The following is a 244492-nucleotide window of genomic DNA, read 5'->3' on the forward strand; positions in this document are numbered from 1 at the left end:
CAATAATTTGAAAGCCTTAAACTTTTACAGTATTGAAGGTCTTGAGTCATTACAGGGCATCGTTCTCATTTTATTCCCTATAAATTACTATTTCCCTCATAGCCATGTCAGAATAATCCCTATTACATGAACCAAGAACCTATTATGGAACTATAGTGAGACCTTTGACTGTTACAATCCCATCCAGACTATCCTCACTGTTCATAAGAAGGTTAATAACCCTTCTCGTACGGCATTTAAGAGACACAGAACTCAGAATGAAGTAATAATTCCATCTAGGCGTCAATGATTGGGACATTTTAAAAGTGGAATTGAAACTGAGTCAGTGAGTTTGTCACATAATCTCTGTGCCTGTCAGACGTGTGCCTGCTTCTTCTGACTCACACATGCTCTTCATCCAGCTAGTGGTCTTGCTCTTCATCCAGCTAGTGGTCTTACTCGTCATCTTGTACTGCGTTTGTTTTGAATGTCTGTTTTTTTTAACTTTTTTTCTGTGTTTAAATTCCTACCGGGTTTGGAGCTCAGTCTGGTGCTCACATGTTGCCTGCTATGTTTGAGCATTTTGAGCACACTAGGGATGGGCAAAATAAGTGATTAGTTGATTGATTGATTGGTTGTTGAGAACTATTTTAATTGTTTTCGGTTCATTGCTGATGAATGCATCTAGAAGAAATTGAGGCGAAAATGGTGCAATATTTAGCTGCAACTAGCTACTAAATAAGTTTCAACGAGCTTGATCAACATAACTTAAGTCCGGCCTTACAGCCATACAGACCTACAATATGGTCCTACAAAGATCATGCAGATGCACCCATATCCCCCGTGGGTGAGACATAATTATGTCAAAACCAAATGGTAAGCTGAGCTGCATTCGGTTTTGCTGGACGGACAGATTAGCATTAGCTAACAGTGCTAGCTTCTATTAATAGGCACATGTTTGATTGCTCAGTAAAGTTGTCGACAGTGGCGGGTATAGTGGTACCTTTATTTAAGTTCAATTCATTCAGTGACCAAACTTGTAACTCAATTTACTTGTATATCAATTACATTTTCTCAATTGAAATTAATTGAAATTTCATTAATCAATTCCATATTCCAAAAACGGACACTTTTTGTTTTTTTAATAGATGAAAACTATCACTGTACTATATGAAAACAATAAAAGAAAACAGAATTCAACTGGGTTTATAAAGTGTAATTAATATTCGTGTGTGGGATGAGTGCCATGGAAGGGGTGTGGCCTAGTGAGTGACGTCAGGGGCTGGAGTCGGGTTGGCCAGTTAGACTGCTGTGTGAGCATTTGGGCGTGACTTGTGGCCTACAGCAGCTTGTTATGAGTGTTCTTATTTTGAATGTGTGTGCTTGCCTATTTGTCCCATTCAATAAATGGCTGAAACTGCATCAGCAAGTTAAGCTAGTTGCAAGACTCAGGTTACAACCCATTCATCATGGTAACAGTATATTGGGTGGGGTATACAGTTGCTTGCACGAGGCAAGGCTGGCCACTAAAAATGGGATAAAATTTAGTGAAACAAGCAATATGGTGTGTAAAGTTTGCAATGAATTCTTGATCCTTTGGGTATTTCCATGAAAGCATGTCACAGACTTCTTATTGAAACCACAACACCTGCGAACTGTTCTAAATTGTGAATAATGCATAATACGTCTCCTTGAATTGCGGTATGGCGAAATATAGCATTTCTAGGCCTATTTGGTTAATATGCAAGGCTCTTGTACAGACCCAGTGACACGTACGTTCCTAGAAATGATGGCAATATAGTGCAGTTTTTTTTTTTTTTTTTTTTTTGCAATTGTTTTCCAAATTTTCACGAGGAATTTGGCTTTATTCATCATGATCGGAGCAATGAAAACCATTACTTTTGAGCTGCAAATCACCAGGTCTACCCAAATACGATTCATGATCATTCATCCATTCAATCAGTAAAGTCAGTCTTTCTGCTATTTCTCCTGGAATCACGATGCAGGTCTCAGTATGTAATCAGCTCTTTCCTCCTTCACATCAACGACACCAAGTATTTTTATACAGAGCGCTGATTTGATAGTTTATCTGTCATCATTGAAATACGTGAATCCCAACTATTTTGGCATATTCGCTGGGATGTGTCAGCTGCCGACCCCACATCCTCATCGGAGCTGACTGTTTTGTAACAGATGGACATCTTAATCTTCCTCATCCCCCTCACCACAGCAACACTTCTGTCCTAATAATATGTCATCTCAGCTGTTGACTAGCAGTAGAAAACCAACACAAGCATTCATTTGACAATGAAAAACATTGTATTGTAGGGGATATGTACGCAATCAAGCACTGAGTGCCTGCCATCAACGCCATAAGATGTGATTGCTCTTTTGACCCTATTTCCTCCTCTCCCCAAATATAGTGCAATCAGTGAACACCACATGGCATTGGCTCATCTCCTTCCTCATCACCATGACAAGAGCGTTTCCCTGAATGAAAACAAAGCTAAATGTTCCTGACAGTCTTCTGGGGTCCCTTCAACGGGTAGCTGTTTGTTCCTGCTGAAACACACAAATTACAAACAAGGTGCTTGAGGCTGCGCTCATTAAACCGCACTACTTTTTGATCATTTCTGCGCATCCGCTAATCCAGAATATCCCATTTATTTACCTTTGAAGTTTTAACACTCCTGATGCCCTTAAATATTTTTTTTCCAACTTGAAAATTCATGACTTTTCCTGAAGTGACACCCACATGTAGAAAAAGGGAGGGCGTGAAGGGCTGGCATCTATATAAGAGGAAAAATAAAATCGCTTATGTGCTTTGGCTCCAGATTTGATTGTAATCCCGTTAAATGAAGATTGCGTAGTGGTGCCAATTCATGTTTATGAAAGGAACTCCCCCTATCTTTATTTGTTTAGGATTTATTTATTTTATTTTAGTTTTATTTTTGTACTGCAAGACTTGACACATCACAATTAGGGCTCTCCAGGTGTACAGTGAAAGGCGGTGGCGGGCAGTGCATTTGGAGACCTGGGCCTTCAGTGGTGACTTTAGTGATCTAATCCACCCCTTAATACCACCATCACATCAAAATTTTACAAAATAATATACAAAAACGTAAGTGCTGAATAAATCCTTTGTCGGGTTGAAACAAGCCAGCCAACAGCGGTGTTGGCCAACCTATCCTCACAATGTCCATTTTTTCTTGACAAGTACGCCTTAAAAATGAATTTTTGATGGCTTAATAATGTCCATCACACACTGTGCATGTCCCAGGATTATTGAGCTCAACCAATCAGAGGACAGAAAAATGGCGATTTCACTCTAAGTCTTCGTGAAGGCTGTTTGTGACCGTTTACTTGGCCAAATATAACCAGCAGCAGTGCTTTTTCTGATAGGAAAATCTTTAAAAGTCACGTTTTGCTTTAAGCAATGGATGAAACTGCCCAATAAATTTCAGAATCCAGAATACTTTATTTACTGAGGGGTAATTGCATCCTGATAGCTGCCTGTGCTTGCTCTCCACAAATGGAGTGCTAGTCATCGTTGTGTTGACCTTCAACAAAGTTAAAACATGCTCCATTCTGTTGCCTCACTTAGGGAACTGGGACAACAACATTAAACAATTAGCACCGACCAAGCGCAGGAGTGTGTGAGTGTGCATGTGTGTGCGTGTGTGTTGGGCTGCATGCACACCTTGTTTCAAGGTCAATCTAATCTTAACTGCTCGATGTGTAAATAATCTGATGACGTGTCTGTCTGTGTCAAGTGGTGCTTTTGATTCTAAGGTGCATGTTTGAATTGAATATCAAGGAGGAAGCACATTTTTTTGCCTTGAAGTTGTAAAGATGTTTCTCCATACAGATGGAGATTCTCTCATCACTTATATGGCAACAGATGGTAAATACATTTCACACTTGAGAGCTGAAGGTAAGTCATCATTGTCAGTGTGATTATGACAACGAGCGGAGAATGATTTGCTCTTCAAAATGGAACAAAATGTAATAGTAGAGGATAATGACGTTATTTGGGTTTGATTCATGTATGTATGAGCTCATACACGTTGGGTTGTTTCATGTAAACTGAACAAAAAGCATGCTGCTGTTTGGTCTTGAGGAGATGCTGAACTCCATTTTGGACTGATTTCTGTGTGCATGCCTATTTTTGTGTGTCCGTTCACACATGAGGCACTTCTTAATCACAGCTGAGTCGCTTAAACCTCAATCTCAAATCTTGGCTGTCTTGCCAAATGGCGCAGGTTTATATTGCAAATGTCCCCATTGTGTGACGATAAAGGTTAGCTTATCTTATACCATACAGATGCAAAGCTAACATGCACACAATTTCAGGCAAGTTTGGCACAAACACAAAATTAAGACAAAAACACCATCTTGTCATTTTGCTCGTCATGCATGTGAGCACTGATGTCAAAAAATGTAGCTTGTGGATACCTGTTATAAATGCCTTTTTTTGAAATTAATTAAATCAGCACTGCCAAAGTAATTTAGAAGATCCGTGAATGATGGGAGGGCTTATTATTCACAGCCCCTGATTCATACTCGGCTTCACTTTTAGACCTGTACCTCCTCATTAGCCAAGAGAATCTGTTTTCAATTGGGGTAGAACATAGATCGTGCCAAGGCGAAAGAACTGATATTCTAGTCTGCGTCGCAATATCTGTCTAGCTTTGATATCTGATATAATTACTCCTCGGATGATAAAATATGATCTTCAGTACATCTCCAGAGACGTGCAAGGGATTAAAAGAATTGTATGAAAGCATCGGTGCAGTTTGTTTGCCTATGTTTTACATTTAAATGTCCTAAATTTGTAATATGATGAGACCCACATAATATTTCTTTCTTTCTATGTCATTTCACATGCTACTTGAACAGAAGAATTCCCAAGCCCGTGGAAAGCAAGTGGTTTAAATTGCTGTGACTTCGCAGACATGGAGCCTATGTGAGTGTTTTGTGAACCCAGAGGTGAAAAGAAGATTGCAATTCCTCAGTGTTTCAATCAGAGAACAACAAGACCCACCTCAGGCGCTTTCATTTTATCTTGCTTCTCTTTTAAGTCAAAATACCATTGTATACTTTAAACCTGTACATAGAGACAGAACTAAACAAAAATGCCGATGAAAAAATATGACAATTGGTAGATGTTAGATATATTGTAGAAGTTATCATTTATTTGCTTAGCTTGCATTAGTATTATGGACAATGTTTAGAAAGAAAGATGTCTCGGCTTCAAGAAGATGACTCAGCAGGAATCATCTGAGAGAAGGACGTGGCCGGGACGTGGCAGGTGCCATGTTTTCACCTTGAAACCCTACCCTTAGTGTGTTGTGTCTTGTAGCTTAGTACGTTATGTCTTGTAAACTTAGAAACCTCCCTATTTTCAAATAAATGCAGGAGCGACGGGAGAGATTGTTCAGAGCGTGTTGAGAGGCTGTAATCTGAACAATCTCCCATGCGCCCTCCTCATGAGAAAAAGAAACCAGCGTCTTCATTCCTTTTGTGTCTATTTTTTATAATGTTGGGCAAGATAAATCCAACAGTAGAAGTCGAGCGTGACGGTCATAAATATTACTGCAACTGTGTAGTGCATTTACCAAATTAAGAATATGATTCTTGAATGTATAAAAATACTGTATATTTTATGAATACGGCAACCAACATACAACTCCACTGTATGACGGAGGGCGGTTTTACACTATTGCTGACGAGAACCACAATAATAAACATACTATAGTGTAAAATTAATACCGCCTACCTAATTCCACAGTGTCTTTATCTTTAGTAACTACAACCTTTCTAACACAAAACATTGCAATATTTTTTCCACCACCACTGTATATAGAAATGTTCTAATGTAATGTAATGAAATCATTATTTCTCCATGAACGAGTCATTGTTTTTTAAAAGGAGTCAACATCATCTTGAATGGGATTGCAAATGGTTCTCCCAACAATACCATACATCATTCACAATGTTTAATGTCCCAAACTTAAGTCACATACAAGTTACTGGTACATTATGTGACGTGTGATCGGCATGTACACATTTTACGAGTGCTATGGGTTCTAGTTTCTGAATAGAGTACTCTTTCCAAATCCTTACTCCATAGAAACTTGCTGTGGTGGTCACATGTTGGCCGGCTGAGAGATTTCTACAAAATATTTAAAAAATGAATGTCTTTTCTAACTTATTAGATTTTTGTATTACTTAAGGACATGATTGAGAAAGAGACATGAGTCAAACGGTACCGGTAGCCTATAATTTGTTGACTGTTGAACATGGGATGCCTAAGCTGGTTTAATTATTATAATTTTTTTAATAGGAACAAAAACTGAAGATTCAACTAACTTTTTAACAACAGCTTGCAGTGAGATATGCATGAAAAGCTTCCCTACAATTCCTCCAGTTAATAAAGACCAGTAAAACTAAGCACCGCTCATGCAGGAATCGTTTTATGAGCGCCCCACGTCCGAGACGCACAAAAATGATCAGGGACTCCAAAAGCATGGTGAATCTGCGTCCACTGACGCACGACATTGTGAAAGACTCAAATGAAGCGGTCTCACATCGCAGTTTGCAGGTCAAAATTCGCATTTGGTGCATCACAAAACACATTGAAAAGCAAAACTGCAAATCAGGTTTACCGCGTAGACACTTGCAAAAAGGGAAGACGGAAGTGGCCTATGTGACACAATGCGCTTACGTTACCGATGCGTGGACGAGGAAGTGAAGCGTTCAATTGAGGAGCAGGAAGACGGCGGTTGATGAAGGGAGATAAAGGAAATATTTTTCTCTCTCAATGTTTCTTCATTTTAGTTTGAATATATTGAACACTTCCAAAACTCGTAGTAGTACAAAGAGTAGTTGTCTTATTCCTAGTCAGCTAGCCTAAGCTCATAAATGCACAACCATGAACCGAATGTATTAATATGTCATAAAATGCTTAAATGCTAGCTGTTTAAATGAAGATGCACAAAGGCTCTTAATGCGTTTAAAAAAAAAAAGCCTTATATTTTATGCACAATGTGAATTCAAGAAATAAAAACTGTTGGTTATATATAGAAGGAAAATTGCTCTTTAACCAAGCATATATTTTATCCAAATAATCAATTGTTTGATAGAATTTTCAGTACAATAGTCTAGTACTAAAATATTTGTTAGCTGCAGTCCTACATTCAACTCCCCCATTATATTGTCATATTTTAATTGTTTCATCAAATCTTTGCTTTGGGTCCCTGTGTGATTAAGCTGCAACAAAATTGCTCCTCAAAATGAAAAAGTTGCTCCTCAAATGAAGAAATGATTAGCAAAACTGCTCCTCAAAGAAAAGCAATTATTTTGAGCCGTGTGTGTGTTTTTGTATATATATATGTGTGTGTGTGTGTGTGTGTGTGTGTGTGTGTGTGTGTTGCTGAAGTGCTTCAGCAAAACATTAGCTACTAAAAGTATGCGCCCTGTCTTGGTGCTAGCCAATCAGAAGAACAATAGGGCGGGTTATCGTTTCATAAATACAAATGACACGAGACTTGATACATTTTCATTGTTTCATTGCAGTGAGCCACTGGCGGGATGGCTTTGGCTCCGTAGATGCAAACTATTTTTCTTAAATTCAGCACTTTATTTGAACACTACAGCTTTCTCTTTTTATTTCCTTGCTGTTATTCCTATTTCCCTTGCTGTTATTGTGAAATGCAGCCCTACTTTTATTTCGTAAGTGAGAGAACATTACACAGCTGTGCTCATATGTTTGATTATGAGGGCAGCATTTGTAAGATCATTGTTCCAAGGCTAGGACTCATTGTTTCCATGACGTGCGTCCCGGGACTCACATAGTCTCAAGTGTAATATGATCTATGCTCGTGCAATATATCCAAAATTTACTGTGGGAGATGTTGTGACAATGACAAGAGACATTCATGAGTATAATGTAGAGAGGAGGTTTTAGCTATTTTCCAAATTATTCTTCACTTTGTTGATTTATGCAGCCCAGTAGAGAATTTCTGCAACATGGGAATGTACTAAGTTATGTATAGTTGAAGGAGGCAGATTTAACTTGTAAATTATGCAACCTGTCCGAGTCATTGAGTTGATAGTTGCTTCTGAAGTACATAGCATGCCATGACTCGGAGCGTGAGAGAGAAACCTTCCCCCCGTGTGTGTTCATCCCAGTGATGGGAAATTACTAAAAATGTACGTCTATTGATTAATTAGGCCACCAAGTGCCACTAAGTGAAAACATTTTTCTTGTGTACTACATGTAATATAGCCTCCAGTGAAAGGGCTGATATGTTGTTCTTTTATTGAAAAAAACAAAACACCACCAGAAATTATATAATATTGCACCGTTGCATCATCACCACATATTCTTTCAACAGATGTGCCAATGATCATTGCAACTGTTGTGTTTACATCTATTGTGATATATAATAGGCTGTGATTAAACATCATTACAATACTTCCATTTATGTATTCTTTGGACATTTCAATAACGGGCAATTTCTGAGGGATTGTATTCTTATTACTGAATGGAATAAAACATTTTTTGATAATGCAGCAGTGAGGCCATCCTGTCATTTTATGACATTTAATGTATCATAACTACTTCGATGGCCTTTAACAAGACAATAATGCAAAATTGTATATTAACAAAAAAGATAATACTTTCAATATTGTAGCTGTACTCACTACAGCCAACAATAACATTTTCTTGTTAAAGCCACAGCTTAAAATAAAATTCAAAGATCCGTGACGACAAACATTTCACTTGCTTTTCCATCATTTACAATATAAGCCTCCTAGTAGGTTTGTCTCACGGGTCAGTGTGACCTGCTTTGTGTTAATCATCGCAATAACGACATTAAAAACAAAACACATATATATTGTAAAATAAAAACAAAAGAAAAAGAATCACAGCATAAGTTTTTTTTTTTTGTATGTTAAGAAGAATATTGTTTTACGGGTCAATCTGACTTGTAATAACGGGAGGATAAAATATTCCAGTTAACGGCTGCGATTGGCATGCAGACCAGCCAATGATCTCATGAACAGTGATTGAAATGCCAGGTAGTCACAACATAATTTTAGCACGATATCAATGTAATAAAATATCAGCCAATTTTAGGTCCCCAAAATAGGATGTGTCCAAGGAAGAAAAGATGCCTGGTGATTAAGCATCCAATAAGTTTTGATGTCTTCCCCTATGTTCCTGGCAGCCTGTCGTGAAGGTAATTTCAGGGTGGTACACGCATACAGATTTAACATTATAAACGATTATTTAAATGTCAGAGAGCCTGCACATTGTGAGGAAAAAGTGGCGTGTGTGCTTACTGTTCATCACACAACACACACGATTGGTATCTCCCCCAAACCAGATGTCTGTCAAAGTACATGCGAGAGGCAGCATGATGCCACAGGGCATCCAAACTGCTGGACAATCCAACGAAGAAGAAAGAGTTGTTGTCGGAGAAGAACTGGAAGAAGATAGGCGGTTAGCTCAGCTTGTAACGTCATCGTAGTTACAAACTCTTTCCCTTGTTATATTTATTGCGGTGACGGCTCGGAAGAGACCGAGTGGTTAGCACATCCGCCTCTCAATTCAGAGGTTGTGGGTCCGAATCCAGGCTCTGGCCTTCTGTGTGGCGTTTGCTTGTTCTTATTCCACCAGCCGCCACTGGTTATCATGTTTACAGAGGTGGCTAGTAACGGCTACATTTACTCCATTACATTTACTCAAGTAACATTTTCCATAAACTGAACTTGTCAGAGTACTTTAAATGCACCATGCTTTTTACTTTTACTTGCGTATTTATGTGAAGAAGGATCGATAATTTTACTTCGTTACAATGATCGACATGCCGTTCGCTACTTTTATTTAGTCATTCTTGCGTGTGCGAGTCTATTTTTAGATTCCATCTTTGACTTCCGCATAGGGCCAACGTTGCGCCAATCAAACGGGATCACTAATGTCATTTGACTCCAATTCACCAATCAGACGACACAATGCAGTCACATGACCGCGCACCTTCGCGAGCCAATCAAAAGGACTCATTTTGGGGGAAGAAAACAGCCGCGCGACTGTTTATTTTACAGACTCCAAAAAAAACAAAAACAGCAACAGCTTTGTCATGCAGCTCTTAAACTGTGACTGCCCAAACTTGGATATTTCAGTTCACTTCTAGCTTGAGAAAACACCTTGCGGTAAGTTGCCGATGTTTCTATTGTTGTTTTGACAGTGGATATGGCAAAATTAGCACTGTCCCTATGGTGTCGCACACGCACACATCATCAAGGAGTCTGTTCAGCAAACAGAGTGTTCATGAAGTAATTTAAGCGAACAAAGCACCTAATGTTTCTGTAGGGCCCAATGTATGTGTTGTTGGTTTTTGGGCAGTTAAAAATTGAAATGGTGGCAGGCGCATATATTATTATTTTATTTGATGTTCATGCTCTGATTTAAAAAAAAAAAAAAAAAAAAAAAAATACTCTGAAGTTACTCACAAGTTACTCTTTACTTGAGTATTTTTTTTGCATTGAGTACTTAGTACTCATCCAAATATTTACTTAATTTTTCCTTTTACTTGTCATATTACTCCAAAGTAACAGTACTCTTACTTGAGTACAATATTTGGCTACTCTACCCACCTATCTATTTTTTTCTTTCATAATAAATGTTTTTTTTGTTTTGCTTATTACCGCATTCTAAAGCATTTATTTTTGACTCCAACTGACAGATGTCATATAGTCCCACCAAGCTGTGGTTCTCTCTTCCCTCTTGAAGCCTCTCAATTGGTCCACGCAGCGGAGGAGGAGAGGGGGGGGGGGGGGGGGGAAGAGAGAGGAGGTGGGCAATACAGCACCGAGGGGAACGCCGAGCCACGAACTCACACCGATGGAGCTCCGTGCTCGCACAGGACAACTTTGGACGAGAAAGAGACCACAATTCGTTTTATGGACTATTGGTGTCAAAGTAAGTGGCAACGAAGCCCGCTGAGGTAGGAAGCTGATAAGTACCAAGACTGACTTCTCCCAGCAGACGAAGGCAGAATCCTAGCGAATAGCAAGGCTAAAGGACACGTATGGTGTGTTTAAAAATACGAAGATGCTGCTCGTCGTGTGAAAACAACGCGTCAGAGGCTCCGGGATTCCCTTTGTCCGCACGTGCGGAGGAGGCTCAACCGAGGTAGGATAAGCGAGAGTCTCTTGACCCTTTCCGCTGATCAAACCGCGTGCACTTTTGCTCAGTGACTCGTTCAACCTTTCAGAATGCAACCGACTGCGAAAATTGGAACAGAAATCCATTTGAAGAGAGACTTGCGCGGTATTTGTGTGTTGTGTGTGTGCCGACAATTGACCTGCAGCGCTGCCGCCGCTACATACTCACTATATAATCGTTTACTGCCAAACGGTGCTCTGTCACTATAAGCCTTTTATATTCGTTGATGCCGACTATGATTTACAGTACATAGTATGCTATGCTTAAACATTTTATTACAATTTATATTTGTACAAAAAGGAAATTCTTGTTCAGTCATGTTTCAGGGGCACAATGGCTTGTCATAAGGCCACCGAGCACTAATGTACTACTGCTTTTTTTTTTATTTGTATTTTTTTTTTGACTAATGAACTTGATTTAGCTTGGGAACACACTTGGGCCTTTTCACCCCGAATAAAGTAAAACAGGTATGGCGTATCTTAGAAAACTAAATGTACCCCTATTAATGACACTATTGGATGTAATATAGAATATAAATTCAGAATGATTTTGAATGTGATTTGGCATGAAGACAAGGTGTCAAACTCCAGACTTGGGGACCAGATCGGGCCTGCCACATCGTGTTCATGAACAATAAGGATTAACATAACATTGATCGTGTGTGTTTATTACCCGTAGTACGTTGAATGTGCCTTACTTAACTCTCGCGTTACATGTATGTTGCACATTTTTTTCATGAAACCCTGATTGTGGGTTGTGTGCAATAGAGTGACACCCGGTCAGTTCTGTTGTGTAGTAAGGTAAGCATTCTCTGGTTTGCTTCTTCTGCAAGCCAAAAGAACTCCTGTTTACCTTGTGTAGCTTATCAGCACCACAATGAATACAACTTGATTTGACACTGTTGTCAGTAAGTTAGTCTAGTTCAAGTTTACAGTAACTTGTTGTCAGTAGGTTACTCTAGTTCAAGTTTATAGTAACTTGCTGGCACCAGTAAATATTTCTGACTTTACTCTCAGTGTGAATTATAAAATCAACACTTATGCGCTCATAAAAAACCCAGTCTGTTTCCTACTTCAGTCTTTGTCCATCCATTTTATTCTCTGTGTACATTTGTTCTTCACCTCCCACCATTCCTTCCCTCACAGTCCATCGTCGCTCTGTTTGAATCAACTGAAGCTGAGAACAGCGAAACCAGTAAATATTGTCACCCAGCATAAAAGTAATTACCTGTTTTAGGCTGGCAAGATGGACTAGAGGAATGTGACGTCAGTGCCTACATGATGCTCACACATTCTTCTCTTCTCTCAGAAGTTTATGTGTTTAGATCAGCTAGACTGTCGACTATGTGCCCTGATTAAATGTCCTGAGCAATCATTGGCTTACTTTCTCAAGTTAAATTCTCACTCAGCATGCAATCAGCCAGTTTGCTACATTGTATCATGTCCTGCTGGCATGAACAAACAGAAAGGTAAACGCATAAGATGCAGCACATATTTTTACAAACTAGGAATGGCAATTTGACAAAATTACTTTGATCTGCTATGGGGGAAATTAATGATTAGTTAATTGTTTTTTTTCTATTAGTTTTTTTTGGATGGAATAGGCAAATCTTCCCAGAATATTTGAATTTCTGCACTGTTAGACATTCCTGTAAATTCTAGTTATTTGCCACATACCTTACATTAAGATACTTTAGAGTGATTTTACAGTAATTCACTACAGTTTCCACTGCATCATGGGATTTTGTTTTACGTCACATGGAGAGTTACTGTATTTTAGATGCAGGACAAATGTGAATTCGTGTGCTCCTAGAATGCATTGCTAGAATGAACTGTTGCCTTAATAAAGACCTTAATCCTTCATGTTCATGAACGATCAGGATTAACGTATAACATGTATAATGTGTTTGTTACCTGTACTTTGTTGCATGCGTGTCTTATTTTACTCTTGCGTTACATGGATGTTGCACTCCCCCCCCCCCCCAATTAAACCCTGACTGTGGCTTGTGTAATAGAGTGACATCCCGGTCAATTCTGCTGTATGGTACGAGAAGTGTTAGGAATGCAACGCTATTGTATCTAGTGATGGGATGATGATACCTCAAGGAGTGTATTGACACACTACACAAACTGTGTCGGCACTGTATTGACACTGTGTTGGTCACTCAATAGTGACCCCTGCAGTAGTTCTAAGATCATTGCAGGTAAACAAAATGAAAATAAGATGGAAAAGCTTACATGCTGCAAAACCAACATCAGCCTGTGAAATAATTGAATCGCTTGTCCTTTACTTAAAATATGATCTCATCATTGTATAATTTCATTTGCTCAATTTGTTTACTGAGTTGTTTGAGAATTGTAAAATTTGCTTAAAACCTTGTTTGTGTAAATGCTAAAATGAGTTGGTATGTAAAATATAGCAAATTTGTTTGTAATAAAATTCAGTTACAATTTTTAACTTATGTATGGAATTTTGTTAAGTGTTCAATCATATGAAATAAAATACTAAAAATTGATTCTTATATGGCGGCACGGTGGCCGACTGGTTAGAGCGTCAGCCTCACAGTTCTGAGGTCCCGGGTTCAATCCCCGGCCCCGCCTGTGTGGAGTTTGCATGTTCTCCCCGTGCCTGCGTGGGTTTTCTCTGGGGACTCCGGTTTCCTCACACATCCCAAAAACATGCATTAATTGGAGACTCAAAATTGCCTGTAGGTGTGAATGTGTGTACCCCACAGTTCAGGGTGTACCCTGCCTCCTGCCTGATGACAGCTGGGATAGGCTCCAGCACGCCTGCAACCCTAGTGAGGAGAATTCTTTTATTCATTTCTTATTGAGGAACAAAATATTTTGAAGTTTCTTTGCTCCAATGCGATTTCTCCTCTTAGACACCAGTTCCCCTGCCTTAGAAAAAACTCTTTCACAGGGTACAGATGAAGATGGTGAACATAAACACTTCACCTACAATAAAATCAAAAGTTTATTTATCTGAAAACAATCCAAACCTCTTACCAGAAAAGAGTACAAAGATATTGCTAGGAAAATTGATGTTCGTAATTTGGACACCCTTTATTTAAGCCATGCAAACTTTTTTGACCCAGCTCCCTAAAAGAATCGGAATCGAGAATCGTTTTGAACCAGAATCGAAATGAGGAATCGGGACCGGAATCACTCAAATTCAAACGATGCCCAACCCTAATCAGAATGCATTAGTTAATAGAAACAGCTGCTTTATACTACCTTCTATCTATTACTGCACATCCTGCTTTAAGGGCATCTTTTATTGGTGATCACAAATATTCTAAATGCAATTATAAATGACTGTACTACAGCATTTACTGCATTTGCGTTGGTTAACGATCAAGTATGGTGCGGTCCGACTTACTTGTCGCCGCATTAAGAATGGAAATCCATCATACACTGAGGAGTCGCTGTAGTAATGAAACCCACAAAAAGTTAATTAACTGATAAGACCTTGACAACTGAAAATGAAAATTTTACTGTATCAAATATGTTTTAAGTAGCTACTCCGAGATAGTCAACTTTCAAGTCTTTTTAATTATTTATATTGGTTTTTATTGCAAATAGTTAGGTTTTTGTTCAACAATGACTGAAGGAGGTGACCACTTGGATGCCACCGAATAAGTTTATGTGTTACCACAGATACAACATGTCTACATTCATGCTGTATTCATCCAGCCTGCACTGCATGATCATCACTGGGCCTTTTAAGTGGCCTTTCACTTCTCTGATTGATTCAACGATTGCTTGGTCATGCTTTAAGCTCTGCAGGCTAAGTGGAATTGACATTTAATGCAGAGACAGATGTGTGCACATGCATTCATTTTTGACAAAATTGTGGCGATAACACCAGACTGAGTGGTCACCAGGGAATTTAATTGTATCACTGATAGTCAGGGCACATTTTATGGTAAATGGATGACTTCTGTTTTTTTGTTTTATAGCTGGAATTAATTTGATCTGTGTGTCACATTTCATTATATAGAGTATATTGAAATATGATATATTTTGTCATATTTAATTGTAGCACGCATGCAGAATCTGATCTATTGTAAAATAATCTAGATGTTCCTTCTAAATTGCATGCATTTTATTTGTGTGCGTGTGTGTGCGTGCATGCGTGTGTGTATGAGTGTCACATTATTTTCTTTTCATTTTTAGTTAACGTTCACAGTTTTTGATTTTGATGATTTTAAAGTCTATGCTGAGAGATTCCTTCTGAATTTACACAATCCTATTAGGATATAGTTTTATTTTAAGTGTTTTTTGTTTTTTAGATTAATATTAATAACAAAGTTGTTGGAGAGTAGTTTTGTTCAGCTGTCTTTTTCAATTTGCATAAACTGCGCCCCTATTTCCCTATAAAAGGAAATTTCTTTGGCATGTCAAAACAAGATTGGCGAGGTTTTAAGTTGCGCGATATGGCCCCAAAACTTTCATAACTTTCTTAATCTTTAACTATAGGACTCGCTGTCTAAATCCCCAATTGCTTAGATAATAACTAATGACTAGCGAACCACAATCGAATCGTTACTCCTTTTACTATTCCAAAATAAATATATCATTGTCCAACAAAAGAAAATTCCAATTTGATTACTTGAAAATGATCTACAGTCTCCTGGTTACGCCTTGGCAGCTTTTATTTGGGGGGGGGGGAGGTTGGAGATTTTGTCACAACACCAGAAATAGGGAACACTGACCGCCAAAAAGACGTTGCCAAAATGCTTCTTTGTTTAAAATGGCTTACTTTAACCAGGGTGAAAGTGATGAGAAGTATCATTTTCACAGTTATTTAAGATTAAGCCTGTCACGATAATTACTATATCGACTTATCATTCGAGAAATAAAATGCACACAATGTTTTTTTCCGGAGTTGATAAATTCTCGTTGATGTGATGACGCGAGCCAACTGTGAGTTGGAGAGTTCCACTGCGAATTGGCGGCTAGGCTAGTATGTATGGTGGTCTGGTGGACTGGCGTTGGCTCCATCCAATACTCCTCAGCCTTGCTCCATGTGCCCTGCATAGATCCACACAACAGAGACATTTGAGGGAAAGTTATCCTTTTGTCAAAAATTTCAAAAATCTGTGGTGCGCATTATACATAGGTATAGGGGAAAATGAAAAAGACTTTCCCATTTTATAAATGTATGCCGCCATCTATAGGTTATCAAAAAGCGGCACGTTCATTTCAATATGCCACCGCCACCTAGAGGTTATGAGAAACGTGCACACTTTCATTCTAATATGCTAGCGCCACCTAGAGGCTATGAAAAAGGTGTAGCCTACACTTTCACTCTAATATGACAGGGCTACGTATGACTGCCTAATATGTACAGTTGTGCTCATAACTTTACGTACCCTGGCAGAATTTGTGAAATAGAGTGACATGAATTTGTGTGTTTTTTTTAAATACGACTGATGACTGAACAACAACTATCATTCATTCATTTCTTTATCGTTGTTTTGTTTGATGATAATGCTTTTCTGAAATGCTTGACAGTTTAATTTGAATTCCATTAAAATAAAACTAAATGTGTTTCGCCTGGGCCTTCATGTTTTCTTTAAAGAATTGTACCCATCTTACAAATTCTGCCTGGGTAATCAAACATATGAGCAAAATAAAAGTAGGGCTGTGAATTGCAAAATAAGAGCAAGTAAATAAAAATAAAGTATTTTGTGTTCAAATAAAGTGCTTAACTTCAGAATAATTATTTGAAAAAAATGAACAAAATACAGTTAATACTTTATGTTTTAATCGTATGGGTAGAAGCAAAATCATGCATTGTAAAAATGCATTATACATGGGTAGAAGGGTTTTCCAGAATTTTGACGTCAACTTTGTGCATATTATACATGGGTGCACATTATACACGAGAAATTACGGTAACTATTTATTACATACATTGGTGTTTTAAAGAAATGTATTGTTTTTTATTCATTCAAATTTGGCAGGCTTTTTAAAAACATTTTCTGTGGTGTGTCAAATTAACAAGACATTTATTGGCCTCCTCCGTGAGTTAATGACTCTCTGTACCTCTGTGCCAAATGTTTAATATTTGTTTAAATGCAAATTTTTTTAACCAAGCCTGAGTCTGTTTTATATATATATATATATTGTTTTTTATTGGTCTAAGATATTTTATTTATTGTTCTACATTTAAATGCCAATGTTCAATATTCTTTACAATTAAAAAGTTAATTGTAATTGAATGATTATGCTCTAATACCATTATATCAGTGGCATAAAAAAACAACTATAATATGATTTGTAGGAATAGGTTTTGGGAAAATATATCGGCCTAAAAAATCTGGTATCGTGACAGGCCTATTAGGACATTTGGTCAACTCATTAGTCATGATCCAGTTTCAGTAATTAATTCCCATTTTTTATTTATGACTGTAGTTTCAATCCACTGAACACAAATGATGACATAAGAAGTCACGCAAGGCCTCAATGGTATCCTCTCTCCAGGTGAAATCAGCCATTGCAGCCATGATCGAGGAAAGCGATGTGGTGTTCTATGTTTTAGTGACCTATGGTAGGGATGTGGTAGGGAACCTCATCAATGGAGATTGCAGAACACGTAGTGATATTGGCAGCCTACCCCAATGTCATCCCATGATTGATGACATGGTCAGCAATTTTCACACTAATTTCATCAGAAAGCCATGGACTGAGTTGTCTTGCTACACCTCTTGCTCCACATCACATTCTCACTCCTCTTTCACCAGCCCTTCTGCCATGGTCTCTTCCTCTCAAAAGTTGTCTCTCGGCTCCTTTTTCCATGATTGGGTCTGAGCCTCACTTGGCTGCTATGACGAATCATCGTTATGCAAAGTAAGTCCAACTGGCTGAGAGGGAAATTTTTTCTTTTGTTTAGCAAAGTGAATCCAATGCAATTGCAGTGTTGGCGTGGGAACTGTGTTAAATGTCTTGTAAAAGATCTGGGAAAAGTGTTAAAACAACGGAAATGTGTTCACATTTTTGGAGTAGAAGAACACTGCTGTGGTCTGAATGTGATGATAAAGATCAAGTGGACCCGAGTTTCAATCATTGAGCCAAAGCAACCGAGAAAAACTGTAAACAGGAACATTCCCATTCCCACACAACCTGATGTAATACAGTATCTGGGAAATCAATATTCAATTAGATTACTGTTGTATGCTGTTCCTGCCAACGACTACAAACATGTTAAATGAAATGACTGTTCCAGACATAATTTACTGTTCACCTTTAGTCATCCTAGTTCCAACACTGTGAACATACAGTTCTATAATCACATGGATTACAAGATTGTTCACACATTAGGGCCACTATTTGGGACTCAGTTGAATGTAACACTCCATCCTAAAGCCATATTTCAGCATGTAAGATCATATCATGTAGTCTGATGGATTTTACACACAAGTATACTCACATATGATGGGTTGTGAATTTGTGACATAAGCAAACAATGGTGCAGTGTCAGTCAATGCTTTGTCAATGCATTTATTGAAGATACACCATCTACCTTCTACCCTCACCGACAGTCATAAGCTTTGGGTAGTGACTGATGGGACAAGGTCGTTGATACAAGCGACTGACACGAGATACCCTTAGACAAGCGCGGCTCAAAGTAGAGCTGATACACTGAGCATACGCTGGGCATACCGGACCTGGATAAGCAAAATGAAAATGGATGGATGGACGTTCAATTAAATCCGCCCTCGCAATTTCAATCAAAATTGAACATTACTGAATCATTTATAAATTCAGCGGGATTAATTTTTTATTTTTCAGCTTCATTAACTTCATGTATTGTTTTTATTGAATTGTGTACCTATTGATTTGGCTGTGAAGATACATTAAATAGTCGAGCAAATTTTGCTCGACTATTTAATGTATCTTCTCATTTGCATAATAGGTGGAACTGATTCACAGTTATTATTCCTTATCAACTGGACAAGTTGATATTTAGAAAGTATGTAGTTGCAATGTATTAATCAAATATATGCACATTTAAAGTCACAGACGAGTCGACAACCTCAACAATCCTCATCACAACCTCTACAATCTGCCAGGTGTCCCAGTGAGCCAGTCAGTCAAAAGGATGCGTAGGCTGAGCTTGTTATCTTCACTCCATTAAACTGATTCACAACTTAGTCTCTAATGATGCATGTGACCTTGACATGCACCACAGACTGGAGCTGACATGTGACAGGATGCCTGATAGATTTTGCCATGTTGCCTTCCTCACAGGTCTCTCTGTCCAAATCACATCCCGCAAATGGAGGGTATGTTTAAATCACATCCAGCAAATGGAGGGCAGCCATGATAGTAATGTGACCTTATGGTTTATGACTACCTGATGGCGCATATATATATATATATATATATATATATATATATATATACATATATATATATATATATATATATCCATCCATCCATCCATCCATCCATTTTCTGAGCCGCTGAGCCTGTTTAGACTGCACAGACTGGAGTGTCTTTGAAAATTCAGCTGGCAGCCTGGATGAATATACGGACACTGTCACATCCTATATCAGTTTCTGTGGAGAGGTTTGTGTACCAACAAAATCATTTCGGACATTCAACAACAACAAGCCGTGGTTCACTGCTAAACTTAAGCAGCTTCGCCAAGCTAAGGAAGATGCATATCAGAGCGGGGACAGGGCCCTGTATAATCGAGCTAGAAACCAGCTTACTAAAGAAATTAACATTGCAAAGAGGATCTATGCAGCAAAGTTGGAAAAACAGTTTAGCGCGAACGACTCTAAATCAGTCTGGCGTGCATTCCAATCGCTGACTAATTACAAGCGACGATCCCCCCAAGCTGAGAACAATAGCACACTAGCCAACGACTTGAATACCTTCTATTGCAGATTTGAAAAGGACAGTTTCATTCCACACACCCACCCGGCCGCACCCGCGACCACAACCACACCTCTGACTTCTGCGTTAACCATCCATGAACAGGATGTGAGACGCATCTTCAAACAACAGAAGATTAACAAAGCAACAGGACCGGACCATGTGTCCCCATCCTGCCTCAAAGTCTGCGCGGACCAGCTCGCTCCAGTCTTCACTCAGATCTTTAACAGATCTTTGGAAATGTGCGAAGTTCCATCCTGCTTCAAACGCTCCACCATCATTCCAGTCCCCAAGAAACCTGCAATCTCTAGTCTGAATGACTACAGGCCTGTCGCTTTGACATCTGTGGTCATGAAGTCCTTTGAACGTCTCGTGCTGGACCACCTCAAGAGTGTCACAGGTCCCCTGCTGGACCCCCTGCAGTTTGCCTACCAAGCGAACAGGTCTGCGGATGATGCAGTCAACATGGGACTGCACTTCATCCTAGAACACCTCGACAGTGCAGGGACCTACGCGAGGATCCTGTTCGTGGACTTCAGCTCAGCGTTCAACACCATCATCCCTGAACTCCTTTCAACCAAGCTTCTCCAGCTCAGCGTCTCACCTGCCATCTGCCAGTGGATTTACAGCTTTCTGACGGGCAGGACACAGCAGGTCAGGCTGGGGGAGGCCACCTCATCCACACGCAGCATCAGCACTGGGGCGCCCCAAGGTTGTGTCCTCTCTCCGCTGCTCTTCTCTCTCTACACGAACGACTGCACCTCAGCGAACCCGACTGTCAAGCTCCTGAAGTTTGCAGATGACACCACTGTCATCGGCCTCATCAAGGACGGTGACGAGTCTGCATATCGACAGGAAGCGGAGCGGCTGGAGCTGTGGTGCGGGCGACACAACCTGGAGCTGAACACGCTCAAGACGGTAGAGATGATCGTGGACTTCAGGAGGCATCCTTCGCCACAGCTGCCCCTCACGTTGTCCAGCTGCCTTGTGTCAACCGTCGAGACCTTCAAGTTCCTGGGAATTACAATCTCTCAGGACCTGAAGTGGGCGAACAACATCAACTCCGTCCTCAAAAAGGCCCAGCAGAGGATGTACTTCCTGCGGCTTCTGAGAAAGCACGGCCTGCCACCGGAGCTGCTGAGACAGTTCTACACAGCGGTCATCGAATCGGTCCTGTGTTCTTCCATCACAGTCTGGTTTGGTGCTGCTACAAAAAAGGACAAACTCCGACTGCAACGGACAATCAAAACTGCTGAAAGGATTGTCGGTACCCCCCTACCCACCATTGAGGACTTGCACGCTGCCAGAACTAAGACAAGGGCGTGCAAAATCCTCTCGGACCGTTTGCACCCCGGTCACCAGCTCTTCCAGCTCCTTCCCTCAGGTAGGCGCTACCGATCAACGCAAACTAGAACTAGTAGACATTCCAACAGCTTCTTCCCTCTTGCGATCAACTTCTTAAACACCTAACCTATAATTCCATTACAACAAGCTGGCAATTTTTTGACTTGAGTTCGTTGTCACATTTCTGTGGGGCCAATTATGTATTACTTGTGCACTCACTGTAGTTGTCTCGCCATGCTGCACTATTTGCATATACTGGCCACTCATGCCAGAGTAGCATCTGCTCCATTTGCACACTGATTGAGGAGTATCTGTAACATTTGCACAACCGACATTGTCCCAGATGATCGCACTACTCGTCACTTTAAACCGCATACACTCCTTGAAGTCTCAGCGCCCTTTGCACAATGGTCATTGCACCGGACTATTGCAATATTAGTCGTTCGAACTGCTCTAAGTGCTAGAGGACTCTGCATCTTTTTGCACAATTGTTTTTTGTCAATGTCTTTATGTCCCCAAAGTGTTCTGTAAATTGACTGTTTGTTGTACTAGAGCGGCTCCAACTACCGGAGACAAATTCCTTGTGTGTTTTGGACGTACTTGGCAAATAAAGATGATTCTGATTCTGATTCTGATTCTCCTCACTAGGGTCGCGGGGGTGCTGGAGCCTATCCCAGCTGTCATCGGGCAGGAGGCGGGGTACACCCTGAACTGGTTGCCAGCCAATCGCAGGGATATATATATATATATATATATATATATATATATATATATATATATATATATATATATATATTAGTTAGCTAGCTAATTTAGCTATTATTGTCATGTGGTGGCGGCATGGTGGACAACTGGTTAGCACATCTGCCTCTCACAGTTCTGAGGACCCGGGTTCAAATCCTGCCTTGTCTGTGTGGAGTTTGCATGTTCTCCCAGTGTCCGAGTGGGTTTTCTCCCACATTCCAAAAACATGCATGGTAGGTTAATTGAAGAATCTAAGTTGCCGTAGGTGTGAATGTGAGTGCGAATGGTTGTTTGTTTATATGTGCCCTGTGATTGGCTGGCGACCAGTTCAGGGTGTACCCCGCTTCTCGCCCAGAGTCAGCTGGGATACGCTGCAGCACGCCCACGACTCTAGTGATTTTATATTGCGGTATTTTACAGGGAGCCAGTGGAGTTGTTGCGTGGCTGCAGTAATGTGGTGAGTGGAGGGGCTTCTTGTGATAATACGGAGGGCGGAGTTCTGGAGAAGCTGTTGTTTTTGTATTGACTTGTGGGGGAGACCAAATAGGAGAGAGTAGCAATAATCCTAACGGGAAGTTATTTCTCGAACACACCAGAACAACAGAAGTTATCTCATGGCACTTTATACATGGCGCAGGTCTAAAATCATGCTCCTCACACACAAACAAATAAATAAATGCAGGAAATGAAACAGCTAAAATGACTCGACCCATATAATCAATCAACCAATCAATCAATCAAAACCTTAACCAGAAAATGAAAACCATTGAGACCGAGGTCTCTGTTACAAGGGTGATGACACCCCACTGCTGACATTCAACGACCACCTGTACGGCAAATTGAAAAAATGACTTTCTCCTAAGAACTGTCATTACATTCATCCATCCATTTTCCACACCGCTTTTCCTCACTAGGGATGCGGGTGTGCTGGAGCCTATCCCAGCTGACTCTGGGTGAGAGGTGGGGTACATCCTGAACTGGTCATCAGCCAATCACAGGGCACATATCAACCATCCACACCTACAGGCAATTTAGAGTCTTCAATTAACCTACCATGCATGTTTTTTGGGAAGTGGGAGGAAACCGGAGTACCCGGAGAAAACCCACGCAGGCAAGGGGAGAACATTCAAACTCCACAGAGGCGAGGCCCGATCTGAACCGGGGTCATCAGAACTGTGAGGCAGATGTGCTAACCAGTCATCCACAGTGCCGTGTCATTATATCCATCATTGACAAACATCTTTCATTTAAAAATCTAAATCAAATGTGTAGCTGCGCTCTTCATATTGGAATTGCAGCTTGTGTATAAGAACTCCAGCAATGGAACCTGTGCTCTTGTATACCCCCCTTTAGTGAGGCATATTACTGTCTGCCTCACCTCATGCATTTTATTCTGCATTTTTATGCAATAAGTAAAGCTAAATATGTAACACAAGAATATTAAATATATTAGACTGACTATGGAAAATTAGAGAGTAATTTAAAAGTGTCTAAAAATCTTAAAATTAAGATGTGAAGAGAGTCAGAAGAAGCCACCTAAACCCTGTTAGTGAGGGATTGCCTAATCTGTGTTGACGCTGGGCTGCTCGCTGCCACACTTTGGGTTTTACCAATCTATTTAAACATACACAATATGCAAATCCAGCAGTTTGGACTGAAATCAGAGACATTATGCATCCATCCATTTTCTGAGCCACTTATCCTCACCAGGGTCGTGGGAGCGCTGGAGCCTATCCCAGCTATCATCGGACAGGAGGCGGGTTACACCCTGAACTGGTTGCCAACCAATCGCGCTCACATTCACACCTACGGGCAATTTAGAGTCTTCAATCAACCTACCATGCATGTTTTTGAGATGTGGGAAGAAACCGGAGTGCCCAGAGAAAACCCACGCAGGCATGGGTTGAACATGCAAACTCCACACAGGCGGGGCCGGGGATTGAAACCCAGTCCTCAGAACTGTGAGGTAGACGCTATAACGAGTCGGCCACTGTGCTGCCTCATAGACATTTTTGGACTAAAAATATATAATCAACAGACCAGACAACTAAAATTGAAAATGATTATAATTATGTGTATGTTTTATTCCTTATGATGAGCATGTCCCTGGGTTGAACGCTGTTTGGTTGCAATCTATGTCACATTCTGGCAAATTTAGATGGCCGCTTTGAATGAAACTACAGTTGCATTTTAGACATGGATATATTGCGGTTTGACACAAAACACTGTCCCAGCAGGTAATACAAGTATCCCATTGTAAACTGCATGACATACAATCAACACTAAGTCAATTAGCATCTTGATTTTGTTTTCCATTTTCATGACACTTTGTTATGATCCAACTGTGGTCCACCAATAACCCATTTTACGCAGCTTGGTAAAAAGGTGTACAATGTTCCGTATGAAATGGGGAGGACAGATAAATAAATAAACATTGGATGCATTGTGTGGGAATATAACCATTGTGTAGGGTAACTAGATAGCCAGAACAAAGTCTCAGTAGATCAGTCCAAACTATGGCCTGTGGGCCATTTGTGGCCATTCTGTTTTGTGGGACCCTGTGACGTTTGCTTGCGTTGTACAATTATCTTCTACACTGTGTGGCAAGGCAGGAGAAGAGAAGAAGTTCGTTCTCATCCCCCTCTCCCTTGTCTCCCAGCACACATCATTTCAAAATGCACCACAATGCACTGGAGCACTGCATTAGGTGCGTTAGCAGTTACTATTCGGCACACACTAAATGTTTTACTTTCCGGCCAGTGCAACATATTTAAATAAATAAATAAATTAAATAGATACACAAATAAATCAATAACGTAAACAATTTTTTTTTGCTTTATCACCTAACCGTTGACCGTATAAATTTAAAATTAGATTCATTATTTTGACGATAAATGTTTCGTACATATGCATGCTTTCATTTTGTCAATGAATTATTCAATGTCCCAAGACATAAAGGATGCATATAAAATCAATTGGAATGCCAAATCAATAAAATACTTAGGAGTAAGTGTCATAAAAGAAATAGATAAGCTATTTGATGCCAATTATACAAAAATAAATCAAGAAACTAGGGGGGACTTGGAGAGATGGTCAAATACTGTAGTATTCTGGATTTAAGTTTAAGGATAGAGATTATCAAGATAAGTGCTCTACCAAGAGTCTTATTCCAGCCTCTGCTAATGATGAATCCACAAAATCAGTTCATGGAGTGGGTCAAGTGGATACCAAGGTTTATATGGGGAGGAAAAAAACAGCAGAACCAGATATAAAACTCTGCAGCTCCCTAGGGACAGAGGAGGACTGGGTTTTACCCTTGATATATTGGTGCAAGGATGAGTATATTGCAAAACGGAAAAATGGTAGTTGTGGTTCACTCTCCTGCCTTCCATACATGCAGCGTGCTCAAATCTACTCAGTGATGGTGTGAATGTTGTCCGTCTATGTCCATGTGTCTAGGTTGTCTGTTTATGTCCCTGTGACTGACTGTTGACCAGTCCAAGGTGCAGTTTGCCATTCACCTGAAGTCACCTGAGACTCCCAGTGACACTGAACAAGATAAATTGTATAGAAAATGGATGGATGTATGTTGTGTCCTCATTCCTAACTTCCCAACCTCCCCAATATGTTCTCTTTAGTATTTTTTGAATGTCTTGCCATCATTTCACATCTCATTTTACCACTGCTAAAAAAAGATTATATCCATTCTTCATTCATTGAAGGGGGAAAAAAGCAGATACAGAGGGGTACATACAGGCCTTTTAATGACTGCCTGCTCATTAATGAGTGGCTCAATAGCTGTGGAGTCAATCATGTCTGCTGTTTTTGAAACATTTGCATGGGGGAATCAGTATGTGTTGATCATTCAGGCTGCTTCAGATCTCATTAGCTTGCTGATTCATTATGTTGTTGAGAAAAGAGATCACGGGGAGGAAAAAAAGTTAAATAATTTGCCTGTGATTGGACAGTGATCGGAAATATGATATTCAAGATGATATTGTTTGAGTGATCCAAAAAAAGAAGGCATTTAATCATTCTTTTTGGAGCCATTTGCAAAAAACAACAACAACAACAACAACAACAACAGAACAACAAAGTGGACTAGTCCAATGTATACCCCGCCTCTTGCACAAAGTCAGCTGGGATAGGCTCCAGCTCACCTGCGACCCTAATGAGGAGAAGCGCTATAGAAAACATTGTGGAAAACATGTATCCTTGCCTACTGGTTCTATGCACTGAGGTTAACTAGCCCTCTCATCCTGTAAAAGCAATATTGACATTCCAGATTTTAAGCATAATTTTTATCATCCCAATTTTAACTGTGTGTTTGTATTTTGGCTTGCAGGTGTGGATGTGCCCTTGGTGGACAGTGGAATAGTCTACTCAAGGAAAGATGAGAAAGAGTCGGAGTGTCCTCACAGTGTCTCCTAACAATGTAAGCCATTGGGTTATTATAGTCCAATATCATAAATCCTTAGTGAGCATGCATATTTGAAATATTTTATTCAGTAATGCAGTAATTCAACTCAAGGTGAGGCGCGCTGTGCGAAGGGATGCACAGGTGTAAAAGAAGAATCCGGGTTCTAAACGTTCACAGAAGAGAATAGTAAGGAGACAAAGATCCCAGTAATGATGTGCAGCATGTTGTAAAGGCCAACAACGCATCAATAAGGTGAAAGAACAAAATAATAAGGCAGGCAGACTGATAGCTGAGGTCTGCTTCTCTCTGACAGATGTAATGGCAGGAAGTGACTAGATAAGAACAGTGGGTGTGTGGAAGAAGAGCCAACAGAGAGGAGGTGGACTATAAGGAGCAACCACACAGTTAAAAAGGAAGGACAGAAAGAGCAAAGCAGGATCTCTCGTCCATTTCATAGTTTTCAGACCAAACACTGCCTCGCCGCACGTTTCACTATGCTACTTTCTCAAAACAGTTTCTGCTTGATCTGAACCTTTTAATTCGAACCTCCCATGTCCATGAATCTGTTCTTCTTGTGTAATGGTAACTGTAGTGGATGAGAAATGTGAGGACAAAGATTAGATCTTCCTGCTCCTACTCCATCCTGTTGGTGGCATGACCTGTTTCCCAGAGTTCATCCGCTCTATCTCCTAAAGGGCGTAGACTCAAATACAGTGGCGCCTCTAAATTATGTTCTGGGATGCTGTTTTTTTTCTCAGATGCTGGTTGACTTCCGATTTTTTCAGATTTCATCAATGACTGCCATGTAAAATTATGGAATTAGAAAAAAAAACCTGTCATTGTCAGACTGTTTTATCCCATTTGTACAGGCCTTTTATTGATTAACACTTTGGTATTCAAGTGTAACTAGAAGAAGCTAACCACTGTTAACTCATTCACTGCCATGGATATCTAGAGTCGTCAACTGAAATCCAACTGTTCACCGCCATTTACGTCTACTGATGTGAAATATGTTTTTCAAACAGTAGGTGTGGAGGAGGGTCTCACACAGCTTGTCTTTGAATATTAAATTTGCAAACAATTGTAATGACAAACAGATCCCTGTAAATGGTGGCATTGCAGTGCTTTGGATTTGCGATATGCACAGCTTTTCAATAGAAGATAAAGATTAAGGGGTGAATTTAAGCTTGTCCCACTGATTATGAGGAAGAGCAATGTCAACACGTTGGAAGTTGGACAAGATCAGAAACTCACACTCAAACAGTATGTATATGTATGGTATAAATCAATTATCTGTTGTGGTGGTTAGAAGAAAGTGTGTGTCGTGATAGTGAGAAAATAATGATGCTGGTCATGGAGTGAATGATGAATGCCATGTCACAAAGCCACTGACCTTCAACTCATGCCACGCGGTGCCCTGTAAAAAACATTCTGTAGTTTTTACGGAAAAGATTCACCAGCAGGGTTGGCAGAATGTTTCCGTAAAAAATCAAAAAAATATCTGGCAGCTGAGTTGCCAGAATTTTCCCATAAGAAATACAGTAAAAATGTAAACATTGTTACAGAATACTGTGTATATTTTACAGTATAAAAATGTTAACTTTTAATGTTAACAGTTTCAATTGGTTAATTGAGGTATTTTATTCATTTTGTGTTGTATACAAAATGTATTTTATGGGCAAATGGAAAAAAAGAAAAGAAAAGAAAACTGGCATTCATTCCAAGCGGCACGGTGACCGACTGGTTAGAGCGTCTGCCTCACTGTTTAGAGGTCCGGGGTTCAATCCCCGGCCCCGCCTGTGTGGAGTTTGCATGTTCTCCCCGTGCCTGCGTGGGCTTTCTCCGGGCACTGCGGTTTCCTCCCACATCCCAAAAACGTGCATGGTAGGTTAATTGACAACTCTAAATTGCCCGTAGGTGTGAATGTGAGCGCGAATGGTTGTTTGTTTGTATGTGCCCTGCGATTGGCTGGCAACCAGTTCAGGGTGTACCCCGCCTCCTGCCCGATGATAGCTGGGATAGGCTCCAGGGTGCCCGCGACCCGGGTGAGGAGAAGCGGCTCAGAAAATGGATGGATGGATGGATGCCATTCATTCCATGTAATTTTAGCGGAAAATGCTACATCGGGTTGACAAATTCGTCCGAATTTATTTCTGCCAAATATCATAATCGGCAACAGAATAAAATCCATGTCGGTCTGGCCCTAGTTTATACTCCAGTTATTTGTAAATTCTACAGAGCAATATCCATCCATCCATTCATTTTCTGAACCACTCCTCATCACAAGGGTCGTGGGCAGTGGCGTCGTGACAATGGTTTCAACTCAGAAATGATGTGTAACTTTCGACATTTAGTTTTCGTAATAAATTCAGAATTGTATGGCCTCATGGCTGTTGGACTTCAGAGCTTCTATTGTATACTGTATGATCGTCTTTTCTCCAACAAAACTCTAATGTATAAATTGCTCGAAATGAATCATCATGTTCATGGATTAGCATATGTTTCCTTTTAAGGTTGATTCCCTTTAAAATGAACAAAATTAATTTTAGGACAACGTGAGTAGCTTTGTGCCTTGCTGTGAGTAGCACCTGTACACTTTATACTGCACTCTGCAGTGGTTGTGGGTGTCTAATAATGTTTCTCAAATAGTTGGTAGCAGAGAATGTGGGTGTGCATTACTCAGTCACTCACTTTATCTCCTGATGTAAGTTTGAACATTGTGTGCTTTCCATTCTGCATGAGAAACACTTTCTCCTACTTGTTCATTTGTTTTGTGTAACCTTCTGGCCTCTAACAGTACATTGAGAATGGAATGCATATTTGTGTCCCTTTCTGATGCCTTACGAGCTCACAACGTGTGTATGTGTGTGTGTGTGTGTGTGTGTGTGTGAGTCTGCACGTATATCTTTGTGAATACTTGTTTCTATGTGTGTCAATTAACACCATATTATCCTTGTTCATCAATTTACACATACGTTTTATTAATTCATTTTACAATTTCAACATTCAAGTTTTTCACTACTTTACTGTAATTAGGACAAAATGGTTTGATAATCTAAGATTATGAGTTGTACTTATTACATTGAGTCTTGAATAAAGGTGATATTTATGTTTACCCTTTGTTACCACTCCCTGGACTATAAGGCCACTAAACTATTTGTGTACGTAAACCAAATAAATAAAGCTGAAATGAATTAAATTGTCTTCGGCCAATTTCACTGAATGCACTTTTATGTTCCAGCGTCAGACAAGCCAATTTGATCAAATGTCACATGTTCTGCTCTCCAGAGAAAGTGGGCAATTTATTTTCTTGTCACAGGCAGGGGGATCTGGCTTTTTCACGGCCGTAAAGAATTGATGACGAGAATAGAAAGAAAGGCTTTGAGAATATTTTGCCACACAGTTTTATTCAGATCCTGTTGCCTTTGCCATTTTTAGAGGACTGTTCTAGGACTCCTCTTCCTCCTATCTATCTATCTATCTATCTAATCTATCTAATCTATCTATCTATCTATCTATCTATCTATCTATCTATCTATCTATCTATCTATCTATCTATCTATCTATCTATCTATCTATCTATCTATCTATCTATCTATCTATCTATCTATCTATCTATCTATCTATCTATCTATCTATCTATCTAACTAACAAACAAACAAACAAACAAGAACTGTCTATCAAGAAGCACCCGAACCCTTTGGTAGCGTATAAGATGTGCAGCATTTCTCAACGAGTATCTGGTTTGAGTGTGCCTCACAGCAAAAACAACAGCATGCTCAAGTAATTTTCCAACGCTGAATGATACCAGTAACTAATCTAACAATGACACAGAGGGCACACCCTGGAGCTACAGTACATGAGATGTTCGTATACACTGTATATAATAAAGTAAGCGTGTGCAGTTGCAGACACATGTGTGTTTGTATTTATGTTGTGAGGAATAGCGCAATGCTTATGAATTTGAGCATAAGTTATCCAAAGCCGCAGCTGAACATCTTATTTCATATAATTTCCGCCACTCTACTAGCCTCCCTCTCAGAAAGTCCTTCCCCTAACAGCTCATCCCGCTGTTCAATCTCTCTTTCCCCTTCGATCTGCCTGACCAAGAGCCCATTCTCAGTCTTTTCCTCTTTCCGCCCTCTCCATACCCCCACCTGATGGAAAGCAGGTGCTGTTTCTCAGCTCATCTCATCATTTCCTCCCTGTTGCTATGTTGCCTTGGTATCAACATGGCAAATGATTCGAGTGATTAGGACTTCGGTGGGGATGGGTGAGCCAATACGTGCCCTGAGATATGACAAGGGCACATGTTTTCAAAGAATCTATGAGGAAATATATACAAATAATAAATATATACATACTATTAGGAATTCAACCAAAATGTTGCATCATCATCCGTAATGTTATCAGACAAAAGTAATATTGGATAACTTATCGCAGTAATCTCATCTTTGATGAGCTCTCACAGCACTCGAGGGTGCCACTGCATCCTGATGGATAATCACTGCACTAGAGAAATCATCAATCAGTTACATAACCTATTTATGTAGCTAACATATCAAACAGACCAATGTAGTGTCACAATGTTATAAATTTGTTGTTCTATCACATGTTGAGATTTTTGGAGTGTGATGATATTATTTAACCAGTGGCCATCAAACAAGAATGAAATGTCTTGTCTTGAAATGTCTTTGGACAGTTCCCTTTCTGTCAGGTCATTTCAACCTGAGAGAACAGATGAATGACATGACGGTAGCTGGTCATTGAAGGTATTTGAATGCCATCTTTTTCAAGGTGTGTCTTAAAATGGTGTAGCCATCATTTCCGAAGTGAGGGGTAAAGCAATGTTTATGAGCAAATGATCATCCTCTGCTGCTCTCCATAGTGACCAAAGAACTAAATAGCAAAACTGTTAAACCCTCGTTCAGGTGAAACACAATGCCAGTAAAGAATAAGTAGCCAGATAATTAAATGTCCAATAGCAACACTGAACACTATTCTTATTATTCTTGTTAGTTAGTTATTGGACAGAAAATGGAAAACAAGTGAAAAGGTTTTGAACCACCCATCCATCCATCCATCCATTTTCAACACCGCTTATCCTGGTTAGGGTTGCGAGGCACCAGAGCCTATCCCAGCTGACTTTGGGCGAAAGGCGGACTACACCCTGAACTGGTCGCCAGTCAGTCGCAGGGCACATATAGACACGGACAACCATTCACATTCACACCATCACTGAGTGGGAACTGAACCCACACTGCCGCACCAAAGTCAGGCGAGCGTACCACTGCAGGTTTTGAACCATTTTTAAAATATTATTTTTTGAAAGTCAAAATCCTCTGATTTCAGCCTCTCAAATGTGAATAGTTTCTGGTATTGTTAGTTAGTCCTCCATGAAGTCAAACTCTTTGTTATTGTGTTTTACACAAAGCAAGACATTCATGGACATCAGCTTGGACTCAGGAAAACTGATCAACATTTCAGCCCATTTTCTGACCCGTTGTAAACCAAACACAAGCTCGGTCATTCGCAAAACTTAAAGGTTGCCATGTCCAAATTTGAAATCTGAAAACCCTCTGAAGCCCACCAAAACCTCAAGGGTCAAGACTTTGCAAATACAGTATATAGTTTTCATAACCAGAATAGGTGAACTTGGCGATATAGAAATCCAAATTAGTAAGAAGTCCAATTAACTTTAATTAGAAATTAGATTTCTGCACCTGACCCATCCTGCTTTGGGCCAACAAATACACACACTTCGAATAGTCATGTATCGCACCGGGGCGAACGTTCTCCAAGGATAGCATTGAGTATGCTATACTTGACAATCGCCAATTGGTGAAGTGTTAGCTTTTTTTATTGTTACCCTGCAACTTGATTTCTCTGCTTCTTGCATGGAATATGAATTAACTGAAAATGTACCAATGAAAATCAAGCATTCATTTGTTTGGTCTAACATAATTAATTAATTAATTAAAAACTAATGATTTAAAAAAAAAAAAAAAAAAAAAACAATGCATAATCTCCCAGAAAAAAACAACAACTCTATACCCTTAGCTTAATATTTTGTTGCACAACTCCAATCAACTCCAATCAAACAATTTCTATACTGTAACTCTGAGACTTGTGCACCTGTCGACAGGTATTTTGGCCCACTCCTCCGAGCGCCTTCTGCTGTCTGAGGTTTGAAGGGTGCCTTCTCCAGACTGCTTGTTTCAGCACAGGCCTTCATTTATAAAACACATTTCTAGAAATAATATTAAACGACATTGTAAAGAGGTAATTAGACTATGGAGAATGAAGGCAGATTTGGCAGATTAATCTGAATGAACGTAAACTCGTGCACACAACATTGTGGAACCAGCACACTTGTGTTTACTGAAATGCTAAGTGCCAGAAAGATGCTGTGCATTTATCTATAATATATAAGTGCACGTGTGATTTTACTTGATAGCCAATAAATTTGATTCATGTAGTATTTGGCCATCGATGTGACAGTCATGACACTCATTTTATTTATGTGTGGTATGTCCAAAGCTGTCTGGGGCTCAAGCCTGATTAACCTTGAGTACTAAGGGAGCCTCTGTTGTTTTTACACTCATGGTGATAGCCTCGTAAATTTTGTTGCACAGTCCCAGTATGCAGTTACTGTTTTGGGTACTGCGATTGGCTGGCAACCAGTTCAGGGTGTACCCCGCCTCTCGCCCGATGATAGCTGGGATAGGCTCCAGCACGCCCGCGACCCTAGTGAGGAGAAGCGGCTCAGAAAATGGATGGATGGATGGATGTTTTGGGTACTACAGGTATACCATGTTAATATACTATGTCCAGCTTTCTTCATTCAAGTCAAAGAGCAAAAGAGACTAAACAGCACTTGTAAATTGAAGAAAAACAACTGTCAAGAAATAAAACCAATAAAAGATTGAGATATGTCATGACAGTCCAGAACGCGCATACTGTACGCCACGCCACATCACAGCACACACAAAGTCATGAAAATAATACAGAAGTACTGTGGGGGGAAACAAATTCAAACCCCCAACAACAAAAAGAAAAACAGAACTATTAGTTCTCAAGTACATCTGTACTGCAGTGCCCCTTAGTGGGAAGATTTAAAAAAAAAAAAAAAAAAAAACTACTGTAACTTGAGTATTTTAAGATATCCACAGAGAGAAAGTCCCACATGGCTCACATGACTTATTTTTTAATCCTAATAAGTGTTATATCAGCATTATGTAACCTTCCCAATCCAAAAATGACCTCATTGCTTGATCTCTCTTTTCAGGATGGCAAAGAGGTGTCAGATTGTTGCCTCAGCGAGTCTTTTACATCCCCAACATGCACACTGGGTGTCGACCTGCGCAGAGGCCGGAGGCGTTTATCTGGCAACTTGCAGCTGCCACCATTGTCGTGGCGTCAGGGGGAGAGGGCTCGGACACCTGACGATGACGTCATGTCCCGACCTACATCTTTACCTTTTGGAGCCCCTCCCAGGATAGACATCACGCCGGTTGACCCCGATTGGTAAGTACTTTTGTAGAATTGAAATAAGCAATGTTGCGTGATGGAACAAAAATTACCATGTTACCTTACTTAACTGTGTGTGTGTGTGTGTGTATACAGTATATATATGGTGTATACAGTGGGTACGGAAAGTTTTCAGACCCACTTAAATCTTTCAATCTTTGTTATATTGCAGACATTTGTTATAATCATTTAAGTTAAAATTTTCCTCATTAATTATGCACACAGCAGCCCATATTGACAGAAAAAAATGGAATTGTTGAAACTTTTGCTGATTTATTAAAAAAGAAAAACTGAAATATCACACAACCATAAGTATTCAGACCCTTTGCTGTGACACTCATATATTTAACTCGGGTGCTGTCCATTTCATTGGAGTCCAGCTGTCTTTGATTATACTGATTGGACTTGATTAGGAAAGCCACACCCCTGTCGAAATAAGACCTTACAGCTCACAGTGCATGTCGAGCAAATGAGAATCATGAGGTCCAAGGAACTGCCTGAAGAAAACAAGGCACTGCTCATCACCTGTCCAATACAGTCCCAACAGTGAAGCATTGTAGTGGCAGCATCATGCTGTGGGGGTGTTCTCCAGCTGCAGGTACAGGACAACTGGTCGCAATCGAAGGAAAGATGAATACGGCCAAGTACAGAGATATCCTGGACGAAAACCTTCTCCAGAGTGCTCAGAACCTCAGACTGGGCCAAAGGCTCACCTTCTAACAAGACAATGACACTAAGCACGCAGCTAAAATAACGAAGGAGTGACTTCAAGACAACTCAGTGACTGTTTTAAATGGCCCAGCCAGAGCCCTGACTTAAACCCAATTGAGCATCCCTGGAGAGACGAAAATGGCTGTGCACCAATGTTCACCATCCAACCTGACAGAACTGGAGAGGATCTGCAAGGAGGAATGGCAGAGGATCCCCAAATCCAGGTGGGAAAAACTTGTCACATCATTCCCAAAAAGACTCACGGCTGTATTAGCTCAAAAGGGTGCTTTTACTAAATACTGAGCAAAGGTTCTAAATACTTATGGGTGTGTGATATTTCAGTTTTTCTATTTTAATAAATCTGCAAAAATTTCAACAATTGCGGTTTTTTTTCTGTCAATATGGGGTGCTATGTGTACATTAATGAGGAAAATATACGATTTTAGCAAATGCCTGCAATATAACAGAGTGAAAAATTGAAGGGTGTCTCAATACTTTCCGTACCCACTCTGTGTATGTATGTGTGTGTGTGTGTGTGTGTGTGTGTGTATATATATATATATATATATATATATATATATATATATATATATATATATTATATAGTATTTGGCAAAGAGAGGTAACACAACACTGAATCTTGAGATTCATGCATGTACAGTGTGTATTTCATAACTCGAAGGGGATGATATTAGCCAGGAAGCTTCTATAAAAAAATTTGAAATGTAATTGTAGGAATCACCTGTATGCCACACCCATCATCCACCAATCAGATCAACAAGTAGGGGAGTCAATGTTACACTATACTCGACTATAGCAGCCAGTGTTTCTCGGTCAGTTAGAAGATGAGTGAATGCATCGTTTCTTTCAAGAAAAGTCTTCTTGTAATGAAAGCAATGTTGTCCTGTTTTGACAAAAATGCTACTATGGGGAACTTCATCTTAGGAGGACATTTTTGTTTACTGTCTCCAACTCTTCATAGGACAATGACCCTTTTTAATGACCAAAATCCAATTACCGTAACTACACCTCTCCTCACTCAAATGATGTTTATTCCTGAGCTTTTGTGGAGTTGCAGTGTCATTTTCTTCCAGAAGAGAGCAGTGAAAACATGGGACATACTGTATTTTGGTTCACATCATCATCATCATCATTATCAAAAACATATACTCAATGTGTATCCCTCTTGATGGGTTATGACTTCTGTAACCTGTGAGGAAGGATACGCTTTCTAACCAATTTATGAGGGTTAATTTTAGATTGATGAAAATGTAATAATATCAAGTCTATGAACAGCAGTACGGTATGTGGAAAGACAGTTTTTTTTTTTTGCATTTCTCATTCTACATGGATATTCATTGACTCAGGCATTTTGAGGATCTGATGACACTCTCATATCTGTCGTCATTTCTTCTGTTAGATCAAGCTCAATCCAGTTTGTAGTGTTCACAGCAGGCAAGGTGTGCGTCACTCTGGCAGACATTTTGTGTTTACCCTAGTGAGCATCCTCTATTTTCAGAGCCACTGATGTACACCATGTCTCCTTCAGTTCCCTCTGCTGTTAAATGTCTGGGTCAGCAGCTTCTTCCTGAACATTGTGAACATCCCAAGTGAAGCCTTGTAAGAGTGCGTGTGTATCCATATAATCTGTACAATTTTAGTACTTGACTCTCATGTGGAAGTCCTCCTTTCCCACTATTATTAATTCTAAGTGCTCTGTCAATATTTTGGTAATCAATTATTTCTCCTGCTGATAAACTTAATTGTTCCAAAGCTGAGTGCGTTATATGTGCTATACAGACTGATTGCCGAAATTATGCAAGTGTAAGGATTGTTTATTTTATTTTATTTTTGCTCCTGGATAATGAACATTAATTCCCATTAAGTAAATAAATTGTGCTGGGGATAAATGAAACATGGAGTCTTTTTGTCCTCCTCCTAAGAGCCCAAAACCGACGGCCTGAGGGTAAAAGCTCAAAATCATTTTAGAGTGGATGATTAGGACAATTCATAATGTCAATAGCAATCTTCAGGACTTGCCTGTTATAGATAGACACGAGCCCGGCCAGCTGACTTTCTGAGACTTTTCCAACAGTTTATACAAGACTACAGAAGCAATTCTTTTCAGACAAGTTCAGGTTTCTTAACCATGCAACAATACAAAAGGATAAAACCGATTCAATAAAATGTATGTAAAAGAGAGTCATTATCTCAGTAGAAACATGGAAAGATCACATTTTCCTCAGAAAGTACAATCTTTGCTGAACCTTTTTGTAGGTAACATCAACATGAGGTTCAAAACGCAATTCATTTTCTAGGACCATACATAGATATTTAATATTTGTACTTCTCCACCATCGCACCTTTAATCACTGGATATTTGAATTCAACAGCCGTCAATGGCAGTGAATGAGTTAATAACAGTTGTTGGTAGAAAAGAGGTAGACTTCCTAAAACCCATGATCATGTCTTAGGTTTCTGACATGTTCAACTCGAGAGATGACTTGTCGCACCAAGCTACAAATTTGTCGACAGCAGGCCCATGGTCCTGTGGAAGACTAATAACTGAATTGTCAGCAAACTTTAAAATGTGTCTGTTACTGAAGCTGCTGCAGCCTAAAACACCTAAACTATGGCAAAGGTTTTATTCCTAAAACGTTTTGGAATAAACCTTAAACCTTATTTTTGATGAACATTTGGGCCTACTACACTACTGTGTTTTAATCAGAATCAGAATCAGAATCATCTTTATTTGCCAAGTATGTCCAAAACACACAAGGAATTTGTCTCCGGTAGTTGGAGCCGCTCTAGTACAACAGACAGTCAATTTACAGAACACTTTGGGGACATAAAGACATTGACAAAAAACAATTGTGCAAAAAGATGCAGAGTCCTCTAGCACTTAGAGCAGTTCGAACGACTAATATTGCAATAGTCCGGTGCAATGACCATTGTGCAAAGGGCGCTGAGACTTCAAGCAAGTGTATCCGGTTTAAAGTGAATGTTGATCATTATGTCGGTACTTGGAGAGCCAAGTAATTTTTGAGGGGGCACTTGATGTAAAAAGTTTAGTTTCCTTATTGTGTCTCTCTGTGTGTGTGTGTGTGTATGTGTATATATATATATATATATATATATATATATATATATATATGTATGTATATATATATATACACACACACACATACATACAATATATATAAAATGTGTGTATGTGTGTGTAAATTAATAAAATCCATGGGAATCATAGTATTATGTAGCATTCTGGACACAAACTCGTTAAATCAGAATCGTTAAATCCATCTTTCCATCCATCTGGCCATCTTTGCGTTGGTCTGTCCATGTATCCATCCATCTATTACACCCTAGAATGGTCACCAGATGAATTTGTAAGTCTTTAATCAATCATAAATGCAGTGCCAGATTAGAAATTTGTGTAAACTCCGTAAGGATAAAGTGACCTTCTAATAACAAAGCTCTTTGAAGCGTTCAGCTATATTTGTTCCCCCTTTAACTGTTTTCATTCTCACTCTTCCTTTCATTATTTTCCCCTGACTGTACTCTGTTGTCCGAGTTTTTTTTTCCCCACTCTCCGTCTTTTCTCTCTTACTCCACAAACCTTTGTGTATCAATTTATGTCCTCTAATCTGGGCCACAATGCACTGTTGTTTGCCCTCACAAGCGAGGGCTGTAATATGAAAAAGGGAGTTAAGAAGAGAGGATGTTATGTAACTGGACACACTACATTAAGGTCTCTCATCTGAAGACATTAGTCCGACACACAGACACCCCCCCGCCTCATCACCTACACCTCACTTACAGTTAGACATGCAAGATCCACTTCCCCCTGATGAAATGTTTTCCTCTTGCCTTCTCCTCTTCACCACTCCACTGGGTTAACTTGGCTTATTTTTCCTCACAACTGCGGCATCAAGTTTGTTTTGCTACGTCTTCCTGAATCAAGTCTGCACATATGCCATAAGAATATAGAATAGTCCATTGCATGAGAAGAGCAGTCAAAACAATTATGATGGACTAGTAAGCATTATACTGTTTTAAAGTGGGTGAATTAAAATTAAAACGATGATTGCTGAAAAAAACCCCCAAAAAAACATTATGAATCGAATAAAATATAGGTTGACCCTTGGATATTCCCCATTAAAGCGAGCTTGTCTTAATACAATTTCTCCAATCCGTGATGTACGTATACACACCAGCAGCTGTCCAAACAACATGAATAAACATATTAAACATGGTCTAAATATTTTACATTGGAGGTGTGTCAATCATTAAATGAGGAAAATAATTTCAGATGGTGGCCAATTTTTGGAACATGTATTCATTTTTATTCCGTATTACCAGAGGTGGGCGGCACGGTGGACGACTGGTTAGAGCGTCAGCCTCACAGTTCTGAGGACCGGGGTTCAATGCCCGGCCCCGCCTGTGTGGAGTTTGCATGTTCTCCCCGTGCCTGCGTGGGTTTTCTCTGGGCACTCCGGTTTCTTCCCACATCCCAAAAACATGCATGGTAGGTTAAATGATGACTCTAAATTGTCCGTAGTTCTGAATGTGAGTGCGAATGGTTGTTTGTTTGTATGTGCCCTGCGATTGGCTGGCAACCAGTTCAGGGTGTACCCCGCCTTCTGCCTGATCATAGCTTGGATAGGCTCCAGCACGCCCGCGACCCTAGTGAGGAGAAGCGGCTCAGAAAATGGATGGATTGATGGATGGGAGACCAGAGGTGATGCGTTTGCAATTATTTGTGCGCACTTAGGACAAACACAAATCAAATTTGTGTCAGTTGAAATGTACATGAAATTGAACAAAAATGTTGAGCAATAAATCGGATGTAGGCATGAAATTAGAATCATTCACTTCCTGTTTTGTGTTGCGCTACGGAAGTTACAAAAATTAATGGCTACAGGGTAGTTTCAATGTGGAGGTTCCACTGTACTGTTCCCTTTGTTAACTGTTCAGCAGGTCTTCTGGCTGCCATTCTGGCTGCTGTCTTGACACGTAGGCTTCTGTAAAAGGATATGAACCACATATGAGCGCTGTAGTTTACTTTTTGAAATACTGGCTTTATAAGACAACAACACAGTCCGCTGCACGGACAAGGTTCTCAAATTTTAATAATGGGTCTGCCGTATATTTAAAATTCTCATTGTTTTTACGTTAGAATTTATTTTGCCCCTCACCTGTTGTCACTTCCTTGGTGTTTTTACGTTTTTCAATCAGAAATACGTCAGTGTTCCTCCTTTTAGTGGAAATGGTTAGATTGCTGAGAGAGAAAGAGAGAGAGAGAAAGAATGTGATGCTGCACTGTTGATGAGTACAGTGTTTTAATGTGTGCCTTATTTCGGAAGACTTATATACATGCAAGTGTTTATTTAAATCAGCTGACCTTTTGAGCAGCGTGTGTGTTTCAGTTCCCGGATACCCATTAAGCTGTTTGCCTTTATCGCTTGTGCAAATGTTTTTTTTCTTGGCCTACACTTTCTGCTTCCCTGCCTCGCTAAAGGTCACAACATCATCCGAATTACCACAAATCCCCTCTATAGGAAAAAAATAATAAATAAGTCAGGCAACCTGTTACCGAGCATGCCAGCTTGTCGTCACTCCAGCAACCAGCCAATCCTCTCATGCAGAGGCGTGGCTTGCACTCCCCGCATGCCTGCTCTCAGCTCCTCAGCTGTGCAGATCCTGAATGAAAAAGCAAGTGAAGCATTTCCCTGCATCTTGTGCTCCGCTCGTCGCTCTGCTTGTGAAAGTGACGAGCAATCTGACTCGGGGCTCTACATAGTTTGAGTCACTGTGTGCCACACCGGGAGTGCCTTTGGAGATGTCGGGGCTCTTTTCCCACTGAGGAGGTCAGTCAAGCAGAAGTTGATGGAGAGAGCAGAGCAAGAGAGAAGGAGGCAATTTTAAGCCCCTCTGAATCTTTCATAAGGTAGCTCTCCAGCATCAAACTGCGTGGATGGACTGCGAGAAAGAGTCGGTCCTGGGATGTGCTCTAAGCAGGAGCAGAGAGTGACATAGAAACACAGCCAGAAGCAATTTATCAGTCATTCAGACCAGGAAGGTGAGAACCACTCATTTCTGTGTCCTCCGAGGAGTTAGATGTGATCCTGCTTTGTGTAAACTCCCCTTGAGAGCCTCAGATGAAAGGACGACCAGCAGAAACGCACAGTGCAGCAGAGAAAGGGAGCGGGCATGACTGCTGGCTAGCTAATCCCTAACCACCTTAATAACAGCACGGAGGCAAAGCAACCCCAAACAACACAAAAGGTATGTGTGTGTTGGGCTTTTCTGGGTTGCACGTATGCGACTTGGTCTTGTTCTTTTCTCCGCAACGTCACTGTCTCTAATCAAGAGGAAGACTAAACCTGCTTTCTATGAGCAGCTGATGTGACTGACTTTGGACAGATATTGGCTGAATTTGAAAGAGTCTGTCACCCAGCCTACAAAGATGTCCTCAAACGAGCTGAGTGTTGAGATGGACTCCTGCATTCGGACATTCAAGGAGCATATGCATCTAGAACTGGAGCCCCCCAAGGTCCCCGGTGTGGTGGGAGGGAAACGGGGCGCTACATCCCCTAAACCTTCCCCACGGAGCTCCCCGCGGCTCTTCCGCAAGTTGATGGTCAACAAGAGCATCAGACAGAGGCGACGCTTCACTGTAGCACACACCTGGTAAGGCTGATGGGCACTAGGAGGGGTGATGCATGGGACAGGAGAAACAAGGTGGGGCAAACTGAATGGGGTATTGGGAGGAATGGACAAAACAAGGGATGGGACATGATTACAGGAAAGGATGATAGAAGGAAAGACATCTACTGAGGACAAAATGATGGGCAAATTGGGTTATAATTGAGAGAGATAGCCTGGAGCGAGTGGATTGAGAAGCATAGATAAAGGAGGCAAACAACAAACAAGAGGGATGAACCGTGGAGTCACAGCAGGAGAAAGAGAAGTGGAGCAAATATAATTCTGTAGACTGAACAAGTAAAGAAAAATGGAGTAAAGAATTCCTCATCGGTCATAAAACAGCTAACTTAGATTTAGATTAGAATTTCCTGTCATCACAAGGGAGGCCAAACTAAAATATGACAACTGTCTGGTGATTTTGCCACTGGGCTAAGAAATTATGTAATCTAATGAAAATCACATAAATCACTTTACAAAAGGACCAAAATATTTTACCCAATAAATTTAGGGTAACAACTTGCAGCCACTTTAATTGGGTAAATGTAAACCACATATTTTTTTGTGACGAATACCTTAATGCAATAGATATAAAATACTTACAATATCCGGATAAAGTTTACCACACATTTGTGATTACATTCCAACCAATTGTCTGCGTGTGTGTGTGTGTGTGTGTGGGTGGGTGTACGTGACCCCCACATTATAGCTTGTATACTTTGTGTTCCTCAACATCCATGTTCTCTCGTAGTATGTTTGTTTCGCCGATGCAAGTCTGCCTATTTTGGCAGTCTTAAGTCTTTCAAAGCAAGTGGAGTGTCAAAAGACTCACAGAAAGCCAACCAGTGGGATGCCTACACAGACAACTTCCATACTTTCGCTTTGTTTTAACGAGCATGGCCACGAAAGCAGTGTTTTCCATACAATCCATAGACACAATTTTATGAAGTGACACACATATAGGAGCTAAGCCGAAAGGCGAAGCTCTCGATTTACCGGTCGATCTACGTTCCTACCCTCACCAATGGTCACGAGCTGTGGTTCGTGACCGAAAGAGCATGATTCAGGATGAAAGCGGCCGGAAATGAGTTTCCTCTGCAGGGTGTCCGGGCTCTCCCTTAGAGATCGGGTGAGAAGCTCGGTCATCCGGGAGGATTTCAGAGTAGAGCCGCTGCTCCTCCGCATCGAGAGGAGGCAGATGAGGCGGCTGGGGCATCTGATTCTGATGCCTCCCGGACGCCTCCCTCGTGAGGTGTTTCGGGCACATCCCACCGGGAGGAGACCCCGGGGACGACCCAGGACACGTTGGAGAGACTACGTCTCTCGGCTGGCCTGGGAACGCCTCGGGATCCCCTCGGAAGAGCTGGAGGAAGTGGCTGGGGAGAGGGAAGTCTGGGCGTCCCTGCTAAAGCTACTGCCCCCGAGAACCGACCTCGGATAAGCGGTAGAAAATGGATGTGTAGATGGGTTAGCTTATGGAATCTGAAGCCTCTTAAGGTTACTGTAAATAAATCGCAAACCAACACAACACAATTTAACCTATATACTGTATGTTGTGTCGTACATATGATTTGTCTAAACATTCACCTTTTAATACTGCAAGTTAAATCCTCGCATCTTGACTTTATGAATGAAATGCTTTGCTATTTTCTCTTTCTCTCATTTTCACCCCACCCCCATGCTCGCCCCCATTTATTTTTATTTTTTTCCTGCAGTAAGCTGCCACCACTGTGAATGTGAAGGGAGTGTTTGCTGTGTTACGCAATGTATGGATTAGTGGTGGGAACTGCTAAAGTCTACTTTCGAGCCTCAAAGTGACTCTTGTCCTTCATTAAAAAAAAAAAAAAAGTACACAGCTCCTTGTGTGTTCTTAACGTTGTCAAACAGCTTTAATGTGATTTATAAAGGTGAAGACCATCTACCAGAGCAGTAATCAGCAAATGATGAAGTGTGCTTGTCATTGAAAGGGGAGGGAGGTAGTGTGTGTTTGTGTGTAGATAGGAAATGAGTCTAGATATGTATCTGTTCCTGCATGTTGTGTCTGCAGGCTGTACTATTTGTATGATGGAAAGGCGATAACTATGTTTCTCTGTGGAAATAGTTTGCCATAATTGGGTAGTTTACACCTAATATACAGTATGTATCCAAATGCATCTGTTCAAATATGCATATTGCTCTACCACTATGTTAGGTCTTTAATATCCTCCTATTTTGGTGTGACTCTACTCTTCCTTTGCCAGCTCCCAGGGACTCATATCGCTTTATCTCTTCTTGTATATTATTTCTGAGCAAAGAGGGATCTGTGGGGGTTCGGTGGGTACAATGGGGAGGGACACACGTGTGAAAAACATGAAGATGTTTTGAAAACGTCCACGGTATATGAGCTTAAGTGTGGGATGTCTCAACAGCCACAACATCCATTAAATGGTCCAGTTCAGCCAATTAACAACCATGCTTATGATAAAGTGCCCTTAAACGCACCTTTCTGTTACTGAGAAGAGTGGCAGAAAACAACAACTGAATAACAAATGTACAATCCCAAAGGGGATGATGTTTGCTCACACACACATTTTCACCTTATAGGAAACCCAGTATTATTATCTGTACAGAAAACCCACATTTTAATAGTTATCTTTTGCCTTAAAATGTATTTTTTTCCGACAACTCGTCAATTCAATGTTCTGTTCTGTTGGCTTAGCCCTGAGGACATGCACAGGATGTGAGCAAATGTAGTGCGCAAGGACAGAATTTCACAAAGAGCTTACAAAGACGGAGACATTTTTTTTTTTTTTTTTTTTTTTACGTTTATGGACAGATTTTAAAACAATACAATACTGGGTAAAAGTTCAAAGTCACAATTATATTTGTAGTGTTATTTCAGTGTGTTTTTCAAAAATACAGTACACATACATGTTTACAGCATTAAGCACAAGAAAGAAAATATATGTACACAAAACTGGTCACTGTGTTGTCACAAAGTCAGCCAAGCCCATCATTTTCAATTAACAAACAAATTACATAGAATTATTTCGAGGAATTAACATATAATCAAAATCAAAGTAACAGCTGCAATCACCAGCTACTTGGTGGGTGGAAGCATCAACGAATCCTGTCTGTTTTTAATAGTGGCAAATCAGTTTATCATTATGTGATTATTGCAAGACTGTGAATTCAGTGTAAAATAACAGTAATAATGGATTCGAAAATATGTTGTTGGTGCACAATCGCATTTCTCTGTGTTGTTATAACATATATACCATTCACTTAGATGGAAAAAAAATGCTCATTGGAAAATTTAAATGGATGGTTAATATGATAAAATCTATTGAATAACTTTTGTTTAACAGTTGTGAAAGACAAAACTGCTACTAAGATCTACCATGCATTCTACGACAAAATAAGTGTTTGTGTTGCTAACAACTTAAAAGATCATCCCTAAGAGGCAAGAACAATATTGTACTGAGACTCACTTAGAAATACATTAACTGGACAACGGCGACATAAAATTACCTAGTGGGCCTTTTGTTTGGCATATTTTACAATACATGAATCTTTTTTTAAATGTTTATTTTTCAGAGTACAACATATTCTTTTCTCAAGAGAATTTAATATGAAAAGTAGTGTACTACAGTATAATAAATATAATTTTTTTTAGGGTTTCTCAAAGTATTCAATAAATATTTTGAAATTGTAATCATAAACCTCCCAACTGTTTTAAAATTTGCATTTTTTTAAATTTTCTGTTAGCAAAATAACCTTATTTGTAGAGAATGTTGCAGCAAATTCCCACGTTGGCATTTGTCACACGTGGACTGCCATTTCAAAATGTATTCCAGTTATGTGTTAAAATGCTTAAATTTGTTCCTACTAAATCCTCATGAGTGCAAGTATCACCTATGAGGATGCTTGTAAGATTGTTTGTATGCTCTTGAAACTCTGTGTACTCCAACAACAATTTACCAGAACGCACCTTCAAACTTGCACAAATCGATCTCCTCTTGTTTTATTTTCAAGCAGTAAACTTGCATTTGATTATGCTTTATAGAATCCATTATACATTTCTATTGCTCATGCTGGCATTATTTGTCCCTGGTGAACTTCTGACCCACTGGCACTCAGACAAAGAGTGTTCTGTTTGAGCCAGTCAGCTGTTCCCCTGTCTCTTTCTCTGTCTGTCTCAGTCATTTTTACGCTCTCTTTGTCTCTCTGTGTCTTCGTCACTGTTTTTTTTTCTCTCTGTCTGAGGCTTTCTTTGTGCAACTTCCACACTCGACACTGCCTCCGTTTAGTTTGTTTTCTCATGTCCTTTGTTTCTGCTGGTAGACTTTCTTTTTGCTGTCTCCTTTTGCCCCTCTTCTGCTTTTGTAATCCAAAGCACCACATGATGTAAATGTTTGCTAGGCGGCTGGCTGAGGCATATAATTACTGTTTTCCACGCACACAAAAACTATGTCAAGGCATGTGAGAGAAACTAAAGGAAAGTAAGAAATGGCCATGCTAATAAAGTAGGTGGTGAGAATGCAGTTTTTTTAAAAGGACAATAAAGTGCATATGTCCAACTTCTGGATTGCAGTAGAAAATAGAGGTTTGTCACATACAGTACTTACTGAATGAATGAAAATTAAGGTTGGAGAACATTTTCCATCCATTTTCTATATAGGTTAGGGTAAGGCTTGTCTTCATTAGGATCCTGGGTGAGCTGGAGCTTATCCCAGTTGACTGTACAAAAAGTGGGGTACACCCTGAACAAACAACATTTCACGCGCTAATACACACGTAAGGACAATATAATCTTCAATTAACCCTAACATGCATGTTTTTGGAATGTGGGAGGAAGACAGAAAATTAGGAGAAACCCACACAAGCACGGGCAGAACATGCAAACTCCACACAAAAAGGCTGAGCCGAGATTCGAACCCATGGAGAACATTTTGAATACACAATTTTTGAATAATTGTAAAAAGGCAGACACAAAAAAAAAAACAAAATTAGAAGATCTAAACCACAGTGCAGTCATCCCTGGCCAAAACTAATAGAGGTCGCTCCACACAGGTTATGTTTTTGTCCATCAGCCTCTCTAGCTGTTTTTTGGTTCTTGTCCTGCACCCCTCACATTGGTTACTCACTCAAAATCATCCAAATGCACACATCAGAGAGGAAATTTACATCAGTATTATTTCATTGCTGACAATGTTTGCACCCTTTACACCTTTTTGCTTCCTTTGGTAGTGAGAATGTTTGAAAAGAAAAGCATTGACATTGTCACTAGTCCATCAATATTTGTCAACTATGAACCTGTGAAGACATTGAAGACTCTTTTGTGATAACGGGCTATTTAAATAAACTTGAATTGACCCGGCGGCACGGTGACCGACTGGTTAGAGCGTCTGCCTCACAGTTCTGAGGACCGGGGTTCAATCCCCGGCCCCGCCTGTGTGGAGTTTGCATGTTCCTTCCCGTGCCTGCGTGGGTTTTCTCCGGGCACTCCGGTTTCATCCCACATCCCAAAAACATGCATGGTAGGTTAATTGACGACTCTAAATTGGCCGTAGGTGTGAATGTGAGTGCGAATGGTTCTTTGTTTGTATGCACGCCCGCGACTCTAGTCAAAACATTTGACTTTCTCCTAATTCAACCAATCATCATATTCGCTCAATCTGCTGCACATTACATTACTTTATGGAAAGTAATACAACATAGTGTATCAAACCTCTTTCCCCCTTCACCATCACCATCCTCGTCTTCTTTCTCTGTGCCTTCTTTAATCTCCTCTCATGACCTGGTTCAGCACCCACCATTTCTATCTCCTGCCTTGCTGTGCTGAATCAGCCAAGCACAAAGTTAACTATTAAGGATGGCTGAGGGAGCGTGATGACTGTGTGTGTGTGTGTGTGTGTCTGTGTGTCTGTGTGTGTGTGTGTGTGTGTGTGTTTCGATATCTATAATATGATTCTTTTAGCTGAGATTGGGAAAAACACTTGTGACAAGCGTGTTTCAGTTTCCAACGTGGATTGGAAAATGCCAAACGTGGCTCATTACATTCCCACATTGATCATGTTCATATCTTCTATTATTTCACTTGACTGGTGGTCTGTATTTATATACCATTGAAAAAGTAGCACAATTCCATGCAAGTTCAGTTCAGATATGTTAAAGTCTTTGTGTGGCAAATGAGTTAACGGTTTGATGGGAAGGCATTTGTACCCTCGTGAGGGTTAGTTCTGGTGGTTGCTTAAAGCTACGCTATAGAACATACATACCATATACTTAAAGTGCTGTCACTCTGAATCTAACTGATGGAGTGAATTGCTCCTCACTCCCCTCTTGCTCCTTTTGTGCTGTGCTCTGCTATGTCCTGTCTACAAGAAGCAGGAATCTCCTATACTGATCAGAAGAAGCACTTTTTAAATTACTTTGTCCAGTAGTAAAGCCTTAGGTAATACAAAGTTTGTGTTGTTCAAAGGCTATTGTCTTATTTGGGTCGGACAAGTTATCATTGAGGATGGCATTGTTATTTGTGCGTTGTGAATCACAAGTCTGATTTTTAATATTATAAAATATCAAACGTACATGAATGCAACGTCTTTTGTTTTTGTGGAATAGCTGAAATTCTGGTAATCATAAAAAAAAAAAAATGTCTCATTATTCTGGTATTTAGCAAATATAAGTGACATGCTTTACATCGGACATTAATATAACAAGGCAAACTTCATTATATTGTATCTGCTCCCTTTCCTATCCTGCTGTCCCATTTCATAACTGACATTGGAAGATATCCTGTCGGTCTTTTAATTGTCATTTTAATCAATTTAGGGTTAATTATTTATTTATGTTAAAACACACACCAAATCACTGATGGTAAATTGAATATTCAGCAAGATCATGACTTAAAAACATCTACTGTTTATACTATGGCACAGGATTTGTCTGAGGTAACTGTGAAATTTCTCATTAACATATTACTCACTGTGTGATAATGTTGTTTCCTAAATGCTCATAATTTCTGAGCCCTTTACATACTATGTTTATTTCCTGAAGCACAATGCATCTGTCAGAAGTCTTTTTTTCTGCCATAATTCCTGTCTACTGGCCTCCGGAAAGAATAAAAGAATAGCTCTCCTCTTGATTGCCGACTGTCACAATGACTGAAAGAAACTGCAGCATCAGCCTTATTTTCTAAGCTAGTTATAATGTGCAGCAATGCAGAAGTGACACAGACATACATTATGCACTTTCTCCTTATCTGATGGAATGGATGCATACTGACTTCATAGGGAGACAGGAGCCACTGGACCAGAAACTATTGAGCCATTGTTTCTGCTATGCTTGAAGAAATAAAGAAGTTACGCAGAATTTGATCAGTTAATTTTGTCAATACTCACTATTTCTCCTCTGGATGTGTCCAAACCATCAAAGTCTGCCCTCTCTAACTTTGTCTCCAAAACATCGAAACCTTGGCTGTCCCTCTAATGAGCTCATTTCTAATTTTATCCAACCTGCTCACTCCGAGAGCGAACCTCAACATCTTCATTTCCACCACCTCCAGCTCTGCTTCCTGTTTACTCTTCAGTGCCACTGTCTCTTATCCGTACATCATGGCTGGCCTCACCACTGTCTTATATACTTTGCCCTTCATCCTAGCAGAGACTCTTCTCACATAACACACCTGACACCTTCCTCCACCCGTTCCAACCTGCTTGGACCCGTTTCTTCACTTCATGACCACACTCACCATTGCTCTGGACTGTTGACTCCAAGTATTTAAAGTCCTCCACCCTTGCTATCGCTTCTCCCTGGAGCCCAGTGCTTCTCAATTGTTTTCTGTTACGACCCCCCAGGAAGAAGAAAAAAATTGCGACCCGTAGCCCCCGCGAGTACGCCTCTATATAACATTGTGTATAAAGGATAATCTAATCTAATAATAATCTCATTCATGCACATATATTCTGTTTTACTTCGGCTAATCTTCATTCCTCTTTTTCCAGTGCATGCCTCCATCTTTCTAACTGTTCCTCCACCTGCTGCCTGCTTTCACTGCAGATCACAATGTCATCTGCAAACATCATGGTCCACGGGGATTCCAGTCTAACCTCATCTGTCAGCCTATCCATCACCACTGCAAACAGGAAGGGGCTCAGGGCTGATCCCTGATGCAGTCCCACCTCCACCTTAAATTTGTCTGTCACACCTACAGCACACCTCACCACTGTTCTGCTGCCCTCGTACATACTTCTACTAACATACTTCTCTGCCACTCCAGACTTCCGCATGCAGTACTACAGTTCTTCTCTGGGTACTCTGTCATAGGCTTTCTCTTGATGTACAAAGACACAATGTAGCTCCTTCTGACCTTCTCTGTACTTTACCATCAACATCCTCATGGCAAACAATGCATCTGTGGTACTCTTTCAAGGCATGAAACCATACTGTTGCTTGCAAATACTCACTTCTGTCCTGAGTCTAGCCTCCACTAGTTTTCCTATAACTTCACTGTGTGGCTCATCAACTTTATTCCTCTATAGTTCCCACAGCTCTGCACATCACCCTTGTTCTTAAAAATGGGCACCAGCACACTTTTCCTCCATTCCTCAGGTATCTTCTCACGCGCTACAATTCTATTGAACAAGCTGGTCAAAAACTCCACAGCCACCTCTCCTAGATGCTTCCATACTTCCACAGAAATGTCATCAAGACCAACTGCCTTTCCATTTTTCATCCTCTTTAATGCCTTGCTAACTCCCCCTTACTAATCATTGCAACTTCCTGGTCCACCACACTTGCCTCTTCTACTCTCCCTTCTCTTTCATTTTCCTCATTCATCAACTCCTCAAAGTATTCTTTCCATCTATCTAGCACACTACTGGCACCAGTCAACGTATTTCCATCTCTATCCTTAATCACCCTAGCCTGCTGCACATCCTTCCCATCTCTATCCCTCTGTCTGGCCAGCCTGTATAGATCCTTTTCTCCTTCTTTAGTGTCCAAACTGGCATACATGTCATCATATGCCTCTTGTTTGGCCTTTGCCACCTCTACCTTTGCCCTATGTCGCATCTCAATGTATTCCTTTCGCCTCTCCTCAGTCCTCTCAGTGTCCCACTTCTTCTTAGCTAGCCCTTTTCCTTGGATGCATCACTACTTACTTATATATATATCATTAGAATAGCTTCTTGAAAAGATGAAGATTGCTGAAGTGTTTTATTAAATATTACAATAGAGACATTGGGGGAGGTGTTTGAAAAGACATCCTCGCTACACTGAAATAGAAAATAATATTAATATGACTGGATGCAATGTTGAACTGTATGTTCCGGTCAAGAGTATATCCCACCTCTCGTCCAAAGTGAATTGAGACTATCCCACCTCTCGTCCAAAGTGAATTGAGACTTGGTCCAGATCACTCGTGATGCTAATGACAGGAAGCAGTAGAAAAAATATTCCACTCAAGATGTTCCAGAATTGGCCGCTGTTGTTGACTGGCACCATGGCGCAATGCAGGCAGAAAATGGGACTGAGGTATTTCCGGGTCACAGATATACAGTATATATACACATTTGATATACACATCAAAGCACATCAAATCATACAGTATGATTTGATGTGCCTCCTGTGCCTAAGTGGCGACCATGTCGAATGTGGGGCGGCTGTGTCATGATGGTTATAGCTATTGTCTATTATGCCGTAGCGCAGAGAGAAATGGAGAGAGACAGAGAGAGAGAGAGAGAGAGAGAGAGAGAGAGATGGGAGAGAAAAATACAAAAGTGAAAAAAACCAACTTTTTTTTATTCAACTAAAGGCTTCTTTATACTCGCGGGGGCAGTGACCGCGCTGACGTCACTGTGGCTATCCGACGCGCAGTTTGCCTTTATACTCGGGTGTGTGTACAGTATGTGTGGCTTCACGCACTAAGAATATTTGTAACTCGTTGCAACACATTGTCAACTCGTTGTCGCATTTGTTGGTATTATCATCATATACCTTATTTCTCTGGCTTTCTCTGTGTTGATTGCATTTGTTCCACATGTCTTTGCCTGTACCTGAGTGCATATTTTTGTCTGTGACATGCATGCATGCATGCATGTGCAGTATGCTTTCAGTGATTGGTTCTCCATGCACTTCCTGTCTCCTTGACTCATTGTCAACACCGGTCTTTGGGGAACCACCACCCACACACTCATATTCTTAGTGAGACGCACTGTGCGTGTGCGTGTGTGTTTGTGCATGTTCATGTGCGATGAAGTGCATAAAATTGGTTTCGAAGTTTGTGCTGCGTGTGTTTGTATGAGCAAAATACACATGGGAATATTTATTAAAGTAGGTAAAATCATTACCACACCTCATTTGGGCTGCTGGGTTCTGGGGAGTGGGTGGCTGTGTTCCCTGTGGGATGGGCTTGCTTTTCTATTTCATAGATTGATCCTCAGGTGAATATGTTCTGGGAAACTGCTTGTTTGAAGGGATTTTCATGTTTGAGAGAGGGAAATGTTTCTCTTCCTCCAACCTGCGAAGACATTTTAGATGTGAACAGGCTTCTGCTGAGACGAAATATGCCAGTTTAAAGGGGTTAAACATAAAACTATGATGTCTCTCAGCAGTAAAAATTAATTTCTTTCCATCAAGTTCATCACATGATTAAAGCTGAGTTTGTCCTTAGGCCATTTTCTACTCGTTAAACCTTTCTTCCAGCAGTGTTTGTTTATTTCATGTCATAGTGATTTACACTAAGTGTTGGACTTGACTAAATTAGAAAGATTAGAACACATATGGTTACTGTCAATGTTTTAGCATGACCAAAATGGCCACATAATTACATTATACTTCTAACTCTCCTGGGTACTCTTGGTATCTGTGCACAGGAAAGCAAGTTAATTGTAGTGTGCATCATATGTTATTATGCACATTTTTACACAGTAATCTTATTGAGGTTTTTCTGATAACCTTAATGTTTAACCATTCACATCACTGGTGAATGTTTCGAGGCAACAAAAAATCTTGAAGGTTTCATAGATGCAAATAGCAATTTTGCTGATATGTAAAGCGAAAACCAATAAATCAACCCCAGAAATGCTTCTGGCTTCTCTGGGCCCAAGATCATCTGAGATGGACTGACGCAAAGTGGGAAAGTGTGCTCTGGTCTCAAGTCCACAATTCATATTGTTTTTGGAAATCATGGACGTCGTGTCCTCTGGGCCTAAGAGGAAAAGGACCATCCGGATTGTTATGAGGGCGACGTTCAAAAGTCGGCATCTGTATGAGGATGTGTTAGTGCCGGTGACATGGGTTAACTTGCACATCCATGAAGGCACCATTAATGCTGAAAGGTACATACAGGTTTTGGAGCAACATATGCTGCCATCCAAGCAACATCTTTGCTTATTTCAGCAATAAAATGCCAAGCCACATTCTGCACGTGTTACAAAAGTGTCCTTGGGTCCCCACCTCCCTCTCCCCTCTCCTGGCGCCCTTGCCCATCAAAAAACATATCTCGGAGGAGCTGGGAGCTCCCTGAAATGGGACATTTTAATAGGAAAGTTAAGCACTTCTTATGTCAGTTTGACTTAACTTTGAGTGTATATGTCATGCAAAGTAACACACTTTAGGCTGTATTATGTACACTGTGTATTCTGCTCTTTTGTCGCCAAGAAAAGTCCTCCAAATCCCCAAATCTGTCGTCCGTGTTGGCAACACATCAGTAGATTAGACAGAAAAAGAGCAATGAAGGTTACTTGCTATGTGTTGAGCTGTCCTAGTTATTGATATTCTGGTTAAGCTCCTCTAGTGTCCTTGTCTTTGAGTCAAAGAATCAAACTGAATGCTGATGAATAAATCTGTGCCCCTTACAAGATTACCTTAAATTAGCTTTAATTTATTAAAGAATTGTAGTTACGGGTTTCCAAGTGTTTTCATGGAGGGCTGGATAAAGAAGAGTGAAACGATGTGGGTGGAGGGGGGGTGTTGGGGGGTTTGCTCAAAGCAGTGAATCCATGTGGACCAAGGTGTACTACACTATCACATTTTATTTATATCAATTTAACACTAAACCTTGGTCTAAATTGACTATGTAAACACTCCCGGATTTTGTGGTTTCCAATGACCATTAGAGCGAGTGAGATCCAGATTGATGGTTTAGTGAAAGCCTCAATGGGAGGCAAAGTTTATTATTAATAATATATTAATTGTTAGCATCTCAGGGTTATTTTTCTTTTTCTTTTAAAAAACTGCAACCAGGTTGAAACTGACGTCAAAAAGCTGCTGTTAGTGTGTAAATCATCCCATGTCACATGAGGTCACATCAGTGTTATGTTAGTGGAGTATTGTTTTGTTAATTGTAACAGAATGCAATTGTTGCGCATATGATGAAAATCCTACGCCATTTTACAGTAGAAGTCGCTCGATATATTCTGTGAACAAAAAGGCATAGAATATCATATTAAGGATGCAAATTGTTTTTGCAGGTTGCACATAATGGCATGGTGTTCCCGATGCAGCATGCAGGTCTTGAGCTTTACCGTAAAGAATGTCCCTTCCGCAATGATTTGGACCATTTTGTGCTTGTTTACATGTGCTATTTTTTGGTCCTTTTGTCCTCCCTCTACACATAGCTCATGATGTGCCTCCCCCTCTTCTGTCTCTTCTTGTTGTCAACACAGCAGCCTTTCTTTCGGTCAACTCGTTTATTCCTCTGCTTCTCATTTGTCATATGAAGAATGGAGCCCGCTGCACTCATTCAATTGAAACACAGACCTTTATTTTACCCTCAGTTGCATTCATTATTCAATCACATTTGTAAAGATTATTCTAATTGCACTACAAGGAAGCGCCAATACTACAAATTAACCCAACTTACTTAAAAGCTTATTTGTCCATCAGCGTGGGAGAATGTGGTTTTTGTCTCTGAGTGCAGCCTGTGGTGACTACTAACTGTAAAAGTTGTTCAACACCCAAAAATGTGGTAAAGATAATTCATGAGTCTCGGCCTCAGCACAAATGTAGGAAATTTAAAAAAGCAAAACACCAACAGTAGCAACAATTCTTGAAATAAAGGTTCAATTAGATCATTCAAGGAGACATTATTCAGACTGATGGACATCATTTCCACTCTCAAACTAACAACTCCTCCCACATTTCTGTGTCGCTAAGAAGATATTTCATGTGATTTGTCTCTTCCTGCCCTATTTGCTTCCATTCCCTCTCAGCAACAAAACAATCCCTCCACTTTACATCGTCTTCCATCTTCAATCTATAACTGGATTACATTTGCTCGACCCTTTAATCGACTTGATGTCGCTCACGCTGCCTAATAACAGTTATCTTAATTGAAATCAATGGAGAAATATAGAATTGACTGTGGCCAGGAGGGGACTGGGTGGCGGTAGCTTATCATTTTCTAGTTTCTTGATCAACTCTTGTTGTACAGTACATCGCTGTCACTGTGCCTGAACAAAATTCACATTGCCCAATGAAGCCTCCAGCCTCATTTTAATCTTTTACACACTTGGTTTTCTCTCCATTTTTTTCATGTATTTGGCTTTTGTGCATAGGGACAGACTGGCAGAAAAGATGGGATGGAGGCAGAGAGGCAGATATGCACTTACAGTCTGAGTCATCGCAGCTGCTGCAACACCAGGGAACCTACAGTCAGGGCTCCACTTCCAGGAGGAGCCAGAAAATTGTGAGAAGGCAATTAATAGCCCCATATTATAACCTATTACATAGCTTCTCATCAAAATGTAATAATGGCGAATTCTTGCTCGCTACAAGCTACTCGTCAAGACATGGTTGTTGCTAGATAGTGTGTCAGTGTGGGAAAGTGTCCATACTATTTGCATTCTAAGACAAGACAAGATAAAATAAATTCCTCTCTTTACACTTTTATTCCAATGTGCACCAAAAATGAAAACATGAAACAGTGGTGAACCTTCCAAGGAGTGGCTGGCCTACAAACTTTACCCCAAGAGAACAGCAATGACTCATTCAGCCCACAAAGGAACTCAGGACAACTTCTAAAGACCTGCAGGGCTCCTTGGCCACAGTTAAAGTCAGTGTTCATGAAACAACAATAAGGAAGAAACTGGGCAAAAATGGCATCCATGGTAGAGTTCCAAGACGAAAACCACTGCTGACGAAAAAGAACATAAAAGCTTGTCTTACTTTTTAAAAACAAAAGCAAAAAAAAAAGAAAGAATGACAAATCTGAATGAAAACATCTCAATGATGCCCAATACTTTTTGGGAGAATATTATATGGACTGTTGAGATGCAAGTTGAGCTTTTTGTAAGGTGTGTGTCTCGTTACATTTGGCGTGAATGGAGCACAGCATTTCAGTAAAAGAACATCATATCAACAGCCAAAAATGGTGGTAGTAGTGTAATGGGCTTTGGCTGCTTTTCTCCTTCACCTGGGTTCTGCAACAGAATAAAAATCCAAAACGATCCAAAACACAAAAGCAAGTCAACACACACACACACACACACACACACACACACACATATACAGTGGGTACATAAGGTTTTCAGACACCCTTAAATTTTCACTCTGTTATATTACAGCCATTTGTTAAAATCATTTAAGTTCAGTTTTTCCTCATTAATGTACACACAGCACCTCATATTGACAGAAAAAAATGAATTGTAGAAATGTTTGCTGATTTATTAAAAGTAGAAAAACTGAAATATCACACAGCCATAAGTATTCAGACCCTTTGCTGTGACGCTCATATATTTAACTCCGGTGGTGTCCCTTTCTTATGATCATCCTTGAGATGGTTCTACACCTTCATTGGAGTCCATTTGTGTTTGATTATACTGATTGGACTTGGTTAGGAAAGACACACCCCTGTCGAAATAAGACCTTACAGCTCACAGTGCATGTCAGAGCAAATGAGAATCTTGAGGTCAAAGGAACTGCCTGAAGAGCTCAGAGACAGAATTGTGGCAAGGCACAGATCTGCCCAAGGTTTACAAAAACAATTCTGCTGCACTTAAGGTTCCTAAGAGCACATTGGCCTCCACAATCCTTAAATGGAAGACGTTTGGGATTATCAGAACCCTTCCTAGAGCTGGCTGTCCGGCCAAACTGAGGAATTGGGGGAGAAGAGCCTTGGTGAGAGAGGTAAACAAGAACCCAAAGATCGCTGTGGCTGAGCTCCAGAGATGCAGTCGGGAGATTGGAGAAAGTTCTAGAAAGTCAACCATCCCTGCAGCCCTCCACGTATCGGGGCTGTATGGCAGAGTGGCCCTCGGTGCAAGACACATGAAAGCCCGCATGGAGTTCGCTAAAAAAACAAGATGGTGAGAAATAAGATTCTCTGGTCTGATGAGACCAAGATAAAAACTGTTGGCCTTAATTCTAAACTCAATGGTTTTTTCAACTCATTGTGTCTTGGAATACATCAGCAATTTTAGACTTTCAAAATGTAACCATATGTTGCCATATTCAAGGGTGGTGGAGAACATATAAAAGGAATCCCAAAACTGAAAACAATTTTACGTTATGAAACCTTTACCAGGTGCCAAAGACATTGGAAAACAAAATTGCAAAATTTGAATTTGCAAAATAAGTAAAAAATAATTTACAAAATGTGAAACTTCTGAAAACTGAGAAAAAAAAAGACTAGTAGGAGTACTAAGGTACCCACATCTTACACCGCACCTCCCCCCATTCACTTTGTACTTAAGACAAGCCAGTGTTCAATTATCCTATCATTCCTGTTTTTTTTTTTTTTTATGTGGTGGGGGGCGGCGGTTACCTGCAGAAAAACAACAAAACATGCAAACGCCACACCGGAAGGCCTGAGTCAAAATTCTAACCAGAACCTCTCGACTGTGAGGAAGACCTACTAACTAATGCCACGCTGCTGCCTTGTCAGTTTTTTATCGGGAACATATGCGGCAGGATAGCAACCTTCTACACGTGTGTATTGCATTCATCAGTATTTGACTATGTTGTGGCTGTGCAGAACTCCTGGCACACATTTCATACTGTCATTTATATGTAGAATTTTTATTTATGGACTCAGCTGTTATTATCCTGAGCATCCCTTATGGAAAGATCATGTCAGCCTTTCATATAAACACAATAAGGTGTCACTATTGATCACCAATAAGCCGCCCCCTTTTTTCCTCTATCTGGCCCAGTTCTTTCTGTTGTTTGTTTTGTTATGGATGATTGGCAGGACATAAAACACTCACATGACCTCTTGCTGCTGTTTTTTTAATGATTGGTAGTACATTTGCATCTTCTGTCAGCAGGAATGTAAGTATGATGTATAAATTCACATTTAGATTCTTTATTCATCCAGCCTTAGCTCTAAAGTGGCTCATACATACAAGACCTAACAGTTGAGGTGCCTGCCATTAAGATAAATAATACTAAAAACAAAGAAGACAAATGTGGGATATTTGATTTCCAGATGCTAATTGTCAAATTTTAACTCATATAGTCGTATAAAACAAATATTCAGGTTTGGTACCTCATTTCCTTAGCCTGTTTGTGCAACACTAATATTATAACATAACATTTTATAGAAGGAACACCTAAAGTTTAGTCAACAGCAAAACCCATGTTGTGCATATAAATCACTCTTACTTGAAATGGTAATTACACATTTTAACGAATGCATTGATACGCTTCATGGCATGCAAAAGTTTTGCAGGCTCTTGACTTCCTTCCCGGGCTCCACGCATGCTCACAAAATGATATACAGCCATGTTAACAATAAAGCAATACTTGTAAGTCAAGCTTGTGTGTGAGGTCTACTGAATGGGACTCCATTGTGTCCCGTAGTGACTTAGCTTGCAGTTTGCTTTCTCACGCTATCATGGCAATGATTTCATTCTGTTGTGTGAAAATATGCATGACATCTGTTTGTGTGTGTGCACGATGTACAGATACATCCGTTAATGACCATGATTAACATGGAAGGTTTCCGCCGGAAAGGCGCGATCCACGCTGAATTCAGACAGAGTTGTAGTTTGGCTGGGCTGCTGTTTACAAGTTCATTGAAACAATCAATACTGCACAGACGCAGTGACATGTAGATAGTTAGAGGAGCAACAACAGCCAGAACAATAAGGTGAATGTGTGATGCAAGGTTAAATATTAAACTGTATCAGCAGGCTACTATCCCCTCTAATGGAGTCACACAGAGACACACAAACCCCTCCCCCTCACTTTGTCATTCCATCCATCCATCCATCCATCCATTTTCTGAGCCGCTTCTCCTCACAAGGGTCGCGGGCGTGCTGGAGCCCATCCCAGCTATCATCGGACAGGAGGCGGGGTACACCCTGAACTGGTTGCCAGCCAATCGCAGACTTTGTCATTCCTCATTCTCTTTAGTGTGGTAACAAGTACCATGTAAGTGTCTAGATATCTGGCTGGCAAGGTGAGTGGACTCACTGTGTCTATGTGTGACAGTCGTGAAATGCCATGGGGGGGGAATCGCTCTTGTTTTATTCTGTCAACGGAGATGGCTGTCACTCGGTCACCATGGTAACAGCTTGAACTATGAAGTGTGTGTGTTTGTTTGTGTGCGTGTACCCGTTTGGCTGGACTTGCATATTTCCTGACGGTTGATGACTTGAAAATGATGACGGCTGTCAATAGTATTAGCTATTTAGGAAAATCAGACAACAATATAATAAATAGAAACGCGGTGTAGTTGTTTTTTTTTTTTTTGGGGTAAAGTGCTTTGTGCCACCTTTACCCTGTGGAAATCCAAATACTGACTTTCAAAGTCATACCGTGGCCCAAATGATGAAGGCAGGTGTTGTCCACCTCTTAGTATGACCTACTGGTGTGTGTGTGTGTGTGTGCTTGGTTGCTTGCTTGTGTGAGTGCGTGTAGAACTGCCCCTAGTGTGTTTAATGTTGACCTGCGGCACCAGACATTCCCCATGGTGGCTGTACACCATTCTGCTTGCGGGCAGCCGTCACACGGCATTCAGTTCCTGAGTTCCTGCCAACTCTTGCCATCTGCCAGCGTCTTTGCACTGCTTCTTGTAAGGAGTCCAGACGCATTGAAAAAACAACAGACCCCACTGGAACACATAAATCTGACACGATGACACACACAAACTCGTTCCTCGCAGCGACTCCTCTCACACCTCTTTTTGCTCATCACCATGCAGTAACTGTTTAGGCTGATGAGGACATGGGTGCTAAATGGCAGCCTTAATTGGAATGATGATGCTTGGTGATGACAAAGACAGCAATTAGTCTGAGGTCGGCGAAAAGGGTCGTGATAGTGAAGATGATGTGGCCAGCCTCGATCGGGCTATTTTGGTGTTTTGCCACAATTATAAGGCGTCAAATCAAATTCCCCTCTCACGAAATTAAGATTCATCTTATGACTCGGTGTAGGACACCATACGCCAACTGAGAGCAGATACTAATCACTCACATAGTGCCTCTGAAAACGAGTGAAACAAATTTAGTGCAGCATTTGATGTAATGCGACACAAAGACATCCTCTCATCTGGTGTGAATCACTGCAGCTCTCAGGGTACATCATTGTGACTGAGAAATCAATTGAGTTTCACAAGGGAGACACAAACACAGCACACTTTTAATTACAGCCTTGTTTATTGAAGTCATTTTTAGCACCTAAATATGTCCCAGATGGGCTGTCTGCTTCTCTGACAGTCTCTGTCATTTTGTGTGCCACGTTCAAGTACTTAAGCAGGCAGACCCTGCATTTGGTCCAGAAGCAGATTATGTACTTTGATAGCGACTTGCCTCAGGCTTGTGTGTTTAATGAAGAAATATTTATGCTTAAATGAGGGGCACATATGCAACACAATCTGCTAAGCAGTGAAGATGGTAAACATTAAGATGACAGGTGATTGTGGTAATAGCCCTTATGCTCTTAAAGCAATAAGTAAAGAATAGCAGTTATGTTTAGTTTTTGTTTTTTTTTCTCCCAGATTGCTGCACCTTTGGTTTTGAGGTGACAACAAACTTGTTTATTCCCGTTGACAAATTTAGCAGCTGATAATGATAATACAGTGTTTGAATAGTAAAGCGGTGGGTGATTTGTGATGGCAGGATGAAACAAGGGTTGAACCTCACGTGAGGCAAGCCGGCTGCTAGAACCTCCATACCCGAAGTCACCAGCAGTCAGGATGACTTTGATGAGCTCGCACTTTTCTTTGTAAATGTTTTCCCAAATGGGTAAGTCCTCCAGTTAATACGATCCAAACAGTCACTGTCCATTCCTTTCGAGTCGCATTGAAACTGGATGTTTTTAGGAAGCCCAATAGGTGGCCTGTGTGATTTCGGGTGTCCAACAAAAACTTTCCCTGCAGTCCATTGGAGCTACATTGTGACTATTTATCCACTTGCTGCATTGCTAATTCCTGAAAAGGTTGCTCGGACCGCAACTTTGAATGGAGCCCCGCATTAAAAATGTATTCTTGCGAAGCAATCCAAAAGTTTAATAAATATACCTGTAATCTGTAACCTCTGTTTTTTTCCTGTACTGGATTACAGTTCTTATTATTTTTTTTTTTTGGTATCCTGATTCCATAACACCGTACTATATTCAGTTACTCCCAAAGCCTGCCTACAGGGTTTTGTCAGGGTCCCCTTTGCCATTCACCCAAACAGAGAGGAAGTGCTTCGACCTGTTTTGCCGAATGCGGAAGCAAGCACGGGGAAAAATTTCCACAACATGGGGAGAAATTTCAAAAATGTTGCATTCAGTTGGAGCCTTTTATCCTTTCGTTGAAATGGAAAAAGTGAAGTAGCTTGATCTGTGATGTTGTGTCCCGTGTTGGGAATGTGGTCGCTTTGCCTGTTCAAATGTGTGTTTGTGATTTTTATTTTAGCAATATCATAATAATACTGATGACAGTCATTTTAGTCACTGTAATCTGAAATTTTAATCTTTCCTGTGTCACGCCAGGGCCAGTCATTGTTTTGTAAGACCTCACACTGAGCTTGAGGTGGCACAGTGATACCAAAGTGGCTGGATGATCACATCACATGAACAAAATATAGTGTGTTTAGCTTTTTGTCTCAATTTAGCATTTTTTTTGTGTGTGGTCGTTTTGGCCATTAACCAGGGGCTATGTTATCACTGTGACTGTGTATCACTCAGTGAATGGAACACTTGCACACAATTGCTCTTTGTGAAATGCATTGTGCTGCATCATGGGAAAAAAAACAAAAACAAAAAAAAACCACGGAGTCAAGTGTTCCCACTGCATCGTAGCTTTTTGGAAACAGCAAGATCATAGAGATTCTAACTCATTGTGCTGTGAAACCTTTAATGCTGCTTTGATTGTACTATGCAATAAACTTTGTGTGGCTAATAAGCTGTTTGAGCTACTAGCATCAAGTCTCAAAGCTTTGTCTTCATTGCCACTTGCCCATTGTAAGTATACGTGCAATATAATTTAAGGAACTGTTTTTGTCCTGCAGCTTGCTGATCTTGAAGACATTTTAGAAACTACTGGTGGTGATGGTAGCTCAGTGTTTAATGGCTTCTCTTTTCGCAAGAGTATTGCTTACGCAGACCCACCCACTGTTGATGGAAAGTATTGCAAAAGGACTGCTTGCAGAAGAGAGAACAATTTTCTTCCTAACCACTGAGTTATTATTATTATTATTATTTGTTTTATTGTAGTTTTTAATATTACGAGGAAGTTCTGCTTTAATTAATACACTTTGCAACATCAAATGATTTATTATTATTTTTCAAACAAAATGCGAACAAGCCTTTAGATGGAGCACAGGACGCTTTTCACTAGGCTTTACACGGTCATGATTTTTGGTGTCAATCACTGATTACCGAAAAAAAAAAAGATCACCGGTCCGATGACAAAATGGAGTAAGGTATCTATTTAAATAACTTGTTTATTTACAGTATATACTTGTGTACCTTTTACTGAGTATCAACAAAAGTTTTCTTCAGCATTTTTGCCGGTGTTTAACCATCTTTCCCATGCCCCAAAATGGCCAAATGTCTGTGGTGAAACTTATCGAAAGACTGCCTTCTTTCAGGAGGGTATTGACAGCGTCTGTGCGCATGCGAATGTGGTGTAGCTCATTTCGACCAGTGTCGCCAGAGTTATGTGTGCCCTGGGAGGAGGTAGCGTGGATTAAAGTTCGCCAGCAAACGTCTCTGACACCACAAAGAAGCCCCACACAACCGACATGTTTTTTCACCGAGCTTAAAAGTTACAAAAATATTTTTGGATAGGAAAATTGTGCCGGCCAAAAGGACAGGTGCTGGACCAAGAAGGGCATGTTTTTTGCCAAGGGCAAAATGGCCGGTGCTTGAGCACCACTTTGGGTCGATCTGTGCACGCTCCTGATGTACGTACTACGTAAAACACATGACAGGGCTAAAAATAAACTAGCTTTCAGACTCAAAGATACACAATGGCAGCGGAGCAAATGAGATTGTGTCGGCTGTAATGCTTAGTTCAGGGATCCAATCAATGACATCATTGATCTGATTGGCGAATTATGACATTACAGTTGATCACAAAATTATCTTAAAATCCAAAACATCGGCCGATCCGATTCGGCCAATCAAATTAGTGGAAAGTACTTTTCATCTTAGCTGTGGAACATTTGGATGGAAACATATTATCATGCGACTGTATCAGTCTAGCCTTGTTAGGCAGCAGCTGCTGCAGCCGCTGTGACTGATCATTTATCAGCGTCTGTGCTGTGAAGTGATTGTTGGCAGGACCAGAAGTGGCTCGGCTCTGCGGCTGCTGTGCAGTGAGTGACTCAGCTGAATGAAGACCCTCTATTTGTTTTGTTTTGTTTTGTTTTTCACCTCTTTTTAATATGCTCATTTTAGACCCTCATTCAGTACCTTTCTCACGATATGGGGTCTCTTTTTCTTCTTTTTATGAGGTTTCTCTCAATTCCTCTTAGTTTTTCACTTCTCTTCATCACTGCCTCCCCCCCCCCCCCCCCCACCTTCTTTTCATTAATCCACTTTCACCTGTCTGTGTTGTCTCAGCATGCCTCAAGATTGATGCAGGCGTTGTTTTTTCACTATTCTATAGAGATGCTGTAGCACAGAAAACAGCCTTGGAGTGGGGCATCAATAAATGAATAAATCAGTCTGATATTGCTTACATAAATCCACGAGAACGCTGAGCTCTTTGGGCTCATTTTCTCTCTCACAGCAGCCATCCTTTTTGTCAGGAAGACAAGGTGTGGACATGGAGGTGAGCAACCCTGTTGAAAGGTAATGAAAGGATATAGGCGGGGTGCAAGATGTTTTCATCGGACAAGATGACAGTTCTACAACCCCAATTCCAAAGAAGTTGTGACGTTGTGTTAAACATAAATAAAAACAGAATACAATGATTTGCAAATCATGTTCAACCTATATTTAATTGAATACACTACAAAGACAAGATATTTAAAGTTCAAACTGATGAACTTTATTGTTTTTAGAAAATGATCATTAACTTAGAATTTTATGGCTGCAACATGTTCCAAAAAAGCTGGGACAGGGTCATGTTTACCACTGTGTCACATCACCTTTTCTTTTAACAACATTCAATAAACGTTTGTGAACTGAGGACACTAATTGTTGAAGCTTTGGAGGTGGAATTCTTTCCCATTCTTGCTTGATGTACAGCTTCAGTTGTTCAACAGTCCGGGGTCTCCGTTGTCGCATTTTACGCTTCATAATGCACCACACATTTTCAATGGGAGACAGGTCTGGTTAATTTGGGTTGGAAACACCCAAAACATTCTTTTTATAGCTATTCTAGTTGTTCTTTTCTGCCACGCATTTTTCTCATTAATATGCGACATATAAGGTATAAGGTATGCTCTTTTTGGATCGCTCATTTTTCCCAATTTAAATATGGAAAACAGCTTCGCTCTGATTGGTCCATATCACAGTGTCATCGTGGCATTGCATCCTTCAATGTCTTACTATCATTGTGAAGTACAATTCATCAAGCGTTGAATTGTTAGTTAATAGGGAGCCTAATATGAAAGGGGACGTGGGTGAAAATTAAAAGAGGGGGGGATATTTTGAGGTCATTGCCTGTCATTGCTCCTTTTCATTTGAATTAAACCTGCCACGATGATCATCGCTGGGAACAATGAATGCAAGCTTCGCGATTTCGTCCACTTTTACATCATAAATGATGAATATAGTTAAATATTGTTTTGAAACACAATATATTTATACTTACTTTATTTGTATGGCTTGGCAGCAGCTGGGACTTGCTCGCTTAAAACCCAGAAATGCTGTGTTGCCGTTCAGCTGAGTTGAGTGGGTTGGTACCAACCACGAAGTGGAATTGACAAAACTTCGTCACACTGGTTGAGCGCATGAGCTCCTCCCGTTCGTTTAGTGACACACTAACGTTTAGATTTTTTACATTAGTGCGTGCAGTATGCTGGTGGCGGCGTATCACTGGTGCCGATGCGTGCACACACGAGCACCATATTGCTTATAAATGAAGTGGCGGACACGTCATCAGCAATGCGGCAATGATTCCTTTCTCTATGGATGTCGAGTTCACATCTGGAGTGTGACGTCTGGGTTACAATGGCATTCCCATGTCTAAGGAAAACGCCACATTCTGGGAATGATACCATCACATCTCTCAAGCCGCTCTGCACAAACTAGCTGGGTACGCACGACGTGTGTGGCAAAAGTCATTGAGCGAGAATCCGCGCACCTTGAGGACATGCAAGCCAGACGCGTAAAAAACAAAAAAACGTACACACAAACAAGAGAATATGGCCCAGTATGCATAACTAGTGATTTAAATCTCTAAAAACCAGTGCTATCTTTTCCCCATATCTGTCTTTTGTTGTCTTCATCGGCTATGAAAGCATGAGGGCAGCATGTATTGTTTTCATGGCGTTTTTTTGGGTTTGCTTGTAAGCAGGAATTTAATTGTCACAGTTTCTGACACTACCGTCCACTTGCATTTGGGAAAAGTGTGGCTGTGACCAGCCAGCTCCAGCAAATGGAGCTGTGCCTACATTGGAGAGTGGAACAGTATGGGCTTCTGTATCCTAATTTTACAATTAAACAATTCAGACTGATATGTTTATAATTGTTTGGCCTTGGCAGATGTGCATGCTCTACTGTGTGCTTTTTATTTGATTGTTTTAAATGGTTGTGTTACAATTCTTGCATTTTTATCGGTCACAACTTTCGGTCCTGAAAAACTGTCTTATGTTATGGTGGATGGTCATGTACCAGTGGCGCAAACAAGAGGCCATCCTACATGTTACAAGACTAAAGATGGTGCCTTTCAGTTAGCAGCCTATTCCCGCTAATTTTCTCTTCAATTTGTACTTCTCCACCCTTTCTTTGTCATCAGAATCAGAATCATCTTTATTTCCCAAGTGTGTCCAAAACACACAAGGAATTTGTGTGTGTTTCGTTGGAGCCGCTCTAGTACAACAGACAGTCAATTTACAGAACACTTTGGAGACATAAAGACATTGACAAAAAAGAAAAAACAATTGTGCAAAAAGATGCAGAGTCCTCTAGCACTTAGAGCAGTTCAAACGACTAATATTGCAATAGTCCGGTGCAATGACCCTTGTGCAAAGGGCGCCGAGACTTCAAGGAGTGTATGCGGTTTAAAGTGACGAGTAGTGCGATCATCTGGGACAATGTTGGTTGTGCAAATGTTACAGATACTCCTCAGCGTTAATCGTCGTGTAAAACAGCTGTGGACTATTTCAATGTTTTTGGCCGTAACATTCTTTCACGGAGAGTATCGGCGCTTGTTGTTTTGCGCCATCACCGGCAGCATGTTTCAATAATTTTGATAAGGATGGTTTGAAAAACAAACAAAATGAACTCATCTCTTTTATCATTATTATACTGAATGCCAGTTTAGGTTTCATTGTACTTTCTGTTGTTTTTTTCAATTTATTTATAATATTTTGAAATATAATATTCAAGGTAAACATGAATGACTTTTACATATATTTATATAAAATGCATCATCATTGCCGTGTCTCTTTGAATGAACTTTAAAGGGTATTCAATGATCCAGTGAACAGAGAAAATCAGTCAAAACTTTACAGTAGATATTTTGCAGGTGCTTCACATGGATGTAATAAGATTCTGTCAATATCGCTTACTGAACAACTGACTTCATTGTGGGACATAATCAACTATTAATAAATCCATGAGCTACTTCTTTTGGCTTGTTATATCTCTTTTAACCTATATTATTATATCTAATTGAATCAAATTTTAGGCTGTTATTCAAGTTACCGTGGACAAGAAAAATATAGACATTTTACAGGTGCTTCATACAGACGCAGTGTTTTATCTATTTTTGTATTTGTATTGTGGTTTTTTTATATTTGTTTTTGACGTCATTATGTAAGATCGTTCAAATGTCCAAATAGATCACAGTCATGTCTTAATTATTGAATACATCTATGAAATATATGTTATTTTCCCAACTTTTAATGTTCCATGTCTTGAGACCATGCACACCAAGTTGGAAGCGAATCGTTAGCCGAGAACGCCATCTTGAGAGTTAACCACACTGTTAAAATGTTAGCGGTGGTCCTTAGGTGTGTTAACGTTAACGTCAACGTCAGGTTAATAGCCAGTTAAAGTTAACCGACTTTTGGACCACAAGATAACGGCGCCGTTAAAGTTAACGGTCGGTTAAGTCTACTTAACGAGTGGTTAAAAAATAACTGCGTTTTTTGAACAACCGGACCCTGGAGGATAAGGTAACATTGTCAGAGGAAATGACTGACAGGCTGACATCATGAAGCGAGAAGACGATAGTCCAGAAAGATAGTAAAGAAACAGAGAAAAAAAAAGAGAGACAGACTGTATGCTGACACTAGAATGACGTACATTCCTTGCGGTCTTCTCCCATGTGGCGCTGATATCTAAGGTATCGTAAGCCTCCCTTTTAACTCCGCTGAGGTATTTTGGTAGATGAAGACAACTCTGTTTGTGTGTGTGGTTTTTTTTTGTATGTGCGTGTTGATTGAAAGACGAGGCTTCCGAACTCATGAGAGTGGTTGGAATCTGAGTCCTATGCTCGGGTTGCAAACAGTGTCCAGGGACACACGTTGTCGTAGCCATGGGGCCAAGCTGGACAAAGAAGGAAAAAGGAAGAAGTGCCCCCTGTATGCACACAGGAAGTAGACCTAAACGCACAATGATCTCCTTTGACGTCACCACACTACTCTAATCATGTAACTGGATAACCTGGGATCTCCAGCGGAGCCTGGCCTGGAGGGTGCCTCGGCCTCTGATTTCTATTGGCAACAAACTCAGGCCCCATAGCAGGCCGTCATGACAAGAGTAACATCAGAAAAGGACAGAGGGCACAAATAGTTCATTTTACTGTTGTCAACATCTTGATCTATCTATTTCAATATATTCTTGCAATGGCTTGCCTTCACTGTGAGAAGATACTGAAATAGGATTTTTCAGGGGAGATTACTTAAACAGGCGGCACCGACTGGTTAGAACGTCAGCCTCACAGTTCTGAGGACCCGGGTTCAATCCCGGGCCCCGCCTGTGTGGAGTTTGCATCTTCTCCCCGTGCCTGCGTGGGTTTTCTCCGGGCACTCCGGTTTCCTCCCACATCCCAAAAACATGCATTAATTGGAGACTCTAAATTGCCTGTAGGCATGAGTGTGAGTGCGAATGGTTGTTTGTTTGTATGTGCCCCGCGATTGGCTGGCAACCAGTTCAGGGTGTACGCCGCCTCCTGCCCGATGACAGCTGGGATAGGCTCCGGCACGCCCGCGACCCTAGTGAGGAGAAGCGGCTCAGAAAATGGATGGATGGATTACTTAAACATAATGCTCAGCTCATTTATTTCACAGCCTGACTTTGGACAATTTGTGGGAACTTTATGCTGCTTTAGAAAACTTGGAAGTAGCACAGCCTACTTGGAGGTCCCGAGCCTTAGAGGGTTAAGTGGGGTAATCTAGTACAGCCAATAAATACAGATAAATATATACAGTACATAGTCATTTAGTATTCCTCTGTGGGAGTCAGCATTGTGTGATGCCAGACGTCTGCATCGCTTTTGTGAATACAAACTCCAACTTTGAGTGACATTCAAAATACTTGTCTGAGGTCTGAAAGGTCCAACTTTTGTTTTCTGGAATGCTGCAGCAGCACCCAGAAAAGAATGCCAACTCATAGCATTACTTTCAGTTCCATGATGTAAGCGGTCTCCCATAAAAGCAAACCTCCAGCATCACCGTTTGTATCTTTATGGTACTTGCTGTCCAAGTTACCGTGTGTTTTTTTTTTTTTTTTTTTAATAAGTTCCTATAAATGCTCATTAGCTTCTTTCTCCATGTAAGATTGGTCCAAAGTGAGACACGTAAACTGCCTCTGCAATGAGATTATTTCAATTTGGTTATTCCTAATCCTATGGCTAAAGCCCAAAAAAATCGAGGGACAACCAAGATCCTGGAAAGATTTGTGTTTGACCTCAGAGGTTCCGCTGCACACATTTCCCAAGTAGTTAAATCAGATTTTTGGGCACAAACCAGTAATTCGAAAGCCTTTATTTCACAGGTAAAACGAGAGCATGGTATGGTCACTTTAATAAATTTGGGGATAAATGCATTTGCTAAAACTGACGATCAAGCAGTATCGACAAAAAGTAACAGAAAATAATGAAGAATGGGCGAGGTCTTCCATCTAACAACGCAAATGAAAGAATTAGCAGAAAAAAACAACAAAGGTAGAAATGGGATACAGGAAGCTATTTGAAGTTGTTGAAACCCACAGCCACGGCAACCAATCTGGGATGTATCACACTGACGTATGCACGCATTTTCTGAACATGCATGCCCGTGTGCACAAACACACAGTCTTGATCTCTTAACATGAACATGAACCGCGCCGAGTGATTATTACATCGTACGTTATGGTGCTCTTGTTACTGGTGGCCTTTGTGGCAGTCGTGACATTTCAGCAGCAACATGCATTATATCACGGATTCAATACATTTAAGTTGGCACTAAAAGACCATTTGAAAATCCTTAGAACTGGTTATTTTACCAAAATATATACATTTGAATCAATCATCTTTGAGCACGTATAGTCAAGAAAGAGCATGTTTCTTTGACCTCTACATGTACGTACGTCATTTACATGTACGTAAATCATTTTACGACATTAGAATTGAGAGGCAATTAGAGTATTGATTTTGTTGTTGTTGGTGGTGGTGGTGTTGAGGTGAGAGCTCTCTGGTAGATCCCTGCAAGGGAACATTCAAAGCCTGTGAAAGTGAACACAGTGTGAGATCAATCCAGCTCCCTATGAAGAACCACGAATACATCGAGTCCACGGGTCGATGACCACGCTCCTGGTGGACTTTGAAAAGGCATCTGAGCAGTGACACTTTAGTTTTTGTGCATGTAGTGTTTGAACACTTCTGCGTGTTAATAATCAAACCAAATGTGTACTTCACTGACTCACGTCTCTTGCTGTTTTGTTCTGACATAAAAACAACTCAATTAAATATGTTTGATTAATGAGGATCACTGTCTTTGGTCAACTTAACCCAATGCACTTGAGTTCCAATACAAAGGTTGGAGCGGAAATAGTATACAGTACCGTATTTAGCGACATGAGGAAACTGCAAACCGCAATGATTAGGATAACACATTAAAAGTAAATAATGACCTTCCAGACAGTGTAGTTTATTTTAGATGACTTTGCTCTTCAACACAACACGAGTACTGCTCCCGACTGGTGACACAACCTGTGTCAGTGAAAGTCATTTTAAACTGACTTTGTAAACATGGTTTCTCATGTTTCTCACCTTGCCTGCGACTGCATATGCACAAATGAGTTGGCTGAATTTTGAAAAAGACACACTCACGCTACCTATGAGATGATCGTATTATCTTATGCAGGGCCCGACATTAACGAGGGCCGGGGGGCCACCGCGTACCTTACAGATGCTGGCCCGATCGCCCGGTACACATTTCTAGGTATTCACTGAAAATTCGGTCACCGAAAATTGCCCAAGAGTGCAATTTTGTTTTCCTATCACCAAAACAACCTGGGCAAAACGGGATATTGTGATGACGCAAGCAAAAAAACGCAACTGGTACGCACTTTTCTGCGTCGTGGACATTGCGAAACTCTGTGAGGGGCCGCTTCTGTAACTCGCGAGGCTTCTCCCTCTCTTACTCCGAGAGTACGGGGGGAAAAAAAGCTTGCTGTGAATGAACATGGGGGTTTACCTCACGTCGCTAGCTTCAGCTAGTTAGATCACCGCTAGCCTTAAAAGATTTGGAACAACCATGGCGGCGATAAACAGCAGCGGGGCAAAGTGAAAGTGAAAGTCGTCAATATTACTTCCAATAATGCGTGGGCAACCAGAACTTTATTCATAATAGAAGTTGAAGGCTAAGAGGCAGATAAACCTTGACACTTTGCGACACTGTCGTAGCACTTGTCGCAGTACGACATACGGCCGGTGTATGCTACGAGTAGAAATATTTTACCCAAAATGAGACCGGCAGCACGGTCACTTGCAAAATATGCAACTCTCAGCTCAACTTTATTTTCTAAAGCACTTTTAATACAACCACATCTACAAACAAAGTGTTATACACGGGTAACAATCAAATATAATAAATAAAAAAAAATTAAGAGAAACGATTAAAAACAAAACAACATAAAAAGAATAAAAACACTAAAACAGGTGCTGAGTTGAAAGCCAAAGATTAAAAATGGGTTAAAGACGGGTTTTAAAAATGGTCAGTGAGAGTCTGTCTTCAAAAGCACAAGTGATATGGCAACAGTGAAACAACAGTCCTTAATTCTTTGGAGCCAGGCGACCAAACTACAAGATCTCGTTGAAGCGTAATGGTGAGTAATCTTTTTAATCACGTGTTTTTCTTTGTTTCTATGCCGATCCTTCAAAATATGTTGATTATTATAAGATACATTATTCGATTATATAGTTGTATTCATTTGAGTAACACAGTATTATAAATGTTAGAAAAATATTTATTTACACTTTTTTGGTTTTGATTTACAAATTTCTGTTTTCTATTCTGTTAATTGTAACATCATATGAACTCTGCTCGAGTGTGAACGCCTGCCTCTCTCTCTCTCGATCTGATATTATAGTACCACAAACAGACAAAACATGACATGTTTAGTGGACACCAGTTGCGTCAAGGCAGGAGATAAGTGCCGATTCATGGTTGTATACAGTATATGACTTCACTTAAGAAAAATAGTTAGACACTGCTTAGTGGCCACCATCCTGGTTGTATTCCAACTGTCTCCCTGCATGCAAATTTGTATACAATTGGATCTCTCATTTCTCTTTCAGGGTTCACATTTTCCCTGCGACAATAAAACAGCAACTGAGATACAGCCTTAGATTGTAAAACATGAAGAAGACATAACTACACAGAAGTATGATTTTCTTAAATATTACAAGATACAGTATAAGTATGTTAAACCTATGGTATTACATCATGAATATACTGTACTATGAGGCTAGCACCAGTTCTCACCGGGCCACCACTCAAAAAAGGCTGAATGTTGGACCCTGCTGTGAAAGGTAAAAAAGTAGTAACACTGTCCATTCATCCACCCATCCAATTTGTGAACCGTTTATCCTCTCTAGGTTATAGACAAATATTTAGAATAATGAGTCGAGTGCTTTTGAATCTACCTGTTGCTTTGTAGTTTCTCGCTTGTCCACTTTAATAATGGCACTCTAAATTGTCTAACAAAATGGGTGCGCCTGTTGAAAAAATGGCCACCGTTTGCTGAAAGCTGTATGAGATGTGTAGTGTCAAGAAGAAAATCAACCAATTGGACTGTTTTTCCAAACATGTAACTTTGAAGTTTGTCATTTTCAAATGTCCAGGAGTATGAGTGTCCTGATGCAAACTAGAGTTATTATTTCTGATCTTGTTGTACAGTGTGTTGCTTCTCCATGTAATAAGACCCATGAAGGCACCGTGTGACATATATTGCTGTCATCAGAGCAATGTAACAAGAAAAGAAATCGGTAAATTGAGGTTTTGTGGTTACTCTGGCTGTTTAACTGGAAGCAGACAAAAATGACTATTATTGTTATTTTATTAGCTTTTAACAGTGTTTTGAAGCCTGAAAATGCATGTCTTGACAGTGGAATTTTTTTGAAAATGACAATGTTTTTGTTTTCTGTGGAAATGAAAGACATCATGTGCATGTCTGTTACGTGCTCACCTTAGAAATATAAAAAAAACAAAGGCAAACTGGAGCACTGTTTTCTCAAGATACCCACTGAGCGAAGTGTATATTTATTAGTTACTGTCTGTTACTACAGTGGAGAGTTGCATTGCTTGCCTAAATCAAATTTTAAACCCAAACATACTGTAGGTTGAAAATGCGTTTTAAAAACACGCTTTTGGATACGTGCTAGATGAGCTGCTGCTGGCCTGCATGCATATTCCAGAATTCACATGCTCTGCAGGCCTGTGTAAACGAGGATCGCTTCGATGACGTTGTCGTCTTTACGTGAAACCATTTTAAAAGTCACACCGAGACAAAATTCCCATTCATTCGCACTTGGTTGCTGTCAAGTAATCATACTCTGAGGTTATTATTGTAACGCTTAGATGTGATATTATAGTTTAGCGGCTGTAAGACAAACTCTAATGTTTTGAGACTTCTAATTTCTAGTCAAATTTAGCCAGCGTACAGTTGTTTTGTTGACATACGTAAATCAATTATTTGGTTACTGGAGGCTGGGGGATCAGAGATCATCCATGAAATGTGACCTGTAGGTGGGCCACCAAACCTGAGCTGAGGACAGGACGAGAAGCAGGAACAGTGTCAAGTTCAGTCATACAACAAGCTGTTTGGAGTTTAAAGGACAAGTGGAATGGGATAGATGCTGTTATCAATACTGCACTATGTGATTGTACTGTACTTACACGTATGTACTAAGTGATTTCATGATTTTGGTTATTGTTTGGTGAACTGGCCTTTCATTACGTTTTACATTGAAGACTTCTAAAGAACTGAAGGAGGATTGCTTCAGAATCGTCCAAACATTTTTTTTTATCTCATCATGGTCAAAAACTGCCAGCCTGAGGAACCTCAGAATTGAAAGAGTATTTTCTGTAAACACTCGCTGTTTTATTGAACTGAGAGTCAGTTGCGCTGTGAAGAGCATTGAAATATTTCGCCTGTCTTCAAGAGACTACCTTGTGATGGTGCCCCGGGGCATCCATCGCCTGTCTGTTTGCACCACTCCATAAAACGATCTGTTCATTCATCCTCTCTTTACACTTTCAAAAGTGATGAATCAAATCAAGTAAGTCATTGAGACTTGCAGAGAGCAATACACAAACATCCATCCATCCATTTTGAGAGCCGCTTCTCCTCACTAGGGTCGCGGGCGTGCTGGAGCCTATCCCAGCTGTCATCGGGCAGGAGGCGGGGGTACACCCTGAACTGGTTGCCAGCCAATCGCAGCAATACACAAACAAGAAACAAAATATATTTTTAAATCCTGAGGCTAATCAAGACTATGACGATGGCATCGTCCAGTCTGGAAGTTGCTATCAGTTCTTTCTGTTCCCGGGGCCACTCCTGGGTTGGGTATGTGAAATTAATTAATCGTGGGCGCCCTTCTTGGTGACTGTTATTCCTGTTTAAATGTCTTCACTATTATAACACGCATATGAGCATGATGCTGTAGTTGGATAACATTGCCCTCGTTTGAGTACACCCTGTGTTGATCGCTGTGCTGGTAGTCACTGATAAGTTTCCTCAGTGGTCCAATGACTGACTTCATACACGGCTCCTGACCAGTTCTTCTATTTATTCTAGACACTTCCACATGAAACATCTGTATAGATGAAAGGATAGACAGTCTCTCGCTGTTAAACAGCATTTTAGGGAAAGATAATAGTTTGGTTAGTAAATACGCTTTTGTCATGATTGTGTGCGCCAGTCACATGCTGCCTGAATGAGTTTCAGAAAGGATCTCTTCAAATACTGTGCAATAATAGGATAACATAAAATGTTTTATGTGGGAATGGTGATGGAAGCAACTGGACTAATGGTATTATTTTGTCTTACTTTATTTCAGTAGATTCAAAATCAAGAACAAAATGTGTGACCTGTTGGGGATGGTTGAGGTATTATTTTTCTCTGCTTTATATTCTTCAATTCCATTTAATTTCTTACTTTGGTATTTAGGCTTGGTGCCAGCATCTCAGATGCAACTTTGAAAGCTAATTGCGATTTCTCGTTGAGAAATCCAGAGCGTATTATGCACATTATATTTGACAAAAATACAAATAAATTTGAAGTGTTCAGAGTTGGCTCTCATTCATCCTCCTTGATTGACAAACCCGGAGTTAATTATTGTTAAGAACCAATTTTTGGTTTGCTCTGCTACCGATCCTATGCCCTGCTAAGCGTTTAGGTTCCATGCAAAAATATGGTGCAGTTGAACAAGAGATAACTAGGCCCTTATGCCCTACCTATTTACAGCATGTCAGAATCAATACATTTTACTATCATCTGTCAAATGAAGCAAATGTAGATCCCAGTTTTACAGCAATATAGTTAATAAAACGCTACGAAATTTTGAAAGCTTTATCTTTTCACATTCATCCTTGCATACTGTACATGCATACTTTATTCCATCGTGAAATTTTCGGGCTGACTTGTGCTTGATGTCACTGTTCGATTAAGGTCATATTCGTATGTAAAAAAAAAAAAAATGCAGTCCTGTATGAAGAATAGATATTTACATTTACACAGATATGCTTTTCTTCTTCTTCTCATTTTATCACAATGGGTAAAAAAGGTAAAACCATATGCTTCTGCAAAGCTCACAGGGTCTTGCATTGCATTTACAGTGACAAGAGCTTAATTTAGTTTAATAGCAAATAAGACACCGCATTTAACCTGCCTCTATCAATCAGACTGTTCAGCAAATAAAGTCCGCATCTCCAAGTATTAGGAGAGCGTGAGATCAATTCCTGGTAGCCTGCATGCTAGCGTATGTTTTTAAAAAGACAGCAAAACTGAGTTCGGTTGTTACTTTATTGACGTATTTAACAATGCAAACAGTGAGTTTGGTTTTACTTTATTGAAGTATTTAACAATGTACTCACGTTATTTTTTGATCAATCCTCATCCACAAATCCATCAAAGTCCTCATCTTCCGTATCCGAAATGAACAGCTGGGCAAGTTCTCCATCAAACATGCCGGGCTCCCTCTCGTACTCGTCGGAGTCAGTCTCGTTGCCGGGGGGCTGTTCAGCAATGATGCCGGCTTTCGCGACAGCTCGGACAACAGTCAAAGCAGATACCTTAGCCCAGGGCATCCACAATCCATTCACGTATGGTGGCGTAACTCGCCCGCCGTTGCCTCCTAGTCTTAGTAAAGCTGTGTTTGCCATCTTCGTCAAGCCTCCCGGAATGATGGCAAGATCCGAGTTCATTTGCTGCACTCGGTTTTTCACAGCGGCTGTGAGATGGGCGCGCATGGAGTCACAGATCAACAGGGACGGTGACGCGTGGAGAAAAACATCCGGTCTCTTTACGAACACCTCACTCAGCCACTCTGAGTGAGGTGTTCACTCAGAGTGGCTGATGACTTCAGCTGGAAACTTCCCATGTTCCTCCGCATAACTGATAGCTTGCAGTTTAAACTGTGCTTCGTAGGCGCCATTTTTGGGGGTCCTTAGCCAAACTAATATTGTTTTGCACAATGCACATACTGGCACTATATACCTACTGGGGGCATGCCTTTAGCGTCCGCTGTCACGCGCAGCCTTCCCCCTTTAACTCGGTGCACACATAAGGCGCGCCGCATTATAAGGCGCCCTGTCCATTTTGGAGAAAATTTAAGACTTTTAAGTGCGCCTTCGTCGTGTGCCTTATAAGTGCGTCGTGAAAATACGGTACTTCTGTAGAGTTAATTTTGGTGTTGCTAAAACTTCACTGATGTAACAACAACTTGTTACATCAACAGTGACCTTTGTGATCCGAAACTTTGTGAGAAGATCGTACATACCCTTATCGTCGTCAATCTGTTCAAAACAATGTGTTCATTGTTGTTGGCCATTGGTCTATGACAAAAAAGGAAATTTGATCAATCGCCTTTTGTCTTTGAAACAAAGGGAACTTTCTGAATTGGAAGTACATGTCTAAATGACAGTTATGGCTGCCAGCGAAGAACCTTGTAAAAACATCACATTACAAAACATGTTTTCACCCTCTTTTATGGAGATGTCCTGTAAAATTATCATAACCATAAAATAAGATCCAGGAGTAAGACACATTTGCCTCTTACACAAAGCCCAGTGAAGGAAGGATCAAGCGGTAGTTCCTCATCTGGAAGGACTTGGGCTTTGGAACCGGATGGATGGATGTGAAATTGACAACTAGTTGTTGGAGAGCTGCTAGTTTCCTTCCTGGCTACTGTTGAGGTGCCCTTGAGCAAGTGCTCAAGTGGTGCAGGACTGTTTGTGCGCTTCTTTCACTCTGAGCCTCGTCTCCCATGCCTGCATGTGAATGATCTGGTTCCCCTTGTTGTGTGCAGAGTGTACGTTGAATTTCCCCTTGAGGCATTATAATGAGTATAATCAATTAAATAATGACAATATGGCCCCAACTGATGCAGCAACACTGCCATCTGCAATCAGATTAAACAAAATTAAACAAGAAAGACAAAACATGCTGTGTTCAATTTGTTGATTCACTTATTATTTCTTTTTGCTTGGATGACATGATTGGTAGGTTCCACCCTGTTTAAAACATGGACGTTGAAATGATGCATGCCTTCTGGTATATCACAGCATGATTGGGTCTGATGTTTAAATAGAATAGAGAGTGTTGTGATGCTGAAAGGAGAAGCACTCCACCAGCAGAGATTAGAGAAATAACCCATTTGTCACAGAGGGAAATTGGATGTATTCAGATTGTGGGATTTATCATTACTTTAACATCAATTCTTTCACCTTGTCTTTTCACCAAAGCTTCTTTTTTTATGTTTCCTTTTTTACCAGTCCTTCTTGCTTTAGGTCTCATCTCTTTTTGCTGCTAAAATGAGTTGCATTAAGTACCAGGTGATTCATTCATCGGTCTATTTCCAATGTCCTCATTAGGGTTGCAGGTAAGATGGAGCCTATCCTAACTGACACGGCAGGTGGGGTACACCCTAGACTGGTTGCAGCCTCTGTGTGATTCATTAGCGCAAATCACATGCATATTACTTTTATGTGATTGTGCTACTTTCTTCTTCTAAGAATCTTGACAATAACATAGAAAAGTGAATTTATTTTAGCAATCGTTAAAATAAACCTGCCAACATGATTTCACAAGAATTTAATTGGAAATCATCAGAAACTACATCTTCAAACAAAACAAAACTATTTGTATCCCTCAGTTAAATTGCACTCAAATGCAGGTCATCATTGCAAAGGAGAACCTGTTCTCAGTTGCCTTACCTGGATAAATAAAGGTTAAATTAAAAAATAAATACATACATTTTCTGTGTTTGTGTTGGTATTTGATTTATCACCATGGACCAAAATGGTACAGTACTTACTTTGATTAAGTTATGATGTTGTTTTTTTTCTGAGATTCAATGTTATTCAAATGATAGTTAACAACTTAAATTGACCTGAGCTTATTTTTGGAATCAGATTGCTTTGTCGAGTAATTAGATGCGTATAGCGATAGTAGTACATGGTGTATACATTATCGGAAACAGTTGGGACCACAATGGTGAACAATGTGCCTAATTTATCCCATTAAGAGGAGTTGAAAAAATTGACACTTTTATACTACGTCCATGTTAGAGAGTCACTCTATAGCCAGAATATGGGACCTTTAAGGTTTTATGACTGCATTAAAATCTAGGTGAATTAATTTCTTGGTGATTTACTGTACAAGTATATGGCAATTATTACTTCTTCTGGATACTTGTTTTTAGCTAAATTGTTGTTTTCCCTCAGGTTTTTGTTTATTCTAAACATCCATGAAATCAATCAATATTTGACAAAAGATGATAAATGACATTTACGTATACTAACATGCAGGTGCATTGGCACACAAGCTAAGGCTCTTCATACTTTCTGAGTCTTTTTTTTTATTTTTTATTTTTTTTTTGTCTTGTTCGGCTGTTAGGTCAAGCAGAATGGAAAATCTGTTTCCCTGTTATGCTGGAACAGTTTTACTGTGTCACAGTGGAGTTTTTAAGCTTCCGCTGTGGTATTATAATTGAGGTTTACTGAGAATCAGACTTGATCAGTCGAACAGAACAAGGTTTCTAGAAGGGAGGGAGAAACAAAGACAAAGCACTAATTGTAAACAAGATGAAAGAAGTAAATCATTACATTACCTACTACAATGACACATTAAATATGAGTGTTGCATGGGGCTGTAGTGCTACACTCTGTGAGGGAAGGACGGGACAAGATAGAACAGGACAAGGACAGGAGAAGAAGCATGCAGGACAAAAGTCGTGAACCCGACTGTACAACTGAAGTGCGGTGGCATTAATTATGTGAATTATAAAAGTCTACAGGACGAGAGTATAAGTGAGGGGATACGCACGCGATTTGCATATTCATGATTTATTTGTCACAGTAAGTGCGTGACCCACACCCAGTGAAAGAGTCCTGGGCGTGTGTGTCTGCGGATACATGCAAGTGAATTGATACCGTTTTACATGCACAAAGACTGACAGAAGTGTCCTGTAATTGCTGTGGCCGCACCGCGGCAGCTGAGGAACCCACCCAATCAATCGGGAGGCGGGATCATGCCTAGGGGTCCACCCGAGGGCAGCCCGGCGGACCCCCCTGGGTCCCTCGGTGTGGGACGTGTCCCGTCCGTCGGGCTGCTCTCCCCCACCGAGGCGCCCCGACAACCGGCCACCCAGTGGGCGCCGCAGGTACCCAATGCCATTCCCCCAGCCAACCCACGCCCTGCGGGTTGGGGGCGGGGCGGGGTGTCTTGCTCTTGATGCAATGCAGCCAGTCCCCGCCCAGCCCGAGGGAGAGTGTTTGGGGGCCCGGCCTCGGGAGCACCGCCATGCAAGTAAGTGAGACCCCGCCCCCCTGTTACTATGACTAAAATCTAGGGGGGCAGGCAGGGCGCATGGACCAGGAAACAGCACAGACGTGCTGAAACCCAATCTGACACCCACACCCTCCCGATCCCATACCAGTCCCCCAGGATCCCTTTGATATGTGTATTTGCCCAGATGTGTTTAGTGAGAAAAGTATATACAGTGAACGGTGTGAGTGTGTGCGAGGTGAGTGATTAAGGTCGGGCCCATTAGGCCGGACAACCACCGACGAAGAGGGCCACCCAGACCCGCAGCACCAACCCCGGCCCCCCGCCCCCCACACCTCCGCCAGCACCCACTACCCGCCCCTCAGCGTGGGAGGTGGACCCACCCCCAGGCAGGAATAAAAAAAACACAGCAGGCCCCACAGCCCGCAGGGGACCGCCCGGCTCCCCCACGGGAAGAGGAAGAGGCGACCGCAGCGGTACGCGAGGAACGAAGAGAAGAGGAGGAAGCAGACCCGAGGACTGACAGGGGGGCCCAACCGCCTCCACCAGTAGCCAGAGCGGGGGAGCCAGGCGGGTGCCGCCCCAGCACGGGTCACCATCACACCACCATTACTCCCCAGGAGGTCGCCGCAGTGGTTCCCCCCACCTCGAGATCAGGAAGGAGTGGGAAAAAAAGTCCCGCCTCCACAGATTCCGGAACAGCAAACACAGGGACAAGAGGAGCTGACCCCCACATCATGCATGTGTCTTTTCACCATGCAAACCGATCTAAAATGTGTGCAAAGAAAAAAGAAAAAAAGAGTCTGCGTCTTCGATCAATGTTGGAGTTGAAGCCTTCGCAACTGGCTTGGAAATGGAAGTTTGCCCAGTTTGCTGCACTGATAAATTAGGATAAGTGCTGAGTGCAATAATAGATTGCACCCCGAAATGTCAGAATTGGAACTAAACCTTGATTTAGACCTGTATAGGTATTCATCAGAAATATATGCCTTTTCTCTCTATTTCTGCACTTAAAAATGACAAAAATTGAGCTAGTCTGCTTTAGTTCCCAATGGATCATTTGTCTGCATCTGTTGTTGAAAACTCATCTTCTCAAACGTCCTTCTGATCTATTATGTCTTTCTTTGCTTGCTCTATTTTTAGAGTTGATATCCAAATGGCTTTGAGGTATCATGTCTGTTGTTCGGTGTTGATGTCAAAATGGCTCCGTGTGAGTTGTTGTACATGAGAGGAGCACTTTTATGACAGGGTTGTACTAATACTGAGGCAATATGAGTGGCTGCCGTAGACTCAGTAGACACGCGTGCAGATTTGTACCTATTTTCTCACCGTCCTGTCCGTTTATGTTAAAAGCAACATTTGATACAGAAGGTAGTTTTTTGTTATTTTTGCTCACCGATTCTGCAGCCTGATATTGACTAAAATCAAATAGAAACTCCAGTAAACTGGGACAGTTATAATTTGACGATCATCAAACACACCTTGGCCAATATCTAAATATATGTTGCTCTGTTCAAACATTTGAAAACTGCAGATGATAGAAAATCCTGTTGGTCTGTCTACGTGCATGATTTTTTTTTTAAGTACATAAGCAAGACAATCAGATCCAGTAACACACTGCCATCTTGTGGCTGCTAGTATGAGAAGCTGCAGATGACTTTAAAGTGTTTTACTCTAAGGTGTGAGGTAAATAATTGTAGAATTCACAGGAATGTCTACAGTGCACGTGATTTTAGAAAGTAATGTAATCTTTGTTATATAGTGATGTTAAAAAAAATAATTCATCACGGGAAAATTATATGCAGTCAAAAGCTGGATGACACTGTCTTTAACAATAAATAAAGTATTATATTACATTTCACACATTGCAGCACGGTGGATGATTGGTTAGAACCGCAGCATGACGTGTCTGAGTTTCAAGGTTCAAATCTCAGCTATGGACTTCCTGTGTGGAGTTTGCATGTTCTCCCAGTACTTGCGTGGGTTATCTCTGGGTACTCCGGTTTCCTCCCACATTCCAAAAACATGCATTGTAAGGTTAAGTGAAGACTCTAAATTGTCCATAGGCATGATTGTGAGCGTGAGTGTAAATGGCTGTTTATCTATACAGTATGTGCCCTGCGATTGGCTGGTGACAAGTCTCGGGTGTACCTCGTCTCTCGGCCAAAGTCAGCTGCGATAGGCTTCAGGCTACTCACCGGCGATCCTAATTGAGGGTAAGCATTATAGAAAATGGATGGTGGAGCAGATATTTTGCACAGTTTAACTTGCATGCACTGTACTGTACTTACAATCGGTCTAACGTGCACCATTACATATTCATTCTGGACCACTGCAAACTACAACAACAATACTAAATGTAGCGTTAAATGAATACCTCTCTGAATGAGTATTCTTGTCTTGATTTTGACGTAGTTCTTGCATTTGAGCTCATTGGATTGCGCAGGTGGAACTAATGCTGTATGTAGTCTGCCGAGTTTACGGTGTGGCACATACACACAACTGTCGATGTACATTTTGTTATACAGTGAAATATCATCAGGAACATTGACCCCCTACAAGCGTGCCAGATGCCACCAGTTCCTGTCACATAAAAACAAGACAAGAAACCTGAACTGTAACCTACAGTTTTCAAGAAAATGTGTCTTTGAAGGCCAGCTGAAGTTATGTTGAGCTGTCATGTGAGTGGAGCTGATATTATGCTCCTGCGTGTTATCCATAAACACACATCTGCTTTAAGGTAATGAGGCTGGAGTGACGAGGGACTCCAGAGTCCAATGGCTCCACTCCAGATCTTGAATGTGCCTCTTTACTCGTTGGGCTGCACTGAAGGGAAGACACACACATGTACACGCACACACTCACCATGGGGAGGAACTACAGCCTTTGCCAAAGAGTGGCCACGCTCCACAGACAGAGTGTCACAGTAGACAAGAATTGCATGATGTGATTTGTGTTGTGTGTGTGGGTCAGGTTGTTTGAATGTTTGTTTCCCCCTCTTTTATTTGTGCCCAGGAGAGGGGCGACCGGTGGATATCCTGGGTAACTTTTTGCAGCCATGTCAATGATGTGTGGCTTGAACGTCTGTTTCATAGGCACTGGTGTGATAGGTTTAATAGGTTTGAATAGATTTCCAGCTTGAATGACAATATGTGCAATTGCAGTGAATGTGTGTGTGAGATTTATAGCTAAAGACTGTGTGTGCAATATATGCCAGTATTGGCGTGTTCCTGCTGCTGTGTTTGTGGTTCCATGTGTGTGTTGGGGCAATGTACCGCCGTTCACCTTGTGCCAGAGGAAGGGTTCATTTTGACTTCAGTGAGGAAGTTATCAGGAAACTCCATGCTGCCAACCATGGCCACACTCACAGGTTAGAACTAATGCACACTCATTGTGTCTCAAATGTAAAACTACTGTGATTCTTCTTTTCTGTTGTTCCAGTCTCTAGTGCTAAGACCAGTTCTTTCCATTTGCACTTGTCTTACAGTATTTCAGGTTTATGCTTGCTTCCTGTTCCCATTCAATGTGGAGTATGTTGTGCCTTTTTTTTTTTTTTTTGCATGTGCACGTGAAAAAGGCAATTTATACAGTGTTGGGGGTAACTAACCCCCATTAAATTAGATTATGTAATTTAATTACAAAATGCATGTAATTGTAATCGAATGCATTACTGAAAGAAAATGTGCCATTACATTACAGTTGGTTTAGGAAATTTCGATGATTACAATTCTAGTTACATTTGGAAAATAGCCACAAATGCTCAGATTTTGTTTTATATCACTTCCTCCTTGTACAGCCAGCACCTGTGATTGGCTCTCTCTGGTCACATGCCATTCTGCTGTAGTCTCAAACATGACAAATAAGAACTTGAAGTGCCACCTTGAGGTGCAATCTTTTACTGTGTCTGAGATTTTGAAAAGGTTAGTCTCATAGTTAAATTTTTGAACACACAAAAGAGCATGGAATTTTGAACAGTTTTGTATATATAATTTTGGACTTTTTTTATGGAACATACACTTGTTTGGGTTTTCATGTGAAGCAATATTGTCTAAAGTGTGCACATTTGTCATTCGGGCAACATGTATGATATGGAGGTTTTCCACATGCTGTACACATATAAAGCATCAAATACAAATTTGTATGATGTATTTACATTTCATCATGTTTTGTTATTAGTTTGTTATTTGTGTAAAGAATAAATATGTGGTTAATTCCAAAATGATGATCTATGCTTTTAATCCACTTATTTTTTGTGTGTGGAGGAAACATGATCCATTCATTCAGAATTAAAAAAGTAATCAAAATGTAATCACGTAATTTGTTATATTACTTTGAGAAAATAATTGAAATAGTTACACTACTACTATATTTTCAACAGGGTAACTTGTAATTGTAACCAACTACATTTCCAAACTAACCAAATAATAATACAAAGAAATAAACAAAATACAATCAAATTATAACCAGCTCGATTATAGCTGATAATCCTGTTTAAAGAAAACAAAAAGTAGCTAGAGAGTACGGATTTTTAAGGTTATAAAGGAGAGCGTCTAAAAGGTCAGATGAATTAATATTTTTTTAATTAGCATTTTAAGTTGGATCAATCATCGGGCAGGAGGCAGGGTACACCCTGAACTGGTTGTCAGCCAATCGCAGGGCACATACAAACAAACAACCATTCGCAGACCATTTAGAGTCTCCAATTAACGCATGTTTTTGGGATGTGGGAGGAAACCTGAGTGCCCGGAGAAAACCCACGCAGGAACGGGGAGAACATGCAAACTCCACACAGGCGGGGCCGGGGATTGAACCCTGGTCCTCAGAACTGTGAGGCTGACCCTCTAACCAGTCGGCCACCGTGCCGCCTCTTGCTACAACATCTTGCACAAAATGATATCTAATACAAGAGCTGCAGCAACTATGCCTTTACAAAGGTATTTATGCTTTGTTTTGATCAAGACTGTCAACTGTAGTGCATCATAATGAGAGCTGTGGCTAATATTTGTATTACCGCAATTAAAATTTTTTTTTTAAAAATGAATACCTCACAGACAGTGTCAATCGAAACTGAAAGTTACTATAATTACATTTACTGTATTAAGGCAGAATATTGGATTACATTAATTACATTACATTGTGCAAGTGGCCTTATGTTGTGGTTTTTACTCATCTCTATTGATTAGTGTTAAATAAATCAGGACACACAAACAAGATGAAATGCAATCCAAGTTGCCCATAAAAACAGTCCAAAACCAAGTGTGAAGTTAATTGTGTTGAAGCCCTACACCACAAGCTACTGTATATAATCCCTCCAACCACTCTGATGTTGTAAATAATTGGATTGGAAGTCAACCTCTCTTAATAGATACACTAAGTATTTTAAGGTAATTTTGGAACATTAATTATGATACTATTTTTGCTCGCCCTTGTGGGATCACTCAATCAGCTCATGGTCTTTGTGGGCAAGTTCAGAGCGCTGGCACGCTACAAATCAACTTGTTTGACCAAAAGCTTTTTTGGATCAACTGTCCCTCTCAGGAATTTTTCTTATTTTGTCCAAACCACCAAACATTGTAAATCGTGATGACGAAGTACACTTCAGTCATTTTATTGCAGACGTTTCTAGCAGCAGAGTTGTTGATATTACAATTCCTAATCCAACAGACAAGTATGCATTGGGAGAAAAAAACAATTTAAACAAGGATCAGGCCAAACTGAAATGATTGCTTTTAGCTGTTCCGTGTACACAACCTGACAGTGGCCACTGGTTTTCCCTTCACCTTAACATGCAGGAAGGAAGAGATTCATTCTTCTTCTGACTAAAAGAATGATCTTCTTCCTTCTGGCTGCTAGTGCTATGCTTTTTTTGTTTTTATTCTTTTTTTTAAATCTTTTTTTTTTGTACCTCTTTCTACCTTGTTGACTGATACATTTTAGTTGAAAGTGTATTCCGACTGGCCACAACATTATTACTACTTACTTATTATTGTTGCTAGAAGCTAAGAGCCTTGAGAGCGCTTTCTTCCTACTTTGCTTCTCCCCAGCCTGGTTAGGCCCTTGCCGTCTCTCTGCCTTTTCGTCCCAATGATTAATTTATTTTTAACTCCAATCAAAGCATCATTATTATTATTATTTTTTAAAGTTGATATGTTATTATATTTCATTGGGAAATCTTATATATATATATATATATGCATTCATGCTTGTTTTTATGCCGTTGTGTCTGCCACAAAGATTTTTTTTTTCCTTTTTTTTGGATCATGTTCGCATTTGGTGTGATTTTTATCACGGGCTAAAATGATATCAGTTTCAGTTTTGACATTTGTTCCCTTGAACCACATGTGGCAGTAATGTGCATTAAGGGACTGTGTTTCCTTCTCTGCAGCAACCCGATTGAAAGATTGCATCCAACAAAGAGAAAAATAGCTAACAGAAACTTCAATGTAAAGAAATTACAGACAGTGATCCCGAATATGGAAAAGGAATACATGAAGCACAGAGTGTGGAGGAGTTGCTGAGTTACACTTCATCATACGGAGTGGTATAATATTTAGTTGACCTCATTTAGTTATGATAGTGCGCTCAGTGTGATACAGTGAAGTTCTACACCAATACAAACAACCACAAGATTAGGCAGTTTAATTGATATCTCTCCGGCAGTGGTAATCCAAACTGAACATTGTCACCTTCAAAAAGGCAAAAAAAAAAAAGAAGAGGCATTTTATACAGCTTTAGGATTTATTTCCCAATATTTCTATTTAATTAATATTAATTGATTCCAGTTAGTGAGACCAGCATAGTTGTAAAAGAGAGGAATGTTTTCCTGGCATTTCATCCACGCAAATTGTTTGGGGTCATAAGGAGAAATTCCTGTTTTAACAGCAAAAATCTCTTCTAAGCAACCTTTTGTCTGCACATTTCGTATGCACCCCTTTCACTAAAAGGCTTTGTATTGTGAAATATCAAAAATAGGTAATTGAGTCCAAAAACAGTCTCCATAGCACATTGTTTCAGGTCTCTGTAAACAGATATTGATGTTACAAAATTTCCTCTCATCCCCCAAAAAAAAAATCATCACTGAACGTTTATAATGAAGCTTTTAGTCTCCGGTTGTCTTAAGCGCTCATCGATTTGGATAAACAGTCCTTGTTCCCATACCGTCGTTCTGCACACAGACAGACCCTGCGCCCGGTGTTAAAAGGACACATCATTATTGCATTACGATACAGTCGACGTGTGACACTCAACAGTGTTTTTCCGTTGATGAACTTTACGAGAAAGCACGCGAGAGTAATATGAGTAAGCATGAGTTCCCAGACAAATACACCCTTTTACATAGAAAAGACTCTTTGTTCCCAAGAGCTGTCTTTGTGCTGTTATTCCAAGGCTAAATGCTTGGATATGCTTCTTTTGTATGGTTAAGAACACTATAGGCCAACCACAGCCACAAGATCAATGATTATTTTCCTCCCTTTTGGTAATTACAGAACAACCACAAAGCTATTTGATAACCTTGTTTATGATGGTGTAAAGTGCAAGTATAGGTAAAACAGACCAAAACCTTCAGAAATTATGCAATCCACCTCATCTGCTCCAAGAGAATAAAAGAGGCCTAAAGCTGTTGACTGGGTGGTTCATTTGGCATATGATTTATATTATTAAAAAGATCCAAATTGACACCACTAATACAAATGGACTTAAAGCGCAAACACGCTCACCATGTTGTAGATTTCCAATTTTCTGATTAGACTTTGCTTATTGCTGGAGCCAAAAAACTGCCATGAGTCACAAGTCTGAATCATAAATCTGAGGTATAATCCTTAACAGTTTTTAAGGAAGTTCTCCATCTTGCATCAGTAACCTCTCTCTCTCTCTCTCTCTCTCTGTCTTTTTTTTTAAACCTTTTCAGGCTCTGCTTTGCTGTGTTATACAAGTTATACCTCTCATGATCATTATCAAAGGTTCAGTTCCCAATTGAGTAATATTTTTGGGGAGTGCATCTGTATGTCGTGTCGTGTATCGTGTATGCGTGCGTACATGTGTGAGTGAGTGAATGCGTGAGTGAGTGATGTTTGACCGTGTAGTCTGCATGTGATCGTCTGACATGAAACAGGAGATAGTCCTCAGGGCACAGGCAGTCAAGCATTCAGTAGTTGGTACAAAGTGCAGGCATGCATGTGTGAACATGTACTGTATAGTGCACACACATTTGCTATAGATCTTTTGTGCTTTCTCTGTAATGAGCAGTCCTGTAGGAGGAAGAAAAGAAAAGAAAAAAAAACATGCACCCCCTCTTGTCTCTCAAGAAAAAAACAAATATGAATTTGCCACAATTGATATATATATAAAAAAAAATGTATGCAGATTTTAAATCTGTATGAACCTCCCCAGAATTAATATTCCCGACACTCCTATTAACCTTTCTAGACTCTTAAAACTTTTCAACTCTTAAACATAGAATAGTGCACAGTAGTACTGTTCATTATGTACATTTTATTCCTTGTAAAGATGTTTTTAATGAATTTATATATTTTTTTTACAGTTTTGAATGTTTTAGGCTAGGAATTGTTTGAATTTCCACCCAAACTTTTATAGTTTACACTCAAAATCCCGCGATAGGTGAATTATGTCTGATAGGAAATTAAATGGGAAAGAAAATATGCAATGCACTGAATCAGTAATAGGTAAATGGCCATATAGCGAGGGAACACTGAATTCACTACTATTGACGGCTTTCGGGTGAAATTTCAGGATGAACCTAAAATGCACGACAAGCATTACAGGTGAAATTAATTCAACCTTCTCTCAACTTTTGAATGCGGATGTCCAACTGTTCAATGCACCTTTTACACAACAGGTGTGGGAGGCACAAATGGACTAATACATTTTCAATGGTGTCCACTTCTATGCCTTTCTGTTACTCTTCCCATTTGTCTCTATCTCTGGTGTAACCTGCTAATGAGACTCTGTGGCACTCGAAGCTCAGTGGCCATTTCCCTTTTATATGTTCCGGTTTGAAGCCTCGCAATGACGACGTACTGTTGATCAATTATTAGGAATCGTCTCGGTCTCGTGATGTCAAAATGTGAAAGGTATGAGGAAGAGGACTGTTTCAATAGCTATTCTAATTGAACCAGGACATATATTGATCAATTCATGGCTCTAAAACCTGTCTGGAATTTTGCCATTGAGCTCCTTGTTTGAAAACAGCAAGTTTTGCAATAAGTACTGCAATGAGAATGAGAAGTTGAACATGTCATGTTCATTCTAAAGTTTGGAGAAGGTCAAATTAATTGCACCTGTAAAATTAATATAATAGTTGCACATGTGCATTCCGAAGTTGGTGGTCAGGTGCAGAAGAACGAAAAGAGCAAAGAAAATCTACAACCTACATGGTTGGATACGTTATTTAAAATATAGGCAAATAGCACCAACCTCAGGAATCTTCATAAAATGGTCGGTCCAAATAATGTGATGTTGAATGAAGACACTGCATTGCCGGAAGGTGTGAATTGTTGTTTGTCTCAACGTGTCAGTCCTGTGATTGACCGCTGATCAGTCCAAGGTTGTGCCCCAACCCTCCAGCTTCTCTGTGTTATTCGAAAATATATAACAGTTTCTTGATACAGTGAGTCAGTACATATTCGTGACAAAACAGTAAACTGTGCTTAGAAGATGCTTCTTTGCAACCATAGTTACAGTATTGGATGTATTCTAGCAAAGTAGGTATATGTCCAATGTGTGTAAAATACTACAGTAATACACATTGATCAGCAACAAAACTAAGACCACTTGTACAATCCAGTGAAATCAAACACAAAAATATTTACTTAGAAATGATTGTAAAATTATCTCATTTAGCTGCATGACAGAGTCAAAATAAAAGTCACATCTCTCACTATGATGCAGTGCACCTATTATAATATTATGAATTAATCAACTATATTTTGAATAAACTTCACACAAATTTTCAAAACTACTGATAATCTTGCACTTCAAACAACTTCAATGAGCGCCATCTGTAAAATCAACTTTTGGGGAAAAGTTAGATTTTGATCTCGCATCCAAATAAGCTGGTTTTTTTTTTTTTTTTTTTTTTTTTTTTTTTTTTTAAAAAGAAAACATGCTTGTCAGATTGCCATCATTTGTGTAAAAATGTCATTATCATCAGCCACATCCTAAATATCTCGAGTAATTTTGACAGCTAGTTTAAAAAAACAAATCTAACTTTTAATACCGAGTGTCACACCCTCTAAAGTGTATTCAATGATAAAGTGAAATACGGTCTGGGTTTAGCTTTCCTTTCATTAATTTCTCCATCTACTATAGTGCCAATCAAGTACTTTAGGTTTGGACTTTGGACAATCGTCTTGCTGAGATTCATTCAAGCACTTTCTATTGATGAGTTCAGCAGAATAAAAGGAGGGGCTGTGTGAAAGCAGCGATACAGGAAAACAAATATTGCAATTTGTCCTCACTAACACACGAGCCTCAATCTCACTAATGCCCATCAGTGAATGAGCACGGTGCACTGTAGCGTGTCAGTGTGCCCTCTCTTACCAGGTCAAGTCTACCCGTGCATGTGTGTATGTGTATAATTGAAAGTGTATGCGTATCTCCTAAGGGGATGTCGATAATACACATTAATCAAGCTCCGCTCCACTTGTTTCATCCTCAGCCAGTAAATTGAAATTAGCCAAGACCACAGAAGGCTTCATAATCAAAAGAAACATTAGATAGTGCCAAAGCATTTTGTTTGCATCATCAGATCCATAACATTGTATGTTTAGTTTTGAATCCGCATCACGCTAATTATGCTAATTATCGGTTGCTGATACGCTATAAGATATCGTGTGCGTTGATTCTTATTTCGTCACTTACGCTTCAGTGCCAAGTGTGGTAGATGAAGATGAAATGATGTGAATCAATGCGCCATTATGTTTGCAGTTTTGATGTGGAGAATGGCCCTTCCGCCAGCTGCAGTCCTCTGGACCCTCAGGCCTCCCCCGGCTCTGGACTCGTCCTCCACACCAACTTCCCAGGTCACAACCAGCGCAGAGAGTCCTTTTTGTATCGCTCTGACAGCGACTACGATCTGTCACCCAAGTCGATGTCACGGAACTCCTCCATTGCCTCTGAGCTGTGAGTAGAAACATATAAGTACTGTGCAATACCTGGCCACCTGCACAATTGAATGAGATTAAATAGGTTAATGTAGTGATAATTCTAATTCTCCGTTTTGACTGACACTATCAGAGAGGTATTACTTGTTACAATGTTTATTATTGGGGTTGTAGTTTGATGTGCTGTAGGATTTCACGCCATCATACTGAGAGATGTTTTGAATGTTTTTGTTAGAACAAGAACAACCATTAGTAAATTAAATGAATACATCTCTGGCTGTGTTAAACAAACGGAGAATTATTGTACTTATATAAATAGTGTGATCACACACCATTCATTTAACTCTTGTCACAGTTTTGTTTTTTTCAGTTTCTTTGCAATTACATGAATAAATAAATGCATGATATGCTAAGCCTCCTTCTACAATTGCACACACGTGTTTAATTACTGACTACATAATCCTCAACATAATCCGCAGTTTAAATTATTTCTGTATCCACACTGAACGAGTTAATTGTTTCCTCCAGGCACAAGAAGCACTTCTGCCTTTGACATTATTTAAATTAAAGACAATAACAATCTTGTTTTCGCGATTGATTCATTTTACGACCTTATCATTCAATGACATTTTTGTTGATGGAAATGCCACATTCGTAAAGAAACTGTCCAAAGCCAAAACTATCACCAAACAATTTGTTTATTTCTCTTTTAAATATCATTATCTGATATACTGTCACAATGAGGATATGTTGTACTGTTTAATGATGTGTGCTATTTTGTAATGGAAGCAGTCGTTCTACTGTTTTGACCTTCTAAGTACACTCATTGGCTCACTGGAGATGAAGCTTTTCTCTGGTAGCTGTTGATCCACTGATAGGTAACGAGTGGTGGTGCCTGTAAAAATCCCTTCAGTAATAAACATGTGGCTCCAGCCAGCATGACAATGATTTGAAGTGTCTTACTCTTTCTCAGGTTACAAAAATAGAGATTAGTCATTGCACAAAAAGCCTTACAAGGCCCAGAACAGAAGACCAATAATGAACTACGTTCCACTCTCTTTGGAGTCCATTTTTCTCAGTTCATTACAGTGATGGGACTGGCTGGTTATCGTAGCTTTTTTTTTCCATCGCTAATGTTGTATTTACAAAGCTATCAACAGTGAAGCATTTGGTGCTTATGCTGTATTTGAATGTATTTCTTAATACTCATTTCTGTGTCCTTGCAGACATGGTGACGACCTGATCGTGACGCCTTTTGCTCAGGTAAATATTTCCCCATCTGCTGTTGAAAATTCAGTGAAATATGTTACGTTATGGGGAACCTGTAAGGTCGAACGCATTCAATTGCAACATGCTGGTGTGTGTCCTGTGATGTTTTCGGATTGCTAAACAAATGTAGAAATAATTCAAGTTCAATTGAGCCGTTCCGGGGTCAAATCTTCTTATCAATATTTCCTGGACTGTAAAGACTGTTATAGAAAAATAAAACAAAGTCTATTGCTGTTTAATAAAACTTAAAACAAATATGTACTAACCATTTGACATTTGATCTACACATAGCGGTAAGGAAAGTGTAGAGTGATTGTGGCTGAAGTCGACTTTATGCACAATTTCAAATCCTTAACTGTCATACAAGTGTAAAAAGAAGTTAGCGTTGGTATATTCATACTTACTATCACACTCAATGCAGTTCCTTTTTTTGTAGTAGATTCACCTGTATTGTTTTTATTTACTTTGTGTCGCTTTAGTCTATTTCACTGAGCAGAGATGATAGAGACATATTTCTCATGCTAGTGAGTGACAAAAGTACTGTACATTATGATCAGAATCATCTTTATTTGCCAAGTATGTCCAAAAAACACACAAGGAATTTGTCTCCGGTAATTGGAGCTGCTCTAGTTCGACAACAGGCAGGCAATTGACAGAGAACACTTTTGAAACATAAAGACATTGACAAAAAACAGTCACTGAGCAATAAAGGGTTGCTAGTTATCTGGTAATGCCGGTACATTTTTATTTTATTTTTTTGACAATTGTGCAAAAAGATGCAGTGTCCTCTAGCACTTAGAGCAGTTCGAAAGACTAATATGATAGTTTGTCCTCTGGGGTTTTGTTTGACTTAAGAGGATATTTTATTTACAGTATGTCATTTTACAAATTGTACATCTTCACCAGCATTATTATTACTGTCCATCCATTTTCTGAACCGCTTATCCTCACTAGGTTCGATCCCAGCTGACTTTGGGCGAGAGGCAGGATACACCCTGGACTGGTCACCAGTCACAGGGCATACAGTATATAGACAAACAACTACTCACGCTTTCACTTCATATCTGTGGTCAAATTAGAGTCTGCAACCTACCTAATAAAACATGTTTTGGGAATGTGAGAGAACGTGCTAACTCCACACTGGAAGGCCGGGATTCAAACCATGAACCTATGAGCTATGAGGCTTGCATGATAACCACCCTCCAATGTTCTGTCTTAATTATTATTAGAACAAATGTGCACAAGCAGCATGACGTGTCCATGTTACCGAATCAAAATGTCAAAGTTTCCACACCGTACAATAGCTCAATAGCTGTATAAAGCTCAATCAATGGACATCAACCGAGTTCCATTAAAGAATGAACAAAACGGTGAATTGACCAAAAGCTAGTGCTAAACAAATGCATGGAGACAAATGAATATCTTGATCTTATATGTGTCCAGGTCCTTGCAAGCCTTCGAAGTGTGAGGAATAACTTCACTGCACTGACCAATGTCCAGTGTGCCTCCAGCAAGTAAGTCATCCATTGTTTGGCTTACATGACTTCAGTTCAAATAAGGCAGGTTGTCATTTGGAAGAAACATTTAAGGCAACACTCACACATTTGAACCCACCAGACATACTGATTCATTTTAAGCGTGTTCGGTTCATTTTAAATTCCCCAGAAGCTGAATACAAAATATTTTAAAACAACAATGTTTTCACTTTATTTATTATTTTAACAATAATATAATTGTGATTGTTAATTTTAAAAACCGCAATATTCTTTTTAAGTGACTATGAAACTATTGATATTGTTTAATACGCAAGACTATGTAATTCCAGAAAAAAATATTCACTGAGATAAAAGCTGAATTTTATGAGTGTGTCGTTTCGTCAAGTTGCCACAAGGTGGTAGTGACGAGCTGTACACTGCCTGGGCTGTGTCTGCGCGTCAGTTAATGTAGTTTGACATATCTAGTAGACACAATAGTGTGAATGCACAGACATGACCTCAAATTGGGGCCTGAGTAGGGAGTCCTGTATAACTATATCTCCCCCCCCAAAATATATGAATACAGCACTGTACTATATATACACGGTGTATTGAAACTTGTACAAATAGATAGATAAATGTGTGGATAGATGTCAGTGATGAATGTCACACTTATTAAAAAGAAAATGTTATTCAAAGTGACAGTAGCAGTCTCCCGTATCACACCTCACGGTGGTGCAGAGGCTAAAAATATGTATGTAGGGCAGCTATGCCTTTTTCCCGCAGTGTCTTGGAAGGATGCTGCAAGCCATACAAACATTCACTTGTCTTCTCTGCATCCCATAAGTGTGTACGACCTACATTCATAGACACTCAGACAAACATTGGAATTAAAAAGAAAAAAAAATGCAGGTATGCTGGTATATTACAAGATTGTACATTGAGAGTTGTGTATTTTAAACAATACAGTTAGAGGAGCGTGTTAATCAGACATTTTTGATCACAGTCACTTAAAATAGCCAACACTCTGGTCATAATGGACCCAATGGGATTTTATGGCGTACTTGTGCAGTAACAGGTTTGAATCAATGAGATTCTGGATTTGAACCTGTAAACCTGATGGCCTCATTATGTGTGCAGTCTGTGACTTCTGTGTATTTTCTGGGTGCGGCGGGTTCCTCATAAGAATTACCAAAGCATCAATGTTTGCTTTGCCGCTGACTCAAATTGACATCACTGTGATTGAGGATATGGAGCACATACAATGAATTACAGTCAGGAGACAGACTAATCACTGAGTTTGGGCTGCACGTTGTCTGGGCACTGGTTGGTTCCCTATTCAAAATATTGTACACAGCCAGGACAACTTCCTCTATTTTTAAAGGGATCGTCCAATATTTTACAAAGTTAGTCTCAATATCATTATCATCATTGTATTTATTTAAGAATGAGAAAATCCAATCTTGATATGAGGTTTTTAATCATCCTTCAAACATATGTTTTTTTTTTTTAAGACCCGGGGGCTGCCATTTTGAGGAAGACATTGAATTGTGGCTGTTACCGTGGAACCTCTAAATCACATAATTCATCCCGGTACGCTGGTTGAACTCCAGTCTGTTTGTATTTTTTGCCATAGAAAATGATTTAATATGTTCCACGTGCAAACTGTTATCATAAAATCCTTATTAAATGGACAGGCAATTTACATACAGATTCAAGAACAGTAAATCACTGTATAATAAATCTAGAATAAAACTCACCAATTGATAAATTACCCAATGGACAGATGGAGGTTTGCTAGCGTTCTTAACTGTTCTCTCTAATTAGAAAAATAAAAATAAACTCAATGCTGATGACGTTCTTAAAATGTTTAGATAAGTGTGCAAATCTAGTTAATTGAAGGCAGGGCAGCACAAGAACGCATCTTCCTCAGTAGCCTTTGTACTGCCTAAGAAATTGATAGTAAAAGACGTTGCCTGTCAAAAAAAAAAATACACATTTTCAGTTCAGTGAAAATGAACAGTTTGTTAGTGAGCTTGAGTGCACATTTTCATGCTAGTACTTATCCATTATGCTTTCATCTGCATACCATTGTGTACATACTGTATGTAATTTTTGTTTCATTAACTGTATTGCTTATATTGTACTGACCAGCAAGGCAATAAATAAAATGTTCAGTTCTTTGGTCATCCTTATACTTTTCCTCTTTCGATAACCATAAACTGCTGCAGTGGCATAAGAGAAAATCCTTACAATAAACGAGAAAAAGTCAAACATGCTTTTTGGAACCTTGAGATGATTACTAAGATCTCTCACAAGATTTTCGGATATCTGCCTTGAGATTATTCGTGATCGTTTTTGTGCTGAATTTGAAGCATATTTTCCAGCACATTTTGGTTGCATTCCTACTTGTGTAGCTTGAGGGGCATTAGACCTTAGCGGTTTCACTGTATCCAACTAAGGGCGGAGCAAAGTTGATATTCCTAATATAAACCTTGTATCTTTGGCAAGTTTGATAAATAGGCTATTAAATCATTTCTAATCTTCGACATTGAACCTTTCCAATATAGATACTATATTGTGGGCCTGTCACGATAATTACTACATCGACTTATCGTTCGATAAATAAAACGCACACGATAGTTTTTCCAATAAGTGGTCATTGTTGTGGTGAGCCGGCGTGAGGATCAGAAAGTGAGCAGACAGTTGGTGTCATTAGCCGCTAGTAGGCTGATGAAACGCCGGCGGACCGGTACACTCTTGCCTGTGTCCGTGTAGTACTTCACAGCCTTGCTCCATGTGCAACGTGTAGAGTCACACAACGGAAGAGACATTTAAGGGAAAGTTAACTGTCTGTTGTGCTTGCTAGCCAGCGAGCTAACAAGTTAGCCTGTAAACTGATGAGCTAGCAAGCCAAGGAGCTAAATAGCTCGCGCCACCGCTATAAAGTTTTTAAAAATGTCAGTGCCTCTCCGCGTTGTTGTGTGTGTTAGTCCCCAATTAACACACACGCAGGAACTAACATCAACGGCACTCGTTATTCAGCAAGTAGTTGACGACAGCGAACATCAACGTATATTTGATTGACAGGTGAAGGTTTCATCTTCGTTTTTGTAATTTCCTTTGAAATAATTTTGACTAAAGATCTCTGGTCAACTCTTCACATGTGACGTGATCTATTCCGATCGGATGTATCCATGATGTGGGCTACATTTAATCGGAGCAGCCATGTGACATGCGCACTTCGTCGTGAACGTCACATCATTTATCAAGATGGAGGTCTGTCATCTGTTCAGCACAGTAGCTATGATTGTTTTATACATATATATATTTTTAAAAACGTGAGAAAAAAACAACTTATAAGTAATTCATCATTTTTTCATGATTTCAGAGGCATTAAAAATATATCATTTATCGTGGTAGTTTTTGTGAAAATATGTTGTCTTAAAATATGTTTTATTGTGACAGGTATGTAATGCTATTTGCTGAATTTTAGATGAATTAAAAAGTTATCCAAAAGGTCCTCAATCTTTACGCAAGTGAAGCTTTTGTTCTTACTGTCTTTCCTTCTTACAGGAGGTCTCCTGCAGGCGCAAATCAGCCTGCAGTCACCAAAGTGTGCCTCCCAGGTAAGAAGCTCAAATGAAAATTTCAATCATAATACAACATTTTATTTCAATTGTGGGTTGTTGTTTTTTTTTACCCCAAGAACATCAGATACGTAAGCTTTTGCTAATTGTTGATCATTTTGTCTTCCTCACATAATCACATACGTGACAACTTTCACCTTGTATACCATTTGCGTTGTAGTCCAGACGTCTTTGTCATCTGAGTCATTAACCATACCAAAACTAGCTCTGACACTGGTACTATCATCTAATAAAGCAGCTGACTGAATAATACCGGAATCCTCCCTCTTTCAACATGTGATTTTTTTTTTTTTTTTTACACTGTGCACGTACGTATTTATGTGCATCAGCGTTTGCTTGTCAGCATTTGAAAGTTAATGAAGTGTACATGTCACTGGGAATCTCTTCTGGGACTAAATTCAAGAGTTGTAACTATAAAGATAAATAGATAAGGTAAATAAGGGTCATTAATCAATTATGTCACGTTTTGACATATTTACATGAGTCAGAAATGGTAATGAAAACAAAGTCTCATCATCTCCACAAAGTGTATGTTTGCCTTTTTAACACAGTCCAGTTCATCCTCTGCGATCCTATGCTGTGAATGTTTCTGCTTATAATTTGAATGTGCTGTCAGCGCTTGACAGTGTGTGTATGAGGGGTTAGTATTTTATAATGTGATGGTATTATTGTTTTTAAGCTTTATCTGTGCAGTTGTGGTTTGGCAAGATGGGACTTGAATGAGTGCTTATTGTTACATAGTGTGTGTGTTTGTGTGTGCGTGCGTGCACGTGTGTGAGTGCGTGTGCGTGCGTGCGTGCATGCGCGCGCGTGTGTGTGGTGTGGGGAGGTGTTCCTGTGGGTCTGATTGACGTCAGTGTGCCTTTCTGTGGCTTCTGTTGACTTCCTGTCAAAGCAGATGGACCAAGTTTTCACTTCCTCCATCAGAACCGCAGCTCATCAGGTGCTGTGTGTGTCATGATGCATGCTTGTGTGTTCAGGCATCCTGTAAAGAAAAACAAGGCTGTTTCTCAAATATGTGTTACGCATATCTTTATTGCTTCCGCTAAGAAGGATTTTTTTCTAACCAACAATTAAAGGGCTCATAATCACAAAAATGAGTGTATGGGTGCAACAGGAGACAATGAGGTTAAAGTTTCTAATATTGTTTCATAAACTCCATATTTTTTTTGGCATTGTGTTGTACAAAGTCTATGGAGAATTTGACAAAACGTTGCCAAAAAGATGAACACCTGTGTAGGCCGCTGTCACAAACCCTCCACACATTGTGGATGACAAAAGATTAAGCTGTTAAGAATTTGCCTCATTGTTTCCATCATAAAACCTTTAATTAATTGTATAGGTAGGTTATTTTTAATAAATATTTTAATATTTGCGGCGCGGTTCAATCCCCGGCCCCGCCTGTGTGGAGTTTGCATGTTCTCCCACTGCCGGCGTGGGTTTTCTCCGGGCACTCCGGTTTCCTCCCACATCCCAAAAACGTGTGGTGGGTTGATTGAAGACTCTAAATTGCCCATAGGTGTCAATGTGAGTGCGAATGGTTGTTTGTTTAAATGTGCCCTGCGATTGGCTGGCAACCAGTTCAGGGTGTACCCCGCCTCCTGCCAGAAGATAGCTGGGGATAGGTTCCAGCACTCCCGCGACCCTTGTGAGGATAAGCGGCTCAGACTATGGATGGATGGATTTTAATATTCCTAATTATCATACAAATGTAAAAAAAAAAATGGTAAAATGAAAAGCAATAATCACATCCTTACCTTAACATTGATAAATTACAATGGGCATGGTAAAGCTAGACCACTTTGAATGTGTTACTTGACAAAACCTCCGTTGTATAGTCTTTTTCTTCTTAACATCTTGTTGAGGCTAGTCCTTTTTCCCTTTAGCTATTGGACCCTGGAAATTCTTTTAACAGCATGAATATTACAAGTTTGAACATCAATGTGAATAAATTCATCAGAGTATGAATATGGATACCTTTTTTTCTAATATGCGGCACAAACATGGAAGCACAGACCTGTTTGTTTATTAAGTCTTGTCTTCATGGCTATACGATATACTACATTAATACTATAATATGTTGCAAAGGCCTTCCAGCGTCAAACTGTACGATGTACTGTAATATTGTAAACATTATAGAGTGAATAATAAAGATGCAAGTTCATTCTGAGGAGAGAGAGTGGTGCAGTCACATGTTCATCTCACTTGACCTTGATTATCTTTTTGATGGATTTCTTAAATAAAGGCTGCAACTTTGAGCTGTGACCACATACTGTGGATGTGTTTGTACTTTTCAGTTTAATTTATTGACAAATTAATAAAAACATTTTAATGGTCAGTCATCTGTCACGTCAAGTGCAACATCTCCCATCACCCATGCTTTTCACACCTGTGCAAATACAAAACATTGTTGTCTATAGCCACGACACGGCCTTATGCTTTTTCAGTTCTTTTTGGAAGGTGATTTGATTCTTTCTTCTTATCACCCATATCCCTCTCTGTCTACCAGAGAAGGAGGAAGAGGTGGTGGGCAGGAAGTGTGAGGCAGGAAGAGAAGATTATATTGTTCCTGTTTTTTTTGTCATTAACTGTTAGGACTTGACGGAAGCCAGGAGGAACTGTGTCTAGATGAGTTTTGTGTGTGCATGTGCGCAGGGGGGTTATGTATGGGGGTGTTTGTGTCTGCGAATGTGTGCGTCAGCCCGAAGTAGAAAAATAGAATGCAGTGACAAATTCATAGTGTCTGCCCACACAATGCACACGATAACAAAATGTTATCATACGTAAGTGCACAGGTGAATCTCATTCCAGCTCTCTGGAGACACATGCTTTAATCCCTTATAGCATAAAAAAAGATGACATACTAAACTGCCGACATTACTACGATAACAAATGAGAAATTATATAAAAGACGAGAGGCATGCAAGAAGGTTTCTTCTAAATCTAAGAGACGGCACCAAAACCAACAGCACAATCTCTCTAAATATATGTTGTGATGTGGTCACATGGCCTTGTGGTTAAAAAAATAATCAAATGAATAAGTATTGTAGCAGCATCTATGCTGTGTTTCAAAAACTGATTCACTCTTTACTTTGACTCACTTTGCAGGAATATGGCTACCCAACTTCTTTATTTGCACTGAAACCACATTGCTCAAAGTTGGTAATTGCTCAGCTATGTGCCGGCCTTGTTTGCGTCATAAGCAGCCACCTTGTTTGTCATCATTCCTTGTCACTGCATACCATCCACTTCACTTTAATGTAAATACAGCTTTGGGTGTTGGGTGATGTGTCTGACATATTTCAATGTCCTTTGTGCAAAAAATGCTGTTAGCGTAATTGTACAATTTTTTTTTTTAGGATTTCAGTTGGAAACAAGCCTGTTACTTCTACACTACCTCTCCCCTACCAACTTATTAAAATCATGTCTTCATTAGGCATTGGTTGGTTACCAGTTTCAAGGTATGCAGCTCAAACAATCCATCAGTGGTGTGAGCTGTTTTTCGTCAATGCAGGCAAAGGGACACGACCACTCCTGTTGCGAGCAGTCAGTGAGCCTGACGACTTCTTCCCTTGTCGAAAAAGTCAGCTCTTTTGAGATTTTTTCTGATAACTGCAGCTTGGGAGAGGCAGACAACTAGCTAAGATGACTAACATCGGTTGGTTTCTGCTCTGACGTTACTTCACAAAGTCGAGAAGAGCAGAGAAGTAATTACTCATTTTTGGAGAAATAAGTACTTTGACTGTTGAACTACATTTGGATTGTATTTGGAAATATTCAGTTTATTTTTATTTTACATTTACTAATGTACTTACGGAGAGCGTTCAATGGAATATTATATTGCAGCCATTTGCTAAAATCATTTTTCCTCATTAATGTACACAAAGCACCGCATATTGACAGAAAAAACAGCATTGTTGAAATTTTTGCAGATTTATTAAAAAAGAAATACTGAAATATCACACAGCCATAAGTATTCAGACCCTTTGCTGTGACGCTCATATATTTAACTCCGGTGCTGTCCATTTCTTCTGATCATCCTTGAGATGGTTCTACACCTTCATTGGAGTCCATTTGTGTTTGATTATACTGATTGGACTTGATTAGGAAACCCACACCCCTGTCTATATAAGACCTTACAGATCACAGTGCATGTCAGAGCAAATGAGCATCATGAGGTCAAAAGAACCGCCTGAAGAGCTCAGAGACAGAATTGAGCAATTGGGGGAGAAGAGCCTTGGTGAGAGAGGTAAAGAAGAACCCAAAGATCACTGTGGCTGAGCTCCAGAAATGCAGTCGGGAGATGGGTGAAAGTTCTAGAAAGTCAACCATCACTGCAGCCCTCCACCAGTCGGGGCTTTATGGCAGAGTGGCCCGACGGAAGCCTCTCCTCAGTGTAAGACACATGAAAGCCCGCATGGAGTTTGCTAAAAAAACACCTGTAGGACTCCAAGATGGTGAGAAATAAGATACTCTTTTCTGATGAGACCAAGATAAAACCTTTTGGCTTTAATGCTAAGCGGTATGTTGTGGAAAAAAACAGGCACTGCTCATCAGCTGTCCAATACAGTCCCAACAGTGAAGCATAGTGGTGGTGCAGTGGGGGTGTTTTTCAGCTGCAGGCACAGAACGACTGGTTGCAATGGAAGGAAAGACGAATGCGGCCAAGTACAGGGATATCTTGGACAAAAACCTTCTCCAGAGTGCTCAGGACCTCAGACTGGGCCAATGGTTCACCTTCCAACAAGACAATGACCCGAAGCACACAGCTAAAATAACAAAGGAGTGGCTTCAGAACAACTCCGTGACTGTTCTTGAATGGCCCAGCCAGAGCCCAGACTTAAACCCAATTGAGCATCTCTGGAGGGACCTGAAAATTGCTGTCCACCAATGTTCACCATCCGACCTGACAGAACTGGAGAGGATCTGCAAGGAGGAATGGCAGAGGATCCTCAAATCCAGGTGTGAGGTTGCATCATTCCCAAAAAGAATCACGGCTGTATTAGCTCAAAAGGGTGCTTCTACTAAATACTGAGCAAAGGGTCTACATATTTATGGCTGTGTGATATTTCAGTTTTTCTTTTTTCATAAATCTGCAAAAAGTGTCAACAATTCTGTTTTTTCCTGTCAATAGGGGGTGCTGTGTGTAGATTGTGGGGGGAGGGGGGGGAATAACTTAAATGATTTTTAGCAAATGGCTGCAATATAACAAAGAGTGAAAAATTTCAGGGGGTCTGAATACTTTCCGTACCCACTGTATTTCACATTAGAGCTGTAATTGTTATACTGCGGTACCGTAAAAACATTTTTGCTCGCCGTTATCGTAACATCAGAATCAGGTACCGGCCCATGCCTAGTCTATATTATTATGCTGTTCATTCAGTCATTTGCCATCAAATATTAAAATATATCCTGCAGAGATAAGTGTTTTGAGCATTTTACTTGTGCCTATTAGAGTATTTCATTAGTGTGTATGAGAGCATTTCCCTCGTGTTTATGAGTGGAAAATTGTCAGTATTGTGTATGAAAGCATTTCAGTTGTGTTAATGAGTGTTTCAGTAGTACTTTAAGTGTGAAAGATCAACCTGAAATATGTTCCTAACGGCCCCTCGTAGGTTCAGTTCTAACGCTGTGATTGTGTGAATGGTTGCCTGTGCTTCTATATGTGCCCTGTGATTCACTGGTGACCAGTTCAAGGTGTATTCTGCCTTTCGCCAAAGTCAGTTGGGATAGGCTGAATGGTCCACTTGTAGCCAGAAATCATGATGTTTGGTGTTGCAGTTTCATAACAGGGTCAAGAAACAAAAAAAAAAACAAAAAAACATCGGCAACATTTATGTGTGAGAACCTCTCACAGCTTTGACCTCACTTCCTGATGAAGTCATCCTCTGACATGAAATGCTGTCATACAGGATATATGTGAAGGAAAGGGCTTTTCAACTCAGCTGACCTTATTCACACATTGAGTGTGTTCTGTACTCTACTTTATCTGCAGGGCTCTCCTGTAGAGTGTGTGTCTGTTTTGTGTCTATCTAAGATGCATACTTTTTTGTATTGTATATATTTCCCAGTTAGAAGCAATAAACTATTGTATACGATTTGTGTGTGTTATCTTTGTAGGTTAAAGGTGACTGGACAATGCAGAGCTGTTATGCAATGGGTTAAAAGAGGACACAGCACATATACAGTATTTCCTTCATATTCAAACAGACTAGGGGACAACAAATGGGGCAACAAACGATTCTTCCAACTGTTGTCCATTATGTTTTAGTTCCAGAAACGAAAGACCTAGGAAGCTGCTCAATTGTTTACAACTAAACAAACTAAGACCTGAAGACGGCGGCACGGTGGACGACTGGTTAGAGCGTCAGCCTCACAGTTCTGAAGACCGGGGTTCAATCCCTGGCCCCACCTGTGTGGAGTTTCCATGTTCTCCCCGTGCCTGCGTGGGTTTTTTCTGGGCACTCCGGTTTCCTCCCACATCCCAAAAACATGCATGAATTGGAGACTCTAAATTGCCCGTAGGTGTGAATGTGAGTGCGAATGGTTGTTTGTTTGTATGTGCCCTGCGATTGGCCGGCAACCAGTTCGGGGTGTACCCCGCCTCCTGCCCGATGTTGGCTGGGATAGGGTCCAGCACGCCCGCGGCCCTAGTGAGGAGAAGCGGCTCAGAAGATGGATGGATGGAAGACCTGATGACATGATTGTACTGTCACATTGTTAATGCCGATAACATGCTCATATATATATAAGGTGAACTAAATTTGCTGAAGAGTGATTGTATCACCCATTAAAGGGACTGTAAAGTCATTTTCGTGTTTTGTTTCTAAATACATTAAACATGTTTGAAGATACATTCTGAAAATGTGCAAAAACTGAGAACAATTTAGCTCTGAAGGGGTGAGATACGGCGTTAAACAGTTTTTCACCATCTCAGTTGTCTGTTTTTTTTTTGGTGGCACTAAAAACTTGCCCAATGAAACGCATGGGCTGGGTGTATACTTTCTGGCTTGAATTGGCCCTCCCCCTATTTCCAGTAAGCACTAAGCGCCATCTGTGGCTATTCGGCGCAATTGCAGGGTAATTGCAAATAATAGCTTGGCGTATTTCTACCTCTACATCTTGCAGTTAGCCATCAAGCTATGCCTACAACCCGAAAAATGTGTCTTCTCTGAAGTGTTATGTGTTATTTGAGCTGCAGTGTCTCTGTTGTGGTGACCCACGTGCAGCGCACGGAGCGGGCAGTTGGTGTATTAGATGGCACCAACGCCTGTCTGTGATCCCCACTAGCCCCTGCACCGTGCACTGCTTGTGGGTCACCTCAACAGAGACACTTCATAGAAAGGTATCTGTTTATTACGTTTGCTAGCCCGCGAGCTAATGAGCTAAAGAGCTCACCCAACTGGGGCTGGTTCGTCTAGACAGTACGTCAGCGCCTCACTCTGTGTTGTTGTGTGGTTTCCCACAAAACAGAGACACTTAAGGCAACTGTTTATTGAAAACAGCGGCGTACGTTTTTCAGCCTGTAGCCGACTACAAATGCTTGAGCACATAGCGTGCGAATGAACTTATTTAATTGACAGGTTTGTTTCCATCGTCTTCACTGAACACGCCCCAAATTCTTGCAGTTGGAGGACAGCAATACTTATACAATATACTTAGCGATTTATTAATTTATCAATTCAAATTTTGCAGGCCTGTTAAAAACACTTTTTGTGGTGTGTCAAATTCACACAAATGTTTTTCCCCCGCTTTATAGTACATTTAAGGAGTGATTTATGGCAGTCGTATGCTTGCAACTTTTCTTTGTGCAGCGTAAATGGGCTTTCACTTGTATTGCAAATTTAAGGTATTTAACACTGTCTCCTCATTCACCTACTAATAACACAGCATCAGGAGCAACTTTAGTTTCGCTCCTGTATTGAATCTTACTCAATTGTGCAGGTGAATCTGATGCGTTGGCTACTGAGTAGAATGGCATTTACTTTAACAAAACTAGTAATAACATGGAATTTCTAGGATTTGGTTGTATTATCTATTAGTTGAAAGTCGTCATAGGTTGTCATTGAGTTGTCGTCTGTTTCAGTACGTGTTGTATTAGACTGAACTATTGATTTCATTGGACTCTATATGAGGTTATGTCCACCAGAAACCACATCTACATTCGTTCAGAGGCTGCAAACCATATTTTAGCACTGAGGTCATGCTGGACCGAGTCCATTGGCTCACTTTATGGCCCAGCTACCATGTCTAAATGTCATTGCTACACCGTCACTGCTATTGCACCGTCTTCTCAAAAGAGGACCAGTTTTGAGGAACCCATATAATCTTGGCTGTGTTCCCCTCTTTACTGGTAGTTAATAGGTGTCAGTATTTCTGTCCCATGGCTGTCTAGTGTTACAGGTCCATTTCATTACTTACCGCTCATGGCTTCCTCTATTAGGCACAGCTAATTCTAGCTGCTTGGAAACCCTGGAACATTATTACAAACCTACTGCAACCCCACCCTCTATTGTGTTTGTAGAAAATTTAAATTTGAATTTAGAATGAAAATACCAGTGGAAATACTGGTATGGACAATCAGAACAACAAACCCCACTTGAAGTATTAGTCCCACAATCCCAGCACAGTTTTCTAGTTGCTGGGCAGGCTGACTAGGTGACACCTGGGTGAAACAACGTGATGTGATGTGAGGGCTTGGGGTTTCTTTTATACTGGAAGCATTTTGACAGCTGATAGGAGGCGCTATTATTTCGGCAGAGGAATTCAGTTTGTAATTAACTGCAATTACTCTTTGCAGAACAACACACACCTAGCCAATAGTAATGGACCACATGTGACATTCTATGTCAAAGCTCATAGCAGTGTGAGTAATCATCCATCCATTTTCTACACCGCTTATCCTCACAAGGGTCGTGGGCATGCTGCAGCCTATCCCAGCTGACTGCAGGCGAAAGGCCGGGTACAGACTGAATTGGTTGCCAGCCAATCGCAGGGCACCTGTAAACAAACAAGCATTCGCAATCACATTCACACCTACGGGCAATTTTGAGTCTTCAATTAAAAGACCGTGCATGTTTTTGGGATGTGGGAGGAAACCGGAGTACCCGGAGAAAACCCACACAGGCACGGGGAGAACATGCAAACTCCACACTGGCGAGGCCGGATTTGAACCCGGGTCCTCAGAACTGTGAGGCAGATGTGCTAACCAGTTGCTGCTTGTGAGCAATCAATCTGTATAATTAACCTCATCATCAAGACAATTGACCAATTAATTTGTACTTCAGCCCTACATGTCTTTCAAGAAAGAGCGGTACAAGAGTGGGCACAATAATTAGTTTTGCTTTCCTGAATACATAAAGAGCATTTACATTTTTTTCACTAACTTCATCATCATACTGCATTTAACTAACCAATACACTTTTAGCTCAGGGAAAGTCAAATCAGATTCATAAAAAGTTCCTTAACTCCAGAGGTTTTTTTTTAACTGTTTGGAAATCAATTTTCTTTCTGACATGAGACTGTAGACAATGGGCCACATTCACTAACTGCGCGTACTGCACGTTTGATGCACAAATACGCAATTCATCAATATGTTGTTTTTGTTCGTACTCTGCGAACAATTTTAGAACTCCCTCAGACCGTGCATACGCACAAATAACACAGGATAAGCTTACGAAAAAACACCAAACACACATCTTTTACCCAGGATTCACAATGTATTGGAACTAGAGTCATTTATAAAAATCAGAATCAGAATCATCTTTATTTGCCAAGTATGTCCAAAGCACACAAGGAATTTGTCTCCGGTAGTTGGAGCAGTACAACAGACAGTCAATTTACAGAACACTTTGGAGACATTGACAAAAAACAATTGTGCAAAAAGATGCAGTCCTCTAGCACTTAGAGCAATTTGAATGACTGATATTGCAATAGACCGGTGCAATAGAAAAAAAAAGAGTTTTTTAAAAAGAGTAATAACAACTTTGGCTGTAATAAATCAAACCAGGAATTAGCTGGTGACGTCCAAAGACTCATTGGCTAATGAGTTGACTCACATCCTAATTAACCATGAAAAGGATTTATATGATCGAATGTCTCATATTAAGATTAAGAAAGTTATTAAAGTTTTGGAGACTGTGACTTTTATTTGTTTTAAACTCTTGTGACTTTAAATCTCCGTGCATCAACTCATTTGGCTCAGCTGCGTCAGACGGACGTCCTTTTAGAACGAAACATAAATCTGCCTGTTTTGTCTCATCTTGCCCTATATACGGCTGTGCTTATATCACCACGAAGAACGGGGATGGCCAGGCAAAGTCGGTTGTCCTGGCCAATCCAGAGTGTGCAAAAAAAAAAAAAAAAAAAAAGACGAACCCCCATAAAGACGTAAAAGCATTTTCAATCATGGAGGCAGCACTTTATACATTGTTGCCCCATTTGTTGTCCCCTATTCGGCATACAAATATTTTCAGAGAGAGGCAGATAACAAAAGATTTACTTGGTTGTTAAAACTTTACTTCCATCACAAGCAGCGACACTAGCAGCTATTGTTTAATGATGGCTGAACTCCTGAGGTACGCAGTGGTCTGGTGTGAGGTCACACTCAATGACGGTTTGACCTTCAAGTTTTTGTCCAACATTTGATGCATTTGATGATGTTTTTCCTCGTTGGTCAAATTCCAAATTGAACGACCTTTCTGTGTTCGAATTTGAAGGTTCTACTGTAGTCATAATTTGACATTGTAAAAGTCAGCACATTTTCCACCTCAGTAAAAATGTGTATAGTTTTGACCTAGCGTGCATTAATCTTTTCCCACCTGTGTAAACACTTAAAGCCATAGTCAATACAGCCGTGCTGAGAGTAGAGTGTGTTCTTAAGAGTCACAGATAAGATGAGGTTACTTTCACCCTCTTCTTATTGATACTGTACTTACTCTCTTGCTCATTTTCACACTGTTATTCACAGTCCAGCACAGCATCATTATGCACTTGTACAGATCAGGATTGGATGACAAGCACAACGGCATTTTTTCCTTTTGTCATTTTAACAGATCGTTTTGTAGAAGGGGCATTCGGTCTCTTTTAACAATTCAGTTCAATATGTACAAACGGCCTCATTCAACATTTCCCGATGTTTTTCCTACTTGCACAATTGAAAAGATTGTGGCATTCACTAATTTGTTGTTTCTTTTTGTCATTCTTGTATTATGTATATACATCCATTTTCTATACTACATTGCCTGCTCAGGGTCACAGGGACACTGGAGTCTATTCCAGGTGAGCTCAGGCGATAGGGTACACCCTGGACTGAACATACATTCTCTACTGTATATGGTTTTGGACTGTGGGGGGAAGCTGGAGTACCCGGACAAACCCACCACAAGCCCAGGGGGATGGAAATGTACAGTATTTACTAATTAGTTACATCAGTGGTGGACACAACACTGGACTAAAAACAGGAGCACAGACTTTGCCCAAGGCTGAATACAGATATTTCCCTTAGGTCTCAGACCTCTTGATTTGGTCAACACTCGAGTATATTTGCTGAGTTTACACCTATTCAACTGGTGCTAAGGTGCTAGTGTGAAAGGACCCGACATGAAAGCCTGGAATGACAAGACTGGAATTTGCCAAAATACATACTGACGAGCCACAAAACACCTGGGAGAAGGTTCTTTAGACAGCTAATACTAAATGGAGCTTGTTGACAAGTCACATCAGCTCTATGTGTACATATGCAAAAATGTATGCCTACTGTCAAACATGGATGAGCCTCGGTTACATGTACAATCAAGAAAGGAAAAATAAATATCATTTTAATTAATGTGTTGAATTTATTGGCAAACAAGAAAGTCTCTGTTCTCTCTTTCTCTCCTCTTTCAGCCCTCTGAAAATTTGTTCTGTCTGACTTCATTTTACAATAAATATCTCTCAAAATACAAATACAAATAACCACAGACGAAGTGCTGTTTATGAAGCAACGCAAATTTATTTATGTAGCGCATTTCATACACACGGTAACTCAATGTCAACCTTACATCATTTAGCACTTTGGTAAGAGCAGATTCTGTACTGTGATGAGTTCGGAAACCTGATTGAAATACACTGAAATAATGACTACATTTTTAAATAATAAGTACATTTTTTGAATGTATCTCAAGATTCAAATGGACTTTGCTGGTTGCATTCCTTAACCGAACAGCGCTGACGTCCGTATTATTGTTAAGCATTTATTTTGAAGGTGGTTTTCGCTGCGAGTTGGCGACCTATTACCATAATTACCTCGTATGAACAAAATTAGGGGCGGCTGGCTTGACTTCTACTTTATGAGTGGAGGCTGGCTTGATCGCAGTCGAAAACGGCACCTACGAAGAGACACGCTTACGAAGCACAGTTTAAACTGCAAGCTATCAGTTACGCAGAGGAACATGGGAATCGAGCAGCCGCGAGAGAATTCAAGATCAACGAATCCATGGTTCGCAAGCGGAGGAAGCAGGAAAACGATCTTCGCCAAGTCAAGAAGGTGGCCCGAGTTGGAAGACCAACTCGAGCAATGGATTAATGAACTCCAACCGCTGGACATCGGTGTAAGCAGGGCGTTCAAAGTGAAGTTGTGAGCAACGTGGGAGCGATGGATGACAGATGGCGAACACAGCTTTACTAATACTAGGATGCAGCGCCGGGCGAGTTACGGCACAATTTGTGAACGGATTGTGGATGCTTGGGCTAACGTGTCTGCTTGCACTGTTGTTCGAGCTTTCGTAAAAGCCGACATCATTTCTGAGGAGCCGCACGGCAACGAGACTGACTCCGACAATGACGAGAGGGAACCTGCCGTGTTTGATGGAGAACTTGCCCAGCTGTTCATTTTGGATACAGAACATGAGGACTTTGATGGATTTGTGGATGAGGATTGATCAAAAAATAACGTGAGTACATTGTTAAATACATCAATAAAGTACAACCGATCTCGGTTATGCCCCCGCTGCCTTTTTAAAAACATTGTTTTAGCGTGCATGCATGCTACCATATGTTTTAAGCTAGCGTATGTTTTACCATGCCTCCGCCCAATAATACGGTGCGCCTTATGTATGTGTTAAATACAGAAATAGACCCCGTAACTGAGACTGCGCCTTTTAAAACGGTGCGCTTTATAGTCGTGAAAATACGTTATATGTCTGGAAAAAAATTACAAAATGATCAACTACTAAAACGCGGTAAAGGATTAGTTCAATTTTTAGTATGCTACATTTTAGGATTGTGTGCCTTCTTTTACCTGGCCTCTGTTTATTCTTTTCCTAACATCTGACCTTGAGCTAAATGCCGTAGGTCAACTTGGAATAGACAGGAATGTGTATACGTGCTGAGTGTCAGGCCATCCTTTTCCTGACACTTTCCCCCCCCCCCCTCTTTTTAAGCTGCCTTCTTAGTTAAAACAGATGTACCTACAAAATGATCTGCTTTCAGTTTGTGTGCCTGTCCTCTACTGTCTCTATGCAGGACTTGGTCATTATTCTTCAATGTATTGTTATTCTTTTTTGGCAGGGTTAAAGAGATTGATGATGAAGATTTTATAAAGCACTGGTATCAACAGCACCCTATTATAAAATTTTTAATAAATTAGAAGATAACTTTTGTTTTCATTTTGAGGGATATTGGAAGTGTCTTAACAAGCAACTGCACTTGTAGTTGACAAATGCCTGAGGGAGACTTGGCTGCTCTGTTGTCCTTTATGCTACCTTTGGGCAGCCGTGCTGTCTTTTCAACTCCAGGAGAATTGTGAAGAGGAGCAGGAACCATGGCCCAGTGTTAAATCACACTAGTCATCAAACTGCCCTATGTCTCTCACGTCTCTGGATATTCCTTGCAAGTAACACAGACGTGCTACGATGAAAAGTATTGTGTATACAGCCCAAGTTGCTTTGAGAAATGCACGTCTCTCTGTGTATTCACATCCTCAAGTGTATGTGTGTTTACAAAAACCTTGTTTGCCCAAACGGTACCTTGCATCACTAGGTAGAGATGTGAGTCTACTTGTGTTTGTACTGTAAATAAGTGAGAGCCTTCCATCTGTGTGCATGTGTGTGTGTGTGTGTGTGCGTCCGTCTGTGTGTGCATGCGTGTTTGTGTGTGTGCGTGCATGCATACACACTTGTGACAGATGTGGGTAGCTGCGTGTTTGTTCTCAGAGAGGATGTGAGGAATATCTCGTCCCTCCTTTAAACCGCCTGCTCTCTGGCTCTGGACAGATCTAGCAGTTGTTGATATGTTCTGAGTCTTAGCAGCAAAGTGACATCATCCCTGCTCCTCACTGGAGATTCTTTATTACGTGGGCTGGAATATGTGCTTGTGTGTAAAATAAGTAACAGTTTATGTGGTGACAACTAAGTCTGTACCACTCATCTGTCAGCTAAGATATGTTGTGACATGTTTGGGAGACCAAGACGGGAAAATGTTATAGGTAGTACAACATATCAACATCGTGAAATAATGGATTTTAATCTCTCATGGAATGGAAACTCATAAAAACAGGTTACCAGTATATTATTTAATATTATCATATCATGTTTTTAACATTCAGCTGTTCCAATACACATGGTTTTGTTGTTGAGAAGATTCAAAACACGAGGAAATTTCACAACACAGTCGGGAAAAGACCCCAGTCATCATGAATTTGTTTTAATTGGCCACGTTCTGACAGCCTTGGATATTGAACGTAAAGAGAGCTATTTTGGTAGTTGTGCAATGTGCGCTGGAGCACAAATGGTGGCAGATGTTGATTTCTGTGCAAGCGCAAGGCTTGCTGGCATGTTTGCTAATTTGGCAGACCGGCCTGCACCAAGCTGGGTTTATCGACGCAACAAAGGTGTGTCCTTTGGCATCTGCTCGGTGCATGCGACAATTTGGGCTCTATTTTTGTAGACGGCGTAGCTGTGCTTAAGCGTAAAATGTGGCACATCCTGATTTTCGGGCAAGCGCAAGAGTCGCTGCGTGTTAGCAGACCTGCCTGCGCCAAGATGGGTGGTGCCAGCACAATTTTGGTGAATCTGATCAGTTCATTTGCAGGCAGACAGACCTACGAGCTCCTCGGCCGTGTGTTTTGGATGACAGATTTATTTCAACAGTGAGCATCCAACCCTCTTAATCATTGTAGAAATCACTTAATTGAATGCATTATTGTTAAATATCCAATTAGATTACCCGGACGCCTCCCTGGTGAGGTGTTCCGGGCACATCCCACCGGGAGGAGACCCCGGGAACGACCCAGGACACGCTGGAGATATTACGTCTCCCGGCTGGCCTTGGAAAGCCTCGGGATCCCCCCGGAAGAGCTGGACGAAGTGGCTGGGGAGAGGGAAGACAGACCTTTTTTTTTTAAATACCCCAGCTGCGCTCCTAAACAAAATTACCAACACTGCATCTAACCTGACTCCTCGCAGAATCGATCGCAGCACTGGACTTGCGCTAGTCACGAAAATAGAACACGTTTTGAGCTAGAGATGCAAAAATAAATCGATTAATCGACAACTAATTGATTATCAAATTAATTATTAATTAATTATGTAACTTAAATTACATGTGGCTTAAATGGTTTGCGTGGCCTCGTGTCAGTACGCCCTTAAACTCATTGTAATTAGTGGTGTTGCCAAATTGTGCCACTTGAGAGCATCAAATCGGGAATGTGTAACTTGAACCATGCAGTTTAAATCCAACCTAAAAGAGTCAATCCCATGAGCGCACCCAGCTGTGACAAGCTCCAGCTCACCTGCGTCACTAGTGAGCATCAAGGGTATAGAAAATGGATAGATGGACGGATGGAGAAAGTCACTTCCCGATCACAATAACGTGTTTTCAATTTTGCAATGAGGTCAATGTATTATACTTTTTTTTAATTTTAGTATACTCCGTTCATCCCATTCAATTGAATTGAGCTGAAATGGTCACATTAGGCTTTCACCTGAACTTTCAGAAATGTAATCCTTTGTCTTGTTTATAGTACACAATATACCCTGTAACTGTTTTCTTTGGAGTTTGTTAAAGGGGAAAGGCTATTCCACCAAGCCAAAGACTTTGAAAGAGTTTGATGGGCAAACACGAGAAGTTATGTCTTCTATCCCACAATAATTTATAAAGTACTTTAAAATAGAGATTTACTTTACAATCATCCTCCCCAGGCATTTTAGTATTTTGTGCAGCTTCACATTTCAACATTGACCATTCTGATAATATTGTCTTCTTCACGAGTCAAAAGAAAAAAAAAGTTTTCATTACTTTTTTTTTTGTAATCAAAAAGGAAAAAAAGCTATCGATATTGCTATATGCTCACATACCTCTGGCAAAGCCAAACAAAAATCTTTCAAGCTTAACCACTTATGTAATGTAAATAAGAAAAACAGAACAGGGAACAGACAGGGATGAGCTATTTGAGAAGTTGGTCGGTCTTCATAAGTTACCATAAAATATCTAAAAAATATTATTGAAAACAGGTGTAGTGGTATTACCACCACCACCTACAGCACTCCACAACTGTAGGTGATGGTAATGTGCATTACCAAAGTGTATGTGTGCTGTGTGTATGTCAAGTTTGAACAATAATAAAGAAAACAAATGTTCACAGACCGACACCAAAATGTAATGGTTATTCTGATTTGACCAGTGCTAACCTTCATCCACAAAGGTTTGTTAAAATCGATTAGATTTGGAGATATTTTGAGTTGTAGTGGTCACATCCATACAAACCTCCCGCTTGGTGCTTAGTCCTCGGTATAAAAAAAAAACACACTCTTAAAGAGGTCTTCCTGAATATAGGGCGGTGGGTTCTGGCTATTATGAATGGCAGTCTGTCCATTGGTGTTTTAAACATGCTGTTATGCAGCTACTGCTTATGAAACATAAGAAAGCCTTTTTTTGTTGCTGCACACGAGAGAAGCCCCCTCACTGTCGATTTTTAAAGCTAATTGAAAAAGTCTCTAAAATTGTTTTTATTTCTTAAGTTTGATTCTTACCTGTGTACAGCGTTTGGTTTCAGCTGCGCTTGTATTTAAAATGCTGTATGAATAAAATTGAATTGAGTTATACATTAATAATATCAGCTTGCTTGGTGGAGGTGGAAAGCATTAGATCAGGAAGAAAATCTATTAAATTTAGAATGTATGGTTATTCAGAACATTTTCCATTCACATTCCTCCATAATCATGTTCGTCATCACTGTGTTTGTTCAGTAAGTTTCAACATTGCCGCCAGCTTTGTGATCATTTCAGCCTCACCCCAAAACGTGTAACAGCAGCATGATCTCCTCCAATGGAGATACAGCAGCAACTGGGGCAAGCTCTTTTGAAGCTTATGTACACGTGCTACAAAATATGCTACTGTATACAACCTTTACAACCAATATATAGGGTAATAGTTTTTTAGGTCTAAACAAAGTAAGCACTCATTGGAGCCAGAACTAATTTGGATGCACAGATCTGGACAAAAGTAAGGATCTGGGGATTTTTAAAAGATATTTCAACATTTTACTGCAGTTTAATTTGAGATCTTAAAAGCACATGCTGTGACAAACATTCAGTGTACTTAGATATTGTTGGATGTCAAGCAGAACTACAGTGTATTTCCATAGTGTCAATCACTAGTTATCTTTGTGGATCTCTTTCTATCCAAATTATTTACAGTTCATGGTCTAACGGGAGGTAATCCCAGTGTTGAAATGTGACCAGCAACAACAGGCCTGGTCCCTGCTCCACAAGCAAATCTGCAATGTCATAAACAAGTCATGGTGCCAAATATCTACCCTCCTCAAAGCTCTCCATACACACTAACACCCAGTGGATCCAAGCCAAGGGAAATCCAGGGGAAAGTTTTAGGAACGCACCTGCATGCATACGAGTTATTGCGTACCTGTGTGTGTGTGTGTGTGTGTGTGTGTGTGTATGCGTGCGTGCGTTGGGTGTAAAAGAAAATAAATACACACTATATTGCCAAAAGGATTCGCTCACTTGCCTTGACTCACATATGATTTTAAGTGATATCCCATTGGTTGGTTTATATATGGTTATGATTCATATATATATGAATATGATGTCGGTCGACTCTTTGCATTTATAACAGCTTCAACTCTTGTGGGAAAGCTTTCTATGTTTAGGAGTGAGTTTATGGGAATTTTTGCCCATTCTTCCAGGAGCATATTTGTGAGGTCACACACTGATTGAGTGATGAGAAGGCCTGTCTCTGTCTCCTCTCAAAATCAACCTGAAGGTGTTCTATCGAGTTGTGGTCAGGACTCTGTGCAGGCCAGTCAAATTCATTCAAACCAAATTCTCTCATCAGTGTCTTTATGGACCTTGCTTTTTACACCGGTACACAGACATGTTGGAATAGGAAGGGGTAATCCCCAAACTGACAAAATCTCTTGATATGCTGAAGCGTCAGACTCCCTTTCATTGAACCTCAAGGGCTAATATTTTGGACATTTCCAACTTTGTGGGAACAATTTGGAGATGGCCCTTTCCTGTTCCAACATGTGCAGTGCACAAACCAAGGTTTAGAAAGACACTGATTAGAAAGTTTGATGTGGATGAACTTGAATAGCCTGGACAAGCCTGACCTCAACCGTATAGAACCCAGGCATTTTCGTCCAACATCAGCGTGGAACCTCAGAAATCCGCTTCTGGAAAAATGGTCCTAAATTCCCATAAACACACTCATAAAGCCTGGAAAGGCTTTGCAGAAGAGTTTAAGTTGTTATAATTGCAGAGGGTGGACCAATGTCATATTAAACACGATGGATTAAGAATGGGATGTCACTTAAATTCATACCTGAGTCAAGGCAGGTAAGTGAATACTTTTGGCAATATAGTGTATACAGTATGTGTGTGTGTGTGTGTCTACAGTGTGTGTGTGTGTGTGTATATATATATATATATATATATATATATACAGACACACACATACACACACACGGCTCATGGAGCAAGGCTGCAGAGTATTGAACAAAGCCAACGGCAGTCTGCTGCCACGAGCCCACTCATGGCTAATACAGTACTAGCTTAGCCGCTAGTCGCAGTTCACTTTGAAGTGGAGCCATCCAACTCGCCGTCCGCATGCTGCGTGGGCCGCGTGCAGGTCACCCCAACAGAGACACAAGCCCAAATAACACACACACACTCCAGGAAACTTCTTTTTTGGACTGTAGGCATATCTTGATGGCTAACTGCACGATGCAGTGCTGATAGAAAAATGTATTATTACTGTGTAACTCGCAATAGCCATAGACCGCGCTCGTTAGTTATATAGTGGGGGAGGGCCGACACATGTTGTGCCCTGGTGACATCAGCGCGTCTTCATTTTATCCCCGCCCCAAAAAACCGGACATCTCAGCTGGTGAAAAAGAATTTTAAGCAGCATCTCAACAATTCTATACTAAATTGTTCAGCACTTAGTTTCAAACATATGTAATGTATCCATAAACAAAACACACACAAAAATGACTTTCAGTGCGACTATACCTTACTCAGCTTATGAAGTTATCCCTCATGATTGAGTTGACGTTAATGAATACAGTGTGTGTGCTTCCGAAATGTATTAGAACACCTTAAAAAGCGTAAACACGAGAAGAGATTATCCAGCATCAGTCGGTGCTTTGATTTTTTTATTTACAGTATCAGTGAGCTTTTGACATTTTACCATTTTGAACACGAATGAGGACTCAGATTGAATTCCCCTTTGAATACCAATAATTTAGCTGGCTTCCAGGGGGTCTCTGAAAGGTCTGAAATGAATCAAGCTTAACACTTTTTTTGGGTACTCACTTCTAATGTAGATTTCATAATGATAGTCTATTGACTATTTCTACTTGACTCTCTTGAATAGACCTCTTGCACATGAAACAGTTAGTTTCTTGTCCTTTTTTATTCTTTTAATACCAACACATAACAAATATAAAAAGCAGAGATTGCGAAATCCATGTCAGGTTTTAACTTTGTCCCTCCCCGAAAGAGAGCAAGGACAGCCTCAGTGAGCTGGAAGCCTGTATTCTGCAAGTATTTGAATTATGCAATTGACGTCAGCACAGTCATAAAATAGACGGCTGTCCTTCCCCTCAAGTATTCCCTTGCCAGCAGGCCTGTTCAGCTCAGCGCAAATGGATTGCAACACTGCTCTGCCTCACAGACAGGCCCTTTTGTTTGGGTATTTGGGAACTACTGGGCCCCTCCCCCTGCAAGTAAAAAAACAACTCACCATTATTCTTAGATAACAGAAAGGTGACTCTAAAAAAAAAATAATAATAATAATAAATGAAATCACCTTTTATACCCAAAATTAGCTGCCTTACTGGGCTTCTCTGAGAAGTCAAAAATGAATCATTACACAATAAGAAATTTTCAATAACAAGTTACTGAGCATTCTCAGTCAGAGCGCCCCGTCTTCTTCCACATTATAACCCGGTATTTATTTTTTATTTATTTGACTAGCTCTATATTTGTTATTCATTATTCTTTATTTCTTTGTCCTTATTTTTATTCATTTATGAATGAATTTTATGTTATCTTGTTTTTTTTAGATGTATTTATTTGTTTTTATTGTCCTACATTAACCCTCTTGGTCTCAGTTGGGCAAGTTGGATTCTTGCATTGCCTGGGGTTAGTTTTTATTATTATTATTATTATTACCTTCATCAAAAAATAATAAAATGCTTTACTTACTTTTGCAGGGTTTTTGCAAAAAAAAAAAACATTTGAAAATTCATGCATAACAGAATGAATTACTTTTTAGCATTAAAATAGAATTTCAGTAAAGAGCTTATACTGCACATACTGGTGAGTAATCTATAATTTTTTGCTTTGTTTTTAGGAGAGGGAAAATCCAGAATTTTGATGTTCCTCTGGTTGTTAGGCAATGGTCGCCATATGCATGGTAAAATTTTATATGATTCTTTTTATACAGGCGGCACTGTGTCCGACTGGTTAGAGCGTTTGCCTCACAGTTCTGAGGACCGGGGTTCAATCCCCGGCCCCCCCAGTGTGGAGTTTGCATGTTCTCCCCGTGCCTGCGTGGGTTTTCTCCGGGCACTCCGGTTTCCTCTCACATTCCAAAAACATGCATGGTAGGTTCATTGACAAGTCTAAATTTCCCGTAGGTGTGAATGTGTGCGAATGGTTGTTTGTTTGTATGTGCCCTGCGATTGGCTGGCAACCGGTTCAGGGTGTACCCCCCCTCCTTCCCGATGATAGTTGGGAAAGGCTCCAGCAGGCCCGTGACCCTAGTGAGGAGAAGCGGCTCAGAAAATGAATGGATGGATGGATGGATGTTTTCATACAAGAATTTTTAATCTTGGTTAAATCAGGAAATTCTACTGGCAAAAACACTCATATTTTGCAGTGCCAAAAGTCTTGATTGGCTCAATTAGATTTTGCAGAGCTCTTATGTTGTGGACAACATGTACACAGAGCCACATGGGCTCCGAGTTGGAATATCTTTTTCTACGCTTACCCATCTGAAAGGAGTCTAAAGGAGTAGTTTGAGGTCACTTGAGGTTTGTTTCAGCTGCTCTTCATATGTTTCTGGAAACTCTGATCCTTCTTTGCACGCACACCCCTTCATCAGTGAATGCCTCTGCCTTGCCTCACCACACTCAGCTGGCTCTGTCCCCACCTGGACCAAATATGCTTGAATTAAGGCCTACACACTACAGTCACATAAATGATAGGTGTCATGTTTCTTTAATTTCAGCTGGAAAATATCTAAAGATGCTATTTCAAAATCAAAGCAGGAGTGCATATCGACTGCATCGCACCTGTCAAGTATTGTTAATTGTTATTGAAGGATGTAAGCCTGTGAAGCAGCTGTAGCCTCTTTTTGTCACTGAATCATTACAGATCTGATCACAACAGTGCATTTCCCCATGATGTCTTTGTTACCTAAGATGATTCTGGTATTCTTAACCTGGAATTTTTATTTGAGCTATTTTTGCAGAGAATGTATTTCCAGTGTTGTTGCTATGCTCAGATTAAGAAGACTGCCATAGAAGCAATGGGCTGGTCAGGTTTTTGTGGTGGTTTTAAAGGAAACTTAAAATAATGAAATAGTTTTCACTTCAATGAGAACTCAACTCTTTATAGAGCACTTTAAAAAACAACCACATCTGTAACAAATTATTGTACATAACAAATGTAAAACAATAATAATAAAAATTATTAGTATTATCAGTATTTTCTCATTAAGGTATACAAGACATACACATTGACATTTAACATACAGGGGATCCAGAGTTTGATTCCCTCTCGTTGCACAGACCAACGTGTTGTGTGAAGTTGTTAGTCGATGTCTGAGAAGAACCAGTCTCCACTGATGAGCATGAGAGCACCAGGATGACAAAATTCTGATCTCGCAATCACAGCATGTAATGATGTCACTTGCGTTGGATGCAAACTGAAGTGTCAATGTAAACAAACAACAAATGTCACTATTACAATACCCAAAGGAAATAAAATGTGCGATTTGCATTTGTTTGTAGATTGTTTCTTTAACTGTCATCCTAGCCTGTCACGTTTACCTTTTCAGAACCATCCTACAATATAATAAATTTCTGTATTTGCTACTTGACACAGCATATTATTAAAAAGAAATGGCGCACCAGTGATGGAAAAAAATTGGGCTAAATGAGGTTCCACACAATACAACAACCCAGGGGGCAAATGCCAGCATGACAATGAGGAACATTCAGCTGGTCGTTTTTGTCTCCGAAGTTCAGCTCAGGTAACGCAGACACACATGGTGTACTATGAAAATGAGCAAAGTACTATATTTCAATTAGCGAAGTTAAAAAAAAAAAAAAAACTAATAATTGCGCATTGACATTTAATAATGGTAGTAGGACTCAAGACAGACGGAGAGAGGCTGCTCAAGGACAAGACAGTGTTAAAGTGACCGGTCCTTCAAGCAGAATCGCTGATAGGACACACAAAGAGCCTCAGTGACGTCTGCTACCTTATCAAAATGAGTTAGAGCGTCAAACAAAACACCATACTTTTGCATCAGAGCATGTCAGCAGCGTCTGATAGCAGCACATGCAAGACTGATACCGATGCCTTCAGGCCTTGGACAAGCCCCACCGATGTCAGCCTGTCTCGCAACTCCGTTCTTTCTCCTCCCATATGCGTGAATTCCCATGTGTATCTTTGTGGTTGAATAACACATAGTCTGGGAATTGTGTGTGTATGGGTCCGTATTGTGCGAATACCGTGGCTACAGTTTCAGTTAGTGTGGTGGATGTCGCAAATGGAGCTGGCTGTTTTCACCACAATTGTGCACAATGTAATGAGATGAAATCTAAAAGATGCATCATATAAATCCGCCGTCAAGCATAACTCAAAAAGCAGTGAATATATTTCAATACATTTTTTTGTGTAACTTTGATAAAGTTGTCTATAGAAAAAAAAAAAAAAAAACTAAATCCAAAATTGTAACTAAATTCGTCTCAGACAGTGTTATCAAGGCCATACGTTTTTGATACAGTATAACTCGTATTGTATAATGAATCTTTTTAGATTGTGGTGGTGTACTTCATATTGAGAGTGCATGCTAACATTTTATGGATAATATTTTCACTTTTTAGGGGGTGGGTTATTTTATTTGTATGGAAACTACGTCCTTATCCAACAATAATTTGTACTTGTTCCAATATTTCTGAAACACTGTCCAGTATTACTATCAACCCTTTGGGAACAGTTGTGTTTTATTCAGTTTTAATGGCTTCCTAGTTGCAATTCCAATACGTTCTATAGTAAATCCAACAGGAATGTGTACATGTGTATGTTGTGAGAAAGACAGGGAACACTATGTCCCAGCAGAGCGGAGAGAAGAGCAAGGGGGGCTTATAGTTCATCGTGACTTTATCACACACCAAGGAAGAGGCTTTATGGTTTTGAAAAGTTTAGGCAGTGTACTGACAGAAAGGAAAGTGAGACTAATCCACAAGATTTTCTGCGCAAATATTTCACAAACATCTACGATAATATGTGCTTCAAAGACTCTGTGAATGAAAATAAATTGTTGCAACGCATACACTTGCTATTCTGAGTTAAAGAAAACAAAATACAACACAAAGTATAATCATATCAGGCTTTTGCTATGGTGTCAGTCTAACCCTCATTAAAATCATTAGCTTCCTCAATATCCTGTTTTTCCATGGCAAAACAACGTTTTATTTCTTTGACACACTGACAAAGACATAACGTCTTCCATTTTGACACTGTGGCGTCTTAGATGTTGCTATTTTTTAAAGGCATAGTATTAAAAATTTTGGCGCCCCCTTATGCCCCGTATATGTGATTCTACATTTCTACTATGTTTTGAAGGACATGCATCATTTCGGTGCTCGTCATTTTCAGTGCGCCACCAACCAGGCATTCACTAAATATAGAATATAAGATACTGACAAATACGGTAAAATGTTAGAGGAGCTGAATGGCTTAATCAGCATTGTGTCATCTCCTCTAGTAGTAGCTTGGGAGAAAATGACTTTTTTAACAAAAAAAGTTTAAGTTTGAACTGTCTAATAGTGAGCTGTTTTGCTACACTGGTGGGAAACATTCATCTAATATCTGTTTAATTTTTAATTATAATTTTATCTTCATAACCCCCAAATTGCATCAGTTAAATGTTTAAAATCCTCACTCTGTGGTGATTTCCGATAATTCAGGATGGTGTGTGAAAGAAAGTAGCGAGTGATGCCAGTCAGAACCCAGACAGCAGACGTGTCATCCAATCCAATTACTGCATAGCCACATCACATGCTCCTAAAATATCAACTCCACTATGACCCCTCTTCCCTTTTTTTTTTTTTTTCATAGTACATGTGAGTAAAATATTTTTCAATGCTGTGCAAGTTAAGTCATGATTCGGCTCATGAAGGATGAAAAAGAGAACTTCAACCGAGCGCTATCACCATCTTTGTTCTTCAGTAGGAAGTGTTGTGTAACCACATGGTTGGGTTTCTCGTAAAGCAATTGCCATTAAAAGACTCTTTCTTGCCCCGCGGTCTGTTGATTTTCAGTGTGCATGTTCTGGATGTGGCGCTTTGTTAAACATTTTGCTCATCACCCCCAAAAATTGACCCTCTTTAAAAACCCTGTACAGGGAATTCAAAGATTTGTTTCTAAATACATTATAGTACATGTTTGAAGATAACTGTTGAAAACGTGCAAAGACTGAGAACTACAGTATGTAGTACTCACAGTTTACCTGATTTCTTGGGCGTGGCCAAAATGGTTCCGTGTGACCAGTGGTATGCAAAGGTGGGTGCGGAGGGGCCGGTGGCCTCAGGGATCCAACTCGGGGGGGGGGGGGAATTAAAACTGTCCCCCATTCTTCACACCATACCCATTCAATCATGCTTTTCGGCATGCCAGTCGAGTGTGTGCGCGTGCACACACTCGTGTGTGTGTGTGTGTGTGTGTACATTATACATGTGGACTTTTGTGCCTGACTGTCTCTATGCCAGTTACAAATATAAATACTAAATGAAAGGGATTCAATTTGTTTAGGTTGGGAAAGTAGCAAGTCATAACGTATGGTGTGATTAAAGACTAAAAGATGAAAAACAATAAAATGAAAAGATTATTTTATCTTGACTTCCTGTGCATAAAATCGTTGTATTTTATCATTCCCTATTTTATTTAATAATTGTGTACTGTTCTGATGTGAATTTCAAAATTCCTGTCATCCCACATGGAGACGTTTTCCTTGTAAAACACTTTTTTTCTCATTCCAAGTAAAAGGGACAATATAAAAGTTTTCATTCAAACCATGACGCTATCCCCATGATAGATCCCCATTCTTGTCTTATCAGATTTTTCTAAATCAGGAACGATATTCCAAAGATGACGACTCGCTTATCTTCATAAACGTGAACCAACTCAACCTTTTCGGTAATGCCAGGGGGGGGGGGGAACATTTCCAGTGAAGCCACTTAAACATCAGAGGCATGTGGAGTTAAACTAGTTGCACAGTCTCCCTCTGTGTCTCTGGCTGCCCTCAGCCGAGTGACTGAAGGCTGTGGGCAGGCTGCCAGGTGCCTCTCATGTTTGGGAGAGCAAACAACCTCGCGTCTTTGATGGCGAGAAGATCAGAGCAGGGGACACATTCTACGCAGCCACGCTAAGGTCGGCGGAGTGCATGCTGCCATGTTGTGCTCTGCAGCTAGGATACATCAAGTATAAACAATGCAGAGGCAGCAGACACGCCTGTATGTGTGCGTACGTGTGTGTGGGTGTGAGTGTGTGTATATATGTGTATCCCCGTCGAACTTAAGTCAGCTGTCAAACGACTATTTTCCTGCAAACTCACACCAAAGTAACCACATTAGCTGTCTAACTGGTGAATACAAGTAATCTCAGAATTACAGCATGAGTATTGCTCAGTGGCGGTCGGTGAGTTTCAGACTTGGGCCTAATCCACCTCTTGATAACGCCATCACATTGCATACTTATGTACAAAAACGTTATACAGTATAACTATGTGTGGCATTAAAGAGGAGACAGAGGCACTATGTGTGCACGCCTCACATGCAGGAATGCAAGGAGAGTTTTAGAATGGAAGAGGTGTGCAAAGAGTGCTGCACCACTTGAGCTGGGCTGGCAGGGGCAATGCCTTGCTCAAGGGAAGCTTGACAGTAGCCAGCACTAGGGTTGGGCATCGAGAATCGAGAACCGATTGGAACCTGGACTAATGTTCTCCTGGAATTGGTCAAATTTAAAAAATTCGGTTCCCAGTTTGATGCCTAGTCCTAGTACAGTGAATTGGGACAAAATTCACATAAAGGTAGTCTCAAAGTATCACAAACACTAACCTTGTGCCTCATCGGTGGGTAAGGAAAGTACTCAACATTTTATAGCATTTGGTTCCATACATTTAAAAAAAAATGAAATAAAATAAAATCACCGCAGCTGTGTGAAGTTACTTTTTGTGCCAAAATTCTGAATTCTGGTGCCTACCCTTCAAAATAAAAGCCTACAAGCTTAAAACAGGAAGTCAAGTTAAAACTTGCACTATTTGACGTGATACAACAGTCCCAAATAACAATTTTAACAATGTTATATTTGACTTTTAATGAATGAATATTAAGTTAATTGGGTAAGTTCCACACACATTGTCTTTTAGTTCATAGGGTTGATATTGATGCTGGTTATAAGAACCCCGAGTCAAATGTTCATTTTAGTCTATGCTGCAGCCTGCTAAGAAAATGGATGTTCATAATTTAGACACCCTTTATTTAAACCATGCAAACTTTTATGACCCAGCACTCCAAAATAATCTGAATCGAGAATCGTTTGGAACAGGAATTGAAATAAGGAACTGGTATCGGGAACAGAATTGCTCAAATTCAAACGATGCCCATCCCTAGCCAGCATGCAGACTAGCATCTCTCCAACAACTTGTTGCCATTCTTACCTTTTGGTCCATAGAGGGACTTGAACATGTCCACCGGCCCCAAAACTCCAAAGTCCTTACAAATTGGGCTACTACAACTGGCAGTCAGTTGATGATCCACAATTTCACCCCAGAAAACAATACATGCCACTAATTTACAAAAAAAAACACAAGTTCCAGTTTGAATCAACCCATATTTAAAACAACACATAAAAGCACAGTCTTTGCTATAATACAAGTCACGCAATATGACAATGTGGCTGTTGCACAGACAAAAGATCTTCAATGTGCTCATTAAAAGTTTCTTTTTTTCAGTCTGTTAGGATCATACTTTAGGTTTGAAAAAAGTAGGGTTAATGTCAAAAGAAGCGCAAAGTGAATGTCAGCTGTTCCCACTCTTTAGGCAAACACGTCACTGATACATTGGAATTATCTAATAACATGACAAAAACATCAAAAAACATCACACTGCTGATGCAGATGCTGAGACCTTTCTTTTCTCCTGCCTGTCTGTGTAAGCTAGCTGCCATCCTCCTATATGCTGCTAAAGGTGCCCGAAAACAATAATTTTCCGGGTTGAAGCCAACATAGTAGCTGTTGGTTGACGTAGCTTCACAAAGTGGGATGGTGGAATTCCTTCCCATTCCTGCTGATGTACAACTTCAGTTGCTCAACAGTCCGGGGTCTCTCAATGGGATAAAGGTCTGGACTGCTGGCAGGCCAGTCTAGTACTCACGCTCTTTTACCATTAAGCCACGCTGTTGTAACACATGCAGAATGTGGCTCGGCATTGTCTTTCTGAAATAAGCAGGGACATTCCTGAAAAAGACGTTGCCTGGATGGCAGCATATATTGCCCCAAACCTGTATGTACCAAACAAAAATGTTAACCCGGTGTATTGACAGATTGACTATTTAACTGGTTTCTCTGAAATTTTGCATGCAAAAGTATGTATTCATCACATTTGTGTGGTCATCTAAATCCACTGATAAAACATGTTAATCAGGCTAGTTATCATAACTAGCCTGATTAATTATGCAGATGATTGATTATCATCTGCATAATGACTGGCCCGGCATTTGGCTTAAAATCGCACTTGTACTTAACTGGAAAGATTGATTGACGGTCATTAAAGTGGAAGCGAGAAGACTAAACAGTAGTAAATTTCCACAAGCCCTCCAATCCTAGACAGGTGAATGACCGTAAGTGATGGTCATGCATTGTTTTCACATAATCATTAAATGTCACGCTACACGGAGAAAAACTCTGAATAAGGAGTTCAGGCTCTCTGGCCCAGAGCTCTGAATCCATCCAATTCACCACAGCTACTCCTTCTAGACAAGAGAGTGCTACTCTTGGGTGCCACCTAATGATTCACCCTCCTTTGCAGCAGCTGCAGCACACCCTTCAAGCAAGATTGGAAGGCTCCATATGACCTGACCTCTGCTGCGTTCTGCTCAGTCCCCAAGTGTGCAGTCTGTTCTGACTGTGTCTCTATATGCTGGTTGCTTGTTGACAGATGAGGCGTACCAGAAGCTGGCCATGGAGACCACGGAGGAGTTGGACTGGTGTCTGGACCAGCTGGAGACAATCCAGACCTATCGCTCTGTCAGCGACATGGCCTCCACCAAGGTAGGGCAGGCCCTTATTTATGGTTTGCATCATTTTTATCACTCTTTCAAGGAACGGCCGATTCACCTCTATATGGAATGGACGTTGTTATTTACACACAAACTATCCTTCCACGAATCACCCACAGATCCGTGCTGTGGTCGTATGTGAACAGGTGGCTTGAGCAAAGTCGCCCATATCAGTTATGAGCAGAAAGAGGAGACAACGGGGGGCTGCGTTAGTAACATTGGGGCTAGTTGGTTCTTTTTTTTATTCTTCTTAAAAACTTCCAAACAGAAATATGTCTGATCTATGATCGTTATCATGATCATTGCATTTTTCTTAATCATAGTACAGTAAACCCTTTCGATATCGTGGTTCATATTTCACTCTCCCAATTTTTTTGTGCTTTACGCTATACAGGCAAGTCCAAATTTAGAGTTGTGCATCTTCAGTGTAGTACCACGTTGTGTCACAACATGCCGGGCAGCACTGAGCCCTACTGGATCTGGATGCAGTGTAATTAAGAGCAAGAAGAAAAGCCAGAGAAGGTGCCCTACTAAGCTCCAGTAATAGTTGTTCCCACAGAACAGAGAGATGATATGCCTACAAAAAATGTTGTATGCTCTGCTTGTGTATTCCTGCTTCATGTGTTTTAAAGTAGCAGTTGTTTCAAGCTTCATAATAACATCTATGCTAATTTCCGTTAGCCCGCCTATAGTGTTTCACATTATATTTTGGCATTAAGATTGCAGATTTTTCTTGAACGTTGTTGTTTTTTTTAATATTCAGTGTTTAATTATCTTTTGTTTTATTTATCAGCTTTACAGTAAACTTAACTGCAAGTGACAAATACACCACTTGAAACAAGCACGATTCGTCTCTTATTTGGAGATCTGTGCTAACAAGAGAGTCTTGTATTCGTTTCCTCAAAATGATGTTATATGATACTTTCCCATTTCTAGACAGTGAGAGAGTGAGACCAGTGTTTAAATGCATTTTGTATTTTAATTAGTGTGAAAGTGATAGATGGATGATGGTGAAAGTGTGTGGGAGGGGTAACTATATATAAAAAAAAAAAAAAGTATATGGGCTCTCTATATCACGGATTTTCACCTATGCCAGGTGGAGCCGGAACATATCCAAGTCAGTCAGTGTCTGACTATGTGCCCCTATCGTAGTTATGTGTTTGCACTTGTTCTCTGATTCAGACCAGAGCAAAAAAAAAAAAAAAAGAGACATGGTGCTTTTGGCATTGCACATTTGATTCTGGATCCTGGTGGTTGACACTGTTGTCTTGTTGTTGGACCAAATGTTACCCAGTGAAAAGAATATGAATAATGCTACAATCCTCTTACGGATTTGTGTTATGATGTTGGTTGCCCGCAGCTGTCATGAAGAAAAAAATATATATATTTATTTATTTGTTTTATTTTTAACATTTGTTTTGGCGGCGGCACGGTGGAAAACTGGTTAGCACATCTGCCGACTCGTTAGCACATCGGTTTCAAATCCGGCCTTCCTGTGTGTTTGCATGTCCTCCCCGTGCCTGTGTGGGTTTTCTCCGGGCACTCCGGTTTCCTCCCACATCCCAAAAACATGCACGGTAGGCTAATTGCAGACCTTAGATTGCCCTTAGGTGTGAATGTGAGTGTGAATGGTTGTTTGTTTCTATGTGCCCTGCGATTGGCTGGCAACCAGTCACGGTGTGTTCCGCCTCTCACCCAGAGTCAGCTGCGATAGGCTCCAGCTCGCCTGCGACCCTAGTGAGGATAAGCGGTACGGAAAATGGATGGATGGATTCATTTGTTGCACATGCAGATTCTACCGCAAGGAAACATTTTTGTATGACTCCATTATTCAGGGAAGCAAAATGTTATTCAAATGGTCAAACAATTATCAAATGCTCATGATTATTCAATCTCACGTAACCTCCGCTTCATCTACGCTGCTGCTGTCTAACATCTTTGCACTGTCCACTGGAAGTTGCTTCACTTTACTGTGGAATTGAATTAAACTTGTTTTCTTTTATTGTGGTGCTTGGTGGCATGATGTCTTTATATCTTTTCTAGAGATACAGTCGGTCATGATTCAATTTTGAGGAGGAGTTTCACAAGCTGTCCGATCAAATATATTCATGTTCATATCACTTTCTGTGGTTATATAAACAAACAAACAACTTGTATGTTGAATAAGTTACATCACAATTGTTGAATCCGGAGGTAAAACACTAACCTAATAAACCATTAACATTTAAATAAGCAAACATTTGTAGAAGCCTTCACAGACAAACAACTCAGACACAATAGTCTTTCAAACTGTTGACATGCCTTTTGGAAGGTTCAAATTCCTTTATGTAATCTCCTTCCATCCATCCATCCATTCATTCCATCCATCCTACTGCTTACAGGAAGAATTTGTTTTCATAATTGTTCATCACTTTTAAAAAAAAAAAAAACATTCTAAATTAAACACTTTTGCAACAGAGTTGATCCAAATAAAATACTGTGATGTTTGATGAAGTCATTATATTTCCATAAACATTGCTACAGGTATACATACCCAAGACACATTCACTTTTATCTACTATAAAATGGTTATTGTTGGCACAAGATTCATAATTGCAGTCCCTTTTGTTGGCACCGATGTTGCATCCCAGCACGTAACCTCAAGTGAATCAAACAAACTCATAAGAAGCCTTACATTAAACACGTCTGTTTATGGAAAAAAAGCAGGGTTGAAGTGAAAAGCATCTGAAACCCACGACATTTCCTCCCTTACCTTGTTTCTACTTAAAACTAAAAATTACACAACTGCTCCTCTCCTTACATCTGACCTGGTTGAATTACTACCAGTCAGCTGACCTGACCCTCATGACCTCTCGTATTTAGGATGGAAAAACTGCAGCGTATGAAATAAGAGAAAAGGGGAGCTGAAATGTGAGTGGCTGCTCCTTTACATCCAAGGTCAAAGTGCAGGGTGGATGTTACCGCTGACCGCCCTCAGTAGCTCCTTTTGGAGATGTACACAATACATTGTGTTACCGAGAGAAACTGATTATACTCTCTCCAGCTCCCTGTGACGTTGTACAGGATAAGCATTTTCTCTTACACCTACTACCCTTTGGGAAATCTCAGTGTAATGGTCTGTGAACATTGTTGCCACAGTTACCTTGAAAAGGTACAGTAGTTACTTTACTGATTTCTTGATTTTTGAGAGTAAATTAATTGATTACTGATTATTTTAAAAGTAACTACGTTAGATTACAAATGACTTTATTAGAAACATTCAGCAGCTGCCGAGTCGTAGTAATGTCACGGAACGAAAGTGCATAAGCTTAACTACACAGTACACTCCACACAAGTTACAGAATGACATCAACATGAAGCAACAACTTTCTAATAAATAAATAACTTAAATATTAGTGCCTAAAGTACATAAACTGCCGTACACGAAGCAGCACGGCAAATGAGCACAATATAAATTACTAAGTGAAATAAAAGGCGTACTCACGTTTATTCAGAGATGCACACTAACAGCGCAGAGCTGGAATATTTGGGCTCTTTCTAACACTTTTTACGAAGCAAAATGACAAAAATAGTAATGCACAGTGACTTGAATAAGTAACTTTAATCTGATTACCGTATTTTCACGAGCATAAGGCGCACCGTATTAAAAGGCGCAGTCTCAGTAACGGAGTCTATTTCTGCATTTAACACATACATAAGGCGCACCGTATTATTGGGCGCGGGCATGGTAAAACATACGCTTGCTTAAAACATACGGTAGCATGCATGCATGCTAAAACAATGTTTTTAAAAAGCCATTGGAAGCAAAACTGAGTTCGGTTGTACTTTATTGAAGTATTTAACAATGTACTCACGTTATTTTGTTTTATGAATCCTCATGCACAAATCCATCAAAGTCCTCATGTTCCGTATCCGAAATGAACAGCTGGGCAAGTTCTCCATCAAACACGCCAGGTTCCCTCTCGTCAATGTCGGAGTCAGTCTCGTTGCCGTGCGGCTTCCTCAGAAATGATGCCGGCTTTTACGAAAGCTCAAACAACAGTGCAAGCAGACACGTTAGCCCAAGCATCCACAATCCATTCACAAATTGTGGCGTAACTCGCCCGGCGCTGCCTCCTAGTCTTAATAAAGCTGTGTTCGCCATCTGTCATCCATGGCTCCCACGCCGCTCACTTCACTTTGAACGCCCTGTTTACACGGATGTCCAGCGGTTCGTCAAGCCTCCCGGAATGATTGCAAGCTCCGAGTTATTGCACTCAGTCGGATGGTGACTGTAGAGACGCTTCTCCCGGCTGTTCTTTGCTCATTAATCCATTGCTCGAGTTGGTCTTCCAACTCGGGCCACGTCGCCTTGTTTCCACTGCGGTCAAGCCAACCTCCACTCATAAAGTAGCAGTCAAGCCAGCCGCCCCTAATTTCAGTGCTCTTCGGTTAAGGAATGCAACCAGCAAAGTTAATTTGAATCTTGAGATGGATTAAAAAAATGTAGTTTATTTGATATCTTAGGGAAATAAATAGTAAATGGACTGCACTTACTGGCATCACATTCAATGAACAAGTTGAATATATTTGTTGCCTTGCCACAATTCAGTCCAGAATCAAGTCCTGAGGGAGGTGAACAATGGAGTTTTGTGTGTGTGTCAACCCAATGGAGTTGAATGTTATCTGATGGTTAAATGTGGTTTCTGCTTTCTAAAGACATTTGAGGTGCACAGAACATTCTGTATAAAAAATATATATATTAGACCATATCACTCATTCAGTTGTTTGTATTTAATGCCAAAATATTAAGTTTTTATTCGAGTTAGAAGTTAAAAGGAACATGTTTGGGATTTTTGTCATCGGTGTTCTGTCCAATTCAGCAGCTGAGTGTGCTGGCTGCAGGAGGGTTGGACAGCAAGCTGGGCAGGCAGCAGTACTGAGGCGTTACTACTCTCATGAGGGAGTGTGTTTCGGGCAGAGGTTTCTCGTGCACGCACACACATGCATAAACACACGCGGAATGAGGTAAAGCTTAGTCAGACCTCACAGCCCATAAGTGAGTCCATCGAGCTGTGGCGTTTCCCAGCGTCAGAAAGTCGAGGCTTGTTCCTTTTACTCATGCTGTAGTCAGATTGAGCCACTTGAATATCTTACTCTACAACTTACAGCAACAACATGGGAGCCTGCTACTTTGACAAGAAAGAGAGGAAATTGGGGAAGCTCAATGGTTGGAGAAAGGTGAGTCGCCTTAACAATTTTTGCTTTTTCACACCATCTTCTTTTGTATTTCACAAATCTGGCTAATGTGCACTATGTACTCAACTACTGCTGCTCGCACATTCTGTGGTTCGGTCTAAGTTTAGTTTGTGAGGACCTAAAGTATACCCTACAGTCACGAAATTGCTATTTTCATAGCTCTGTTGTCCAGACAACATAGATGTGTGTATTGTGAGTTAATTGAATTCAATTATTCTTTGGCCACTTGTAGCAAGCAGTGGTGCCACTTAAGTATGCATCCTTGCGTGTGGAAAACATTTCGAGATTTGTGTCTGTACCATTGATAAACCAGGCACAGATCATTTACTTTGGACAAATTGTTCTCTTCTGTTCACCGCTGATACCATTTTGTAGTTACGCCTCTGATATTTTACTTTTGTGGTCTCAACTAAAGTCTCCGTCTAAACAGGTTTGTTTTGGATAAATCTATTTCATATAAATTGTGAATGGATATTGTTGGGATCAGAGAGAACACTCCAATCATCCATACCATTTTTTAAGTCTTTAACTACTACTATTTTGTTCTTGTAATTTTACAATTTTACTGTGTTTCATATTAGTTGATATTCGCCTTCAGAAGAAACTATTGCATTGTAATGCTGATTGCTTTGTTGTAACCAATATAAATGGTGGACTACATTGCATTCTACCGTGGGGCCTAACAGGCGCAAAGAATAGAAGTAATGAATTGTTTTGAAAAACGTCAATTGTCCTCCTTTGTTCGTCCGTAATAGCTATACTTAAGAAAAAGGTCCAGCGACTCTTTAACACAGATGGCAGCAAAGGTTATGTCATTACCAGTCGGAACTGCCGTAACTGATTATACTGCCCTGCATCATGTTTGCTTAAACAAGAGGAGGCAAAAAAAAAAAAATAAAATAAAGGGTTGCGATGGTTGCCTATGACATGGGCTGTGTTTTTACTTAAGCCTAAAACAAAAACAAACAAAAAAATAAGTTGAAAGTTAGATGAACTGGTAAACATTTTTTATTTGTATAAAGTGTGATTAAACTCTCATAGAATGACTTGAGTGAAGTTTATTTCAAGATAATAATGTAATTTGATCTAAAATCTTATCTCAGTTATAACTGGCTGTACAATTGATTTATGTCACTAAATTGGGAGATGTTTAAGGATGCAAGGTTAGGAAGGTCAATAATTCCTCTCATGCAGCAGGCCTAACACAGAGCGCCCACTAGTGGCCTTAAGCCGAACTTGTTTTGTTTTGAAGAGAAACCGGATGGATGGATGGCTGGATGGACGGACAGACTGATGGACAGATGGGGGGTGGGTGTGTGCGTGCATGGTTGGATAGATAGATAGACAGACAGATGCTCAAGGGAGGGAGACTCCACATCTGCCTCTCAGCTACCTGTGCGCCTGGCTGGCCTTCACATCGAGCTGTCCAATGGGATCATGTATGAATGGAAGACAAGTGTTTTGTTTTTTTTTCTCCTGCTCTAACCAAAATGCCACAGGCTCCCTTCACCTTCTCTGTCTCTGTCTCAGCAGCTTTCTTAATCAAGCCAACTCCCTGCAAGCAGAGGGAGAAAAAAGGGAGGCAGGGGGATGGAACAGAAGGAGACGTGCTTAGAGAGCGATAGCAGCACAAAAGAAGGCTGTGAAAAATGACCGAAAGGATGACAAACAAAATAAGCAATTAGTAAAATCACATTGTATGCACCATTACAAAAGTGTGTGTGCGTGCGTGTGTGTGTGTGTGTTTGTGTGTGTGTGTGCACTTGGAGTTTCTTGAAGCCTGTGGGGAAGCACAGGTCTTCATCACACTGCAGAGAGATATCACCAACTGGTATCTCTGGTTTATATATTATGCAGCACAATATTATATAAAGAGCTGCCTCCCCTCTTGCACTTTTTATTTTTCCGCCTTATTTTCTCGCATACTATCTCCCTGCATTCGGTTCTTTCCCTCTGTGGGAGGATAATCTGGAATCCTCCCGGGTAAGCTTTGATCTCCCCCTCATCTTTATCTTTTATGTACACACAAACCGTTTAGCCAAAAGCTAACTTGTGGGTTCCCATGGATTGGCACTCTTAGATTTTAGCAAGAGGATCTCCCTGCAAAGCCGTGCTGCAATTTTTAAGTTGTTACAAAAGCAGCAGCATGCATCAAAATTGGCTCGTGGCCCTGATGTAACCATGTATTCCAGTCAGGTGGCCCGAAACCTTGTACAATGCAGCAGTGTCCACATGGAACGAGGACAGCCCATCGATCGTGCCTGCGAGGCGGCGAGACAGTGATTGATGACTGTGTTGGCAAGTGGCAGCCAGTAGAGAAATCGACATGTAAGTGGCGGATAGTGAGCGAGAGACGCAGTGGCGGGAGGAGGTGCAATAGTGGTGGGTGGGGAACGATTTTCAGTCTGTAAATGGGTTGGATGTGAGCTGAGGCGATCTGTGTGGTGTGTCCTCGTGACAGCTCAGCAGCTATTCCACATGTCTGCCTGCAAAGGAAAAGGGGAAGCCTATCCTCTCTCCTCCTTTCCTAGCCACTGAAAACAGCCGTATACAGGCTGCCTGTTGTTGTTGCCATGGTGTTTGGGTGTTCTCGTAATTGGGACACACACACACAAAGCACAAACAGAAATCAGTGGGCTGATGTCAGCTAAATTGGGAAAGGATGCAATTATCTCCTTTCTCTTTTTCACACACTGAAGTCATCTCCTCGGTACAAGCTGTTAAAAATAACCCTCTTTGGACACCCTGACAACATCTAATATTGTGAGATGTTGTTGATGATCAGGCCTTATGAGAGCTCCATGCTTGCTGCCGTGTATCAGCAGACAACAGCATCTGGAAAAGAGGGCGAGGGGGTGGAGGAAGTGATAGCAGAGATTTTTATAAGATGCTGCACATTCACGTTCCTTAAAATGTGACCAGCATTCGCTGTTTCATCATGGAGGCTCAGGCACGCTTCTCTCACAATGGCTGACTTCATAACACATGCCGTTATGAAGTGAAAGGGTTAAGGCTGGTACCTACAGTCTTCACGCAAATCGGGGAGAAAAAAAAAATTCCTCTAAAATTGATCTGGGGGAAGAACCCCTGTCCACTGAAAGGAGTAATCTGAATGTAATCAAATAAGTAAATAAGAGTCAAATAAGAGTCACATCTGACACCAAATGGTTCACTGATTGTTAAATTAAACTGATGTTTGTTTTTTTTAATCCATATACTATACTATAATCAGAATTACAGTAAAAAAGGTGCTTCACCTGCCAATCAGAATCAGGGAGCCCCCCTCTTTTCTGCACTTTCTGCATGGAACATGTTGCTGGGGAAGGAGGAACCTGCAGCGAGAGCGAGAGACGGGGTAGTTGGAGGAGGGTGGTTTAGCACAACAGCCGTCAACGCATCGGACTGAGACAAACCCAGCAGAGGAACCCCCCCTCTCGTCAGATGAGCATCGCAGCCTCACTCCCTCCTGTCTCCATCGCTATCCCTCCCCACTCCCTCCTCCCCCACCTCCCGCGGTCATATCTTCTCCATTATTCATTAGTGCACTGTGAGTCCTTCTGCTTTCGGCTCACAGCTGCTGCCGTTGTTCCAGCCCAACCATTTCCACTTCCAGGCACCTATCCATCCATCCACGGGCATGGAGACTCTGAGCTGGCCCCTTTGTGCAGCAAGGAGGCAGAGTGGGCTACCATCAAGCTGCTGTCTTAGCTGCTAAAAGGAAACACACAAGGAGAGGAGAAGGGATTTTTTTATTTATTTTTTTGACAAAATCCTGTTCGACTGCCTCCATATTTTTTCCATATTGGATTATAGTTCTGGCTTTGATTAGGAACGAGAAAACGGGATCCAAAATGCCTGAAGCCAATTACCTGCTGTCAGTGTCTTGGGGTTACATTAAGGTGATTCTTAACTACGTAGCTTGTCTGCAAAAAGCACTCATTCCCTGTGCTGTGTTAAGAGGCTCAATTATCGAATTATGTCTATTCTTTTTCTAAATCTAATAGTTATTTTGGAAGTTTGAAGGACACTGAAATGATATTCCTAATGTGCCAGAGTGATGTTTTGTAGCTCAGGCTCCATCTTGAGCCCTCTGCAGAGCTATGTGTTTGATGTGTGTTGGTGTGTGCGTGAATGCATCAGTCTGTCAACAGCTGTTACTGCAGTGCCCTGGATCTCGATGTCCTCTCTAGTCTATTGCAAATGTTGGATTTTAATCTGTGTTCAGATGAAAATGGACAGAATGTATTGATGTAAAGTGCAAGTACAGATTTTCTGCTTGACATTTTTGAAATTCTTGCACACAAAAAAAATGATCCATGTAAAACTGGCAAATACGCATCCAAAGATGTGAGTGAATGTAATCAAACACTTGAACAAAGTGAATTTAGAGAGTTTAAAAGACTAGGCCATCCCCGGTTGTAAAATAAATGATCCACTAATTATCATCCGCACTGATTATTTTCAGGGAAAGTGAAGGTGGGATTGTATTCCTCCACTTCTTGCACAATTGAAATATCTGGTGGAATAAAACTGCCGAATTTTCCATAGAATCCACGGAGTCTCCATTTTCTCCCAGGTTTTCCCTGGAAACTGACGGTATTGCTTTTCCCCTCCCCTTTCTCTCTTGCAGTTTAAGAGAATGTTGAATCGGGAGTTGACACACCTGTCTGAGATGAGTCGGTCTGGGAATCAGGTGTCCGAATTCATCTCCAACACTTTCCTAGGTAATTCACTGAATAATACATACTTTATGTGCATACAGAATTACAATGAGAAGTTTGGATTGTCATAATTCACATTTACACAAAACAAATAGAAAACTAATATTTACTGACACCAAATAAGGCCAAGTTATACCGCATTATTTGACAGAAGTGGTTCATTCATGTATATTTCTGCATGATGCTAATCTGTGTGAGTTGCTATGGCATGCTTTTTTGCGGGGGCGTACCATAAAACACTGCGCCACTGAGCTTCATGTCAAGGATTATTGCACCAGGCTCAAAATGTTCATTAATATTGAAGTGAGAAAATGTAGATTTGGAATAGACATTAAACCAAGATTGAAAGACTGGTTAGCTAGATTCTGATTCAATATGGGATGGACATTCAGTATTTGAGAATACATATACGGTATAGGTGTTATCCATCCATCCATCCATCCATTTTCTGAGCCGCTTCTCCTCACTAGGGTCGCGGGCGTGCCGGAGCCTATCCCAGCTGTCATCGGGCAGGAGGCGGGGTACACCCTGAACTGGTTGCCAGCTAATCGCAGGGCACATAGAAACAAACAACCATTCACACTCACATTCACACCTACGGGCAATTTAGAGTTGTCAATTAACCTACCATGCATGTTATATATCTTCACATTTAAATTTCATAGTCAAATGATATCATTAATTAATTTTAACACTAGACTTCAAACAAATCTTCACCGAATCGTTTCAAGCTTGCTTCGAGAAAGGATCAGGGAGGTCTTGAGGGCACAGCTCGGGCATAAACACGTGCATTTGGAAGACAACGATTACACGGAAAATGGAGGCAGTTAGGTCTATTTATAGACACTGTGCCTCCGATCGATCGGCATCCTGATCCGGTGTAGTGTAAATGGCATATCCCTCACTGCTGGATCACCAAAGGTGGGAGGGAGGAGAGGAGAGAAGGCAAGGGTGGGAGGGAAGTGACTGCAGTGGAGGAGGAAACAAGAGGTACAAAGGAACCCCCTTTGCTGGCGTTTCCATACTGAGTGAGTCATCTTGAGCTTCAGTGCATTTTCGTAGCAGGGACGCCTCGTAGACCTCTCCTCAGCTTCCTCCCATCCTCAGATGGCTTTAAAGAACAATACGATAAAGTAACTTTATTGCCTGGCTGAAGGGGGAAAAAAGCACTTAGACGGGGACGTGACGAGAACATAGTGAGGAGGGCAAAAATGGCTAAAGACATTTTTTAAGATTTTCGTGTATTTAAATAATCCAGGAATTTCATAATTATTGAGTGATTGATGAGGAAACACGTCGATTTGTGGTGCTGTAGTATTGTTTCCAGCCAACAATGCGGATTTATTTATTTATTTATTTATTTTTCTTAAAAATCTAAAACAGACAAATATTGTTCATGGGATTTGGATCATTTGCCTGGATAATTTCAAAATATTGGATTACTGTATGTCCTCAAGACTCCTCATCTGGTTTGAGCGACAGCATGAAGGCCTTTAATGTGCGCCTGTCCACCCGCGATCGATGTTCTCGTCATTGCGTCATAATTTCACACTGAAAGAAACAGCTTCTCCTCCATCTGTGACGCTTACAGGGGCTTCTATTAGCCCTTCCCTCTGCACTGTAAAAATGTGCAGAGAAAGTATACTCATTTATTACACTGATTACAATCCCTAAGTGGGAAATGCAGTTTACACTCTGCTGTATATTTTATATTGCACACAGAATGGCAGTATTGGGGCAGTGCCTTGCTCAGGGGCACCTTGACAGTAGCGTTTTCCCTACAGCATGTTGCCATTTTTACATTTTGTCCAGTCAGGACTTGAACTGTTACCCTCTGGAGCCAAAGACCGAGTCCTTCCAGATGAGCTACGACTGACTGAAAACAATAGCGGCCTCCAATGAATTGGAAGGCAATATATTGCACTTCCTCTTAGTTTGCAGACTACACGTGCCCGAGAGCGCTTAATTGGCTACTCTTAGTGTCAACTGGCTGGAACTCAGGGGAAAGAAGAGACTTAAAACATGAGCATGAGACTGCAAGTAATTATTTGAATTACAGCTGGTAATTGAATAACCCTCCACAGGCAGATAAGACAGTGATGAGCTGAGTCGGAGCTTGACAGAGAAGCTCTTGGATAAGACAGCAGTCATTCAATGCAGGATTTCATTCAGCTCTTCTCGCGAGTGACGCACATACAAATAAACACATGAGCATTGCGTTTTATGTGGCATTTCCTAACATTTCTAACATCTGGGTGGCATGGGTGCTTTGCTTCTTTACTCGTGTTTGGGAGACCATGATTTAAAAAAAAAAAAAAAAAGTAACTTAGATAAATACTGTAATGACCCGTTCTACTAGGGCTGAGAAAGAAATCGAACAACTCTGCTAAGTTGACTTCAAAAATAGGTTGACGCAAAATTTCTGCCTCGAAGCTCCACCGGGACTAAAAAATAAATAAATAAATACATAAATAAAGATCCGCCCAGAACTATGTTTTTGCCGCCAGAAGCAAAGTTCACACGGACATTTACTGCAGACGGACGCAGTGTTGGGCCACTGATAAACTTTATCAAAAATGACAGAGGAGTGAGTGTCTGTAAGTGATTTTTAAGACACTGTTAGATATGTAATGCACATGTAACATGATTTATGAGTGAGCTGAATGTTAGTTAGTGTTTTTTGATCGCGATTGTTAACCATTTAGCATTTTGCTGTCTCAAATTATGTTACAGCAAATGTATACCATACACTCAGTACCAACATATGCAGTTTAATAATTGAAATCCATCCTTCATAAATGAGAATAAAATGCATGCTAGTAGCTTGAAAAAAAAAAATAAGTAAGTGGGGGGGGGGGGACAATTATATTTCAATTATTCGACCAATAACTAATAGGAGAGTTGGTTGTAAAAGGATTTGATAGTGACAGCCCTACCTTATACACACATTGAAAGCACATTACCAAGGACAACCGAGGCTTCATAATCCCCTTACAATCACTATCACTTGCACAACCTAATCTTAAAAAAATGTTCAACTCTGGGTTAACTGCATCTCAGACTGATTACTTACATTTGATTTTCACAATATTTAATTTCTCCCCCTTCAATCAGCAGGAGACAAATTGGTATCTGGGAGTTTACAATAGTGTACAATATTTTGAGATTCTAGTTGCCCGTTTGATTGTGGGGATCAAGTATATGTGTTGCACAGCAAACGTATTCGCAGATCTGCCTATAATATTGAACATTTTGCAAGCTTGAATAAAAGCAGGTCAGTTGCTGGTCAGAAGATGACCACCAGCTGCTAGACAGACTAGTCTAGTGTGATGTGGTGTGGTTTGGTGTGGTGAGGGGGAAATGAGAGAGAGAGAGACAAATGAATAGTAGAAATTGAGGGAGACAGCAGGTGGACAACATTGGACAGAGGTTCAGCAAATGAATGCACAGAAAATAAATAAATGTTCTCATGCATAGGGATCGGCGGATATGTTGCAGGTGGAGCTTGATTCTTAGCTTGCATGTCTATGAAAACAAAGGTCTACTGTGTAAGCTTCAATGGCCCCTTAATTGACTTCTCCTTAACTTAATAGACTTCTTTTTCATTTCTAATTAGATTATCTTTTCTTTTTTTTTTTTTTTTTTTTGGCCTTTCCGCAGACAAACAGAATGAGGTGGAGATACCATCACCGACACCTAAGACACGGGAGAAGAAGAAGCAGCAGAAGCAGCAGCTGATGACACAGATCAGCGGCGTCAAAAAGATCTCCCATGGATCTTCGCTTTCGAGCAGCAGCATCTCACGTTTCGGTGTCAAAACGGATAAGGAGGAGTTGCTGTCCAAGGAGCTGGAGGACCTGAACAAGTGGGGCCTGAATATCTTCACAGTTTCCGAGTACTCAAACAGCCGACCTCTCACCTGCATCATGTACGCCATCTTTCAGGTAGGAAGCTTCCCGTTTCTCTCCGTGTGCTTTCTCTTTTCTTGAATGTCCTCGTGTGTCTCCGCTGAAGTGATTCATCTCTAATTATGTGTATTGCAATCTTGTGTTTCTAAGGAGCGAGATCTATTAAAAACATTTAAGATCCCAGTGGACACATTTGTGGCCTATATGATGACACTGGAAGATCACTACCACTCAGATGTGGCCTACCATAACAGCCTGCATGCAGCTGACGTAGCCCAGTCCACGCACATCCTCCTCTCTACTCCAGCCCTTGATGTAAGTCATAACACCAGCCAATAGATGGCCAGTTTTTTCGTATAGTATACTCTACAACATAATTTGTTGCTGTTTAATTTTCCAAACACTAATGAGCAGTGGCAAGCCCTCAGAGCACTCAGCACAGGCATCTACCATGGCCCTAAAAAATTGTCCCCTATGAAATGAGTGAGAAAATACCTCTCGAAGTTTAATTTGATTGAAAAAATATATATATGTACCCTTAGAAATTAGAATCATTTTTGTTATGATATAGTCAGCTTTTCTTTATACTTCTTTCTACAGGATTTTTTTTCTGTACCAGATCCAAGTTCAATTTAGCTCAAATAACAGAAGAGCTTTCTTGTGCCCTTTTCCTTGATCACCACTTTTTGTTCATCCTGCTCCCAAACCATAACAGAGAAGGTCCTCTCTTTTGTCCAACATGACTCCTTCCCTTGTCAGATTTCCAGATGCACGTTCTCATCAGCCTCCTCTTCGGCCTGAAATGAGAACGCCCGTTGAAGTGACGTCAAGCTGCCCCGTCCTTGATCTGTTTTTCATCTGCTGAAGTCATTAGTTATCTCATCATCTATTTTTTAGAACAGAAATAGTTTCGATACTAATTATGAACAAGGAGCCTTTTTTTCCTCTCTCATGTTGTGTTTTTCGGATGTTTTAGTCTCTTTTTTTATGTTTGTGCTTGGCTTTTGTTTTTTACAGGCTGTCTTCACTGATCTTGAGATCCTCGCTGCCATCTTTGCCACTGCCATCCATGATGTTGACCATCCTGGAGTATCGAACCAATTCCTCATCAATACAAGTACGTCTTGTAAATTGTTAGTACGGACGTGATATACTGTGTCTTTGAAAATTTTGGAGCAGTAGTGGTGAGCGCGACTCATTATTTTTTTTTCCACCTGTGTCCAGACTCTGAGCTGGCGCTGATGTACAACGATGAGTCTGTGCTGGAGAATCATCACTTGGCTGTGGGATTCAAACTCCTGCAAGAAGACGGCTGTGACATCTTCCAGAACCTCACAAAGAAGCAGCGACAGTCCCTTCGCAAGATGGTTATTGACATGGTATGACACTTTGACCCATTTATTTTATTTCTTTTCCCCACACAATGTCTGATATGCTTTATGTAACTCAATAACTATGGCATTTCTTCTGTTGCCCAGGTTTTAGCCACTGACATGTCCAAACACATGAGTCTGTTGGCCGATCTGAAGACCATGGTGGAAACCAAGAAGGTGACGAGCTCTGGAGTCCTCCTGCTGGACAATTACACAGACAGAATACAGGTAAAGACTGACCATACTGTAAGACATTCACCTGCTTCTAATGATTCCAATAAAGAGCCAGTGGCCATTAGCCAGCCTCCTACCTGGCTGACATTTGCTGCCACTGTCACGCCCTTTCTCAAAGGATCCGTCTTCTTTTCAACTTTAAGTGCTCCCTCCTTACGAGTCTTTACATTATTACTCTTTGGTTACAGCTCATCTCACTCTGATACACTTAGACTGTCTGTCCCGCGATGATCAAAACTGACTATTGTAGCACGATTTAGTTGCCTTCGGTTTATTGTTTGATGATAAAATATACAATATTGTTTTAATTATCAAACTGCAATTACATTGTTTTTTTCTCAAGGTGCTGCGAAACATGGTGCACTGCGCTGACCTGAGTAACCCGACAAAGTCCCTCGAGCTGTATCGCCAGTGGACTGATCGGATAATGGAGGAATTCTTCCACCAGGGAGACCGGGAGAGGGAACGAGGGATGGAGATCAGTCCCATGTGCGATAAACATACGGCTTCAGTGGAAAAGAGCCAGGTGGGGAAAAAAGAAGAAAATGCATGCAATATAATAGTTGCATTTGAAAACAAACAGGTACGCCTAATCTGCATATCTTCGCATCTTCTAGGTGGGTTTCATTGACTACATCGTCCACCCCTTGTGGGAAACTTGGGCCGATCTGGTCCATCCTGATGCGCAGGATATTCTGGACACACTGGAAGACAACAGGAACTGGTACCAGAGCATGATTCCCCAGAGCCCCTCCCCACCCTTCTATGACCAGGGTACTCATGGACATGGGGGAGGCACTGGGGGGCAGGGAGGTGGCGAGAAGTTTCAGTTTGAACTGACCCTGGAGGAGGAGGACTTGGATGGAATAGAGAAAGATGAAGTGGAGGAGGAGGAAGAAGATGAGGAGGCAATCGATGAGGAGGATGACGGCCGAGGAGATTCTCGTTCTCCTCCTCTGGACTATCAGGAGCACGACGAGGGTGACGTGTTGGAGCCCACGTCGACAATAGAGATCGTGACGCACGAGGCGTCACCCACAGACACATAGGGGAGGGGCTTCCATCAGCAGGCTCAAGTGCTGATTTGAAAGCGTTTTGGAAAAAGAGGGAGATCCTCGTGCAGCTGTGCTTTTTAAGAAGCCCGCAGAAGCAAAGGCTTAGTTTTGGCCCGCATGGGGCCGTCTTGCACTTGAGTGTTTGAAGCCAGACACGGACAGACAGTTTCAGTGAAGCGGCTCCAGAGTTCTCAGGAAATAATTACTGCAAACATTTTAGTCTTGATGGTCACGCAAGAAGGACGGTGGAAATTGAAGAATGTAGGCCAGTTTGGGAAATGTTGCTTTTCTGGGCTGGCAGTAAATGAACATTGACACTACTGAGAGAAATTTTGTAACTTAAGACTTTTTTTTACAGATATGATATAGAAGTAGCATACAATAAGATCTACTGATGGAGACACGTTTGTATAGCAAGAGAAAGTGTTTACTTTTTCCTGTACCATTTGTCAAAGAACTTTTGTGTGCCTTTTTTACTAATGTCTTTATATAGTTTTTTTTTTTTTTTTATTATTTATTGAACACTCCAGTACAGTATGTCTGTGAAATGTTTTTTTCTTATCTGAGAGAGTAAAATCATTTTTGTATGTTAAAAAGAGAACAGTCTTCCATGTATCAGGCAATAGAGAAATATAATGTCGACAAACAACCCTTAGATAAAATCGTCTTAGTAGGGAAACATAAAGGCGCACATTTTGTCCGAATTATTTCCTAGTCTGAGCACAACATTGTTTAATGGAATTTACACGCGGCTACATTAGTGGTTTGTGTTTTATGATGACATTGTTACATTCACGTTGTATGGGTTAAACCCCTATACATATTTTAATACATCTGCATACCTGTCAATGAAATATCTGTTGTCTTAAAATAGCACGAAAACATTGTGGGCTTCCTAACTTATCAGGCCAAAACTGAAAGTTTCATGCAAAATGCACAGTGGGGTCATGTATTCCTGCTAGATGGAAAAGTGATTTACTTTTTGTTTTGCATTTTACGTCATCTTTCTATATGAGAGTGACATTAAAATGTGATTATTTCAAACATAATAAACCAGTCCTACCACATAATAAAAATTTTTTAAAAAAAATCCAAACAACTACTAATAAGTACCTCTGCCGAGGAGTTTATATTTTTGCCACCAATTTGTTCAACTCCACGAAAGGAACCTACAGGGCCAATTTCACCTAACTTACCGGAGGGCAAATCTCATGGGTCATGAGCTGATGGGAAGAATCCATTGCATATTGCTGACAGACCAATTTGACATAACAATACAAACGCCATTTTATTTGCCTTTGTGGAGGTCTGCTCTTGAGAGTACACTTCTTTAATCGTCAAATCAAAGATGGTGTCCGACAAGGACAAAATGCACATCAGCAGTGATTCTATTTTTAACTGGCAGGTATGCTGCAGTCTTAATAATCCTGTTAGTAAGAACTACTCCTGATCCCAGACCCATCTGATGCAAAGCCCTTCTGGCCCTATGCAATCAGGCCCTGCAGACCACATGACCACAAGGTGCTTTTCCAGCTGCCAGTGTGAAAGGCGCGCTCAGAGCCTCATCAGCGCCACTGTTCCCATGGTTGACAAACCCTCTCGGCTCCATGGACACGACCCGAAACAATCAGGCCGGCTATTTCTTTTCTGCGATGAAAATCCCTCAAGCGCTGCTTCCTCCCAATGACGTCAGTGGGGAGGGAGAAAAAAAAAAAAAAAAAAAAAAAAACTCCCTTTGCCGCATCAGGTTTCCAGGGCAGTTTGGATTGTACAAATTGACACACATATAAGTGATGGTAATACTTTAGGGAAATTAGGTGCTCTATTTCGACAGCAGGCGGGAAAATGTTCCGGACTTTTTAGAATAATTGTTTGAAAAGGGTTTGTCGACTTCACATTTCCTCTGGCTTCCGCAGCAAAGTTTGTTTGTCTGGTTAATGATCACACCTTCATTGTATGCATATTGGTTTTACATATTGGTGTACTACAAATGATACCTTGTCAAAAATCACTCCAGGATAGTTAACTGGCAATCATGTGTGTGTTGTATGCATTTGCAGTATGGCAGGTTTTGTATACAGTATGTCTGCGTGTATGCGTGTATGTCTCAGTGTGATTAGATATGTTGACTTTGCCATTGGCCTTATACCTCTCCCCATCACGCCTCACCTTTGTCTATAACTGTTTGTTACTAGAAGCTCAAGTTGGTCTTTTTGCTGTTTATAACAGTGTATATTCTATATGTTAAGCATGTAAATAAGAAATACTGGTTCAGTGTAAAATCAATTTTCTAATTTATATGCACTTGCATTACCTGGAATTGGTGGTGTCTAATGTGTAGAAGACTCTGGATTCGAGTCTTGTTTTGTTTTATATATTGTTATATAATTATATTTACACACAACACAATTTAACATTGTGTATATATCTGCACATTGTTTTGAGTGCCCAGCAGAGCAGGAGCTAAAGGAATGTTGTCATATGAGAACCTTGTAACATCAAAATTACCAAGTTACCAAAGTTTTCCCTTCATGTAATGCTGCATTCAAATGATTTTTGGGGGGGAAAAAAATCATTTTTAATAACTGAATTCATTTTAAACCAAAAATGAAACTTGAAAATAGTATTGTTGCTTTAACTCTGATGGCAGTTCACACATGCCCCTCTTTATTTCTTTTAAAGAATAATTGTATTTTTATTTTTCAGGACTTTTAGTTGCTTCCTAACTTCAGTTTCACTATTTCTTATTAAATTTATACAAAGCAGGACCATTACTTTTGAAGGTACAAGGTTGTCATCTGACAGCAGTTTGGTGAGCCAGATGTGACATAGAGGACATGTTAAACTCCATCTGCTTGGAAATAGGATACATGCATAGGTAAGCAGCACAGACACCTAATCATTGCTTTGTATCAAAATAAACAAATTGCTTATTTTATCTCAGCAGCTTGTTAAACATGAAGCTTTCTAATTCACATATTTAAATGGCAAGTGCTAATTTATAAGATACACGTTCGAGAAACACAAAACGACAAATTATCTCCTTTTACACTTATTGCACATCATGTAAAGGTAGATGTCACTGCAACAGTATTGGTGGCATGCTACAACACGCGCGGGACTCAATTGATCTGCGTTAAAAACACAATGGTCTCATGTAACTGTGCTACTGTGTAAACTGTTCCTGACCAAACTTGTTAGCAGTTATGAAAAACAATTGTGTTCAGTATTAACATTGTTTATCTATGTTCACGCTTTTTGGTCCTAGATGTCCAAATGGTTAGCCTGATTTAGCACTATCTGCATGAGAGGTGATTTTTGTTATTGTCAATATTACATTTAGGTCCACCGGTTGCTGCAGGTGGGTTAATAAATGTTTCACACAATGTATGGAATTATATTGTGTTGAAAAAAAAAAAAAAAATCGGACATACTTTTTCTAAGAAGCGATTAAAGTAAAGCATGACTGTATTTCATCTGCTTGTTTTTTTCTTTCTCCTGATCATCCTAGATTTGGGTTTATATCTGCACCTTGTACTGTATAACACTAAAGTGCAGCTACAGCTTACACTCTTTTGAGAAGACTTTCAACAAGATGTTGTAATGTTTGTCCATTCAGCCATAAGAGCAACTGTGAGGTCAGCCGAGGTCACCAAGGTTAGGCCTGGTACACACATTCAGACAATTCGCCCTGTTTTTGTGTCGTTTTCATCCCTTCCCGATGAAGCACGTCAAACGCCAGACAATCTTAAGTCTTAACATTAAATTAATAACATTATCCTAGAAGATTGTCCTTAGGTCTGATGTGTGTTACAAGTGGATTTGTCTCGATTTTAGGGTCCGAAACACGATTAGAGCCGACAATCTTAAATAATGAACATGAACAATATTTACGACCAAAACTCTTCATGTGTGGAGAACGCCGACATCTCCCGAGTCATGACGCTGACAATGGTGACGTCACATGACACAAAATGTAGCCAATCAAAGAAGCGTCCAAGACTGACGAACATGGAAATGAACGTAAAGGAAAACAAACGCATCTCACTCAATGTCGTTTTTTGTAGAAAAGTAGGTTCCCCCAACGGCACGAAGTATTTTCCAAAACAAGTCGTTTTTTTGAAAACATCGCCATTTTACAAGGCTCTGCGCGCTGGCAACCTTCGCCAAACATCGGTGCGTATCCGGAAGTGTTTCTTCTTCTTTGTTTTTTTTTTTTGGTTTGTTTTTTTAGATCACCTGTGTTCACACGAGATTTCTAAATTGGCGGTGGAACAGAAACTTTGTGTGTGGTTTGCTGTGTTGAGATTCTCGACACACATGACGACCAAACGGTTAAATGACCAATTATTTTAACTTTATGTGTGGCTTCTGTAGCAGATAACAATTATTTTAAGAGAGGAATAATCTTTGTGTGTACCAGGCCTTAGGTGAGAGGGCCTAGCTCACAATCTCTGTTCTTGTTCATCCCAAAGGTGTTTGATGGGGTTAAGGTCAGGGCTCTGAAGTTCTTCCACTCCAGACTGAAAGCATGCCTTTATGGGGCTTTCTTTGTGCAATTGGACAGTCACACCAGAACAGAAAAGGGCGTTCTTCCCTAAACTGTTCACACAAAGTTAGATGCTTATAATTAAATTAATTTAAAAAAAAAAACTTGAATAAATCAAATCATCGACCTTTTTTTTTTTTTTCAAAATGACTTGCCGTATTTTCATGACCCTAGGGCGCACCGTATTAAAAGGCGCAGTCTCAGTTACGGGGTCTATTTCTGTATTTAACACATACATAAGGCGCACCGTATTATTGGGCGCAGGCATGGTAAAACATACGCTAACTTAAAACTTACGGTAGCATGCATGAACGCTAAAACAAAGGCAGCGGGAGCAAAACTGAGTTCGGTTGTACTTTATTGAAGTATTTAACAATGTACTCACGCTATTTTTTGATCAATCCTCATCCACAAATCCATCAAAGTCCTCATGTTCTGTATCTGAAATGAACAGCTGGGCAAGTTCTCCATCAAACACGGCCAGGTTCCCTCTCGTACTCGTCGGAGTCAGTCTTGTTGCCGTGCGGCTCCTCAGAAATGATGTCGGCTTTTACCAAGCGGACAAGTTAGCCCAAGCATCCACAATCCGTTCACAAATTGTGGCGTAACTCGCCCGGCGCTGCCTCCTAGTCTTAGTAAAACTGTGCTCGCCATCTGTCATCCATCGCTTCCACGCCGCTCCCAACTTCACTTTGAACGCCCTGTTTACACCGATGTCCAGCGGTTGGAGTTCCTTAGTCGAGTCTCTTGGCTGTTCTTTGCTCATTAATCCATTGCTCAAGTTGGCCTTCCAACTCGGACCACCTCGCCTTGTTTCCGTTTTTCTGCGGAAACTCAGCTTCGTCTTCTTGACTTGGCGAAGCTCGTTTTCCGGCTTCCTCCACTTGGGAACCATGGATTCGTTGATCTTGAATTCTCTCGCGGCTGCTCGATTCCCATGTTCCTCCGCGTAACTGATAGCTTGCAGTTCAAAGTGTGCTTCGTAAGCGTGTCTCTTCGTAGGTGCCGTTTTCGGGGGTCCTTAGCCAAACCGATGTTGTTTTGCACAATGCGCACCCCGGAAATGCTCCCAGTCAGTCAAGCGGTTAAAAACAAAAAACAAAAACAAAAACACCCCGGCGCTATATCCCTACTGGGGGCGTGGCTTTAGCGTCCACCTTCACGCACCCTTCCCCTGTCCTCAGCCACGTCCGCTTTTCCTCTGTGTAAGCAGCGTGTCGGCAGAAAATGCTCAAAAAAGAAAAACAAGAAATAAATCAAGTCAAGCGGAGCGCTCATCACACAACAACATTTATAGATGCTGGAACTCGGTGCACACATAAGGCGCGCCGCATTATAAGGCACACCGTCCATTTTGGAGAAAATTGAAGACTTAAGTGCGCCTTATGGTCGTGAAAATACGGTAATTTCTGACTTAATGTCTTTAAGTTGATAGCATTACATTGAAGCAGAGGCTACTTACTGGTTTATGCCGAAGGGCGTTAGTGACATTCAACCTCTATTTTTCGTTTAGGAATAGACCAGCACGGCTCTAAAAGCCCCACATGACATGGGTGAAAAATCAAGTCATTACCCTTCATATCTAATTTCGTTGTGACCCATGTTAAGAGCTCCGATATGGCCTGCCCTTGTACGCACTCCAACTTCACTCCGAATCATCGGAGAATTATACAATCAGGTCTATAATGTATTTCCCCCTCCTTGTTCTCCCCTCATTCTCAATTTCCATAGCTCTCTCGCTTGAATTTTCCATAATACGGGTCAGCTCATCTGGCCTCTGATAGAGCCTGTAAAAAGCGAATTTTATTGGATGATACCACTTGCGTCCATATGATGAAAGACAGTTAGATGAAGGATAAACGCAGATGAGAAAAATGGCACAGGGAGCCTCCCCGGTCTCTCTTAAAAAATAAAATAAAATAAAAAGTGACGTCTGCAGGGACTGCAAGTTAAAAATTTCCCACCATTGTTCCGTATCTGAGGTCATGGTTAACTTGGGAAATGATGATGAATCTTGAGGATTGAAAAGTCCCCACAGAAAGAGAAAAACAGAGCAAAAGGAGTTTATGAAAAGTAATTATGTTGCTTGCAACACTCTTTCACAATTGCACTACAATAAGGGATGAATATGGAGATACATCATTTCATTACCGATGTACTTGACCTTACCTAACCTTTGACTTCTTGGTTACTAGTGTTAAACATAAGCTCTTAATTAAACTACGTAGACCCTTTTTTTGCGTCACCATGGTTTTGGAGTTGTCTATTTGGGTCAGCAGCTCTTAAGAAGAGATAGGATGAGCTATAAATTTATGTTGAATTGTTAAAACTTTATTGATCAAAAACCTTTCCATTGTCAAATGTGTCATAGCTACTAGCCATTTTAATTAGTATTATCTGACAAATAAAATATCAAATCAATAGTATGTTACAGTATGTTAAAGTATATCAACGCAAAGCAGAAATCAGTTATCCTTCCTTTATCTGTTTGAATAGTTGCTGTTCAGAGCAAAAGATAACCCGATGACCCGCTTTGGATGCCTTGGGGCTGCATTAACCTTGTAAGTGAAGCAAGTAAATCAGTCTTGCGATGGATGTAGCTATTTATAGCCTCTTTAGCCAATTAGGGGAGCGATGATGAAGTGGCCGGGAGTGCAGAGCAACATCATAGATGGAGTAAACAGTCTACTGTACAGGATCGCAGACAGTCATTATGTGTTATTGAACCCGGGTCCTCAGAACTGTGAGGCAGATCTGCTCAACAGTTGTGCACCGTGCTGCTCAAAACGAACCACAAAGGTTTATTTTCTCAAAAAGTACATTTTTCTTCTTTTTTTTTTTTTTTTTTAATTATTAACATGTTTGCAACAGCACTGTTCTGATTAGCATGAAAGAAATCCAGGGAAAAGCATTTCTAATACTATATATCACAGGTGACCAGTAATGCTGGATTCGAGCAGGACCTCTCTCACACATTGACAGGGACGGCCAAGTCCTTGCTGTCAGGTTGCCATAGCAACTGTGCCAAAGTTGAATACCCAGACACATTCTCCAGACATTTCCCTGTGGGATAACATCCCCTTTGTCCTTTGCAACATTTATACAGCATGGAGGCATTTTTGCTCCTTTTAACACATCAACTGTAGAAAACATTTCCACCGTAAAAGCACAATTCCATCGAAAATGTCAACCTTTCCTCAAAGAAATTCCTTTTTTCGTGGGCTTCTAGTCATATACAGTCGTTTACAGAGGTAACAATTACCAAGTTTGCATGAGTAGCATGATACAAACGAACTACACAGCCTACCACGTGGGAAACACACGACTGAGTCAGAATGCATTCATTTGACAGAATCTGCAGTGCGTAATGAAAGCTAAAAGGTTATAAAAGAGGTTCTTACAGTCATTGTCACCAGTTGATTACTGGCCCCGCTAGATGAGTCTCAGGCACATTCCTTGAAGTGCTAAAGTTTGCTTATTATCACTCGTCATTAATAGAAGTAGCAAACGTATGCAAACGCGCCGTCCCGCAGTAAGTTAACGTGTTAATAAGTGAATGCTCAGTGCTGAATCGTGAACTCAAGCACTGAACGAATGGAGGAGCAAATCTTTTTAACGTAACGTATCATTTTAATGACTCTGGTGATTCAGTCGTCAGAAGAACTGTGGCTCCCTGCACTACCTTCAGTTTCTCCTAAAACAACTGAATTTTTATGTTGTGGCTTGGGAAGAATGTGAATTCATTCCGGTTGATTAGTCACACTCAATAAAGAATTACCATGTCCTTGAGAAATTATTAATATGTTTGATCAATTATGCTGATCGCGCTTCGTAACAGTATGCTTGGGGATGGTTGAATCGGCCTGTTAGATTCGAGACTGTACACCCAAACCAATTGTGCTTTGTGCTGCATTGTTTTGCAATATGTGTGGGTTTGCAACCTCTTGAAACTGAAACTGAGCAGGTGTCCTTCAGTGTGATGATTCACATGGAGCAGCACCTGACTTTTGTGTTAGACCCATCACGTCCGTCCATTAGCACCGGTGGTGCAGATAAAGAGTGGCCAACAAAACAAACATGAAGTCCAACTATCTTCTCGTTAATGACACATTATGGAGGCACAGCGAGGCTTGCAGAAGTCATCAACTTCATACATCATACAGTTCACACTTTTAGTTTACTGGTGGATAGATACTGTAACTCATTAATTTGCTACTACTTACAGTACCTTGTTCAAGGTCAAAGGGTAGGCGGAGCCTATCTCAGCTGACTTTGGGCAGAGTACACTCTGGACTGCTTGCCATTCAAACACAGGGCACATAAAGACGAACAACTAGAGTACTGTGTTGTCCTTTGGTCCTCCATTTTTTATTTGGGAGAAACAAACATTTCCATATGACATTTATTTATATCATTTTTTATCATTGTTAAAAATTTTAAATTAAAATGAACAGTGTTGCTTTTCCCATCATACCTTAGCATCTGCTTCTTGACCTAACTCCATGTATGCAGCCACACTGTGAAGCACTAGGAAGTGTCGTCTACTGCAGATCCTAAAAATCCACGTCTATTTTAAGATGCTTCATGAATTATGGGTGCAGAATTAAATGCGTCACTGGGAGGCCCGGCCCGGCTCCAACTGGTGCGTAATATTGTGCATGTACACTCACACATAACCTATATTAGCAGCACTCGAGGGTGTTGTAAGTGGAAGAAAAACCTAGACGATGGTTGAAGGTGTGGTATAGATGTCATATAATGCAAATCTTCATCGTGCAAATCCCTCTGAGCTCACCTGGCACCATTCTGTCATCTCAGCCAGGTTATCCAAGCACAGTCTCCTTGTAGAGGCTCAATTTAAGATGTACCATGACTTGTTAATATAGTTTGATTGCAATGATAAAGAATGTGAATTTACAGGGCCTGTAGCATTTCTCCAAGTCCCTTGTCTCTAAAAAACAACTCTATACTTCAAGCTTCGATTTTATTTCAAATCCATGGTCGTGAATGACAAATAGTGTTGTTCTTCAAATACTTCTGGAATTGTGTAATTTAAAAACAAAACCAAAAAAAAAACATTCTCAGTGGTATTAGACTAAACAGACCAAGTCTGCCTGACAGTCATCAGCCTTCTCAGCATCATCAAATAATTAGTTAGTGGGTGTCTTTTATTGTGGTGTGTATGTATGCGTCTGTCCCTCTGGGCAGGGCAGTAAGTGGAGTAATGACGGAACAGTGTGACTGGCTGCCAGCACTAACAAGAGTGGCCGGTTGGCACGTAGGCACTGGAAATGGCATCCTGCCATCCCCTTGCCTTATCACCCAACGTGTCTTTCCCTGCCGCTGAGTGGAATTTTGTTTTGCTTTGACTGCACTCACTGCAGCCTAATTGGTGGGTGGGTGCTGCCTAATCATCACCCCTTATCAGTGCATTGTAAGGGGCGGTTGGGCGGAGAGGAGCAGGTTGGAGGTTTGCATGGATGTGCGGGAAATGGCACAAGGCCTTGAGACAGGAGACGTGACAGATGCAACATGAGTCAAGGGAAGACCATATGTACAGATACAGTAAAATAAAAAGTCTGTTTACATACGTATTAGTTTAAGAACAGATCGCTAATGTGTAGAAATTATCAGTTTTGTTTTGTCGCAAACTATTATAGCTGGGCATGATAATTGGTTAAGAATTTAGTCGATTGTGTGGAACTAATTGTTAATTAATCATGTCTTGAAACACCTAAGGCAATATATGCATGCACCTCTAGGCTTCAGCCAGCAGTGGTGCTGTTGATTCAGTCGCAACTCGATTGTGGCGTAAAGAATTACGCCACTGTGTCAGCTTTGAGAAGTTGAATTAGCTTGTCAGCATACATCAGTTCGATAAAATATTTATATCAAAACAGGAATCCAAAACACAACAGAACATAATTGGTTAATTTTCACCGTAGTCGAAGAAAATCTGGTCAAATGCCCAACACGACAATATTTATAATGAAAATAATAAAATAACCATGAACTCGTTTGCGCTGTGCAAAGGATATGTTATGTGCCTCAATACTGTATACAGTAGATATCCATATGCAGTATATCTACAAAGATAGATAGATAGATAGATAGATAGATAGATAGATAGATAGATAGATAGATAGATAGATAGATAGATAGATAATCTGTCTTGAGCTACAGTGCGTTGGGGGAACCATGAATGCCAACATGTACTGTGACGTACTGAAGAAGAGCATAATCCCCTCCTTTCGGAAACTGGATCGCAGGGCGGTATTCCAACAGGATAACAACAGCAAACACACCTCCAAGACCACCATCACCTTGCTAAAGAAACTGAGGGTAAAGGTGATGGACTGACCAAGCATGTCTCCAGATCTAAAGGCTATTGAGCATCTGTGAAGGATGGAAAGCACATAGTCTCTTCACATCCACCAACTCCTTGATGTTGTCATGGAGGAGTGGAAGATGATTCCATTGGCAACCTGTGATGCACAGGTCAACTCTATGTCCAAGATAGTGCTGGAAAATAATGGTGGCCACACAAAATATTGACCTTTTGGGTACAATTTGAACATTTTCACTCAGGGGTGTACCCACTTTTGTTGCCAGTGGTTTACACATTAATGGTTGTCTGTTGAGTTATTTTAAACTGGGACAGTAAATTTACACTGTTATACAAGCTTTACGCTGACTACTTTACATTCTAGCAAAGTGTCATTGTTGCAGTGCTGTCCCATTTAAAAGTGAAATAAAGTAAGGGATAGTGAACTGATTTTTGTGAGATACTGTAGATGCAAATTGTGAAATGCACCTATCATCTTGTTGCGACCAGAAGAGTTCCATGACTTTGCTGATTAAGAAAGTTCTTGACTGCCACCCAGAGGTAAAAGGCTGTCATAAAAAAGTAACAAAAAATAGGGTACAGGTACAATGGGAATAATCTTGTTTTAAACACAGGGCCTGCTCGCACATGAGACGAGATTATCACATACTAAAGGCACCATGGCCTCAAGGGCAGCGTCAAAAAGCGTGTGGAAAATTCACCTTCAATAAAATTATATTAAAATGAATTATTACTACAAACTCCTAGTTTCGAGGGGAAATATTTCTACTATTAGGAAAGGAAAGGAAAGCGGATTACATTGAAATCAATATAATTAAACAAAAGAAAAGGCGGAAGGCGTACTCCGTACTTTGAAAGCAGCGTTCCTGCCCGGAGGATAAAAAGCGACGTACCCAACCACAGCAAACGGAATGTAAACAAACATACGATTCGAGTACTGAGTGGGACAAAGATACTTTCAAAGGAACTTCTACATCGCAACGCATTGTGCAGGACTGAATAATCTACACGAGCCCGAAATAAAACACTCTTTTCAGACGCAGACACTGTGCGTCACCTGCGTTGATTCAACTCTTGAGTGCCCGGGTTAGTTGCTGTTATCATTCTTCATTTATAATGGCGGTCGTTGTTTAAATTTAGATACATGAAAATAAAATGATTCCATGATTGAGAAAGAAATTATATATATATATATATATATATATATTGTGTGTGTCAAACATTTCATATCAAAGGACAACAAGAATATGTAAATACATTATTTCATGTTAAACCAAAAAGTTAAATAACAGTGACAGCCTCATTTGTTGATGCGAATTTGAAAAATTAGTGAATCTAACACTGGAGATTTATTTTATAGAAATTAAAACTGTGTGTATTAGGTTCTCTTACTACTTCCACTTATTTAGAATAACATATTTTCTCGTTTCTCTTTTTGTCGATTTTCCTCTAAATCCTAAATCTAATTCAAATGCCTATGCACTTAATGCATCTTATTGCTAGAGACAAATGTTGATGAACTGTCAAACTATTGAATGCTAAAATAAAATGAAACAAAAGGAAAATATTGCTTTGTTATTGAGTTCAAACCCAGATGAAATCTTCCGTCGATGAATCAATTTCTTTCGAGACGAAGCTACAGATACTTGTAATAACTCGACAACATATTCAAATTTAAAATGCCCAATTCATATTTTTACAAATGATAATATCAAATATTCCCTCATCTTTCTGATTGGTATATTGATCACTGTGTTGGGCTTGGGGCGAATTTATTGAAGTGGACCCAGAGAACTTTACAAACCTGTCAAAATGACCAGGAAGGAAAAAGAACATGGGAGACAGAGAGGTCAAGTTGTTACTACTTTTGACTTTTCCCATTAGATGAAGCATCATCATTTCATCACATGATTTGTTTGACTCTAACGATACAGTAATGAAATGAAGAAAATGTTCTATGTTACATTTTAAATCGCGTGACATTATCTTGAAAATTAAAGGCAATTTTAAATAATGATGCTATTTAACGTCTTTTGTATTTGTTTAAAATCTCACCTAGTTTTTTTTGTATTTTTTTCTAAATAAGGGCATTGCTTTTATCTACACTGTATTTTGTGTTCATCTTATACGCAGATGCCATTTAAGAAGTTTGAAGAGTGGTGTTTTTGTATTATTCTGTATTTTGTAGTACTATCAATTGTCATCATGAGATGGCGCCAAAACCATTCATCAGTTTGGTTGGTTAATTGGACTTGAATATTATCGACACATGCACTGACTGTATTATGTTGATTGTGTGGAAATATATTGCATGACCAGGCACATACAACAGCACATTGTTAGATACAGCTGTAATTAAAGAAAACATGTAAAATAGTTTTCTAAAGGCTCCCTTTATTGAAATATATCGTGCTTGTTGCTACTGAGTCAAAGTGACCGTTTGATGGCAGTAGAAGAAATTGTGTTTGGACAAAAGCAAGAGAAGAATTTATCAGCGAGAGAGAGAGAGAGATTATATTATTTATTTTGGACGATTTTAATTCACATTTCATGTTTACTGAGGCATGATAGAGACAATATTACATCCCAAATACTTGAAAAAGTTGGTTTGGCAAAATATGTCCGCGAGCGCTAATCGGGCCAATGTCGGGGCTAAAATCCTGTAGTCTGGATCTAGGCCTTTAATGGAAAAGGATGACGAGCTGTGGCGACCCCAACGGGACAAGCCAAAAGGAAAAGAAGATATCTTAGGGTTGGATATCGATTGCTGCTTTGATATATTAAATGTACATAGGCCTACATGTCAGAAATGTGGGATTCTCTGATGACCGTTATGGCAGCCGATTCCCACCATGCTACCCGCTATCTAGCCTTGAGGCTAATGTTAGGCAAAGTTTATACCGTTTTAGCTTAAGTAAACCAAAGCAAACAAACAGGGTGTTTGCTTTTCATGGCGGACTACCCATAGCCTACCCATCACGTGATAGAAAAGTGTATTGCGTTTCTTAATTTGCCACCTGTCCGTCATACTTAAATGTAGCCTGACATTTTGACCCCGCTCTCAAAATTGGCCACAACATATTAGGGCACACACAGAAGTGCCAGTCGCTCTGCTTGTTCTCGCCCAAGTGAAATGAGGAACAGAGAAAGGAAATGAAAAAACGCATAGAGCTGCTCTAGACACAGTGTGACTGAGCAGAGCAATTTTGTTCCGTTGTGTGTTCATATCATGGCAAAGTGTGTGTGCGCACGCGCTCAAAAAATGGGGGCGGTTACTGACTGAGTTCCCAATAGCAGTTAATCTCTGCCTGTGAGCAAATACTCAACGTTCACCACTGGGCAGGCACACTGCACAGACATAATCAGGTAGGCTGGAGTGTAGGGTTTTATGCACGTATTTATTTTGCACCGAATTTCTGTATTTACCCAGCGCGTGTGTATTTTCATCTTCTTTTTCCATTCTGTGTGTTTGCGCTACATTTCGTATTTTTTGGTTGTTGTCATTCGTCAAGGGAGAGCTTTGTAATGAGTCAGGCTGCAGGCCATGTGACTGCTCACAGGGCTGCAGGGATTGGCTTAGCCTCTATGACCTCATCAAGCTGCCTCTGCCCATCCCAGCATCTACTTCCCCCCGCCCCCCTTCCAATTCCTAACAGGCATGCACACCACCAACCCTCCTCCCCTCCCTCTCTACCTCCATCTCTCCGGCTTTCTGTCTTTGGTTCTTTTCCCCTCCAGTTAGCTTTTCCTCTCCTCTGAGCATCCTCTGCTGAATGTGTTGCTTAGAGCCGCAGTAGCAGCCGAGGCGGGCGCCACCGCAGCATCCCTGGATTAAAGCACGAGCTCTTATCTGCAGCTCGTCCGACCAGGCCCCCATCTCTCTCTCTCTCTCTCTCTCTCTCTCTCTCTCTCTCTCTCTCTCTCTCTCTTTGTATAGACGTCTCTCCCTCGCTCCCTCTTTGGCTGGTTGACAGGCGACTGCTGGGGGTGTTATAGGCTCACAGTTAGCCAGGGCGTTAGCCACACACATACACACACACACACACACACACACACACGACCGCTCTGCTGTCCATCAATTCCATCAATTTCTTCTTCTCATCTCTGCATCTGCCGCTTTTCAATTCAGGCTGCTCTGAGGTAGAGGAATGCAAATCTGCAACCATGATGGAAGGTAAGTTTCAATATTTTATTAACACGCTGCGCTCGTTTCTGTTGTGATTCAGGGTAATCCCCCTTGTATGTCCTTGTCCTGCACAGCTTCATCTGCCGCCAAGTGGATGTTGAGGAGGTTCAAATGTCAAAAACTGTCACGCTATTTTGAGTGCATACATTCCAATGACTTGAATGTTATTCCCAGGAAAAGGGTACATGCATAGCAATAGAAGCACAACGGTGACACTAATTGAACCCTGTATACCTTTTGTTTAGTTGAGTGTACGTCTTTGTACACAACAGCCCCCCTTTTCCCCACTACCCATCGTAAAGGATTATTTGGAGGTATTGTGCAGGAGGGCTTATGTGTCCAGCTGGCTGTCTTGTATAAATGATCTGTTTGCATATACAGTCTTATGTCTTTGGTCCTGTCCATGTTTAAATTACTCCATAGTTGTCATTTCAAGCATAGTGAAGACAATAAGAAATTAATGATAGCTTTACGACGCCAGTGTCAAACTGGTGGCCCGGGGGGCAGATCCAGTCCGCCATTTTATGTGGCCCGCGAAAGCAAATCAAAATTGCTCATTGTGATCTGGTGTAATACCATTGAGATATTTTCAAGCATTTTTTTTGTCACCAATCCCCCTTTGAAAAGAAATGTAATAGTTGAAAAACATGTTTTTATAGGTTTCTGATGTTAAAACTGGTTATGAAACAATGTGTTCCGTATACAGTATGTAATTACACAATATGAGGTAATCTTTCATTTGTATGGGTTGTGTTGGAAAATTTGACAGAAAAAGATTTGCCAAAACAGGGTTCACAGTCGTAGCGGCCCTCCGAGGGAAGTCATAACTACAATGTGGCCCGTGACAAAAATGAGTTTGAGACCCCTGCCTTAACCCTTAAGAAATGGTGGGTGCACTGCATGCCTTGTAAAACTGAAGGACTAATTTTGAGGACTTTAACATTTTAATATTGTGATGATGATGATGACCATAACAATGATGTGCAAACGTGAGCCAATTCACTGGGTGATAAAATAAAATTCCACATTCCTTAAAAACAGCATTCTTGTCTGGGAGTCAGCGTGAGACCCAGAAACCAAAACGTCCATCTGTAAAATATGTTTTAATCCTACACAGTCAGACAGACATGCTGATTTGTTAAGACTGGAGTGTGATGGCTCAGCAACTATAAAATAATAATGGCACGGCTGCCATCCAGCCATACATTTTCGAGCACGGAGTACACCCTGGACAGGTCTCCAGGCGACTATTTTCACTCACATTCACACCTGTGGGTAATTAAGTTTCTTAACATATGGTGCTGTTTTTGGAATGCGAGGAAACTGGAAGAGAAAACCCACAAAAGCATGAGAGGAACATGCAAACTCCACTTAAAAAGGCCGGAGTCAAGATTCAAATTGACAACTGTGATGCAGACGTGCTAATCAAATGCTCCACGGTGCTACTGAAATGCCCTCGGATCAAATATTTTTCGTCAAAGATATGTTGCATTTTTAATATAAAAACACAACTGACACAATTTTAAATTCAGATTACGAATCAGGTCATATAAAGCTCCCCTTCTCCTGCTGCTGTCCTTTCTTTGTCCAGATTTTTCACTAGCCAGACCAACTGTTAGGCAGCCAAGAAAAAAGAGTCTACAAACAACTTACATTTGCATGGCTAGCTCAGGCTTAGCATGGCCTATGTGATTGCAGGATTATAGTCAAGTGTTAAAATTGGAAGGTAATCCCTGTTAGCTTTGCTTTTTAAAGCTTCATGTCATGGCTTGTATAGGTAATACATGGAGTTGAAGAATCTAATGATTACTTTGTTAGTTTCAACACAGAAGCTAGTCTTCAACAGTTAATGTCATTGCCTGACAAGGCTACCGCTTTCCATTTTAACTTCTCAACAAAATATTTGGTAAATACAGGAATTATGTGTTAAAGTCCTTCCAAATAAACATTTCAATGAGTAACGTAACAATTAAGAAACATTTCAATTTTCAGTGTATACTGCAAGGTTTCAGACCTAAAAGTCTGTAAATTCTAGTTACTTGTGGACCAGGTACACAACAAGATTTGTCACTAACAATTTGTTCGACTGAACTGTAAACTTGAATAAACCCTTGATGCTGCAGAACACAGTTCAGGGAGGACATATACCGTATATTATAAGTGCTCAACTAAATTGCATTAGTGCTCCTTTACCCGTCTTTATATCAATCTAACATCACATTTACACTATATTACCAAGATATTCAGTTTTTATATCTGACAGCCTAAAAGTTATAGTTACATTATTATATTCGTAGACTGGCAAGAAAAGGCTATCAAATCGTCAAAATATTTCTTTCCTACTATGTTCAATTGACCCACAGTAATTCAGAGGGCCTCTGCAGCTACCATCTGGTTTCCCTGGCAACGGCCATGTGGCTAACTCATGAATGTTTTGGCAATGGGTTTGAGAAGAGACAGAGCTATATACATAATGCTGGTTGTTACTGTGTATTTTTTTTCCAAATACATTTTAATTCAAGTAGATAATGTGGTGAACGTCCGGTGGCATAAAAAGCAAATGAGAAGTTGGATGTTTTGACTTCAAGCAGTTACATACATAACTCATGGTAGATGGTGCATCAGAAACAACAATCAGTAACCAGTCTGCCAGCTAGGGGTGGGCGATATGGGCAAAAAAAAATAAAAAAATCTCTTTTTATTTTATTTTATGATAAAGAGAATTTGAGGATATCCTTAAAAACAATGGTGCAAATCTCTACTTACTTCCCAGGACATTTATTGATAGACACAGTGTTTCAGAACAACACCTCTTTGTTTATTTTGTAAAGTGCTACATACATTTACTGCAAAACATTGCACAAGAATATTGTATGCCAATATTTAACAATTAATAACTTCAAGTTATGTCCAAGCTGTATAGCAGAGAATATGCCAAATCTAGTTTGCACAATAGTATTTTAGTTAAACTTTTGTAACAAAACAAAAACAATTTAGAGGACATCTAAATGTAAACAGTAAAATATTTTAAATCAAATAGATTTTTGTTTGTCACAACAGCACACACTATCATACAAATTTGGCTAGAACACTGCAGAAAGAAAAGTAATTGATAGTGTTCTTTATGTCTTGCCAATGTTTACTTGCTTTGCCATATGGTACGTGTTTGTTATGGCTCAGCGAAGGTTTACTGAGTGTGTTGTGCGGAGTTATCTTTTCTTTAGCGGGAGTCGTGCTTTTTGGAAAGTGTTACATATTCCTCATACTCAAGGTTGGGAGGGTTCAGAAGTGTATTCCGATACAGTTACCAGTTACCTATCACAATGACAATATGTGACGTCATGACCGCAGAATCTTTTTTTATTCCCAGTGACAAGTTTAGCAGCTTGTAATAGTGTTTAAATGAGTAAAGCAGTGAGTGATCAGTGACGGGATAGTGAGATAGTTACTGACTGACGGAGAGGCCGTAGGGCTATGCTAGCTAGCTTCTCCATTAGCCTCACCAGCAGTCGAGATGAATTTGACTGAACAGTTTTATTTGACAGTGAACAGTTTTCTTTGCAAATGTTATTCAAAATGAATTTGAGAGCGATTGTTGTTTTGCTTGCCACTAAGTCACATGACTGAATCATGTCCGCTGATTCGGCGAATGAGGACTTTATGCACTTCCTCCTTTCTCTCTTCTTCCTATGCCGTCCATGCACCCGTTTGGTTGTTTTCTTTTCGAGACAGTATGAACACACGATAATGTAAAATTGCACATCATCAAAGCAACGTTCATGATTATATCGAAGGCAACATATATCGCCCACCCCTAGTTGAGATTAACTTAATTTATTAATTAATTGTTTCCACTGGCAAGAAATCCTTAACCATTTCATGCATCTTTTCCAATATGGTGGCTCAGGTCCAACAACATTTATACCTTGTGTAAACTCAACTCAATTATGTGACGAAGTCTAAGCAAGAAAACTGCTAACATACAGTAGGTCCTATAACTGCTTAGCTGTACAGATGGAAAACTAATATTTTATTTGCAATGTATCTAGGTTATAGCATGCTGACAACTCTTGCTGACATAAATAAGTATTCTTGAAGAGTGAAAGATCTCGTCTCTAGCCTTTTCTGAAAATAGAATGAGTGATCCGGATAGTTAAAGGACATGCTGAATCTTGACTACATCATCGAATGCATGATAGTCTGTGTTTACATGTGACCAAGTATAACACATAGAGGACAGCCTGCTGTTAAAAATGCAACAGTCGAATAGGTCCGCTGTGGTTTTGTGCTTGGCAATAAGTTGACAGAGAACCAGGATGGACTTTCTGAGACCCAAAAATAAGGAAGGGCACAGACTCAAGAGGGTAGACGGCAAAGGAGAAATTGTGTCAAAATGTTGTGGTTTATACTTGTTTGCACTTTGTTCGTTTATTCAGTGACAGTACAACCTTCCTGAATAGCATTTTGTTTTTAAAAACAGGCACACCCAGTTTCACTGACACACTTACATAATCGCACACAAGATTCAGGGCCAGATAAACAGGCATGCTTGTGTAATCCTGTGGCAGCCAGGGAGACAGGTTTATTCTCAAGGGACATCAAACTACTTCCTTCAATAAAATAGCCAAAGAGTGTCAGAGATTAATGCATTCAAAGTTTAATAGTTAACAACGATTTTGACTTTTTAGGGCTTTTTACATTCTGTGGTGTTCATGCGTCATCAAATTAGGTTAGGGCTGTAATAATTTACTATATACAGTATGTAATGGTTGTTGCTTAGTACTCATTGTCCTGGAACATTATTATTGTTAATGAAAAATATATTTTTAAAGTGACGTAGTGAAGTCATTTAATTATACTATACTGAACTAATTGATACAAGTTTAATCTGTTTAGCAAGTAATAATTCACCCTTTTCTCTTCCCCCCTTGTGTTACACAGCAAATTACAGTAGATGCCTGGCTACTCACAGATTTCTAATTGAAACACCTCTGTAGGCCCACAGCATCCAAAAGCCTACCACGTATTGTTTTTATAGAATTTTGAAAATAAGAGCTGTAAATGCTCCGCTTTGCGGTGAAATACAGTAGGAAATTCCAAGCGCTAAACAGTCACTGCATGTGAGGCACATACTATCACCTTAACGCGGTGACTTTAGAATGAGTTACAACACATATTAATATGTTAATGTATAGAATGTATTTAAAAAGTGTGGGAATTTAATTTCTGTCAAAATATAGAGAAATGCAATCCAGTATTTGCTGATTGAGGGGTTTCAAAGCCTTGCTCAAGGGCCCCTTAATAATGGATAAAGACAAGTATCTATCCAACAACTAGTTGCAGTTTCATTTGTCCACAGTGGGAACTGAACTGTGACCTTCCTGTTTCAAAGCCCAAGTCCTTTTCAACGTATCGGTGAAACTGATAGATGTGATACAGTAGTGTATGTAAACTAAAGGCCCTTAACTGCCATTTGATGTGGCATGTGAAAGGTGAAAAACAGTATAATTCTTTTAACATAAATTATGTGCTGCCTTTGAAGACCTTGCTATTGATGTTTTACACAACCCCAGCCAGTCTATTTTTTTTTTTTTTTTTTTTTTTTAAATCAAGGTTACGTCTGACTAATAACAATTAGAGATGCACAGTTTGGTGTATTTAAATACCAACATATGATGTATCCTTCTCATCTCAGTATGTCCTGTCATTTTATCCTGGTACATTTTCTATAAATAGATAAATTAACGCATAACTCAAGCATTTAATCCATCTTAATGCAATATGAGTGAATTACATGTTCTCTGTTTTCAATTACATGTTTGGTACCGTAATTTTTCGTGTATAATGTGCACACATGTATAATACGCATCCCCAAAGTTGACCTCAAAATTCTGGAAAACCCTTCTACCTATGTATAATGCATTTTTTTCAATGCATGATTTTGCTTCTATCCATATGATCAAAACATGAAGTAATATCTGTATTTGGTTAGTTTAAAAAAATATATATATATATTCTGAAGCTAAGCACTTTATTTGAACACGTTATTCTTTTTTTTATTTACTTGCTCTTATTTTGAAGTTCACAGCCCCACTTTTTAGTAAATTAGAAAACACAGTTGTGCTCATATGTTTGATTACCCAGGTAGAATTTGTAAGATGGGTACAATTCTTTAAAGAAAACATGAAGGACCAAGTTGAAACACATTTAATTTTATTTTAATGGGATTCAAATTAAACAGTCAAGCATTTCAGAAAAGCATTATCATTAAACAAAACCAAAAAGAAATTAATGATTTTTGTTCAGTCATCAGTCATATTTAAAAAAAAAAAAAAAAAAAAAAAAAAAAAAAAAAAATTTCACAAATTCTGCCAGAGTATGTAAACTTAAAAGCACAATTGTACATATATGCAGTCATACGTACCTCTGTCATATTGGAATGAAAGTGTAAGCTACACTCTTTTTTATAACCACTAGGTGACGTTGGTATTTTGGAATGAAAGTGTACAGCTTTTTAATAACCATGAGATGGCGGCATACATTTATAAAATGTGAAAGTTTTTTTCCGTATGCCCCTATACTTATGTATAATGCGCACTATTGACTTTTGACAATTTTTTGGGGGGGGAAAGTGCACATTTAGCACGAGAAATTACGGTACATATGAACTCTTTCGACTTGAGTAACATAACCATCAGAAACAACTTCGATAATCATTTCCAGATTTATATATTTTTACAAATCGTAATTTCAACATAGGCCGCCATTGTTTTTTTTCATCGCAGTGCATTCTGGGTAGTGACGTCAAATGGGGATGTGCCTGACGCCCGGAGATTTTAGCAGTAACCACAATAGCAACCCCTAGCAGCGATGAACACTGTTCAACCATTTCAGTTTCAAAGAAACATAAGTTGGTCGTATTCAGTGGTGTATTTGTAACTACTGCTAAAGTGGGCTGATCAAGGTACGTGGCCAGCGCCTCCTGTCTTTTGCTTCTTTTTGCTCGGTTTTCGCAGATCACAAGCAGCCGTTTAGGCTCCTTGTGAGGAAAGAATAAAAAGAAAGAATCTGGACTGAAGTGACGAGAACACAGCCGCGGATCTTTTGGCAGCTCATCTCTTCCGACCGCATCCTCCCACTGTTTCCTCAACTTTCTCTCTTTGGGAAAGCTATGAATGCTTACCTCCTTTTTTGCATTGCGTCCTGATTGGAAATTGCATCCAAAAGCGGCGCGGTATGGTATTTTTAACTCTTTTCGCTGACGATAAAAGTTGTTCGCAAGTGGCTAGCTTAGCACCCCAGAGAGCAGCAACGTAACAATTTTTCAACAGCCATTCTAAGTCATCATTCGCAGAATGCTTTGCGCACACTAAAACATGGCGGCGAGTTTTTACATAATCCCGATAACACACAAACCATATTGTCAGAGTGCTGATAGGGAGAAGGTAAACAAATAAAATCTGGGCTTGATCGTTGAGTCCCTTCCTTGTTCTGTTTGTTTATTTGTTTGTTTGTTTGTTTGTTTTATAAGGTCATGTGACAGAATGGGGGTATTCAGCAATTAAAAAACAAATAAAAGGGGTTATAGCTATAGACAAATTGCCGTAATAATCATAACCTCCACTTTTTAGGGAAGAATTATATTTGTGGGAATTTTCTCCATTCATCCAGGCTCATATTTGTGTTTGATGAGTGCCCATGGATTACAAACTCAATTGCATTTCTATGACAGTCAAAAAGTGTCCAGAAAATATCTTAAGACTATTTGACTAAGAGGCAGAGTAATTGATAAAAGTGATCTCAAAGGTTTGTGCAATGTAAAAAGATCCCCTCCTTACGTCCCACTCAAAACTTACGTAATTGTGAACCTAGTAATAGTGGCATCTCACTTGTTCTCTGGAATACTGCTTTTTAATTTCTCTTACTACATTTTACCTAGAATCTTCCTAATCGACAACATACTGTAGTTTTACCAACACTAACTCATACTGCTCTAACAGTAAAAAAAATTCTTGCTTCTGTCCATTTCCTTTGTCATTTTTTAATTTTATTTCATTTGTTTTGGTGAGGTGATGAGTGTGAGCAGGAACCCTATGTTTTCAAAGTGTATGGCTTTAGAGGCGGTTCCAATGCAAACAGATGTCAGTTTCAATCAACAGAGGATGGACCAGCACAATTTTGCAAAAACACAGCAACAGGAAGCAACTGTAGTTGGGTCCAGAAATAATGTGGTCAAAATACATGTGAGGACAGAGTTAGTTATTTTACAGTAGCTAAACCCATTGTTTTGAACAACATGTGGTTAATGTCGAAAGTCTCTGACCACGTATGATACACAGACTTCCTGAGTGTAAAGGTTCAATTGTTTGCAGTTTACTTTATGTCTCTAATTAGGTAAAGACGTGCAATTCAGTGTCGCTGACATTATAAATCTTTAAAAAATAAAAAACTCTTGATGAATAGAATATGTGAACATTTATTTATTCATGACATCACTGTACATGATCTAATCATGTATAAAAACTGCAGAACACATTTTCAAATGTAATCTCACGTACACATTCATTTACACGAGCTCTCCATCTATACTGCATAGTGTCAAGCAAAGCAACTGTTCTTGCTTTTCAGACTTTTATGGCTATTGTAAACACTGTCAATTATAGTTGTAAGGAGGGGAGAGTAGTGTTTTTGATTTTGGAGAGCTGGTGTAGCAGCAGTTTATCTGTGACAAAGCTTGTTTGTTGCTTGAGTCTTTGCTGCTATATGGTGAGTTTCAACTAGTGAAAAAACATCGGCTAAGTTGACCACAAAATTTGGTCGATGCAAAAAATTCTGCCTCGAGCCAATAAAAAGTAATAATCCAAGTATGTTTGTGCTGCCCAGAACCATTTGGCCACTGTCCATGTTTACTGCACGGTCATTTGTTGCAGACAGATACAATTGGGCCAGTGGGAAAACAAGTGATTTTTTTAAGACACTATTAGATGTTTTTGGCTGCTCAAGTAGGCCGACTCGACAAAATACAGTATCTATAGGATAATTTATTCAAAAAGATTCGATAGTGACAGCCTACTTTCAACAACAAGAAATAGTGGTTCAAGACATTTTATTCTTTAAGCAGGGTTCAACATTAACAGTGGCCGATGGCCTGGGGCCAGTATGCCTAAAAAAAGTCCTTTTCACCCAAGTCACAACTGGAGGCGATGACACAATGCTAATTAATTCTATCCGCTCCTCTAACATCTTGCTCGGTATTTGATTTTTTTGTATATTTAGTGAATGCCCGATTAATTTCCCTTGATGGCGCACAGAGAATGATGCCACAGGAATGACGCATTGTACCTAGTAATGGGCGGAGTGTGGCCCCTTGACTTCTGTGAAAAGCTCACTAAATATTAGTTTGCGTTTCTGTAGCAGAAAATAATCATACAATAATTACTGTGTAAATAAAAACATAAAAAAAAAATGCCACGAATGAAGAAAAACCTCTTTCCGGGGACCCCTTAGCTGCATGTTAAATACACGCACCGAACAGTGCATGCACAAACGTAGCAATAATACGGGATGACTCACTCGGTCTGCATTTTACTACCTGGGATTTTCTGTCTGATTTCTTCATCACTGATGCAGACATGCATCGATGATGAAAGAAAACATTAAAATTCGTCTGCTGCGACCAATATCCATGCATCTTCCCGAGGACCCAATAGCTTCCCAACAAGGTGCCTGATGTAATATAAAAAACTTTCAGCAAAGTCCGAGCAAGACATGCACAAAACGTAGCATCATAGTGAATTTTCAACAATTACCTCTTTTAAAGACTTTTTTCCCTACTGGCTGTCCTTTAAAACAGAATAAAAATGTTGGAGAATGTTGTAGAATCATCACGTACAAGGGGCCCCCTACGACAGATCGAAGCTAAGGTTTCTGATGTTGTAATACTGAATTCCAGCCTAGGGGGTGACAGAATTTAGGGATTATAGCTTTAACATATCTAGTATAGTACATTCTAACTAGTAATAGTAGGGTATATTAAAATGTACTTATTAAAAAAACAGGTTACCTTTTGTACGCGGTGGAGCTGCTCATCCAGCTGTAGTCCACATTTGGGTGTTTTCTATTTAGATGTTGGATCATCGTAGAATTTTTGCTGTCGTATGCCAGCTTCTCTTTGCAGTAATTGAATAAGACTTTATTTTTGCCCTTTTTTTTCATTTAAAATGATGATCCCACACTTTTGGCATCATGCCGTTTTGGGTAATCTGCTGAGCACCTATTATTCTAATACTGTGTGCATCTGCAAGAAATGTGAAAAACATGAACGGTGGCGCAAACATGGTTCTGGCAGAGCTTTTTACACCATTATGTAAAAAGCAAAATGACATTGTTACACATAGGAATTTAATTCCCTTCTTGTGGGGTGTTCAAAAATTGCAGTGTAACCTTGACTGATTACATTTATTTAAGTTTTCATAATGGTCCGCAGGGGAGATGGTATGTCTGCTGTCTCATTCTCCCAACAGCTCTCAACTGGGTGACTCATTGACTCATCTGATTTCATTTGTAGATATCAGCTTCTCCAAAGAACAGCAGAAACACATTTGATCAGCAGTGAGGAAAAGAAAAAGAAAAGGAATCATGGGAGTAAAATGAAGTTTAAGTTGTATAATAAGCAGAATAAGCAGTGTTTCCCACAAGACCGGAATCTAGCTGCCGTGGTGGGTATCCGGCAGCTTTGTGTGTAGTAAAAAAAGTATTGGGAATGAATGCAATGTTGTATTCTCTTTGAGCCATTGTTATGTCACTATGAGTCAGAAAATTGGGGGTGATGATTAGAAGATAACGATTAGGAAATGTAGAACTAGATATGAGCTCGCAGCATAATTTGCTTCTGCTTATAATTTAATGTTTAAAATTGATTGGAACTTTGTCACGTATAAATGCAGCCACTTTTCATATTTGCATTGATGTAGCGCTGTCAGCATGCTCAGTCTCAATAAGGGGAACAGACGGTCCAATGTAAAATGCCTAAAGGTAATACATATCATTTTGTGGTTTTGATGCATTATTAATTTTCATAATTATGAATTTTATCACTTAGGCCCCAAAATACATCTAAGTTTTACCAATATGAACTGTTAAGAAATATGTGTGGGTTAATTGATTACGACAGAGAGAGGAGTTAGTCATTTGTGTTTCATGTTCACTTTTTTGTTTAATTCAGTGGTGATTTGTATGCTCTGCCGCTGCTATGATGTCAAACTTTCTTACTGAGGTCACGCTCACGCTGCTGATATGCGGATCTGCCACCTAAGCAAACTGTGCTGTTTTGTGCAACCTTCATTACAGTCCCGATGCGATCGATTTAATGCCCTGAGAACTTCCATCCATCCATTTTCTGAGCCGCTTATTCTCACAAGGGTCGCGGGCGTGCTGGAACCTATCCCAGCTATCATTGGGCAGGAGGCGGGGTACACCCTGAACTGGTTGCCAGCCAATCGTAGGGCACATACAAACTAACAACCATTCGCACTCACATTCACACCTACGAGCAATTTAGAGTTGTCCATTAACCTACCATGCATGTTTTTGGGATGTGAGAGGAAACTGGAGTGCCCGGCGTAATCCCACGCAGGCACGGGGAGAACATGCAAACTCCACACAGGCGTGGCCGGGGATTGAACCCCGGTCCTCAGAACTGTGAGGCAGACGCTCTAACCAGTCGTTGCCGCCCTCTGAGAACTTCATTGCAGTAAAATTACACATTATAAAAAATGCAATTTCTGAGAAACATATTTTCTGATGGGGAAAAAGGGAGGCATCTAGAAACCTTTCTATTTATGTTGAGACATTGAAGTGGACGATACACCAGTCAAATAATTGAGAGATGTGGTCTTTGTTAGAGTAAGGTTTACTATTTAAGGAAATGCAGTGTGTGGGTGTGTTGGTGTATGCAGCTGTTTTATATTCAGACACAATGTCCTCTATTTTGCTTCACATTAATGCTGCAATTTTCTTGCAACGTCCCCGTTTGATGTCGGACCACTACTGGCATTTAAAATAATCAACATTACCAAAACAACAATAGGCCTGTTTCAGTGATATCGTTCACCATTTATTCATCTTGATTTTGTCATAAGAAACCCATTCTGCACTCTATTCTTTGAGTTTTATCATTTTATATTGCATTTTTGTCAAGCAACAAGAAAATAGTTTGCATGGTTTAAATTAGGGCTGTCCCGATCTGATCTTTGAGATCAGAAATCGGTCCAATGTCAGCAAAAAAAATTAGTATCGGATCGGATCACATTGGATCTAAAAGCTCAAATTTTACCACTCTTATACAAGTGGTCCATTCCATGCTCCGCTCCAGCACTTTCATCCAGCAGCGCACGGACGGCATGGAGATCCCACGCAATCATAACAACAGGTTGCTAAGGTGCTAACATAGTAGCAAGGAGTAAGAGTGAATGTTGTTTGCTTAGTCGTTTATTGACACTCCAGTTTAAGTTCTCTGTAAAAAAAATAAAATACAATAAAATAATTATACCTATGTAATGTTCAGACACATCACAGCTTTCGTTTCTTTCTTCGTTTTTGTTCAGAAAAATCGGTAGCTCAAAGCTAACACACAATGAAATGAAATGAATGAAAAACACCATTGACGAGCTAACGAAGATTAGCATTGAACCTGCAGCACACATCTCTCAAAATATTGAATATTGGTACACAAATGCTGTATAACCACATACAAATAGGCAATAGAACAATACTCTCTGGCATACATTCTTCAAACTCTGTGAAAAACGCGTTATAATAACAATATTCGCTCATGACTTCTACTTGCTCTGTTACTGCAAGTGTATCCAATTGCATGAAGCACACTTCCCCTCAGAGGCCATAATGTGCACAGCAGGAACAGCGATTGTCAATAAAACTAAACTCCTGTTGCATGAAGAAGTTCAAAAGTGTATTGCCTCACATGTGGAGAAAGTAAATGGTGTTCCCACCATATACTGACAGTAAAAACATAACTGAATTGAACTTTATTTTGCACTTTAAAGTATAATTTGTATTTATTTATTGAGATTATTTTTCATGGTTTTCTGATTTATTTTTATTTAATCTATTCAAATGTAGGGTATGTCTATGTTTAAGTTAAGCAGTGGTTATGTTCCAATTTAAATATGTATTTTGTTATTGGTTTTACTAGTCCCTTCCCATGGGCTCACCACCTGTGGGAGGGGCCATAGGGGTCGGGTGCAGTGTGAGCTGGGCGGTGGCCGAAGGCGGGGACCTTGGCGATCCGATCCCCGGCTACAGAAGCTGGCTCTAGGGACGTGGAATGTCACCTCTCTGGCAGGGAAGGAGCCCGAGCTGGTGTGTGAGGTCGAGAAGTTCCGACGAGATATAGTCGGACTCGCCTCCACACACAGCTTGGGCTCTGGTACCAGTCCTCTCGAGAGGGGTTGGACTCTCTTCCACTCTGGAGTTGCCCACGGTGAAAAGCGCCGAGCAGGTGTGGGTATACTTATTGCCCCCCGGCTCGGCGCCTGTACGTTGGGGTTCACCCCGGTGGACGAGAGGGTAGCCTCCCTCCGCCTTTGGGTGGGGGGACGGGTCCTGACTGTTGTTTGTGCCTATGCACCAAACAACAGTTTACCCACCCTTTTTGGAGTCCTTGGAGGGGGTGCTGGAGAGCGCTCCCGCTGGGGACTCCATTGTTCTGTTGGGGGACTTCACTGCTCACGTGGGCAATGACAGTGAGACCTGGAAGGGCGTGATTGGGAGAAACGGCCCCCCCCGATCAGAACCCGAGCGGTGTTCTGTTATTGGACTTCTGTCCTCGTCACGGATTGTCCATAACGAACACCATGTTCAAGCATAAGGGTGTCCACACGTGCACTTGGCACCAGGACACCCTAGGTCGCAGTTCGATGATCGACTTTGTGGTCGTGTCATCGGACTTGCGGCCGCACATCTTGGACACTCGGGTGAAGAGAGGGGCGGAGCTGTCAACTGATCACCACCTGGTGGTGAGTTGGCTTCGATGGTGGGGGAAGATGCCGGTCCGACGTGGCAGGCCCAAACGTATTGTGAGAGTCTGCTGGGAACGTCTGGCAGAATCCCCTGTCAGGAGGAGTTTCAACTCCCACCTCCGACAGAACTTTGCTCATGTTCCGGGGGAGGCGGGGGACATCGAGTCCGAATGGACCATGTTCCACGCCTCCATTGCTGAGGCGGCCGACCGGAGCTGTGGCCGTAAGGCGGTTAGTGCCTGTCGTGGCGGCAATCCCCAAACCCGTTGGTGGACACCAACGGTGAGGGATGCCGTCAAGCTGAAGAAGGAGTCCTATTGGGCCTTTTTGGCCTGTGGGACTCCTGAGGCAGCTGATGGGTACCGGCTGGCCAAGCGGAATGGAGCTCTGGTGGTCGCTGAAGCAAAAACTCGGGTATGGGAGGAGTTCGGTGAGGCCATGGAGAAAGACTTCCGGACGGCTTCGAGGAAATTCTGATCCACCATCCGACGTCTCAGGAGAGGAAAGCAGTGCACCACCAACACTGTGTATAGTGGGGATGGGGCGCTGCTGACCTCGACTCGGGACGTTGTGAGTCGGTGGGGAGAATACTTCGAAGACCTTCTCAATTCCACCGACACGCCTTCCCATGAGGAAGCAGAGTGTGGATTCTCTGAGGCGGGCTCTCCTATCTCTGGATTTGAGGTCACCGAGGTAGTTAAAAAGCTCCTCGGTGGCAGGGCCCCGGGGGTGGATGAGATTCTCCCGGAGTTCCTAAAGGCTCTGGATGTTGTGGGGCTGTCCTGGTTGACACGCCTCTGCAACATCGTGTGGACATCGGGGACAGTGCCTCTGGATTGGCAGACTGGGGTGGTGGTCGCCCTTTTTAAGAAGGGGGACCGGAGGGTGTGTTCCATCTACAGGAGGATCACACTGCTCAGCCTCCCTGGTAAGGTCTATTCAGGGGTGCTGGAGAGGAGGGTCCATCGGGAAGTCGAATCTCAGATTCAGGAGGAGCAGTGTGGTTTTCGTCCTGGCCGTGGAACAGTGGACCAGCTCTACACCCTCGGCAGGGTCCTCGAGGGTGCATGGGAGTTTGCCCAACCAGTCTACATGTGTTTTGTGGACTTGGAGAAGGCGTTCAACCGTGTCCCTCGGGGAGTCCTGTGGAGGGTGCTTCGGGATTATGGGGTACCGAACCCCCTGATACGGGCTGTTCGGTCCCTGTATGACCGGAGTCAGAGTTTGGTCCGCATATCCGGAAGTAAGTCGAACTCGTTCCCGGTGAGGGTTGGACTCCGCCAAGGCTGCCCTTTGTCGCCTATTCTCTTCATAACTTTTATGGATAGAATTTCTAGGCGCAGCCAAGGTGTAGAGGGGGTCCGGTTTGGTGGCCTCAGTATTGCATCTCTGCTTTTTGCTGATGATGTGGTTGTGTTGGCTTCATCAAGCCGTGAGCTCCAACTCTCACTGGAGCAGTTCACAGCCGAGTGTGAAGCGGCTGGGATGAGAATCAGCACCTCCAAATCTGAGACCATGGTCCTCAGTCGGAAAAGGGTGGCATGCCCTCTCCAGGTCGGGGATGAGATCCTGCCCCAAGTGGAGGAGTTCAAGTATCTTGGGGTCTTGTTCACGAGTGTGGGAAGAATGGAACGGGAGATCGACAGGTGGATCGGTGCAGCGTCTGCAGTGATGCGGACTTTGTATCGGTCCGTTGTGGTAAAGAAGGAGCTAAGCCGAAAGGCGAAGCTCTCACTTTACCGGTCGATCTTTGTTCCTACCCTCACCTATGGTCATGAGCTGTGGGTCGTGACTGAAAGAACAAGATCCCGGATACAAGCGGCCGAAATGAGTTTCCTCCGCAGGGTGTCCGGGCTCTCCCTTAGAGATAGGGTGAGAAGCTCGGTCATCCGGGAGGATCTCAGAGTAGATCCGCTGCTCCTCCGCATTGAGAGGAGCCAGATGAGGTGGCTGGGGCATCTGATTCGGATGCCTCCCGGACGCCTCCCTGGTGAGGTGTTCTGGGCACGTCCCACCGGGAGGAGACCCCGGGGACGACCCAGGACACGCTGGAGAGACTACGTCCTTCGGCTGGCCTGGGAACGCCTCGGGATCCCCCGGAAGAGCTGGATGAAGTGGCTGGGGAGAGGGAAGTCTGGGCGTCCCTGCTAAAGCTACTGCCCCCGCGACCTGACCCGGATAAGCGGTAGAAAATGGATGGATGGATGGATGGATGGTTTTACTCGTTATTTTTTAGGAGTTCCTAATATAATTGTAATTTTTTTATTCAATCATAGTACATTCTTATTTTTAAAGTTACTTTATGTAACCCATTGGTTAATAATAAATGGGTCAGTTTTCTATCTGTTGCTGATTATTTTTCTCTCTTTGCGTAATATCACTTCATCAAGCAATTTCTAATATTCCATACTACAAATAAGTAATGTATGAGTATTGCTGATATCGGATTTGACCGATATCGGTATCGGCCAAAATTCAAGGCTGATATGTCAGTATCCGATTAGAAGTGAAAAAGTTTGATAGGGACTACTACTTTAAATAAACAAGCGAACCAGCTATTTTTGGATGAAATCATCTGAACATTTCTATGAATTTTATTTCTATGAACTTTTAAGGGACTTTACTATGAATTTGATCACAGGGCTATTCGTTAATGACTCATTTCAACAAACAAATCTTTTTGAGTAAATGTACTGAGTGGAATCACTTCATGAACTGATTCATTCCTTTCTCAGTTCAGTTCAGCTCAGCCGCAAGTGTGAGCTGCACGAGAAACTCCCTGCAAACGGCGCCATTTGAGGGGTGATGACGACAGTGGCTAAGCACGGAGAGGCTGCCGATGAGGCGATGACGGTCTGTCAAAATCTGTCTTTAGATGAAACTGATCATGGTGCAAAAAGATTGCGGCCCGCTGACCTAGACAGCTGCGGAAAATTGGCTGATCGCATGGTCCCATACTGTAAGTCTCTAAGTTCGTTCGGTGGGTCGGGAAATATTGCCTATATGACAAGTCAAAAGACTTTGCGTGCGGCGTGTTATAAAGCTACTCGAGCGAGGGGCACACAATATATAGTAATACTGCATACTATGTAAAAGCTTGTGGCGTGTCACTGAAACATACAGTATATGACTATATAATGTGTATATTTGCCCTTGGGTGCCATTATTTCTAGCCATGACTATAAAAAGGCATGCTTTTGTTTTTCCTCAACTGTCTGACCCCATGAGCATCCCTGTTATATTTTATTCATGACTCTGTTTCTATCGACAAGTGAGGATGCTGGAGACAGTAAATTATGGATTTATGGGATGCACAAACATACCAGTCTATTTCCAGTCCGCTCTGTGTGGTCATCTATTCTGCAGGCAGTACCGTCAGCCAGTGGCCACTCTCTTTTTTCTGTTGTACAACTGCTACTTGGCTTCTTGTCGTCGCCACTGTCAGGTTCCGACCTCCTGATCGGCTCGAGCATGTACGGTTTGACGATGCCAAGTTCACTTGGGTGCTCCTGTACGTCGAAATCCTCCTCCTCCTCATATTCCAACACGTTGCTCACCGTTGCGTATAGGGTGTAGCGCGCTGTGTTTGGCAATTACGGCATCACTTCCGGATAGAGTAACTACACACCGGTGTCTCGAGCTTCGGCTATGCTCGGGGAGTGCTCAATACAAGTTATAAAAACCTAATTTTTAGCTAAACTATAGTTGACATCTTGCTGGAAATGACGTGCATGTATTACATAACATAAACCTCAAACCTATGAACTAAAAGGCAATGTGTGTGGAATTAACCCAATTGACATAGTATTCAATAATTATAGTTTCAGCTAAAAGTTAAATATAGGATTGTTAAAATAGTTATTTGCGACCTTTTTATCATGTCAAATGGTTTATATGTGCAAGCTTTAACTTGACTTCCTGTTTAGGCATCTAGCCTTTTATTTTGAAGGGTACGCACCAGAACTCGGCATTTTGGCACGTAAAATAACTTCACACGACACTGGTAAAAACGAAAGTAAAACTAGACGCAAGGAAAAGGTAATGAATGGAACCAAATGCTCTGTATAACGTTGGTTCCTTTACCTTCACACCGATGAGACACAAGGTTAGTTTTTGTGATTTTCTCTTAATTCATTGTGATGTAAAGTTTGACCTTTGGTGAAGTTTTAGCTGAATGTTAAGCTTGTAATAGGACTGTTTCTATCCAGTATGGTAAAGTATCTTATATTTTATTTTTGTGTCTGTCATCAGCTCTTACGTTGGTTTGAAGACTAAAATAAAGGTTAAAAACCATCAGTGCAAGTGCGCAACCCGCCGTTTAACTTATTAGCTGCCTCAATGTTTGCATTGATGTATTTTATTGTTTCACTCACCCAATTGACTTCAATGAAGTTACCCGTGGTGTAGGCTGAGGCTCGAAGCAGGAGGGAGCACGTCAGACTTCTACACATCGTGAAAGCCTCCTTTGCACAATATAATCTTACTGTACTGTCCTGAGGTACTGCCGTTGGGCACAAGCACGTCTTCGTGCGCATTCTTCTTCATTGGTTTTCTTTGCTTCTTTGTTGGTTTTCGCCACTTTCTTCTTTGGGGTCGGCGGACTAGGCATTGAAACTGGGAACCGAAATGTTTTTTATTTGAACGATTCCTGGAGAACCGGAATTTTAGTCCCGTTTCCAATCGGTTCTTGATTCTCGATGCCCAACCGTACTAATGATCCAATGCAACTGTGTAGCTGGGGGCTGAGTATACAAACAGTGCCCCATCAAATGCAACCAGTCGTAAACAACGCTTATTGCAATATTATTCACGTTTGACATGAACGGACATGTTTGAAATGTGTCACTTGTTAACCTGTAGCTCTTTGAATTTGTGAAAGAATTCTGCATGCCCAGCCGTCAATGAGGTCTTTAGCTAGTAGCAAGTTAGCTTTAGAACAAGCCTGGCAGACAGATTTTGCAGCCACTTTTCTACGTGTGACTTGGACATCGACTCATGGAGTGCTGCCCCATTTTGACACAGAGTTGCAGCGCTGTTGCCAGGTACTTAAAAATGTTGGGAGCAAATAATTTATGCCAGCTAAAAATCACAGTTCAGTTTTGGTACTAGTACTTGGTGCAAAACTACTTTCATATAAATTTGGATGAATTGATATTACATTTTTGACACTATAAATTAAGCAGCAAATGGTGTTTTACATACATTTAAAACTTAGAAATTGCCAACTTGTTAGACAAAGGATAGTGATTAGTAGTGAAGAGGGCACTATATCTATATATCACTATATTTCTTAGACACAAATGTACTTTGATTTTGTACAAAACAGTGTTAAAAACTGTGTTTTCTTTGTTAACAGCAATTAGGGGATGCTATTTCAAGACAACAGATGGGAACTATTAGTGGTAGTTTTTTTTATAGCTGCAGAAGGGGTGATGCAAGAGAAAGGAACAATGATAGGAATGCAAGACAGAGATTGTAATTGATAATAAACATCCTTTTTATTTGATTCCACTACATTTCCATGCAAATATGTGTACAGATTTGCTCAGAGGAATTAAATTTCTCTTTTTACTTCTTAAGGTGTTCCCCCAAAATCCCTCCCCCCCAAAACAACAAATGCTGCGATCATGTCACTTGGGTTGTCCCACACATTATTTTTGAGTTGGATTTATTTTGATGTTTGACCAGGACTTAAATATTAGTGGTACCGAGGCAATTCAATGTCATCTACTGCTGATTGCAGAAACTGCAACTAGCCACAATGCAATTGCATTGACGGACAAAACAATAAAACCATATATAGATTTTGGTAATTCTTTATATTTTCCCTGACAATTTATACATTAGTTTGTCAACTTTTTTAAATAACTGATGTCATTTACTATCACATTTTCACCATAATAACTCAAATAAATGAATAGAAAACGAGCAAGTGCACAGATGGATGGATCATGAGGTTGTGGCATTTCCAAATTTCTCTTGTTCATCTCCACAGAAACAGTCATGATGCTGTTATATGGTTTCTGGCACTGACCCACTTTCCTTAACAGTGGATGATGATGTGCAATGAAACCCCCAAAAGAACATCTGCAACAAAACTAGCCTCTAATGCGGATGTTTCTTTTGTCTTTGAATCTGCACTAACAGCATTGTTACTGCAAGTTGATAGCTTGCAGTGTAGCCACCTGGCTAGTACAGCCAAGGCCTATTTTTAGCACCCACAGGAAAAAAACATGAACTGATATAGTTTGTTAGTCGTTTCTCCACCACATAGACACCAATTTTTACAATGGAAATGCACAGAATCATGGAGCTACAGTTTATGGGGCTATCAGTGTTGATGTCTGGTGATTATCTTATGGAGTGTCCTTAAATTTTCTAGATGTGTTTCATAAAGATTGAAATAAAAAATGTGCAGATTTTACAAGACATCCATATCTATTCGTTAAATATACAGCTTTCCCTCTGCAGTGTTGAGGAGAACAGGAATGCGCACGTACTCACACACACAAACACATCCCTAATATAGACTTCCTTCTTGCAGTGGAATTCTTTCCCATTCTTGCTTGATGTACAGCTTCAGCTGTTCTACAGTCCTGGATCTACGTTGTCGTCTTTTACGCTTCATAATGCACTACCGATTTTCAATGGGAGACAGGTCTGGACTACAGGCAGGCCGGTCTATTATCCACACTCTTTTACTCCGAAGCCATGCTTTGTAACACATGCAGAATGTGGTTTGGCATTGTCTTGCTGAAATAAGCAGGGGCGTCCATGAAAAAGACGTTGCTTGGATGGCAGCATATGTTTCTCCAAAACCTGTATGTACCCTTCAGCATTAATGGTGCCTTCACAGATGTGTAAGTTACCCATGCCATTGGCACTAACACAGGCCCATACCATCACAGATGCTGTCTTTTGAACTTTGCGTCTATAACAGTCCGGATGGTTCTTTTCCTCTTTGGTCCGGAGGACACAACGTCCACAATTTCCAAAAACAATTTGAAATGTGGTCTCGTCGGACAACAGAACACTTTTCCACTCAGTCCATGTTAGATGAGCTTTGTCTTTTGCTTTGCAGAGTAGAGTTTCAAGTTGCACTTACGGATGTACCGCCGAACTGTATTTCAGAATCATCTTTATTTGCCAAGTATGTCCAAAAACACACAACGAATTTGTCTCCGGTAGTTGGAGCCGCTCTAGTACGACAACAGACAGTCAATATACAGAACACTTTGGAGACAGAAAGACATTGACAGTCACTGAGCAGTAAAGGGTTGCTAGTTATCTGGTAATGCCGGTGCATTTACTGACATTGGTTTTCTGAAGTGTTCCTGAGCCCATGTGGTGATATCCTTTCCACATTGATGTCGGTTTTTGATGCAGTGCCGCCTAAGGGATCGAAGGTCACGGGTGTTCAATGTTGGTTTTCGGCCTTGCCGCTTACATGCAGTGATTTCTTCAGATTCTCTGCACCTTTTGATGATATTATGGACCGTAGATGATGAAATCCCTAAATTCCTTGCAATTGTACATTGAGGAACATTGTCCTTAAACTGTTAGACTATTTTCTCACGCACGTGTTCACAAAGAGGTGAACCTTGCCCTATCTTTGCTTGTGAATGACTGAGCAATTCAGGGAAGCTCATTTTATACCCAATCATGGCACCCACCTGCGCATTCCTCAACTTTCTCAGTCGTTTTTGCCACCTGTCCCAGCTTTTTTGGAGCGTATTGCAGCCATAGAATTCTAAGTTAATGATTATTTGCAAAAAACAATCATGTTTATGAGTTTGAACATTAAATATCTTGTCTTTGTAGTGTATTCAATTAAATATAGGTTGAACATGATTTGCAAATCCTTGTATTCTGTTTGTATTTATGTTATGCAAATTGCGGACAGTCAGAGCCGTGATTCGAACCAGCTACCTTCCGGTCACGACCTGCTCTACCTACTGAGCCACAGCCGCCCTGTTCCAACCCCTTCCTGTAGGTTAAAATGTGGAACACATACTTTACAGATCGGTTCTTTATGGGTCAATTTCTTAATCTACTATAAAATGGGGGAAAGGATGTGATGACCCAAGAGTAATATCATAATTTAAGGTTTGAAGTATAGTCCAACGTCTACCTTAAATAATCTATTTTTCCAAAATCAAATTACTGCCTCTCAATACGACTGCTTAATCACATTAGCACTTTTGCCTGTATCCCTCTGAGAGGAAGTAATTACCGGTATGTCATTATACAATGTGTACATTATTCTCAGGTAAAGTGCAGCCATTGACTTACCACTGCACTATGTGTTCATATGTTATTTCACAAAGTTACGCAGTGAGATTTAACTCTCTACAATTACTATTCACTCTCCTTTGTGTGTATTTTGTTTCCATGGACAAATATCAGAATATGAAATATTTCAGTTTAATGATAATTTAAGATGCTTTATGATGCTTAATGTTTAGAATTAAGTTTTTATTGTTAAGCAAAAGTATTTTTTGATTGATTTTTTCACCTCCAATACTCTGCAGTTTTTAAAGTATCTTCTTTAAAAGCTGGTACAGCGAATTATCGTCTTCCAGCTCTTTCTGACCTCTGCATCTTTTGCTCTAATTTAGCTTTCTGCAAGTCTTCCTTCACCACATCCATGAATCTCCTTTTACGTTTTCTTCTTTGCATCTTACCTAGCGGATCCATTTCCAACATCCCTCTACCTATATCTACATCTCATCTCATTTATCACTGCTGCAAAACTATGTGTACTGTACGTGAAGTGTATTCATACATATGGAGAATTGCATTTTACTAATTTGCTAAAAGTCTTTATTACGTGCACAGATTAGCTGGTGGTGAATTTGAGTGCAAGACAGATCAAGAACAGGATTGTGACTTTGGGATTGTGTTACTATGTCTATGCGTCTGGGTGTGTGTTACAGTGCATGATTAGTGTGGGGTAGAATTACGTTCCCTCTATGGTGTTTACTGTGTGTGTGCATATGTGGAGATGAAGATGTGCATGAGGAGGGATAGGTTGGTCTGCTGGTGTTAGGTCATAGTCTGTTGAGGATGAGGAAGAACGAGAGTCAAGGTAGCAAAGAAGAGATGGAGGGTGACAACTGGGCTTTCATCTGGGGTAAGAGTGTCCGGGGGCATTTATACCAACTCATTGTAATAGGGATAAACTCAAAATATACTGAGATTTCAGTTACAAAAAGCTGATAGAAAACTATTATATATAACACTCATTTTGTGAAAGTCAAATTGAACAGAGGAAAGTTAATAAACATAAAGTAATGAAAAGACAGACTATTTAGGTAGGATTATATTTGTGAATTGTGATTATTCTGTGCTGAGGGGCAGTCTTTAAATATTTGCTGCTGTTTTTGTCAGCTAAGAATGCTTTTTAATGTATTTAACCATGAAATAGAGGATGGGTGGTGCACATTCTCAACCCTTACTCAAACTGTATCTTAATACACTGTCCTACATGAATAGCTACTGTTTAAGTAATATGTTTGCCAAGCTTATTTTCAACTCCTCACATTTTGCTTAAAAAGACTGTGGTGACTTTTGAAGTTTCCTATATTTTAAAATCTGAGTTGAAATAACATGATATGTTTCATACTTCATAATGCACAGCTGTAGTTAATCTCTCCCTGTGGCAGGGGTGTCAAACTCATTTTCATCGTATTTATGGGTTCCCTCACAAGGCCGTTATGACTGTGTGTACCCATATAAATATATGATTGCGTCATATTATATACTGTATACACAACAAATTGATGGATTACTAATTTAGAAATCAGAGGCGAGTAGTAAAAAATAGTTTGTTCAATTATTAATTTATTTTAAAGGTCCCATATTTTGGCTATTTAGACCGCCATAGAGTGACTCTCTAACATTGAGTTCGTACAAAAGTGTTAATTTCATTTTTTAAAAAAACACCTTGGTTTTGTCATACGGGTGAAAAGGTCCCTACTTCTGTATAACCCAGTTTTGTATCTGCTTTGTTTTGTATCTGCTTTGTCCATATTTGGCTAAGCCCGGCCCTCTTTCCTCTGATTGGTTGCCTCTACTACACGGTAGACCCACTTGTGAGAGCACACGTGTTTATGTTGACAGTGTTGGCTCGAGAGCGGAGAGGTAGGCGGAGATCTTCTTTAGTAACGTAGAAAAGATTGAGAAATTCAAATGACCTGATTTCAGGCCTCTCATCAGAAAATCGTCTGGAATGTGTGGATGATTTTAATTCATAATTCACATTTACTGAGGCACCATAGAAACAATATTACATCCTAACTACTAGAAAAAGTTGGTTTGGCAAAATACGTGACCCTCAAAAGCGGGATTGGTGACAAAATTTTTTAACAATGTCTGAGTGTTTTTAAAAGTGAAGACAATTTGCAATGTTGGTATTTTAGCAGGAAACATCAAGTCAATGCACATGATCTGCTTGCTCGGATCACATAAAATGATGTTGTGTGTCGGATCTGGCCCCCAGTACTTGATTTTGACACTTGCGGCCTAAAGCTCTTATTACATTGATTCTTGTAATGCTAATGTCTTTTCTAATCAAAACAGACCTTGAGCATCAAAAGGCTTCATCTACATCTACTCTGACCATGAACACACACTATATATGTAGTTCTGAGAAAGTGTTTGCCTTCAGTGGGGTGAAAACAATCAATACCAATAATAAAACGTCAATCATAATGGAGATAAATTCAGAGCCTACATTGATAGTTGCTAGTCAGTCCCTCTCTTTGTACTCTGCAGTATCTTTACCTGTTGATCCTCATTCAATTACTCACCCAATACCTCTACTTCCTTCTCAGGATTGAAAAAACGTACCAGGAAGGCCTTTGGTATACGAAAGAAAGAGAAAGACAATGACTCAACGTAAGTTGTCTTCTTCATTACTGGTTGTACTTCGTGACCCCAATCCAGATAATGTTAACTGATTGACTGCTCAAGGTATTTGTATGGTGTGTCCACAAAAGACCTGTAAGACCAATTACTGTACAATATCGTAGGGATGTACTGAAAATTCGGTCACTGCAAATTTTTTGCCGGAAATGGCCCAAAAGGGCATTTTCGGTTTTTGGCCTAAACAGGATGTTGTGATAATGCAATCAAAAACTACGGCCACTGGGCGCTTCTCTAGATAAAGCTTGAAGGGGCGACCAACGATGAGGTGGCTTGCTCCGTGGGGGTCTCAGTCTCGTCGTTTAGCATGCCTGACGGGCTGTCAACGGGCTGTCAAAGTATCTTAATTAGGGCTGGGCAAAAATTAAACGATCAAGATACATATCTCAAAACAACTTTTCCTTGATAAACATGAGACACAGTCAATAGAATGTTGATAGATTGCATTCGTACATGTTTGGACAGACAATAGGAATAGCCAATAATAATGCGAGTTGCGCCACACTGAACCAATCGTGGTGCAGTGAGACGCAACAGCAGCTGTGGGAGAGCGCTGGGAAAAAAAATAATATGAGTGTTCCCTTGGAAGAAGCAACGGGAGCCCAAACCTCAACGGATGACATCGTTAAGACGGAGAAGTTCAGCAGTGTCGAGTTACTTTGTTTTTTTAAAGAATCACAAGAAACAGTAGCATGCACACCTATCCGAAAACAACAAGCTGTGTCACAAAAGACATGCTACCAGTGAGCTCAGTTGAAAATAAGGGATTCAAGTGGATGATGAAAGTAATGGACCCTTATTAGCCATTCCCTGGCTGTAAATTGGAATTGGAAATCTTGAAAGCTTTTGCATGGTCAGATTACACGTTTATATAAATATACTGTACATTTTGTCTTACACAGTTGTGTCTTGTTCAACTTTTGACAGACAACACATATTTAAATCAAAACGTTAAGAGTAACAGGGAATATTTAAGATAGAAATTTTGTTTTCGCTTTGTTTGAGTTTGTGATATTTTGTGATATATATTGTGATTCACTAATTTAAAAAAATATTGTGATAGGATTTCTTTTCCCCTTCTCACCCAACCCTATCTGTGGAGTGTGAAATGAATATTTTCATTTTGTAACTGATTTATTTGTTGAAGCATTAATATTAATTTATGCAATTGGAATGCCTTACTTTTAGTGAGGTTAGTACACAGTCATGGCCATAAATGCAATTTCACTAATAATTGGCATAATTTTGTTTTGGTTTTTGGCCTTGGTTTCATTGTTTCCGGTTTTGGCCAATCATTTTTATTTCGGCGTATCACTAAATATCAGTATTAAGTTTGTTTTCTTACAAAAGAGATATGATTTTATTTATTTATTTTTGCTTTCAATTTTCACAGGGGAAAAAAGGTTGTCTTCATAGGGTTTATTTTATGCTATGTCCTTTGAAGTGTGTTTTGGGACTGATATAAGCTGTTTTGTTTCTCCTCTCGTCTTTTATTTCATACAGGGGGTCCCCAGACAGAGAGGGGGGTGTAAGTACACTTAACATTTAGTCCACAGTAAAGTACATCCATCAATTCTTTTGCGTGTATTTCGAAATTGTGGTTCAAGTCTCAAATGTAGTAAATTGTACTATTGTGCTTGTTTTGTTGGATTTTTCTGTTAGTATATACACTGAATAAAAATATAAACGCAACACTTGTGTTTGCTCCCATTTTTCGTGAGCTGGACTCCAAGATCTAAAACTTTTTCTACATACACAAAAGGGTATTTCCATCAAATATTGTTCACAAATCTGTCTAAATCTGTGTTAGTGAGCATTTCTCTTTTGTCGAGATAATCCATCCCACCTCACAGGTGTGGCATATCAAGATGCTGATTAGACAGCATGATTATTGCACAGGTGTGCCACAGGCTGGCCACAATACAAAGCCACTCAGAAATGTGCAGTTTTACCGCACAGCACAATGCCACAGATGTCGTAAGTTCTGAGAGAGCGTGCTATTGGCATGCTGACTGCAGGAATGTCCACCAGAGCTGTTGCCCGTGAATTGAATGTACGTTTCTCTACCATAAGCCGTCTCCAAAGGCATAAAGACAATTTGGCAGTACATCCCACAACCGTAGACCACATGTAACCAAACCAGCCCAGGACCTCCACATCCAGCATGTTCACCTCCAAGATCGTCTGAGACCAGGCACCCAGACAGCTGCTGCAACAATCGGTTTGCATAACCAAAGAATTTCTGCACAAACTGCTCCTTCGCACAGCCATTGAAGAGGAGTGGACCAACATTCCACAGGCCACAATCAACAACTTGATCAACTCTATGCGAAGGAGATGTGTTGCACTGTGTGAGGCAAATGGTGGTCACACCAGATACTGACTGGTTTTCTGACCACCCAGACCCCCACAATAAAGCAAGGTGACCTTTTATTGTGGCCAGCCAAAGGCACACCTGTGAAATAATCATGCCGTCTAATCAGCATCTTGATATGCCACACCTGTGAGGTGGGATGGATTATCTCGACAAAGGAGAAATGCTCACTAACACAGATTTGTGAACAATATTTGAGGGAAATGGTCTTTTGTGTATCTAGAGAAAGTTTTTGATATGAGTCCAGCTCACGAAAAATAGGAGCAAAAACAAACGCATTGCGTTTATATTTTTGTTCAGTATATTAGCTACTTGAGTTCACAAATAAATGCATCTTTTTTTTTTTTTTTTTTGTTTTTTGTTGGTCCTGTTTACTTGCCAGGAACCCCAAGAGGTTGAATCGGTACTGAACACAGTGAAGTTCTAGTCCTCAAAGTAGACTAGCCTGTAGACTAGAGTAGTATACTGTATGGATCTTTAGCTTTGAATATCTATTCCATTAGGAGACTCTGAGGTCGCAAATAACACACATTGTTATTATTGCTGATGTTGTTGTTAGTAAAAATGACAAATATCACTTTTTTTTAACTAACAACACAAAATAAACCTCATTACAGTTCTGCCCAATTAGTTTTCACCGAAATATTACTGAGGCAATGTAAGCACTTTATTATCACTAGTAAGGAATGTTTATTGTACATGCTTCTAACTTCATTGCCTGATGAGGTCTGTAATTTCACTATCTTTGCAGTCTCAGAGGAAGGCCAATGGAGCCCCAAATGGATTCTATGGAGAAATCGACTGGGAAAGATATGTAAGGACCCATTTAGCTATTTTGACATATGATACCCTAATGTATAGCCAGATTAACTTAAACACTCAAAGTGTCGATCACACAATTTATATCTCCTACTTGAAACTATGAATGGAGCTTTAAATGGAGTCGTTGCGTTTCAGAACTCTCCTGAGGTGGATGAAGAGGGTTATAGCATCAGACCCGAAGATGAGGCAGACCAGCCAAATATCCTGAAACGCTGCTCGATAAATCTCATTTCAAAGTGGATGAACAACATCCATCCATCCATTTTCTGAGCCGCTTCTCCTCACTAGGGTCGCGGGCGTGCTGGAGCCTATCCCAGCTGTCATCGGGTAGGAGGCGGGGTACACCCTGAACTGGTTGCCAGCCAATCGCAGGGCACATACAAACAAACAAACAACCAACCATTCGCACTCACAGTCACACCTACGGGCAATTTAGAGTCTCCAATTAATGCATGTTTTTGGGATGTGGGAGGAAATCGGAGTGCCCGGAGAAAACCCACGCAGGCACGGGGAGAACATGCCAACTCCACACAGGCGGGGCCGGGGATTGAACCCGGGTCCTCAGAACTGTGAGGCTGACGCTCTAACCAGTCGGCCACCGTGCCGCCATGAACAACAGTCATTCTCCTTTTTTCATACAGTTTGCAGTTGTCTATTTATGCATGAAACACCTTTGGGACTAAAAGGTCAAATGTATCTTTAATAATTAGTTTAATAGTCACTTGGTTTCCAAGGCTTAACAAAAGGTAAAGTGCAAAGTTTTCTACACAAGTGCGGCACGGTACCTGTATGAGTTCTGTGCATGTCCAAATACCTGCAGAATTCACACCAAAACAAATGCTAGTTTGCTGCTGCAACACTTCAGAAAGGTGAGAACATGCTGCACTGAAATTGTATTGTATAAGTAAAACCCAAAATACAACAGTGTTCTAGTAATTATATGGCTTTACTTTTCATACAGAACTACATTGTGAAGATAGCCAAATTTCATTAGAGGTGCAGATCTCAAGGTGAAGAATTTAGAAGAGGAACACATTATTGCCTTTCTGTTTGTTCTATTAGTTGAACAAGCATTTGAAGAGTTGAACTCTTTTCCTTAACGCTTCTCTCCCACATTGCCCCAAGTCCCATTTCTTCTCTTCTGATGAGTCGGAAGAAGAGGAGGACCACAGGAAAAAGTTCAAGATTAAGATTAAGCCCCTTCCATCTGATCAAGTTGTGGCCGTGCCCTCGTTTGAAGAACTCAAAGCCTCCGTAGGCAACATTGCTCTATCCCCTTCTCCTCTGGTGAGTCAGTTGGCCACCATTTTTGGTTCTCATAAACAGTGTGCTGCATCCATCATGAGGATGTGCAAGATAGTCCTGGTTCTTTACAGTACATCGTGATCTTCCTTAGTCACACTCTGTTGAGCTAGGTACTGTCAACTGGTGCCCGCATGCAGCCCGAACACTTTGTCAATGCAACCTGTAAAATACCATGTGAATCAGGTCCAACTAGTAATGATTCAAATCACAGACAGCAGGAGTCAAATCCTAGATAGTGGGTGGAAAGATGGACGAGGTTATCATTTGCTGCCCGCAGCTGGCAAGCAACGTGGGAGGTAGTTGTCCCCTCTGTGGGGTGGCTTCTGTGTTCATTGGCGGCGGTTCATTGGCGGCGGACACATGCCACAGGTGTGTGGCAAAAGTTGATTGATCGGACAGGGTAGCATTGTGTGATCATAATTTCTAGCTTCCTTTTTTAATTATTATTATTATTCGAGAATTAGTAAATATTAAAAATGTCAAATACTATTTAAAAAAATCTAAATATTTTGGGGGAATTTTTGCAAGGCTTCAGAAAACCACGAATAATTGAATTTGTGAATAGGCAGGAGCTAACTGTATTTTAGTAACACTTTGTTGAGATGCTTTGCATACATCCTTTGGTCTGTTTTAATCAAACTGTTGTTGTTAATTTTCCCCCGTTTGCGGTTCATGTGGTCAAGAGTGAACACAGTAAATGAACGTTAGTGCCGAACATCTCAACTCGACCAAAGTGCGCCAAACAAACTCTCAGTTGTGCTCAGAAAGCAATTAGACCTTGAGCCACAAAGGTTGAATCAAAGCAACTGTGTTGTTTGTTGAGGATGTTTCAACTTTAATCCAAAAGGTTTCTTCCGTTCTACATTTTAGGTGTGCAGTCCCTCTATTTATGCCTCGGTGGATGTATTCCCTGGGGGTGGTCAACAAAAGGGTGTTGTTGTTACCCAGTGGGGTTACTTATATTGTCCTTTATCTCAGTTTAACCTGCTCATGAATGGAAATATAATTGCAACACAAATGTAAGTGTCCCGCTGTTTTGGTTTTCTTACATGTCCCCATAAAGGGAACTAATCCCAGTTTGAATTTTAGACTAATCCTTAACCCTGAAATTAGTTAAAAATGCCCCCTTTTCTACTAAATATTGTGGTTTTGGTTTGTTGAAATCATTGCACAACTTCGGTAGAGTTCCCAGTGACCTCAACATTCTCCCAGTTATGTAGCATCTGTCACATAAAGCAGTCCCACCACAACAACCCCCATCTGGTGATGACAGGCTGCCAAAACAGCACAGTGCGAAAATGGTGCTTAGTTAATGAGGGCCAAACTTTGCAGTACGAATTGTGACTTGAGTGTCATACCTCTATGCAGCAGTGCGGACAGGTAGCTTGGGTAACCACCCTGAATAATTGAGGTATGGAAGAGGGCACATTGAACCTCTGTATCACTCAGCTGTTTAAGATTGCCAATGGTCACATGAGCTCTTGGTCTTAATAATTAATGTGGGCCTCAGTGTGTTCAACCAGTAAGACCCTAGCTACAGTATGTTGAACTAATCATGTGTGAAAGTGTTTTTATGCTGACAGTGGTTGTGCGCATTTGTGCAGGCGACACCTGTAGCGGTATAAGCGGTACAAGGTGATAATACTACTACTACTGTTTAAACTTTTAAAGTAGGGGTGTCCCGATCCGATCTTTGAGATTGGAAATCGGTCCGATGTCAGCAAAAAAAAAAATCGGTGGGATCGGACTGGATCTAAAATCTCCCATTTTACCACTCTTATACAAGCAGTTCATTCCACGCTCCGCAGGAAGGCATGCAGAGCCCACGCGATCACAACAACAGGGTGCTAAGATGCTAACATAGTAGCAAGAAGTAAGAGTTAATGTTACTTGCTTAGTTATTTATTCACACTTCAGTTCAAGTTCTGTAAAACTCAACTCTCATAACAAACAAATTACACATATTGAACATTCAAATACATCACAGACTTTGTTTCTTCATTTTTGTTCACAAAAATAGTTAGCTCAAAGCTAACACATTGAATGAAAAACACCGTTAACAAGCTCTCTCAAAATAATGAATTTTGATACACAAACGGCGTATAAACAGATACAAACACCCAATATAACGTTACTCTGGCATATATTCTTCAAACTGTGAAAAACAAGTTATATTAACAATATTCAATCGCAACAATGCCCACACAGACAGCTAAGTACCTCCGAAAGCCTCACTACGTGATTCCTATCCGCCACGACATTGTCAGTAAAACTAAACCCCAGTTGCATCAAGAAGTTCAAAAGCGTATTGCCGCACATGTGGAGGAAGCAATTCGTGTTTCCACCATACATTGACAGTTAAAAAAATAACTGAATTGAACTATGTTATTTTGCACTTTAAAAGTTAATTTGTATTTATTATTCATTGGGGTTATTTTTCATTGTTTTCTTTTTTTTATTATTCAATCTGTTCAAATGTAGCATATTCTTAAAGTTCAGTTAAGCAGTGGTTATGTTGCAATTTAAATATATAGTTTTTGTTATTAGTTTTATTGGTTATTTTAAGGATTTTCTTATGTAATTTGTTTTGGTTTTTTTTGTCAATCTTAGTACATTCCTATCGTGAAAGTTACTTTATGTAACCCATTGGTTATCAATAAATGGGTCAGTTTTCCTCATTCCTACTCTTACTGATTATCGTTCTCTGTTTCAGTAATAACACTTAATCAAGCCTTTTCAAACATTCCATACTACAAACTAAGTATTTATGATTATTGCTGATATGGGATCGGACCGATATCGGTATCGGCCAAAATTCAAGGGTGCAATGTCAGTATCAGATCGGAATTGAAAAAACTTGATCGTGACATCCCTATTTTAAAGCAGCATATTTCCATGCACAAAGAAATTACATAAAGTTTACATGGACACTCCTAAGGTGTAACTATAATCTAATTAGATTCACTTATTTTTTTTGTCTTTATGCCTTAACAAGATATTAATGCTCCATTTTTCTTGTCAATACTATTTCATGTAGCTACTAGCTAATAAGGTAACCAAGATAACTAAAATACTAGAAAATATTTTATGCTGACAATGACATTCAACACACATACAACCACTCTAACCATATTTTAAAATGTTTTTTGTCAGTGTCTTTCAAACTGAGGGATTGTTGCTGAATTTCCAACATAGCTCTTGTGTTGGACGTTAAACTCTTATTACTTAATGCTGTGACTTGGAAGGATTATTTATGATATATGCATTACACATTCACTGTTTCACAATTTTTTTTAATGATTATATTTTATGCAGTTGACCTTTGAATACAAATGGCTTGCTTTGCCTTGACCTTATTAATACTGATAACTGCAATTCATTCTTAACTATTCCATTCGCTTCCTAATTTCTCTTCTGTCTCCCCTTCTTTTGTTGCCTCTAATATCCTTTATAGAAGAGTCCGGTAAGCCTTTGCTTTGCATGTTGTGTGTTTTAAGGTTTTTTATAAATAATTTTTCCATCAGGATATGCTTTTTTACAAGTTAATAATATGCCAATTATCAGGCCAATGTTGTGATTATTCTGAAAGTTAATATAGTTGGGTAGAATTATGAACGTGGGATGCATGCGATAGCACAGCATTTTTATAAGTGGGTTCAGAGTATACTGTATAGACAGACACATCCTTTTGATCCTACAAGGAATAGCATGTTTTCACAAATGCAAGAGTATTGATGCCAAAATATTTGTACTGAGTTTTAAATGACATAAGGATGCTATTGATTCAAAATAAATTTTAAAACCCTGTTTTTAATTAACTGCTCCTTAATATATATTTTTTCCATTTTATGTATTAATGTATTAAATAAATTTTTGCAATGAATTACAAAATGCTAGATGAGCCCTTCACGTTTGACGACATGTTAATATTTGAGTTTCATTTTATGAAATAATACAATGCAATGCCTTTTTTTCATTGTACTTACCATTTTCAAGTTCTATAACACTACTCATTATTTGCCTTTACGATTTTTAATACCTTTGAGACAGTAGCTGGGCTGTACAGTATTAATGATAACTGCCAGAGAGCGAAGCAAAAAGGTCATAGTGTCATCACTTCCTGTTTACATTGTGAGAATGACAATGATTGGCTATAAGAAATGGCGTTGCACTGTGTCCAGCTCTAGTGTATCCAATGAAATGAATCATTTCCATCATGCCCCTCCCCCCTGTTACATCACAGTAATCGTTCATGGCTCACTGCATAACTGGAACACGCACAATAGTGGGAGGAGGAGAGAAAACAAAATTGGTTAATGTAAGCATGGCGTGATGCAGAAAAATGGGTGAGATTTCATTGTGAATTAAAGAGATGAAGCTGGTAGAGAGCATCATATAGGAACAATTTCAAATAAATTGGCAAGAATGGTTTTAACATGAGTGGTTATTTGATTGGATTTTTTTTTTTTTTTTTACAGAAGCTCTGCAAATTACTGTCGCTGTATTTTCTCACTTTGCCAAAATCCTTGAAACATTTTCCCAGGTTTCCCTTTTGATGCGGTAAATGCACACAAATATCTCATAATCAGTGTGGATAAAACAACCCTCATAGCTACTTATATAATGTTTTGCAACCAGTTGAGGTGTTTTGCTTATTCTCACATAATGCTGCACTGACCTTTTCTCAAAATCCTGGAGAGCTGAAGCTAAGATCTCTTTTTTTTTTTTTGCGTTGTCATCCTTATCCCCACATGTGACCCACCTTACCAAATTGCTGCAGCTGTCTTCCTCTGATTCACGTGATGTCTGTGTTACTGATTTGTTACTTTCTGACCAGGTATCTCTTCTCTCTTCCTTTTTGCTGGTCACAGAGACATAGCCTGGTAAGTATCATTTGCCTCCGTCTCTCCTTGTTCAAGCTACAGTATATTCACAGTATGTCACATTGCTCCACTTGCCCAAATACAAGAGAGCATACACTACAGAGTTGGGATCAGTGGCAGAAGTGATGCATTGAAACGCTCAGAGTAAATATACAGGAGTACGTATGGATACAAGTTGTATAGTGATGAATGGATTATACAGTATACATACAGTATGCTGTATTTCTAGATTCTCAAGGTCACTTATGTAAACGTGTTCCTGTTTCCCATTATGAACGGCTTCACGCTTGGTCCCTATGTTGCGGGAAAAAAACATTTAATTTCTGACAGCTGGACTGTTTGATGTCTTACTTCAGTCACTACCCATCGTGTCTTCTCATATCGTCTTGTCTACTGTCAGGCTTTCCCCTGTCACTCTTTCTCCTCATATTCCCTCTCTGCCCCCATGGTCTGCCCATGGGGCCTTCAAACATGCATGCACACAGAGACATGACAATTTAAGAGCGCAGCTACAATATCGTTTCTCTTTTGCCTCTCCAACAGAGGTTAATTTTCTTTTTCTGTCTTCTATTAGTTTTGCTATAAGCAAGCATTGAAAGGCTTCCAATATCTCCTCCTTCAAACCCTACATTTCGATCAATTTGAATGGATTCAGTTATTTCTTTTACTTACACTCATTGTTAAACTCCGTGAGCTCTGCTTTGTGATTTTTATGTCTCGATATTTGCATATAATATATTAGCATCTAATATTATTTAAGTAATATCTGCTATTAATTTTAATGTAAATGAAAAGAATATTTTGCACACTAATATTATAGACCTTAATGTGGTTGTGTGTCAGTAATTGTTTTCGCTTTTTTATAGCTGCTCGATGTTATCATTGATTTATTCCTTGATAGGCATAGGATTCTGACAGTATGATAACCGTTAGCAAAGATATTGCCGTTTCACAGTATCATAGTATTGCAATTACAGCTCTAAATTGGATTCTTTTGCAATGTTTGGGTAAATAATACTTTTTTCATATTGAATGTGGTCCGTACCGAAGTAGTAAATGTAAAAAGAAATTCAACAATTCATTTTTTTGAAATAAACTCAAAATATACAGTAGGAGGTTACAACAGCTGAACTACTTATTTAAAAAAAAAAAATGAATAGCTCGTAGCTTTTCTCTGCTTTGTGAAGCAACGTCCAAGTGGACACGAGCTGCTGTTAGCCATGCTAGTTAGCCATGTCATCTGCCTTGGTATTAAGTTTAAAGTATTTATTTCACCAATTGTAGACACGCTAACAATCGTAGCCGGTTGCAAACGTTTATTTTAAGACACCATTGTAATAAAATGTTAACGTTACCTTTATTGGCGCTCTCGTAAACTAACTGCTCCGATCTACAACAGGAAGGCAAGGCGCTATTCTGAATCCCACCAGAAAGAGCGTATGAGCTCGGGGCTTTTGAGTCATCAGTGTGTACCCAACGACCGACGTTATTATGAATCTATTGTGAGTTTGACTTTTTGAAAACCACAGTTTGTCTTCAAACTGGAAACTAGCCCTTCCATATTCGTTGATTGGTTTGCTTTCCATTGTTGTGTTCAATCTACACAACTTTCCCTTTTGGAACATTCCTATTTTTTAGCACAAAGGGGGCAAATTTATGAGCCAAAAGTACCTTCTTTCAAAAATACAGTGGCCGAGTAATTATATTTTGCTTAATTTCTTCACATTTTAGGGTTTTGTGCATTTAGGTTTTTAAACGTTATTTTGTTGTTGTTTTAGGGGTTGAAAAGGAACACCTCCAGTAAGTATCAGTTTCCTTAAACGTCCTACTCGGCTCACTTTTGCAGAACTTTTGCAGAACTGGTTAAATGCTATGTAAGACGGGTTAATGTGATCTCCAGGTGAAGACATTGTCAGACCAAGACGTGTTGTTCCCACTGTGGCCCCCATAGCTGCTCCTGCACCACAAGCTCTCAGGTATGTGCTTCTCTATTTTCTCACAAGCGGTTTATGACTTTTGTAGTTGTATACTACATCGGTCCTCAGCCTTTTTTGCCGTACCGACCGGTTTGACGTAACGACATATTTTGACGGACCGGCGTAGAAGCAAATAAAATCAAACGTTTAATAACGAACTATTAGGCTGAATGTAGTTGTTGTAATTAGTGGGAGACGTATCACACTCATCCTTGACCCGCCGCTGCACAGCGAGACCGTGACACCCCTTCCGAGCCAGTCGCCCTCCCGCGGAGCCCACCGCCTTGTCGGGGGCCACGCCCCCGGCCCGGATGGCGACGGAGGGAGCAGTCCCGCGAGTTGCAGCGCTGGGCGTTTCTCGCTCATTCCGCGCTCGCAGCTGAGCACAACTAAAATGAGAAAGGAAACAATCAGTTCATGAAGTTATTCCATTCAGTACATTCAATCAAAATATTTGTTCATTTGATCAAATCGTACGCTAATCACTCAACATTACTCGAGCCCCCGTCTCCTTATCTGCTCACGTCCCCAAAAATAAAATGAAATTTTTGTTACTGTTTTTGTAGTTCAGTCTTTGTGTGTACCAAATGCCCTTGTGGCCCGGTAGCGGTCCGCAGCCTGTTGGTGTGGGACCCCTGGTATATTATGCCTTACAATAAAGGCAAACATTATCAGTTATCACTGCTGTGGTTGAGCATCAAAAGATATTTGCGGTGTCTTTGATACAACAAGCAATGTAAAGTTAATTGAAGCCTAGCTGATATTGCAAGGACTGTGTAAACATTGTCAGATACAATATAGGTTCATGAATGATTAGATGACATGAATTTTTGGATGTTATTTATTATGATGGTGGTGGTGTTTTCCTTGCAACAGCCGGCAGACACCAGCCTCTGAAGAATCTACGAATTTGTTTGGGCCCCCTTTGGAAACAGCATTTGGAGAACAGAAATTAGAAGGTAAATTTCATCTTTCTGTCTTGTTTACTTTATATTTCGATTGACTTTTATCTAGTGATGCAATTTTTTTCTGACCCAAGTATTTGAGCATGTCTAAACTTGCTCCTAGTATTTTTCCCCAACGATATATTACATACAGTATAAACTGTATCCCAAAGGCCCTCAGCCTAATCCTGTTCTCACTAGCTCTGTTTCTCCCTTCCCTATTCACACAGTTCACACACTTCTTCTTCCCCACTGTATGTCACTGTGCCTTTGCTGTTGTCACAATTTAAAGTGGCACTCGGGGGCCTTATTTGCACTGTGTGGCTTGTTAATATGCAGAGTCTGTTGTCAGCTACTCTTATTCAATCCTGTTGGATTTATTGATGCCGACTGCAGGTGAGCTCTTAGCTCTTGCATAAGTCCCAAATGTATTTATTCGGCAAACAAATTATATTTATGTGTGGGACAATGCTGTGCTAGTGTCTAAACTGTACTGTCTTTTGTGATATACAGTAGTTCCATATCTGAGTGAGGATTACAAATGATTTATAGCAGTGTCTGCAATGGATAAAATATTTTACATCGAAACAATAGTAAAAGAAATCATTACTGAACCTTGATGTCATTTATAGTAATGTTTGTGGACAAAATGTACAGTATCTGTGAATTTTATCTGAGAGTCTTTAACTCTCGTGTTTTGGTGTTCTGTCCCGTCCTGAACCAAGTGGTTCTGTCTGAGTCTGATGTGTGGGGGGCTTCTGAGTCAGAGCCTGAGTCCTCTTTGACAAGACCCTTCCCCACAGGAAGTAAGTTTAGAATTTCCTGTTAATTTTGCCGTGCCTCTTCATCTCCCTGGTGACAATGCGAACACCCATCAAGTCATCTCACAAGCCCCCTCATCTACTAAAACCAGGATACTCTGTTTGGCTATAACACTTTCTCGATGTAAACTTTTCCATCTTATCACAAAATGACTCATTGTATGATTTTTTTTTTTTTCTTTTCTTTGAAATACAGTACTATAGAAAGTTTGCGGACCTTTCTTGTTCCTTTCCTTATGCTTTAGCATGGTGGTGAATGGATGTGCTACGTTACATGGTTAATGTTTCCTGGGTGGTCTTTTGTCTTTTAGGTATGTCCACACACTACTCTACAAGGGTATTATTAATTAAAAAGATTGATTGAAAAATTTGTTTCCACACCTGTAGAGGTTTTCAAAGGTACTGTCCACAAACAATTGTATTCACAAGCTATCAAGCTATAGCCTACCAATTTCCAATGAAATGCCTGGAAAAAAAGTCATTTCCGGGAAAAGACACTTCAATAACAATGGTGAATAGATTTCTTCCTGAATATTACTGTTGCACTCCACATTATTTACCTCCCATTGTAAATAACATTTATTTGTAAAAGGTTGAAGACTTCAAAAGATGGCTACTCCCTAAAAATTTTGGTCGCATGTATGAATAAAGGCGGCACGGTGGCCGACTGGTTAGAGCGTCAGCCTCACAGTTCTGAGGACCCGGGTTCAATCCCCGGCCCCGCCTGTGTGGAGTTTGCATGTTCTCCCCGTGCCTGCGTGGGTTTTCTCCGAGCACTCCGGTTTCCTCCCACATCCCAAAAACATGCATTAATTGGAGACTCTAAATTGGCCGTAGGTGTGAATGTGAGTGCGCATGGTTGTTTGTTTGTATGTGCCCTGCAATTGGCTGGCAACCAGTTCAGGGTGTACCCCGCCTCCTGCCCAATGACAGCTGGGATAGGCTCTAGCACGCCCGCGACCCTCGTGAGGAGAAGCGGCTCAGAAAATGGATGGATGGATGTATGAATAAACGAGTAATTGTGTTAAGCTATTAAAACTTGTTCTCTTGTTGGTTTAGTGCAGACAAGTTTAAGTTTATAACATTTCCAAATGAATGTAATTTGCAATGGCGGCTGAATAATTTTGTCTGCAGCTGTGACATTAAGAAAACGATAATAGAAAATAATTAATTTTACAAAATTAACACAATGAAAAGGTGGCACGGTAGACGACTGGTTAGCACATCTGCCTAACAGTTCTAAGGACCCAGGTTCAAATCCCGGGCCCGCCTGTGTGGAGTTTGCATGTTCTCCCTGTGCCTGTGTGGGTTTTCACCTGGTACTCTGGTTTCCTACCACATCCCAAAAACATGCATGATAGGTTCATTGAAGACTCTAAATTGCCCTTAGGTATAAATGTGAGTGCGAATGTTTGTTTGTTTCTATGTGCCCTGCGATTGGCTGGCGACCAGTTCAGGGTGTACCCCGCCTCTCGCCCGAAGATATCTGCGATAGGCTCCAGCACGCCCGCGACCCTAGTGAGGATAAGCAGTACAGAAAATGGATGGATGGAACACAATGAAAACGACAAGCCTTACACAAAATGCTGACAGCCTAAATCTAAAATAAATTTTGAGTTTAACACTCAAACACCAACTGAAGATATAAATTAATTATATATATATATATTTTTTTTTTTCGATACACGTTCATGTGGACAAAGCTTAAGTTATCTTTTTTTTTTTTTTTGTACTGGTTTTTTTTTCGTATTTCGGGGGGAAAGTTTAACATCCTCACATCATGTACCAAACTGACATATTACTATTTTTGATAGACATGGGGTCTGTTGTTAATTATTTCACTGGCAATATCTGCAGCTCCACCACCACTTCCACCCAAGAATGTTCCAACATCTCCCCTGACAACAGACCCTGCCTCTGCAGATGACAATGGTAACACATTTATTTATTTATTTCTCACCATTTCATTAGGATTTTTTTTAATCTCAGTTGTCTTGTTCTGTGTACAGTGCTGAACACATTTATTAATCTTGCCATTAACACTCGAGGATTCCCGGGAGGCATATCAGGGTGTGATTTAATGCTGTTTTGATTTTTTTAAGTGAGGTCTTAAAGTTTTGCCTTTTTCAAAAAGAATGAGGAATTTTGAACAGAATTCACCTGTATTGACCTAAATTGACTACTAGCTGGACTTCTCTGAGAAGTCAGAAATGATGAAGCATTACATTTAAGTATTAAAACAATTTTTCAGGAATGCAAAACCTTTTTTTTATTATCAAGAAATAATATATTTTTTTAAAACAGCATTTTTTAATCCTTGGATAACAATAATAATTACCTTTTAGTATAATAAGGATAAAGATATAATTTCAGTTAAAGACCTACATACTGGTGTTGAAACTATGATGGCAAGATAAAAACATATATTTTGGTGATTACCAACACTGTTATTTTAGGGCAGCTGTGGCTGAAACCTTGAACCTTTGGTAGTCGTCTAGTAAATTGTATATACTTCAGTACTGTATATATTTTTTCCATTGTCTTCTTGTGCCCTTGTGTGTCGGGGATGCTTTATCTTCCTTTGTAAACTCACGAAGCACCTCTCCAAACAGTAAAGTGTGTGACAAAAGAGCGGTTTTCTGTCTCAGATTTGTCAACAGAAGCTGAGAATTCCACAAGAAAGACATCCATAGCTGACTTGGATCATCTCTTTGGACCAGAGCAGGCTCCTCCTGCAAAGGAGGATACAGGTGACACGTGGGTGTGCTTCAGTGAGCAGTCTCCTAACTGGCCACCTCTCCCAAAGGAACCTGCACCTCCCCTTTCCTTTTCCACACCTCCTCCAGAGGAAGCAGCACCACCATTACCGGCCTCCCCACCTCCTCCCAAATCTCCTGCCCCACCGTTGCCTGGATCACCACCTCCTTCAGAAGACACGGCACCTCATCTCCCTAAACCTCCTTCTCCAAAAGAAGTTCAGATTTCCCCTCTAGTAATTTCGCCACCACCCTCAGAGGATCCTACTGCACCCTCTAAACCGTCTGGGCCTTCTAAACACAAAGACGGAAATCTACTCTCGCCCAACACCTCGTCACTCCCTTCACCCAAGGAGTATGTATCTCCTCCGACTTCAACTCATCCACCTGTTGATTCTCCAGCCAGCATCCCAACAGCTCCCAAAGCAAGCACGCCTCTATCGGTGACTTCACCTGATATGCACACAGCAAGATGTTCCAATCCACCAATCCAGACAAAGAATACAGCTGGAACCCCACCCAACGAGGATGAAGGTGAAATTGCCACCTCGCCCAAACATTCAAGTAACGGGAGCCGAACTACGCCTCCACCACCCCCTCCCCCAACGTACCGGGCGGTGGTCTCGTCACCAGGTCCAACATCAGGGGCAGGTGATACAAAGAGCGGTAAATTGACTAAGATTACTCCCTCAATACCTTACATTTTGCATTGTAGATTGTCGAACAGATAACATATGTTTTATAGGTTCCTCTTCTCCAGTACGGCCTGCCACTCCTTCAATAGTCAACCCCACTCCACCTCCTCCTCCACCCCGCCCCCCTTCACGACCCAAACTTCCTCCAGGAAAACCAAATGTAGGAGATACTGTAAGTAAATTCTAATGCTATTTTATACCACAACAAGTGTTACCTCAGGGCACAGAAGTGAAAGCTGTTTTCTGAGCGTATTTACGCATCTTAAAGCATGTCTTCCATTTGCAAGAAAATGTGTTGTGGAGATTGCTGGTAAGAGGCCACGAGTTCACTGCGAGGGTTTATTGCAAGAAAATGTGTTGTGGAGATTGGTGGTAAGAGGCCACGAGTTCACTGCGAGAGTTTATTTTGGGGTAAGTGCAGCCATAGAATTCATTTGAGTAAGGGTTTTCCGAGCATAGCAATTCACCTTAAAGAAAGGTTCACTTGACTGGTCAGCAACTTTTTTTTATTATCGTTTCAGAATCGTCCATTTAGTCCACCCGTTCATGCGGCCAGCCCCCCTCCAGTTGCTCCATTGGCTCGGGCAGAGAGCACCTCTTCCATCTCCTCTACCAACTCCCTGAGTGCTGCCACTACTCCCACCATCAGTAAAGACCTCTCAGTGTCAGGTTTGTACATCATCGCCCGTCCCTGAATTTTGCTGTCAGCCATGTAATTACAGAACATAAATCAAAACATTGCTTTCCTCCCTGTTAAAATTAGCTGTTCAGTCAGGTTATTGAATTAGATCCTTCAAATACTCATGTCAGTCACTGTTGTCTGATCTACTTGAAATAGTAGCAAACCCTCCAATGATGAATTAAAGATGCAAGTGTGAAACTATATCCTATAACATTAGCATAGTGCAGTGCAAGAGTGGAACATAGTAAGGCTTTTAAAATATAGTGTCGATCTCATCTGAAATGTTACTTTTTAGGTTTACACAAATTGGTAGGGGTGACAATAAAGACTATAACATCAACTAACTAACATTGACATTAACTCGATCAACACTGTAAATAAAAAATCTTAACTGAAAAATCTCATTTATTTAGTCATTCTTTTGTAATTCAGTGCAGCTCTTAAAGAAATCAAAAGTCTTGACAGTATGACATATGTCTTACAATTTCAGTGTATGCATTTATCATTTGTCGTTTTTTCGTACATTTTCATGTGTTGTTCCATTGGTTTGATTTGCTCTCTTTTGTGCCACCCATGTTTTTATTTGCCCTTTGGCTTGTCAGAAGACGATGCTTATGTTGACAAGCTGCCTTCATTTGAGAGACATTTTGATTCATTTGCAGGTATAGTAGAGATATGCTCAGTGAGTCATGGGGTTGGGTGGGTTTGTTTGATTTTCTTCACTTGCAGTGCACAGGGTAAAGTATTGACAGTTGATTGTTTTTTGTCCTGTAAATGTCAGTCAAATACATGTAGGTAATGGGACAGAGACAGTTTCTTGGCACTTTTCCTAGCAAGGTTTGGTATGCATCGGGAATCAGTGATGAGTTACCTAAAAATTTAAATTTCTCATATAAATTGTGTGTGGATGCTGAGAAATGCTGTTGCCAAGCAGAACGGCCAAGCTCTCAATGTATCATTATGCTTTATATATCATATAATTTGCCAAGGGTGGGTGATTCATTTTCCAAAGTGGCCAGGTGAGAAACTGGCTTGGTTGTTAACCTCAATTGTGTTAACCTCAATTGTGTTCAATATTTTATTTAATGTATTTATTTAAAGCAGTACATTGTAGTGCTTTAACAAGCTGCTGCTTGTGTGGATATAGCATATGTTGTTATAATTAGGAAATAAAACTTAAACAAACTTATAAATAGTTTACTTTATACTTTTACTTTTAATACTTTGTTGGCGTCAGGTGGAAACCTGGCTTCCCCAAAACAATCCCTTTTCAGGAAACTAAAAAAAACGGCATGTTTGTTGAGCCATAACATTCCATTGTGAAAGACAACAAGCCATTTTCAACACTGACTGATCAATATTAGGGCTTTCCGGAAAAAATACATAATTGACCAAATTTAGACATAGGAGGTTTCAGCCCAACGGCAGCATCATATTACATATATATAGTCATACTAACATTATGTTACTATTTAATCAATATTCACATTTTTAAAAAAAAGTGTTCAGTGTCCATGAAATTTTCTAACTTTTGAGCACCAACCGGTAACTTGTATATTAGCCATTCCTAGTCGGGACTCGGTTGGCGAGTGGTTAGCACGTACTGTATGTCATTTGTAAATTGGTCTCATGATATTAAAACCTGTACTGTACCGAACGCATTAGTAGGATACACTTATACTGTATGGAAGAAACAAATAACCTGATTTTTAAAAAGTATGCTCTTTGTGTTGTTGCCTGCCTCTCAGCATTCACATAATTACAGCCTAAAGTGAAACAAAGCCGCAGTATGTAGAGTTTTGTCCTGTGTAGATGGCCCAAAATATTAACCAATATTTTCTATCCACATTTGTGGATAGAAAATATTTTTATATATATTTTTTATATATTTTTTTTCGTACCAAAAGAAAAAAATATTTATTTATTTTTTCGTACCAAAAGACATTTTAATTCACTTTAACTCACATTTACAAAAACACCTTGTCTGTGTCGTTGCTTACATATTTGACTAGACTGATAAGGTTTTGCTCGTAAATTTAGTGAATACCACACGCACATCTATTTTTCAAATGTTGTACCATTTACATATGTTTTCTTCTTGCTGTTGTCATCACAGATCTCGCAATACACATTGCTTTTGTGATATGTCTCATTTTCACACTCTTTTTCCTCACGTTTTGCATGTTATTCATTCTTTCCCCTTCATTGTCACATGCTATTGAAATCATTTTTGCCCACATTCACCATTTGTCCTGTATGGTGGCACATTGATCTTTAATTTTGCATACCATTAATCCCCACCATTTGGGTGTCTTCCTTTGAGGCTGTTCTCTCTGGTTTATGACTGCCTCACCATGTCACCATGGAAACCTCCTGTCTCTTTTTTCCACCGACGCACATTGTATTTTGTGTTCACTGAGTGCTGTGCAGGCACTCAAGGATACCTTTGCTGAGTCTGCGTCACAGTGTGTGTGTTTGTGTGTGTGTGCGTATATTCACTGTCTGAACAACTCCTTATCAGTACTGGGCCCTTGAGATCCAGACTGTTGGTTTTGCTGCTCTCTCTCTCTCTCTCTCTCTCTCTCTCTCTCTCTCTCTCTCTTTCTCTCTCTCTCTCTCTTTCTCTCTCTGTCTCTCTCTCTCTCTCTCTCTCTCTCTCTCTCTCTCTCTCTCTCTCTCTCTCTCTCTCTCTCTCTGTGTCAGAGCAGTGTGACTATTAGTCGTTTGAAGTAAGTCTGGCATGAGAATTACACCAAATTAGGAAAGCAGCAGCTGTTTAGTATTCATGCCATCCCCTCCGAATCACAATTAGAGCATACCAAAATCAACCAGTCCTTACTAGACTTAAAGCCTCCGTCTCCTCCTACATTTGAACCCTGACACTCTCTTTTCAAACCTTTCACTCCAGAAAAATACAGCCCTTTTACCCCTCCCTCGCCATCTGAACACCTGCCATTTTGTTATCTTCATGAGGAGCTGTACAGGTCTCATTGTCCATCAACACGCCACAGTTTGCAACCCATTCACAAAACCATTTTTTCTGCACACTTTGTGCCAGATATTCATTCTAAAGATAGCTTACAACGTTTACATGTGGTAATGATAGCTGCCCTGTTTGGACTACTGCATTGAGTAACTAAATCTGGTAGATTTCATTTCAAAAGTTTTGCTAAGGCCACTCACTGCTTTTCCTGCACCATGCAAATGGTCTCATTGCTGCCTCCTGCAGGGAGTCTGTGAGCATTGCATTCAGTAGTAAAAATGTGGAACAACTCTGTTTACAACCTAGACTTTTGAAAGATTAGTGCTACGCACATGATAGTTAATAACCAATACATGGGGTCCAGATTGCAAATTAACTGTGAGATTTTAAAATGTTGCACTATAAATATTTTCACACTGTATTCTACTGGTGGAACTCAACTGGGCAGAAATGCAGCAAAAAAAAAAAAAAAAACATTGTTCACATCCATACTGTGTTCCATCATGACTATGTCTGGGCTTTGCCATGGTCGTGTCTCCCCCATCCACACCCGGCTTCCACCTATACGTTTCACCTCACAGTGACGTGACAGACCTGCCATGTGAGACTCACGCTACTATCCTTCTCTCCTTCCCCTCTCACCCACCTCCTTCAATTCCTTCCTTCCCGTTCATCCCCCTCCTCTGCCACCCAACGTCCCATCCCCACTTCTGTCCTTCAACCCCACCCTTTGACTCCACACAGAGAATGACCAGCCATCCCTTGTATGGTTTGACAGAGGGAAGTTTTATTTAACCTTTGAAGGTAAGTTTTATCTGCAACAGGGCTAATTGTAGTGTTCACGCACACACACACAAACACACACTCTTTGAGGCTCATTTGTGCAAGCTTGATTCCTGGCCTGCGCCCACTCTCCTCCCTCCTCCTCTACTTTTCCTCTTCCTTTAAAAATCCCTCCATCGCCCTATCTCACCACCAGCAAACTAACATCTGGCTGTGCCCCATCATGAGCGGTGACTAATCCTGTGGTCTCATTTTTCCAATCTCATCTTCCTGACATTGCTAATCCTCATTTTGTGTCCTTACTCTCTAAAGGTTCATCATTCATTGTACATTTTACTAAATGTCTCCCATTTCCTTTCAGTGTATATCTTTCTGGGTTCATCTATGCACTTTTTGGTCTTTTGATCTTTTCAAAAAATTTCAATTTTAACTGAAAGAAAAGCTTGCACATATTTATGACAGCCTCTTTTTGAACATCAACATGCACAAATGTTTAAAATACTTAATGACTGTTTAATAACTCATTCACAAAGAGCAGAGAAAATGAGTAAATATACTGTGTATACTGTACATACTAAACATTTTATTTTATTTTGTTCCTCATTTATTTGGCTCACATTTGTTTCTTGTTTTTGTTTTTGTTTTTTGTAGCTTGATTTAATAAAATATATATGTACAGCGGACCCCTGCATATTCTCGGTTCAGCACCTGTAGATTCACATATTCGTGGAGTTTTTTTTTGTTTTTTTTTGGGGGGGGGGGGTTAAAATGGTTATTGGCAGTATATTCCCGCTTATTCAAGAATTTTGGGTGGGTTTAAAAAAAAAATAATTTCCAATCTAATTATCATGGGTGTCAATTATTTGCAGATTATTGTTATTTGCGGTCAGGCTATCCCAGTGAATAGCGGGGGTCCACTTTATATTAACTTTACTTTGCCACAAAACCCAATAAATAACATCATTTACAGTATGGGAAATGAAGTAAAAGTATAAATACAGTTTTTTTTATATCTGTATTTTGTTAATACGTGTGTGTGTGTTATATTAGGCTGCTCCAGAGGGCCGAGTCCTCTTACCATGGGGGCTCAAGACACACTTCCTGTGGCTGCCGCATTCACAGAGACAGTCAATGCCTTCTTTAAAGGGGCCGACCCCAGCAAGTAGGTCAACTAAAAGCTTTTTACTCTATGTGCTTTAGTAGGCACTAGGGTCAGTTTTAAAAGGGAGTTCACAAAATACAGCTATAAAAGCATGACTAAGGAAAAGATGTTGCAGTGGATGACATATTCCCGTTAATTCCTGCTTAGGACTCATACGTCTTATACTGTTATACTTGTCTGGTCCACTTTGTCATTAATGCTCGCTCTTCTCTCCCTCAGATGTGTTGTGAAGATCATAGGTGAGATGGTTTTGTCGTTTCCAGCGGGGATCACACGGCACTTTGCCAATAACCCGTCCCCCGCTGTGCTAACCTTCAGCATAACCAACTACAATCGACTGGAGCATGTGCTGCCTAACCCCCAGCTGCTCTGCTGGTAATGACACTGTTGTACGCGCCGTAATTTAATCAGCCATAAAGTTCTTCAATGAATGCAGAGTCTCAGCAAACAGGTGTTTAATCTGACAGTCGAGCCGAGTCCTCTTACATGTCTTCGTAAACTTGACAATATACCCTATTCCATTTATTTTGTGATTGTTGAATATTGAATATTTTTTTCTTAATGAGCATGTTGAATAAAAGTATGACATATTTTACATTTTATAATCAAGAAGTCTCTGGTATGCTTGTCTTTTTCTTTTTTTTTTAACTACTACCAGAGATTGATTGATTGTGGAGCCAGATTTTTCAAACGCATAATGCACTTCAAACTATTTTCAGTTACATTGTTTTTTTTACCCTCTTTCAGTCTTGTTACCTCGTCTGCAACACCTTAAAGGTTTTCCCCTTTTTCAGAAATTGTACATAATAACGTGACCTAATACATTTCTTTATTATTTATATACAGTATATATTTTTTTTACTTCTGCATGTAACTCCACTGCTGAAATGTGTTTGTTTAACTCTAACGAAAGCCAGAGGCCCGACTGATAGCATTCTGTTTTAAAGAATGGTTTGAGAAATTGGTTGTGTTTTGTTTTCGTATGTGCCTCTTTACCAGTGACACCGCCACACAAGCGAAGGCTGATGCCAAGGACTTCTGGGTGAACATGCCAAACCTGATAGCTCATCTAAAGAAGGTATCTGAGCAGAAGCCGCAGGCAACATACTATAATGTGGATATGTTGAAGTATCAGGTGAGCTGACAAACTACAACAAACACAAACCCAACAGGAAAAACAATGCTTGTCATGATTTACTGTAAATAAAAATGCAAAAGTCTAACAGAATGTAAATTTTATTTACTTTTCCAGGTATCAGTGCAGGGTCCTGTGTCCACTCCCATCAATCTGGCCATGAGCTGGCGCTGTGAACCCACCAGCACAGACCTGAGGATAGACTACAAATATAACGGCGAAGCCATGTCAACGCCGATGGCGCTGAACAATGTCCAGTTTCTAGTCCCAGTTGATGGAGGCGTTTCCAAACTGCAAGCTGTGTTACCTACAGCTGCATGGTAAAGAAATAAACAGACTGTTAGACCATTAATATGCTAAAAACCCTCTTGCTCTGCTTTACTGGCTGAATACCATGTTATCCTAACAGGAACGCAGAGCAGCAAAGAATCCTGTGGAAGATTCCGGACATCTCACAAAAATCTGAAAATGGAGGTAATATTCTGAGATAAAAGATGAATTTTAATTTTGCACTGCGATGACTTTTAAAATACTTGATTACAGTCGTTAGATTGTTTTGGATATATATTTAAGTGCTATTTTGATGCAGGTATTTATAAATAATCAGTTGATCCATTTCATTCCATTTCGTGTCTCTTGAAGGCAATACACACATTTACATGATACTTGAAGTTGTTCATGTAGTTAACTATGCAAACACAATACATCAGGGGTGTCCAAACATTTTTCTCTCTGAGGGCCGAGAAATGACTACTGCAAGGACCACTTTGATATTCTTCACCTCTAATTTACTAAACGCTGTCAAATCAGCTTATCAGTGTAGGTAAAGATATGGTAAGCAATTGTATGTTGTTTTTTATTTAAAAAAAAAAAAACTGCTACACTGCATATGGCAAATCATTTAGTTTTTTTGTTGGATTTTGTATTTTTTTTTACAGTTTTTGTGATGCCCAGTGCCCAATCACATCTCCACATTCATAACCAAAATAGGACACTCTGTAGTCAGTGTTGTACCTGAACAATTTCAATGAACGAAGGTTCATGAATTTTATCATGGACATTGCAAAAAAAAAAAAAAAAGCTGTCGTTCTGCATTTTCCTGTAGGTGTGGGATCTTTGTTAGCCCGCTTCCAGCTAACAGAAGGTCCGAGTAAACCGGCACCACTGGCTGTGCAATTCACTAGTGAGGGCAGTACACTGTCAGGCTGTGATATTGAACTGGCTGGGCCTGGTTATCGCTTCTCACTCGTCAAGAAGAGGTTCGCTGCTGGTAAGTTTCAAGTCGTCAAGTGTTTTTTTTCTGTGTTAAGTACAGTCAAAAGTCACTCTTGTGGTGTACGTATGAAAAAAAAAGTTATAGCCCGACACTAGATAGCTACTGCAGTGACTCATCTTTAACCCAAACTATACTGCACTATACTGTACTTTTTCAGTAAACTCAAGTATTGGCCTTCATCAGGCAAACAAAAGAACATGTCATATGCACTGCCATATGCTGCAAATGCAGGAATGACACAAAACAAAAAACACACAAGCACATAAAACAACAGAAAAAGAAAAATGCTGCAATTTAAAAATGCTGCAATCACAGAAAATAACTGCAAAAGAAAAATGCTGCAAGATGAGAATGACCAATTCCCACATGCACGGATGGGAAATAATAAGAGTGATGGGGCAGCTCAAAAGCATTTTGATTTTGTTTGGCCTGGCAGTGTAAAGAAAATATAAGAAAATGAGTCATGGTCAAGATGTAGCTGTAGTTTTTATTACCTCCATTATGAAACATACAGTGCCGTGAGAAAGTACTTCTCAAATTCTTGTATTTTTGCAAAGTTTCCCCACTTTATTGTTTAAGATCATCATCCATCCATCCATTTTCTGAGCCGCTTCTCCTCACTAGGGTCGCGGGTGTGCTGGAGCCTATCCCAGCTATCGTCGGGCAGGAGGCGGGGTACACGCTGAACTGGTTGCCAGCCAATCGCAGGGCACATACAAACAAACAACCATTCGCACTCACATTCACACCTACGGGCAATTTAGAGTCTCCAATTAATGCATATTTTTGGGATGTGGGAGGAAACCGGAGTGCCCGGAGAAAGCCCACGCAGGCACGGGGAGAACATGCAAACTCCACACAGGCGGGACCGGGGATTGAACCCCACTCCTCAGAACTGTGAGGCTGACGCTCTAACCAGTCGTCCACCGTGCCGCTTAAGATCATCAAGCAAATGTAAATATGAGACAAATGTAACCCCTTTATTAAGGAAAACAACTATTCAAAGTTACCTGGCCATGTGTGAAAAAGTGATGGCCGCCTAAACCTATTAACAGGTTGGGCCATCTTTGACAGCAACAACTGAAGTCAAGCGTTTTCTATTACTGGCAATGAGTCTTTCACATCTCTGTGGAGATATTTTGGCCCACTCTTTCTTGCAGAATTGTCTGAATTCAGCAAAAATTGAGGGTGTTCGAGCATGAATGGACTTTTTAAGGTCATGCCACTGCATCCCAATCGGATTTAAGTCTGGACTTTGATTAGGCCATTACTAAACCTTCATTTTATTGTTTTAAGGCATTCAGAAGTTGATTTGCTGGTGTGTTTTGGATCGTTATCCTGCTGCAGAACCCAAGTGCGCTTCAGCTTGAGGTCACAAACTGATGGCGGAACATTCTCCTTCAGGGTTTTCTGATAAAGAGCAGAATTCTTGGTTCCATCAATCACGGCAAGCTGTCCAGGTCCTGAAGGAGCAGAGCAGCCCAAGACCATCACAGTACCACCAACATGTTTGACTGTTGGTATGATGTTCTTTTTCCGAAATGCTGTGCTACATTTACGCCAGACGTAACGAGACACACACCTTCCAAAAGCTATACTCATCTCATCATTCCATATAATATTCTCTCAAAAGGCTTGAGAATCATTCAGATGTTTTTTTTTTTTTTTTTTTTTTTTTTTTTTTTTTTTTGCAAAAGTAAGACGATCCTTTGTTCTTTTTGGTCAGCAGTGGTTTTCACCTTGGAACTCTGCCATGGATGCCATTTTTACCCAGTCTCTTCCTTTTTGTTGTGTCATGAACACTGACCTAAACTGAGGCAAGGGACGCATGCAGGTCTTTAGAAGTTGTCCTGAGTTCCTTTGTGGCCTGGATGAGTCATTGCTGTTCTCTTGGGGTAATCTTTGTAGGCTGCCCACTCCTGGGAACGTTCACCACTGTTCCATGTTTTCTCCGTGTGAGGATAGAGGCTCTCCCTACGGTTCGCTGGAATCTAAAGCTTTAGAATTGGCTTTTGTAACCATTTCCAGACTGATAGATGTCAATTAAATTATTTATCAACTGATATGGAATTTCTATGGATCGTGTCATTTTGTTGCAGCTTTTTTAGATCTTTTCTCCGACTTGATTTGTTGGGACAGATTCTGTTTAAGTGTTTTCTTAATTCAACAGGTCTGGAGGTAATCAGCCTTGGGGTGATCAGTGAAAATGAACCAAATTTGCAATTAGCCACAATAATTCATGATTTAACAAGGGGGATAATTACTTTTTCACACAGGGCCAGGTAACTTTGAATTTTTTTTCCTTAATAAATGAAATCACCATTTAAAAACAGCTTTGTTAAGTTCACTTGGGTTATATTTGTTTGATGATCTTAAAGATTAAAGTGGGGAAACTATGCAAAAATATAAGAATTTAGGAAGGGAGTCAATACTTTTTCACAGCACTGTAAGACTTACCCAAACTATTTTTTGATGACCTTAGGAAAATACCTGGCAGACAACTAATGCAAGAAGAGCATTGATGAACAAATTAACTCCAGGGTTTGGAGGATGACCCAGAGGACAGACCCACATTCTTCATTCACCTAGGCAGAGCCCAGGACCACAGGCTACCCAGCAGTATTGCAAAACTTTCATCTAGCATTGTGGAACCATTTTAGGTCATTTAACAATGGCATTTGTAATAATTTTATAATTATTCATTTATTTAATTACATCTAAATTGCTGCTGTTTTGCTCCTGGACTCTTTCCTTACTTTTAAAGTCTGTGCCTCTGGTCAAAGTGTGGTGACTCTTCACTGCAGCTGCCTGACCAGCCAGGTTCTACTGTGGATGAGGTGACAGTAAAACTTCTTGACTGGAGTCGTATCGAAAGTCTGAATGGTTCAAACTCAAATCCAGGACAACGTACTTAGCACAGAACAATTTTGTCAGTACTGTAAAATTATTTTCAGTGTGGGACCTCTGTCCTCATTGTCTTTTGCTCCCAGGTACAGTATTCCCATCATCGCGACACCATTTAATGTCTTGTCAATGCTTGTGTGTTAACCACACATCATGTAGAAGCTTAAACTTGACGGATATTCATGGCTCATCCACTGGTTCGACAGGGTCCTTGTACTTTGGATCACATCAATGTTTTCTTTTCCAATCAAAATGCACTAAGCAGTCAGTCCAATTGCTGTTCTATTTCTTTGCGATAATGGAACTGTTTCACAGCCGGTAGGCAGCTGCAATGATAAACAGATCTACTGGTGATAACATAAAAAATATGTTTTCCCCTAAGAAGAACTAAGTGTACAAAGTGTCATTTAAAATCAATAATATATATCTTAAAAGGCGTTTGGTGTTTTCCTTGTATTGTCACATAGCCTTTCTGTTGTTCCGAGACAGCAGTGATAACTCCAGATTACATGACAGCATCCTATTTTTTTCATTAAGTACATGATTTGTTGTATAAAATGTGATTCTGTATATGATTAGATTTTGAATGGTATCACACAACTCTGTACCCTTAAAACTATAAATATTTCAGGGTTTTTGTTTTTTTTTGGTCATCTGTGTAGTTGAGTAACGTGTACAGTATAATGTATACTTTTTGGATTTGTTTCAGATATAATTTTTTAATTAAAGTGCAACAGAAGTTCTGAGCTATATATGTGTGTATATATATATATGGGTGGGTGGGGTCGGGTAACTTAAAGCGATAAATATCATCCAGGATGCTATGTTTTGCTTTGTGAAAGCAGTGTTAATGTAAATTCACATTCATGCTGGAGATGAGATGAGGATGATGGATCCTTAACATCCATTATGTTGGGACCAACTGTCAATCAGTGATCTACTCCAATAAGATATTTTTATGACAACAATGGCTTTTATTCAGCCTTAGGTGGACAGCATATTGGTCAATAAAAGATATCTATCCGCTGATCATGGAAAAATAAAGGGAAGTCACTACATCTGCATTATAATTTTTTCCAGTAGTTAACACGACCAGCTTTCTCTGTGCTTTTTTTACCTTCCTTTTCCTCTTCAAATGTGACTTCCCAAATTACATTTCAGGCCCCAGCCTGGTCCTCCCGTGCCCCGCTTGAATCCATAGCTTTATTTTACATAATTGTAATGGTCTCTGTGAGATGACATGAAGTTGTAGATGGAGGTTAAGTTGACCAAAATACTTTGTGTGGTGTGCGTGTGCGTGCGTGCGTGTGTGTGTGTATATATGTTTGTGTGTGTACTCTGATCTTCAACTCTCTGTGGATGAGAATAAGGGGAATATTTTTAATGCTGATTAAAACCTGAAAACATATTTTATTGTTTATTGTGGGGGGAGAACACTGTGCTGGTAAAGTCTATCTTCCCGATCGTTCTTTGTCACGCCTTTTGAACATGAAGTGTGTACGTGAGGTGTCGCCCAAGCCCACAGTACTTTCTTCTATGTCAATATTGTGCTAAACACACCCAAACATGGTCTTGTAAGGTCTGTTGTAGAACCATATTAAACTGGGTTTAGAGCAACAAAGCAATTGTCCCGACATCAATGTTCCTAAACAGCTTTTTTAATTATTCTTATTGTTATTATTATTATTATTATAGGCTCATTTTGCCGGTGTGAACAAACAAATAGGTAGCACCCTGTTTGGATAGAGGTGACAGAAAGTTGTAATGTTTTTGGTGACTATCAAAGCAATCACAGCAAGCAGCATCTTCAGCATTATTTACAACAGCCCTCAACGCATTGTCCCATCATACATTGATATCAAATTAATACAGGTTGCCAGTTATTTATCATTCACCACAATCTTTTCCAGAGGTTCATCTCTGTAGTGAATGTGTCCTGCAGTAATTCATCATTGCTTGTCGAGCATGCAGAAAAAGCAGGGCAGCCTTGACTTCCAGATCATTCTAAAATAATGTGTTGTGCTGTGTACTCACTCACCTGTATTAATGTTGACAAGAACAGTTTGTTTTTTTGCGTGCTGTGAGTACGAATGCTATACATCAAAACGTGCAAGCGCAACGCTAAAGTGGAAACTTAGTTTGCTTCCTTCCAAAACCAATAAAAATACACTCCATGAAAACTGTGTTTGGAGTTTTTATCATTGTCATTGTGGTTATTTTATTTGTGCCACCTTTCTTCATTCACACATTATATTATGAGATGCCCTATTCTTGTTACCTAAGATTTTTATACCCAAAAAGAGGGAGTTGAGATTTAGGGTCAAATCAGTACATGTTCCTATAAATGCTAGATTATTATGTTGCATTTACAGGAAGTCCGCCAGTTACGACGTACTCGACCTACGGCGTTTCGACTTTACGACGCCCGTGCCTCGTCTGCCATTTTGTCCCAGCACCATAGTGTTTCTGCTTAGCTAGTGCATAGTGCTTGTCTGCGTTTGTGCTCTGGGAGTATCATTGCCTTTTTCGCCCTCCTTTTTTCACACTCTCAGCAGTAATGGTAAGTACAGCATCTTATTTTTTTTAATTGTATTTTACTTTCTTTATACGGAGTGTTAACCTTTCCTGCTACGGTCACCTGACCGTGGTCGGGAGAGGCAGGGGTTAACTCCCTTCTCTCGTTGCACAACTGAGGTGGGTGGCGGCAACAATAAAGGCACAAAGCACCGATTGGCTGCTTTAATGGCTTTATTAGCTCCTCTCCACATTCAACGTCAACGGGTCCTCCGCTAATCGCTACTCTTCCCCGGTCACTGTCACTCCACTTGCTACTGTAAACCTTCCTCCTTCGCAGTCCCGTCTCACTCACACATCGACGCACACGCCCACACACACTGAGCTTGCTGTCACAATCACGTGGGACAATACCCGTAACAGAAGTATTTCGCCGTAAATTTCCACTTTAACGGTGAAATCCGACTTACGCGGAAATTCGTCTTACGTCGCCAGCTTTGGAACGGAACTCGTTCGTAAATCGAGGACTTCCTGTATATTTCTGCCAGCCTTCAATTGTGCTGGAGCCTATCCCAGTTGACTGTGGGCGAGAGGCGGGATACACCCTGAACTGGTCGCCAGCCAATCATAGGGCACATATAAACAAACAACCATTTGCACTCACATTCACACCTACGGGCAATTTCAGAGTCTTCAATTAACCTACCCTGCATGTTTTTGGGATGTGAGAGGAAACCGGAGTACCCCAAGAAAACCCACGCGGGCACGGGGAGAACATGCAAACTGCACACAGGCGAGGCCGGATTTGAACCCAGGTCCTCAGAACTGTGATGCAGATTTTTTCTGTGAAAAAAGTGTCAAACAAAGGCATGCGCAACGAAGTTCCACTACTGTATGAAATGATATAATGAGGTGATTATACTTTAGTATGGTTCCACATTTTTTATGGCCCTCTTAGGGAAACCACAAAAGAATATGAATCCTGTGCAAGAACTTGTATTTGACAAAATTGTGAAATGAAAGCAAACATTTTATATTCCTGTCATTTAAATAAAAAAAACATGAAGTTTTCAAACCTGCATATTATTGAGTGCCTTTAATTTAACAACACAGACATTGCTTATCCTTATGAAATGACAGTGCTATGGCATACAACACATTACCATTCTGACAGTTAAATCACTAATTTGATATATTTAAAATATGGGTATGGTTACACAAATATTCAATTTTAGAGGTTCAGAAATATGTTCATCAATGTAACAATAATTAATATTACATTCAAGTTAAGACAAAATTAAACCCCTTCCATAACTCATATATATATATATATATATATATATATATATATATTAGAATGGAAGTGACAATTGTAATTCATACGATGATCATGTCTTTAAGCTTTGTGATTTATATTTAGATTCTATTAAGGCAAGCCTGGTTAGTTTTTGGTCACTTGGAGAAAAGATGAAGATGGCGCCAGGCGTGGTCGTGCTCAGCAGAGGAAGGTGAGGTCGCTCTTCTTGCAGCCAACCTGGCAGCACACTGTAGTCAAGATATTGTTCATGTCCCGTCTGGTCAAGTCCGAGCCTGGGTGGTTTCTGATGCTTGGCAAACTTTCCAAATTCTTCTCCTCTCCTGTGGGCACATCTGGATCAACAATACACAATTAAGGCCAAAGAATCCCTCTGACATCACAAAATCACTTGCATTACATACAATATTATGGTTGTTGTTGTTGTTGTTGTTGATTTACATACACGTGCCGGACAGAGTGGTTCCATCTTGTTCAATTGAGGTTGTTGTTCCCATTAAAAAGGACTCTAATGACAAAGCAGATTTCCGCTATGCAATTTGTCTTGGTCGGTATCCTCTTCATGATCACTCCAGCTGATAAGACTAACTGTGTTTGCTTTTGTGTAACAGACTGAGAGATCTTATAATCTTGATATGTGTGCTCTTGTGGCTTAATGATGTAGACAACAGGGCTTGTTCTGCCCACACACGCATGGAAAATTCTGGATTACAAGAATATGGGCCAAAGACACAGTCAACAACACAATATAATATGGCAGAACCTTGTTTTGTGTTTTTGCAGTGGTGTAAAAGTGCACTGCATTAGCACTACTGTAATATTGAGGTTACCTTATTGCATTTAAAATTACATGAGCTGGACAAAATATTAGAAGTGCTTTTCACGGTAATTCAGTGCACTTCTACGTTGTAGTGAGAGTGTAAATTTAAACTGAGTATTATTGTTTTGATAAAGGCAGAATTTTTGATACATCTTTCTACATAGTGCTACTGTACATAATGAGGGGTCTGAATCCATTTTTAACATTGTCAAAACGTTTTCGGACGACCAATGTTCAAACAAAATAGAGCAGGGGTGTAAAATGCATCTTTGTCACGGGCCAAGTCGTGGTTGGGGTTCCATCAGAGGGCAGTTATATAATGTATTAATCATATTAATAAGTACTGTGTATATATTAATCATATGTGTAATCAAAATGTATAATTACCTCATCATATCATATACACAATTGCCCCTGCATTTCATTGTTAATGTTTTTTTAACAACACACTGAGTTGAAAATCAAAAGTCATGGAAAATAGTGACGGTCAATATAAATGCAGTTATTATTTTCAGGAGGGATATGGTGGGGGGTTGTGGTTGTAATCATGATAAAAAGTGAAGAAGATTTGCAATTTTCCTCGAGATTTTCTGCCAAAATGAAAAGAAGAAATCTATCAATGCAGAAGCAATAAGTAAACACACTATTTGCTTTTTACTGGGCCTCCCCAAAAAAGTATGTGGTGGACCAGATCTGGACCTCAGGCTTAGAGTTTGGCACGTGAAAAAGTGCAAGCAGGTGTAAATAAATCAGCAAGCAAAAACATACAATCAAAAGGAACGTAGTTTTTACTAAACTAATAATCATGGACATTTAATGAAGAGCTGATATGTCTGAAGAAAAAAAACTAATGCATTGGTTCAGGGCAAACAAATAACTAAATCGTTGTCTCACCATCCATGTCTGACTCAGCGAGGACTCTCCTCCAGCGGGATCCTCCACAGGTGTACACGACAGCTCTCAGGAACTCTCGGCCGCACAATTTCACCGCCTTGACCTCAGCTCTTGCCCGGCCCAGACACACGACGGCACACAGCAGCAGAGGCAAGACCACCAGAGCACGCATCCTGGATACCTAAACTGGTTTTTGTTTTGTTTTTTAAAGTACAGCTGATGCTCTGAATGGGATCTTGTCCGTGTGTGGATGTTGCAACACACTTTGACTGCTCCGTCTGCTCTCCTCACTATATACCCATCCACCTTTCTGTTGCAGGATGCCGAGTATCCCTGCACCTCCCACTGACTGCTCCTTAGCCCATCCCAGTCATACACATGCACGTTTACAAGGCCACCCACTGTTTCCGTTTTTTGGCCACTTTGGCCATTTTTAGCGGGACCATCACCGCCAAATGGCAGTCAAATTAAATGAGGGCAACCTTCTCTGCTCCAGGTGATTACGTAGTGATGGCACTGAACTTTAGTGTGCTGCATGGCTAATTAGGTGATGCAAAGTGACCCCCTCGCACACTCAAGCAGATGTTTGGTGCATTTAAACACTTAGAAAGCAAGGATGTCCTCTACTTTATAACGTTTTGAACCGCATGAGAGGAAAAAGTCAATGTTGACAGTCCATCAGCTATGTCATTACAGAGCTGTTGATGGTGCAGTGTGATAGTCCGTATGACATTTCAGTATGATTATTATCAGCAGACCCACTCACGGTGTTCATGCTGTCATACCATGATTGCTTAAAAAAATGGCACAGTAATAAAATGTGTGCAATATATGTAAAGTGGGGCAGCGTGGTGACCAAGTGGTTAGCACTTCTGCCTCACAGTTGAGAGATGATATATTCTCCCCATGCTTGTGTGCAGGTTTTCAGCAGGTACTGGAGCGTCCACATTCCCAAAGAAATTTAAGATTCCAAATTGTCCATAGACGTGACTGACTGACTAGACGTGACGTGACTAGTTGTTCGTCTATGTGCCCTGCGAATGACTGGCGACCAGTCCAGAGTGTGCCCAGCCTCTTGCCCAAAATCAGCCGGGATAGGCCATGGCTCACCCGCGATTCTAATGAGGAAAAGCGGTAAAGAGAATAGACAGCTAAAATAAAGAATTCCGTAATAATGACAAAACATAGATGTGCAAAATGATGATCAAGTGTCAACACTCGGGACGAATGCAGTAATAGTGATGCAACGGAAGTGCAGGAAATGAAGACAAAGAAAGTTTATGGCAATGGGAAAGAAGCAGTTGCGGTGCTTTTGGCGTGCAACGATTAATAGCGCCAACCAGAGGGAAGGAGCTGGAAAAGGGTGTTGGTGATGTCTAGGGTGAGATACCCTCCATCCATCCGTTTTCTGAGCCGCTTATCCTCACAAGGGTTGCAGGAGTGCTGGAGCCTATCCCAGCTATCTCCGGGCAGGAGGCGAGGTACACCCTGAACTGGTTGCCAGCCAATCGCAGGGCACACATAAACAACCAACCATTCGCACTCACATTCACACCTATGGGCAATTTTAGAGTCTTCAATCAACCTACCATGCATGTTTTTGGCATGTGGGAGAAAACCGGAGTGCCCGGAGAAAACCCTCGCAGGCAGTGGGAGAACATGCAAACTCCACACAAGCGGGGCCGGGTCCTCAGAACTGTGAGGCAGACGCTCTAAGCAGTCGACCACCATGCCGCCAGGGTGAGATACGTTCAAGACATTTTTGCCTGACCTTTTGTTCTCATAGTGTTATGTCATTAAGCGTGTGTAGAATCACACCCATTCTTTTCTTTCCAGTCTTGACTATTTGTTGGAAGTCTAATTCTATCCTTCTTCGTAGCAGCACCAAACCAGACTGATGGATGACCAAAGAACTGCTGTGACTGACTGCTGTGTACAGAGTCGGCTCAAGGCACATGTGAAATAAGAAGCTGCTTGTCTACCCTCTTGGGAGGCCTGCAAAAAGCAGGAAGAATTTGTTTTAACATATTAAAGAAGCAAAAGAGGGAACAGAAACATCCAAATTAAATATCTAGCTTTAAAGTGTAAGTAGAAGTCAAACATGTGTGGCGCCATGGTGGAGGGATGGGGGCCCCAAATCAAATTCTGCTTAGGGTCGCATAAAGGCTTGGGCCAACTCTGGCCGTGTAGAAGTGCCTCAACAGCTCTTGTGGCAGGCTACACTTCCTCAGTAGCCACAGGTTGGTGCAGAAAGCACCTCTGATGGGCCTTGAGTTGATGAAGTGATATAGGTCTCTGCACCAGGTCCAGAGAGACTTGTAGTTCCCAGGAACGTGAAGACATTTGTATGCACAGATGAGAGATACAGTATTTCATCTTTTGTTAGGTAGGTTATTCAATACTGAACTGAGCAGTTCTTGACCAAATTTCTGTAGTTTCAGCAATCTACACTGTTAACATCATTTCTGCTATACTTGGGAGGTCTTCTGCAGTACTCATGGGTTAAATCGTAAAAATATATCTATCACTACACTGATTATCACATGGAAGACAGTCTACTTCAGGGTTGAAATACATATATGCCCGAAATATGTCATTTACAATCGTCCACATACTTAAAAACATTGCATTATAGTTCCCATTACTGCTTTCAAAGCTTTTACTATCCATTAAAAAAACAAAACAAATCTCTTATTGCTAGTTCATCAACAGAATGCATTGGGTTGCATAATATTCCTACTTTACAGGGAGACAATGTGTAGCCTGTGTGGGCAAACATGGAGTCAAATTGATCATGCTAATATTGCCAGGATTTGATGTACTCCTCCACCCTACTTCTGAAGCTAACTCTTTGTATTTGATGTATCGGCAGATAAATATTTAGTTGCTTTTTTAAAAATAAATATTTCACTTATATTTTATAATGCCTTTCTGATAAATTTGGAACTTATTTTTATGACAGTCAAAACATGACATCGAATAAAAGCAAATGAATCTGTGCTCGGGGGATTGTTTTTATCTCGCCGAGACAATCGGTCGCCTGTTTCTCTGGGAACTAATGTTGGAACAAGTCATGACGACCAAGTCACGACACGGCCGTTAATGTACGTGTGTTTTATCTCATGGAACCGGAATATGTATCATCCATAATGTTTGGCTAAACGGCAGTTAAGATAGAGACCCTCACCACAATAGCTGACAATCAGGTGCCACTCACTGGCAGAAATAATGGTTAAATAGCCACAAAAATTCTATAAAGCCCCCCAAAAGTGCTATGAAAACAAAATACAAAGATTACATCTGCAAGTGTGTAAAATAAAACTCACAGATTTGACCAATTGTTGAACATCCAAACTGTCTAGTAAATATTTTTCTTTCAAAGATGTTTACAGAGACTGTGCTGTTGCTACTAGTCTGTCACTCATATCCATTACCCTAAACTGGTATAGTATTCATCAATGATGGGAAAATCTTTAGTTTCTAGATTGGAAAGCACTCTTGTTTACAGCAGGTGGAGAGAAATAGGAGATAAAAGCAATGGCTGTCTGAGGTCACGCATCAGTGGTTAAATGACGCATTCAAGATTATTGCAAGTCACTCAGGACCTTCTTTTATTCTCTTTTATCTCAAAACTATATTGAATTACAATTATGTGTTTTCCAAACATTTATCTATATTATTTACACAAGTTTAAAAAACATCACATAAATGAGTCTTAAAAAATGGGTGGACAAAATGTCTTCAAATCATATTGCTGTCAGTTCGATTAAGTATATAGTACATTTATCCCAAAAAATTGGCGGCACGGTGGACGACTGGTTAGATCGTCAGCCTCACATTTCTGAGGACCGGGGTTCAATCCCCGGCCCTGCCTGTGTGGAGTTTGCATGTTCTCCCCGTGCCTGCGTGGGTTTTCTCCGGGCACTCCGGTTTCCTCCCACATCCCAAAAACATGCATGAATTGGAGACTCTAAATTGCCCGTAGGTGTGAGTGTGAATGGTTAAAACAAATTTAACCTCAATTATGAATGACCTGGCCCATCTATCCGTTCTGAAAATAAAAAGTGGCCATTGAGCGGGAGGGAACTGAAAAAGAGACTTCCAAATGTCCAATGGTGAAAAGGGCTTCTCTCCATGTAATATGTGTGCGCGATGCACCAAAAATACCCCAGACACCATAGACTATTTTCACGCTATATGGGAGTGCACACCAATTCAATGCTTTTGCTCTACGGTTAGACAGAAAGTCTCGTATATTTTGAATTTCAGGATTCCACTTTCCCCAAGATTGTGCATACTTGGCGACTTAAGCACAAGCGACCTCCCTAATAAATATTCACAATCATTACTTGTCGCATTAGCTACCGGTAAGAAAACAATTCTATTAAACTAGAAAAACAAACAAGCTATTAACATCAATCACTGGCTAAATCTCATCATAGAAGAATATATTACGTTAGAAAAAATATCATCAGAATGAAAAAAATCAATTACATATCCACGTAGATAGCTGGTCACGCTTCCTCAACATGCTAAATCTAGACTCTTGATTCCTTTGCCTGAGTCGTGTGCCATCTGACAATAACAAGACTATTTTGTTAGTGTAAAAGTAAACTTTTGACTTCTGTATTCCTTGTTGTCAAGGTAGTGTTATTATTCTATTTGTCATTCATTTATGTACTTGTGTTGTTTTTTTTTCTTTCTCTTTTTTCGTTCTCACATTTTAGACCGATTTGCATGGTGAAAAGACACATGCATGCAGTGGGGATCTTCTCTTCTTGTCCCTGTGTTTGTGGTTCAGGTGTCTGTTGGGGCGGGACTTTCGTCTCGCCTTCCCGATCTCGGAGAGGGGGGGTAACCACAGGATCGACCTCCCGGAGAGCATTGATGGTGTGATGGTGGACTTGCCCATGTTCCGTGGGTGCTAGGGCGGTGCCACCTGGTGCCCGCCTGGGTCCCCCATTTTGGCTACTGGTGGAGGCGGTGGGGTCCCCCCTGTCGCTCCTCGGGCCTGCTTCCTCCTCTTCTCTCCGTTCCTTGCGTCCCCCTGCGGTAGCCTCTTCCTCTTCTCCTGGGGGGGGGGGGGTCCCCTGCGGGCTGTGGGGCCTGCTGTGGAGACACTCGGGGACGGGTAGTGGGTGCTGGCCGGAATGTGGGGTGGGGTAGTTTGTTCGATTTGTTCGAAGAAACTCACCCCTGGGACCTTTTGGCTGGGTGTGGGGCCACTCACTTATTTCGACAAATAACTCATGAATATGCAAATTGCTTGGGTATCCCCTCACTCACACTCTCGTCCTATAGACTTTTATAATTTACATAGTCACTCCCACCACACTTCAGTTGTACAGCCAGGTTCATGACCCTTGTTCTGCATGCTTTTTCTCCTGTCCTTGTCCTTTACTTCCCTCACAGGGGGTAGCACTACTGCCCCATACAACACTCATATCTGTTTTTTCATTGTTCTGGATATGTAATGATTTACTTTTCTCATCTTGTTTGCAAGTAGTGCTTTGTCTTTTGTCTTCTTCGACTGATCGACTCTAACTCTCAATAAATATCAGTTGTAATACTATGAAACAAAAGCGGCAGCTCAAACCCCCCACTGCGACACAATAAAACTGTTCCGACATAAAAGGGATACAGATCCTCCATTCTGCTTGACCTAACAGCCGAACAGGACACACACACAAAACATATATAGATTAAAAATGTAGAGACTTTCTTCAATCCGAACGCGACCCTTTATTCCTCTCCAGGCCTGCAGGTGGCAGTATGGTGCAACGAGAGCGAACCTGCAGTCCGCCTTGACGGCTTGGTCCCGAGAGAACTTCTTGTTTTGAAGGATTATTAAGCGAGTTGACGCGCTAGTGTATTGGATTACTCCGACATTCGAAAGACTCCAGCTCTTGCGCTTCCAATGTAAGTCTCGTTATTGTCATTTAGTGCGTTCTTGCGTTAACTTAGGAGGTCCCCCTCCCCCCCCCGGCTAACTATTTAACCTCTGCTAGGTGAGATAGCACAGCTACTACGGCACCAACCAGGAAGTGGGTGTCACTGCTGTGTGTAATCATGTCGATTATCGGTCACATTTTACTTCAAAACATGATACGTTAATACGCAACAGTAAATGTGCGCTACGTAATTGAGTGTTGAAACATTTACAGTCAACTCTGCATGCGTGCTGTTACTCCCAATTTAGTTGTATTGGGTGGGGTAATGGTTTACCATCCTGATTTCACTCAGTCCTCGCAATATGCGTTCAATTTCCACTCGGTCTCTATATGTGCCCTGTGATTGACTGACGACCAGTCAGGCTGTGCTAAAAGCACAAGTGAGGCTCATCCAACCATGTCATCATTTTGAGTTTGTAAAGACATTACTGTCCTGTATGGTAATGAACTAGTACTAAATACTACATCTCATCATTGACCTGTTTTTGTGAACTAGACCCACCATGGAGCCTGTGATACACCGAGTTCGGCACAAAGTCTTCTGGAGCCTCAGTAGAATAGGACTACTTCCCTGCAGGAACCACTCTGGTTGCGCCGAGCCTGCTGCTGCTCCTACCTCCCATCACACCAGGCAAAGGAAACCCCCACTCCTGGTCTCTCGTCTGTATCAGCCGTCAAACCTGCGTGACATGGGCCCTGAGAACCGAATGCAAGGCGAAGTTACCTGTAAGAGTCAGAGGCTCATGCAACAGGCTGGCCTCATTTATCCTTCCAATCCAGGATGCTACTACTACCTTCCTGCCACTGTGCGCTCCATGGAGAAACTGGTGAGATGTAATCATGTTGAAGAGATTATGATCTTATTGCACTGTATTCCTCAGACTGTACAACAATTATTGTAATATAAAATTGCCAAAAGAAGAACATGTTCCAAAACGATCTATGAATCTCCATCACTGGGGTAGATTCTGCCCAAATTATATTTTCTCAAGAAAATGTAGCAAAACTGTAAAGAGTTTTCCTTTAACAATATGTTTATGATTGTGGTGGTTGTTTGGAGTGGTGTTCAACTGTTGCTAACCAGAATAGTCAAAAAGTGAAACATTTGTTTTATCTTTTCCCACATGCTTTAAACACATTTAACCTTATTTAAAAAATAAATTACAGTTGTGCTCACAAGTTTAAAATACCCAGGCAGAATTTATGATTTCTTGGCCATCTTTCAGAGCGTGTGAATTATAACACAAAAGCTTTTCTTTCACTCATGGTTAGTGCTTGGGTGAAGCCATTTATTATCAAACAACTGTGTTCACACTCTTTAAATCATAATGACAACAGAAACTACACAAATGACCCTGGTCAAAAGTTTACATACCCCAGTTTTTAATGGTGTGTATTGGCCCCTTTAACATCAATGACAGCTTGGAGTCTTTTGTGGTAGTTGTGAATGACGCTCTATTTTCTCTGATGGTAAAGCTGCCCATTCTTGGCAAAAGGCCTCCAGTTCCTGTAAATTCTTGGCCTGTCTTGTATGAACTGCACGCTTGAGATCTCCCCAGAGTGGCTCAATGATATTGAGGTCAGGGGACTGAGCTGGCCACTCCAGAACCTTCACTTTATTCTGCTCTAGCCAAAGACTGGTCGACTTGGCTTTGTGTGTTTTGGATTATTATCATGTTGGAATATCCAAGTACATCAGCTTCCGGGCTGATGAGTGCAAATTTCCCTCTAGTATTTTTTGATAACATGCCGCATTCATCTTGCGATCAATTTTGACCAAGTTTCCCGTGCCTTTGTAGCTCGCACATCCCCAAAACATCAGCGACCCACCTCCATGTTTCACAGTAGGAATGGTGTACCTATCATTAAAGGCCTTGTTGACTTCTCTCCAAATGTAACGTTTATGGTTGAGGCCAAAAAGTTAAATTTTGGTCTCATCACGCCAAAAGATTTTGTTCCAGAAGTTTTGAGGATTGTCTCTGTGCTGTTTGGCATATTGTAAGCGTGATTTATTTTTTATTTTTTATTTTTTTTGTGGCATTAGCGTAGTAATGGCCTTCTTTTGCCGATTCGACCATGCAGCCCATTTTTCTTCCAAGTGCCTCCTTATTGTGCATATTGAAACAGTTGGTTGATAATAAATGGCTTCACCCAAGCACTAACCATGAGTGAAAAGAAATGTTTTTGTGTTATCATTCATATTATATGAAAATTGGCCAAGAAATCATAAATTCTGCCAGGGTATGTACATTTCTGAGCACAACTGTAAACATACTTTTGATAGTATACCTTAACACCTCTTCTCGCTCTCTGGGTCACCCAGTTTTCTAAATAAGAAACAAAGTTGTTCTTGCTTCAAGCTGTTTCTTTGTCACACCCAGTTGAAGTTCACTGTAAAACAGACACACAAACTAAAAGATAATTTTTTTTGGTATATTTAAACACCAAAATGTTCGACCAAACCATAAAATCCCGTCCGACAAAAGTCCACTAGCTTCAGGCTAACTTCAAATGGGAAAGGGCATATACGGGTTAGGAAAAATTCACATAGATTTTGTGGCAATTTTAAACATTCAAACGCCTTCTACTTTAACACAACATACAACAATACTCACAAGCATCTGCTCTGTGGGAACAGTGACTATTATTGGAGCTCAGTTGGACTTGGGGACCTTCTCTGCCACTTCTTCTTGCTGTTAAAAATGAAGCATCTCTTCCAGTGGACCTCAGTGTTGCAATGTGGTACTAATTTTTAAATTGGTGATATCTCAAACAGTGTAAAGATTATTATTATTATTTTATTTTTTTACATACCATTTGATTGTAGTATTAGTCATATACATTCAAACAGTTTAAAATACATACCCTGGGAAAATTGTTCGGTAAAATTGTATTTGTCGACTCGATCTCTTCTGGCTTGAAAGTATACATGAAAGTTATGAAAGGTTAAAAGAGGGTGTGTGGAGAAGAAAAGCTGTTTTTCCTTTTGTACATTTTGACTAATAGTTGTGTAAAATTATGAATGTCCATCCTCGATACAGGCATTTCAAATGTTCAAAATGTATAGTTGATTAGAAGGCTTGATTGTGCTAAAAGTCACCAAGATCTTTGATAGAAACAAGGTATATTATTTTACAAATTCCTCGAATCACCAGGTGAAAGTGATCGACCAGGAGATGCAGCAAATCGGTGGGCAGAAGCTGGACATGCCCAGTTTGTGTTCCGCTGATCTCTGGAGAACCAGTAAGCGTTGGGACTTGATGGGAAAGGAGCTGTTCCGTCTGAAAGATCGCCACGGTGCCGACTACTGTTTGGGACCCACGCACGAGGAGGCCGTGACCACTCTGGTGGCTCACCAGAACACCCTGTCTTACAGACAGCTGCCTCTACTGCTGTACCAGGTTAGTTTGGGCATTTGGGGGGAACATTTTTTTATTTTTAGGGTTGTGGATAAGATGGAGCCTATCCTAAACGAACAATTACTGTCGAACTCCACATTTTTCAAAGCTTTCAGACATTTGAAAAAAAGTCAATCATAATAAGCAATACCTTATTTGTGCTTTTTGCCTTCAACAGATTACCCGCAAATTCCGAGATGAGCCGAAGCCAAGGTTTGGTCTCCTTCGAGGAAAGGAGTTCTACATGAAGGACATGTACTCTTTTGATGTCAGTGAGGAAGCGGCTTATGAGACCTATGAATCTGTGTGTCATGCATACACTCGGGTCTTCGCACGACTGGGCCTACGTTGCGTGCAAGTTCAAGCCGACACAGGGAACATAGGTGGAAAACTCTCGCATGAGTTCCAGCTGCCTGCAGACATTGGTGAAGACAGGCTTCTGGTCTGCGGAAGCTGCTCCTTCTCTGCCAATGTAGAGACAATAGCATCTGACAGAACTGACTGCCCACAGTGCAAAACTGGTACCCTTACTGAGTCCAAGGGCATTGAGGTCGGCCACACTTTTTACCTGGGCAAAAAGTATTCCGACATGTTTAACGCCAGGTTCAGCAATGCCCAAAACAAGCCAAGTATTGCGGAAATGGGCTGCTATGGCCTCGGGGTGACGCGTATTCTTGCTGCAACCATCGAGGTGTTCTCAACAGATGAAAGTATCCGCTGGCCAGGTCTTCTGGCCCCTTACCAGGTTTGTATTTTACCCCCCAAGAAGGGCAGCAAGGAGGTTGAGGCAACTGGTGTGGCTGAAGAGCTCGTTCACACATTAGGCCAAACTTTGCCTCATTTGAAAGGTGAGGTTGTTCTTGATGACCGCACGCAGATGACCATCGGCAAGAGGCTGAAGGACGCCAGCCGGCTGGGTTACCCATATGTCGTTGTGGTTGGACAGGGGGCGCTAGAGGACACACCCAGGTTTGAGGTCATCTGTCAGCAGACTGATGAGACAATGTTTTTAAGTAAGGATGAGCTCTTCTGTCTTTTGGGAAAAGTGGAAATTGCATGATTGAACTTGGAATTGAATTGTCTATAATGTTAATGTATTGAAGAGCGTAAAACTGACGGGGGGGACTGTACTTTTATGACTGAAGGGAAATCATGTAGAAATGTCTACCATGAGTCATGAAAATGTATCTTTCTCGCTGAAAAAATAACAATATGGCTCACAATATGCTGGATTGCCAATATACCCAAGTAAGAAAATGTGTTGCCTTTACTTTCCATTGAATAAAATGGATTGGTTTTAATCTCTTACCTTTAAAAAAAAAAAAAAGAAAATTAACTGTATTAATGAGATGGGAGAAGGAATGAAAGCTCTATTTTTTTACCCATATGTATAAAAAAAAATTTAATCAATGAACTGCTACATTTTATTTCTGCGTGTAACAAAAACATTTTGAACTGAAAAAATATGCTTGGTTGAAGCTACTGTCAAATAAAATGGTCAATGTATATTTGAGTCCTCATTCTCAAAACTAAATGGAAATTTAATTTATCCACCTGTAGTGAGACAAAAATGCCATCTGCTTCGGTGTTCTGTCATAATTTTATCACATGGAATGTAGTCAGCTGTAAACTTGAATTCAAAAAAAATATTTCACTTAACTTTGCAAAATATGGTATATTTTTGCTAAATAATAGCCAACTGAAGTATTTTGTCTGATTGTGACTTTTGCACTTGAACCTCAGTCAACAGCCTTGGAACATCAGGGCTGTAGACACCATCTTCATGTCACACATGATTGTACGCTGTCATCTGTAGGACATGAACAATGTTTTAAATATAGTTCTTGAAGTGTTAAATGTTCTGTTTCCTTGAGAAACTTTTCTTTTCTTGGACCTATTCTTAGTTTACCAAGTGGTGGTGGAATAGCTGGAGAAATCTTGGCGCTAGGTGTCGCACATTGAAGGTCACAACGCATATTTTAAGTGACAAAAAAAAAAAAAAACTTTGTTACAAGAATAAAGGAATTGGCTATTTTTGCAATAATGATAAGAAAATCAATATAAGTAGTACCTGCCTCTTCAGCCGGTAGCATCAAATCATTCATTCATACCCTCGACAACTGATAAAGCTTTCAATTTGTGGTCTGACATTTTAAAGATAATTTGCTTCTTTTGCGCAACCAACCCCCCTTCCCCCAAAATTTATATCCTCAAATCACATCACCTAAGGTATTTATAAATGAGAAATTATGTTAAAAGTGCTATACCACACTTCCCCATCAAGCCTCCAACGACACTTATGTATTTATATGTATTATGTACAGTATGATCTAGCAGGAAAATGAATAATTACACGGATAGTTTGATCTCCAATAAAGATGCTCCTTCGTCCTTCCCTGTCTTTTGATGCCATCGCCGCTACAGTGAGTTCAGCGTGATTTTGCCTTGGTAACGACCACTTTTACAAGTTGTTGCCAAAGAATTCTACCACTATTACACAATTTGGCCCTGTGGAGGGCGAGATGGACATTTTAGAGTGAAACGGGATTGGAGGAACTGTCCAGGAGCGTATGTGTTTAAACTGTAAAATCAATTAAAAAAAAAAAAAGTTTTGACATAAAGAAATTATATTTACAGTTTACTGGAAACTGTTATCGCGTTGGGAGGTCGAGGCGGAACCGGTGGCCACGACTGTTTCCGCACGGACCATTCGGCAAGTCGTGCCGTTGTTACACGTGCACAATATGGTGCAACATTCCTATGTTTGTCACTTGTGTTTATAGTTACGGTGAATTTTTAGCGCACAAATAACCTTTGACTACTCATGGCGTCCCCCGCTATACTAAACGACAGCGATGACGATGACGTTTTCGCGGAAGCCTTCGCGCGTTTTAAATACAAAAATGCCTTCGATGAAGACACATGGGAAGAGGTAAGAACGTATTGTAACTCTCGTAACATGTGTTAATAGGACATTTTTACTTAAATATTCACATACTAAGGTGGCTAGCCATTGTAGTTCATTTATGTCCATATTTTGGGTTTGGATTAAATTTGTGAGCATGTTGACCAATTATGTAAATTTGTAAACATGACACCGGTTTGTCTTATGCAGCCCCCCCCCACGCTAGAATGTAAATGCCTATTTGGCTGATTGCAGACTTGAACGAGAAAAATGGCACCGTTGCACATAACATTATTACTGTCTACACGATGTGCGTTGTGTGATGACAATGACATTGATAAGAATGATTGATGTCGTTCTATGATGGCTCCCTCCCAGAGTACTCTGTGACCGAGGTGTACATTATTTATCTTATATATATATATATATATATATATATATATTTGATATATTCTATTTTATTATAATTATTATAAATATATGACCAACCATATGCACATTTACACATACTTGTTTAAAAACAAAATAATTTTACATAACCATTAAACTGGAGTGCCGTATGTGCTTCTGCTTTGGGCTTATTCAGGAGTTTGATAAAATACCCATGTTCATGAAAACAGTACCCGAGGAGATTGACCCCAAAGAATATCCAGAGCTAGCTCATATCCAGGCTATTATCCACGATGAAGATAGGACCCCAGAAGGTAGGTGTGCCACAAATATTATTACTGAGTGTATATGAACTGTACTATGGTAATGTGTTCGACATTAAATAAAGGATACTAGGGCTACTCGATTATGGCCAAAATAATAATAATTGCAATTATTTTGATCAAGATGGTATTCACGACTATTAGTCAGAATTATTCTTCATGTTCAGGGAAAAATCTTTATTTTTATTGCACTACTTTTCAACAAACAATATGTAACAGTTTTCAGTGCAAAATGAATCTTTAAATACGATTAATGATAGATAAAAATAAATATACCTCCAAAATAATTATACTTTACCAAGGGCTAACTGAATAAATATGCTATTTTAAAGTGCAATCACGAATTGCAACTTAATGGAAGCACATACAGTCAATGCTTAAACTGCAATAAGATTAGGCTGTAAGCACCGATTTTTCATTTGAAAATCCTTGTCAATATAGTGAATTAAGGAAGGCTACGTCTCTGTTGTTCTGGTCGATTGGTCAGTCGTGCACAGTCACACACTGCAAAGAAGTCGACAGTTGTGATTTCCCTCTGTATTTACTTCTGGCGATTTTTTTTTATTGCGGTCAGGCTAGCCGAAAAGTTGAAGTCAAGGCAGCTACTATAACGATTGTTAATTGTGTCTTACCGTGACAGGCCGCCTCTCCGTCAACGTGCTGAGAGGGTCAACTTCAAAATAAAAGCTTCGTATAGTACTACATTACACATCAATGCGGCGGCACGGTGGGCGACTGGTTAGAGCGTCAGCCTCACAGTTCTGAGGACCCGGGTTGCCCGATGACAGCTGGGATAGGCTCCAGCACGCCCGCGACCCTAGTGAGGAGAAGCGGCTCATAAAATGGATGGATGGATGGATGGATGGATGGATAGACATCAATGCCATTTAAGCTTTTATTTTGCAGTCGGTACCGGCCCCTAATGAAGCCTTAATCATGCGTTCGCCGCCTGGTGGCTGGCTGACTAGGTTGCAGGCACTGCTGCAAATGAAGCACTTTTCATATGCAGCAGTGCCTGCATTTTAAATGTAAAAAAATTGCAGATGATCGGGCTCATTTAATCGTGGCAGCCAAAATCGTGATCATGATTAAAATTCCATTAATTGTGCAGCCCTAAGAGATTCATTTATTTGATTCATTCTCCAGAAAAAGCACAAAGTTTAAAGAATGAGGGCAATGAATTTTTCAAAGAGAAGAACTACCTAAAGGCTATCGTGGCATACACAGCCGCTTTGAAGAATAAATGTGGTGACCAAGACCTGGATACTGTTCTTCTCACCAACCGAGCAGCGGCACACTTTCATCTTGGTACAGAATTCTCCTTTAAACACTACAAAGCAATCAATTTCCTTCTAACGAGTCAATGATTATGAGTACCTTTTTGGTTGTGATTTGTTGACATGTAGGCAACATGCGATCTGCACTGAATGACGCCGCAGCCGCAAAGAAGGTCAAACCAGGGCATCTTAAAGCCTTAATTAGAGGTATGTTGTACACTAATTAGGTTGGTGAAACAATAGTATCACCCATTGTGTCCATTTTATTTTTGTAAATCAGACAGATACATCATTATTGAGGTAGATTAAATTAAATGTCATTCAAAAGACAGTGACAGTTTCATTTGATCTAACATTATTAAAAACTTTACAGGATACATTGTGGTCATCCAGGATTGTGAACTGTATTTATACTTAAATGTGATTGTACATGTGTTCAGGTGCTCAGTGTTGCATTGAGTTGCGCAACTTTGTGACAGCCATTCAGTGGTGTGAAGAGGGTCTTAAAGCTCATCCTACAGACAAGAAGTTGCAGGACCTGAGAGCAGCAGCAGACAAACACAAGGTAGCGTCACTCCTAAAGGCAAATTAGTGTCAATTTATACTATGCAATGATTTTATTCCATTTGTTCTTTACCACAGAGGGCAGCAGAGAGAGATGCAAGAAAGGCCAAGGTCAAAGAAAATAAGTTGAATAATGAGAAAGAGGCTCTTATGGCTGCTATCAAGGTCATAAAAAGACTTCCTAAAACCTTTTAGTGTGAAGAAATATTCTGTCATTGGCTGGGACAATCCTAAAAGTTCCTCTTAAACCTCTATGTTACATCGTGTTTTTGTTGCAGGAGCGAGGCGTCAAGCTCCTCCAGCCTGTGAAGCCTCGTCAGTCGGGTTCAGATGGGGAAGATGACGACGAAGGGTCTTCGACTGCAGTAGCCGAGCTGAGCCTGGACGGTCTCAGCTCACACAAGGCCACGGGGGCTCAGGTCTTCCTGGACGAACAGAATTCGCTGCATTGGCCTGTGCTCTTCCTCTATCCGGAACATCAGCAGAGTGACTTCATTTCTGCTTTCTGTGAGAGCAACAGGTAAACCTTGTGGTACGATGTTGAGAATAGTCTGTATTTAAAAAAAATAAAAATAAAAATCATGATGTTCACAAGTTTTTTTTTGTTTGTTTTTGTTTTGCATTAATTAGTTTTTTAGATCACTTTGCCGTCATGTTTGGCGAAGAACTCCCACCGTGGGACGTGGACCGAAAATATCACCTTCAAAATTTGCAGGTTTGTGTATTCCAATTCTTACCAAATTGATTTTCCGTAAAATGTCTGTAAGCATACAAGCAATGGCCCATGTTGTTGTTTTACTGAATGCAGTTTCCGTCCCTTAAAGTTACAAAGGGATTGATTGTGAGACACTCAAAAATATTGGTCTCCTAGTGTGTTATTGTAATAAATTGCAATGTGACTGTATGCTGCACATTTTCTATCACTTGCTGTTTTCTAGTAGTTTATACATGCAAATCAGGTGCCTTTCGGCGAAATTCGCCGTTTTGAGCTCAAAATAGACAATTTCTGTGAATCGTATAGATCCAATGAGTTTTTCCAGTGTCGTATTTGTCGCACTGGTCTTTTGTATTTCCGCGTTGAGGTGCTGGGGGTCGTGGCCCTGTTTGCGGTCCCAGCGGAACCGTGAAGCACACGTAACATCGGCGACAAGAGCTGATCTGCTAGTACAGCTTGTATTAATTAGTAAACGCGCCTACAATTATTTAATTAGTTTACGGATGTTAATGTTAAATGTATTAAGCGACGGAGCGATGTTAGGGGTTATGTCACAACACTGAATGAACTCACTTCAAATTCAGAAATGGCCAATAAAAACAGAAAAATATTGTACTTAATATTTTCCTGGAGGTTGTATTTGGGATTAGCCTTTGAAGTTGGTAATAGTGAAAAATGAAGTGAAACAGACAATTTAGTCAGTTCTTTTCCAGAATGACAGTGCTTATAGAGGAGGATGCTATTCATGTGTTACAGCTTGGAGCAGGCATCAGGTGCAGGTGCAGATGGGCCGAGCTCAAGTTGGAGCCCAAAACAAAAAAGCAAAGAAATGAGGCGAATTTAATTATAATCTTAAATTTGTACTTCATGTATTTGAGCGCTGTAAACAAATGTTTTTCTGCGTGAAAAAAAATATATTTTTTGCCTTACTGTACTCTTCAGTCTTCCAGATAGCTTAATTTATGTTAAAATTTAAAAAAAAAATTGTCTGCGGGGATTCCCCCCAGACCCCCCCCCCCCTCTTAAATTTTTTTTTACCATTTTTTTTCATGCCATTGGTGTTTGCATGTCTGAGTAGTTGCAAGTAATCCACTGAGCCTGAGTTCCAACTGTGTTTTATTTGATCAGTAACCACCTTCTCACTCTGTAGCTGTTCTTTGAGGATGAGGAGAGGGAGACGCTCTACAAAGTTGACCCAGAAACAACACTTTTAAAAGTGTTGCAACACAAAAGGTAAACGTCAAAATAGTAGAGAAGGGAGGGACAGCTTTTACGAGGGAGGTCACAAAAGTTCCACGGCTGCTGTCATGGAAGATATTTCAAACCCAAACTACTTCATTTTTTGCGCTTTATTTTATTTTTCTTATTTATTCTTTAGCTTCGTGTGGTGGGTTTGTAACAGATAAACAATCTCTTATGGTGTAAAAAAAAAAAAAAATCCTTACTTCTGTACCAGGCCTTTGGCTCCAGGGGGTTTACTTCCAAGGGGAAAACTTGTCATTTGTAGTTTGGACTTTGAATGCGTATACCTTTTGTGACATCAGTCCTCAAACTTTTCTGACACATCTTGTAAAATATAAAGTGTGCCCTGTATTTTTCACACTCTTATTTTGTAGCATAACAAGAACTAACCTGATATATACTATAATTAGTTGGCCCTATGCAAAACCCTTTCAATTAAATGTAAATATTCCTTTGTTTGCACTTCTCTTAAGGTCTTAAATTTATTTCTTTGTCAAATGCCAATTAAAACTTGGCTGGGTGTGTGCAAGACTAAGACCTGTAGCAGGAAATAAAACCATCATTCTCATACTTTAATTATATTGTGTGTCATCTTTCTTTCATGGAGTAGGAGAGGAGTTAATTTAATGATAGGTGTCGGTCTTGCTGATCATGCATTAATTATTAGTCAGCCGCTACATTTCCTTCATGTAAGGTTGTACACCATAAAGAGCAGTGGTTCTCAGCTGTTGTGATTGATACCAAAATAGTGACTCATTACAATAAAGTACTTGCAAAAAGTTCATCGATACAGATACTGAAACGATACCACAGCAAAAATGTAACACATCAGGAAAGCAGTGGAATGCGTGTGTCCGGCTTTTGCTCTTTTCCACACACAAATATATCATTCTATAAAAACACCAATGGCATTTTTGAGAGGCTGTTTCAATAACGCGGGGAGTTGCATTTGCACTGCTCCAGTTTTCTTTGGCTCTGCACTGCTATTCAAATGGGTTTGACGTCACGCCGAAAGGATATTGCTAGTCAGGATGTCCATAGCCAGAGGCTGTGCTACACTGTGTTTATTTATGGAGATCCTTTCCCTTCCTTAAAATGTTCTGTGTGGGAACTAGGTGTCGTACAGTACAAGGGCATACCAAATACGAATGCTTGTTAAATATTTCACTGTACAGGGTGTCGTTAGTTAACAACAGTTCCGCTCCTACGGCGGCGACGTAACCCAAATTTGTACATATGTATATTGGAATGCGCCGTAGTCTATCACCAAACCTACACTAACGCGGTAGTAAAGTCATGATTACAATAAATATTTGTATGGAAAAACACTTCTAGCCGTAAATATAAAACAATGAAATGAAAAACAGTAAGTACAACAGTAACAGAGTGTGTGCTTCTTGTGCTGGATGATAAAGTAACTTTACGCCCCTAGGAAAACCTTTTGTGCGCTTTTCGTAACCATGTTGCAAACTAAAGACCCGCTGCAATTTTTTACTAGCTGTCCGCGACCTACCCAAAATGGCTCCACTGCCTACTTTAGGCTCCCGACCCACCAGTTGAAAATCACTACCAGAGGATATTATCCTGCCATAATTCTGACTTCCTTGCTCTTGACAACGCACTCTCTGTTTTGCAGGTTTTTTGTCAAGGTGGGTACGCCCAGGTTCATCATTTTGGTGAACGGCTCGTCATTCTGGAAGCAGTATTTAACAGGAAAGAAAATGCAAGCATTGTAAATACTTTAAAAAAAAAATATGATTATTCTATATGGAAATTCTCTCACAAGCCCAAAGACTTTATTTGCTGTAACAAAATTGGCTCTGTTGTGGGAATGGGAGGAAAAGCCACAGTCGGGGTCACCAACCCTTTTGAAACCGAGCGTTGCTTCTTTAATACTGATTAATGCAAGGGGAAACCAGTTTGTAATACACACTTCCGAAATGTGATCGGATTACCTTTAATTATGTTATTATTCATAATTATATTCATCGATGTAAAGACACGGCTCATGTTAATGAATGATCACTATTTATCAGCAATGATTTTAAAAGGTAGGAAAGGGATAAATATCAATATGCAGCACCTTATTTCTCCACATTTCTGTATGCTTTTGCATTTTCAAATGATCATGTCTTCAACAGTCCTTGGTAATTACAATGTCCCATCGCTGGTGAGTATAGATCGGGCCTGCGGACTACTCATGTGGTCCTTGGGGTCTATCTGGTGCCACCATGTTGGTGACCCCTGGGCTACATTATGATAGGAGCTCTTTAACAACTCGTTGTAGCTTCAGCAAAGCATTTCTAATGAAAACCACACTCAGTATAATATAGAGCTTGGCCAAGGTCAAGCAATTATATGTATACCGCCATACAATTGGGTCTAGAAGTACCGTATTTATGCCATGACAGCTTTTATGATTTTACTAAATTGATCTGAAATAAAACAAACAAGGTATGATTGGAGTAGACTGATTTTTCATTTCACATTACACAATTTCACATTCATCATTTAAAGATTATAGCCTTTTCCAGAGTACTATTGTGAATAAAACTATATTTTTCCATTCTTAATAAATTGCTTTCAGTCAATGCCTGGCAATTAGTCTGGAGGCCACATCTCCATTGGATGGAGACCAGGCTACTGACTGGGCCAATGAAGAATATACAATTTATTCGCTTATGCCTATTGATGTTGGTTAGTGCAACTGTCTTTTTCTCGTACTTTTGACACAATGGAAGCATTGTGTCAATTGCTGTTATCATCCATCCATCCATTTTCTGAGCCGCTTATCCTCACAAGGGTCACAGAAGTGCTGGAGCCTATCCCAGCTATCTTCGGGCAGGAGGCGGGGTACACCCTGAACTGGTTGCCAGCCAATCACAGGGCACACATAAACAAACAACCATCCGCACTCACATTCACACTTCCAGGCAATTTAGAGTCTTCAATTAACCTACCATGCATGTTTTTGGGATGTAGGAGGAAACCGCCTGTGTAGAGTTTGCATGTTCTCCCCGTGCCTGCGTGGGTTTTCTCCGGGCACTCCGGTTTCCTCCCCCATCCCAAAAACATGGCTTAATTGGAGACTCTAAATTGCCTGTAGGTGTGATTGTGAGTGCGGATGGTTGTTTGTTTGTATGTGCCCTGCGATTGGCTGGCAACCAGTTCTGGGTGTACAACGATGGTAGCTGGGATAGGCTCCAGCACGCCCTGTCTTTTCCATCACAAATATGAAAACAAATCTCTTAAAATGTGTTGTTATAGTCTTTATTATTTTAATCAAAGTAAGGATTATCATTAAATAAATGAGCTGAAACATGAATCAAGTACAGATTGAGAGTAAAACAGGAAAAACAAAATGCGATTTTAATGCTGCATGTGATGCCTCTTAATTGTGACCAACGTAATAAGGAGGCGCTGCAAGGGTTGGCTGCATTATCACCATAGGAGCAGGCTGCTGAACAATAGTTTGGTTGTTCACATGAATGATAGTTGGCGTTTTGCTTCGGTGTTTAAGCTCACGGTGCATCTGACACCAGCTGCACCAAATGCAGAAACAGGAAACAAGGATGTCCTTACAGAGGGAGCCCTGGGATAAAAGTACAGTAAGTGTTAACATTGTGAATTAAGCTATAATTTTCAAACATGGCTTCAACCCGACACCCTACCTTGATACCATATTTGCCTCGCATGGATGCTCTCATTGACAAGACTGCAGGGGGCGCAAACAGAGGGAACCCACAAGCTGTACAAACAGCAGGGCTAATGATGTCACACAATGGCAGACATCGGTTCTCTCCATGTCTCCCTGCGACTGTGCAGGCCAGGCAGGGGCAACACCAGAACCCATAGCAGCCTATGCAACCAAAACAGATAGGATCAGTGTGAAAACAATTTAGAGACTTGACAGTCAGATGCTGTTGGAGTTGTAATTATAACTTACAAGTACTGGCATTTTCAAAGCAGTCACAAAGGCCACTCTCCCATTTTGTGAGAGGTTGGTGGGCCATCTCAACAACTTGAGCCCGGGCGGGAGGGTGGGGGGGAGGAAAAACATTTCATTCAAAAGTGTCTTTCAAAACATTTACGCCTTATGGCAAAAACAAACCAAAAAAAGACAACAACAACATTTAATAAGACAAACTTGCCAAACAAAAAGGATTCGATGAGACTGAATGCAATAAATTGAGTGAATAATTTGTATAGTATTTTTTTTTTTACAAAGAGGAGTCTGAGTGTTTAAGATTTTACATTTAAAGCAAATTTAAAACCAATCTGGTCTTACTGGAATGCATGTTTAAACAAATGGTTTTTTTTAACAGTTTTTTAAAGTCCACTGAAAAGGTACCTCTCAGTTGAAAAGGAGGCATGCGTTCCACAATTGAATTTTTAATTTGTCTTAAGTCGAGTGTGTTTATTCTCAGTTGAAAAAGTGAAACCCTACTATTAAAAATAAAGTGTGCTGTGTAACAGTCAGGAATTAAAATAAACTCAATATCCATTATGCTTTTTCAGGTCATTCATGAACAAGGCAATGAAGTCCTAGAGTTGGCATTGATTGTGCCGATTGTCGGATATTGGCTGCAACTGAAAGCTGGGTTAAAAATAGAGCACGAAGAACATCACCAAAATCTCCCTTTTTGTTTTTACAGCATCTGAAATTCATATAATACCCAGGATAGACTATTGTCTTTAATTGGGGAATCTTACCTGATGCTTGATGTGGTCTTGGTACAGGTGCAATGAATACAATGTAGTGTCATCATGCCGCGATGGATGACTGCTAAACTGAAAAATGCTGCCAAACCTGAATGTGTACAGAGAAATGAAAGTAAAATTTGAGTGTTTAATAAAGTAACACTTCCTTTTGGGTTGAACTTCAGGTCAGTGTAGCTGGACTACTGTAGAATGTCTGACCACGTGGAGGAAGGCTTTTGGTCAAATGACACAAGGTTTGAAATGTTTGACCAACAGCAACCAGTACCAACTGTTGAGCACGGTGCAGTTGGCATCATTGCCACTGAAAATGCTTCACGTTACAAAATTGGTCTATAGTCAAACATGCTCTTAAAAGCTTTTATATTACAATATCAATTAAAAAGCCCTTTGTCTTGTTTTTCTTTATAAAATCAGCACATGATGTATTTTTACATTGTCTCTTGGGAGGTGAAGCTATTTGTAATTTGGGTCTTAATCTGACCATCTATGGGTCATTTTGAACCCTGTTGAAACACCCCCCTTCAATCGAGGCCACAAATGTACAACCCCAATTCCAATTAAGTTTGTCACCTGTTTGGAACATCCCACAGGTGAACAGGCTAGTTGGGAACAGGTGGGTGCCATGATTGGGCATAAAAAGAGCTTCCCTGAATTACATTCATTTACAAGCAAAGATGGGGCGAGGTTCACCTCTTTGTGAACAAGTGCGGGAGAAAATAGTCTAACAGTTTAAGGACAATGTTCCTCAACGTACAATTGCAAGGAATTTAGGGATTTCCTCATCTACAGTCCGTAATATCAAAAGGTTCAGAGAATCTGGAGAAATCACTGCATGTAAGCGGCAAGGCCGAAAACCGTGACCTTCGATTCGTCAGGCGGCACTGCATCAAAAACCGACATCAATGTGTAAAGGATATCCCCACGTGGGCTCAGGAACACTTCAGAAAACCAATGTCAGTAAATACAGTTCGGCGCTACAGCCGTAAGTGTAACTTGAAACTCTACTATGCAAAGCAAAAGCCATTTATTAACAACACCCAGAAACGCCGCCGGCTTCTCTGGGCCCGAGCTCATCTCCGATGGACTGATGCAAAGTGGAAAAGTGTTCTGTGGTCGGACGAGTCCACATTTCAAATTGTTTTTGGAAATTATGGACGTCGTGTGCTCCGGGCCAAAGAGGAAAAGAACCATCCGGACTTTTACGGACGTAAAGTTCAAAAGCCAGCGTCTGTGATGGAACGTGGCTGTGTTAGTGCCAATGGCATGGGTAACTTACACATCTGTGAAGGCACCATTAATGCTGAAAGGTACATACAGGTTTTGGAGAAACATATGCTGCCATCCAAGCAACATGTTTTTCACGGACGCCCCTGCTTATTTCAGCAAGACAATGCCAAACCACATTCTGCACGTGTTACAACAGTGTGGCTTTGTAGTGAAAGAGTGCGGGTACTAGACTGGCCTTCATGCATTCCAGACCTGTCTCCCATTGAAAATGTGTGGCGTATTATGAAGCGTAAAATACGACGACAGAGACCCTGGGTTGTTGAACAGCTGAAGCTGTACATCAAGCAAGAATGGGAAAGAATTCCACCTACGAAGCTTCAACAATTAGTGTCCTCAGTTCCCAAACATTTATTGAATGTTGTTAAAAGAAAAGGTGATGTAACACAGTGGTAAACATGAACCTGTCCCAACTTTTTTGGAACGTGTTGCAGCCATAAAATTCTAAGTTAATGATTATTTACTATGAACAATAAAGTTGATCAGTTTGAACATTAAATATCTTGTCTTTGTAGTGTATTCAATCAAATATAGGTTGAACATGATTTGCAAATCATTGTATTCTGTTTTTGTTTATGTTTATCACAGAGTCCCAACTTCATTGGAATTGGGGTTGTACATCCTGCCCGTAGAACCTAGCATTATTATATGATAATGATTTTGTATGATAATTGAAGACTCTAAATAGTCTGGATGTAAATGTGATTGTCAATGGTTGTTTGTGTATATGTGCTCTGCAATTGGCTGGTGACGTCTTTATGTCTCAAAAGTATTCTCTGTCAATTGACTGTCTGTTGTTGTCGTAGAGCGGCTCCAACTACCGGAGACAAAGTCCTTGTGTTTTTGACATACTTGGCAAATAAAGATGATTCCGATTCCAAGAATGGATGGATGGATGGATGGATGGATATAGCTATGGTGCCCCATTGAGATGAAACTCCACCAGCCGCCATTGGGATTTAGGTTTTTATTCTGCAATCCTGCGGTTCGTTCTAGCTTTACCCGTCTTGCAATGTCATAATGATTACTCAAGAAAAAAGGTGTTCACAACCATTATACCACATGCAATATTTAACTTGTGCATGTCTAACCACATCTAAATAAACACTACTGAATTAAATGAATATAAAAGCCAGGCCAGCGATGTACAAAATGATGCAAGCATCCATAATTCACGCACGGATGCCGTTGTCTTAAATGTTTGTGGTGAATACATACTGCAGCTTTTTCCAACTAAACTGTACTAAGACTTGAAACGAAAGGTCAGACATGCCGTACGTGTCCAACAGGATCAGTTACTTGTGGATTAAATCTGTCAGATAAAAGATGAGCTATCCTATCATCCTATCAACTCATGATACTCCACACCTTAAAACACAAACACACCATGCATATCTGTACTTGCCTCCTTTCTTCATAAGCTAAGTGCACCATACACACGTCAAATTCTACTGTTAAATGTCCTGAGGGTGATTGAGTGATAAGGGTAGGGAGGAACAAGGAACTTGTCTCTGGTAGTTGGAGCCGCTCTAGTATGACAATAGACAGCCATTTTGCCAATAAATACTTCTGAGACATAAAAACTTAGCCTCTAGCAATTTAATGGCAAGAGGGAAGACGCTGTTGGAATGTCTGCTTGTTTTAGTTTGCATTGATCGATAGCGCCTACCTGAGGGAAGGTCCAAGAGGCTTTTGCACGTTCTTGTCTTAGTTCTGGCAGCGTGCAAGTCCTCAAGGGTGCGTAGGGGGGTACCGACGATTTTTCCGGCAGTCCTGATTGTCCGTCGCAGTCGGAGTTGGTCCTTTTTTATGGCAGCACCAAACCAGACTGTGATGGAAGAACACAGGACTGATTCGATGACCGCTGTGTAGCACTCCCTCAACAGCTCCTTTGGCAGGCCGTGCTTCCTCAGAAGCCACAGGAAGTACATCCTCCGCTGGGCCTTTTTTGAGGATGGAGTTGATGTTGGTCTCCCACTTCAGGTCCTGAGAGAGGTCTCGACGGCTGACATAGAGCAGTTGGACAGCCTGAGGGGCAGCTGTGGCGAAGGATGCCTCCTGGAGTCCACGATGCCTCCTGAAGTCCACGATCATCTCTACAGTCTTGAGCGTGTTCAGCTCCAGGTTGTGTCAGCTCCACTTTCTGTCGATACGCAGACTCGTCACCGTCTTTGATGAGGCCGATGACTGTGGTATCGTCTGCAAACTTCAGGAGTTTGACAGCCGGGTGCGTTGAGGGACAAGTAGGTTTCTTAGAAAGATTGCAAGCAAAAGATTCTGAACAAAAAGGAAGAAAACAAAAAGGTCTCGCGTGCTCTGGGAGTTATAGGTTGTAGTGTTGAGGAAGCAGGAAACAGGAAGAAGATTGGAAGACGAAGAGCCTGAGAGAGAAGCGGGAATCTGCCCCATTTATTGATCCTAGTGTAGCCATGAAAAGGGCGCGGGAAACATCCACGTCTCACATTACCATGCGACGATGCTTTGTGTGTGTTCATTTATCTCCTAATCAAGCAGTCCTTTGTAAGCTTACTGTAATTTCCTTATTATTCTCTCTCGTGTCCCACAACTTTGCACACAATTCAAACTCACTCTTGAGAACTTTTCTTTAAAGCACAATTCATTTGAATAAAAGCATGATGCCACAATACTTTACATTGAACCAGTAGGTTTCATCTTCGTTTTTATTGTGGTTGGAGTTGGTCTTTTGACTTCCAATATGCATAATTATGGTTGAGTACATATGCAGTCAAACAATAAAATTAAAAAATGCCCATTAGCTGAAAAAATAAAAATCAGTTCCAGATAACCAAGCCTTGCTGAACTCCCCATGTGGTGAAGAAAGACTTTGATTAATTAAAAAGATGATTTTTTTTTTTTAAATTGCAGAATCATGACAGGGAGACCAAGTATTATTTATCCTGATATTGTGACTAACACTATGAAATGCTGCATCAAGTAATGCCCCAATATTACAACAGCTACCAAATCTTGATTATTATCCGAAACCTTGATAAGTGTGGTCTCTTAAGTGTAGAACTACAGCTAAATTTATCATAGCAAATGTCCTGGTGCTTGTTTGTTCTTTGTAAGTTATTACTTTAGCAAAGTTCAAATGTTTTTGGACTCTTTTCTGAGTTTTGACTGACAGATTTGAGAGCCCAGGCACCAACTGGACAATAATTGATTCAAGACTGTTGATGTAAGACCTGAACGCCAGCGTCGTCAAGGTATTTTTAAAGAACAAGAGGATTCCACTGTGGCTCTGAATGATATGAATGATATGATATGAATTTCCCCACTGTGGTGAAGGATTTATTTATTTATTGTCAATTATTTTTCTCACCTGGTTAATGTAACCATAATGCTCCTCCGTGTCGTCTTCAGCCGCAACCTCGTCACAGAAGCCATTAAAACCAACTAAATAGGAAATGACTTGTACACACAGCCTGCATTTGGTAGGGTTCAAGAAACTATCAGAGCGGTGCCGGTTGCATATTGATGACGGTGGGATTTTTCTTGCGAAACTTCAGTTCACGGTGCATTTGACACCAGGTGCACCACATGCAGAAACACGAGGACAGGATGTCTTTACACATGGAGCCCTGTGAACAACAAGTGCTATTATTAGTGATTTTTTTTAAAAGCAATTGCATTTCTTTGTACTGTAATTGTAAAGGTTCTTGCAGTCATACGTCATTACATAGAAAATGAGGCAGGTCGTTTTGATAAGAAAATAGCTTATAAATTATTTTGGAAATGTAGTTTGTTACAATTACAAGTTAGCTTGTTGCGAACTTTATCATCGTGTAGCTATTTCAATACTTTCTCAAACTAATACAACTAATTACATTTGGAATACTTTTCTTATTGTTGAATGAATGCATTAACTGGACCTTTGGATGTTTCCTCTAAAATGTGGATTCAACCACTTTATTCTATTTGTGTAAAGAACCCATTTGTTCTTTGTACTTTCCACAAACTGATAACAAAACATGATGACATTTAAATATATACTAAAACGTTTGTTGCCCTGTACATACATAAATATACATACTGTATACTTTATATGTGTACAGCAAGTGGAGAACATGATACCATGTTGACCGTATGGTAAATGTGCGCAATTTAGACAATACCACTTTATATGACAAGCCAGATAATGAATGTTCCATAAAAGTCAATGACCATTTTTGTATTCAAGAGTGTTAACTGAGTCTAACCTTTCCAAAATCTCAGACAAACTAATAGATTGCATCACAAGGTGGCGCTTTAAGGTCATATTTGGAAAAAGGTCATGTTTCAGACTACAGCAGAATGCCACCTGACCAGAGAGCCAATCACAAGCCTCAGCTTTTGAAGGCGCTTTTGCTGCTATTTTTCAAATGTTCCAAAAGCAAGTAATTAAATTACACTTTTTCCCCCAATAATGTAAGGGATTACAATTACATCAATGTTGTAACTCTCGTTACATGTAGTTAGCGACTCGGCAACACTGCTCTTCCATAACTTTCCACATCATTATGCTGATTAATGTTAAAGGAGACAGTTTACCAAAATTTTCCTTTTTAATGCTTGTATACAAATAGTTGGGTCTCTGGAGTGCCTGCTCACCAAGTGTCATCAAGTGTGAAATTAAACAACCAAGTAAATCATTAGTCAGCCATCTAAATCTGAAAATGTATCAGTGAGCGAGCCATTCTGCACTTCCGCCGAACTGTTTCACAGCAGTAGGGCTAATAACAACAACAACAACAACAACAAAATGTTATGAAGACACTTGGCAGCTGTTTTAAATTGTATAAGTCAATAAATGTCTCCTTTAAAAATACTGCAGTTGTAACTAGAATGCCATTATGGAATATCAAACTTAATGCATAATACCTTGACACCATATCTATTGCGAATGCCCACTCTGAGAGACAAAGCTGCAGGAGGGGCAAACAGAGGAATCCCAAAAGCTGTCAAGATAGCAGGGCTGAATATGTCACACAGTGGGAGACATCGGTTTTCTCCAAATTTTCCCGCAACTGAGCAGGCCAGACAGGGGCAGCAAAAGAAACCGTAGCAGCCTGAAAGACATGGAGATTTGGTTTTCATGAAACCTATCATCACAGCACTCGTCACGATATGATTAAATCTCATCTAGCTTGTGTTTACGCAACGCATTTTGTGCAAGCGGTGTAAGTAAGGTAGTCTTCCAAACGTGTAACCGTTAAAAAAAAAAAAGAAAGGAAAACAATCAACATAGTTGGTTAAGTGTGTTCTCCGACAAGAACAAAGGAATAGATCTTTATTGAAAAGTCACACACAAACACAAAAGAACGCGCAACTCTGTCCTGTCAGCAGCAGGAAACTTTCTGGGCAGCATAAAATTGTGTCATTACAACATGTACAAAGTCTAACTCAATAACACAAACCTTAATTAATATTCATAAAGCTTACTCTGTGCTTGACACCCAGCCGCGATTAAAATAAAGACTAGTTCTTACAAGAGCCTTTGTCTTGACAGCAATCAAGGAGGCCACTGTTCCATTCGGTCAAAGTCTGTTTTGGAGACATGCTGAAGGATCAAAGAAGACAAGAAGTCAATCAGTAAATAAACACATGTCAGAAGTTGCACACATTCAATCATACATTTGAGAGATCCTTGAATTGAGATAACATTTTCAAACCCAAGTGTGTTTCTCCTGCGCTCTTGGTGTAGAATGACTTCAATAAAGAATAATTTAACATGAGAGAGCAGAAATAAGAGTCTGCTACTCCTCGGATATGGAAATGTTTGTTAGACTAACATTTTTTAACACACGAGAATCAGCAATACTTGCAACTTCTGCCAAATATTAATTTTCTCTCTGCAGTATTTCACCACTGCACATTCATCATTGACACGTATTACATGTGTAATGTGTTGACATAAAAGAAGAG

At 40.3% G+C, this 244492-nt stretch overlaps 5 protein-coding genes across 14 annotated transcripts; 4 read left to right on the plus strand and 1 right to left on the minus strand.

Moving 5' to 3' along the window:
• Positions 1 to 10872: 10872 nt before the first annotated feature.
• Positions 10873 to 146190, plus strand: pde4ba (phosphodiesterase 4B, cAMP-specific a). 7 transcript variants are annotated; one of them, XM_061684276.1, is made up of 16 exons: positions 10873 to 11182; positions 26540 to 26629; positions 33903 to 34141; positions 90536 to 90730; positions 91938 to 91974; positions 93424 to 93494; positions 97032 to 97084; positions 126057 to 126169; positions 136046 to 136139; positions 139797 to 140080; positions 140195 to 140359; positions 141062 to 141161; positions 141269 to 141423; positions 141523 to 141645; positions 141995 to 142177; positions 142269 to 146190. In XM_061684276.1, the coding sequence occupies exons 2-16, from the start codon at positions 26588 to 26590 to the stop codon at positions 142698 to 142700; spliced, it is 2286 nt and encodes a 761-aa protein (XP_061540260.1). In that variant the 5' UTR covers positions 10873 to 11182; positions 26540 to 26587; the 3' UTR covers positions 142701 to 146190. The 7 variants fall into 7 exon arrangements, with proteins under 7 accessions (XP_061540260.1, XP_061540261.1, XP_061540262.1 ...); XM_061684277.1 differs by lacking the exons at positions 10873 to 11182; positions 26540 to 26629; positions 33903 to 34141 and adding an exon at positions 40571 to 41548; XM_061684278.1 differs by lacking the exons at positions 10873 to 11182; positions 26540 to 26629; positions 33903 to 34141 and adding an exon at positions 82324 to 82958.
• A 10724-nt stretch (positions 146191 to 156914) lies between these two features.
• sgip1a (SH3GL interacting endocytic adaptor 1a) lies at positions 156915 to 211003 on the plus strand. Its single transcript, XM_061684587.1, has 27 exons — positions 156915 to 156967; positions 157114 to 157775; positions 182662 to 182725; positions 184256 to 184280; positions 185509 to 185529; positions 185878 to 185940; positions 186084 to 186134; positions 186483 to 186494; positions 187050 to 187235; positions 192125 to 192136; positions 193915 to 193936; positions 194037 to 194112; positions 194989 to 195071; positions 195782 to 195862; positions 197735 to 197809; positions 198526 to 199284; positions 199379 to 199500; positions 199850 to 199997; positions 200613 to 200672; positions 203738 to 203797; positions 204827 to 204938; positions 205158 to 205313; positions 205938 to 206073; positions 206191 to 206393; positions 206483 to 206547; positions 207179 to 207343; positions 209832 to 211003. Exons 2-27 carry the CDS (start codon positions 157766 to 157768, stop codon positions 209852 to 209854), a joined length of 2790 nt encoding a protein of 929 aa, XP_061540571.1. The 5' UTR covers positions 156915 to 156967; positions 157114 to 157765; the 3' UTR covers positions 209855 to 211003.
• Positions 211004 to 214137: 3134 nt separating this feature from the next.
• On the minus strand, positions 214138 to 216134 carry insl5a (insulin-like 5a). Its single transcript, XM_061684586.1, has 2 exons — positions 215797 to 216134; positions 214138 to 214417 (listed from the first exon to the last, which is right to left on the minus strand). The coding sequence occupies exons 1-2, from the start codon at positions 215966 to 215968 to the stop codon at positions 214263 to 214265; spliced, it is 327 nt and encodes a 108-aa protein (XP_061540570.1). The 5' UTR covers positions 215969 to 216134; the 3' UTR covers positions 214138 to 214262.
• A 5224-nt stretch (positions 216135 to 221358) lies between these two features.
• pars2 (prolyl-tRNA synthetase 2, mitochondrial) lies at positions 221359 to 226651 on the plus strand. The gene is made up of 4 exons (XM_061683813.1): positions 221359 to 221715; positions 222244 to 222574; positions 224903 to 225148; positions 225324 to 226651. Exons 2-4 carry the CDS (start codon positions 222251 to 222253, stop codon positions 226203 to 226205), a joined length of 1452 nt encoding a protein of 483 aa, XP_061539797.1. The 5' UTR covers positions 221359 to 221715; positions 222244 to 222250; the 3' UTR covers positions 226206 to 226651.
• Positions 226652 to 227875: 1224 nt separating this feature from the next.
• Positions 227876 to 235010, plus strand: ttc4 (tetratricopeptide repeat domain 4). Of its 4 annotated transcripts, none has more exons than XM_061683726.1 (10): positions 227876 to 228077; positions 228637 to 228754; positions 229910 to 230071; positions 230170 to 230247; positions 230481 to 230605; positions 230683 to 230769; positions 230883 to 231124; positions 231235 to 231319; positions 232470 to 232552; positions 234198 to 235010. In XM_061683726.1, exons 1-10 carry the CDS (start codon positions 227970 to 227972, stop codon positions 234295 to 234297), a joined length of 1188 nt encoding a protein of 395 aa, XP_061539710.1. In that variant the 5' UTR covers positions 227876 to 227969; the 3' UTR covers positions 234298 to 235010. The 4 variants fall into 4 exon arrangements, with proteins under 4 accessions (XP_061539710.1, XP_061539711.1, XP_061539713.1 ...); XM_061683727.1 differs by having other exon boundaries at positions 230683 to 230715; XM_061683728.1 differs by having other exon boundaries at positions 228008 to 228077; positions 228671 to 228754.
• The last annotated feature ends 9482 nt before the right edge of the window (positions 235011 to 244492 follow it).

This window comes from Phycodurus eques, chromosome 8 (genome assembly GCF_024500275.1).
Source record: "Phycodurus eques isolate BA_2022a chromosome 8, UOR_Pequ_1.1, whole genome shotgun sequence".
Taxonomy (NCBI): Eukaryota; Metazoa; Chordata; class Actinopteri; order Syngnathiformes; family Syngnathidae; genus Phycodurus; species Phycodurus eques.

Bases quoted from the DNA above. Each gene is read 5' to 3' on its own strand.
- pars2 (XM_061683813.1), top strand. From the start codon at position 222,251: ATGGAGCCTGTGATACACCGAGTTCGGCACAAAGTCTTCTGGAGCCTC. The intron at 222,575-224,902 runs GTGAGATGTAAT...TCGAATCACCAG, and splicing joins TGCGCTCCATGGAGAAACTG to GTGAAAGTGATCGACCAGGA. The intron at 225,149-225,323 runs GTTAGTTTGGGC...TGCCTTCAACAG, and splicing joins TGCCTCTACTGCTGTACCAG to ATTACCCGCAAATTCCGAGA.
- pde4ba (XM_061684276.1), top strand. From the start codon at position 26,588: ATGAGAAAGAGTCGGAGTGTCCTCACAGTGTCTCCTAACAAT. The intron at 136,140-139,796 runs GTAATTCACTGA...GCCTTTCCGCAG, and splicing joins CATCTCCAACACTTTCCTAG to ACAAACAGAATGAGGTGGAG. The intron at 142,178-142,268 runs GTGGGGAAAAAA...CGCATCTTCTAG, and splicing joins CTTCAGTGGAAAAGAGCCAG to GTGGGTTTCATTGACTACAT.
- ttc4 (XM_061683726.1), top strand. From the start codon at position 227,970: ATGGCGTCCCCCGCTATACTAAACGACAGCGATGACGATGACGTTTTC. The intron at 230,248-230,480 runs GTATGTTGTACA...ACATGTGTTCAG, and splicing joins TCTTAAAGCCTTAATTAGAG to GTGCTCAGTGTTGCATTGAG. The intron at 230,770-230,882 runs GTCATAAAAAGA...TTTTTGTTGCAG, and splicing joins CTCTTATGGCTGCTATCAAG to GAGCGAGGCGTCAAGCTCCT.
- sgip1a (XM_061684587.1), top strand. The intron at 184,281-185,508 runs GTAAGTACACTT...TTTACTTGCCAG, and splicing joins CCCCAGACAGAGAGGGGGGT to GAACCCCAAGAGGTTGAATC. The intron at 199,998-200,612 runs GTTTGTACATCA...TTGGCTTGTCAG, and splicing joins TAAAGACCTCTCAGTGTCAG to AAGACGATGCTTATGTTGAC.
- insl5a (XM_061684586.1), bottom strand. From the start codon at position 215,968: ATGCGTGCTCTGGTGGTCTTGCCTCTGCTGCTGTGTGCCGTCGTGTGT. The intron at 214,418-215,796 runs GTGAGACAACGA...TTGTTGATCCAG, and splicing joins CGCTGAGTCAGACATGGATG to ATGTGCCCACAGGAGAGGAG.